This window comes from Pseudoliparis swirei, chromosome 16 (assembly GCF_029220125.1).
Source record: "Pseudoliparis swirei isolate HS2019 ecotype Mariana Trench chromosome 16, NWPU_hadal_v1, whole genome shotgun sequence".
Classification (NCBI taxonomy): Eukaryota; Metazoa; Chordata; class Actinopteri; order Perciformes; family Liparidae; genus Pseudoliparis; species Pseudoliparis swirei.
The window spans coordinates 13,671,324-13,959,681 of NC_079403.1; the positions used below are offsets into that span (position 1 = coordinate 13,671,324).

A 288,358-nucleotide genomic window follows, 5' to 3' on the forward strand; every position below is an offset into this window, starting at 1 on the left:
GCGTTTGTGTGTGTATTAATTAGTCCAGAACAGGACACAGTGTGTATATATCTGCAATGAGTTGTTTTATTGTGTGTAATTATTGGTCTTTTATGTTCCTTCTAACTGCTGTTAGTATGTGCACTTCTGTGTGTGTTTCCCAATATTAGGAGTGTGATTGAGGAGAAGGGTACCTGGGGTGTGTCGCACACACGCGTGCCCACTGAGTCCCGTCCCGGTCATGTTGCTCTTATCGCTGGCTTCTATGAGGATGTTAGTGCTATTGCTAAAGGTAGGTGTGTATGTTGATACAGAAAAGGCTGCGTGAAAGAATAAATACTTGGAGCTTTTGACACTCGTATACCTGTAGAAGTGTCTGTATGGGTGACTACTACTGTTGTGTCGGTTTGTGACGGCAAGGTCATTGAACTGTGTGTGTGTGTGTGTGTGTGTGTGTGTTTTGTGTGTTTGTGTCTTTAGGATGGAAGGAGAATCCTGTAGAGTTTGACTCTGTGTTTAATGAGACCCGTAACACCTGGTGCTGGGGCAGCCCTGATATTCTGCCAATGTTTGCTAAAGGTAAACACACATGCACACAATAAGGACCACCAACCGAACTGTGATAAAAGCAAAAGGTCACGGATTTAGACCGTATTCATAATCTGAAATTTAAATTTAGCAACTCATCTTTTTTATTTCTCATCATTACTGCTTACATGTTTTGAATAAGTTTTCAATAATTTTTAATGAAGCTAATTTTGTGCTGTGGTTTTTCCAGGTGCCAGTGGAGACCATGTGTATGCTCACACATACCCAGCAGAGGAGGAGGACTTTGCCTCCACAGATGCCTCCAGGCTGGACACCTGGGTGTTCACGCAAGTCAAAGTATGGTCGTGGAATTACTAACTGTAATGATGCATGTGTGATAAATCTGTTGATAATTACGACTAAATAGGTAACTAGGTTTTTAGATCATTTGCTTCTGTAAAACAATTTTTTTCAGTTGTATATTCATGGTCACTTAACACAGCAAAGTGCTTATGTTATTGGTGGACACAAAATGCATTTTCATGTTGCAAAATGCGATGCTGCGTTGGGTCATGACAATTGATTGTAGCAAGGCTGCAATACACTTTATTGGAAAAAAGTGTTTGTGAGGATTACACATTGTCATCTTGAATAAATCTATCTATGTTTATTTTTCATTTTTCTTTCTGTTCTAGTCATTCTTTCAGTCAGCAAAGTCTAACTCCAGCCTGATGGCCAATCTGCTCGAGGATGAGAACGTCTTCTTCTTGCATCTGCTGGGCATCGACACAAACGGACACGCACACCGACCAATGTCACAGTAAGAGACACGATTATACGATTTATTGTTGTTTTGATTTCACTCTGCATGACATGAAAATGAAAGAACAAAGTAGCATTCATTTAAGATGTGGTATCTTTATCTTTTATTTGTCTTTTGTCTAGGGAGTACCTCGAGAATATTGGCCTCGTAGACACGGGTGTAGCTGAACTGGTGTCTATGGTTGAAGACTTCTTCGGTCATGATGGAAGAACGGCGTATGTGTTCACCTCTGATCATGGAATGACAAACTGGGGTAAGACTCTTGTTTATGTGTGTGTGTGCCTTTTTACTGTGTACAATGAAAAATAATCAGGTCTCTGAGATCATCTGTCGATGTGTGTGCATGTGTCTCTAGGTTCACACGGTGCAGGTCATCCTTCTGAGACACTCACCCCTTTAGTGGCGTGGGGAGCCGGAGTTAACTACGCCCACAAAGTCACCGAAGCCCAACCATACGAGGATGGCTTCCTACAAGGTGCAAAACTCATGTGATACAGATTTTGTAACTTACATTCAGGAACCGGGTTCTCCTAAACCCACTAAATACAATTCTGATTATTTTCAGGCAGGGTGGTATTTTGTATTTTCTTGCAATAACAAAACAACAATGTTGTTAAGTGTCTACAATATATGTTTTATTTATATTGTTGACCTGGTTTTGATGCCTACTGTTTTTCTCAGATTGGAAACTGGAGCATCTTCGTAGAGTTGACGTCAATCAGGTTCAACCCATGGACCCTTTCTGATAAGATGCATCAAATGTCATATAAAATGTCTTGTATATTAAGAGGTAATACAAAACACACAACAGGTTGTGAATTATATATCTATTTTTGTGTTGTTTTCTGCAGGCAGACATCGCTCCCCTCATGGCTTCTCTCATTGGTGTCCCGTTTCCTGTTAATTCAGTTGTAAGTCAGGAGATAACCTAAGTACAAGGGAAATTGTTTTGTGATTGTTATCATAGAAAGTTGTATGTAAGTTCTCACAGAATCATTAAAGTTGTCGTACATTGATTTTGAAAGTACACTCCAGTACTTGTGCTAGTCAGTGATGTAACTGAAATAAAGTCTCCACACATCTTCACCTTAATTTTTTTACATGTGTTTGTGTCTCTTCAGGGTGTGTTACCTCTTCTCTACCTTAACAACAGTGACCACTTCAAGGCGGAAAGCATCTACACTAATGCTATTCAAGTACTAGAGCAGTACAAGGTATGAAAGCATCCAGCTCTTCTATTACTGACGCATGGAACATTAGTATGTTACAGAGGGCAAGAAAACATGTGAAAGAAAAACTGTTGAACTTAAATCGCTATGCAAATAACAATAAATCTTATTAATATTATCAGTTAGATGAGTACTACTATATTGTTATACTAGATATTACTATTTAGTATTATATATTTGATTTTTTTTTTGTAGATAAAAATGACCCAGAAAAAGGAGACAACTTTGTCTTTTCTCTTCACCCCATATCAGTAAGTACAATTCGTGAGTTAATGACGTGTAATCGCTACGAATTTGTGAATTAATAACATTACTTCTTTCCTTCAAAGTGTATTAAGCATTTTTGTTTCAGCGTTTTTAAAATGAATGTCATGTAACAGTGTGAAAGGTTTGGCAATATTTCCACTTGCTCTTTATTGCTTTGTCTCACTGTTGTCTAGACTTCTCACTGACTCGAAACAATCCGAATTCATCCGCAAGGCTAGAATCCTGATGCAGCTGGAGAAGTATGACGATGCTGTGAGTATTTGGAAAGTACAGTATGCAGCTTGTAGGTAATGTAACAGTTGCACAAGTGCATCAAAGTGAACTACTTTAATACATGTAGCTGGTGGTGTAACACAGTGTTCAGGTGAACAACATTTAGCACTTATAGTGCTTTCAAGGACTATATAGTGACCACTGTTGTTGCATAATACTCAGCTGCTGATGTAGTAGAAAGTGTGGTAAATGCTGTCTACAACAACTAATCTATTGCGATTTTGGTCATCTAGAGTTTATTTTTTATTACTTTACACACCTTGCTGATGTATCTTCTTCAGGGTATGTGTGATTAAGTTCTCCCGTTTATTTCTCATCTGTCTCCTGTCAGATTTCGCTGTGCCGGTCTCTGATAGCTCACGCTCTGGAGGGCCTCCTCTACTACCACACTTATGATAGGTTCTTCCTGGGTTGCAGTGTTGTGCTGGGATTTGTAGGCTGGACCTCATATGTAGTCCTAGTCATACTGAAGACTCATGCCAACCTCAACAGACGCCCCGGTCTCCTCAAACAGGTCAGAGCATATGCTACAATCCCTCTCTCTTTGCCTCTGAAGATTCCTTTCACCACGACAAGTTTTTTAAACGTAAATGTCTCGTGAAATGACATTCCTGGTGTTGCTCCTTTGGATGTGTGCAGAATCCCAGCCATGCCTTGGTGAGGCTGTGTGTGTGTGTGACGGTGGTGATCACTGGGTTCCTGCTTATCCAAAGGAGCCCCGTTACCTACTACGTTTACTGCCTGCTGCCGGTCCCTTTATGGTACTCTGTCCTTAAAGAGTGAGTAACGTACACATTCGAGAAAATGTATAATAGAAAAAACACATCTGCACAAGTACATTAAAATCTAATAATAAAAATGTGTAAAGTCCATGCATGCTGTTCTCTGAGAGTGGTGAAGCATGCTCCACCACACTTAGACACTGGATGTCAGCAAATCACAAATCATAAGACGCATCAATGGAGATCTCAGCAATCCACAAATATAGCAGCTTTTCATTGAATGTAATTTACCTCTCTCACACACACACACACACACACACACACGGTGCATGTCTGGCACAGCTTCAGTGAGATGTTAATTTGATCCATTGAAGTGGTGTTGTATCCATTCATGGTTCTCTTCTGTATATGGATGAAAGGATTGTCCGTGCAGTTTTCTTTCTTCTCTCCCTTTTACCACAGAAAAAATAATCTGAATACTGATCCATTTTAGGTCCGGAACTCTGACAGATTTAATTCGTTCGGCCCCCTCTCTGCCGCTGTGGAAATGTTTTGGCTATTTTGTGCTGGTGTCGTTTGGGATCGAGCTGCTGGTAGGAACCGTTGATGTAATTGAGTGTACAGTCAGTCCTAATTCTGCTACAGCACTCTGCTGCTGGGTTATTAATAAGCCTCGAGTTGACCACCACATACAAGTCTTACAACAAATTGTTCACAATCCGTTGGGCTCATTGTGCGCAGTAGAAGTTTCTCTGTAACGGGGACACACAGTTTAACTTTTCTGCCCCCAGGTGGTGAGTTTCTTCCATCGCGCCATGCTCACTGTGGGCCTGGTGGTCCTCTCCGTCTGGCCCTTCCTGTGGGGACTTTTTGACAAGGCCAAGGTAACTATGTTCTAGATCTCGGGGTACGTGAAGACACTCCAGGGGGTACGTGAGCTTTTTGACAAATGTATGTCAAATAAGTATCCATTAAAAAATCCTCCTTCTATGCAATGACTGTGATCAAAACAAAGCAAAGAAACAGACTGTGCCTGGAGAAGAGTTTGATCACAGCAGTCGCCTCTCTGCCACCAAATCTGACAAAGATCCTCAGTGAGGCACAAGTTCATCAAGGGTACATCACTGAAAGAAGTTTGAGAACCACTGTTCTAGATCCCCACTCCAGCAGTCACAATACTAAACACATACAAAAAGCATTTGACTAATTTCACACCTGAACAGGTATAGAAAAGGATGTGTTCTGTTTAGTTCAGCTTCTTAGAAATGGAGCGTGAACCCAGTAGCAACATTTCCTGCTTCCAGAATAATTGATTTTATTCCCTACCAAATGGATAAATAACTGTTTTATCAAGACATCTAACGTGTATTTTGCACTTATTTATCATCAGTTTACTGCCAGATAATTATAGTAGATAGTTTAATAATGTATGAGCTCACATGCAGTTTCTAACTATATGACCTATTTGTTTCTCTTCCTGTGTAGTCCCGTTCGTTGAGCTGGTGTCTGGGCTGTCTGTGTTTGGCTGCTTTCCCCTTGATGCCGGTTGTGGGCAGAGAGCCTAATATACATCTGGTGTGAGTGCTTCCTCTATTTGCTAACATTTATCAGAAAGTTTACCAGAATGCTGCTCCATGGAAGAAAAAAAGAAGAAAAAAGTTTGATCTTCATACTTAATCCTCAACATCATCACATAGGGGTGACATTTGTTTGATAGAAATCATATCATGATGTGAAATTTAGTTGGAATCAATATTACAATATTGATCAATATACTTGTTTCAAAATGTGGAAGCTAACAATTTTCATCCAGAGCCATAGAACTACTAGACGTACAACTACTTTCACAAGCTTATTAGGCCTATCCATAAAAGACTAACTGAATATGATATTGAACATGGAGGAATCAGATACTCGCAATCAAATTGACTGCTAAATAACAGCGGCATCTTTATTCGCCATCGTTAAAATTAGGTTATGTCTCTGGAACGTGTCTAATAACTTCATATATTATCTTTGTTTGCTCAGTACCTGTGCAGGTCTACTCACTCTCTTCACTTCTGCCTGTTACCTCTGGTCATCAAGACGGAGGACAACACTGCACCTGAGTGACAGACAACAGTTTTTCACCCAGGTAGCTTTAATACATATCATGCTGTGTGTGTGTTTGTGTCATTGCATTTTCAAAAAAATTAACTATTATGTGTCAATCTGTACTACCCAGATGCTCCTTGTGGCAGTGTGTGCATACGTTCCATCCCTCACACACTCCAGCCTGCAGCAGAAACAGGGCCTGCCACTTTTTAATCAAATCATCAGCTGGACCACATTAGGTAGGTTGGTGTGAGTGAGCAGGCACACCATAGAATGTCATGGTGAGATTAAACTCCTGTTTGGTTTGTATTTATTTTACATTTTGAAAGTGTGATTCGATCCAAATCAAACTGTTTTAGTCCAGACTAGATCTAGGTTCAATTTGAACGCGCCCCCCAACGTTGTATCTCGTCCCCTCTCCCCATTAATAAACCAATAAAGAGAAAAGAACAAAAGATAATCTTGAAAACACAAAAAAGTGCCCTGCAGTATTACATGCCCCTCAAGCTGTAGGACTCAGCACATCTCCTGTCTCTTGTCTTTTCCTCAGCATCTTCTATGCTGGTTCCATTGTTGAGCTCGACGCGTCTCTTCCACCGACTCCTCAGCATATTCCTCTCTCTCACGGCCACATACCTACTGCTCAGCACCGGGTAAGACGAGCAACTCCACACACACTCCCTGCAGCTGCACTAACACGTCAAATCACGGCACTTGGAGAGTTTCATACTCGCAGCAAAGTTACAATATTAGACAATTTCTAACATGTGCTTTCTCCCTCCCAGGTCAGAGGCATTGTTCCCTCCTGTGTTATCTTGGTTGATGTTTGTGTGGATCAACATTGAACAGGAAGCTATGCTTGCTCAGGGTGTCTCTAGCAGACAAGAGGTAAAACCACGACGCGTATGCTCCGATACTAATGTTGAAGTGCAGCATCACATGTTATCGGCTGTATACAACACAGACAACCACATGTTCTGTTGGCATGTACTTTAATAGTCTGTTTGATCTCGTATAGACATATGTTCACCTATATTTTATTCAAATATACATTCTGGAGCTTCTACTTGTCTGATCTGAAGGATTCTGGAAACATTGTTCACTCACTTTATTGGCATTTTCTTAATCAAAGGAACAAGGACATCCCTACTCATGATAACATTGTGTAATCTGTGAAGTAAGCCGGCAAAAATCTATACAATGTACATATGGTCTCAGTACTGACTGACGTTATATGTTTGTGTGTGCCTATGAATGTGTGTGACTGGTTGTATGCACATGTGTGTGGGCATGGTTTTGTGTGTGTATTGTCTTTCAGCTCGCCACAATTGATTTCTCCGCAAACATCGACATCACCAAGATCCGACAACTGAAGTTGGATGACATCAGGAGATCCTATTTTTTTGTATCCGTATTGCAACAGTGACTTTTAAACTCAAGCGCTTTAAAAAAATTTAAAAAATCCAATTTGATAAACATTTTAAAAAGTTAAGATTGAATTGTTTGATGTGTGAAGTGCGCAATCTTTCCTTGACTATACATTTTCTTCAGGTATTTTTTATAATAACAGCTTTCTTCGGCACAGGAAACATAGCTTCCATCAACAGGTACGTACGTTATTTTATTCATGTGTCATTTGTGTATGGTAAATAACAGGAAGTTGTGTTGGGGGGGGGAGGTGTATGTAGGGTTCATGGTACTTGTGAGGATATTTTTAGGTATAAGCAATGCATTATTTGAATACAGGAAGGAAGGAAATGTGTGATTATGTGTTAAAAAACAGACTCATACTTTCTGTACGTTGTGTGCGTTGTTCAGACAACAGACAACTCGTGTGTCGTGCATGCTTGTGTACTTCATGTGATATTTCCTACATAGTCATTCTGTACCTTAAATACATTTCTTGAGCTGTATTCCCAAAACAATTTTGTACGCTGTAAACTGAGTTTTTTTATTTTTAATCTGCACTCACTTCCTCCGATTCTTTCTCCTTTTCTTTCTAGTTTTGACCCAGCGTCTGTTTATTGTTTCCTCACCGTCTTCAACCCCTTCATCATGGGAGGGCTGATGATGTGGAAGGTAACATAGAAATTGGTTTCTTTGATATTATAACCACATCAGTCACAATATATTATGACTGATCGACTATGATGAATATGATGATTATGATTATATATATATCTATATATCTATAGATATATATCTATATCTATATAGATATATATATATATATATATATATATATATATATATATATATATATATATATATATATATCTATATAGATATGTCTGGGAAATATGAAATATGCTTAAGTATGTTTCAACCTCAATTCTAAATATTCTCTTTGTTCTAGGTTATCATTCCATTCATCATAGTAATGTGCACATTTGAGACCATCCAAGTTGCAACACAGCTCTCATCGAGAAGGTAACTTGTCACCGATAATCAACTCATCTGCTGTCGGATCAGTTCAGTCACAAACCTTTGTCATTGATCTGATCTGCTCGGGGGGGATGGGGGAGGGGGCTGACATACAGGACATGCAGGACACCCAGTACACAGAAGCCACGTCGGCTCTTGGTTCCAAATACCATTGCCTCTCAAACACTTGCCAACAGAAAGAAGCATTTCCTCTTCCTCTATACTGTTTTCTGAGAGCTGAAACCATGAGTCACCTCAAATAACTAAATGTGTGTGTTGGTTTTTTCTGTAGCTTGAGGTGTGTGTGTGTGTGTGTGTGTGTTTTAGAGTGAGTGTAAGGAGGATGGCAATCCACTGCCTGTGCTATCTGTGAAGTATGTTTTTAGGATGAAAGTTCTTGCCCATAATGCTTCCCTCTGTTCTGCCTCCTATTCTACCTTTCCAGTTTGTTCCTCATTGTCCTGGTCATCTCCGACTTGATGGCTCTGGTAAGGTGTGAGAAAGGTGCAAGTTGAATGTTGGGTGAAAGATGCACTGGGAGGTTCTTTCTCCTGTAATGTACAGTACACACGTCTCTAACTCCCTCGCCCTCTCCTCAGCACTTTTTCTTCCTAGTGCAGGACTACGGCAGCTGGTTGGATATTGGAACAAGGTAGGTTAACTTGGAAATACACGGTTCTAGGTCTTAATCAATTACTTATAAATAATGTGACTCATGTGCACACACTGTCACTATCATCTCTTTTATGCCATCTGTGATGCATACAGTTGCCCGTGAACACATTCAAGTTATTTCTCTGTCTCTTTCAGCATTAGTCATTATGTGATCGTGATGTCGATGACCATCTTCCTGATGTTGCTCAGTGTGGTCACACACATTCTCACCTCACAAAGACTCTATCTGTGGAGGCCCAAGATGCACTTCCCCTAAATATACGTGTTTGTGTTTGTGTGTGCATGCACACATTCTAGTTAAACCAAATATGCACTACATTTGATATTTTTATTTATATAGATATTTTTGTATGTAGCGTTTGCCTATTAAGCCAGAGTTTGTTTGTATAAAATAGGATATTTGTTTAGCACACTATATAGTATATAAGTAGTGTGCAAAAGTCTCACGCCACTTGATTAAATAGTTTTTGAGTTGCGGAAACCCCCTCTATTATACTCCTACCAGTAAAGATGCTTTAAAACATCCTCTCTCACCTGTGATAACTCTGTGACATAGATAATTACTTCAAGTTTACATTATTAGAGGAAATACTGAGTTCTTCTTTTCAACCATTGTTGTCTTCCTTGTATTAATATAAAACAAACACTTGAGGTCTGAGACTTTTGCACACGACTGTTTGCACTGACACTCATTCCCTGTTCCAATATCATTGTTTTTACATTAATGATTGATGAAATGACTAAGGCCACTTGAATATGTAACTCTGCATCATACCTTTGCCAAGGGTGCTGATTTATGACCCACTAAAGAAATGTAACTTGATAACTCTATTAACAGTATTTCCAGTGAAGCTGCTTAGAATATATCCTTCTTGAGAAGGAATAGGGAGTGATTTTAATTTATTGTGACTACTGTATTTTTGTACCAGTCAAACTGATGAGGTGGAATGGAAACTGGAATTTTTATAAAGTGACCTGTGTGTTATATTTACTGAAACCATTAACAGGACTACACTTGGTGTCAGTATAGTGTATGTGCTCTTTATTTGTACATCAGCGAACAGCGCAGCTCTAGGCTGGGCTTAGAAACTCAAGGTGGGAACATGGAAAGTAAAACTGTCTTGTAAGGTTCTTAAACCACTGCAGACCAGTTGCACTCTGATAGCCCCAGTAGAGCTTGAGAAGCCAGTAGCCAGCAATAGGATTGTGGTTGCATTTGAAAACTTGTAAATGTCTGTATTGTAAATAATAACATTGGGATGTGGTGCAAAATGTAGTGTGTTTTTAATAAAAAGAAAACCAAAAAAACAACATTGTTTTTTTTAAATTGGGAGGAGACCCAGGACACGCTGGAGGGATTACATCTCCCAGCTGGCCTGGGAACGCCTCGGGATCCCCCAGAATGAGCTTGAAAATGTTGCGGGCGAGAGGGAAGTCTGGGAAAACCTGCTGGATCTGCTGCCCCCGCGACCCGACCCCGGAATAAGCGGATGAGAATGGATGGAAATACACCCATAAGACAATACTGAGGACAGACAATATAACACTAGCTGCATGTACTGACTAAACTGACCTGCATTCACAAACTATTACTATTGCACCTTGCTTTGCGGTCCGAGTAATTACAAGGGCTCTTCCTCTACTTTTCTCTGTTGGGAAATGCAGTTAGTGTGTTCTGAATATGGTTATAAATAATCGGTCCATAAATACCATCTTCATTGCGGACTCAAATGCCTGCAAATGCATCCTTTCAATTAAGCACTAGCTAGAGTTTCAGTAAATGCTTCTTAACTAAGTGTTTGCTGAGAGACGTTGGAATAGGAAACACATGCGCTAACATCTGTCAACATCACAGCTAGCATTACCACACCTCTCACTCTTTTTAATTGCCCAATACTGGTAATGCAATCATGTAAGTGTGGTAAGTAAGATTTGATTGGCATCTGAGTTTTTCAACTTAATATACCATGACTTTTAATTACTTTTTCCAAAATACTATTATTTTTTTTACATACAATTACTTTCAAAAACATTTGTCTAATTTTTTTTGCTTTTAAGAATTATTTCCATACATTATTCGTCAAACTTTGCTCTGACATTTTAAAAAACTTGTTTCAACATACTATATAGGCCTACAATGATTTTTTTTCGAAATACAATAGGCTACCCTGAATGAACATAGTATACAATTACTTGATTTTTTAGACTGATTGATTTTTAACATACTATGCTTTTACTTTTTTTATCAGGTTCATCATGACACACATTACAAAAAATAAATAAGGTGAAGCAGATTTTTTAAAAGTGGTATTTTCCGCCATCCGCCACGGAATAATTAACCACTTTTTCTCCGTTCTACTTCTTGTGGAAATGCCACACACGTCGTAACGTCTAGCGCCCTGATGTGTGGGTTCATAACATCACCCGGAGGCGCACACAGCTCCGTGAATGCCACTCCGACGACGTGAATGACTTCCGCATCCAGCGCCAGAGCACTGGTCTCAAGCTTACTTGAGGATCCGGGAGAGTCCTGGAAAATGTGGTAACCAGGATGTGAACCCTAGATACTCGTAGGAATACGACTGGTGGGGGATTTGTGAATCGCACAGAAGGGGTGGGGGGAGGGAGGAGGGGGCATATATATATATATATATATATATATATATATATATATATATATATATATATATTTATAAAGACGGCATTGAAGGCCTTGGTAGAAAATGCATGGCCCGCCACTGCATCCTCACAAATTCTCATCCCCATAAATCGATGGTACACCTAAACGTACGTTGAATATAATGTGTATTGTATTGCAAATAAGTTCAAAGCTGAACTACTGATTTGGATTTAATAACAAAATGCAGAAGAAGCGTTGTGTGTGAACAGTGCATCTACATCTGTAAAATCCATGTTTCTTTGCTTTTCTGTCAGACAGACTGCAGACATTATAGAACATTTAAACATTTGTCTATAAGTCACAGGCAGATTTTCTTTATTATGCTGTTTAGTACTCTAGTATTATCTTTGCATAGGTACACGCAATCATGCACCAAATGACCCCTTCCCTTTCCACCTGCAATGGACAGTTCTATGAGCCATTCACTGTGTGTACAGTTATTCATCACACTGGTTTGGATTTAAGTGAATATTGCAGACACAAAATAGCAGATGGAGAAAGAGAGGTGACCAGAAGGAGGAAGCAGCCAGCTCTTTGGTTGTGTGTGCAATCACCTCCTGTTTCTGACAACACACACACACACACACACACACACACACACACACACACACACACACACACACACACACACACACACACACACACACACACACATTATGCAACACTGGTGGTCACACAAACAAAGTCAGTTTTCAGACCTGAACTTCCACATAAGCTCACACACACACACACACACACACACACACACAACACACACACATACACACACACACACACACACACACACATTATGCAACACTGGTGGTCACACAAACAAAGTCAGTTTTCAGACCTGAACTTCCACATAAGCTCACACACACACACACACACGCATATCCGTGCATGCATTCAAGCAGAAACAAAGACACACACAAACACAGAGGTACTTTCTCAGACTTCAAGCTATTCCCATCCTCGCCCACACTTTGTGAACATATAACACATCCTTTTATGCCTTGTTTTCACAAGTAAGAGCACTCGGCAGGCAGTTTGTCTTGGATCCAGAAGGTAGGTAAATCCGGCTTTGTTTACTGTATTTTTCATGCATGATGCAATAATATTATGTTGGTAATGATTAGCCTAACTCAAAACAATATCTTTGTTTTTGAACCTCATGATGTTTAAATCCTAATCATAAGTTTTGTTTGCTTTTAGTCCTGTTTCATGTTAAACTGATATGTTGTTACTACTTATATGAAGGAACAAAATAATAATATTGTTTATGTCTTGTTCTGGATGTTTAAATACATGCAAAAGTATTTGGAAAGCATTATATTACAAACTAAGTATAATATAATCTGCTGTGTCTGAGAGTCATAAATAAGCCAATTTTTACTGAAATGTCTTTTCTCTTTTTCTGTCTTTTATTTATTTATGTTACAGTCAATTTTACTGATACAGTTTAATATCACAAAATAATATTTAAATACGATACCTTCTATCTACGGAACCTCAATTTAGAAAAAACTCCCCCAAAAAAACTTTAACAGTGAAAAAACCATTTCCTAATATATTCCTCCTCTATACGGCCGCGTTCTCTTCTTCCATATCTTTTTCTACTTCAGATGGCTTCCATGGCGACCCAAAGCCCACTATCCACCGCCGTGAGCATGGTGACGACCACAAGCTCTTTACTCACAACCTCAAAGATGCCGGATGGTGATAAACAACCTGATGAGTACCACACAGTCCTCCTGGTCATTTACTCCGTGGTTCTGCTCATCGGGACCATCAGCGTTAGCTTGATGATGCACATCATGAAGTTCAGCACGACATCCATCACCTCCATTGCTGTACTCAACCTCATCTTCACCCACTTCATCTTCCTTCTCACTGTGCCCTTCAGGATTTACTACTACGCCACTAATCACTGGAGCCTGGGCCACGGGTGGTGCAAAGTGGTCAGCTGCATGATTCACATCCACATGTACATGTCTTTCATCTTCTATGTGATCATCCTCATCACACGCCTGATGACATTCTACCACAAAGCTGAGCAGGTGGCCTCCTTCCAGAGGATTCATGCACTGGTTGCCAGTGCCGTGGTGTGGATGGCGGTGCTTGTCGTGGTCCCTTGCATCATCTACTTTTCCTACGGAATAAACACAGAAGATCCGAGCCCGGGCAACAGTACCACACCTGCGACACACTGCTTCAAGTTTGGAGACAACATAGCGTCTGCTGCCAAGGTGCTGAACTACATCATAAGCACAGTCATCATAGTGGTGGCCACAGTGCTGACAGCCCTCCAAGCCAATGCTCTACTGGTTTTATACAGGAAGCATCGCCAGGGATGCACCTCTCAGCAGGAATTTGGGGCTCAGTTAAAGAGTCTGTGCTTTGCTCTCATTATGGTTGTCTGCTTTATTCCCTATCACATGTTCCGGCTGAATTACTTGGAACAACTCCATCTGCAGAGTGTCAATGAGGTCTTTCTGAGTCTGACCACGTTTAACTGTTTGGACATGCTCACCTTCTTGGGGCGGAGAACCTGCTACATGTGCTTACCGGGAAAAGGTATTTGACAACCGTTGGTTGGATGTGTGTTTGGGGGCCATGATGATTTAACTGTTTTATTTCCTAACTTCTTTTTACTTTACTGTCATTTATTGCCACATAAATTATTATTTTTACTGTATTGCTTCTGTGCATCTCAATAAAAGCACACTGTACCACTTATTCAAAAGAAAAAGCCATCATTAAACAGATACACTGGTATTAAGTACAAATAAAACTGGTGAAACATGTACACAAATAGCAGTTATACATGGCCACTCACTAGCTGTTCATCATCACTTATTTAGTTTTGATAATCTTCAAAACCAGACAAACTAGCTCGCTCCCCTCTAACCTGTCGGATGTGCCATGCTTTGCTTTTTTGTCCTATATGACTAGTGTGTCAACAGCAGCTTTTTGTTATGTGACTTATTAAAATGTGTTATTCATTATTTGCAATTATTTGATAGTTGAAAGTGCAATGAGAGAAACACAACGTACCTACCATGTTGCTTTTGACTCAAAATGAATGATCTCTTGCCCTCTTCTGGTCATTTTATATACTACAAAGGCTTCAAGCTTGAAACTTGTCTTGCTAGATTATAACAATGGTCTTTAAATTCCCTCGTTTATTTATCCAAATTGTGTCTTCATGTGAAAGGCATGTGAGTAGAATAGAAAAATAAATATATTACGCCTTATTTGCTGACACTTAACGCCTGTGTACATAGCTGGAGGGAAATAAATATAATTGTTACTTTTTTTCCATTATTGTGTAAAACATTACCTCAAACCTCTTGGATCTCTTACCTTCCGCCCTCGGAGGTGGTGTTAGAGGCCCTAGCTGACATGCACACAAACACACACCCCTGGTGATCCTTTCCTTTTGGTTTTTATGGCTTCGGGTTACTGTTTAACATCCCCACCCTACTTTGAGTTTGTTTAGTAAATCGATCTAATGACAGGGCTATGGTGGCGCCATCCAATGTGTCGCTCCATGAATTATAAGCCGCTCAGCTCTACAAACCTTCCTTTTTAATGTTGTCAAACAGCTTTACCATTTTCCTATTCTCAGTGTCACTTAGATTAATGTCACACTGAAAGGGCTGCGCACTTCCAGAGTCCAACAGTACAGCCGGATAAATGCACATCCCAGGCAGACACAGAAAGACAGGTAAGTCAAAGTCCTCCTGTTGAGTGAACTGTCATTTAAAAGCAAAATATCCATGTCGGCAGTGGTATGGTATGAGGTAGGCTGTTTCTTTTGTAGAGGAAGTGAAGCTTACATTTAGCAGTTTCTCAAGGAAGTTTAGTAACATGTTCTGATAAATCACGTGGTTTTTACTTTAATGGTATTGTTTCTACCCCCCATTCACACACACACACACACACACACACACACACACACACACACACACTTCAATTGCTTTGTTGTGCACTGTAACAAAAGCTGGCATACTTTTGAATTGCAGTAAATATACAGTTTGAAGTTGTTCAAGTCTGCTGAATTTCCTCATATTTATTGAGAGTAGAGTTCTCGCCTCTCTGTCCGCGGACGGCATTTTGTGTCAAAGCAGATAAGACAGACTCACTCTGTCACGCATGCTTTGCTGTAAAGATCATGTGATAACGCATTTCACCTGTACAAGGACGGTCGGTACCTGTAACAAGGGCAGTGTTACAGAGCAAAAGGTTGCTACTGTAAGCAAGATGGTCAACAGCCACGTTGGTCTCTCTTGTGATGCACTACCAATATGATACTTCCACACTTTCTACAAAGAAATAACTTGGTGTCTCGTAAAATAAAACACACATATTTCAAAAATATTTTTGAAAGATTTATTTCTGTGATCCTTAGTTATTGGAAATTGAAATCCAATTGGCATCTAGTTATTTGACAAAAGCATCAGCCAAAGCCTTGGATATGCACAGGTTGGGTACCATGGAAGTAATATTATAATGTAATATCAGGAATCCTACCTTTGTGATGGTTGCAATCTTGACTTTCTTTTGTGACTATGTCATAGAGTTGTGGATTGATTTTCGAGGCTGTAGTTGTATTTATCTGTCTTAAATAGGGCATCTGATTTCATTCAGCCTCTGTCTACTGTCCACAGGCTAAAGACACATGTGCTTTACTTCAGCTTTATAAATTGTTTGTCACAAACTAAATCCACTTTTGATGGTGAATGTTATTGACTAAACTAGCATTGAGACTTGTCACTAAGTGGTGATATTAGTGGGAACACCAAAACTTCAGGGTTTCAGGCATCATAGGAAATATGTGAGGACATCTTGCACGTAACGAAAAGTGTTGACTGATTCTTTAATTCACATGTTTCTATCTATTTGCACAAATCCAGTAATGATACTGGATTTGTGAAAATAAATAGTAGTGGTTTAATTAAGAACTGAACAACATGACAACAAATTAAAAGCAGATTATGTTTACTTTGTCAAACTAAAAGATGATCCTTTATCAGAGTTTTAAGAGTGAACAATATTCTTCTGTATGGTATTTTTTACTATTGCCCAGGTATCAGGAAGTAGTAGTTTACTCGTCAGTTGGGTGGCGAATCATCACCTGCGACTATTAAAACCTCTAATCTAAATAGAAATGACAGTATTATGGCCAGTTCACACAGAGATAGCTTCTTAGCACTTGGTTTTATGGCTTCAAAGAGCTTTCGGTTGCTAGGCGGATGTAATGTTTCTCAGGCATCTTGCTTGGTTTTCAGTTGAAGGCGGCATAACAGTTTTTATGATTTCAAGTAGTTATGAATGCGCGATATGTTTTTACCTGTATTCATATACAACATTTCCCAATCAGTAAGCTAGAGATCCTACCTGTGGGTTGTTGAATCTACTGGAATGCATATATGCACCAAAGCTGGAACAGTTTTCAGTATATTAGTGTGTTGAGCAAAGTTAACATTCCAAGTAACAGGAGCTGTATTAAACAGCTGACCAGCTATACTAATGAGATAATGTTTTGTAATGTAGAGAAATCAAGAAGATAGTTTGATTTGTCAAGAAGGCATTCATTATTACAAGATTAAAGAATAAAGTCTTCTCTCCTAACAAAACTAATGAGTCAGCTGGTTAACATGTAATCTCTCTCTCTCTCTTCCTTAATTCTTACAATGAGTATTAACTAATTAACTAAGATGTCTGTTATTAACCTGTGTCCAGAAACTGATTGCTTTTTCTGATATACTGAGCCTTTGGTGACACTATATAACCACCATGCTTGTTCATATACTGGATGTGCTTTGCTGACTTTGCCTCTCATTACTTATGTAGGGCATCAAATCTCCCATAATACTGCCTCTTATCATTTACAGCTCTTTCTAACACAATGTCACAAACAGATTACCTTTAGGCCACACAATACAATTTAGTGCAATAAAACTCCCAATGTAAAATGGGTGGGTTGAGCCATTTGATCTGGTTTATGGTAGTAAATTACAATGTTTTTACAGGCAGCATTCCTGACTGAAAGAGGAGGCAGCTAACTGACAATTGTTTTACTTGTATTGGTAATGTCCACTTCATATGTCCTCTCTTCAACATGCAGTTCTCGGTAAACGTGATCTGTTTGTACAATAACAGAGCAAAATGAAGTGTGAGAACTATACAGTTGTGTAAACATTACATACAGCTTTTCAGGGAGTATTCAACGTTTTTACACAGCAGATTGGCTCATACTTCCTATAGAAAAAGACCCAAAACACTATGAGTGTATCACCTAGTCTGAAAATCCTCCTTCAGCACAACTGTTGATATTTACTGATATGAAGTCATAAATAACAAAAGTTTGGTCAGTGAAGTTAATGTCATTCGAGATAAAAGGTAATATTATCTTTAAATGTTACAGGACCAGTACATTTACAATAACTTAGCATCAAGTTTTATAAACTTAATGAACGGATGTAAAAAATAAAATAAAAAGAAGAGATAGGAGCAGGGGCGTCTCTAGGATTTTGATACATCTGGGGCTTAGCCAGTGCAGCTGCTCGCCATGTTGGTGCCCTAAGCATAACTCCTTCATGATGCGCCCCTGAGATAGGAAAGTGACCCACGGCGAGCGTTGTCGACGTGCGCCTGCTGCCAGCCTGACTCCACTGTTTTGGGTGAATGACGTCACGTGCCACCTGGAGGTGTTAACCACTTGTGTGCCAAATCTTTTTTTAATTTTATTTTTTTAAATTAACATTCGGGGCTAATTAAAAAACATCCGGGGCTTTAGGTGACTTTCTTTTTTGTTGTTGTCACCACACCACATCCACGTTGTTTGAAGCCTCAAAGCTTTTAGAACCACAACTACAGTCATTTTATTGTTCTGACCACAAATCTAAATAATGAAAATAAACAGTTTAAGAACAAAAGGTCCTCCGCTCTAACTCAGCCCTATAATGATAGTAATAACAAATATACATTGTCATTATATATAATATGGTTAAAGTCATTCATTAACCAACTTCCTTTTTTTTTGCTTGAACAGTCCTCATGGACTTTTCCCTGAATCTGTTCTGTCTCTAACTGTTTGTCACGATACTCATATTATAACTTCTATACATATTACATACCTGCCATAAATATCATGATACCCGATACCAGAATTCAATACAATACCATAAAAACAATATGGTACCATAAATACGAGACTGGTATATTTATCTATAATAGTAATAAATAAAACATCTGTATGGTTCACTTTTTACCAACTTTTTCCAACACTTAACAAATGACAGTAATATTAGTATTAATACAGCCAGATATGAATGCAACTACATGGTCTCTGACCAGATGATACACAGTTCATCAGGATGAGCAGCTGTAGAGTTACAGAACTTTACAGACTGAAACATTTCACTTCTGGCATCTTTTTATTTTTTAAGCCGAAGTCGGTCTCTAAAGCTGCGCCACTTCTCTCGCTGTGAGCGCTGCGCAGCGCAGTGTGCGCAGACAGCTCGACACGGAGCAGTGCGTGCGCTCTGATCGCTCTCTTAATGAAGTATCGATACTAAAAATATGCTAAATCACATCGTGTTTAACGTACGGGTACTTTGTTAGCATCGCTACACCGTGCAGCGTGACAGCAGCAGATGTAGCGGGCTAACATTCAAGCTAACCTGAACCCCCAAACGATGTCGACATCTGAACGCTTATTGGCCGAGACTCGACACGTCCCATCAAAGATGTTTTATTGCGAAGAGCACCACTTCACACTTTTCTCCGCGTCTCACTGTAATCTCAACGGCAGCGGGCCAGGTGACCACCCCCCCCCCCCCAAAAAAACTCTTCGGATCTCCACGATTCACGTGGATGACCTATTTTGAGTTCAAAACGGTGAATTTCACCGAAAGGTGACAAGTTTGCAGGTATGTAGGAGTGTGTTGGTTGAAGAGTTAATGGAAGTTATCAGCATTTTCCACTTCACTTTGTGTCTTTATAGATTATATCTGCCGAGGTGGTGGTGCTATTACTCCACTATTGATTAGATTAGAATGTCAGGGAAGGACACACACACACAGACACAGCCACACACGCACATTCATAAATATATGTGACTGCAAAGAAAAATCCCACCGTCTTGCATTGCAAATACACACACACAGAAGTTTACCAACATGCACATGAAGTGCAAGCTGTCCTCTAAAACCAGGTGAAATCTTTCTCACGGTGAATAAATATAAGAGGCAGAGGGGGAGAAGGAAAGTATCACCTTCACCTCTATCTGTCCATCCCTGTGATAAATGTGAGAGAGAAGGACAGATAAGTAATGTGCAATAAGGTGAGAAGTCTTCGGCCACAGCTCCTCCCCTCTCCTTGTACCTGCCCCAATCAGATGAGATTATAGATCTTTTATGCCAGGGATCTCCACTGTCATGAATGTAAGAATACGATGAAGCAGAGAACAGCTGAGAGAGAAAAGGAGAAATAGAAAGTCGAGAGTGAACTGAGAAGAGGAGAGAAATAAAGAGAGGAAGAAGAAGTGTGAGGAAGACCAAGTTGAAACCGGAATGAAGTATCCTTCTGCTCCTCAGAGTAAATCTCTGTTAGATATGGAAGTAGCAAACTATTGTGAAGGCCTGGATCCCTCATACAGCACACTGGGCTTTGAGAATGCAGAGGTGCTCTGTGGAGGAGGAGGTAAGTGCGTGTAGCTACCCACACATGCACATACAAACACGAGACATCTGATTTCTAGCTCGCATGTTGAGTTGGACATGCTCCTTACAGTATGACGATGTACAGATAGCACACTTTATGCACTTTCTTTTTTACAAGCTCTGACATGTGATTACATAGAGCAGCTTGGTCACACATTTTACACAATTAAGTTGGAGCTTGCACAATGTCTTATTACGGACAGAGAAATGAGAGAAGCCTTGTGTATCTGATCAATCTGTAGCCTTGTTTTTGGGTCATCTCTCTCAGAACTGGGTGAAGAGGTAGACTAGAACTACTGTGTTAGTTTGTTAGTTGATAACGTAAATGATGAAGTGAAGTGGGACCAGCAGAAGGCAAATGTGTTGCTATTTACATAAAAAGAAGGGCTTTGACATCAAATAAATGAAGCGATGGGGAAGTCATGACATTTTAATGTTGGCTAATAGTGCATCTATCCAGCTTGTCTGCTAACACTGATTGTATGAAATCAATTCCTCTCGCATGTTGCTCACAAATGGGTGTGTCAGTGGAAATCTGTGGCAGTGAAGGACAGGACAGGGCTCGGTACGGGTTGTGAGATTAGGAAATCAGAGTGGTAAAACGAGCGTTTTGGCAGGAATTCTAGCGTGTCATAAAGATGTTTCATCGAAGAGCAAGCACACATCTCAGTGATGTCATCTCAGTGCGTGAACAGAGAAGAGAGTAAGTCGAACATTGACTAATCTCGCCTTGGCACTGCCTGCTGTAGGACCGAGAGAGAAGTGTGTGTGGAGATGAGAACGTGTGTGTGTTGATGCATATCCAGTTTTTACCGTCACATGCTATGATCGTGTTGTCCTCCGTGCGGTATTCTTTCACTGAACGATAAATATGCAGGCAATGATGATGATTATGGTTTTCATAATGATGACGATGCTGCTGCTGCTGCTGCTAATAATAATAATAACTGCCATGATGATTATGACAATGCTCACAGTAATGAGAAGGTGACAGTACAAATAAAGACGTTGACAGTAATGTGAGGCCTGGCAATTGAACAGCCATTTATTCTCTTTCCTGATTTATGTTTAGTTTGATGTACGAATCAAACGCCAAACAAATATCCATGCAGTTATAGGAACCCCGAATAACCTCGGAAGCTACACTATGGAAACGACACTGAATACATTTACCAGAGGAGTAAAGTGCTTTCAATTTTACACATGATCACTTTGATTGGCTGAAATAGTGCAGAGGATGCTATGTGGTCCCATTATTAGACCATACAGAACTACACTCTTCCTGGATGTGCACTGAAATACTTTGATTACGTTCGTAAGTTGACTTGTATCTATGCCAATGTGTGTAATGTACAGGTGTACGAGCCTGTGTCTGTGTATTTACTTGTGTGCTGTTTCTTTGTGCGTTTCAGACAGCATGCCAATAGAACCGGGCCTGTCAGTCAGTCCAGACGGGGTCAGCAGTAACTGTGCCATCTGTGGAGACAAAGCCACAGGAAAACACTATGGAGCCTCCAGCTGTGACGGCTGCAAAGGATTCTTCAGACGCTCCATACGCAAGAGCCACGTGTACACCTGCAGGTACAGAGAGCAAAAACGTTGTGAGCCAAAACACAGCGCACTTAAAATCATGCCACAGTTACACACATGTTACATCATTTGAAAATATAACACTATGAGCATTCAAAAGTGCACACATAAACATGATAGTGTACATGGGTACCTGTATGATCAAGTGCAGATCTTTAAAATGACTTTTAAACCATTGATAACTTACTTTTCAACCTGCCATGTGTGTCAATGGGACATGTCATGACATGTCCCATTGACTTGCGGTAAACTTTGTCATGTCTTGCTCCGTAAAGCTGCTCACATCATGTCTGCTCGTTGTATGCAGGTTCAGCAGACAATGCATTGTGGATAAAGACAAAAGAAACCAATGTCGTTTCTGCAGACTGAACAAATGCTTCAGGGCTGGCATGAAGAAAGAAGGTAGGGAAACCTGCCTCTCTGGACAAGAGAGAAAGTAGACTCCAAACTTTGAACAGAATACAAAGTCTGAATTAAACCTTGTTAGTTTGTTGGTTTTCATTGTGTATTGTCTGCGGTATAAGAATGTATTTTAGATGTGGTTTATTTTCCTTTATTTTAGTTTCATTATTTCTTGTCGTCCTGTTTTCCATGAAGACAAAGTATAGACTCCTATAAACTAGTGGCACTAAAGGAGAGGCTGTCTTCATCTCAGAGCTGCTTCAAGATGGTGGAAATGGGTTCAGCCATAAAATAAGTGATTACTTAGTGTGTGTCTGTGTGTGTGTATTTATGAGGGGTATAACCTTGGCAAGGAGTTATATGACACCTAATCATGTGTTTTTCAAACATGTTGTTCTGGATTGCAACTGGTTAACGTTTGACTCCTATGGCTATGGCCAACCTGTGGGACTATTTTAAATAGGCTACTAACTTAGCCCATAGGGGCTGTTGTCAACTCTTAAACTAAGAAATAGCAAAATCTTACCAACACTAAACTAAGATAGAGGCATATTCCAGTTTGAAAGTCATTCGTTTAAAAAAATAGGAATAGGAAAAATAGAAACGTACAGGTGCTGTTCCTTTTTTTCTCTCTTTCTGTTTCACGCACACATTAACTTTAGCTGCCTGCTACATTTTAGCTGTCCAGAACGAGCGGGATCGGATCAGCTCCAGAAGAAGTATCCCTGACACCCAAGACATGCCACCCATTACTATTTTGGCCCAAGCTGAATCACTCTCCCAACAGGTGATCATTTATTTTTATAATCTTTTTATCAAGGCAGCACATCACGTGCATGATAAAATGATGTGCACGTGGAAATCAAGAGATTGTGACTCAGGAAGCCATTGTTTTCCGTCTACGTCTAGATCACTGCTCCGCTTGGGATAACAGACATATCAGAGCAGAAGTCAGCCACTGTCGGAGATGCATGTGATTCTATGAGACAACAGTTATTGGTGTTGGTGGAGTGGGCCAAGTACATTCCTGCATTTGGAGAACTGCCACTGGATGATCAGGTAACAGGGCAAAGATGGATCATTACATTATTACATTACCTGTCATTTAGCTGACGCTTTTATCCAAAGGGACTTACCATCAGTGCATTCAACCATGAGTACAAACTCAGAACAACTCAGAACAACAAGAATCAAGAAAGTAACATCAACTTTTATTATGCTATTGCTCACAGGAATAAGTCAAGCTTGTTTTAATCCCATGCCCAAAGTTTAAACCGAGACCTCTGAGACTTCAGTACTTTAGTTCAACATTCGTCTTTTCATGTTGGTCATGTTTAGCTTGTTTGCGTGTGCTTACTGCTAGGACTCATGGCTTATTCTGTCCGAGCACTTTCAGTTGGGATGAAAGAAAGGTTATCTTTCATAAACCGAATGCACTTTTCCCTAAAATAACATTAAAAGCAAAAATAATTAATTAGAGTGTTCTAGAACTGTCTAATTCACATACTGCAGAAAAAGAACATTCCTTCTGGGATGTATTTGAGGGCAAAAGGGGAGGCATTATTACATTGTTTTTGTTCTTTATTTAACTGTGTATGTGTGTGGGTTTTTTTCAAGGTGAGTTTGCTCAGGGCTCATGCAGGTGAGCACCTTTTGCTTGGTGTCGCCAAAAGGTCAATGCCATTCAAGGACTTCCTGCTTCTAGGTATGGACACACCAGAAGAATGGCATCTTATGTACAAGTGGTACATTCAGGTGGCAGAGCAATGTGGAGACGAATAAAATGGGATAAACATTTTACAATAACGGTTACAAACATGTGAGTAGTTACTAAGGAACAAGCAAGAAATGAATAAGGAACGACATGCTGAGGAATGCACTCTGAGGAGGACTATATGAATATGTATAGTAGATCATGATGAACAGACACTATTTGAGTCATAACGGTAAGACAATCATGAAGTAATGAGGGACTACTGAGCAACTACTTGGTATAATGTACCACTTTACTTGAGGGAGACACAAAAAGGGTAAGTCATGAGTAATTCATCATTAATGAGATGTTGTTTGTGTTGCTCAGTGGCTCAATGGAACAACTCATAAAGAAATATTATTGAACTAATCAAACTAATGATTCATTAATTAAGTATTTCCCAGTCAGGTTTCAAAGCTATTATTAACTAATATCAGATAACGAAAATCAGAGTTATTAAGAAACGATATCTTAACAGTTTATTGCTTATCAGGTCGTTCTTCACTCTTGTCTCTGTATCCACAAACATGTTTGTGTCCTGTATTGTAAAGTGTCACAGATCAAATGTTGTGTTTGCTGGGAATGATTAACTAAAGGTTTCTATTTCTTTCTGACTTCAAAAGTGTATTTGTAAACGGCATTACTCATTAGCTAGACGTGTTCCAACATCATACTGTAGGCAGGTCAAGCACTCGGACACACACATTGTGCATTGCTGTGTCTTCGGACCCTTGACTGAAACCCTTAAATCGGCTCAACGCAAGTCAGATTCAACGGTTATTTTTCTCGCACAGCTAAACGTATTGACTTCCTCCTCCCACACAGGCACACATCAGCACTGTCCCCCATACACGACCACATAGCTCAACACGGGCACTAACCTGTGCTCACTGTGTCTTCAGGCAACGGCTGCGTGATCCACAGGAACAGTCCCGAGCAAGAGATGTACAAGGTAGCCAACCGAGTGCTGGACGAGCTGGTCCAGCCCTTCCAGGATATTCAAATAGACAACAACGAGTATGCAGCGCTCAAGGCGATTGTTTTCTTTGACCCGGGTAATTAAAAAAAGAAACAATGAGTACTTTAAGCCATCAGACAATATGTGAGGTACATTAATAATATATGGTCCCTTGGGATGACTGGTTTCTCTGTTTTCCCATCTCACCCTTGCTTCTCAGTTCAGGAACAGCCTATATGTGTAAAGTAAATGTTTGTATGTTTGTTACAGGAAGGGAACATTGAATACTGTTTTAATTTATGGAAACTATGTGGGCAAGATTTCAGATTGATCATTATTTAAACGAAACATATTTTTGAAGATTAATTTTAAAATTGTTGTTTCAAAGTAGGAAACACATCCATATAACAAGAAACAAATAAAGCATGAAAGACAGAAAATCAAGGAACAAGAAATTAAAAGTAGAAGATGTAAAATAGCGAAGATATTTCAACGATAGATTGTTCAATACCCATTGCCATTTTTTACCTGTCCCTCTTTTCCCAACCAATCTCTTCCATCTGGTTACATTTCCCCTTAAAGTTATATCCCAATCCCTCCATCTCTTTTTTCTAACTCCCCTTGGCATAGTGTGACCACAATCCATGCCCCCGCCTGGTGTCAGCCGTCTCCCTTTATCTCCCCTTCACCAAATCCCCTCGTTTTACAATTAATCCCCAGTTTGGCCAGAATCATTCCATCAATTCCACTCATATCCTCAATCCTCAATTTCATTCCTGATCTTTATGTTTTTTTCCCTTTACCCTTCTGCCCCCTCTCCCCCTTCGCTTTGCTTCTCAATCTGCAGATGCAAAGTCTTTGCGGGACCCATCAAAGATTAAAGCCATTCGTCTGCAGGTTGGTCAAGCATCTGACTCGTGTAGTTTATTGTAGAGTTTATTATTTATCATGGTGGATTATACTTGTAATTATACAGAATTACATATTGATTATACATTTGTACACATTCTTAAATAATATATCCATTAACCTACAAGGAGAAGGGCAGGTTTCTCACGCTGATGGAGACTCGGCTTTGTGTGTGTGCAGGTCCAGATGAGCCTGGAAGACTACATTAATGACCGTCAGTATGACTCCAGGGGTCGTTTTGGAGAGCTGTTACTCCTGCTGCCCACCCTGCAGAGCATCACCTGGCAGATGATCGAACAGCTTCAGTTCATTAAGCTCTGTGGTCTGGCCAAGATAGACAACCTGCTGCATGAGATGCTGCTGGGAGGTGAGACTGGGCCCATGGCTGCACTTGTAAACCTTCAGAGATAAACAGAGGGTGACCTTCCCTTCAGCAAGACCACCAAATGTTTGAGTGGAGCTATTCCGCATGTGTAGAACTGGACAAACATGAAGCAATGTGAAAAACAAAAATATACAAACTCTGCAAAGTTTCCCCGGTTACATACAATGAGAAAAAAGTAAGAGTTTGTATACTTGCTACATGAGCTGCCTCTAGGTGTCATCTTTAAACACACCGTCTTTGTGAATGGAAGTCTGTAGTTAAAGTAGAATGCATCAAACATATTCAAAACAGGGCCACGACAGACGACTCAAGCACAAGAGGAGGCGTGGAATAAAGTACTAAGTCATCTCCAAAAATTTATTTTTCTCCATACATGCTAAAAACAACTCCAGAATATGACAACCTGACTTAGAAGACAAAGACAGAGCTGCGTGATTTATTTTTATTTTTCAGCATCCAGTCGGAATGTGGAACTTAAATAACAAATAAAAAACTCTGCTCTTAAAATATTGTTGAGATAATGTTATATTTAGTACTGTGAATGTGAAATGGATCAAACTAGAAAATAAATAAACTTTGTAAAACACTAGGAAAGAACTCAACTCACTCGTTCAAAAGCTCCAAAACAGAGATTTATTCTAGCACCTAAACTATATTCTTCTTTTGGACTTATGGGGGTTTATATGCCACCATGTGCAAGAAGAACTCTGTGTTTTGGAACATTTCATGAAGTGTGTCAGCCCTTAAATGTCACCTGATTTAAAAAACATATTTCTAGATGAGATGCAACACATCATATCAACGATATAACAGCAACTTGGTTACAACTCTAGCACTGTCTGTTGAAGTTGATGATTGATTATTGATTATTGTGTTGTGTCTTCAGGCCTTACATCAGAGCCCACACATCTGCACCACCCAGCACACACCCAGCTGGCCCAGGACCCTTTAACTGGACACACACTGGTCATCAGCACCATGCCTGTCGCTCACACTACACCGATAGGTAAGCGGCAGATACTCGACAACCCAGAGAAATGCAACAGTCACACACACTGCATTCATCCAGACAAGTGACTTCTGACACACACACACACACACAAACACACACACACACACACACACACACACACACACACACACACACACACAGGAAATATCCAAGCGACATTGATGTATATTCATCTCTTCACATGAAATGATACAAAAGTGATTGCCAGATGTGTTTCCCTTAACTTAGTTATAACGAATAAATAGGAACCACAAATGTGAAGAAATTCCATAAAAATGGAACAATAATTGATGAGTCTTGGCCCTATTGTGTGATTTCCTTTAAAACATATACATTTGGCAATATTACACCACCTAATGGCCACGCAGGATTGATGGTATCTGTCTCTGTAAAGTAGCAGCTGCAGATGTAACGTTTCCCAAATGGTGAATACATTTCACAGACTTCCACAACATCGCTTCTAGTCACACAAAAGCATTTACATTTGCAAAAATAAACAAAGTCTCTCTGTCCCTGCCTCTCTCTCTCTCTCTCTCTGCAGTCTCTCCAGACACTCCCATCCCATCACCCCCTCAGGGTCCTGCCCCAGAGAAGTACAAACACTTTCCCCATCCTCTTTGTCCTCCAGCGAGCCCCTCGCCTTCCACACAGACAGATCTCTGACTTCTCCCTGCACTCTGTCAAAGAAGCGGACATGAGCACAGTTCCCCCGTCCCCGATCCATCATCCCAGTCATAAGATTATGAAAGCAATCCCAGCTCAGGGTCTATGGTTAGACTTCACCCTGCTCCGCGTGACTCCTGGTGGTGTTGCAACAAAAAACGAGAGATAATTAAAGCTGTTGTGTGCAGCACTTTCAAACTTCAACTTGTAACTTTCAAAGTCAGTGAACTAATGACACACGACGTGCATGTTTGGGGTCACCTAAAACCAATGTACTGTTATTCAATGCAGTATCTAGATTTTACTACATCTTCATGTCCGTGAGACACATGCTCATAGAAATGATGGCAGTGCACATGGTAAACTAGATATCACTCCGTTTAAAAGTGTATGCCATCTCCTCAGTGCTTGAAGTGTAGTTTTTATTGACAAATGTCTTGCTCTATTGCACATAGAAGTGCAGAAAATGCCCTCTGTCCTTATGCTTCTTTACTGTGATAATCCTGATAATGTGTAAATGTATGACATACTATCTAATCATAAATGGCAAAGGCAACAGAAATGCAAAACAAATCATGGCTTATCGTCAACAAATTTGAGCGGGCCCTCAAATAGAAATTGAATGCTGTTTTATGCATTATGCATCAGTGAGACCTATTACATCTGTAAACTGGTCTTGGATCAGTTATTGTGTACTAAAGGATTTATGATTGTAGGATGTAGATGTTCTACCTAAAAAAACACTGTGGGATAAACAGAGGAAGAAACTATTTCAACAGTTTGTGGGAAAAAGTAAAATAAATATATTTTGAATATACATGTCCTTATGAAACATAATATAATGGGGTACTATAGTTTGTGGTCAAGATTTACATGGCAATAATAACAATAACATGTGTACAGAGACCTCATGTTAAATAAAACAAATATTGTGGATAAATGTTAGTACTTTAACAACTTACTGTGTATAGCCAAATGGATAAGAAATATTCGGATCATCAAAGTGTCTTTTTATATTACATTTTTGAAATCAGCTGTGTATTTTTACTTTTTTAATTCATTCATTATATTGATTAAAATGCAATTTTGCAATAATTCATTTCAAATAAACGGATTGAACGTGTTTTTTTAGAAAAGCATAACATACATAAGTGAGAGACTAATTAAAGTCATGATATTACACGACACGTTAACACCCTCTTGTGGTCAAGAGAGGAAATGTAACAGGGTATACCATTTTATGTTTAGTTTTGAGTTTTGATAAAGGAAAAAGATGTGAGATGAAAACTGTGTGTAATTCTACAGCCACAGCAACACATTTCAATGGAAATTGAAATTTCAAGTTTGATCCTGAAAGGAAAATAATAGAAATAAATTGACACGGGTGTATTTCAATATGGTTTCTCCAGAAGCAAGAATACTGAGCGTGGTTGTTCATTACCTTCAACATGGAAGTCATCATGCTCCCCCACAGTTCCATTGGTTAGGGGTATACAGTGTGTATCCAAAGCTTTATTGGCCAGCTGTTGAGACCGCACTGCGGGATGATGCTGCTCATCTAAAATCTAACTAGTTTCCCCCACCGTGCATCTGAGAAAACACACTTTGAGACAAACCCTAAAGCCAAACTAGATTGTAAAGGGACAATATAAGCTTAAACTGAGCCGGGGCCAACTGTACTTTTAAAACTGTTATTTTGTTTACGCCCGTCCACACACAATCATTTTCTTGGGTTTTGTGTTGTGTATGTGTGAGCGTTTATGTGCACTGGATGAGACCAGGGGATAAGGCTGAGAGCTCTTATTCCCTGTATATTGTTGTGTGACTCAGAGAGAATACTCAGGTTATTTATGGTGGAGGAGATGATGCCGTCTAGAATCAACATGACCAAATCCTCTTATCAACTTCATAATGGACAAGCTACCTGGCTCAGGTCAAAACAACACCACCCACAATGGCAGGATGTGTGCATGCATATATACTGTATGTGTGTATGCTCCTACCTGCAATTTATTTATAATCTGTGCGGGTGAATGTGTGTACACTGTATGTGTGTTTTCAGAAGTGTGTGCATCTGTGTGTACCCAGGTAGCTTTAATCAAAGGGCTGTCGTGAGGAAATGTGGGGGCCCGGTCTCTTTCTTTTTCCTCAGATAAAACTGTGTGTTAGCATGCCAGTCACATATCTCATCTGAGACACACTGCTCTCCTCCCCACACCTCGCCGCTGTCCACACTGACAGCAGGCTATTACACACCAGTCTGACGCTCGCTCCACCTGAGGAGGGCAGCGAGAGGGAGAAATTGAGGGGCAAAAGATGGACAGAAAAATTTCATATTTATTTTATTACATAGTTGCATCTAAGTTTGACTTGGTAATCAAGTCGATGCATTTCAAAAGGCTCCTAGGCTACGGGGTGATTGTGTTTATTGTTTACTTTCCTCACACATTTGTATAGAATTTCTTTTTTATTGCAAAAAACAAATAAATAAAACAAAAATAATCAGAGCATTAATTTGAAGACACTTCTCAACAATAATTTATTCTCTTTTTTACGAAATGAAAATACATTGATCATGAATTGTATTACCGGTTGCTGGTGGTAAACTATGTATATATATACAGGACTGTCTCAGAAAATTAGAATATTGTGATAAAGTTCTTTATTTTCTGTAATGCAATTAAAAAATTATTAAATATTAAAAGAATAAAAGGCTTGCAATATTTCAGTTGATTTGTAATGAATCCAGAATGCATGACATTTTTGTTTTTTTAATTGCATTACAGAAAATAAAGAACTTTATCACAATATTCTAATTTTCTGAGACAGTCCTGTATATATATATATATATATATATATATATATATATATATTACATTGACCATCATAGAGAGTTTTAAAAAATGGACCTGTTTTGAACAAAGCTATTTCCTCTTCTCTGGTCATCAAACCATCAAATAAATGATCCATCCATCCATCACTCCATCGCTCCATCGCTCCATCACTCTATCACTCCATCCATGTGTTTGTCTCAACACTAGATGGCAGTACAAGTCTGTAGTTTCACAATAGACACTTTGCCCTTTAATGGCTGTTCTCAATGTACTTTACCCTTCCTCTGTCATACTGTCAAAATGATAACAAATGTAACAAATATATGTAATCAAAAACATATTTGATCATATGTTAATGCCATAAGCTTTACATTGTAACAATATAATGTAGTTTCATAGTTACATAAATATATAAATATATTAAATATGTAATATTAACTTTTCTTAAAGATGAATTAATGAGTGTGTTTCAGCAATTTGTAATTTAGTTTTACATTGATCTTTGCAAACTGTTTCAATAGATTTGTGTCTCCGAAATAGGCATAACAGATTGCAAAGTCACACACGTATACTCAAGTCTACACCATGCAGGGGAATACTGGAAAGTCTGAAATGAATGGCATGTGTCAGCGATCCCAGATTAGAGCCGGAGATTGCAGGCTATCATTCCTCACCAGTGCATTTACCCATAATTCCCCTCTGTCTTGAACATATCCGATGATTCCTCCTTTAGGAGACAAGGTGAGGCTGAATCTCTGCCTCCAACTCTGAAATGAATTTAAGACTTTTCCTGAGTGATTGTGTGTGTCTCTATCCTGCAACTCTGTGTGTGTGTGTGTGTGTGTGTGTGCATGTGCATCTGTGTGCATGTGTGTGTGTTGCATGCTAGGTTTCTGTTTATACCACAGCATGGGTGAAGGGAAGGAAAATACAGTGACAGCTTCATTTCTTAAGATGAGTTTACATAAATGAGGGATTAAAGCGAGCAAGAGGGTTAAGGCTCACCTCGGCCTTCAACAGCTCTCCTCCTTAAAATGATTCTCCTCCTCTCTGTTTGACCCTCTCTGTCGCACCCCTTAGTGTGTAACCATCTTTGTCTCAATCTTTTATCCTCTTTATTGTTACATTCCATGTTTAGGTCATCTGTTTTGTCGTTTTGCCTGTAGAGACCATACACACACAGATACAATGATAAAGAAACGTATATTTGTGTACTGTTGACTACACACAGTGATTTACACAATTGCAGAGGGCTGGAGTGTGTGCTACATCATGATGATGGGAACCAGGTTATGGCAATGAAACTAGGGGTTAGGACCAGGCAAGGGTGTGTGTGTGTGTGTGTGTGTGTGTGTTTGGGGTACATTCGGGAAATAAAGAGGGGTGGATCACTGATGGCCTCTGAGATGCAGACTTGTTAGAATAAAGGAATATAAAAAAGACAGCAGAGGAGATGACAGGCTGGATGATAAGATGAGTAGTGCCGTAATGAAAATGGTCCTGTGTACCCCAAGATTACATTGGGAATGAGATTGGAGAGAGAGAGAGAGGGAAGGGGGAGAAAGAGAGTGGCTGAAGGGACCGTACGGTTGAGGGGCGAAGGGGTATAAGCAGGGAGTATGAGAGGGAGTGAAAGAATAGAGAACGATGATGAACCATGGAGAGAGTCAGCTGGAACATACATGGTACTGGTGTGAAAGGGAAAAAAATGGAGGAGACGAAGGGAAGAAGGGAAGAGGTATTACAACTCTGGACGAAGCAGCCCCATTCTGAATGATAAGTGTCTTACGCGTTGCGGGTTATGGGAAGTTCACACAAACAAATGACTCCTATTTGCCAGAGGCGAGGGACACAATTGAGAAAGAAGGGGCCAGAGAGTAAAGAAGGATAGAGGGAAGAAGGAGAGCGAGAGGGGACTAAATACTAGAGCCATGAGTTCAGATGACTCCATCTGCATTGAGGAAATGCTTACCTTTTTACCCCCTCTGATGATTTCACAGGTTTGCAGCATAAACAAAATCACCTTCAATCCAAAGGATATTAGGAACCCCGTTGTGATGCGTAGTAAAAGTCTTTGCTTGGTTCCTTAAATTATAGGGCGCCTATGGACCTTGGTCAATAACCCTAAATGTATTGCAAATCGTAGCGTGTAGGTGGGCTATGTTTTGCACCATGGTGATATGAAAGAGTAATGCGGGTGCATGAATGCTGCCCTTATTTAAACACTAAGCAACATGGAATCAAAGCTGAGTGGATTCCTTTCTTTGAAAATGACTTCACTTGTTTTTAACCACATGAAGGCCAAATAATCTGCAGATTGCCCTTCTTCCCAACAAGCAGCTTTTCTGGTTCAAGGTGTGTTTTTCAGTTAAATTAGATATGTTTGGTTCAAATGACAATTCTTTCTACTCAAAAGGACAACCTCCATAAGAGCATGTTGCAGACCCAATAGCTTCAGTCTGACAGGATTGTGTAAGTGTGCTAGCACTGGGACACCGTACTATGTGGTGCTTTGAGATGGATGCTAATGACAATGCTAACATGTTGCTGTTTTGCAGGTATTCGTTTATTGAACTAAAATTATTATTTTAGTGTGTTAGCATGTTAGTGTCTTAGCACGATAACATTTAATAATGTGCAATGAACACAAAGTACAGCTCAAACTGATGCTGGTGTCAGAAGGGCTTGTCTGAGTATTTCAAAAGCAACTGATCTAGTGGGATTTCACACACAACCATCTCTAAGGTTTACAGAGAATGGTCCAAAAAAGAGAAAATATCCAGTGAGCGGCAGTTGTGTGGACACAAATGCCTTGTTGATGTCAGAGATCAGGAGAGAATGGTCAGTGTGGTTTGAGGTGATAGAAAGGCAACAGTAACTCAAATAACTTGTTACAAACCAAAGTATGCAGAATACCATCTCTGAAAGCACAACGCGTGGAACCTTGAAGCAGACGGACTCCAGCAGCAGCAGACCACGACGGGTGCCACTCCTGTCAGCTAAGAACAGAAAACTGAGGCTACAATTTGCACAGGCTCACCACAATTGGGCAATAGAAGATTGGAACGACGTTGCCTGGTCTGATGAATCTCGATTTAAGCTGCGTCATTCAGATGCTAGGGTCAGAATTTGGCGTAAACAACATGAAAGTATGGATCCATCCGGCTTTGTATCAACTGTTCCGGCTGCCGGTGGTGTAATGGTGTCGGGGATATTTTCTTGCTGCACTTTGGGCCCCTTGGTACCAATTGAGCATGGTTTAAACGCCACGGCCGACCTGAGTATCGTTGCTGACCATGTCCATCCCTTTATGACCCCAGTGTACCCATCTGCTGATGGCTACTTCCAGCAGGATAATGTCACAAGGCTCAGATCATCTCAAAATGGTTTTTTTGAACATGACAAGGAGTTCACTGTACTCCAATGGCCTTCACAGTCGCCAGATCTCAATGCAATAGAGCACCTTTGGCATGGGGTGGAACAGGAGATTTGTGTCATGTCAATATGGACCAAAAAGGAATGTTTCCAACACTTTGTTGAATCCATGCTATGAAGAATTAAGGCTGTTCTGAAGCCAAAAGGGAGTCCAACCCAGGACTAGCAAGCTGTACCTAACAAAGTGTGTATATATGCATCCAAATATAAATTAAGGGATCACCAATACAAGTCATCCTGTGGGGAACATGAACGTCTCTACCAAATAGCGTAAGTTCAGTCAGGAAGATTATGCTTTTGCTTGTTGGCCTGTAGTTTATTTCTCATAAATCACCCATTCACTCCTCACACCTGCTCACTGCTCCCCTCTGTCAATCATGATATCAGCGGTTCTGATCAGCTGGTCTCTTCTATCCAATAGCACAGCATCACAATTTCGTCTTTAGCCTATCATCCGGCTGTTGTGTATTTGAAATATAATTGTCTCTCTACCTTCAGTATGTTAAGGCTGCTGTTGCGTGCCCCTCCACCTCCCCATCTCCATTCAATTTTCTGTTCATAATTTGGTGCCAATTGGTGTTATTGGTTTTTGGAGAACATCAACCTCAAGTTGGCATTTGGGGACAAGTTAACTATTTGCCAAAGTCAGTGGGATTCATTTTCTGCGAAACGCGAATAGCCGTACAAAATCAAAGTAGCAACCCAACCAAACAACCACCATTGCTATCAGTACAGCCATGCATGGGAAACAAATGTGGTCTATGCGGGAAACAAAACCACCCTACCTTGCAATGGGCCATTAGCAAAGAGTTGGTAATGCATCTAGTATTCCTGCAGATAGAAAAAGGAAATTATATATTATAAATCATGCTGGATAGCTGTGTAATATACTTTATCTAAAACATCATCTTCAAATCTTAGGTGTTTGTTTTCACTCCCTGAGAAGCAAGGATGGATGACTTTTGACCATTTCCATGTTAGCAATCAGAGAGCAATCCATCACAGAAGAGGCAGAGATGGCAATTTCCCCAGTGGCAGTCACATCAATAGTCCATGATATAATAATGCAGTCACAGGAGATGTTGTTTCTTGACTAATTGGTGACCCTCATTTTTTGTCAACTGGAAAAACTTCCTTGATCTTTCCATTTCAACTCTCCCTCAACCCAACTTTCAAGCCGGATGGAAGAAGTTGAAGAACATTGTCTGGGCGTTTCTTAATTTGAGGTAATTTTTTTCCTACACAACATAATTGCAAAATAATGTATAGAATATATGAATATATAAAAATGCGCCGGCTAAACTTTTTGCTTCAACGGAGGTCAATATTAGCATGCTATAGTGGAGGTCAACATTAGCATGCTATTGTGACTTTGTGATAGGAATCAGGGCATTGCTGAGTTAATTAATTTTAATCCTGAAAAAGAAGGAGAAAAAAATCTAAATACACCTGATCAGATCAGTGGAATAAGACAATAGAGACTTTTATCTGCAGTTCACAAGACTGTTGGTTCTCTTTTTTGGATTATTATATTATATATGACCAGAAACAAACCAAGTGAAAATAATTGTCCTTTCATACAATGGAAAGGCCTTTCATTTAAAAAACAGCTCCGGGTAAAATTATTTTACCCCGAATTTAGAAATGAGCTCACTTTAAAAAGGTACAAAGGAATTCACTGTTAGCGTGGGATTAATTTTATATTACTATTTACGTCAGTTAATTATGATCTCTATAGATGTGTGTGCTACACGCAGAAACACACTACCGTCGCGATGTAGAGGGAGACAGTGGTGGTAAAAAGTGTGAATTTTACACACATGACTTCCCGCCCTAATCAAGGGCTTTCTCAACTCCTATCTGAAAGACACACATGACTGACTCCTTCAGCGGGATGCCTACGCACCGTGGATGTGTGTGATGAGACAGTGAGTGTATGTGTGTATGCGTGCCTGCAGAAGCTCACCAACCTAGCAGTGGAGTGGTAAAGGATATTAGGCCGCAATTGCGAAAAGATTGCAAAATGTGACATCCTTAATAGAGAAAGATTACTGTGTGCAACATCACTTTGATTTGAGCTGCATACATTTCCCTCACACAGACAGGCCTCTGTCTGGACAGCTCTGCACTCTGAGCTTTAGCCTTTGAATTTGTGTGTGCAAATGCAAATGTGTGTCAACATGTATGCATATGTATTTGAAAGCAAGAGAGTGAGACACCAAATGTCCTGTTCAATTATATTTTCTGACGAATTGCATTTCTTATACCTGTCATTTGTTTCTTTTTCGAGAATTTACTCACATTTACTTCTTCTCCATTGGTTAGAAAAACCAATTTGAAACTGTCCGTAAATCCACAAAATGTGAAAAATATTTTTACGCTTTTACGTGTGTGTCGATCAAACAGAATGGTTACTTAATAAAGTTAAACGGTGAGAGCTAGACGCTGTTTTCACCACAGTTCAGAAATAACTGTCAACCAGGCTTTATTGCATGAATTAACACTTAAGTAGCTGTTTTGACAAGAAAAAAGGACTTTACCCTTTCTGCTGCTGTTTAAGGGAAAGTGTAGTTGTCAATATTTGGACAGAAAATAACAACTTCTGATCATCCTAAAGGTGCTAAATTTGATTTCAAGAGCATCGATATCACATAAATCTCAGATTTGCTTTGTCAAGATAAAGTGGAGTAATGGCTCACCGTCTGTAGTGTGATTAAAGATTCTGCCTGGGTGCCTTTTAGTGCATGTTACCGCATGTGAACTTGGCCCACTGGCTCTCTCACGGCCGTTGCGCAGCGATGGTTTCATCCGGCGTACAGCAGATAATGCCAGCCTGAACGACTGCATTGCCACGGAAGCGAAGCCCCCACCCTCCAGTTCCCCTCAACACTGTTAGCACAGTTAGCAATGTTAGCTGCGAGCCGCCAGGCACAGACGTCGCCATGTTGAGAGCGACATTGAGGAAATAGAAATACTCTCAATCTTGTATTTAGCAACTTAAAATATTTACTTCATGGTCGATTCAATTTTTTTTAACATCAAATTAGACTGTAATGGAATTATATGCGTATGAGGCAAAACTTATAGTACAGTTGTAAAATGCCCAATAGTTTTTGAATTCCTTTGATGCCTAAAAATAAAAACACTGATCCCAATCTTGTGTGGAACACAATGCACAATTTGTCAGTTGCCAACCCTTAAGGTGAAATCATTTTGGTTAATTAGAAAACACTTCCTGGAAGGTTTACCTCTCACTTCCACCTCATTGAAATAACAATCTCCGTCACAACAGCCTTCAATGCAGCTAGTGTCAAGTACATTATCAAATCTGGAATTGTGCCAGGGGAGGAGATGTCAAAATAATAGTCTCCCGCCTCAGGTCAAAATATTCTCAAATCCCTGCGGTGGACTATTATTATCAATCAGAAATAAAGTTTGTTAGTGCAGAGCCTCGGATGTGAGCAGGACAAAAGCACCAGGGAGGTCCTTTATTTAGCTAATTCTTCTCTATTTGAGATGTACATATTTCTACAGCGCTTTGATAAGGCCTTGGGGACATGCATATTTTAATTAGACCTGAACAGCCTGGTTGAGCAGTTCATAGAAAACTTTGAAATTTTTTGCTGAAAGCCTTTCTCCTTTTGTAACAGGCAATGTGTAATTAGCGACATATGCACATTTGCATATATGCACACTGTGACATGTTGCATCTTATTTGAATAAGTAGACATGTCTCAATGTGATATCCCTGAAGTGAATACATGAATATGAGCTGCTAATTATACCAATCTTGCAAATGATCTATTTAAATATTAATATATTTCACTTTGCATTGTTTGCTGGGAGCTTTTTTAGTCAGTGAGCTGCTGTGCGTGGTTGTTTGTGTCAGTTCCACCTCGGCTGCGGTGGGTATTGCCCTCTGTGCGTAAAGAGTGTGTCTGCATATTGTTTCATGTGTGCAGGCATGTAGGCTAGTGTTTGGATGGTGTACATGGTCTCCAGTGGAGAAAGACAATGTGTGGTTCTCATTGTTACACAAATAATAAAAGCAAATCAGTGAGGCCACTGAGTAAGACAAGCAATGGAAGAGGAACATATTTTTTGTGATTTAGGCTCACCCACCCGGATAACAAGTTACCATGTTTTCTAGTGGAAACTGGATTATTGTTGCATTTGTGTTCTGGTTCTCCCAATCTATTTTCATTATGTTACAATCCTTTCATTCCACTATAGCAAAACAAATAATATACATTAAACATCCCTCTTGAACATGATAACATGCTTAGAGATGCTCTTCATAGACTGCTATTCAGAAATGTTGATAAGGACTATCCAGTTGGTTTAGTTAAAAATACTGTAAAATGCGGCAAAGGCCTAGTTGTATGTTTCATGAAAACAATGTAAAACAGATAAAACGCCTGTTTGAAATAAAATCCTTTCTCATCATAAGAGAAATACACTTTTCTCAGTCTGCTGTTCTATTTCGATTGATGCAATGTTTCCCAACAAAACTCTAAGTATTTCTGAAGAGGAAAGGGAGTCGAGTTGAACTTCTATTTACACTTACTGTCACCACTTGCAAGACCAGATGGGAGTGCAGGTTTACCACGAAGAAAACAGCTCAGCCTCACTGCAATGAAATATCTAATATTTAAAGCCAACTCAACAGTATTCACACTGGCCAGGTCTACTAACTCCATCTCCTCTGAAGATCCTTGAAATAGCTAATTGACTAGTCACTAGTGTCTGTAATTCCCGCAGTATATTCATTTGAAAATAAAAGCGATCAATGCATATTGTGTAGAACATAAGTAATGATTCAAATATACTTTTTTATAGTATCATACAGAGCGCAACTATAAAGCATTTACAGTATGTTAAGAAACTGTTCAATCACACTCAACCTCATTGCGAACAATTTTATTATACCATACGCTAGAGTTTATTTCTTGCAGTTCCCTCATATTATTTCCCATGTTTTATGTCTTTTGGGTCAAGCCAGCTGCAAAGCAAGAATTTATGGTTAAATCAAATTTTCTTTTTATTCAGAAGTTGAGGGCTGAGGTTTCTTCTTTCCCACAGACTGGCAATGTAATTGTACTCATCTTTTGATTCTCTACACTGATGTTTGCTGCTAAGTGTGCTGGACAATGAAAAGCCTCTGGACAAAGCGAGGCTCGGCTGATGAACGCTCCTCAGCCTTAATTGCATGCTAGTTTTGATGTAAGGCAATCATGAGGTCATCTGTTTGAAGTGGATCGGTTTGTTTGATCCGGCTTTGTGTGAGTGCCTGCACGTGGGTGTTTGAATGTCTTATCATCATCTACCTGGTGCAATTAAGTCAGGCATAAGAAACCAGAGGAAGGAAAATGTGTTTTTGTGTGTGCATGTGTAAGTATATATACATGTGTACAACTACAAACACACATAGGAAAGGTTTAATAGAGGTATCTGTATAAACCTGCAACAATCAATCAATCAGCAGCGTAAACTACAGGACACTAGTGGCTTCAAACTCATTAAAATGAGCGTGGCATAACAGAGAAACATACCCTTCGCAAATTAAGTTGTGTGTCCTAATTGTTTTGCGTGTATGTGGGCCTTTTCGACAACTTCAGAAGGCATTTGTTGTCGCTTGATGTATGCTTGCTGCGCCTCAGGCAATGTTTTTTATGACCATTATTATTCAAATGAGCTAGAAATGTGTTTTGAAAGTCCTAAATCATTGAGCATGAATGGCTACCCTTGGCGTTTATAAATGACTTTCCACACAAACAAACCTCCGTCTGCACGTCTTACTCCACTGAGCTCATTTGGGTATTTGAGTTTTCTGTCAACAGAATTTGTGTCAGTCGTCCATTGGCACGACAAGTTGCATGAGAAAGTTTGACAAGATTTCTCACGACTGTTTTTGACTTTTTGAGGGATAAATAATGTAAATGGCCGATGGTCGAGGATTAGTCGGTGAACAACTAAATAGGTCCTATATTATACGGACTGATGAATTTGAGTCAGATAGTAAAACTGACCCTGGTGTGCTACTGCAAGGGCTGCAAATAACAGTTGCTTTCATGATCAGTTATTCCCTTGATTAATCAGTCAACGGCTTGGTCTATAAGATAAGCTGTACAAAAATGTCCTTCATAGAATGTCTAAGCCCGAGGTTACAAATTCAAATGGCAAATTTAGTTCAAGTCCCAAACCCAAATACGTTGTAACTATCCTAGAAGACTGAAACATTTGCAAATATTCACATTTGAGAAGCTGCAACCAGTAAATTGTATTAATTTTTCCTTAATGAATGACTTGTTTCCAATTAATTTGCTTTACTATCAGTTAATTGACTAATCGCTTTTGCTGTAGTTACAATGAGTTAATCCTAGTTCTGTAAAAAGTGAATCAAATCACTGTATGTAATAATATGTATGTTTCAACTTTTTTCACAATACATCAGTTTGAGGATTACATCTCTTGTAAATAGTTTTCTCATCTATTGTCCATATGTCTATTGTTGTCTCTATAGTAAAACAATATATATATTGAGAACAACTACAAATGGTACTACTTCAGTTATATTTGACATTAAACAGACCAAAGCAACTTTTCTAAGACGATAACCCGCCTCCACCAAAGTGGCTATAACAGAACTAGCTTCTATCTCTGTCGATAAGATTTGGCTTGTAGATATTTTTATATCAGCGTAACTGAATCAGTATAAAACATTTTACTTTTTCAAAGACAGAAGCTACACACAAATGCATGTGTACAAGCTCACAATCCATGTCTCAGCTTGTGTCCAGACAGACACACACACACACACACACACACACACACACACACACACACACACACACACACACACACACACACACACACACACACACACACACACACACACACACACACACACACACACACACAGACCCCATCTTGATTAGGTTTTCATAAAGTCTGGGACTATGCTGAGTCTGTAATTGACTGACAGCAGAAGCCTCCATGTCCTATGGCTATGTTAAACGAACAATTTACATCTTCATTTCAAATTCTACATGGATAAAAAGCTATTAATTACATTAGTCTGCGAAGAGTCATTCCAGCTGTGTAAAATATGTGTGTGTATCTCTGTCCGTGTGTGTGTCTCCCATCCTTACACTTTTGCTCATTTGTATATTAAGTCTTGCGGCCAATGAGTTCATGAGTGTGGAGATTACTTTTAGTCACGTGTATTGCTTTGCATTGCACAAACTCCTGTGAGCATTTTTATGGAGAGGAGAGCATTTATTAAATATATTGACTTCATTAGGTTGAGGTTGGCAAAAGATAGATAGATAGATAAAACTACCATTACCAAAATTGTGTGAGTGTTGGTGTGGGTGGGTGAGGGGGGGACGATCAAGCTTCCTGTCAGCTTCAAAGAGCGCTTTAAGAGGCTGTGGAAGTGGCTCTCTGAACAACAGCGAGAATAGAAGTATCTCAGCCATCATATCCGAGCCATCTGGGTGATGGGGGAACAACACGGACCCCTGTGTTTGCTTTGGAGATAGAACGATCAAAGAACAACACTAACCATATAATGACGGGACAGATGGACCTTCTATGAAGTGGAGAGAGTGAGAGAGACGTGGAGACAAAATCAAACTGCAAATGCAACAATCTTTTTTAGAAGAAAAGAGAGAGAGAGACAGAGAGAGAGAGAGAGAGAGAGAGAGAGAGGTGTGCAGGGGGGATATGATCTGGTGAAAAAGTGTGAGCCATCTCGTCGCATGCAGACTGCCTGCGCTGAATGAGAAAGCTAAAAGGTAATTTCACGGATAAAGAGGAGGCCTAATGCATAGAGGTAATGTAGCAGGGGATGGAACAAAGGCAAACTTTCATCTCTTTAAGCTTGGATGGAGAGAGAGTGAGAGAAATCGAGAGAGAAAGCTTTGATGCTTTGAAAATGATAATAACAATCTCGAAGTCAGCCTCACAAGAGAATGTGCCCCCTCCCCCCTCACAGTGCCCCAGACCCTCCTCTTCTGCCCCCTACCACTTAATACAACTGCACAATGACTGTCTAGGACAAGGTGGTCTGTGGGTGTGTGTTAAGAGAGTGGGGGGCAAATTATGACACTTTGGGCCCCCAAAATTACGCATGGAACAAACACAAAGATGATGAGAATAGAGTCAGGATATCCAAGATTATATGACTTTTGTGGACACACTAAGGTATGAATTCATGCATTGTTAAGATGATATTTCACATTGGTAGTATAGAGTGCTTTTTTCTCCTTCCTGCTGTCTGCTCCATATTAAAATGAACAACGAACACTGTTTTATGACAAAGAATTCTTTTCAGCTCTGTTGTCTTGACAGAAAAAGCTCATTTGGCATTTAGAGCTTCCTTAAGTAAAAATTCTAATTCAAAATGTTATAGGGGCATGAAAAGCAAAGCTATTTCTGAAGTGGGATTGACTATTGTCTTTCAAGTCAAAGAAACAGCAGGTATGATGGTGCTTAGACATTTGAAATGGCATTTTCAAGTGCATAGAATTTTACCTTGGGTTAATTAAATAAAACCATGCCTGCTTAAAATAACACTGCCAATCATACAGATGAATGTGTGTTTTTGAAGAATAATTCATAATGATAAAAACCAGGAGGTTAGTGAAGGGTGAATACAAGAATAGCCAATCTATATATTTATTTTCGCAAACTACAATATCCAGTTGATACAGCTGTCCCTGACTGACGAAACATTTATTTTTGCAAACCAATAACGACTTAAAAATCCAACTTTAGATTCTGCGAAAGAGTGTTGAAGCAGTTCAAAAGGAGGCTTTCTCTCCAGAGAAGAATCTCCCTGTCATTATGGTCCAAATTTCCCAATTATGCAGCGAGGTGGAGATCATTTTGATTGCCATTTATTGTCTTTAAATTGAACAGATTATGCATTTAACTGCGTCAAACCATCCTGAGTGCTTTAGATCTCAAGGGTGGGGGGGGGGTTCCGACTATGTCCAGACACCTTGCGTGTTTGTCCGTCAAGGTGATCCCCTCCCCCACTTTACTTTCATGGAAAACACAATTTAATGGTCAATTCATTTCAGTACAGCTGTATCACACATCTCTAGAATGTGGATCTTAGATGGGTTTAACTCACTACGTATAAAATATGAATATGTTTTCGTAAATAAGTCGATAATGTATTGCTTGAACTTAAAATGAGGATCTGAGATACCGGTGCTATTGCATTTATTCCTTGATCATACTAAAATTGTCCATATTCGCTCTGCTTTGTCCCTTGGTGTGGCCTCCTCCATTTGATGGAGAGAATTTGAGCTCTGATCACAGATTGAATTCCAGCATGAAATGTCCTTGTGTCTTACCTCATTGGTTATTCTGTCCTGGTTAGCGCCAATTGCACACAGAGAAAAGACCTTTTTTATCCTTACTCCCTCATTTCGTTTTTTTCTCTCTCCTGACCTCTCAGAGTATCACCAGAACTCAAAATTGCATTGAATATATAAATGCTAATGCTAATAACTGCTAGCAGGAGCAGATAATGTCCTTGACTGGTACAAGAAAAGATCCTTTTCTCTTACATGACTCACTGCCTCTGAATAACATTAGAAGAGTTCACATCCCAAGCTCTTATTTCTCTTCTATTCTTTCTCAGTCTCTTTTCTTTTTTTCTTAATTTACTTGACTCCCCCCCTCAACTCTCGCCTTCTTGTCGCGGAAAAAAAGAATCCAGCTGAAGTGTAAAATATTAATTCATTTATCTGGGCGATAAGATCTTGCTGCCTCGCTCGAAATTCCAATGACATCCATTTGCCATTAAGTCAACGCAACACACAAGCAATGAGGCCTCTGGAGCTTGTCTGTCTTTACACCCCAGCCCCCCCTTCATATCGTGGCTCCGTTTTTATGCCCCTGGAAGCTTTTCATGGTAGGAATTAAACTATAATACTTGTTTCAGTGGCATGCATGTTAATGGCTGCAGCAAAGCTGTCATTTCGGAGACATGAGGAAACAGCTGTAGCGAACAAAATGGCCTCTCGTGGAAACACCGTGGATTACTTTGGGACTTTTTATTGTCTCTCTAAAGATGAAGATCATCCTGATACCAAATCCCTGCAGTTCTGGAATGAATGTTCTACTTGTTATTGTGCATTCTGATTGGTCTATGTTTAAGAGTGTCCAGTGGGGTCCAAAAATCCTCCTAGCCCTTCCCAGTAGGGCTTGTCAGTAACAATAGAGGAATTAAAGGACCTTGCACTGGCAAAGAGCCCCATGACATGAATACAAAGCCACATATTCGATTGTTTCATATAGGAACTTGGTTCTCTTTGAAGATGGATGTGAAGAGAGCTGCGCGGCAGAATTTGCCCTTGCTTCAGTTTCTTAAAAATGAATTATTTCTCGTCTGGCAGGCAGCTCTCAGGAGGTGAGAGTCTGCTTCTTAACATGAGCAGGTATCAGTCTTAAAACCGCTCAAAGTAATTGTAGCTTTGAAGTCACACACATCACAGATGGCACAGTCAATATTGCAACAACTTGTCTGGGTGCTTTCCTCCCAACTCTGCTGTACTTGGCTCCTTTCCTTTTGACAGAAAAATACATTATTTGTCACAAACTTTGTATTAAAAGAGGCCAACCATCAATCAGTCCTGCAATCACTCATGCAATCACATTAAGCATTCTTCTCTGCCTTGTTTGCATCATTTGGTAGAAGAATGTGGAGACCCCAAGTGATATGTACTTCAGAGCTAAATCTAGTTCTGCATATTCTTTTGACAGCATACTTCTCAAATCATGTCCGCAATATTCAGCAGGAGCAATAGTCGCTGATAACTGCCACATATGATTCAAACAAAGCAACTTTTCAAGGCTATATTTCAACTACTTTACTAAGGCTATCATTTAGGTTTATTTGGGAACAAAAGGAGTTGGAATAGTTGAGGATCCATCACTAAGCAGGAGGGGTAACATTGCAGCTCAAAGGTTTTACTTGAAATACTAATAAATCATACATGCATTGATTTCTAGACATTACTATAATTGGGCTATTAAACTAAGACCACTGTTGGAAGGAATTACAAAAAAAATTGGTTTTTCGTCCGAATCTGTGTGAACTAGTTTGTAGAAAATGAACTGGAAGCATCCTCCTAACATGATCAATGCTGGTACTGTTCATGTTTGTTTGCAGAAATAAAACAAAACAGACACAAAGCAATGCTAGGATAAGGGCTTTGTTGAATTAGTTCATTGTTACAGGAAGCATATGTTTATGGAAAACATGGCCTTTACCACATGCGGCCAGCATTTCACTTACAACCACAACGGTTGTAAAATACTGCAAAGAAAGCCTGATAAGCACCAAACAATAAAACAGCCACAGGAAGCCGAAAACACTTAATCACAAGTAACCACAAAATACTGCAAATGAGCACAAATTAGCTCAACAACAACAACAACAACAAGGTTTTAAGGGGAGCAGTACCTGGCATCAATCCATCTGTGGCAATGTGATGAGAAGATGAAAGAGATGAATCATGAAGACACAGGAGTTCTTGGGTCTCCACAGGTACAATGCTGTAAATCATTACCACCCTTCAGAGTCCCTGCTTGAAGAGGTATTGTTTTGAAATCCCTGCGCTGCTATCTGATCTTCTCAAAGACACAATTTATAAGCAGCGCATGTGAGACAGAGAGAGAGAGAGAGAGACAGTTATTGTAAGGGAGGTATTGCCGGCACAGAGAGAGAACTGAGGAGAAAGAAAAGGCCAACAACACAAACAGGGAAAGAACATTGAGACAGAGAAGCAGACATCGCAGGAAGACACGGAGCAAAGTCTTGGGGCCAAGCTTGAGAGGTTGTACACATTTCCTGCCTTGATTAATAAAGTCACGCTGAGGCTGAGGCTCAGGTCAGCTCTCTGCTCATCTAGCGGCACTCCAGTCTCACACACTCACATCACATTCACAAACCTTCAGCGGTCCAGTGTTGACTTACATGGCCTCACCCCTTTTAATTGTCCTTGAGCAGAAGGCGTGCCAAAGATTTAATCGCTTAAAAATACATCAGTAGTATCGTTATATGTCTGCGATCATTTATGTGTGTGCATACAGTGTGTGTACTCACACATTTCATACATTGGAATGACGGATTTCTTTGTAAGTCTGCAGTTGGAAATGGGAGTGCATGAGTGTGTGTCTGCAAGGCGGGCTGTCCAACCGATGATAACACAATAATGAGGTCATATCAGTAATCATCTCTCAGGCTGGAACAGGGTGTTGATCGAAATTGTATTAGGCCATCCAAGATTAAGCATATTTACTCAAATACATACTCAGGTACTTTCAGCCTAACCCTTCATAATGGGTCCATTCCACTGCATAATGGGGCTCCTGTTACAAACTGCATTTAAAAGAATCAAATAAAAAATGTAATTTTGATCAAAAAGTAAGAAACACTCACCAAAATGCATCATTAGGGCAGCCCTTGCCCACAGTTTAAGACATTAAGGGCATTTAGCTGTAAGGAGTGGTGAGCATAATGGGCTGGGTGTGGGTTCATCGGGTTGTCTGCTAACATTTTTATTGCCTTTTTGCTCCATACTTTACCCATTAAACAGTTGGAAATGTACAAAAATTGTGTGCCAATTTGTCAGTTATTTGCCCGCTAAATGTCGAAGCACTTTGCTGTCATTTGGAGTGATCAATGCTTAATGAATTAGTCTGTTTTTCACCTCCGTTAAAGGCAGACGTGCTTAGCACCTTCCCAATCCCTCTGAGACCCTCTCTGATGGAAGCCTTCCACCCCTAATTTATGAAAAGTGAGGAGCTAAGCAGTTCATGCGTCTAGAAGTGCTAGCTTTTTGGTAAATTGCTTTTTGTGAATTCACTTGAGTCCAAAACGGAACTCAACCTCAACTTTCATTAAACGGAATATGAAAGAATGTCTTGAGAAGTGGTGGAAATAAAGGGGAAATAGAGACAGAGAGACCAGAAGATAAATGGCAAGAGCTCAAAGCAATGTTTACATGATGGGAATGAGCGTCCTAATGCAGTGATGATTGCAGAGTGTTTCCAGAGATTCCATTTAGCCTATTGAATTAGCCATCGCTGGAGTCAGCGCATTGGCCCAGACGCTCCAGAAACAGACACCCAGGCATCACAATCCAATTAAGTACATTTGTTAAATAATGTAATGATTGCCTCAGCATACTTTTCAGTTTGACTCCATTCATTTTGACCCATAAAAATGCCATTGTTTTCTAAACTTTGGGAAAGGTTATGCAGATTGATATAATTAATTGTCTGGCAGGCAAAGAATGTCATTAGAACACTTAGATGGCCATGATATATCCCCAGTCTGTTTGCGGCTTGGCATTTTAATTTGTAACTTGACATGATAATGTGGCCAGTCCCCAGCTCACAGACACAAATATTACTCACATTGATTAAAAGGGACCATTCCTCCTTCCCTCGCAATAGCTGGACTGCAAAATCCATGCAATGTTAACTTTATCTGGTTAACATTTAGCTTGACATGACTTGTATTGCTTCTAACTTTGTGTTGAACGTGATATGAATTTGTAATATGCAGATTTTGTAGTCATGGTGTAGCCATGTGCAAAAGGACATTACGATTATGATAAAATTAGCTGTGTTCTCAAATACTTACAACTACGTGTGAACAACAATGTGTCAATACCTCATTCGCATTACATATTATAGGATGTGGCCTAAAATAATGTAACCATAAATATGCAATACGGTAAAAAAAAAAAACATTAGGTGTAAATAGTAAAATAACAGTTTATTGCCATTTACACAATAGATTCAGAGGATTGTTATTCTGTGCTTGTTTTAGTTTAAACAAATCATATAATGCAAATGTTTGCTGGGGAACACTGTTTTGCATGGGGTAACAGTCACTGTGAATTATATTACTGTAGAAATTTAACCTGAAGAAGTCATAATATCAGCCTCAGGGAGACAAACAGTACATCTGTGGATAGACTGAGACTGCAAACATCTCTTCAGAGGTCACCGACTTGGTTTGGGACTGAATTAGACACGGATGGAGAACTCTTCTGCATTATGAGTTGGGGGGAAAGACTATGTTTCCATGGTAACATATTCCAGGGTGTGAGAGGATTGGATCATTAAATCTGACTGGAGATTTCAAGGTCAAAGGTCAGAGGTGCTACGCTCCGACGGGAGCAGCTTGTGAATCTATCATTACACTACGCTCATAGACATACAGCACATAATCCTTGTGTGGTGTAATCCTTGTGTGGTGGAGTATATATAATAATTAAAGAAAATATTGACATCACTATTTATATATACAAAATAATTCAATACAATATATTTATATATATTATATATATATATAACAATTAAAGAAAAGATACACATCACCATGTATATATACAATTAAATAATATACATTATATTATTTATATATATACATATATATATATAGATATAGATATATATATAAAAATTAAAGAAAAGATTGACATCAGCACGTTTTATTTTACTTTATTTTTTCACTTTAGTGAGAGTGGTCAAATTCTTTTCCCCCTTTAACGTCACAGCTCACCCGTCTGACTATTCTCCAGGAGCCATTTTGTGTTTCTCCAACAAACTGTGTGTTTAAATCCAATAATAGATGGAAATAACCCAACCATTCATTTGACAACATAGCGCAAGTGTGCGGTTTATATTAATGAGCACTGTAAAATAACTTAATTCGTCATGTGCAACATCGCAACATTTCCTTCGATAATCCAAGGGAGATTCCTAAATGTATTGTTGTTTTGTGGCGTGAATTTGCATCGCCGCAACTCAAAGATGTTTCTTTTCCTTACTTGGTGAAAGCACACAAAAACGTACCTGACAGAAGTCAACATTTACAAATTGCATTCACCTTTTTAAAGCAGTGGACCAGAAGGAATAGGGCATCAGCAAAGCCCAGAATGAGAACACAAGCAGACATGCTTGGTGCTTAACAACAATGAACACCTTCATCGAAGCTCTATCTTTTCCCTCCCAAGTGTCACCGCTGCCTAGCTCCTGTGACACTTTTTTTATTCTTCTTCTTCTTTTTTCAATATTGTCTTTGAAACTGCTAACGCACAATGATCAAAATGCTTGGAGACAAATGGAGAGCCTCTGGTTTGGAGTTTTGATTTGTGAGACTGGAAGGTGGTACAAAAAAGAACAAATGATGACAGTTTCTACTTGTAGTGCTCCATATCATTATCAACCCTTATCAACTTTATTTTCAAAGCAGCCAAGATGTGTTACACGTCCCCACTTTGTACTGGGAATCTTACATCAAAAGGAAAAGTGAGCTTGTGTCTTGTAATATGATGTGTGCATGAAGACAGTTCAAATTAGGACCTCAGCATCACTAATAAACAGAGTTTACAAAATATTAGGAATGGCATTTTAATAACGAGTTCCATTGGTTTTTTCACAATCCATCTGTCAATTTGCAAATCCTTTTTTAACCCGTGTCTTGCTCATAACCTGAATCGCTCACCCTCAAGAGAGACACATTTAAAAAAGGGGAAATCAATAAAAGATCGAAGCTTTCATGTGGATCATCCCTTAATCATCCCGTCTTGAAAACACATATTCCCAATATCTTGCACACTTTGTTTGGACTAAATTTGGGCAACGCACAGCAAAAAGGATGTTGGAAAGACTGTTTTAGAATATGACTATTAATGACACAAAAATCATTACAACTAATACATTATTGAATATGCTCAGGCCTAGATATACTGTATGTGATATCCCCGTATCATAAACAACTATGTTTTAGCTACTTCTGGATTATTTCTGATCTCTGCACAAAAAGATATTGCACAAAAAAAACAATGTTATTTGGAGGTGCAAAACAGGATTTCAAGTGATGATGGAGCCCAGAAGTATTCTATTTCTACTGGTAAAGCCAGATCAGTTCACAGTAAATCTTCCTGTCTTTTAAGTGGAATTTGTTGATTTTGTATTGCTCTTAAAAGACTAGACAGCGTCTTTGCTTCTCACACAGTGATGATGTCTTTTTTTTTAGTTCCACTAGGGGTTCACATGGTTTTTGAATAATGACGAAATATACTCTTTGATGGCTGAAGATGTTTGACAATACAGTTTGCACATATTTCTTTTTGCAAGAGATTTTTCCTAAACTTACACCTAAACTGAATTATTCTTCACTGTATCCTAATCTTGTATTGTGCAGCAAACTTCCTATTCTGTCCCCTCTTCCCGTTCAATATGTCCTCATCTCATCCTCATCATTAAGGGCCTCATTCACAGTTCTTTGCTCTTCTATTGTGGCGCTATCACATAGCGACATGTGTGAAAGAAACATATACGGTGTGCCTAAGCTTTGAGAACTGATCAATGTTGTAACCAGTCATGCTGTGGTTGTTTGTTGCCATAACTATCAGGTGCAATATGTTAGTGTTAATGTTGGGTTCCCATGGGAGGAAAAGTGAGATATGACATTGTGTCTCTAGCAGGATGTGAAAACAGGATTTTGGTCACAATATTTAGCTCGGAATTTTCATTTCCTGTACTTATTAGATTAGATAATGTTCAGTAATTAATGACATGCCGTAACTAACAATTCATTTAATTTGAATGAAAATCAGGGACACTGGCCATACAAAATAAATATATTCTGTATATATTTTTTGTCTGCGTTTTTGTGAAAATAATTTTCCATATCTTTAGGTACTATATTTGACAGAAATGTCTTGCTTTGGTACGCTTCTGCTGGTTGTGGATGACAGGATACAGATGCAAGGTAGCTCATGTCTACATTTTAGTGATGAACTTCCATTCAAACATATATATTTAAAACATTTTATTTTGCAGGGGTTGTTGCCAGACATTTGATATCAAACTTAACACCAAGTTGAGGAGCTGAGGCCTAACTCAACTTGTACAAATGAAATGCAAATATGTTCACTGCATAAGATTCCTGAACATTAAGATGTATGTTAATGTAACTGTGATGTTAAGGGCTGCAGTATAAATAAATATAAAAATATAAAAATATAAAAAGAATGAAAGAAAGTGAATCGCAAAGATGAGATTTGATTGTATTTGTTTTTACCCTTTTCTGTTTAAAAAAAAGGTTATTTGTGTTTTTATGTGTGAAACAGTTATGCTGCCATCTTGGCCATGCCTCCCATGGAAGGCATTCTGTCCCTCTCGTAGCAGGGCGGTCTACAAGTCTCAGAGTGCCTACATTTTGATTCATACTAATGCAAATACAGCAAGCTGTTGATCACCTTTGCTTCATATGAGAAATCGCTCTCAAGCAGAAGTAGATTGAGCAAAGAGTAATTCCCGCACTCTGTTCCTTACATTTCTGGTGGCAGCTGCATATGAAGGCTGTGCACAGACAGGGGTGGAGAATGAATGAACCCCCATCACAGCCGAGGGTGACTGGATAACAAGTGAGAGGGAGAGGTGGAGAAAATAACCTCAATTTACACTCATTTCCACTTTTCTTTGGCAAATGTTGCAACATATTGTGTTTTGCTGCGGCAAAGCCTGCTATCTGCCTGGCATGTGTGTGTCTGTGTGTGTGCGTGTGTGTGTTTGTGCGTGGCACGTGTGGACAATAGGCAGACTCTCCTTGTCGTCCTAACTCCCCGTGGTGAGGCTGAATAACACACCTCATCCTGGGCTTCTTTTCTCTCGCTCACTCATTTTCACACTCCCCTTTTCTCCACTTCCAAAAGGCTGAGACAAAAGCCGGCCTGTGTCATTGCCATCATGTTTGTGTGATTGCACGTGTATGTAGAGGTCCTGTCTTGCTCCTTCAGGAAATGGTGCATCAATGGGCATTATGTAAATGTTTGAATAGCTGCCACCCAGGGTCTGCCCATATAACTGGGAACATTATATTCTGAGCTACAGCATACAATGTTATTGTTAGATGTTTAAACAAATGTCCCCTCTTCTTCTCTTGCTCTATAGCCAACATATATGATGACACTGTTCTTGGGTTTTAGTGACACTTAATGAGTATGCCATGTCAAGAAATTCTACATTTTTTGTAGTTAAAGATTAACTTATTTTTTAACAGCAAAAAATAAAGTTTGGTGTTATTCAAAATTCAGTTTTCAATTCAATTCAGTTTATTTTGTATAGCCCATTCTCACAAATTACAAATTTGCCTCAGAGGGCTTTACAATCTGGAGCCTACACATAGACATCCCTGTCCCAGAACCTCACATCGGATCAGGAAAAACTCCCAAAAAAGGGTAAAAAAGGGAAGAAACCTTCAGGAGTGCAACAGAGGAGGATCCCTCTCCAAGATGGACAGGTGTAATAGATGTCATGTGTACAGAAGGACACATTAGAGTTAAAACATATTCAATAAATATGACAGAGTGTATGAATAGTTGGTAGTAGGCATGGACCACGATCCAGACCTCCATGATCCATCAGGCAGATGGAGGTAGAGAGGAGGAGTGGGCAGAGCATCAACAGGGCCATGGCATAGTTGGTAGTAGGCATACTCCACGATCCAGACCTCCGTGATCCATCAGGCAGATGGAGGCAGAGAAAATCCCTCTGTCAATCCAGCGAGCTTCTGAAAAGCTCACATACAACATGTTCTTTTGTCTATTTTTTGTCCTAATTGTCTCTCTCGTCTGCCAGTAAAGTATAATGATGATGGTCCATGTTTGAGTCTGAACCAGCCAACACTGCCCTGGTCACACAAGCCACTGCTGTGAGGGCAAGTAAACTGGTAAAAAATTTAATTTTATATCTACTTTGAATGTATTTTTACAAATAGGTTTTTTCCTATCCTTTACGGGTACTTCAACGAGGACACCAGGGATCAGAGACAACTCATTACTGTCTGTCTTTCTATCAGCTCACTTCATATATCTGATCTCTATATGCATTGAATGTGATTACTTGCCGATAAATGGGAAATCATGGACGTTTTGATCTAAATTTGCCTCTGCATACTACTATTAATCCTTCACTTCCACACAACCCACCAATCTTGATGCCTGTCTCCCAGTGCCATTTTATGTCTGATTCAATTTTTCCCAGGACTCGGTGATGAACTACAATATTAAACCAGGTAGAATGCTCATTTTCTACTCATCAACAGGCTCAGCGTGTGAGTGTGAGTTTCCTGTGGAGTCGTAGAGGGAAACGGATCACTGAGCCTCCCTAAGGTCCTGCAGAGTGATTAGGCTTTAGATAGGAGATCATCAATTCATACTGGGATCCATACCCACAGTAATGACGGGGGAGTGTGTGTGTGTGTGTATGTACAGTACATGTGTGTGGGTGGAGCGCGTGGGCGATAGTCAATTAAAATGTGAGGCAGGCTAAAGAGAGTGCTGACCTTTCAAGCAGTTTTAGACACCCTGGCCGTGAAAGGGTTATAAGGGAGTCTAAATGGAAGCAGTCACAAACAAATAAACACACATTAAGAATGCAGATGTTCCATCCACGGCTTGCCCTATGGATTGAAATTAATTAAACCTCTAGCTGATTGGAAGGTCCTCTTGGCTGTTTACCTGCAGAGAGCTGAAACAACATTTCTAATGGCCTGAGGAAGAGGGGGAAGACAGTGCAGCCACACACAAACACACACACACACACACACACAAACACACACACACACACACACACACCACATAACTGAGCAGTTAAAGGCCTTCCTCCTTACCAGATATTGTGGATCTTGCTAATCCTACCCTTTGCTCATGCTGTGTAAGTTGTTGGTGGAAAAAGCCTGAGGTGTATTTGTGTGTGTATACATGCACACTTTGATGTGAGAGCCAGTTGTTCATTACATGTGCAACTGTAATGAACAACTATTATCCATCACAATAATAATAATAATAAAGTATTTAATGATGTTTACAAAGGATATATTTTCAGATATGAGATATGATAAAAGTGGGCCATGGCATCAACCATGATGAGTGGGATGTTAAATTGTATCACACATAAGCCAAAGAATGTAGCTTAAAGGTAAGCTATTACTGAGTTAATAGACCGTGAGTAAAGAAGATTTTGTTAATTGCTGTTTTCAAGGTCAGAACAAATTGTCGAGCTCAACAAGCTAATATGTTATAATATTTACAATAAAGTCAAAGCAGCAAATGTCATGATACGCTATACTCTAATCCAGATCTTTATCTCAAGGCCAAACCTAAAAATGTGTGACTTTGTGCAGCATGTGATATGCTCAAGTCCTAAATGAACAGAAAGAAGTTTATCAAAGAAGACAAACAGATCAGTGGATTCACCAAACACATATTGCAACATAAAAAAACAACTAAATGTAATGAACTTTATTGAATTACTGCTGAAACCATTTTGTCATAACCAATGTATTTGTAAATGTATCTATCAAGCTAAATGCACTTCATTTGCTGTTTCCAGTGGCGCACATGTGAAAACTTCTCACATTTCTTTTCTGATGTCATTGTCAATTAATATTTATTTTTGTTTCGTCCTTAAAGCAACATCTAGTGCTGTGAGAACTTGTGATTGCCATTTTTTCATTATTTTCTGATAAGTTATAGATTAAATTATTTGTCCATTCATTAGAAAAGCAATCACTAGATTTAATAGAATAATTACGGCCTTACATTTAACATTCTGAATTATCATTTAACAGTTGAAGAGGTTGGGATTTTCTAATTACCAGCACGAGCTGCATTGCTCTCACATGTGAGGATTCTGCTATGATGGCGATGCCGCGTCAGCTCTCCTGATCTCAGGCATCACACCGACGCTAAAGTCCAACAGCGGCCATCTTAAGTGTGCCAACGAGTCATGACCGTTCAAGAAAGTTGATTTGAAAGCACTCTCGAGTTGGGCCAAGGAGCATTACATTGGGCATAGACAAAGATAGAAAAAAGCCCAAAGTAGAGACAGGGGACAGAGATAAAGGGAAGAATAGCAGCTGAGAGTGAAGGTTGGACGTCCTGTATGGGAGACAATCAGTGCGCAGGTTGGCTGTCCTTTACGCCTCTCAGGTCTCATAATAACACAGCTAAACGTTTATATTAACACAGCATATCAGCCTTGCCATCAGAGCAGTCAATGATAGAGGGGAGAAAAAGCACACATAATTATTACCAGGCCTCGAAATGAACTGTCGTTAGTTTCATACACATACTGAGGAGGGAGGGATGGGAAACGTGAGCGGAAGAGAGAGAGAAGCCAAATCTAATTTACCCCTTCAAATCACATTCATAGGCTGGGACTGTCAGGTATCTCCTGAGAGTAAAAGATGACAGAGAGAAAGAGTGAGGCAGAGAGAGAGAGACTTAGGATGCTGAAAAGGTCAAGGGACCTCAGCTTAGAGGAGATAGCAAAATATTATGTTAAAATGGACTCCATTTTACATACAGAGCTAATCAGCGTGGCCCAGAATTAAAGGGGCAGATAATTAAATCTAGAGTAAGAGGTTATCCTGGCCGCCTATTGTCTTGGCAGAAAAGAAAAAGGCCGCAAGGACAGGGAAAGGGAGACGAGTCCCTCAGCCTGTGTTGAACATGAAGTGATAAGGGACGAGCCCGGACATGGAGGGAAGCGACAGAAGTGACAAAGGAAGAGCGGATTCAAAGTGCAAAAGTATGTCGGATGGGGAAGACACACACAAAGGCCAATCATAAAGAAAAGATTTTTTTTGACACCTTATTCTCATCTGCTCTCTCATTTCCATCAGTGGTAAAAGAAACATATGGTGTGGCGATGTGTTGAAGGATGAACTGAACCATCAATGCATCCAGAGGTGCGATAATGGTGTTTGATAAGTGCACTTGATATATATCCTGTCAGCAGCACTGGGAACTATAGGGTAAAGGTGATGGACCTGGGGGTTATCTGTCTTAACAGATAATCTAAGTCACTGAATCATATTGAGTCTTTTAAATCTAATTTTCTCTTACAAAAAGTGAAAATAGATGACAGAGGGATGAGATCATTTGATTTGTCTGCGATCCAGTTTCACTTGATTACTTCTCTTGTTTCAGGATTGTGTTTCTTGTTTTACTTAAATCATGAACATTGTTCTTAGGACTGGGCACCACATTGGGTTCTGAAAACCCTGTATCCTAAAAAATGATGTTTATGTACACACACATTGCAAATACATTTCAAAATATTTGAATTTTTAAAGCGTACTGCATAATCACATATGAAAATATTTCTCTGAATGAATCAACAAAACATTCATTGGTGACATCTTTTCCCCCTTAAATTACCACTCAAGTAAAGCATGATCAACCTTTGAGGGGTTGTGCCTGGCCATCCGAAAGCACTCGGTTCAGGTTTGGGAAAGCTCATGGTTTTGTTTAAGAGCTGACTCAAACCTAAAGAATTACTTTTTAAATATGTCGTAAAAATCACAATCTTTCCCGAACCATAACCAAGGGTTTCAGCGGGCTAACCTCCACGGTGTTTTGTGGGATGCAAGCTGCTGTCTCTCACATAAAAAATCAGGTGCTTTGTTCACCAAACCAAACTTATGTATGAAATATGTGCAGTATAAAAATGTCACACTTCCTGGATTAGAAGAAAAATGCTGCCAGCGATCGTCATCCAGCAACTGAATTTCCTTTAAAACGTACCTGGCAGAGAAAATAGGCAAGATATTAAATGTATTTTGTAGACACGGTTGAAGAGGGAATGCATGATACAGTGGCATCATGTGACATATGGTGGGGTCATCCGGGCTTTGCAATGCCTTCTGAAAAGAACGGCTCACATTCACAAAATCCCAACAATCCTAACAGCCGCACAATTAAAAAAAAGCTCTATGATCTATATTATACCTTATGCAATCCAACATAGGCCGTATAAAAAAAAACTGTAAACATAAAATGCTTCTTTTTCCCCACAGTGTTTTCCTTGCAGTGGCAAACTGTTCTGCAGCTGAAGGCTCAGTCCCTTTTTATTTCTGCGCCTCAAGAAGTTAAAGTGAGTCGCTCTCTTCCATTTCCATCTTTCCACGCTCATGTTTAAACCATAAGGGAGACATTCTCATTACGTTTGACTTTCTCACCTGCCACCGCAGGTAATATGACATGCAAACAGACCACACGCGCTCACGCACACACACACACACACACTCATACAATCAAACATACACTAGTACATGCATGATGAATTGTCCGGCACGGCATTACATAATATTACCCACACAGACATAAAACTACGCCAACCAAGTGTGTAATTATTTTAATGTGCCACAGCACCTACATGTGCATGCACAATATCTATATATATGTGCACACACATACAAAAACACACACATGCTCCTACACACCCAGTTTAGGTAGAGTATGCCCTGTTTACATGGACTAATGTCTGTTAGCAGGTACTTACTTTGAAGTATCATCCCACCATGCCTGTAGAGCAAGCCCAGATTATGTTGAGGCTGTCACTAAAGGGTATAAACATAGGCCTCCACACAGTCACTCATGCACAGTCAAAATCACACACACACACAAACACACACCCAGAGCTTACATTGTATCTGTCTCTCTAAGCAGTCTAAACACATCGTCTAGCCGGCCTCAGAAGGTGTGCGCCACTGTTCTGATTTACATACATGAAGTGCAGCAAATGCAGCCTGATGTTTTCACCTTTGCAAAAAAGATTACACCAGCTGGTGCTTTGCAACATGAAACGTTCTCGCTAAATATGTAATTTTCACCCCCTATTGTTGGGCGCTGGGACCAAGCAAACAACAAAAGATGGGATGTGACAGGAAATATAAGGTGGAGGGGGAAAGAAATAAAAGGCTGAGAGGAGAGAAGGAAAGGAGGGATGAAAGAAGGAAGATCCATGTCTTTGATACTCCAGAAACAGAATCTCAACAGGAGGGAAAACATAGTTGGTAAAATACGATTATGCAAAGCTGACCTGAGGAAGATGAGGAAAAACAAATACGATGGCTTCCAAGTTTCATGTGAAGCCCCCTATTATCTTTTCCTTCTCTGTTTCCTATATTCAAACTTCAACATTTAATACTTTTACACTGTTAATCAATTGACCTCCATTGTGGGCTAATCCTGAACTGTGCCTAATTCATTGAGCTGAAAGTGTCATTCGATTTAGCTCTGTTCACTATCTTTTCAATGACACTTACCCAAATGGGACTAATATGGCCTCAATAGATTCACTTAATTTCCATCTGCTCAATTTGGCAGAGGATAAGTATTAATAAGGGGCAAAATATACTTGACTTCAACCTTGTTTCTCTTGTCTTTGAAACTGTCAGCTGGAGATTTGTGTCATAAAAATGCACATTACAGCACTTTGCAGCAGAGACGTTTTTATTTTATTTAAATTCGATGAGGAGGTATTAAAATGTAAGCATCCTCGAATGTATGAAAAGTGAAGTCCAGCACTCCAAAGTACTTCAAACAAGAGAAAATATATATATTTAAAATATTGATTCCCTTTGCACAGGTCTGGTGTGTTAGTGTCTTTATGAATTTCATCTAACGTATTTCATGGAAGCAGTGTTTTGCTGGTTGAAACTGACCCTCGTTCAATGGTAATGCAATCATCCCGGTTTTACTACATTTCTGTCTCTTCCTGCTGAAGGACCCGAGCATCCAGCTCAGACAGGATCGCATGCATGAAAGAATACTTAGAGACACGCATACACCAGCACACAGACACACATGCGCTCATACACTGCAGTAAAGCCTCCCTTTGTCTCACGATCACTCCTTCCTTTCCTGGACTTTCTTATTGAAACATGTTACTTATCCTGTCAAATCCCTGCTCCAGAGGGAGGGGAGGTGTTTGTGAAGGAGAGATAGAAAGAGGAAACTAATAAGAAGAAAGAGGGGTAGCGGTATGGGAAAGAGAAACAGAAGAAAAGGGAGTGAGGCGATAAAGAGGGAAACATGCAGGCACAGGAGGGAAACAGCAAAAAAAAAAAAAGGGGACAGAGACGGCAGTGAGATAAAGAAGAAGAAAGAGTGATAAGCAGTCATGCAGCTGATATTGCGGTGTCATTAACATCCGTGCCAGAAGAACCCACCTCTAAGCGTCCTGAGACGTCATCTCATTCTCAGGTCACTCTGGAATCAAATGCACAGACCACACACTCGCACCATTGTGACGGACAAAACACGACGCCTTCAATTGCTCTCATCCTTTCTGGAAATGGCATTAATCAACATAATTCAATCTGCATCGCTGCCAACGAGGCCGACGGAGCAGCATGTTGCTTGCTGATACGAACATTTGTGCTTTTGGAATTATCACGCTATCATTAGTGTGTTATTAGGATGGCATGTTAGCAGTGTAAACTATTTAATATAGTGTTGTTTGTCAGGGAAATAACTTCTATTGCATATCTCCTCATCTCAACAAGGCACAGGAGGTTCATATTCAGAAATATTTACTCGGAAATATCACTTTGGCAATAACAAAGTTCTGGCCCAAATTAACTCCAGCTATGTAATTGTAAGTTTTTTTGTTGTTGTTACTGAGAAGCGTTTTTTGTACAATTATTCCCATTTCCACTGTCAGAAATATAAGCTATTGGAATGGGCAGACTACGTGATGGTTATCAGAGCTCAGAAATGCATTAAAAAATAACTACACTGTGGCTGTCAAAGACAATTGCGTTCACACACACGCACACATGAGCGAGCATTTAAGTACACATACACACAGATGCAAAACGCGCTCAGCCAAACGTGTGCACACATTTAAGTGCACACACACGTGGATTGAAGGTGTTCCCACAGATAGGGGAGTCGATGTTCCTAATCCGAAGCAGACCCCATCTGTCTCCCATTATAAAGACTCTGCCTTAGCCCCAAGAATGTCTACATTTCATAAATATTATCTGTGCTGGCAAAGCCGGCCGGACAAAAGCCAGAGCGCAGAGCATTTCTCAGAGCTGCATCAGAGGATAATTAGCAATCATAACATCATCCCGACATGCCATACTGCCTTATTTTCTTGAAGCCACTTAATTGCCTTGAGGTACAAAAAGAAGAAAAAGAAATACAAGCTTCCTTACCCTAGAAAACATAATTAGATAGAAGCAATAACAGCTTGAAAGTGGGTCAAGTAATCCTCAATAAACAAAAAAAGTTTAATGCAGTTACTGCACTGGACATGAGGGCAAGTTCTTGTCCTCTGGTTGAAATCCCTGTTGTTGCACACACAACAGCAAAAGCCCCCCAGGGAAATAAGGTCTTGGGTCAAATATGTTCCACTGTATATAAATGTTGACCTTAAAAAACGGAGACAATACAAGGAAACAAATGAACTGTTGACGGTTAGATTTTTTTCTTCATATAGCTTGAAACATTCCATAATACCTGCAGGAGAGAGGAAACAGCAATGAGATACAGTATATTGTGGGGAGCAGCCCAAAAAAAGAAGATGTAAGCTCATTACTGTGACAAGTTTAAAAACCAGAGAGTGAGAAAGAAGAAAAGTAAAAGTTAAGCACTTTCTGAGACTTCGGCTTCTATCTTTCTTGAAGAGTTTACCCCCTCCCTGCCATCATCACCACCACCACCACTACCACCTGCACACCCTCGCCCCCTCCCCCCTCCACCTCCTCTCTCTCTCACTCATTCTCTTGCTTCACTCTCTTTGAGTTAAGGAGGGTAAGGTAATTGTAATGAAATGACCCCGTGAGGCATGATGGCAGCCCTCGCCTGATAAGTTATTCCTGACTGGCTTTTAAGCTGCTGTCAAGCAATTTCCCTTGAAACCTTGCTTTGTTTTTTAGGGTGTGTGTGTGTGTAGTTGTGGTGCTGGTTGGTGTTGGTGGTGTGTGTGTCGTGGTGGTGGTGGTGAGTGTGTGGGGGGGTGGGGTTGCTTTGACAACCCTGCTTCTCTCCCATGAGGGGTACAGATGACAACCTCAAGGTATAGGTATGTGCGATATGTGTGTGTGTGCGTGCACAAGCGTGGGTGTGTGTCTATGTGTGAATGCAGCGGGAGACATCTCATAGATGACAATCCCGCTAATTGAAATGACAGATTATTCTAATGTGCAGAAAGTCATTAAAAACCCAGTCGTCATTTTCTTCTTGCTTCTTTCCCTGTTTCCCCTCGCTGAGAATATTTCTGCCTCCCAGTCTGAGCTGGAGAATCTGCATTTGAAGGAGATGTTAGCTTTCCTTCCTTCAAGCTCATGATTATTATTATCAGGATCACCTGCCTAACATCCGGTAGATACTTTTCTAACTTTCGCTCAAAAGAAAACGACTGCTAAGTAACAAAGTTTGCAGGGTTTGACAGCAGATGTTAGCTTTAAATGTGTAGCTAGCCAGTGTCTCTACTTGAATGGTTCATCTATAATATTAGCTATAATATGTACAACAGGATTATTTCAGTTTACCAGTGGCTCTAAAAGCTACGACACATACCCAGCACTACCTGTGTAGTGATAACACGTCATTTTGATCAGTTGTCTATGTGAAAGCATCTAAACAAGACAGTCAACCTAAAAGAAGCCGTACACCACGACCAGTCCGAGCCTGTCGAAAGTTAGGGTCAAGTGTCAAATGACAACATTTTGTTCCTCAGCCCTACAGTACTAGAAATGTCCATATCCGTAGCAGCTGAGAAGACACACACACACACAATACAGATCTGAAAATTTGAAATGGACCAATAAAATCCCCAAAGCATGCCAGAGGAAATCATGCAATGCATGGCTTAATCCTAACCCACAATAGTCTGTCTTGGTTAGCGTTGATAAAGTTTGCCCAGACGCTCTGCAGGGGACCTTCTGTTCATTTCTGAGTCAAAGGCTTGTCAGTACATTGCGGTCTGACACAGTGGGCACGGCTTGAAGATTATGAACACGAGGCAGACAGGCACAGTACATGTCTGTGTATCCAAATGCTTCCTCTTTCCTGTCTGAGTCACAAATACCCAACTATGTTTTCAATTTCCAATTCTCGCCCTCTTTTTCTCTTTTTTCTTTTCCACTCAAGCAGGCAGACTACATTGATATGGCGTCATGATATCCTAAAACATTCCGCTGGCTGATATGGAATTTCTCCCAGACTGCTCTGGAACAGATCCAGTCAGCTAAAACACCAACCGGGGACACATTTTTCCATTTCTCTCCTCCGTCTCCTCTCCTCCTCTCCACCTACTCCTCTTCCATTGACATTCAGCGGAGGTAAATATTTAACAGCATGCTATTGAGTGCCGTGTGCAGTGTGGCGCAGGCCGGGCTGCGGTAGAGATATGTATATAGACAAGACTGTTTTATTAAGAGTCGCTGCAGACATATTAAGGTAAAGTATGCCTGACACCTAGGGAGGAAATTGCCAGTATATGACACTATTCCTCAATACTGTGGCAGCTCGCCTCACTGCAATTTTGCACGAGGCGAGTGACAGAGAATGACATGCAGAGAGGGAGGGAGAGGGACCTAGAGAGAGATGAAATAGTGAGAACGTGTGCAGGGTGGTTCGAGACGAAGAGGTGTGTCTCAAAGTGTGTGCATTGATGTCTCTGTGTAACGTATGTGGCATGGTGGGGTGACATGCAGAGTTTGTAATTGCCTTACCCCATGTGAAGGATTGGCCTAGAGATAGGGCTGTGTACCTGGCCTGCTATGTCTGCTGTGTGCGAGTGTGATGGAGGGAGAGGGACTGCACTGAATGATTATGTTGGAGGTTGATGTGTGTAAGTCGTGGGCAAACATCCATAGGAAGAAAGACACACAGACTAGTGCAGAATAATGTCCACGCATGAATAGGCAACAATCTTCAGTTGATAACATTGATGACTCAGTCCTTTTCTTGTCAACACACCTAAACTCATGGTGGTAGCCAGATTTGTGGAAATACTGTGACTGTGAGTACTGTATCCTAACACAATTCTGCCCACATCAGAGCCTCTCATTTAAAACTTCACATTTAATGCTCTAATTATATTTCCATTTACTGCAAAGAATAGGTGTTTCAGTTTGGCGGAGTGGCTCTGCTGATGGGATGCCAGAGCGAGCTTGACACACACTGTCCCTGAGCTCACAGACCCCCCTGGCAGAGCCTGAGATACACAACTACGTCAACACGCATTAAAGAAACACAGAGTTCACGTGAAACTATTAGCTGAGGAGGCTGGGGTGGTTTTCTGAGAGATGGCAGCAGTGTACTGTAGCAGCAAGGATACCGACCTCAGCCGAGTTGAACACAGGCTGAATGAGTGCCAAATGTTATATGGACCACCTATTGTGAGAGATAGGTCGTGGAGAAACAGTGTATGGAACATGACTGTACAATGACTTTTGTGCCTGCCTGAACTACCACAAGGCTTCATTGCAGTCTAAATATTGTCTCCAAGCCTCCGCTACGCTGACAGGCACGCACTTGTGATCAGACATTCTATTTATTTAGATACAATTTAATACATTAATTTGAACAAAATCTGCCCTAAAACATTGAATGTAAAACTCCTCTTTATGTCATTAACCCCAAAACATTTTTAGAAACATTGTTGATCACATGATCATAGTGGTCTCAATGGTCTAAAGCTCAACTATCCTTTAAATAACTTTTAATAACCTTTTACACCTGTGAGACTCAGAGGTCATCTTGCCTCACTCCCTCACACACACACACACACACACACACAAAACAGTGTTTTCAGTTTGATGGGAATGCTGATTGTCATTCCAAACCTTTGAGCAGATTTCAACACATCATAAGCATGTCCTAGTAATTGCCACGAAAATGTTCAATGCCAGTATAAACGTGTGACTCGCTGATGAATAATTCTGTCGTTGAGCATTTTTCAAAGAATATAATTTTTTTTCATTTTGGCCTGTGACACAAACACAGACTTTATTCAAAATCTAAACTTGAGCATGAACACAGGGATACACACAGACACACACAGACAGACACACACACACACAAACACACACAGTGTGTACTCATACACACAAACCCTCCTAGAAGACTAGAAAAGGCCAGTTTCAGCATACAGAAACAATAATGCAGTTATCAGTTTGACACATAGAGGGCACTGTTGCCTACAGTCTCAGCCACATTGACACTGCGCCGCCTGTGCTGTCTGATGGCCTGTCCTTCCCCTTGAAAAGAGACCAATTCACATAATTACATTCTAATTAAAAAGAACAACCTAATTAACTTAGGGAATGTATTCCATAATTCGGTAATATTAACATGATCATCCTTGTGCTTGTAAATGATTGGCGATAAAAGCAACAGCAGAAATTAATGCCACTTACTAATTAAAATGGGGAGATACACACTGGCTTATGAAAATGGGGGAATTGGGAGAGACTTTATAGTTTTAAGTAGTTTTATTATTACCGTGTCAAATATGAACTTGAGACATCATATTTTCTTTGAAGACTCAACGCTGTGATTGGGATGAGCGCAGCATCACACGGCATGCTTTGCTCCCTGCCAACTCCCCAAAGAGAGAGATACTCAAGTGCTGCACTATATCTTAAACATGCAGAACAAGAGCCTCGCTGAAAGTGATACACCAGATCAAATTGCTGTCATAAATTCTTCATAATTCAATAAAAACACAGCACAGACTTTGTGTAACTAATACATTTCCACTGTCTTCTTTTAGTATTCCGAGACACGCCGTTGTGCGGCGGAATGGCAGCACTTGACTGCTCCTGACTTGTGATTCGGAAATTGAACCAAAGGACAAAGAGGTGAAGCGACGATGAGGTGTAAAGACACAGGGAGAGAATGAAAGTCCCGAATAGTAACGCACTTCTGTGGCTCATCATCGCCACCTATTCCCGCTCGGCAATATATCTGTCAAAGCTCTCATCACCATCCCAAGGTAGAGTCTTCCCCTGATAATGACCCATTTAAAGTAAATAGCTCTGATCATCAGCATCATATCCATTATCATAGATATATAGCCACGCATGTGACTACTGAGGTGTCCCCAGCATACTGAATGTTTGTAATATATTTATATGTGTGTGTGTGTGTGTGTGTGTGTGTGTGCAGGTGGGTGGGGGAGAGTGTGTGGACCCCTAAAGATCCATTTTGGCAGCATTTAGTAGCATAAAGCTAAAGCCTCTGACTTGAACTGAAGTCTCCTGAGAAAATAATTTGAGCTGCTATTCAGATATATATTTCTATTATTATGAAACAAGTGTGATGCATCAGTCCTAAATGATTGATTAAAGGACATAGATATGAAAATTTAAATTACCTTGAGGTTCATTGCCAAAAGATCTTGCAAGAGGTGATTGATTGTGTCATAAAATTATAAGAGCACTACACATGAATAATTGCATATTAAACAATACTTAATTGATTCTCACAGCAAAAGAATAACACAGACATATTCTCGATCTTTCTGTGAAGTTCATGTTTAAGTTTAAGGGGTTAAAATATCATGCAGCAGCAAATACATCCACATAATTCCTGAATGTTTTTGCATTGCTGTACGTTTTAATGATTTTGCTGCCTTCTTAAACCACACAACTCATATAAAACTTTTGGATTGCTGAAGTTCGAATGTATATGTGCTAGTTTTATAAGTAAGTAGTATAATCAGAAAAGGCTGAGTCTGCTTTTATATCTCTATATATTGTGAATATCAGTCTACACTTACCAGATTTAAGTAATACAATTACACATATGTCCATGTGTACATATAAATTAATGCACGCGTTATGCATTAGCATAATTTCATGCATATTGCATGCCAAAGTAGTGCATCTTTTAGTGCTGGTCACATTCAATTCAGGGACAGCATAAAATAGAGCATTTGTTTTGATAAATTATTCTGTTGCAACACCACCAGAGAGCTGTTTCAAATGTGTATTAGCCAAACGTAATGTCCAGGAATTAGCTGGAACGTGATGTGTGGAATGTGTACGTCTCTGTCCTTCATTAGAAATGTAATAAATTATGCCAATACATCATTTCAATGATTACTATTTAATAAAGCAGCATAATTAAAACCCAAGCTTTAAAGATGTGTTCTGTATTCACACATAGAACGATGTACATTCACGGACCGCTCACACGGAGAGGCGGTGTGTGGCACCGCCCGAGGCTCTCTGTCTGCCGTAGTGACTCTCGGTGCCCTCCTGCTTCCGTCAGACCGACACTCACTTCCAGCTTGTTTTAACGACCGAGAGTTCGAGAGCAAGAATAAATGCCCTCTTGTCCACAGCCAGAAAAGTTACAGAAAAAAAACCGCCGCATAGAAGCCACATGATAACAGCGGCTTTAATTTTAGTTACTGTACGTGAAATTGCAAGTACTGCACAAAGAGCTTCGTGCGGTTGGAAAGTTTTCTCTTTCTCACACAAACACACGACTCACACACACACACACAGACTGTACGGCAGTGAATACATATGTAAAACACACACCAACATGAACGTTACCCTTTCTTCTCAGATGCAAGTCCCATGTAGCTTTTTTTTAATTAAAGAACAACCGTATCAGACTATAACTTCCCATTGCCGTGCATATTCTTTTCATTATGCTTGTTCCTTTAAACATTCAGAGTGGCCAGTCTTTCTTAGGTTTGGATAATGAAGATTTACTGTATATTCTGCAGATCGGGACCCACTTTCCTTCAAAACAGCCAATATACACTCGTTTGAACTCATTCTGTGTCAGGGGTACACTCAGAAAATGAATGGAATAAAAACATACATATGTCCTTATAAAGGTGAATGAATATAAATACAAACAGTGGGACATCGGCTTAATGTCATGTATACAGCAAATGTGGCTCAGGTAGTTTATCTGGCCCGCGCTGGAGGGGAGGTAGTTAGGGCCTGGTGCTCTACCAAGCCAAACTCCCGAAGCATGCAGAGGGCTAATGCTGTGCCTCTGATGTGTGGCACACACAAAAAAAAAAAACAGGACCGCTTGCAGGGTCCACTAAAACTCCATCACTCACTCACACCCCGGCAGAGACGGGAGATGAAGCGAGAGCGAGGCACACTCAGGGAAAGAGAGGTATAGGCGAAGAGAGAGAGAGAGAGAGAGAGAGAGCGAGAGAGAGAGAAAGAGGAAGGAAGTGGTGGAGGAGGGGTTACAGTCAGTGTTACAACGGCATGATTGAGGAAAGGCTGCATATGGAGAGGAAAAAGAAGAAGAAGTGGAAAGCAAGGCGGAAAAATAGAGTAACTGCATAGTCAAGGTGTCTTAATGCATATTCCATTCATCTTCTCGCCTCCAGAACTTCTCATTCGTCAGTGGCGTGTGGAAATCAGATAGCCTGTATCAGATAGAAACCAGTGTGAGATTCTGGAGTAGATCAAAGGTGTGGCTGCGGCTTAGATGAGTCTACCTGCCATCCCGACACAGTTCATCTGTCTTAAATGGCTGCTCATTTCTCTTGTCAGATAGTGGGCGAGGCTAAATATAGCTGTGATTAAGATGTCTGGAGCAACTCTTAGTCTTTAGTCAACAGAAGACTTCCAAGGCCCCTGCAGACATTGTACCACTGCCTATTATGGGTATTTGTTTAAAATTAGTGGTTGTTTTAGGGCTCTACACTCTTAAAAGAGTGCATGTTTCTAACACAGTGACATTGTTGTGGTTAACAACTACATTATTTGGCACACATCCACTTAGTTGATCTCATGAAATACTGGCAGGCTGAGCTACCCATGGTGATTTCACTGTTTGCTTTCTCATAAAAATGAAGCCAAGAAAATTCAAACTTTGTGCTGCTAAGCAACTCAAGACATATTTTTATGATTATGGTGTGCTTGCAATTGCAGAAAACAAAAGTAATGAATGATCCTGACGTAATGTTGATGGTGACTGCAAACTCCAAATACAGTTTCATGTAAAAAAAAAAAATTCACATTGGAAGCAAGGTGTTTGTTTTAATGGATCATAATAATTAATCTCTTCGGTTTTAACAGAGTGCGAGTGTAGACAAACCAAAACCAGCTGACATACTTTGATTGAGCAGCATCCAAAAGAATGCCCTTTTTTATATCGGCCTCTGACAGTAAGTGGCCTTCTGGATTAGTGGGCATCAAAACAAGCATCTGAGGCAACCCTCGCCTTTTTCCCTGTTCGGTATCAGTTTGTGAAGCCCACAAAGTGTTCTTGCAATCTCTGAGGCCCCTTCACCAGTTTAATAGGGCACAAATAGGACTCACACATACACACTACAGGCATGGAGTCTCTTGCTATTGCTGCATGATGTCACTGGCAAACACTCAATGTGGGGAACACACGGCCAAACAGCGAAACAATTTGTTTAATCATAAAGTGCATTTACATAAGGCAACGGCTGCATAAATGAATGCATAATTGAACAGGTTAATGCATAATGTAGTGCTCCCCCGGGACAATAAATAAAGTGCCTTTTGAAAACGTGTGAGACAGAAAAAGATAGAGAGCGAGCGAGAGAGAGACAACACGACCCGCCAAGCGTCAGACAAAACATGAAACACGCTCAACGAGACAATGCCAAGGCCACCGAGGTAGAGAGAGGAAGAGAGAGAGAGAAAGAAAGGAATATGGCAGGAAATAAATAAATAAAAAGGTGAAGTCTTGCTAAGAGGATTTCAGGACATGCTTCGTTTCTTTCCATAATCTGTCTATTAGCACCAAAGTATTTCTAGCTCTCATAGCCGTGGCAGGGACACTATTAGTGACAAGCTCACACACCAATACAACTTAATGCTGCCTCCTGGGAGTTCATATGCCCCTCTGTTCGTCCTCTTTCCCCTCTTGTTTCCCATTTCTCTCTCTCCTCGGCTACCGCTACTTATAACCATTCCCCCACTTTTACAGTGTCTCTTCCGTCTCTTTTCTTCCATCTTATTTTTGCACCAACACTTTTATTCTCTAAGCCCAACGCGATTTACTTTGTTGAGACACAGTTGGCTTGTCAAGCGAGCCCAGCTATTGGTAATGTACAATTCATAATCAAGAAGCAAGTGGCCATCAAGTGATCAACACACACAAATGGTGTTAGGTCTGCTGTCATTTCAGGCACGGCACTAATTTGGTTTAAATCCTATTTATCAGATCGATCTCAAATCACGGAGTTGTTCTGTGCTTGGACAATTTTATTTACCTTATACATGCTTCCTTTGGGCAATATTAGAAACACTCCAAACTTTCATTGTTATGCAGATGACACTCAACTATATTTAAAACCAGAGGAGAGCAACCAACTCAAAATTCAAGCATGTCTTAAAGACATAAAACATGGATGACCTGCAACTTCTTGATGTTAAACTCAGGTAATTTTAATCCTGAGCACCTCAGAGATCAATTATCTGGTGATGTGGATCATTGCCCTGGCATCCAACACCACTGTAAAGAATCATCTTTGATCGGGACTTGTCTTCTTTCATCGTAATATTTCAAAAATCAAAAAGATGCAGATTACTGCAACTCCTTATTAGCAGGCTGCTCTAATAAATCTCTCAGTTGATCCAGAATGCTGCAGCTCGTGCTCACTAAAACTAAGAAAAGAGATCACATCACTCCTGCAAATCAAGAATCACAACCTACAAAGCCTTGATTGGTGATGCTCCATCATATCTTAAGGGACTACTTGTAGTTCCTAGAGTCTTAAAAAGTAGAAGCCAGAGCCTTTAGTTATCAAGCTCCTTTATGGAACCAGCTTCCAATTTCAGTCCGGGAGGCAGACACAGTCACCTCGTTTAAGAGTAGACTTAAGACCTTTCTTTGACAGAGCTTATAGTTAGGGCTGAATCAGTGATATTTTAGGATGCACTGAGTACCTATCTCCTTTTTCTCCTTAAGGATGAATTTTCATCTCAATCACTCTGCTTTCTCCGGAAGTCCTTTGACTTTCGTCTCATGGGGTCATCGGACATCTGCCTGATGGACTGTCCTGTTGAGACTCCGCCCACTCCTCCTCCCTACCGCCATCTGCCTGATGGAGCGTGGAGGTCTGTATTTTAACTCTAAATCTGTCATCTATTGCATCTGTCCATCCTAGGAGAGGATCCTCCTCTGTTCTCCTCCAGGTTTCTTTTTTTTCTCCCTGAAGGGTTATTTGGGAGTTTTCCTGGTCCGATGTGAGGATGTCTATGTGTACAGATTGTAAAGCACTCCGAGACAAATTTGTAATTTGTGAAATTGGGCTATACAAATAAACTGAATTGAATTGAATTGAATATCGCATTGCAGTATCTCTCTGGGTGAGGAAGAAATATTGAAAAAAACATGTCAGGATTTGTAAATGAAAATCAAAGAGTCTGTGAAGGCCAGAAGGTAAATGTAGCGGTTTGTTCTGCCTACTCTAACTTTCTGATGGCTTTGATCAGTTAAAAAGGTAAAGTATGCATAGATTGCCTTTTCAGTAAAACTGGGAATGAGTCAGTTGTGTATTCCTCTGCTTAATAAAATCTTATGTTTAACTACTGCAGTGCTGAACTTCAGACACAGATGCAACCAATCACTTGCTCACAGTGCTGTTGTTTGGGAATTTTTGGGGAAAATCTCGCAGCAGCAGCAACAAGGCATAAACCAGTAATACAGGTACCCACCCGCAGTAAACGCTGATACTGAAAATAACCCCACGTGGAAAACTTTAAACGATATAGTAGTGCGTTGCTGAGAATGGATCAGTTTTGTTCTTTGTTAAAAAAAAAGAAAAGAATAACTGACATTTGATGTTACATTTAGGTTGGCCTGTTTAATGTTTTTGAAAATCCCGAAGTTTGAAGCAAGGCTTCAACTTCTAAAAGATTAAATAACTGTCTTTCTCTTACAAATTTAAAGTAGAATAAAACATACCATATCTTAAAGTGTCACACTTTTCCTGGTGTACTTGGTCTGGTATGGCACGTAGCTCATGTTACATAACTTTAGACAGATTTGTCTGTGTGTGACATTGCAGTTTGCTGACTTAATGACTTGTTTGTACTCTTGCCACTGTAACACAATATTTTAACGTTGGGTACCATCATCCCATGATTGTCATGTGTGGCCATAGTGGCTATAATACAGCAACAGCTACAGAGTTTAACTTTAATGCTTTACATCAAAGCTAAAGTAGCAAGAATCCCCAGACTGAGGAAGAAAGTAAAGTAGTTTTTGCTCGCCATTTAATACGTCATGATAATATGATGCCTACAGTTCTGTCCAACTATAAGGACCAATATTGAGTTATACCACACCTACAGTGTACATTATTATGCACCTGCAAGCGTGTTCCAGGGCCAATGGGAAAGCATTTGTAAATATGTGCATTTAAAGGAAGATAGATTGTTGATCACAAAAGATTTCCCGACCATAAAAAACCCCTCTGTAAATGATGTGTCACTTGAAGATTGAAAAAAAAAAGGGCTTAAAATAAATCACAGTCCGTCTCCCTCTGCACAGAACCCACGTCTACGTCCTTTAAAACCCTAATACATTCAACAACGGGAAAAAACACAAAACAAAGCAGCTGTATTTATTAAAGCTGCTGTTATGTGCATTTCACAATTTACTCAGATACCTGTCAATGTCGGTTTCTGTCGCGGTGGTCCACGCCGCGCGTGTGTACGTGTGTGTGGTGTGTGCGCGTGTGTACGTGTGTGTGTACGCGGCTGTCAGGTGAGATTGCAGTGTGATGTGTCACACCTGATTACGGATACACGTTCCCTTCTTTCTCCCCCTGTGCGCTGCAAATAAATGTAATGCAGGCGCTTGTGTGAGCGCCTGACAGGCAGACATCAGCGGAAGGTTTTGGCGGTTGATGACAGCGCCGCGACCTCTGATGACGCCCTCCATTTTGTCACTGCCGTCTCGCGCAGATTACCCCCAGCGCCATCTTCTTACTCTGTATGCTAATGAAACAGAGAGAGGGAGTAATGAGAAAAGATTGATGGGATTTTTTTTAAAAAGAAGAGAAAAAAAGAAGAAGAGTAAGAGAGAAAAGAGAAACAGGAAAGGCACAGAAAGAATATGTGTGAAAAAGAGCGACATGAAACAACCCATTTGAATGTGTTTGACAGAGCGAAATAAGAGAAAGAGAACAAAAACACAAATGTGTGTGAACATAGGCAGTGTGAGAGAGGTGAAAAACGAATAGAGTAGGTAGAACGTGGAAGAGAAAGGGGGAGACTAATGAAGGTCATCAGCAGCCATCATGGGGCTCCCTTGGATAGAAATTTAGGGAGAGAGGTATAGACGAGGCTCCGGCGAGTATGATGAATATGATTATAGGTGTGTAAGTGTGTGTGACAGTAATGAATTCAGGGTGTGGAAAAGGAAAGGGATATAGGTCTTTGAGAGTGTTGAATTTCAAACAGGGACACCGACCCGTCGCCACTGCCACTGATCGCTCTGTGTGTGTGTGTGTGTGTGTGTGTTTTGCTTGTGTCCACACATAAGTATGTGTTTGTGTGTGTGTGCGGCGTGCATGGCTTTGTGCCGAGGTAGCAAGTGAGAGATGCAGTTCGGCCCGCTGTAATTTATGTGAAAACTAACAGAGCTGTCCCGAGATGTCATTAGCTAAAAGGCAAATTTCATTATTTCGCTAATATGCAGCAAGATGACTCTTTTTGATGTCTCCCTCCCCTCCTCTTCCTCCTCCCCGCTTCCTCCCTTTTCCACCGTAACCCCGCCTCCCACCTCCTTTTTGTCTATTTACCTCGCCTTCCCCTCTCCTCGTCCTCCTCCGTACCCCGATTCAGAGGATCTCCTTATTCAGAGCAGCTTTCCCTTTCAAGGTTGAGGGAAATGGCCATGCGTCTGTGTGTGTGTGTGTGTGTGTGGGGGGGGGACAGTGAGAGTGATTTTTATTCGAGGTCCCACTGAATGAGGCGATGGTGACTCACCTTCAGCCCACTGCGCACACACACACACACACACACACACTCACACAGCACTCCTTCCCCGCCTTTGATGTGTGTTTGAGTCGATGGCTAATCAGGTAGCATCAGGCCTAGTCCTCATTTCTCCTTCACACCGGCCCCATTAGGGAGCAGGCTTTCTGGAGCAGACCGATAAGGACAATATGCTCTTCTTTGCCTCTCTCTCTTCCATATATACGTTAAATCTCCAGCTACTCTCTCATTCTACTCTTTCCCCATCTTTCCCCTGGCTAAATCTCCAGTGTCTCCCTCATTCCACAATCTCTTATTCTCCCCTTCACATGCTTCTCTCACCTTTCACTTCCCTCCCCACCTTTCCCTAAACGTCCCATTACTCTCTTCCTCCTCTTTTCCCATCTAAACCTCTCTACTCTCTAAATCACACACAGCACGTCCTACCCTTCATTCCTTTGTTGGCCTCCCTCTGAATCCATCTCTCACTCTGCCCCCCCCCACCCCGTTCATTCCCAAACTTACTCCCTAAACCCCCAGTCAAGTTCTTTCAGCCTCTTACCCCATGCATCCCTCTTTCACAACTTCCTTTCCTCTTTCTCTATAGTGCTCAACTCTTTTCCTCTCCTAGAAATTGTCTAGTAATCTCTTTTTCCCTCTAGGTTTTCTGCCATTTCCTTTTTTCTTTACTCCTTGAGGGAACACTTCCACCTTTTGTTGAAAAATTGGACTGATGGCCAGTTTACCGATTAAGAGATGGGACAAGACACACCCATCTGTCATATGTCGCCTGTTTGCTTCCATACTCCATACATCTTTAAGATACATACTATTTATGATGGAAGGTATTTTTACCCTGAGTAAGACCACTGACATTTACGATAAAAATGTGCTTGTGGTGTACAATCCGTCAATAGAAATGCTATATTCATAATTTATTTTCAAAATTGTCCATTTCTGAGCTATATGTATGGTTTTAAGAGCCAGTTCTTCAGGCAATAAGAATGAATAGAGAGCTAAGAAAAAATTTATTTCCACTCTCAGAGCACAAGATTCATATTATTAAAGAATGTTTTGGCAATTTTTATTTTCAAGGCAAAGATTTGCTGCTGTTTTTATTTACCAATCTGCACTTACACTATTGTCAATAAGCAGCATAAATCAAAGTTGAACATGACATCTAGAAAAGCCGACTCTGGTCGTTGGAGCCTTGTCTGTATAAGATATTATCGCTTTTACAAGCATTTTATGTGTTTATTATTCAAATTGCTCCCTATTTACTGTAGACTTGGGCTGCTGGTTCTCCATTAAGATACTGTTATGCGGCTCACTAAAACAAATGTAAAAGGGACACTTGAATGTGTCTAATTCCTTGAGCTTTTACTGATATTTGGAGTGTTTATGTATGAGTTTGTCCCAGTACTTTGAAATCAATTTGTAAAAAAATTTGCTCTGTAAACAATCTTGACAGCAATAAACCCTTCTCTTTTTATCCTGCCAATTAAGAAGACATATCCCATCATTTTGTCAGCTAAACAGCCAGACAACCCAACGCAGAAGCACTGTGTTCTCGCTTTGCAGCCAATCAGAGCTGTACTTTGACTCCAGTACGCCCTGCACCGACATCTCATTATATGCACAACAGAAAACTCGACGTTTACTCTCACAACTGACTAAAACCTTCTGCAAATGAGCTGCACATTTATCAATGACCCAACGTACAGTATATATTCACTCTCATTGTATTTTTCTAGAAACTCTCATTTGTTTGAGGGAATATACATAAGGATGATTTTGGAAAGGAAGGGTTGTATTCCAAAAATAGCCACACATGCTGCAAATTAACGCATGATACAACAATGCAAACTGTGGTTGTTTCATTGTTATTGATCTGGATACTTGTTTTATTTTTACTCTGCCTACTGAATCTTTTGTTGGAGCTTAGGACATACTAACTTTTTGTAACTTTATAATGGATGTTTATTATGCACATAACTGTAATCATGACTTTGAAGCAGTAACATTTGAAGCTGCTGGAAAGGAAAAGCAATACCTGAATGAATGACCCATTACAAAAAGTTTCAGTCCATAGAGAGCAGGGCAAAAAAAGGATTTCCTATCCTCAGTGAAAATATTTAGAAAACGTTGAAATCAATCACAGGAATAATACTGTAGTCGTTGTAGGTTGGAGAAGCTATATAAATATCGTTACAGATGAAAAATGGCATTTGGCTCTGATTCTTTCGTGAATATGTAACAAAATGAAAAACCAAATGTAGATGATGGTGTGATAGGTGTGTGAGTGTGGCTTGGTTGGTGGCGGAGAAGTGATTGTGTCTGCCAGGACATTTTGTCAGCGTGAAAATAAATCCCTGCCAACAGCCTAAATGCACCTGCTCTAACAGAATGTCAGCACTCGCTACGGTGTAACTGTATATTCATAGAACAAAGACATCGCACATAACAAAAACCCACCTTTTAAAAGTGAATCATTGCGTTCTTCTTCTATCCTTTTGTTTTGAGTGACCTAACTTTAAGAGGAGACATGTTGTCTGCACTCTCTACGGGCCTTGTCCCGGTTACACTCGGTGTTGGACATATAGTTTGTCACGATATGACAATTAATATACAAACAGTATATTTATATACAATATTTACCAAGTTCATAAAGTGAAATTATTAGTCGTAAGGTCTCTTATTGGCTAGAATTATTCTCAGTAGCACATTAACTAATGTGTTTTATGTTTCCATTCACAATCCAACAGACGCGTATGGCCTCGTTAACACATGACGGCAGAACAAATGCTTATAACTTATTACAACAATGCCTAAATGGTACTGGGACCTACATGGTGATCCCTGCCAACGCAGTGTTTAGCTGTTTAGACATCAGATTAAGAATGAAATGTCTAATTTTAATAATTTTATTGAGTATTATAGACAATAGTGAGCCTCTACGTTCTATTGTCACCCATCTGGTACTCCGAGTTGGTTCCAACAAACACAAAAAATCATTTGCAGGCAAATTTCGTTCCAGAGCTGCTTATGACACGGCCGATGAACATACACCTTGTGTGTGATGATTAGCACGGGCAACACAGAGACCTACAGGGAAGTCCAAACTAGAGCTAATAACAAACGCACGCACACACAGACGCACACACCCCCATCATAGGAACCCCAATCATTTGTATCTTGAAATAGGCATCACATAATGCCTTGTAAACACTGTAATGAGTGCCGTGGTGATCAGCAGCTACTCTGTCTCTCATGGTTGAGGGCCCACTCTGTTCAACAACAGCCTGACGCTAATTTGGGATGAAAAGTAAAATACTGACTCGCAATATTTTGCTGGTTTACCATAGATTTCCAAGAGACCACACATACAGCAGTGAAGTACCACCCACTCTCATTTGATGAAATTAGGTTAGGAAGGAGCCTGTTCTGTGCTTTCCGCCTTTGTGGGAGAAGAGCTCATGGTGTGGAAATTAAGAGCCTGTATGTGATTGTGTGCGCAAACGTGCGCATTTGTGTTTGTGTGAGCGAGAGGCTGACTAATCCCTCCACAGAGCTGAAACGAGTTAAAAACACATCAAAGGGAAGCTTAACCTCTGTGAAACCTCACCGGGTTTTCAAGAACAACAAATGATCATTCTCCTCATTGTTTCCAGGGGGACTCTTTTCACCGCCGCGCGGCTGACTTTTCCCTCAGTCCTGGGAGTTTTCAAAAAGCCTGTGGTTTCATTTTTAATGACTGTGCCGTTTGCGTAAGTGTGTGTGTGTGTGTGTGTTTGCAAAAGAATACAGATGCGTGCGGATGTGTGAGTGGGTGCACGCATGTGTGTTTGCACATAAAAGAGGGATATTTTTGAGTGTGACATGGCAAATGAGAAAAACCAAGCTAACAAGGACATGCAGTTCTATTCGCAATCATTAAAATGTACGACATCCTGACCGGCTACGTATATGCAGAATCAATGAAGGATACCAAAAAAGAAGGGAAGACAGGTGTGCGGGGGGGGGGGGGGGGACAGCACGAGAGAATGGCAAGATGAGGAAGCCAATTGTGGTCTGAGACTTGCTTTCCCTAGAATTCTCATTACCGCAGTATAATGGTGCTCCTTCTGTTTGAGTTCAAATATTTGCATTGCTCCGTCTCCTCGACGATGCTCGTGTGAGTGTGGAATAGTGCTCTTGTTCAACCACTCTCAACATGTAAAGAGAGCCAAGAGTCACCTGTCGATGCTTATGGAAAGTCAGCAGGTCAATATGGTGCGGGTGCTTCGTCGTCCCTGCTTCAGAGACCACACTGAAGATTAAGTACTGAATTGTTTTGATGGTGACCAATGCTTCGACATCACGTGTAACTACGTAAAAACGCCTAATGTCAACACGTAGCAATGCTGCCCTGTTAATATATGTATCCAAAATAAATGTTGAAGTAAATACGGTGAGAAATGTATGACCTCTCACCAATGTAACAAATGTATCTGTTTTTATTTCCCCCCGTCTTTACAACACGGGGGGGGGGGGGAGGGGGGAGTTTTTTAAAGTATAAAACAAAACATAAAGCAAACATTGACTGTAATACACATCTAATATACAAAATGACACACAGGCACACATTCGTCCACTGGAACTTGCGGGGACAGAAGCACGCAGACACATAATGTAAGCGCGCACAATCAGAAGCACGGTGGCAGTAGATGCGTGACACGTAATCAAGGACGGTGTAACGGCCATCCACGTCAACATCTGAGGGATGCCTGTGGATGCTGATGGAGCGCCGGCCCTCATTTATCCAAAGCACGACTCTTCGCTGGTGTGAGACGCATTCGTCAGCAACTGTGCAGTTAGTCACCTGTTCCGTTTAGTTCATTTAATTATTTAAGTTGAATTAAAGTGATTATAGTTCATCAGAGCTGTCAGATGCTTCGAATAGTGCAACACATTTATATATATATATATATATATATATTAGGGCTGTCAATCGATTAAAAAAAATTAACTAATTAATCGCACATTTTGAAATTCATGAATCGCGTAATGAACGAGTAATCACTTCAGACAGCGTGTATTTTAGACACTTGTTGAATTGTATTCTTTTTTAAAGACAAAACTTCACACAGAGCTGTGTTTTCAAAGAGGCTCCTACCTATAAAGTGCCAGCTCCGCGTCACCGACACGTCGCCCTGTTTCTCTGTGAATATCGAGGAGCAGACGGGAGGAAGGAGGCGGACTGCTGCGGCTTGACACTCAGAGGAGTGCAAAAACTTCAACGCACACCGGAAGTAAACAAAGTTGCGTTAATTGCGTTAAAATATTTTAGTGCGTTAATCGCGGCCAAATTAATCGCAAAGATTAACGCGTTAACGCTGACAGCCCTAATATATATATATATATATATTAGTGCTCAATGCTCCGGTTTTGCTACAAAAACAAGATCATTGCTTGGCTAAATAATTGCTAATGTTATAAAAGCTGCCGCTATTCAGAGCGTTGCAGCGTTTTGAATAAATCTATTCCTGGCACAGCAGTAGAGATATCTTTTGATGATTTGAGGGAATTCCGTGGTTCGCTGGTTCAGGAGTCCGCCTCAGGCAAAAAGCACCCTGGGAGTTGACTTTGACCAGCAGGACATTAACCTCATCCTGACTACACTCCCTGGTGAGGAGGTGGAGTTCAAAAGGTCATCAAAGGTCAAAGTCTTCAGGGGGCTTCATTTGTTCAGATCCCTGCTTGTCCTCCCAGACCAAGCATTTTCCAGTGAGGCATTGGGTTTAAACCAGAACACCTCGGACTCACCTGGTCTCTCTAGCCCAGCACCGCTCAGCTTGGTTTGGGTTAGAATCAGATCAGTGTCCCCAGTCGCTTGGTCCAGGCTCAGGGGATGAGGGAGGCGGGCAGATGAGAACAAGGAGGTGGAGAGAGGAGATGGGCGGGCACTGGGGGAGAAGGGGAGGTGGACGATGGAGCTCTGCTGGAAGGTGGGAGGAGGAGGGAGCAGTCGCTCCACTTGTCTACGCATGGACCTCTCCTCCTCCAGCTGCCCACGCAACCGCTTATTCTCTCCGCTGAGAGCGTTTAACTGGAAAGAGACGGAAAGAGACATTAAGAGAGACACATATGCACGCCGAAGAGACAAAGGGAATAACAACGGTGTCCTTCATGTGTGAGGGACATTTTCTGGTAAAGTCCAAAGAAAGTTTGGACATCACACTTGTTTAGTTAAATCAACCAAATTATAAAACTTAATTTGAAGTTACCAATAAATATCAAACATCAAAAGTCAACAGCTCTCAAGTTGATGAAGTAGCTGACATCCCATTATGTCCTTAATTCATCTTTCACAGTTACTTTCATGCCTGTTGGAACAGAAATGCAAGTGGAAAATTGCGAGGGGGGTTTTCAGGAGAGCATTGACTTCACAGTTTGAAATGGTTGCAAGTCGGAGTCATGCGACGGTGTAAATTTCTACATGAAAACAACCAATTTGAGCGATCATTAGAGGTCGATTTGACACAAAATCATCCATGACACAAAACAAATCGCACATCGTCAGAACATGATTGGGCTCCCTGAAACACAATTACAGACTAGCTAAATTGAGGGTGTTTTATTTTTTGACAGGGACATTTGGTTAAAGGCAGGGAGGAGTGTGAGTTAAAAAGTGTCTTTAAATGCCAAAAAAGAAGAAAAAAAAGAAGAGGTTTACATTTGTTGTACAGCATGGTAATTATATGCAAACCGTGCCAGTCTAAAAATGGTAATAGGGCAGATAAAGAGAGAGAGAAAAATGATTTAGCTATGAGGATGAGTACAATAATACAATAACAGATGGAGAGACAGATAGACACAATGGGGAAGGACAGTTGCACTTATCCACATCTGTTTTTTTAGTGTGTGTTTGTGTCTGTGTGAATTCTGCGGTTCAAGAATGATGTCACATGGACATGTCTGGCCATGTTTGCGTGTGCGCATGATTGTGTGTGCAGTGTGCACATGTGTATGTGAGTGAAGGGGGAGAGGGAAACACAAATGGAGATGAGATCGACACATTTCCGGATGGTTCTGCCAACGTTACACTTCCAGACGTTGTGCACACACAGACACACAGAAACACAAACACACTCTCAATAAATCTGAGCAAATGTATTATATCTTGTGTCAAAAAAAAAATAGGACAGTCTTAGGCTTAACCCTCGAAGAGCCAGTGGCATGTTGATCCTGACACTTAAAAATGAGTTCCTATCTTCAACAGGCAAACATCCTACAATGTGCTCATCTTATGTTCTGCCAAAAGCAATAGAATTTCTAGATGAAAAACACTGAGGTTGACATTTACAATTAACCGTTTTTTCAAGGGGACCTGTTTAATTTTCCTCTTCCTTGGTTGCTCTGGATTCCTAATTGCAAAGGAGGGGGATGAAATTAAAAATCACAGCTTGTCTCCTCAAACTTCACTTCTTGCGCTGAACTGGTGGCCATATGTTTGGATGAAAAGGATGTGTGTTAGTGTGGGGGGGGGGGGGGGGAGAAAGAAAGAAAGACAGAGATAGAAAGACACAGGGTGGGGGAGGGGGGGGGGGATATTGCTGATTTGCTGGTGCATGAGTGTGTTTGCACTTTTTCATATATAAAGCTGGGTTTCCATTTTGACTATTGTAATACAAATTCTGAAAACGACTGAGCTAGAAAAGATGAATAGAGACAGCAAACTTTGAGGACATTTCTTCGTGGCAAAAAGGTTTTAATTTTTTGGGGGGCTCCGTTGGCAAGAGGAGGAGCAAGAATGGAACAAAAAAAGTTTTGGAAATTCGTATATACTGTGGAGTAGCTATGAGTCCATCACTGTCTGTAGTGGAAGGTCTCCTGGAATATAATGCATCTCTTTTTCATCTCTGCATAAAAGCGTGGAACACCCCAGACATTAGCTGACACTCAAGCACAATACAATACCAGCTCGCTTGAAGCTAATCAGACCTTGGAAGAATCTCACTCCTTCCCTCTGATGTTCATCTTCACCCCAGTTGATGGAAAATCACTTAACTCAAATCTAATTTTGTGTGACATTTCAAAAGTTTGCGTGAAATTCGCTTGACAGTTGGATGTAAATGGCGCGCGCGTTGTATAGCCGGTGTTAATATGCGCCTGTGGGATAGGGAGGAAGCAACGGCACTAACCCAGTTTGTGGCGATGAGTAAATGAGACGAATCCAAAGAGGAGGCAGACCTGATTTATAACCGAGCGTCTTTCACACAGACGTACAAAGACATCCCATTCAGCTTCTTTACTGATATCAGTATCTGTGTGCAAGTGTGAACGTGGGGTTTGTCCAGTGGACAGTGAAGGGAATAGCCTTGTGTAAATAAACTGCCTGTCCTTTTCCGACTGTGCTCGTGCGTTTGTGTGTGCGCAGGGTGTCCATGTTGGATCGATGTGTGTAATGATTCACACTAGAGATTAAGAGGCGCTATTACACACCTGACCTGTTAAACAACACCTCTCTCTTCCTGTCTGTCGGCCTCTTCCTCCGCTCCACCTCTCCTTGCCGTATACATGCAGCCAATTCCACTTGCTTTTCATTGAGAAAAACTAAACCAAAAAGCACCACGTTAAAACGTCAACAAGTACCGGCTTTTGTCGTATCTCGTCAATCAGCGGGCCGTTCCTCAGACTAACAAAAGACGGGTGAGCCGTTCCCCAGGCCTTTGGAGTTTTGGAGAACTGATGGGGCTGAGGAGTACTTTTGATTTGTCTCTCCTTTGGTGATTTGTTGACTCGTCTGAAGTTCAACACAGTACAAAGAAATAATGTCAGCTTTTCCTCAGAATATTCCTCTGTGTTTTTCCCCCCACATTGTTTTATCACAGCGGGCCATTTCCCTATGCTGTCAGGGAGAGATCGGCGCGGCTGTATTGATATACATCCCTCTCTCAGTTTCATGAAAGGGAAATCATTTACCAGTTGAAGAAACGTCACTGCTTTTTCCCGATACGATTTGTCCCCCCCGCCCCATCCCCCCAGCCCCGCTGCAGACTTCTCACTTTTATCGTAGGAAGAGGAAATGGATGTCTGTGTGTGCCTGTGTGTAAGTGTGCGTGTGTGTTTGAAGTTGGACGTATGAAAGCTTCCTCTTCTGTGTGAGCGCAACAGCAGGTGGGCTTGTGTGTGGGTGTGTGTTTGTATCTGTCGGGTAAAAGGACTGTCAGGACCTGGTGTGTGTGTGTGTGTGTGTGTGTGTGTGTGTGTGTGTGCGTGCACTCTTACTTGTTGATTTAGCATTCTGATGGCCTCCAGATTGCTTCGAAGTCTAGTCTGCATGTCCTCGATTCTGCTGAGGTTCAGAGCCACACGACTCTGCTGTTCCATGCTGTAACACAAAACACAAGCGTATGCACACGCACAAACATAGAGGAGAAATTCACTTTGACATCTTTAAAATAAATCTTACTAGCTGTTTAAAAAAACAGAATAATAGCCTTTATTTTCCAGCTGTTACTTGGAACTGGCTTTTGTGTAGTTTGCAATAATAAAAAAACATTCTATATAGACCTCTACTGTCACGGTCAACTTTTTGTTCAATGAAATTCATTTGCAAGACAAAAAAACTGTTCCAATCATACCTCCTCAAAATCTGGGGCATGAAGAATTTGCCGTACATCATCATCTTCATTATAACTTATTACTCAACTCAAAAATGGTGTGAGCAAATGAGTTCCAGAAATCATTAAATTATATATGAAAGCGCTTATTAAAACTTAAAAAAATATACATAGGAAAACAAAATGAACGCAAACGCAGCCAGGGAACATTAAGAGTACAAGAAGCCATTTAAGATTTTTACTGTTTATTAAAAACGTTTTGGGAAATGACAAACAAATGTTGGGGTCTGCTATCTTCAGACCCAGGTCTGACTAAGGAATGTCTATTAAATTAACGACGGTGGATAATAGTGCTCTGCGCGGGCTGAAGATCTAGCTGCCCCCGCTTTACGCTCTTTCCTTCATGCCCCAGTAAACCTGTCCAGTTAGCATTCGGAAAAACCTTCTAAATACTTTATTGAAGACTTCTTAGCCCATTAAAGTGCCATTGTACCTCCTCAATGTTAATTTTCTTGTAAAAGAGCAAGCTGGGATTTTCTATCAGAGCAGCGGATGGAAAGACGGTCACGTTTTGCTTCAGTTGAGAAGACGGGCATGCTCAACCAAACGCTAATAAATGGCATTCTTGTTCCTGTGGACACACACACACGCACACACACACACACACACACAAACTTTTGGCCCTATTAGCGATAACAAAAACATTTAAGATCTATGGAGACACTTGAGGGAGATGCCAGTACGTGAACTGACAGGTTTGTCTAAAAAGTTCACGAGATTCATTTGTGGAAGAATTCAGATCCCTTGTTTTTGTAACCATCTAATGGTAAACCTCAACCAAGAGACAATAACACAAACAACAGTGATGGTAGCTGTTCTGCATTAACGCACTCTCCACTCTCTCAACGGGGATTTTCTCTTTTGGCTTTCTATGAAATATGATGCAAATAGCCATAAAACTGAATAAAACCATTTCAAACAAGAAAAGAAGAAACACAAAACCAGTTAGAGTGAAGTACTTAAGGAAGGGATGCTGATTTGTTGTTCTTTTCATCATTAATGTTTGACTAAAACACTGGGTTTTGGTCAAATATTTATGATAAAATAATTCTAATAATAATAATAATATTACATGTATTCATAATTCAAACACCAGTTGTCAGAACATAATCTGAATCACTGCCTATTAACCAACAAATGAATCAAGCTTGGACAATTTAAGCATTTCTTTTTTTTAAAGAAACCTCATTTCCTGAAAATGAAATTCATAAACTTAACATAATTGCAACTGACCCTTCCAAATCTTTTAATTTCACACCGTAATGACGACACAAAGAACATTAATAAGAAGAGATGCTGAAATTCCCTTTGATCTTTCCAAGCGGAGCTTCCAGTGCCACGGCGAAGGAGAAACAGGAGGTGTTCGAATCCACGGCGCAACTCCTCCACAGATGCCTCGCATGATTTAAATGCTTTTCCTCGATGGCAATGCGGTCTTTGGCAGATCATGAAACATCGCCGCCGCTGAGACAACTGTGTGAGATTTATGCACCCCGATGTGAGACGCCTGTGTAAACATGTGCTCCTGTGCTTACACGAAAACATGGATGTGTGTAATTCGCGGCCTAACCCCAATCACTGCGTGTATAATTACAGTCATTAGTGTCAAAGCCAAGCTGCCATGCTCTCTAAACCAGGCAATAAACTACATGGACCCTTCACTGCTCCGATCTTGCTCTCATCTTTCTTATTTACTGCTCTCATCTCAAATTTTATGCAAGACTTGGCTGTCTTCTCCCCCGGTCTTCTTATCTCCTCTGTCACTTTGGTTCCCTGTGTTTGTACAAATCCTCTGCTGTGATCACAGGGTGCTCTTAATTGGAAGCACATTGTTAATGGAGCGGCTGATGAAGCCTGATGCTTTATGAGCATCAGTCCCCCCCCCCCCCCACCTCCCCAGATGGGTTGTGTCAGACAGTCACAGCAAACAGCCTCCGACGCAGCTTCCACCACTTAGTGCATCTCAATGTGCCCTTGCCTTTCAATGTTTTCAGACATCATTTGAGGTGAAATGTGAAGGATTTTGATAACAGTTAATTTCATTGATTTGATACAGGAGTGCCATTTCTGTTGAGCAACACACAAAGATGTTTTTCAGATTTCACAGCAAAGCCACAGGGGTACTTTTCGTTCCAGCTCCGTGGTAGAACGGGAGCCATTTTGCATCGAGGCTAATGAGCATTGTTCTCGAGCTGAAAACTCTGGTGTCCCCTTCATATTCAGAACAACCAGCATCTCGAACCGGCCATCCAAATAAGACATTACACAATTGACAGATAATGAGGAGGTTTTGCGAAAACAAATCCTACAATACTGGTTTAGACTTAAGAGTTACATATTTATTTGAAAACAATCAATCAAAAACTCTGATTTTGATATATCTCTCCATAAAATACATCCTTGAATTTGGTATTTTACTCTTCACCTGGGCCTGACACTACTTTTCTTTTTAAATGTCTACCTTACCTCTCTCTGGGTTTTATTGGTACAAACTACAACCCATAATGTGGAGCCGTGACACTCCAGCTGCTTCGGAACAGAAGGCCATGCAATCATAATACATTTCTTTAATAAAGGAATATCTAATGACAAAGCCTCCACGCTGTGTTGATTGCTGCCAGTGATAGTGACAGTGGAGAGACACTGTAGATATCCCCTTTGCCACCAGTAATGAGGTTTATACCTTGAATGTATATGGCTTCCATGCAAATGTCATGACACATCTGTTGCCTCATAGATGTATGAGTTTCATACATATGGCATTTCGGTTAGATGTGTGTGTTTGGGGGAGGGGGGGCGCACAATAATGAAATGAAATACATTAGTCCTCATAATAAAGAAAAGGGGAGAGAGAATAAAAAGGGCGACTGTATAGGGAGACACTATGGAAGAGGCTTTCATTCACAGTTTTTATCTCATTCCATGTTATTATATTCGCTCAATCAAAACCCCTCTTATGCATACATCTATATGAGCTGCCTCTCTCGCTTTGTCCCCCTCTCTCGCTCATTCGCAATTATGAGGGGAAAGACAAAGAAAAGCGATTCATCTTTCTGTCGCGGCCCCTTAATGATATCATTAAAATGACTGACAGCTTTGAATAGCAATGGAAACCTACTCCAGTCAAAACAAATCTGATCCGTTTTGGAAACAGAGCCTGGTGGTTCATTAGGGGAGGGGTGCAACATGAGCTTGTGTATGTGTGTAAAACGGGGTGAGGTGGAGGAGGGGGGGTCGTTAATGAGGGAGACCTCAGGGGGTCACACTGGGAGTATGGGGAGTACTGCTGCAGGCAGGTGCCCCCCACAAACACCCTCTACCACACGCAAACACCCTCCTTCTCTCACGTCCATCCCACACCTAATCCCATCTGTGCCACGTTCCTTTTAATTGCCTTAATGAACATAACAAATGTATATCTCGTCTCCATTGATGAATGCTATTTGACAGCCATGGGGGTGGCAAGCAGGAGAGGATGGGCCCTTGATTGGAGTGTAATCATTGTTAAAGGCCCAGCATGAATAACGTATTCACATTGACGAAGAGACACACACACACACACACACACACACACGGTAACACAGGTGGCTAGGCCCACAGGGTGTTTCATTCACAACTTGGCACTCCTGCTGTTATTACCATCATCAGCTTTGTTCAGGCTAGATTGTGTGTGAAGGAGCGAAACACAGTGGGCAACACATTTGTTGGATGTGAATGCTAAACTCTGATCAGCTGGTGGATGCACTTAAATGTACACTTGTACACAGACACACACACACACACACACACACACACAGAGATGACTCACGTTCTCTCTTCTTGAGGGATCGCCAGGTCTCGGATCCAGGCCTGCAAACAATTATAAAACGATAAACAAACCTGTTTTCGATGGACTCCCTTAAGTCTCTTCCTACTTGTAGCTCATTGCTCTTCCACTTTGCACTTGTTCACCTTGAAGCGTTCCATGTCTCTCGACTTCTCATCCCCCACTTCTTTCAGTCTCTTTACCTCCGCCTTCAATGTGCCATTAGAGTCTTGAAGATGTCTGACGAAGCCAGAGACAGAGTGGAATGGAGAAACACACACAGAGAGAGACATACACCTATTATCATCAAGAGACTCTTGTTAACATGGGAGACACAATATTCCGCCACACAATGGCGATGGTGTCCGTGTTTTTTTAAAACTAGCAGTTCAGACATTATTACACACACACAAACAAACACAAAAAACAGACACACACACATACATCATGATCCATTATAATGAAGCGCTATATATATATTTCCGCAGCCTTTTATTACTTACCCTTGTGGCTATTTATTTCACCGATTCTCAGTATCCAGAACTATTAAAACAAGTTGTAATTCTGATGTTTATTTTAATACTATATTACAAATCAGAAGCAAAAAACTGTTTTATTTAACGAGACGAAATGTAGAAATGTCACGTTTTAATATGTTCAGGGAGTTGCTGTGTGTCTAAGTAAGACACATTCTATAACTGTGTGTTCCTGGTGTAAAAAAGACGGTAGAACAAAACACACACAGACACACGGACACACAAACACAATCTCAAGAACGCGAGGGGTGGAAAGCAGACACAGCCGGTTGTGGTGCTGCTGGGCGGGGCTGAGGGAGGCACCACAGGGGGCGGGATGTCAGGATCCAGCGAGACTACTTTGATCTCTGGAAAAAAGGAATATGTCCCGCCCATGCCTATGTGTGCATGTGTGTGTCTGTGTGTGCCTGTGTGTGCCTGTGTGTGCATGTGTGTGCCTGTGTGTGCCTGTGTGTGCCTGTGTTTGCCTGTGTGTGCATGTGTGTGCCTGTGTGTGCATGTGTGTGCCTGTGTGTGCCTGTGTGTGCATGTTTGTGCATGTGTGTGCCTGTGTGTGCCTGTGTGTGCATGTGTGTGAATGTTTGTGCATGTGTGTGCCTGTGTGTGCATGTTTGTGCATGTGTGTGCCTGTGTGTGCCTGTGTGTGCCTGTGTGTGAATGTTTGTGCATGTGTGTGCCTGTGTGTGAATGTGTGTGCATGTGTGTGCCTGTGTGTGCCCGTGTGTCTCTGTGTGTGCATGTGTGTGCCTGTGTGTGCCTGTGTGTGCATGTGTGTGCCTGTGTGTGCATGTGTGTGCATGTGTGTGCCTGTGTGTGCATGTGTGTGCCTGTGTGTGCCTGTGTGTGCATGTGTGTGCCTGTGTGTGCCTGTGTGTGCATGTGTGTGCATGTGTGTGCATGTGTGTGCCTGTGTGTGCCTGTGTGTGCATGTGTGTGCATGTGTGTGCCTGTGTATGCATGTTTGTGCCTGTGTGTGCCTGTGTGTGCATGTGTGTGCATGTGTGTGCCTGTGTGTGCCTGTGTGTGCATGTGTGTGCCTGTGTGTGCATGTGTGTGCATGTGTGTGCATGTGTGTGTGCATGTGTGTGTGCCTGTGTGTGCATGTGTGTGCATGTGTGTGCATGTGTGTGCTGATGACGCAGATACGCAGAATGACGATCAGGTGCGGGTATGTCAGAGGATCCACCTGAATCACTCCGACACACACACACACACACAAACACAGTCACTAAAGTCAGTAAAGTAGCGTACCAAACACACACTCACTCTTTCTCTCCAGTGACGATGAGCAGCAGCTTGTTCTGGGCCTTCATCTGGGCACCGAGGCTCTCGTTGGAAGCCCTGAGAGAAGAAGAAAGATGTTGACATGATGATGTTACCGAGTGGAAAACTAAACTATCTCCGGCTTTTTATAAGGACATAAACACCCACCAGTTAAACAGTTTACAGTCCACAAAGCCCATGAAAAAATACACTGTGCACACACACACACAATCAAAGAAAAAGCATACGCAGTACAGGGAAGTGAGTTTTTCAAATATAAATTAATTCAATTAGCCATAAAAAAACACATCACAGGGTCCTACTTTTGTTCAGTAATCCAACGGTTGACATTCGTCACGACCAACTGGCTCTCAAGGCGTAGGTTTGCCTTGTCAGACCGCGTCCCCGCCAGCTCCGACAGGAGGGTGTCCACCTACAATCACAGACATTACCTGTCATACAGCAATCTTTAATGCTGTAAATAGTTATTTTCCTCACTTTAAAAACCCACCATCTATTCTCTGACTGGATTCGTGATAAACATAAAATGGAACATTCATTTCAATGTGCTTTGATTAAATTAGATGTGTTTAGAGCTTCAAAGAATATTACTTTCTTTCATGGGAAATATTAACTTTTAACATTGCCTTTCCAGAAATGGGTCTCTCTCTCTCTCTCTCTTTCTCAATCTATCTCTTTCTCTCTCTCTCTCTCTCTACATGCCCACCAAAGGTGGGAAAAAAAGGAAGGTAAAAAAAGAGGGATAAGTGGGGCTCTAATAGATGGGACGCAATGACACAGTGAACATAAATGTTAGAAATAGAGCCTAATAGCAATGCAAGAAAACAAAAATAGGTAAATGGAGAATAATGGGAGATGAAAGAGATGGCATTTGCAGACACAGGTATAAATAACAGGGTTAGGTATTCAGCAGGTGCAAAGCAGGAAAGACGAGGATGAGGGAGAGCAGAAGCAGACTGAGGATGAGATTGGAAAGAAGAGACGGGTGAGGGGTGAAAACAGGGATGGGATGGCACTGGCCAAACTGCTGACTTTTTTATTCTGCTTATCAGTCAAGACCTTTCCAGGCCTAAACTCTTGGGACCCTGACACATTACCCTTATCGCCATGGAAACACCTTGATACGCCATACCATTTTACCACAAAGACTTGGACAAACATGGAAAAAATAAGTTTCCAATATGTGGGCCATAATTTAAGCATCCAAAAATGTCATATGATTAACCCAAAATGTCAAAACATCAACTGCTGTGTGAGGCGAATCATGTACTGTGTGCATGTGTGTGTGTGTGTGTGTGTATGCTGAACCCTATTTATATACCAAAATATGTTCCTGCTGATGTTTATCTTTAAAACCCTCACAGAGTTAAATGTGACTCAGACAGCTGATCCTACAGATGCTGAGCTGACTATGCAAAAAGAAAAGTAATCAAAGAAGTGATTATCACAAACATTTAACCTTCATTTCCTCCTTCAAGATGACAAATGAAGATGAATCGTCTCTCATGTTCACAAAGTCTGGTAACCCTGTCTCTGTTTGTTGATTGTTGGGATTGTGTCAATATGTCCTGGAAGTCAAACTCCTCCAGACCACATCCACAGCAGTGAAAACAACATGCGTATATGTACACCTGTATCTCAGAGAAGCTGGCCTGTCATGCACCACCTCAACCAGTCATACAGTTCAAAAGGTCACCCGTCATACTTAACCTAAAATGATCTGCAATACGAAACCAGCCTGTGCACAGCAGCGGGCTGAAATGAGGTATGTCTGAAAGAGGTGGCTTTCAGTAAAGTCGTCAGAAAGGTTTGCGTGTGTCTGTGAGACCTGCAACTGTGAAACCTCCCATATGCCAAATGAATGTGAGACAATGAAGGTGCAATTCAAGAAGAGAATGCTCCTTCAGCAACACCGATGAACGGGATGCTTCACAAGTGGCAGGAAGTTGTGAAGACGACATTGACATATAATCAATGATTCAAATTTAACAACATGATGAAAGATTAGACTTTTAATTTCAATCAGATTAAGGAAGAGCTGCACTTCTTGCAAACGAAGCAATAAAGAAAAACTGAGGTAACGATGAAATTACACCGAGCGAATCGTTCAATTTTGAAGAGTAAACTCGGTCAGGGCATCAATTGTAATTGCATTTATCAACAATGGAAACACATATTGGATACCATGTTTCAATCCGGTTTTGTGTCATGCACGGGCACATCTTCATGTGGAGGAAGTTCTGCTGTCGACGAAAACCACACACTAATACTCCAATAGTAATTATATACACTGCAATAAAAAAAACTATCATTCAAAAGCTCAAAACTCCCCCAAACTCACAATGCATCTGCACACACTTTCACGCACACTGGCGGGATCTGCGCTGTAATGACAGCAATTACCTGTGCTCCTACATTAACATCTCCCTCCTGACCATCCGACTGGCTCGGCTGGCGGAGGGATGTAAATCGCAGCACAAGTCTGATGTTGTGATTAGGACTAAATTACGCACCATCACTCTGTTTCCACCGGTGTCAAGGGAGGCAGTGGAAGGGTGTGTGAAAAAGAGGGGGAGAGTGTGACAGAGGGGGAGCAGGATGGACATTTAGAGAAAAAAGGCACAAAGGAGGTGCAATTGCAAGCAGGGGGAGGAGTAAAGTAGCATACCTGCTTAACATTTAGATTGGTTTTGTTGCGCAAATATTTTAGCAGATGATGGGGGCTAAAAGGGGCAACAAAATGCATTTGGGACACACTAACCAAGTCGGGCAATACCAATGGTCCTTTCAGGTCTATGCTAGAGAATATGAGTTCACTACTGCAGTGCTGGTGAAGGATCAGCTGCTGGAACAGTATTTGTCATTTTGATTTGTTTGGGGTTGTCCAGTCCACAGCCCACACGTTTCATTGACAATAGAAACAATATGGACTGAGTGCAATTTTTCCCTGAACTTATACATCTGAATTAACTTTTATGACAAACCTCAAAGTCTATCTGCAGAACCCCCTCCCAAAGAAATGAAAAATATTGTGGGGATTTAAGCTGTTAATGGATTTTCCATCTTTTCTATTCTACATGGAGCCGTGGAGGAGTATCACGTTGCACAGTTGCTGTCCAGGACAAAAGTGCCTTTTCACTAAAACATACCAAGCTGTCCAAGGTCGGGGGATAGCCATAACTCAAAGTTAACTTTAGGAAAGAAATCAGAAACAGACAGCCTGGTGGTTGCTATCAAACCGCCAGAGCCGAATATGAGCCATTACTCTGTTCCACTCAGCTCATCAGAGCACATCCTCTCATCAAATTAATGAACACATTTATTGTTAAACACGTTCATATAAAACATTCATTCATTCTGTCTAATTAAAAGACCCAACAGGCCTGACATCACTTAAATATGCATACTTATCACTCACAGGGTCTGAATTAAAGATCTACAGGCGTGTGTGTGTGTGTGTGTGTGCGCGCGTGTGCGAGTACACTGTATGTGTGCATGTGCGAGTACAGTGGCAGGAGAATGAGGTTCTCTAAGCAGGTCTTCTCACTCTCGGCTTAATGGTGATAATCATGGCGTGACCCAACATTAAGACCATGTGTGTGTATGTTTGTGCGTGTCCCACTCTCCCTAATGGTGACGATGATGACATGTTCTCCATTAGACATGTTCTCCATTAGACTAGCCAGTGGGCCACAGCAGAGCGAGTATATTAATGATGCTGATGATGGCTTCTTTAATTACCTATGTCTGCTGCTGCATGGCCTCACTCCTTTCCCCGTCCTTTTCATCGCTAACTCTCCTACGCATGCTGCTGGGTTATTTATGAATGGCTGCCATATTTGAAGTCCCCTTTCTTGTTTGTAACTACATTACCAGCTTGGGAGATGATTCCCACCCACCAGCTGGATGAAGTTACCACATCTATCCTGTGGTATTTTAAACTATAGTGGACACTCTGGCTCCGTTGGGGGGTGCAGACCGGAATGGGTCCATACATCTGGACAAAGTCTTCTTTACTTTCTTTACTACACACAGTTTCTGAATATAATCATAACAATCGCCAATTTCAGACAGCATTTCTCAAATGTGCAGCAGCACAAAAGAACAATTTTAGATTTTTATTGTTGCTGTATTGTTTAGTGATGAGCTGATGCAGCAAGAGTTTAGAAAAACACGACGAGCCGCGTTGTTATTTTTTCTGCACCTTAATAAAATGTTGGAAAATATAATAATGTAGAGGTGGGAGGCATTTATTTTTTTATTTTCCACTACATGATTGATTTGTAGGAAACAATTTCTGCAAACACACACAAAACGTGCCGAGGCCGATCTCATTTTAAAGGCCCTCAGTTCACTCTACAGAACAGTGAAGGAGGCCACAACTCAGCAATGCTGGTTATCAGTGAACATCAGAATATGTTCTCTTAGAGAACCACTTATATATGAGAAGTAGGATATATTTACGAAAACATTTTAATGTTAATAACCGTGCATATCTAAGTAGTCTTTAGTCCTTGGCTCAGACACTGATAATGACTATTGTAAGTCCTTCTTGGGGATATTACAAACCTCTTTTAGAATCTGAAAGAGGATCGCTGAAGAGTTAAACTTGCAGCTGAGGTGAGATGATAAAATGTTGACCTTGAGTAATAACAATAACAGCAATCTTACTTATTTATATGAATTAGACGTCATTATATGAGTGGCATGTGTATTTTGTTAAAAGACTAATCCAACAAGCTTCCTTTACCAAAGTCTCAAACACAGGTATACAAAACTCTGACTGACTGATAGAATTGAGAGAACAAAAGGTTTCAGCAATCCAAGATTTTCCTTCTATGAATGCATCTCTATAACAAAACTAAACATGACCTGAGAATGAGAGAAAATGATATATATCGCTGATAGAAGAGATGCTCGACAATAGTTTGTTTCTACACCAATATTGAACCAATTTTAATTTACTATCAGATCAACGATGTTCATAATCTGCTGTGCATTTAGAAATGTTTCTGGTGCAGCGGCACGTCCACCTGCTGAGCTCTATTGCATTTGAAACTATTGATTATGAACCAATTTGCCATCTCTTCCATGGATCTCACCACCCAGCATCTCTGTTCTTCATGCGCCTGCTCACCCAGAGATGTAGCAGTCAATGCGATAGATAGGACTGTGTCAAATGTCATTTTTGTAGGTTTTCAAATGAACCTTAAATGCCTGTCATCATAGTTTTGACATCATCAACCAATAACGTCAAAAAACAGAAATTGGGAATAGTATGGTTTTGTGTTTTGGATTGTAAGAGTGATGCTCGACAGCCCCGTTAATACAGGTCCGTGCCTCACTGTGGCAGGAAAGAGGTTTTAGTAGCAGAGAAAGTGTTTCTCTCTGAAAAGCTAAACGCCAACAAAAGGCATATGGATTGAAGCATAACATTAACTATGTAATCATAACATTAATCTTATTTCAATAAATGTTGACTTGGGGAGCACCGTATCGCTCGCTGTGTGGAAGAGTGATGGAAAGAGGGGAAGAGGAGGTGGACTATTGCACACAAAGTCTCTGTAATTTATTAATAATAATTTGAATGTCACCGTTATGAATGAAGCTTTTAACTATTGGATGCAGCACTAGTTTTGGATATGATGATATTGTGGTGCTAAGCACAGACATGTCGACCTTTAAAAAGGGAGCCATAGTTTGAATAGAGGATATATTGCTATTCAATTAACATTTGTAAAAGAAAATGCTCACACTTGTATGAATGTATTTACATTACTAACTGTATTGCCTGCAAAAAGCTTTTTTGAAAGGTGGACAACAGGCGCGGAGCCATGCTGTAGCCCCCTGGTGATGCTGAACACCCCATTGGATGAGATGAAAATTTAGAGAGAGAAAAAAAAACATTAAATATCTACGCACCTATCCCACATTTTTCTCTCTTCCCCTTCTTTTAATTTTAACTCATCATGCCATATATGACCCTCATGGACTTTAGCATACAGCGACTTTGAGGTGGAGAGAGAGAGTGTGACAGCGAAGAGAGACACGGAAAGTTACAGAGACAACAAGAACAATAGCAGCCGTGTCTGCTCGACTGTCCATCCCATCCCACAGATGAATTACACGACTGTAGCTTAATGAGCTGTGTTTGAGGGTGATGGGACACACGGACACGCATGCACACACACATTGAACAAATACGAAGGCCATTCCATGGTTAAACAGGGAGACGATTGGACCACTTCTCTTTATTCATCAACTAAACAAATGAGATTCATTTGTCTATCCTCATTTCTCCATCATCTAACCCGTGTGTCTGCGTTTGTGTGTGTGTGTGTTTGTGCAGAAACAGTGATCTAGTGTGGGTCATTTTAAGCTAATTAAGCCTGGCTTGGGGCTTCCATCAGGTATAATGAGTGAGATCAGTGACCAGACGAGAGCGTTCCAGAGACCAACTTTCTCGAGCATCAAGAAAATGAAAATATTGCACACTCATAATTGCAAAGTTCCCTTACACAGGCACATTTTAGAAACAATTGAGCCTGTGATTGACACCTGCAAGTGTGTCAAACATGATTAGATGCCGCAACGTTGGGAAGCTAAACCACCGTCTCGAAAATGGAGGAAAATGGATCAAATTATGTTTCACTTTGTCAACCTCCATGTGCAGAATAAAAAATATTGCTCGTGTATATAAGCAGCAACCAGGCTGATCCTTCTAATTACCCCACTGACTAGAAATTATTAAAGCTACTGTCTAATTGTATTTCTCATCAATAGTTTTACAAAATGTATGGGAAAGAAAACATGCTCAGAAACTTTTGCTATCTGAAAACTTCTCCGCAAATCCTCATTAAGCTGTTTGAAATCGAATACTCCATGCTAAGAGAAGTTGAGGCAAACACACTAATGACTGTGATTTCGTGTGTTGTGTGTGTGGGTGTGTACGTGTGTTTGTGAGTGTGTGAGGGAAAAAGAGTGGGGGCTGATTTGATCAGTCACAAATACACGCCTCATGTTTACCACAACTCGTATTTGAACTGGACTCATGCAGAGGGACAGGATCAAGTGAAGTCAGTGTGTATGTGTGTGTGTGTGTATGTGTGTGTGTGTGTGTGTGTGTGTGTACCCGTGCATGCTGAGCGACCAACATGCAAGCAAAACATGGACTGGCAGATAACATGCAAATCCCTTTCTTCATATCAGAAAAGAAACATTAAAACAACCTGGCAAACACAAACAAGACTTTGCATGTAACACACATACAACACACACACATATACACACTGTGCACACTGTGTACACATTGACACACACACACACACACACACACACAAAGAAAGACAGGCTATCTGAGGTTCAGCTACTGTGCACTGAGGCAATTTGTAATATAGATTTCCTCTATAGGCCACTGTAGTGTACCATTTACCATTTCAAACCCTTTGATTTTTTTTCACCAGCGGATAATTCATCTTCTGCTGGTCAATAACAGAGATTGAGACCTGATGAAGGAGTCATAGTCAGAAGGGCGGTCATCACACTGGTGTTTAAACAATGTTTGGAGTCAAATTCATTGAAAAGCACATCGTTTGTTGAAATGATGGAAGACAGTAAGAACGCAAAGAGGGAGTGCAGGAGGAAACACATATTCAAAGACATGCAGACACGTGTACACACACTCCCAAACAGCTACAGAATAAACTAATGAAGTACACACAGATCTCAGCCACGTGTCTCCATCTCCCCTCCCAAACATAGAATATTTGAAACACACTCAATTATCCCTCCCAGCTGCCTAACAGTTCAGATGGTTGTGGAGACATTTTATTTTTTAAACAGGTTATTTATTCATGTCGTATTGTGATGAATTTAAAGTCATTGAAATGAATCGGTAACGTAAAGAGGAGTGAGTCAACGGCAGTATAACAAAAGTTTTTGGAATCACCGCAACCAAAAAAGGTCCATGGCCACACAGTCATATATGAGGCTGATGGGTCCAGTAGTAAACAAGATTATATGCACAGACAGACAAAGACACACACACACACACACATGACCAAACAAACAAAGATCCCTCCAAGGCATAAGCCAAACTAAAGCTAGAGTGGAAGCCCGCAACTCCCTCAGCAGTCACACAGCTAACGCCGACGTAAAAGGATTTATAACAGTTGATAAATATATGAGGAACTCTTGGCGAGCTCTGGTTGGCTACTGACTGACCGATCGTCTGGCCTAAGTCAGGGTCTTACCGGCCCTGCCTGGGCAATCACTATTGTCAAACCCTGGTGCACTAATGTTACGAGAAAAAGACGAGCCATGCTATGTGGGCTGCATTATTCACAAGGACGGAGTGGAAGAAAGAGTGAGGTGAGGAAGAGCGAGAGAAAGGGAGAGAAACGGAGAGACGGGGAAAGGGTAAGAAAAGAGAGGGACAAAGAACAGGAGAATGCAGAGAGGAAAAGAAAGAAACAGAGGCAAAGGGAAAGAAGAAAAGGAGTAACTATTAGAACTAAATGCAAAATCAAGATCCAAGAGAGCGACTGTGCTCAGGAGTTTAGGACGGAATTCAAAGTTTGTCGAATCTAAATGAACATCAGTTCCCCGTCCTGGCTTTACCCTTAATTATCCATTCTGCCTTTGTACAGCGGCGGCTCAGCTCTGACAACTGCTCTCCCCTGAGACGCCCTCCCCCTTCGCTCCCAGCCAGAACATTAGGGAATATCAGGGAATATTACACCCAGGAATTAACGCTCCAAATCACCTTGCCAGGTTTAGGTCCCGCATACACCCCTCCTTCTCTTGGACAAGATAATCCGGGCTCTAGCACCGGATATATGCCACTAATCATCAAAAAGGTACCGGGGTGGTGGGGAGAGAGTAGAGGAGGGAATGAGAGGAGAGGAAGACCTTGGAGGGCATGGGAGGAGAAGAGAGAAGAGAAAACCTTCACATATGCATTTTAGTATACCTGTTTATTTAGTACAGTAGACACACCTTATAAAGAGGGTAGGGTCACCGACTAAAATCAATCCGCTCCTGGGCAGAAGGCTTATAATGATCACGTTTAAATGATATGAAATGGTATAATTGGTCCAGCTTTCTGTAAGTATCTTAGAATGGTTCAGATGACAAACACCTCGCCTGCGCTGTGTTTCAAGCCAATTCAAACAAACGCTCAGCATTATTGTCAGAAGCTGTGTCACTCGGGTCTGGTGTGCATGTATTCACCTGTTCCTGGGCTTCCTGTTTCTCTCTCTCTGCTCTGAGTTTGTGATCGACGGCCAGCTGAAGATTCCTCCTGAGCTCTGCCACTTCTGTGTGCAGCCTCACAGCCATTGACCTGCACGCACAGCACAACAATTAAATGGAGCAATATACTAGAATAAGGTCAATCTTTTTTTTTTAAACACTCACTATATATATTTTAGTTTAGTTTTTTTGATCATTTAAATATTTTCACTTCATTAATACTAATATAAGAAACCATCCGAAAGACAAATACATTGTAGGTATTTAATTCAAAATGAAGTTTATCCAAAATCAAGATATGTGGGTGTGTTTAAACAGGCCCAGTAAGTATGAGTATGCGTGCGTGTGTGTGCATGCGTGCATGCATGTGTGTGTGTGTGTAGGTGTGTGTGGCAGCCGAGCTAAGGGAATGTGAAGGGGATCAATATGAGGGGGTCTATTCCTGCCACGCAACTGTGCGTCTGTGTGTATGTGAGTCAGTTAGTGTCTGCAAGTGTGTGTGTACACGTGTGCGAGCAAGTTTGTGTGTGCCAGCTGCCCTGGCTACAGCCAGATCAATACGACAAATGATTACCATTTCCACAAACCTCCCTCCACAGCTTCGCTTCGGCCGCTCAGTGAGCCTCAACACCCACCCCCCCAACCTTCTTCACACACACAAAAACACACACACATACACGCGCACACACACACACACACACATTCACCAAAACAAACCAGCCCCACTCTTGACCTGAACCTCAAAAAGCAAATTAAAATGTATATAAAAAATATGTTGGCTTGGTTTTGGGACAGTGAACTAAAGTTCATATATTATAGATTTTACAGTAACAAAAATTTGTTTAATGACTATGCAGTGAAAGATCACAAAGTCAGCATTACACCATTAGTTGTTCACCGGTATTTGTGTTAAATTGACACATGTAAGAAATTCCCAATACATTATGTATCATTCAATATCTACCCCTCTCGCTCTATACATCATTTGTTAATTTTTTAATTAATGATTTAGGCAGTTGACTACCAAAAACCTTGACCTATCACAATTAGATTCTACTTTTTTTCAGGCTGCAACTATCAATTGTTTTTATTTTTAATGAATATGCTGATTTCTCTGTCAATAAATTAATCACTTCATAAAACAGTGAAAACTGCCCATTAGTTTCCCAGAAATTCAAATAGATTTTTCTAAATAACAGATTTTGTCCAACCCAGTCCAAAAGTATATATTTCTATTTAGTTTCTAGGGAAAACGTTCAGATTTTACTTTTAAAAAAGGACTTTTAAATAATTAATACAAATTATTGACAATGCATTTTTTTTTTAATCAATCAACTAATTGGCAAATCATTTCAGCTTCAACCTGAGATATTTTTTTAACATCTTTAATAGACAGAAAAGTTATGTATTCATCATGTAATGATTCAAGAAAGTCAATCAATAGCTGTTTTGAGGCTATACCCAGCAAAAGATTGGGGATTTTAATTAAAATATAAAAAAATCTATTTATATATATTTACATTCTCAAATGTATTCTCATAAATTATAGTGTCTCCAATATATAGAATAATTTACAACATGTTTCAGCACTGAGCTTAAAACTAATAGAGTAACTCAGCGGTCGTAAAAGCGAAGGCAGAACGGCCGAAACAAGAGAAAATGCCTGATAGATTGGCCCATGGAGAGAACACAGGATAGGATGAACAGAGTGGAAAAGAGAAAGGAAAGGAGGAGAGGAGGCATCCTGTGGAGAAAGGAGGGGATTTCCCACAGCACAGATGGAAGCCATTAGTATGGTGTTGTTGCTTAAAAACCTTTCATGTCTTTGCCGTTATTAGATAATTCTGGGTTAACAGTAAACAGCATGGTTCTGCAAATGGATATAATATGCAGACACAGCGATTGTTTTACCATTCACTACCTAAAATTGGTTTAAATGTAATAATTCATAATGTAACCTAAAAAGTCTCCATGCAGAGTTTTGAAATTGTCGGTTGAGGATGAAAATGTTCCATGGCTCAACTAACCATGAACTCCCAATAGGAGGCCGCTGCAGTTAGGTTGTGTCGAAGCCAAAGCCACAACCACAAATATGTGCGCACAAACAGGCGCACACAAACACACTCCACTGGGTGATACATGCTCGCTGATGTCATCACCGCAGCTCTGGTGAAACACAGGGGTCATCCGGGGGTCTCGCCTCTGAACTCTGAACTCCACGACCTAACAGCCGCTTACCCACCGTGTCCCATCAATACACGTTAAGAGTTTTGTTAGATTCACCCGGGAACAGGAGTTCATTTTCCGCTGGGATATCCAAATCTTCAGAAATAATAAAAAGTTAGGCATTTTGCTTTGAAGACTCTCTTAAACAATGCACGTATTTAGAGCTTAGGGCGGTTCTGTTCAACACATGTTCAGTTATACAGCCTACTGTACGCCGCATGCGAAAAAGCTAAATGTTTTTGATTACTGAGTTTACACAGGGGACCATGGGAAATAGGATAAGAGAGGAAGCTTCTTCCCCTCACTCCCTCTTTCCCGTTTTACCTTATTTTCTCCTCTGCTAGCTTTCCCTCATTCAGGCACCCCTCCATCCGCCTCGCCTCCTCTGCACGGGCTGCCAACTCCTCCACTGAGCAGGAGAGAGGGAGGAAAGACAGGGGCAGAAAAGTGTGAGGTGAAGAGCAACAGTTCACTTCAGCGGCTGTTGGTTAGGATTTATTAAAGAGTATTCAAATGGCCAGAGGAAAGAAAAATTATAGATTCTAATAGAGGTATTAAATTGTCGGATGTATTCATTTTGTCTTCTAATTCATTTGAAGAAAGACATACGGATCACAAGAACAAGTATTAATATACAGTACCTTTCATGCTGCAGCAGACCACGGTTTAAAGAATGATTGACACAACTCGAATGTACACAGGTGATTATTGAGCCTCGTCAAATTCAGCGTGAAAATATGAACTGCGAGCCGCCGTCAGAGCAAAACGAACTACGCCGCAGACGAAAGCGCTGAATGCCTTTAGGAGGCAGAGAAGCTAGAAGTGAAAGTATTGCACTGAGACGAGGCAGCAGCCCCTTTTGTTGAGACAAAAAGAAAAAGAGCGCTCCCTGACTCTGCCAGTAGATGGCACTCTTCACCTTGAGCAAGCCGCGAGAGCTCGCGCTCCTGACTGCATCCCTTCAATCATGTTCCCTTTTCCCCTCCGTCTACATGCAATAAAACCCCATTGTCCTACACTTAGTAGTTTAGCACATGGAGCGGTTCCTTGGTTAGCTTTGCTTATGCAGGCCCTTTTTAGTTTGAATTTTAAATTTAGGATTTGACCCCTCCTGCTTTTCTTTTGTTCTTTATACCATTTTGTGAGTCATTGTTTCTTCATAGCTCTTAAAGCCTTTTCACTACATTAAATATTATTTATATTGAATATAACATAAACTGTCAGCCATCGGTGGTCAAGGCTGGTGAATATTGAGGAGGTGTGTGCGCTGAATATGTAGAGGACGGACCTTGACTTTGTGGGCATGCAAGTGTATTTGTGTGTGAAATTTACAGAATGACGGACCTTGACTTTGTGGGACAGACTGAACCGGGAGAAGCTAAAAACTAATAGCAGAATTGAGGGGAAGGAGAAAAGAAAATCTACATTTAATAAAGCCATGATTCATTTATGATTTTGCAGCATCCAAACTATTTAAACTGAAGCCCTAGGAAAATTGAAGCGGCAACTGGAATTGCTAAATATTTAACGATGCAAAAACACTCTTATTTGTGTGCGCAGGCGTCTCTACCTTGGCTATTTCACTAACCCTCAAGGTGAAAGTTTGTTCTGAATCTCAATAATCAATAAAGCAGAGACATGAAAACTCAAGTGTGAGATCAAATTCACAATTAAAGCATTAGTTGTGATGTGACCTCTGTGACACCTCCCACCAGTGGAGGCCACAGAGAGAGCAATTAGCTGCATAGATTGCACACACACACACACACGCACACACACACACACACACACACACACACACACACACACACACACACACACACACACACACACACACACACACACAGAAAATCAAATGGAAGGAAAGACATCTTTCGATAAAAAAACAATTTAAAAAAACAAGAAAATACACACAAGTAGGAAGCAGCAAACATACAGCAGGAGTGTATATACGATGTGTGGTATATTTAGCTTAGTTTGATGACCAAATGCTGCAAAAATGTCCCACAATAAAAGAGGATCCGCAGAGGATTGTGGATTTCTCAGCAATCAATTATTCTTAATAGCTTAAAATAGATTCTGCATTTCCACTCCATGGCTCTACTTAACTCCCTCTTTTGGGGTTTTCCATGAGCAGAAGTCTTGGATAGTTTTCCCAAGTGAGCCGAGCTGATATTAGAACACTTACTGGTCTCTTGCCTCGAAACCCGCCATTTTTGAAAAGCCAAGCTTTTTAACAGCAATTAGAATTTTTACTCACTCTCCCCAGATTTTTTGTAAAATTTCCGCCCACAGAACTACGGCGTGCGCTATGCCATACAACATTTGACAAATTGCTGACCTCTGTCTGGTTGCCAACGGAAGGATTCGGCGGATGTTGTGTTGAAGACGATGTCAGGCGGTTTCACAGCGATCAGTTGAGAATCTGGCCGACACCGAGTGGGGACAATCGGCAGCGGAATACCAAATAGAGAGAAGGACCCGGCACCAAGAGTGAATGAAGTCGAGGCGAACCACGCAGTGGAAATGAGACAAAATACCGTGGGTCTTTTACTTTCTCGACCCTTTAACACAGGCTTCACAATTTAAGGTATGACATTAGTTCATAATCTAATCTCTCCTTCTCAATGCCTTCAAAAGGGCTTCGAAGCCCATCATACAGCATCAGTTTATAATCACAGATCTGCAGTCAGATTACCCCGCTCTCATAGCTAACCTTTAACATGAGAGGGACGAGAACCCGGCTAACCCAGAATCAGTGGTTGGAGCTGGGCTGGGCCCTGCCCGCCCCTCATAAAAGCTTCATAAGGCTTCATACGGGCTTCCTTTGGCTTTGTTGGGGGATTCGTAGCGGGCTAAGGTGCTCCCGAGAGACGTCCCAAAGCCTCCCTAGACTCACTCCCTCTCTTTCTGAAGTTTCATGGGCTTGCAACACTGCTTTTGTGTATAAGCCAAAAGGTGCAGGCGCACAGCCGCACACAGTCACGCACACAAATACACCACGAGAAGAAAAAAATACAAATAAATCATATGCACACAACAGTGAACACTAACAAAGACAAAGAGCAACACACACTCACGTCGAACCTGAAACTCACACACATTCACCCCAACACACTCCCCTCTTGCTCTCTCCTCCTCGCTTTATTTACAATCCTCTGGCAGCGGTACAAGGGCCCGGGGCTATAACACACGGCACCTAATGCTCAAACTGCCAGGTAATCTCATGTCTGACATCCCCCTTTGATAGAAACTGATCAATAGACTCTTGTAAAGGAGTCATTTTCTCTGATGTTTCTACCAACCACTTCTCTCTATATCGCTATCTCTCTCCCCTTCTCTCTCTCTCTTTCCCCACTTCTCTTTTATTAGCCATACATTTATAATTCATATTTCAGCGGGGCCAAGTTTGCTCTGAGACAAAAGGGGGGCTTATTTGTGTAATAAAGAACAATGGTGGTGAAATGATGGGGAGAAATGCCGGTGTTTGCTGCTGGTTCCGGTGAACAACAGTTTTGGGGATCGATAGAGTGTGAAATGGGATTATAGCTAGTAATAGAGGTGAATTGGAGGAGAGAGGCATGTGCACGTGTGCGTCCAGGGATCCAGATTGGATAGCAGCACACACACACACACACACAAATACACACACACACGCACACAATAATGATTTCATCATCTTTAGGCAGATGCACATCAGTAGCACAGAGGGGTGGTAATATCACATTTCTGTTTTTGTGGAAGTGTGGAAATATGGATATTGTGTTTTTGTTTATGCTGTTATTTCATTTGTGGTCACACAGCATCACATTTATTTCACATTACAGCCAACCTTACAACACATCTTATTTGCGATGGAAGCTGACTCCATCAGCCATACTTGAATATTTTAAAATATTCATCCTTGCTTGAGTTTCATAGGAAGGTCCTATAAACAAAATGTCCCAAACATTTAACCAACCATTTGGGTTATAAGTCGTACCGTTTTCTGTGAATCTGATTATTAACACAATCTTAGTAACACAGCTTTTCTATTTGTCTGAATACTTTATAAAAAAATCGAGCCACAAATTAGTTCAAATGAGCCACATATGGTGTAAATGCAACACATGTACGGTACACACACTCTCAGCTCGGTGGAGTTTAGTGTTGTGTGATTTACTCTCTGGACTGACTATTTAGTAAGAAACATAATATCTAGTAAAGTGGAAAAATGCATGCAGTCAGAGATTGACATTTAATTTGACACATACAGTTATGTGCTTGGTTTAAGGACTTTTTTCTTTCTGTTTTTAATCACCCTTTTCATTCCTGACTCTCTGGCCACAGTCTGATTGAATCCAGCTGCCTTCAGCTGCTTCATTCTCATCTATACGACACTTCTCTGGTTCCCAACTCATCCTCCGTTTCTTTTCGCCCCGTGGACATTCCCTCTAGCTGGCCACAGAGACCTTTTATTATAATATTCCATAAGCCTACTGCCTTTTCTTATTTTACATGATGCCTTTTTGTGTTTTTCTACACAGTCTAACAATCTGTATTCTAACCTGTTCTTTTTCAGTCTATTCTATCCTACACCTGATCTACTATTATCAATCTCCACTCAAGATGTAGTTTTATAAAACAAAAATAACCTCAATAAGGACTTCATGTTAATAAAAAAGACCTTTTGTCCACAACAGTAATTTCTCAAGCTGACTCCTCACCCTGTCTATTCAGGCTGCTGCTATATCCAGGTAAACAATGCCCCCTTTCTTATAATAATGCACCTTTATTATTCTTAAGTCATTACAATAGGCTCTACGTTGCTGGATTGTATTTGCCAAAGGTAAAAGGGGAATAATATGTGGTTTTGTGTGGAGCGTAGAGTTGAGGGAATGGGTTTTGATCACAGACAAAGGCCAAGCTACACAGCGTTGTCCTTCTGTCTCTATCTTGTTAATGAGCAGTGTTCACCGAGCAAGCCAGCCACTCTCTGCCACGGAGAAAGACCTCGGATTCATCTCTCTATGGACAATAGGTGAGTGTGTGTGTGTGTGTGTATTTGTACCTCGGAGAGCAAGTGTGTATGTTCTAATTAAAGCAGTTGGAGTTGGGAGAAATGGCTATGTGTGTGTGCGCGTGTATGTGTGTGTGTATGTGAGGTGTTTGCCTGGCGTGACCGTAGATGTGTACGTTAATTCTTAATGAGACATTTCTGTACCCAGTGAGACCCAGCCATCACCATTCCTCCACAAACACACTACGACAAAGGCCACCATCAGGCACGCACGCACACACATGCACACACACACACACACACACACACACAAACTAGATCATTACCATACCGCCAAAGCAGTGTGTCATTAAATCAAACCTCTAACTACAATGTGTGTCTGTGTGTCTGTGTGTGTGTGTGAGTGTGTGAGTGTGTATCTGAGTTAACACTGCGTGCAGACAGCTCCCAACCAAAATCACCACTTCGCTGTAACACTGCTGGCTAATTTGAGCTACCTGATTGAGCTAACAGGAGTGTGGCTGGTTCAAAACCAAAGGAGGGGAACACTGCACAACTTCTCCAGCGTCTCATCTGCTTCTGATGGGATACATCAACAAACAAGAAAAGCAGGGCACCCACACCACTTTCTCAACTTAGCAGGCCACTAAACACACCCACTAAATGCGGGTAAATATAAAAATATACGATTTGGTAAAAGACAGCACATGTATTCAATATATTTGATGGATAAAGGGACAGATGGATGGATGAAATGAGTTACTGATTGATTATTGACTGATTGCCACCTGTCACTTGCAGATTGCAGCGCCGCTCCTCCAGCTCTCGACTCAACTGCCTGGCACGACTGCTCAGACTCTGTTTCTCTCTGATGGCACTCCTCATTGTCTCCTCCCCCTTCAGTAACTCTTCCTGAAGTCTCTGGACCTCTGCTCTCTGTGCATCCACCTCGCAGCTCCGTCTCGCTGCCTCTCGTCTGGCCTCCTTCAGCTCCTCCTCTGCCTGTCTGAGAAGTGCCACATGTACCTGCAGCATAAGTAAGGGCCAAGAGTTAGAGTGGATAAGTGACGGCGTGGTGTTGTGGCCCCGGTCGCATCAAGCGTCTTGCGAGATTCTGCCGAGAATGCATTTCACACTTGCCATGAAAAGGAGCCTAAGATGTGTGTGAGTGACAACTTATTATTTGATTTGTATTCCCCTCTTACATTTGCTTTTATCCATGGGAAACCTTCACTGAAACATAGAAATAAACAAAAATACATGATTGCCTCTGTCGTACAGCTAGAGAAACAAAGGCGGTGGACATTTGGTCGCTAGCTTCCAACTTGAAAACCATGTCCGATCTGTTTGGCGTTGTCATAATGCAATTAGAAAGTCCTGCCCACTTTACATATACTCCACCTTTGTAGTGTATGTAAATATAACCTGTGTCCCACCCCGACACATTGTTTTACGAGAGGAGAACATGGTACAGTGTATGTGTGTGTGTTTGTGAAAATAAACGTGTCCATGCATATGACATTCTCGGTAAGCATGACAGGTCTATCACTTGTATGTGCCAGAGGACACACAAATTAATGTGTAAAATCAAATGCTCCCACTTGCACCTCGACTGCACACATACACATGAATGATGTTACTGTGACTGCCAGCAGTGTTGGCACTCTGCCAGGCCGCAGTCGCCACTTTGAGTAATTTTAATGTTTAGTGTCCCATTGAGCTCTTAATTGGAGTCAATTTCAACAGCCTTGGCACGTTCGGTGCTTTAATTAATGGCAAGGCAATTTGTTTCTGCCAGACAATCACGGGACAATCGCATGAGTGGTGGGGTGTGTGGTGCCCGTGGAGGTGGGCTGACTACTCCTCTTTGGGAACTTCAATTGAATCTCCAGCTGCTCCAGCATACGCAACATTTTGGACGGTATATGAGGCGACTGAATTCAAAAGTAAGGAGGGAAAAGGTCGAAAATAACCTGTCTATCTCTAAATTAGAGGACAGGTCCGCAGATATCCATCCCTTGAATACCTTTTGGGTGTCCGCCAGCTCATGCTTTAAGCGTGTGACTTCCTTTTTCAGATGTATCACTTCCTGTTCCAGCTGGCTGCGATTGCACATGTTTGCAACAAGACTTTGCTTCAGCTCTGCTTTTTGCTGGGCTCTACGGGGAGGAAAGCAAAGACTGACTGGCCCGTGTAAAGAATGCAAAGTACCAATCAACACAGAGAAAGTACACCAGATAACAAATAAGCATAATGATCAGGACATAATTTCACTAGGATATTGTGTTCATTAGTATGTGTAGATAGTATATATAGTTATATAGCTAGTGTTCCATTTGGCATGCAGGCTGTTAAGAGAATGAGAGAGGGGAGGGGGCGGAGGCAGATGGGAAGGGCACCAGAGGCGAGACAAGGACAGGAACCGGGATCAGCAGAGGAGAATGAGAATTTTATAGACTCAGTTATTACTGTCTCTCCAGCTCTGACTTCATCTGAAGAATAGCCTTTTCACACTCCGCGAGGCGCTCAACCTGCTCAGTGCAGCGCTGAAACACACACACATGCAGATACACGCACGCAAAAATGTGGGTGCTGGAATGTAGCAATGTAATGTAATTAATTTGTTGTCAATGTGAATCTTAAACAAACAAAGAAAAGTCAGAGTTATTTTTCAATATAGGAAGATGTTTAATGTAACTCTAAGTCCAGTATATCTTTTCATGGTTAAGTGCAGTGAAAATATGTCCATCTGTAATTTAACGTATACGCCAGAACACTGTATGACTTTACCTTCTGCAGCGGCTCTTTGTGTCCCAGCAGGCTGAGGTACTCCTCATCAGAGTGACAATGAGTCTGTTGGTATAGCTGGAGGTCACACTCCAACATCACTTTCTATAAGTAGAGAGGGCAGATGAGTTCGGTAAAGAGAAAGAAGAAAATGTGTTAATATTTCATACTCATTTATTTAAATGTTATTGTTTTTTGTTACTCTTTATTATTTTGTTCTTTTTAATTTGGATCCCCATTAGCTTTCACAAGGTGTCCGCTAGTCTTCAACGAAAAAATTACAATAAAAGAAATTCAAAAACAGTTTCAATAATACAAGAAAGGATAAAACAAGCCTGTTATATTAGGGAATGTTAGGGATCGTAAAATAAGGGGAAATGGCACTACATGTCAAACAATACACCACGATGTCTCACAATGGAAACAAACACGACACTGTAACAAACGAACAGCAACAAAAATAGCAATCATGATTGCAAAAATGATCCTTAGGATTCAAAAACAGCAAGAACGTGGGTGGTGTTAGTCACTGGAAACTAAACCACCAAAATGAAAACAATAACTGACTTTAAAAATAAGTAACAAACGGTTTAATTTGTAATTAATTGCATTTGAACAGATTATAAGCATTAGTTTACTAATACATGAGAATGACAGTGACAGTAATTAAAAACATCACTATGTCTTCCACTCATTTGTGAATTGTTTTGTTGTATCACAGAGTACAGAGACACAAAGCCTTGATGTTCCAAGCACAGCTAACAAAACCCTTGTAACATATTATAATATAACTAATGCAATGAGTACATACAGATCTTAGCAATGTTCTCTAAATTACAGAGGAATTTCTCTTTGGAAAAAAGACCTTGACGCTCATTGTGTTTTCTAAATCTAATGCTAAATGTATCACAAGCCTTAATCTTTGCCCTTTAACTACTGTCCTTTATATAGGCAAATTATGTTACTAATTCAAAAGTGGACATCTTTGTCGGAAAGGAGAGGAATCCCACGTCTTATAGTTTTCATCTTTACATTAGAGAAATATTATCCCTGTTCAGAATACCAATGGACCAGAATCGAGATAGCATTACGATACTATACAGGGTAAGAAATGTTGCTTTTTCCATTTGTGCTCAAGCGTGATTTTAAACTTGTATTTTTATAAATTTGAAGTTATTTCACTTATTTCTTTCAATTTAGTTTTTCTTGTAAACAGAGAATTAAGACATTAGTGATGTTAGGGTTAGCTGAGCCCAAGAGTTGCACGAGGTAGAGAATCAGCAGGATGTGCAGCTCCATAAGAACTCCTAACCTCTTGATAGGCGCCTCACAATCAAAGTCATTAGCCAGTGTAATAAAGGGCCTGAGATACAGCCATTCTTCAGCAGCCTAACTCTTTTATAACCAACAGATTAAAGTTGATTGGATTAAAATGACATTCTGCCCGTCTGACCTTGGCGGCAGCAGTTAAATTCATCCAAATTAAATTTCTCCGTAATAAAGATGATTCATTTGTTGCCTGACGTAGTAAATATAAAGCAGAAAGAAAAGAGAACAGATTAAGTGACCCGCTCCAGTGCACTCATGCACAAATGCGCACACACGCATCCTCTTGGGTGCAATGACACGTGCACACAAAGGCCCGTGCATGCCCTCACACAACATTGATGGAGCTGGCAAGCACCTGGGAGCTCATGCGAAAAGGACAAAATCAGTATGGATGTATGTCTATGTTGTTGTTGTTGTTGTGTCTACATGTGCATGCTGGTCCTGACCTGCTGTTTCATTGTGTCTGCCTGCTCCTGCAGGGATCCCACCAGGCCTTGAAGATGCTCTGCTTTCTGTTGACTCTCCCTCAGTAGATTCTGGTTGGCCTGGAGCTCATCCGTCAACTGGTCCAAAGCCTCCTGGGCGTTCTCCCATTGCCCAACCTTTCCCAGCCACCGCTGCTCCATCTCAGCGCGCTCTTCCTTCACCGAATGGAATGCCAATTGGGAATCTCGTAGCTGCCAATATATATATATTTTTTATTATGGCAATGGGTGCATTTCAAACTGCGTTTCAGTCAATGCATTGAAGACATCTTGTACAAACAATTGTAGCCTATTTAATTAGTTGGGAAAATCTCTTCACATGGTGCTAAAAAAGAAAAATGCAATAATGATAATATTCTGCTATGCTATACCTGTTGCTGTGAATACTGTAGTTCCTCTTCCAAAAGCTCCACTCGTCCTTGCACCCCATGCACCTTCTCTATGGCTGCTGCGTACTTTTGTCTAAAAATGGCTACTGTTTCTTTCTGCTCCTGGGCTTGTAAACCGGCATCTCTTATCACCTCCTTGGCTCCTTTCAGCTGCTGATGAAGAAGTTCCATCTCAACCCGCTGCTTCTTTAGCTTCCCTTCCAATGCCTCGCCCTGCGAGCAAACACAGTGAAGTTAAGCACGAATGATGAGAATAAACCGTGGCTCTTTATTTAAATGGACCAGCTCTAGTCTCAGGGTATGGTAGTGTGACCGAAAAACTTGTAAAAAATTACGGAGAGTAGCATGTTGAGTCCCCCAATGTGTTGCAAGTAACTGGTGAGAAAAGCAGCAGAAAGACTGAATGTATGTACAAATAAACAAAACTGAATAAATTTGGAGAAATGTTTAAACTGTAACAGCAACAACCATCACCATCATAATGCTAAAAAATCAAAGAGTGACACCGGTCGCCTCATCTAGAGTCAACGTGCCTGGAAAAGTGTTGTCAAACATGGTGCAATACGCTATTCTGTAACCGCACTCATAATGAAAGGGGAACCCAGGAAGTGAAACCGGGCTTAATCCCGGTGTTACCTAAGGAATCCTAGTGTAGCTCACCTTTCAAGGGGAGAGGTGGAGAAAGTTAAACCCGCTCTCACACTCATTTTGAGTTCATCCACGTTAATCCCGCTGTAATCTGGATCAGAACATGAGGGTTTACGACTAATGACAGCCAACTAGTTAGATTTCAGAGGTTCACCGCAGCTTGGTGTAACCAGGGATTAGCTCGGCCCATGTCGGACTAACACACGATGGAAGGCAGTGTGACTGGGTAAACAACTTGCTCATGTATAGGAAAGACACAAATCAGAGGAGAGAAGAGGATGGAGCGGCACCATCAACTTTTATTCTCGAGTTCAGAGTCAAAACTGAACAACCTGTGTAGGTGTATGTGCGTGTGTGTGTGGGGACTGTTAAAAACCATTGAATCTGCCCATGTGCACTCGATTTTGTTCAAGTGTGATGATGAATGTTTTACCCAAGGTTACACAAGATAACACTTTTAAAGTCGCACACACAAGGCAAAGTAAGGTGTCATGCGCCAACTTGACCGATTCCAGCTGAACGTTATGCGTTGCTTCATCTCTGCCTCAGTATTTCTCCTTTTAATGTATCCACTTCTGTCCAAACACAAATGTTAGATGGAGCATTTCATTCTGTCGCGGGATGAAAGGCCTTATAACGAGGCTTAATGGGAACGCCGTGGCTTTCTTGTGACCATAATCAGGAGCGTGTGCTTTGTGGAAACAAACAGCCCTGATTAAGTATGATAGGAAACACATCGCTTTGACCCCTCATTTGGCCTGGCATTTCAGTATTCATGGCTGTCACATGACTACCCAAGATGACCCTCGTATGAATGGAGCTTTCTTATTCTCCTCTACTTTTCATTCTGTATCTCTCGGCCCGTCCTTCCCTCTCTGTCAGTGCGTTTACATGCAATCGAATTATTGGCTTAGTCGGACTGAAATCGAATTATCCGTTTCATGTAAACACCTTAGTCGGACTATGTGCGGTCCGACTTCGGTCCGATTAACACCCCTGGATAGCTCGGTCCGATCCAGTTGATAATTCGACTCTCGCGGCATGTAACTCTGAATTCGATTCGGAACTGGACTTTGCGTCTTTGCGCATGCTCGAGATCCCGCCGCCCACCCTCCTCCCTCCCTCCCATGTCGTGACCCGGAAGTCGAAAGAGACGATAAATTGTTTCTGCCGGCCAGGTTGCAACAAATAACCAGTCCCGCTGCTAACCATGTTGGTGCCCTAAGCATAACTCCTCATGATGCCCCCCTGAGATCGGGTCTGTGTGCGCGGATGTGTCGGCGCGCATCACGGCAGAGCGATGCGACCCGAGAAGTGTTAACGGGGGGGGGGGGAGTTGCTGAGCGATTAAATATATCTCTTGTTCTGCCTGTTTTTCTGCCTAAAAGGCGCCTAATATTTCTAGACTGAAATAATATCGGCATTATAATTATTATAACTATGAGGATTTTATTAGTTGCCTATTTTGTGGTGCCCCCTCAGGACTTGGTGCCCTACGCGCAGCGCGTCGTGCGCGTTATGGGAGCGGCGCTGCAAACAACGCTATGGAGAACACAAGAGCCACCACACATTTCTGGACCGAAGAGCAGACAGAATTTATGCTTAATGTATTGAAGGAGTTGAACATACTAAAGTTCATGGTTCTTTCTCGAAATGTTGATGTTGTTGTTGGTGGTGGTGAAGAGGTCAAGCGGAAATGGCTGTATCACCACGAGTTGTAATGAAAACAGCGCCACCTATCGTATCGGATATGACATGCTTTCGGCCAATGATTCGAATTACTCACTGCCATGTATATTGGGATAACAGCTGATCCCCCAAAAGATAGCATAGTCCGACTAAAGCAAGATTCGAATTATACCATCATGTAACCGCACTGAGTGTTCGTGTTTGTGTCCAAGTGGATGTGAGAGGTTGACAAACAGCGGGGTCATCTTGTCTTGTTTGGTCATTCAGATGATGCAGATGGGGATGGAACGAAGTTGACTACAAAATAAAGCTTGACTGCTGTAAACGGGTCAGTTTATTGTTCTTGGCAGAAGACAGACTAGTTGATTGTCTACTGGGATTCAGATCTATGGACCCACAGAACCAAAAGGACATTCTCTTTTTTTCTTTTAATGTTGTTCACTGGATTAACGCAATAGATTGTTAGGCTGTAGGATCATGGCTCGAACTGATTGACAACTGAATACACAAAAGACTTGCCGTCTCAGCGGCCATGTGCTGCTGACTTAAACCGCCCTTGAGCTTCGTGACCTCCGACTCTCGATCCTTCAGCCTGCTCTGCATTTGGCTGAGCTCAGAGTTGTTCTGCTTCAATCGGCTGTGAAGCAGGACACTCCTCCGGCTCCAGCGTTCCGCATCAATCTGGTGAGCCTGTTTCACAGCTTCCAAGTCAGAGTTCAACTGATCTATAGCTCCTTCTAGAGGGGAGGTGGAGTTGAGCGAAGGTGAAGAGCGGAAGAGAGGATGCTTCCTTACCTGTTGCTGACCAGTACAGAGCTGGTCATGTAGCTGCTGCTGCTCTTTCTCTATAAGGCGCTCGATATCGCTGAGCTTTTCGCTGAGCTGACACGTCTCATCCTGGTGTCCTCGGACCTTGAGTTTCAAGTGTCTCACCTCGCCCTTCAGGGCTGCCACCTGAGTGGAAAAAAACAAATGAGAAAGAAAAAGAGAGGAAAAAGATGAAAATGGAATAACTTTATGTAGAGATACAAAGCACACACAGACAGAGAAAAAAGGCAGCGAGGGGGCGGCAGTAGCCTAAAAGTGAGGGAATCAGGCTTGAGTCAAAGAGTTTCCCAGTTTAGTCTCAGGACCAGTTGGGAAAATGTGGGCACGGCAGACATGAATGAGTAACGATTTCCCCTTTCCTTAGCTCCAACTTTCGAGGAGCCTTTGAGCAAAGTGCTGCACCTCCCACAGCTCTATTGCAGCTGCTCAGAAGCCAACCGAACAAAACTGTTGCTGGTTTGGGCATTTCCCTTGAGTAAATATGTGCAACTCTGTGGGTGTAAAACAGGTCATTGTTGGAGCACAATAAAAAACACAGGGGTGCTCACTCAACGTAGCCTCCGCATATAAGAAAAAAACAAAAAATTTTAATTTGAAAACTACCTGGAATTGAATAAAAAAGCCCTGAAACTGATTTAAAAACCCCAAAATGGAAACAAATCTGAAACTTATTTTCTCATGGAACCCAGTTGGAAAATGCAAAATAAGCAACATTAAAAGGGATAGGCATGTTCTCTTAGAAATAGTACTTCATGTAAAATATATACTATAATATTAAATGCAGTGGTAAAAGCCGTGATGAGTACATGCATAGAAACAAATGTCAGGAACAGCAGAAATCAACATACAGACACAAACAAGCCAGCACACCTGTTCCTGTTTCCTTTGATGCTTTTGTTTAGCCGTCTTCATTTCAGCTCTCAACTCCAGAATTAACTGGTCTCTGCTTCCAACCTGAACACACGGGGGGAGTACACTGAATAGTACATTTAAACAAGTTGTGGTACTTAAGCTCATCCTTTAGTGAAATATTTGGTTAACAGTATACAGGACTGTCTCAGAAAATTAGAATATTGTGATGAAGTTCTTTATTTTCTGTAATGCAATTAAAAAAACAAAAATGTCATGCATTCTGGATTCATTACAAATCAACTGAAATATTGCAAGCCTTTTATTCTGATTTATTGCTGATTATGGCTTACAGCTTAAGAAAACTCAAATATCCTATCTCTAAATATTAGAATATCATGAAAAAGTATACTAGTAGGGTATTAAACAAATCACTTGAATTGTCTAATTAACTCGAAACACCTGCAAGGGTTTCCTGAGCCTTGACAAACACTCAGCTGTTATAAATCTTTTTTTTTACTTGGTCTGAGGAAATATTAAAATTTTATGAGATAGGATTTTAGAGTTTTCTTAAGCTGTAAGCCATAATCAGCAATATTAAAAGAATAAAAGGCTTGCAATATTTCAGTTGATTTGTAATGAATCCAGAATGCATGACATTTTTGTTTTTTTAATTGCATTACAGAAAATAAAGAACTTTATCACAATATTCTAATTTTCTGAGACAGTCCTGTATATTGATACATAAATCTGACCTATGCATTAATTCAAGCACACGCATGCACGCACACACACACACACACGCACACACACACACACACACATACACACACACACACATACACACACACACAGAAACACAGAGACACAGAGAGAGAAGCACCTCCAGGTGCAAGGTGTGGACTTCCTCTTGGCTCAGGGCCATGTCAGCCTCCAGTCTCTCTTTGGTCTGGTTGACGTGGACAAACTCTCGGCTTCGGTCCTCCATCTTGGCTCTCAGCTCATCCCTCTCCTCGCTCACTTTCTCCAAAGCCTTCTCTCTTTGGAGCAACTGGGAAATATGCAATAAAACGTGACACTCGGTCAGTGCTAAGATCCCACAGTACTTCACAACACCCACATTAGGATAATGAAAACAAAATATTTAAATTAGCTTTAAATAAAAACCTTAAATTAAAAATTAATACAAAATTATTTTCGAGGGTCACAAAAAAAACCTCAACATCATCTAATGTGCATTCCACAAACACATAAAGTGAGTCTCCAATTTAATTCAGCGATCAAATAAAAAGTCCAGTAACTACATTTATTTGAGAGATGAATCAACAATCAAATGTTGTTTAACACAGTTAACATTCATACGAATCACAAGCATTAAAATGTCAATTTGGGGAAGAATGAAGCTGTTGTCTTTACCTCCTTCTGACATTCAGAGCGCTGCATCTTATTCTCCGTGAGCTCCTTCACCAGCGCGCACATCTTCATCTCCCTCTTCTGGATCTGGAAAACAAACACATTTAGATTGTTAAGACTGTTGGATAATGCTTCTTTTTTATTGCAAAAGACAATATGTTGATCATATTTCTTAAATTTCAGGAAGCAGCAGAATGTAGCTAGTCAAGGAATTTTTTTTCGATCAAATGTTTGTTTTCACATATTTATGTTTCAGGTAACGGTGGTGGAGAAACTGTTATTCATGCTTCTTTTGAGTGTACAGTATTTCTTTACTTTTACACTATTTTGCAAAGCAGATTTAATAGAGATTGTCTCCGGTTTCAATGTATATACAAAAAGAGTCCTTAAAGCCAAACTCAGTCAAATGCTCTCCCTTTCCCACCTCCTGTCCGTCCAGCATGATCCAGGGATTGTTATGACCAGAGTTGAGGGCTCGTTTGTAACTGTCCTCGGGGATTGATGGAGTTAACTTGGCTCTTTGACCTCTCACCTCTGGCTGTCAGCGGCCAGGCTCGCTAAACACACTAAACCTGAGCTACGGCAAGGGGAGGAAAAAACTGGAAAAAAACACTGTATACAGACTGCAATGCACATAGCATCTAAATCACACATGAGTGCTCATGTAAACACGCACAGACTCTTTCAAATAGGTCGTGCCCCGGACGGGAATAATGAATGTTGGGTTTTTGCATTCCATGGGCATTAGATAAAATAGAACTCACAAAGAAATGCAAAAAAAATTACCGGGGCATACATTTAATGTGACAAATATAAGTCATTCCACTTACTCATAGAAAACGCAACACTCACTTCCTGCCAATTTTAAAATCTCGGTTTAATTCATCTTCAAGTGTGTGTGTGTGTGTGTGTATCCCAAATGTGAGCATGTGATAGGCAAAATGGATGTTGATAAACACCGGAGGATGCCGTGTCAAAACAGACAACTTGTCAAAACGACAAGCTAACTAGGTCAATCACAAAGTTTAAGGAGAAACTTTGGCGTGGAGCTTTAGTTTATGCATATCTCAACGTGGATGTCTATTCGCGTGTGATAAGCCTCTGAACGAATCTGCAGGAGGGGACCTCCAATATCGAAGGTATTTTTAAATCAATGAGCTCTTAAGTGTATCTCAGTCTCAATGTGTTCACACATTCGCACGCACACAACACTCAGCGCAGACAGAATCCCTACTGACAGGCAATGACAAGATAAAGAGAGGGAAAAATATGGGGGGAGAGGATGACAGGAGGGGGAGAAATAATATTTGAACAGTTGGGGGTAGCGCGAGAGGGGACGGTGGGATGGGGAAGGGAGGGTGGGGGGGATGAAAGCGAGAAATGGCAAAGGCAAGAAAAGAAATGAGCAATAAGAGAGATCAAGAAAGAAAGCAGGGAGAGAGAAAAACCAGTACGCCATACTGATGGTTGTAGAGCATTGTGAGGACCAATGTTTGTCCACGTCTAACCTTGAAGGCTGGAACAACCTTCCACAACACGGCTTACCTTCCACTCTACTGCTCTTTTGTGTGTGTCCCATGTCCATGTCAAACAATATGCTATTTGAAATCTTGTATGTAATGCGCTCTATGGAAGGCCTAGGAGCGCATACTTTTCCCGGCAGTGACAACTTATCGTCTCTTTCGACTTCCGGGTCACGACATGGGAGGGAGGGAGGGAGGAGGGCGGCGGGATCTCAAGCATGCGCAAAGACGCAAAGTCCAGTTCCTAATCCAATTCACCGTTACATGCCGCGATAGTCGAATTATCAACCGGATCGGATCGAGTTATCCAGGGTTGTTAATCGGATCGTAGTCGGACCGCACATAGTCGAACAAAGGTGTTTACATGAAACGGATAATTCGATTTCAGTCCGACTAAGCCAGTTATTCGAATGCATGTAAACACGGTTACTGATCAACTCCGATTCAGAATCAAACAATGTAATAAACATGATTATGTCATAGAGACCCATCAGATACGACGGCCGTATAAAGAGCAACGTGTAAGATCTGTCACAAATTTTAAGCATTCAAAAGAATGAGCTCACATTATCAACAACATGTGATCATTGCGTCAAAGACGTTCATGTGTCGTGTTGCATAGTGATCGAAATGAGAGAGTGAGTCACTCCTGCGTCCAGTCTGCCCTCAGTAGAGTGCAGGGTCGATGTCGTGGCCCAGTGGCCCAGTCTGTCGTTCACTGACACCTCTACCCATCGGATCACATGGTATCTCCCCGCACCTGGACTTTCCTTCCTCCCTACATCCTGCAATCTCTCTCTCTTTTTCCACGCCGCTCACACTAAATCCACTCTTCCATCCGTCTCGCTCATTCCCTCGTTTTTCTCCCTCCTGTGTACATTTATGACCCGAACATTTCAAAGAACAGCCTCAAGAGAAGTGACTTGAGGTTCTGAAGAAGATGAAGCAGAGCGTCTCTGACAAAGCCCCTTGTCATGTTAATGGCTTCACTGCTTTCAAGTTCCTCAGTGGGGGAGTTTGGAACACTTTAACCACATGTTAAAACTAGAGCGGCATGTGGCCCTTTGCAAGGAGAGGATGTGTGAGCGATGGAGAGAACTACGAATACAGATGGAGAACAATAGAAAAGGGATACAGATACATAAAGCATAGAGGATTAAAAAGACATCGGGGAGGATTTTGTGCTTAAAATATTATTTGAATACAAATTTAAAAAATACACAAACATCTGCTTTTATTTTGTGAATTTTCCAAGTAATTATTGTTGTTTTCTCTACACACAAAAAAAAAAAAAGATCGAACTGGACATGTTTGCACTCCAGGACCCAAATACATTTCCCAATATACTGCCCAACTGTTTCAGGGAATTAGATTTTTATTAAATAAAGTGGATTAATTATTTTACAGAAGGCCAAAACTGCTTTCCTAATCTTTTGTGCAAAAAAGCCGAAGTAAAAGAGAGTAAAAGGAGAGTGAATCAGCAGAGCACATTACAGCTGAAGTAGCGTGTTGACAGTATTTGTTCAGCTGTGCTAATGTTAGGACATTTAGCTGTGCAGAGGAAAAGTTCTCTCAGTTTCACTCACAGTATATTCAAGTGGGAGCAAGCACCCTCACTCTCTTTTACACACACCTTCTGCTCCCACTGTCCATACAGTAATGGAATGAAGTGTGCATGAGTGAATGCAAAGATCTAAGTGTTTGTGTGTTCGAGTGTGTGTGTGTATGTGTCTGTGTGTGTGTGTGTTTGTGTGTGTGTGAGAGAGAGAGAGAGAGAAAAAGCTTGTAATAGATCAGAGAAGGAACCGTTTGGGTGCATAAAGCAGCACCAGATGTGGAGCAGAAACCAGATCCCTGGACAGAGTGTATTGGTCTATCCGTTGACTTAATCAAATCCAAACATGACAGACACAGCCTAACACACATATACACATGCAAACTGACTTAAAGTACACTGTGGCTAATTGAATGCACTCTTCTTCCACAACACAACACACATGAACAATAAAAGAATTGAACAATCTTGCATATGTGTTGCACTTGCCGGATGACAGCGGAATTAATGTTCACTCCAGGCGGATGAAGATCAAGAGGTCAAAATATGTTTTAAGAAAATATTAATTCAAATATCTGATCCTGAGCCCATTTGTTGTCATATAGCATGAGCTACAGAGCATGCAGTTTTTTATATGTGAATTCTATTCACTGGCAGACTGTTGTAATAATAGCCTCAGCCAACAAAATCCTAACCAACTTAAGCCTAAAGATACACTGAAGTGAGTCAGTGAAGCGGCTACCCAGTGACAAGGACTGATCCTTGTGCGTTGCTTCCCTTATTTTATGTTACTTTGTTTTACAAAGCCAAGTCCTTGATACTAATGGCTTAGTGAAAAGTATCTTTCCAACATGGTTAATGAATACAAACAACTGCGCTCTACAGTATATTATTTTGGTGTATCACAGAAAGGGCAAAGCAAAAGCTGTCTAACAAGCAATATAAAAAAACCTATTTTTTCTTAGTTTTAATGCAGTCCTTGCTCAAGAAAAAAATCCCATTTTAGCAGAACAATCCAAATTTATGTCAAGTCTGTCTTTGTCAAAAGTGTGTGTTTTTAATAAGGCTCTAAATATCAGAACATCCCATTACCCATTATCTAAAACCTTATTATCAGCACCATTGTAGAAATAGACAATGCCTGTCACAGTGAATATTACATATGAAAATGTAATATTTAAATGAATCCCTCACCTATACAACCCTTCTTATCAGCCCCATTGTGGGAAAAGACAATGCATTACATTAAAGTGAATATTATATTCCATCTCCACCCTGTAGAAATTGCGTATTTTCAATTTAACCATTTCTTCTTAACATTCTACGCTTTGTGTAAAAAATGTTTCCTGACCTTGTGAGGAATGGAACTCCCTGATAATGTACCGGTGTCAACAACGCATGGCCAACAACCGGGAAGTCAAATGCACTGGTCTCAGGTCAAGTGTCACAATAAGATGGACAAGCAAAGTTTTGCAAGAATGTTGAAAAGCAGGCGTTGAGGAGGGAACCAATTACCTTCTTTTCACTGGCGTGACGCACATGTATTAGCTGCTGCTGCAGATGCTCCATCTCTTTGTTGGCATGGCGCAACTGGTCTTGGATCTGCTGACTCTGCTGTCTTTCCGTGTCCAGTCTGGCTTTGGTCTGGTCCAGGGTTTTACTGATGTCACTCAACAGACACTCACTGGTGTGTAACTGGGGGGAGAGAGAGATGAAGAATAAGCCGAGTATGTCAGTCACAAGCAGGCGGGCTGCTGCCGTGAGAGCTGAGGAGGAGACGCACACAAGGAGAAGAACGGGAGAACCGTAACAACAAGACGCGAGCAGCAGGAGAAGGAGATGCAAGGATAATTTAGGGACGTTTGCGTCCACTCTGTCTCCATAGCAGTGAAAAGGAACAACATTGAGGCTTTGTGCCGAGTAGGGGAACCATCCAGTTACTGCTTTGCCTCAGGACCAATAAAGCTGCTTGACTACATGTCATAAAGTCGTAGCTGTGGACCAGTGGTTCTTCAACCCGACACAGACAAGGAGCGCTACTTTTTCCATACGCTCCGCATCAAGCAAGAGAAAGAATATGCTGGTACTAACATGGGTTCATACAACTGGTTGACAAATGGTCGTTGGTGTAACTGTAAGCTGTTCAAAATGTCTGACGTGTTACTCATAACACGAACACTGAGGCTGCAAAGGTGGAAAGAGTTGTGTTGTGTCCATTATCACAGAGCATCTTGCATCAATGTACTTCCTGTGAGCTCCTTTTAGTTGTGTCCATCAGCCTTTAAGTCAGTTGTGCACCGTGTAGCTCCTTGTATTGGACAATTAATTTGGACTCTGACATAAACAAACATTAGATCAGTAAAGGAAGTGGACAAACAGACTCAAAGCTTTGACCCAAAGTGTACAAAGTGAGCATGAGTACTGGAGACATGTGTACATTCAAACTGCTGCCACCTCCAGAAAACACCAATGATGTGTCACTAAGGTAAAAGGAGAAATGAAATTAGTGTTTGAAATGTAAAGGACATCAAGTCGTAATCTAAGAACGTCTTTCAAGTGTTCCCTAAGTCGAGTTACTAACATGCTTTCATGTTGAGTATACTTTATTTCGTGGGCTGCCGGGCAACAGCAGCACTAACACACGCGTTACAGAGGAATGACTTGGTTTGGTCAAGGACACAGTTAATGGGTTATCTTAAGCCTAAAACACATCACTGCCACACGCCACACTAATATACCTAGAGGGGCCAGAGGAGGAGGAGAGAGAGAAATATGAAGACAGAGAGAGGGACAGAATTATAAGAAAGAGGAAAAGGACAACGAGAGAAACCTAAAGGCCATTCCATTCATCATGCGTATGACTCTTTAATGTTCCCATACATTATTATTGGTTCTCATCGGGGCGAGGGCGCGACCGGACAAGGAAGAGGAGAGAGAGAAAGAAAGAAAGCAATCAAGAAAGAATCATCCTAAGAAAAAATAATGAACGGACAAAAGAAAGAAACGCAAATCAACATGCAACCCCTCCCCCACTCTTGCCCCGTCTCTTGGCTCAGGGATATTCACACAAACATGGTTCTTTATTGTACAACGAGCCAACCCTCTGCGGAGCTAAGATGGTGGCGATGAGTTATTAAATATGGAGAGAGGGCGAGAGAGGGAAGGCGGAGGAGGAGGGGAGGAAGGACGGATGATTAACTGTGAAGGAAGTAAAATATGAGAAGAATTCCCTGATGTACCTGACTGGATTTGATTTAGAGAAGGTTGCCCAATCCTGTTCCTTATTTAAGAGGAGCTTCCCTCCTGTGTTTCTGAGAAAGAGAGAGAGAGAGAGAGGGAGAGAGGTTGTGTGTGTGTGTGTGTGTGTGTTACCTACTTTGCTCTGCAGTGAAGCCCGACTTTCTTTGAGCTGTGCGTTGTCTTGGACCAGCTGTTGCTTGTGTCTCTCCTTCAGAGCCAAGGTTCCCTTCAGAGAGTCCTGTGTGGCTCGCAAAGCAACCACATCCTGGTCCAGGTGCCTCACATGCTCATCTCTCTCTTTCATCTAACACACACGCACACACACACACAAACACACGCACAGACAGACAGTCAGTGCTGTACGTATACACATGTACCACAACTACAGATGGTAGGTTGTACCTGGCTTGTAACAATGCAGACACCAACGATGCAAACAAAAGGACTTTACTTGGTTATACTTGGCGGCACTCTTTCACCTTAACACTAGTTTCAGAGTAAAAATGTTATAAATAGCCAGCTACATGTTATGTTCATGTCAAAGTTAATAGCTTCTATTATGCAAGATACATTATGTATTTAAGGCTGCAATGTGAACAAAATAATTTGCGCCGGTTATACCTCTGTGCTTTTTCACTGACCATCATGGCCACCCCCTACAAATCCCCTCACCTCTTTACTTCTAGTACGCACGAGTGTCAAACTGATGGAGTGAAAACTGAAACTGATGTGGAGTACAAAAAAAAAGTTGTACAAGTCTCTCTGATCACCCTGGGAAGTCTGTCGCACAACGTAGTTGGAAGAAGAACTGAAGATAATTCCATCGCATGCTACTATAAATGCCCCATTGGACTAGAGTTTGAGCTTCATTATTCTCAAACTCAACCACAAACATTAACATTTCAACTCATGAGCGACAGCATCACGAGAATAACACACAAACACGTCCTTTACAACTGTTGCTGTGCAATACTTTTCATGAGTTTTCATCAGTAAAAAGAGATGAAGGAAACAGCCAGTGGTTGAACTCCTCACCCCGTGCGTGGTTGTCCGTGTGTGGGCCTGTGGTTCAGAACCCCAAGTCAAAGCAAAGCCCCTATTCATTAGCACTGTGTTGAAAGAGCCCTGTGTTAGATTAGTAAGGAGGCTCCATGGACCGTCAACCCACATGCAAACATGTACACACATACACAATGTTGTCAGGGTCATTTGAGATTAGTGACGGCGCACAATAGAATCAAACACGCACACAGTGGGTCCTACTGTACGGTAAAGTTTCTTTCTTTATAGTTGAGAAACAAATCTGGCAAAAAGGCTTTCGTTTCTTGAGATAGCCCTTCCCAACAAAACTGTAGTTTAGAACCTGTGATCTCTCGTTGCCTCCTCTCACAGCAGACTGTGGTTCTGAACTTGGGTCTTGGCAGAGACACAACCCACGTCGGCCTCCTCTCCAGACTGTGCAGTATATCATCCGACCTATTGCAACGGAGAGCTAAAGTCTTTTATGACATTAACTCATCTACAGCATGGCTAATGGATGGTCAGAATTATAGGCAATGGGTAAGCCAGTATTGCGACACTGAATTATAATGACTCTGGATATTCCCTAGATTTTAGTGTGACCATTGGGAAATATATTAAGTTCCACAAAACTGAGACAATAAGATGTGAATTGCAGTGCCTAAGCCAACTCCAGCATTTTAAACAAGTGGGCAAAAGTTTATTCTCTTTCTTTTAACCCATCAAGAGGGATGCCAGATGAAAAATGACTGAAGCAAAACATTTTCTATGCATTTCAAACATTATCACCTATTAACCTGACTTTAAGCATTGATATCTTCTGAAATTCAGCTACTGTCACTGTCTTACATGCTGATATTTCATATATAATAGACATTACAGTAAATGCAAATATCATATTAAAATATTTCTGTAATTCTCGCCATCAATCCATATCGTTCAGTTTTTAACATAACTCGGGGGCGTTTATTTAAATAAAAAAGCTTACGTCTGTGTACTGCCAGTTCTGGGCTCAGTAAATACAAATACTCACAAAGCAGGGCAACTCTTGTATGACGAAATGATCAACCCTGGATGCACTCCGTACGGCTACATTACTATGAATATCTTCTCTCCATTCAATTTCTATATCATTTGGTCTGTAACATTGAACCTGAGAAGCTTATTTTTTAGTTTTGTAGCAATACACTGTGGCGCTGCTTTGCCTGCACAACTCTCTAGCCTTTTTATTTTTGTCGAGCAATTGTTTCTGTAAAGAATGAAAGGGAAACAGAATTGTGAACAGTATTTTGCTAAACTCCCCCATGTGGTTCAGGTCAGACAAGTCCACATTCACATAGGCCTACACATCAAAGTAAACCCCAACCAGGCAATTTCAACAATTATTATTATTATTTTTTAGAAAACACTCAAAGAATCACGTTTGTCTCTTCTTGAATGTATATGTTAAATTACACCGTTAGTAACTCCATCGCTCCAGTATATATCTTGGTTTTAACAGACCGTTCTCAACTTCCCAATGGTACCTCATGAGATAGGAGAGGAAAGTTAGGATCAAATGGCTGATGGAGCAGTGTGTGAATGATGTAACAGGTTCAGATAATAAAAGTCACATGAATCCTAAAGAAAAAGTAAGCAGTGCTGTTATATACTGGTATACAAATAGAGTACCATAGATGAATTCATATTACTTGTTGATCATCATTGATTCTAGTTTCTTATGAACTTAGTACTCAACTTAAACATTCATTTTGGATTTTCCACAATCTCATCCACTGTATGGTCACTGCTATTAATACATGAGGCAGCTTGTTAAATATCACAATGTCTGTCCAAATCCCTTTCGTAGCCCAAGGTCTTTACGCCGCTGACTTTCAGAACTCTGTAATATTGTTACATAATGAATACATTACGGTGACTTTTCTCATCTCCAAATCTGCCATCATAAGAGATGATTAAAAGTTCCCATGTGGTCTGTGTAAAGTCTTAATTCTCCAGTGGCGGAGTATAGGACCGTGGCTGGAAATCCGGAAGAAAGAATATCAGATTTGTGATTTTATTTCAAATTAGTGCTTAAGCCTTGGACTTTCATATTAGTAGTCCCTATTGAGAGAGAAGCCTCAGTCTGATCAAGTCTCATTACTTTAGCAATTAAGGTTTCACCCCTGGAGTCCTCCTTTCAGCTCCAGACCCCTTCCTCCTCCTCTCGTCTCCTTTCCTTTATTCTCTGCTCCAAGCCATCATATGTTTTTGCCACCAAGACGGAGCAGAGGAGAACGGGAGAACGGCTTGCGTAAATCCTTGATTGGCCAAAGTCTCTATCCTCCATCTAGGATTACGAAGAGAAATAGAACATTTGAGGACAAAGGAAGGAGGGGTGAGACGGGAAGAGACAGAAAGAAAAAGAGAGAGAGAGAGAGATGGAGTGCGAGAGGGAGCGATGTGAGTTGCAGAGTTATGGGCACAGAAGGGAGAGGGTGGCGAATATAATTGAATTAAAAAGATGGAGCGGGGCCATTTCTAAGCAGGTGGGAGTGTGGAGTGAGAAAGAGCAGGCGAGATATTAACTTCTAATAAAAGACAGATTAGAGAGTGGCTAGGAGGACTGCTCTGTCTTTACCTGTGGGAGTGACAGCCCCCACATAACCTTTCACTGCAATATGCACACCGATATTGGCCGCCATATTCTGAGCATACCACACATAGACGGACAAACACATATGCACAAGCATCCGTGTACGTACCGGAGTCTAAGAATCCCACATACACTATATATAGACATATATGTAAAAATATATGACAGGCACACACACACACACACACACACGTAGAGCAGTTTGACAGCAATTGCGTATCAGCTCTCATTCAATGATCCAACAAGCCGCAGCCATCAGATAATGAAGACGCAGCTCTTTAGGAAGCGGCTGCTATTCAGACAATTAATTAACTAATTGATCTAACGAGCTCGTTAAAGCCGTGCTTTTTTGGCAGTCGCTGTGAATATATTAACTCGACTAATTCAATTAAACAGGTGCAGATTTCACAGCTGCCTCTCTCGCGGGCGCACACACCAATCCTACAGGTGTTGTGTACACGCTCGCTCCATTTGACTCCGACATCTCTGTCAGCGAAATCTTGGCATTGGATCAAAGGCATAATGATATGCAGATCAAGTGGTGTGTACTTGTGTGTTTGCGTGTGTATTTCTGTCAGCGCTTGTAACTCAATGGGCCTGGTGTGCCTTTGTATCGAAAGTACAGCTCGATAAGCTCTCACAGCATTGGTAATTTGTATAATTGAAATATAACAAGAGGGGGCTTGAAACAGATTGAAGCACAGTGAATGCGGTTAAATTAGCTTACAGAATCCTCGAGGTCACCAATGAGGTTATCCAAAGCTTCACAATGCCACAGTTCTGAATTTGCTCCAATGCTTTTCAACATTATAGTCACGCGTGTACTCGTGTGTTTGACAAATTAATAGGCCGTCTACATTCACTGGGTTAGCAGTAGCAAAAAAGGTTTTGCCAGTCTAACACAGCCTGGAACACAGTCTGGGGCTCATATTCATTCGCTCACGGGCGTAAGCCGTCTACAAGCTGTGGTGGTCAAGGATTTATGGAATTATTCACATTAGAAGACAAAATCACAATAAAATTAACTACAAATATCCCACTCATTATTGACACACACACACACACAATACACACAACAGATATTGCCCATACACATATGTATGTATATCACACACTAATGGACACAAACAGAGTGGGACTTTTCATGCCACGGAGCTTTGTCTGAAAGTGTTGGACTCTTAAGTCTGATGTGTGATCTGTGTTTGTGTGTGTGTGTGTGCGTAAATGCATATGCATAGCCATTTGGTGGGTGTGGTTTGTTATGCCAGCGCTACAACAGGAGCTTGCTCATAGGCTGACTAAAGCGCTGAGGTCGGTGTTTAGCAAAACTCCCATGGAGATGATACCACTGATTAATTTCCCTTCGTCTTATTCTCCACACCCTCCCCATGCATAAAGGTCTGCCTTCTTTCCCTTCCCCCAGGCCCCTCAGCCACTGCTGAATATTAAATCACACCTTTTTTTAATTTGCAGATAACTACGGTTAATTTTTCTCCAAGTGTCATATCGCCATAACATGGTGTAGGAACCTATTAGGGATGGCTGATGTGAATAATGTTATCTTTTTTCCATTTACTGCATGGTGTGTCTTACTGTGTTCACTATGTATAGCGAAATCATTACCTGCACATGCGGCACAAATATTGAATAACACCATTGGTGGGTTGCAGTGAAATTTCCAATCTTTAGGAAGTTAGACATTGGATATATCGCTGTCTTAAAATAGCCAAGAAGCACCAAATGTCTCCGTTTCACCATAACACAAATATTGCCTGCAGTGTTTTGAGTAGTGTCGGTTTCTTGATAGTTAATAATAAAGTCTGTGTTTGAGTATGTTTGTGTGTACATGACACGTTGGCCAGGGAGAAGTAGAACAGAGGTGAATCCATGCTGCTGTGGTGTGTTTTAGAGTGATTTAGATTTTTTGGAGAACGAAAGAAAAAACTGAAACACACAGAAGAAATACACAAGTAACCCTGCAGTTTGTACTATATATATATATATATATACAGTATATATATATATATATATTATATACATGTATATTATATATGTATACATATATACATATATATATATAATATGTGCAAATACAGACTCAGCCATTATTGTGTGCACGCATGTGGACACAAGCAGATGCAGACAGACACACACCACGGATGACATCGTTCAATGTCTCAGCTGCAAATTAAATCTCATTCTCGGAAATATCTACCTCCCTACCCCCTCCGACTTATTCTGGGTCTTCACTAATTCACACCCTATTTTCCTTTACGAATCTGCACACCTGCCTTTACATCATTCTTATCCATGACACATGCTGACCAGAAACCATCACACACACACATACACACACACACCCAAGAGCACACACACACACACCACACAACCTGCGTATGCTCATTTGTGTTTTTGTCAAGTGTGATCAAATATTTATTCACCCCGATATTTGCACACAAGTTAACACTTTGCAATCACCAGGCCTTGTTCTTCATGCCGACAACAACTGCTGCTCCTCTGAGGCTCGAGCTTTTCTCCTGCATTGTTGTGCCTTCCCATCATCATATTACTCCACATCACCAGCGTGCATAGCCTGGAACCTCGCCCAGAAAATTGGGAAAGTGGGAAGTGATTTGGAAAAATGAGGGCAATAAAAAAAAACACAGGGATGAATGGAGAGATGTGATATAGGGTAATATGCTAACCCAATCATCAGGCCGCTGTTTGCCGAAAGCATAATCAACATATCGGCCTAATGTCATTACAGCTATATGAGGAATAATATTGCGTGAAATGATATTGCGTGGCGCGTGCATGCCTGCGTGGTGCACACGTGGACGAGCTCACATGTGCAGATGTATGTATCACCTACCACTTCCCTGGCTCACACACACACACACACAGACAACAGTATGCTAAATTATCCATGCATTCACACGCTGCAAAAATGCACGTGACTTATTCCGTTGTAAAGACTTTCGCTTTCCTTATTATGTCAAAGAAAGAAAAAAATTGATTGATATTGATTTAATAAAAAAAGTGGTATTATTTTACGCCATTGATAATGAAGATAAGATACGATTTTAAGAAGTCCATTGTATTATATTTTAAGGGTCATCAGTTAAAAATCCATCTTTACGCGTACGCACACACATTTGCATATTCACACACAGACTGCCCACTGGCTCTGACACAAGAGGATAATAGTTAGTGTGTGGCTTCCATATCCTGAATGCATGAGGCCGCTGATGGCCTCTATTGATGGACACTGGCGTGAAGCCATCACTCAAGTTATGGAGCTTTAATTGGAGACAGCATAAAACGATAAACCAAGAAACATGCATGGCTGAACAGCCCAATGTAAACCATTAATCATAGCGAAGGCAAAGACAAGTGGCCGCCACATACACACAAGCAGACATACTCACACGCGCTAAAGGGTGCACACAGCTGCAGAAGCAAAAACAAGCTGCCCTTGCACCACACACATTGCAAGTGTGTGCATATTTTCACGAACGCACACACCCACACACACACAGCGTGGCAGAGACAAGTGTCCCAGTCACATATTCTCATGATAGATGACCCATTTAACTTTGATTTCTGAAAGAAATGAGCTCACCAGCGATACAGGGTTATCACACACATACTTACTCATTCATAATACGCACAAATAGATACTATACACAGGCTGCATACTTTATATGAACTCACGGTGTACATTTAGGTTAAATGTAAATCACAGCTTGCATAATTTTGTGGACATGTATTCCTGCCCTCTCTCCCGTTGTCTCTCGCACGCACAGGCGCACACACACACACACGGCGCTTCCTTATTTGCATGAGAAGGGTTATAATATGGGGATGATTTGTGATGCAAGCAATCAGAAGTGAAGTAATTCATCAGTGGCGGTGTCTAACACACATCTCTAGTGGTCATAAATACAACTCGACACACGCACGCGTCCACCTGCTTGTAGAATCTGCACATTCCCACAGATGAGAGAATAAATCAGCTAAAAGTTGGCATGAAGGCAAGACTGTTAATAACACGAACCCCCACAAATGTGCTCTCACACACATCATCACACCCTCCACAAATACTTGGAATAAAATAATCTGACAGTCACAATATATGTGTAGGGCAGGTGTGTGGTCAGTGAGAGTTTGTTCTAAAAATGTCTGTTATGCATTCATGACGTGCCTTTTTCCCAGTACGTCTTATACACATTTCTATATTAATAAATCTGGCTCCTTTGTTACTTCACTTGTCCACTGTATATTATGAATCTTGACTTTCAAATATGGATTCAAACAGAACCATCTCATTGAGCACTAAAGCAGGGTTGGAAAGAATATGAAATAGGAGATTAAATGAAAGGCTTCCCATATGAGAACGATTAAGAGACCGCATTACCTGTACATTATGTCTGTGAAATCTGGAAGTAAAGAGCCAAAGTGTTCAATAAAAGCAGAGAAATACAGAACTAAGAATAGAGATCTGGGGCCGTTTCTCAACAACATTCTGAGGATACTCTCAGACAGCTCCTAACTTTGCCTTAAAATGTCTAGCGCGGGAGTCCCAGTTTAGGAGGGATTCAGAAGTAACTCTGGGCAACAAGGAAAGAAACATTTACCTGATGGAGGAGGTGTGGCTGTTGTGGCTGTTGCTGGGTATGACGCATTATTTTAAAGAGGTGTGATTTGTTGATCCCCAAAACAAAGAAATAAAATATATACTTTTAATGATATGAGTTATAAGAAGGACAGTTTAATCAATATAATGCTAGTAATAGACTGTAGTCTCTATTCAGGCATGGTGCAGTTATGAATATTTAATGTAATGATAGACTACTAAAATCATCCCTGCACAATTTAGTCTTTCGTGTTTCATCAACTCACCGTCATTCAGCATTTAGATAATAATTTTCCAACCACTTTGTCTTTCCACCATTGAAGAAATGCTTCAGAAACCTAGACCTCTTTAAACCCCTCATTCCTACTCCTCACATCGTTGCTTCACCTTGGTACCTCTCAAGTGCGACGATGCTTTGCGCTTAACCTTTATTGTTAGCAGGATATCGTCAGGGGGAATGTTTAGACAGCGTCACAATTATCTGAATTTTCTTAGAAATTGTCACAAGTAGCAAGTCTTTGTACCTTTTTATGAATATGGCTCTTGTGTATTGGCAATTGGAGGAGATAGAAATCTGCTTGTTTTAGAAGAGGAATTTCTTGGAAAGAGGAAATCACATGAAAAGAGAAGTGACTGTTGCTTTGACTGAAGTGAGAAGGTTGCTCGTCCAATGGGAAGCAAGGAGAAGAAAACTCAAGGTCTCAGTGTCAAGGGGTTAAACAACTCAGTGGGCTGACATGGAGCCAGAGCAAAATAAATTTAAATCACAAGCAATTATATGGTGGCCCTGAGAGTCAAAACATCTCAGAAAGCCCAACAACATTTTAGAAAGGAAACAAAACAGAATGACATAAAAAAATGTAAAAACACGACAACAAAACAGAAATCACAATAATATTAAAGGTAGAACTCAAACCAGAAAAGGTATGTATGTTTGACGATGATTCCTTGTCCCGGTTTGCCACAACAGGAGAAGTTCTTCCTCTTCTGGGTTGCCGGCAGACAGGATGCCTCGCAGCACATTGCTGCCTCTCAAAGGTCGGGATGATAAGATACAATAAAGGTGTCTTCATCCAGAGGGAAGTGTCTGTGGTTACAATACAAAGTGGGCAGAATGCAAAAACATAGAGTGCGAATATAAATGTTTGATATTGCAGTTCAGAGTGTACAACAGACACAAGTTGTTACTTTCGCAGTGTATTCACCATGTTGTGGTACACCAAGGTTTTGACACAAGTCCCTTACACAAGCAGATATTGCTCGATCGTGTAGCCTCTATTTATTTAAACTTCAGGTTTAAGGTGTCCAGAGGCCGGTGGCAGTGGAGAACTCATCAACACAGAGCAGCCCGGTGGGGGCCGACTGCTCTCCGGTCCAGCCCCCAGACATGCTGGAAGATGATGACCTCTCTGGTGCTGCCCCCGAATATACAAATAATGTTACCTCCCTATATGTTTTTTTTCAACAAACATTGTTGTCGTTGTCTACTTTAATTTGTTATAGACTCTGAACTCCAATACAATGTGTATTGTTGCACTCTTTGTATTTACAGTTTTCCCACTTTGTATTGTAACTGCTGCGCAGCAATTTTCCTTCTTTTACAAACTTTCATTGTATCGAATCATCCCAACCTGTAAGACAATCTGCTGGAGATTCTAAAGAAGCAGAAGTACATCTGCTAGTTGTAGACTGAAAGACAGTTCAGCCAATCATGGTCGGGGAATAATTGTCCAATACATACCTACCTTTTCCATTTTGAATCTCACTGTAATGTTGTTTTTTCTTCTGCTCTTGTGTTTTTTACGAAATGTTATTGTGTTTTCTAAAATGTTGTGTTTGATCCTCAGGGCCACCGTACATTTCTTCTCTATTCTGTCTTTATTCTTGCATTAGAATGATACAAACCTTCAAAATACACACACACATGTACAACACACACACACAAGTTCCAAACAGCGGTTGCCGTCCCTCAGCGCTCCTCTGTCCTCACATGCTTGGTTTCCCCATCTAATTGCTGCCATTCGTCAGTGTGTGTGTGTGTGTGTGTGGGCGCGCGCCCATGCGTGTGCGTGTGTAGGGGATACCAAGTGCTCCTGTACTTTGTGTTTTTGTGCTTCTTTAGTGATTCTGTCACTGTGCATTTATAAACAACTGTGCTAAAATGAGAGAAAGTAAAAGATAATCAGACAGTCAGGTAAGAATGGGAAGGAATACAGAAAGACAGAAGCACGCACCCACACACACACACACACACACACACACACACACACACAGCTGTCACAGTGCCATAGGGCATACTAAACCTGTCAGCATTTAAACCTGCTGGCTTGTGCTCTGGCTTGCCACGTAGAATTAGTCTCACATAATATACCAGCATTTTTGTCAAAAATAACAAACACCTACTTTAGACAAATACAATATTTTAAACACAATCATAATCTTTTCACAATAGAAATATGAGTATGTTGTTATCGTTATTCAGCAACTATTCCCGCAGTGTAGATTCTAGGAATGCAAGAGTATGCGCGGAGAAAATGTTAAATATCAAGCAAAGTAAGCGCCGTGCTTATCGTAGTGCTTGCCGAAAAAAGAAAAAAAATAGATGAAGACCATCCACATCCTTTACCATTGGCACAAAATCTTCCAAATAATTCTTCAGCATGAAGCAAATCATAACTCTAAGTGCATAAAACAAGTTAATTGCAACTTACCTTGACTTCTATACATCTCCTACTGACATGTAAACAAATGAGACTGATTGCACTCTTTTGGGCAATCAGAAAAGTATGACTGCTGATGAATAAACCTGTTTATGTTCTGTGTGTCCGGTGAATATATGTTTGAGTGTGTGTACGTAAATGTGTGCGTGCACGTGTGTGTGTGTGTGTGTGTGTGCGTATGTGTTATGACAGTATGTTTGTGTGTTTAATAAGAAGGTCTGCGTTATTACATTTTTTATTATTTCACGTGTGTGTATGTGTATGTGTGTGTGTGTGTGTGTGTTCAACATGATAATTTGTCAGTTTATGTTGTGAGGGGGCTAAACAGATAAGAAATCCACAGCTCAATCCTTCATCCTGCTCTGATTATAAATCAGCTGGAGCTCTCAGCAGCAATCAGCAAGAGCAATCTGCAGCCGGCACAGACACCTTATCAATCAGAGGGGACCATCACACTGTCACACTCACACACATAAACTAAAGAAATACACACTCCCCTATTCCGACAGTCCCACATGCACACAATCGTAGACACAAAGACAGGTATACCGCAATTGTAATTCTACATCCCCGCCCTGCAGCCTCTTACCGCCTTTTAAAACTTCCTTCTCTTTGCTCTTTTCTTTTTTTGTCTTGCGAGACGGGATCACAGAGTCGCAGCAAGAGTTTCATCCAGCTCGCTGCCTGGTGGCCACGGGACTGTGCCTGGCAAGACACATCACTCCTAATTACAGTCTAATATTAATAACAGAGAAAAATATTAATCTTGGAGGTAAACACTAAGCCGCTTAAAGGAAAATTGCAAATAAATCTGATTATCTTATAGGAATATCCTCCGAATGGGCCGAGGGGGTAATGAGAAACCTGGGCCCAACCCTTCTCCCTCTCTTCATCTCTTTCTCTCCCCCTCTGTCATTTCCCACTCCCCATTCTCCTGCAGGATTGAAAAAGGTGTGACTTTGTGTACGTGTCTGGTTGTGTGTTTGTGAGCACATCTGTGTATTTATAAAACTGCGGTGCGACGACCCCTCCCCCCCCTCCTTCCTCCACCCCACCCCCACCACCATCAAATCCCTCCTTCTCCCTGCTGCTGTATTCATTTTTCACCTCCAATTTTATTTTTTCATCAGTCGGGGGGGCGCCGCCGAGCAGATTCAATTAGGTTCTGTGATTGGGCCGCTGGCATTCAGCGGGGTCATGGAAAGGTTAAAGAATTCAGTGGCACAAACATGATTATGGCTCTGTAGCATTTGATCAAAAGTAAGGTTTGTCATGGCAAAGTGGAGCCCCTCAAATGGGACCACCGGTTTGGCCCGAGTGTGATGGGAGAGCTGGTCTACATGTTGGTTTGGTTGAATCTTCCATCGAATGGTAATTACGCACTGAACATGCTTGATGAATACAACAGGCTTGGAGATATGAAGGAGATATGCACACATGCATGAGTGTGCACAGGTGTGGCATGCTGCTCCACCGGAGAGCGAGGAAACACATAAATATATACTCACGGAAACATTCACCCTCTCTTGCTCATTCTCTCTCCCTCTTTCCCTATCTCTCTCTCTCTCTCTCTCTCACGCAAACACACACACTCAGAGAGTAGACGAGTAATAAAGCCCACCCTTGCAGTGAAATTAAAGCTAGTCAATGACACTGCGTGCTGAGTACACACTAAATCATTTTTATACCCAGATGAAACAGCCGACATAATACCAGCTCTGCACATGTATCCAATATCACCTGGAGACTATGAAAAAACAACAACAAAAACCCAAAACACTAATCAAATATAATATTGGATGTGTCAGATGCATGTCAGAACAAGAGATTGATACTAAATATAGGAAATATGGTACAATAACGGTGTGAGATCTTTTTATATTCAAAATGGCCACGCAGAGAGCACATTATGAGATATTGGATTGATAAACAGGCTGGGATACTGTTGTTGGGTTAGTATAATAGAACAATAATGTTGCTCCTGGGTTAGCAAAGATTGAATTATGATTTTAATGTGTTTTACAGACACAAGCCCTTCACTGAGAGGAAATTATGTCAATAAATAAGCAGCCTCACATTTTAAAACAAAGAATACAATAGTCAATGACATTTTTTTTCCAAATATAGAATGGTGTTTGGTAACTATCAAATATCCTCCACAGTCGGGCACACATACATGCACATCATCATGGCATATTATGAACTCGGAGATATAAGATCCTGTCTGACTTCTTTTTAAACAAAAGATTATGGCATATGGCTCTGCACTTGCTTTTTATAGGTTCAATCTAGGGTGGGTAATGTATATTAGAAACCTTTATTGTTTTTTGTTTTTTATTCGCTTTCCATCCCAACATAAATCAATAAAATAAATGCTATTAAAAAAGATGTTGTAAAGTCCTGGCTTACACAGGACTGTTGTGCTATTTTAATTAACAAAAGCCACGTTCATTTTTATGTTATGTTGTTTAGTGCTAATTCTAGGGAGTGGCTTTGGAGATAAGTCTGAAGGGTTTTTATCTAGCTTACACTTACCGGTGGTCCAACATTACCTAACCAAACTTTAATCTTTAAAAGGTAAATACTAAAAAGTTAATTGACCAACAATACAAAAGTTTTATACTACAGCCACTTGATATGTCACATCTTTGAAGGCCAATTTCTCAGAGCCACATCGCACCCAGACACAACGCACCCACATCCACGCGTATTTGCACACACGTCTTGCCACTCACACCTGAATTAGCCCAGGAGTAGATTCCTTGTGACAGTGCACGTCAATCATCTCATTTTGGGAGTGCCTGTCAATCATCTCTTTCACTCATCTCACCAGGAGCCACAGGGAGCTTTCCCATCTGCCACATCAGGTGTGGAACACCAGCCCGACACAACCAGTCAATAGAGCTGTTTTCGGCGCTCCGGTCACTTGCTGTGGCCTAATTGCCGGTGCAACACTCAAATATGTCCTACACTTCCCAATTCTTGTGAACCCCTACTCGCACTCAGCAATCCCCATTCCATACTCAAGATGGGTATTTACATGCCCCACACCGCGGAGAGCAAACAAGCTCATTTAAAAGTTCACATGCTAATGTGTGACATTTAATCCAAACTTTACACGGGGAAAAGGACACGCAACAATAGATTTTGATTCCTTTCTTGTCCGTGAATCTCATCATCTTTCGCCTTCCATATTTATGAGTTGAAAAGGCGGAACACCTTGGAGGGGAGTGAGGGGAAGGGACAGGGAGTTTACTATTTGGAAATTGGACTGGTTAGTAATATTTGCACTCCAGAGCCTTCTACTTTGTTGATATGCACGTATGACTCTTTTATGAAGCCACTAAAAAGTTGCCCACTTCAGATACAGTATATGTGCTATTTAATTACTATGATATTATCAATTTCTTATGAACTTTAAATGTCCGCAGACTTCTCATTTTCAGTTGCCGAGTGTCTCTTCCACCATCTGAAATGACAACTGTCTGCGATATCAGCTGTAGCTAATTAATCTAATTCCACGAGTTGGCCCAACCACAAAGTGAAACTCTGAGCAATTGTCTGGTAAATGTACTCTGAGAAGGGGGTGTCTGCACGCCCTGCCAAAGGAAATTCCCCAGAGATACACTCCTCTGTATCGTTTGGATATTTTAGACGAGTGGAAAGAACAGAAAGTGGAAAAAACAAAAATTCAGCCAAAGTGGTCTCTCCGGCTGAATTTTTGGTTTCACTGGCTGACGCTGACACAGACACACTGCATATTATATTCCCATGCAGATTTATGTTTAATCTAGATTTCCTTTGAAGGAGTTGAGTATCGCGTCTTATTATTTTTCTTTTCCATTCCTGGGTCACTGCAATGATCACTTACACTAGGTATTGCTGTTGTATATGTTTTATTTTGTATTTTATTTCCCTCTTGATGTGTTCTGAGCATAAAAGATCAAACCACACTGAGCCCCATGGAGATACTGGGCCTTATGAGGCAAGGTGTGAACTATTCATTGCATTTATAATTGTTTGTTGAATGGTGGAATCAAGCTAAAAGTGAGAAAACCACTGCTAAATGTATCCGAGGTAACTGACACACATTAATGCAGAGGATGTCTTTTTTTCTGGTGTTTTCATACCTCAGAGAGAAGCATCTCCTCCTTCTGGTGAGACTCTGACAGCTCCCTGTTCAGGAGCTCCATCTGCTTCCTGCTGACCGTCAACTACAGAGAGACAGAGAGGGTGTGACTGGAAATAGCACAGTAATAATGATGAGAATAACAATCTCCCTGATGCTGAATCTGATATGCTGTATGTTTCATATTATGGTTGTCACAGTTCAGACACCTGAGGTTAAAAAATAGACAATGTAGAACAAAGAAAAAGGAAGATAATGAAACAGGAAAGTTCAAATGAACAGAGAGAAATAAAGACACTGATGGACCTACATTTAGGACTTTTGTGAGTACCAAGGAAAAAAGGTTTGTCATGTACAAGAAGTCAGATTCTTTCTCTTTCTCTTTCTCTCTCTCTCTCTCTCCCTCCCTCTTTCACACACACGTACCCACACGGATCGACTAGGACAGGCCAGGGATGAGCACACCCCATCTGATCTGTGGCCCGTTCATTCATTAGACCTATGCTCTCCCCTATTGATTTCAGCTTAAATAATGAGAAAGCTTATCCAAAAATCTTTAGCATTTGGGCTCCAACTTAAGGGAATCGATGGGGCCATTTCCCATTTTGAACAGCAGATACGCAGGGGTTTTATGTACGGTGAACGGGACAAATCCAGATGCTGATAAATCAATAGGCCTTTTTGTCGATGGACAGGCATGCTTGCACACACACATACATGCATACATGGACACACATGGCTGATAAATGGTATTTTTGAGGCAATTAAAGTGAGCTGTAAATATATGAAGGCCAATCAATTGGCCAGTGAGGTCTATTATCAAGGCTTTAACACTGATTTAGAAGGGGCTTTAAGGAGCCAGCAGCTTTAAGTGTGCCACAGTCACTTATGTAAATCAGCAGCAGCTCGAGACCTGCACAGATCAGTGCTGCACTGTGCTAAGACGCTCACACAACAAGATAGTATACATGTCACTACTACAGCCTCAGAACTGCTGCCTACGGGGAAAGGTGTGTGAAATAAAAATGTGCTTCTCAGGGACTTTAAAAGCCCAGTTTGTTTTTTGACTTATATTACGTCTAAAAGGGGGGGGGGGACACCTTTAACAAATATCGGAGCAAAGCATTTAGAAATTATATTTTTGCTGCTTATCAAATGCTTTCAAGCGAACAATGCGGTCAAACATGGCGCCAATATCAACTCCCCGTTAGCCATAGGCATAGTTGAATAATTTTATCATTTATTCTCCTCCTATTTTATTCCTTTTTTCAAATTGCAATTTGCATCTATGTGGAATAATAAGAGGGGAGAGGAGGAGCTGCGTGGTGGACAATTCTATTTTAGGGGGGGGGGGGGGGGGTAGACAAGCTTGTTAGGAGGAAAACGAATACATCAGTGCTGTCCAGCCTCCAGCCTCCAGGCTCCCCCCCCCATCCCCCCCACTGCTTCCACTTTGCTAAAGGTGAGACGCGTGTGTTACCAAAGCCAACCTACAGACAACATTTCCCTGAGGTAATTGGTTCCGCATTAATATTCATTTGATTCCGTATTCAGCAGCTAGGACAAGCCTCTCTGCTTTGATGCTCTGTGCCTACGTCCCCTCGTCCACCACACAATGTTAACCCTGAAAATGGGAGTTCAGATAAACCGGCACACGTTAAGGCATCTTTTTGTCCAGCTATGTGAAATACTACAATGATATAAAGCTAAACTAAGACCCTCCTCCTTTTGTCTCTGGTTTCTCTCACTTTGACTTGAGCAACACACCCTGTCATTTCACACCACTGTTTCAGTCTGCGCGTGTGTTGCTGAGGAATGACATTTCAATTGTGCGTCCAATCAAATTGGCAGAAAGGCAGTAAGGAAGGTTGGGGTGTGTGTGTGTGTGTGTGCGGGGGGGGGGGGGGGGTTCTAAAGGGTTACCATGGTGAACCACTTCTGTCAGAACCACCAAGGTCACAACTGCTGACCTGCAGTGCTATGGGACTTCTGAATAGAAAACTAAAGGGGCATTTCTGTATCTGCTTCTTTGTTCCTATCTTTTATTCTGTCTTTCTGTCTTTCTTTCTTAACCCCCCTTGCTCTCCGCTCTCTTTTTCTCCTGTCTTTTCTCTCATCGTCTTTGTTTATTTCTCTCATTTTCTTTCTCTATATGTAATTCCACATGCTTTTTACACAGCCTTTCTCTTTCATATTTAAGACTGACTAATTGTGCCATTATGAGGCCTGTGGTGTTGATGAATACATTATGTCTGGCCTGTGCTGGCAGTGAGTCTGAACACGGCCTGTTTTGAGTCATTATAATTCCGTTTGCTAACACACAGCCATTGTGCTAGTCTGGGGTTAGGGGAGATGGTATGATAAAATATTGAGGGAGAGCGAGGCAGCTGCAGATGCTAGCTGTCATGTGTGAGCGAATGAATGTTATGACAAGCATGTTTAAACATTCATGCGGGGAGGAGAGTTTAGGAGGGCTTTTCATTAACACCAATATGTCTTCGTCTCCCTGGTGTAGACACTGCTGGTGTGTTAGCATGACAACAACAGGAGGAGAGGAATTAACATCTTGAGAGGAAACTGTCACAGACGCACACTGACAGAGAGTAGAAACAAGTGATCTTGTGCATGAGCACACACACAAGCGTACACATTTTTACATTGGCTGACTACTCAGACAGAGTATGCAGCACATCGAACATGAAAATGTACTGAGTGAAATTGACTCTCCCCTTTCAAACTCTCAGACAGCAAGACAACGTTCTCTTGTTTACGAGAACAACTCTCTGAAAGTGTAACGCCGTGTTCTAAGCCGATCAAATAGCTCACAGTAGAACTGAGCGATACATTAAAGTAGGAAGAAACAGGAGTGCAGTGGGTTCTTACATCAACCACAACAATGGCATAATAGAAATGATTTTTCAAAAGGAAGAATAAGGATGTGGGAGGTTTCAAGGCCAAACTTACATCACCATCACGCTGTTAGGCCGTGAGGAGATTTGACTTCTTGACAGTTTCTGGAGACTAAGACAAGCTATTTGTGGCATTTGTTGGGAGCAGAGCAATGGCCAACATGTTTGTATAACCATGATACGCATTAAAGAGATACTTTGAACATGTATAGGGATGAAATAACAGCACTATGCTAAATGGGTGACCACTGTACATGTAAGAAAATGTATATATATACATATTCTTTTTATCTCTTACCGAACTTCTTTTAAGATATCTGAAGGTTGTGATGAAAAGCATGTGACATGCATGTTACAGTGGAGCAGTAACAGAGCTCAACATCATTATGGAAGAGCTATACACATTTTAGCTCACTAAAACTCCATCAAATGGACTACAAAATCAATACCCATGCTGATGATCTCAATAAGTCAAATCAAAGCAAAAGAGGAAAGAGGAGCATGACGTATTCTCAAGATGAGTGCCTTTGACTTGCAAAATATGTTTGTATAAGATGAGCTTTAGATAATGTCATAAATGGCTTTAAATGCTGCAAGGTGCATTAACAATATGCACAGTCATCAGTTTTACCCACACCTTGACGCAAACATTTTTAAATTAATCTCGTTTTCACTGGTCAAGCAATTCCATTTTGATCTACAAATGTGATGTTTTATGCGTGTTTTGCGAGCCAGTGCACACTTGTGCAAAACTGATCTAATCAGTCTTAAATCCGTTAATAAGCCAAGGACACTGAGAAGATGAGTCAGCTAAAGTGAGCTTGAGCTAATATTAGCATCTCGCCCCCATTCAAGACCTATACTGCACATCCAGTGTTTGTTCTGCCCATTACAAAAGTGCAGGCTTTTGACGTTAAGCCCCGCAGTTTAGCTAACCACAGGGAATTCCATTAGCACATTAGCTAAGGTGCCATGACCTAATGCTAATGTTGGGTGCAGCCTTTAATACCGTATCAGTTTTTTGAAAACCCTGTAGCCACTTTTGAGACTGGCCCTTACACTGTTCTGAAAGACAAACCAAGTGTTATCAAAATATATATTTTTAAATAGATAGACTTATATAACATGCAATAATCTTGCCTGAGCTTTAACATGATGTCCAATCCTTCGGTGTTTGGATTAAAGCTCTTCGACCATCAGCCATACAGACCAACCCAGAGGTGCAGGTGGGTACTACTCCGTCTGAAACTAAAACTTCTCATGAACTCACTATGCAAAAAAATACATGCAGAAATGTTCCAAACACAGGTGCACAGGTGCATAACAGAGGCAAACAGATAAACCCGCATCCATAAAGACGCAATACATACAAGTGTGCACATTGGAATTTCAACTGACTATTAATTAAAAGCCAGAGCATGGAGTTGATTTGGCGTAGGCGGTTTGTGACACCACACATCTGGGAGACTTCCTGTAAGACATAAATCTGTTGTTCTCTCTCTCTCTCTCTCTTTCTACACAAAGACAGTCTTGTCTGGTGTCCCCTCCCTTCGCTCTCCTCACCCGTCATTTGAAGCACAAGATGTGGTCAGATTCAAAGAAACTCTTTATTCATTCCCTCAATCTTCTTCTTTCTGGTTTGCTCGAGCTTGTACTACTTTTCTCCCCCCTTTCCCTCTCGTCCCTCTCCAAATCTCTCCCTCTCCTCTCTAAACACTGTCTCTTTCACACGGCCAGGATAATGAGTGGCGAAGCTAAACGAGAGGAAATTCACTATTAGGATGGGAACGCTGACTGAAGGTTTTAAATAAACGGAGAGAACTTCAGGCCAAATTGTATTTCCAAGGACATACACTAATGGAACAGGCAGACATCCTCTGAACAAATACACACTCAGTTTAAACTACCATAATAGTTGTACAAATATACAATGTCCATGTGAATCTAGCTGAAACACTGACTGGCAGAAGGCAGACAGAATTACATATCAATGCATGTATCCACACATATACATGTAGAAAACCACAAACACTGTCTACATGAATTTAGTACCACTCATTTCCTTGGTGTGAAAATCCTATTACTGCACATTCAAAACAAGAACAATAAGGACATGAAAAAAACATAAACGCTTGTCTATGTCATTGAAACCTAATTAAGCAAATGTGTTTTCTGAAGTGTCTCTGATATCCTCTCAGGCAGAAAAATGCACACCCACGTATAAACACACAGAGGAGCCTCACTCTACGGGGTTAATTGGGTTATCGAGGCTGATTAGCATAACTAATAAGGATGCTTGTTAACGGATAAGAATTATTTATTCAATTAGCACTCTGAGTGAATGTATGATGCTGTGCATGTGTGTAGATCCCCCTTCATCACTGGCACCAGTTCAAATGAAAATGAAGCAGAGCTAAGTAGGCATGAAGTGAGACCTCTGGGTGGTGTGTATGCGTGTGTGTGTGTGTGTGTGTGTGTTCACTCCATTTGTCTATTCTACACACAGATGCTCACCATCAGTCATCACACCCTACCCGTTCGCCCCCTACCAACCCATGCACACACACACACACACACACACACCAAGCACGCCATGCTGTAGCTCTTAAATCCCTAATCATCATCATCATCATTAGTCTTCTGTTTAGCATAATTAGCATTGTTAACCAGATGAGCTGAGTCGAGTCAGGCTGTGCCAGTCACACAGCAAATGACATTATGTCACCCTCGTGGCACCTTTACATGCCGCTGAAGAGGCTACATTTCCCCATCAGGTGGGTTTGTGGCACATTGGTATGCTTTCGCTGATTGCTGATGGATGATGTAGCAGCTGATGTAGCAGCTGATGTTCACAGCGTGCTCTGATGCATTGTGTGCAAAAATGTCCAAAAGAGTAGATTTCATAATTTTTTTTGAGGGCACACAGCTTGTAAAGTGACACTGCTCTTGCAGTTATATCGGTTAACGGAACAATACTGAGCTCATTTCACCAATTTATTCATTCATGTTTGCAAATGCAGATGCTGCCTTTTGTTTGTGCTGCTTAACATGCGCTTCTAGTCGACAGTAAACACAAAAAAAGCAAATCAACAACACTCCCCTAGTCTTCAGCTCACATGTGAACATTCACAAACACACTCCAACACTCACAAATAACCAGAGAGGGAAAATGAGAGAGAAAGAGAGAGGGAGCGCTACATTTACTGAAATTAAACATGTTCTCATCAGCCTGAGGGTGCAGCAGGCCCCCTAATGTATTATTCATCCCCACTTCACAAAGGAACATTAATCAATTATGAAGATATGAGGATCTTAAAGTATAGAGGAGAGACGAAGAGAGGCCTGTTCGTATTAATATGCGGCCGCAATCGTGCGCCCCCACTCCCCACCCCCTTGCTCCTCAAATCAATATTTTGCAGATTAATTTGGAGCGGTTGTGGCGAGATGGCAGGATGGAAAGGAGGAGGGGATGTGGGGGTGGAGGAGAGGAGAGAATGTCTGAGGTCTGAATTAAGGTGAAGTGTTTTGTCGTCATTTTTTTTACAAGTCTGTGTAAGTGTGTGTACATGCATGTGTGTAAATATGCTGTCTTCTGTAGTGCTGTAAGTAAACACACTAGAACCGCTCAATTAAGAAAACTACATCATAAAAAACATGACTAAACATTGACACTATATTAGGGCCCGAAGGCAAAAAAAATAAAAATGGAAATATTCAAAGTTCCAAAAAGGAGAGATTATTTTAAACATAGATGGAAATACATTTTTAATTGAACCTGGTAATTTTTTATTTGTCAACGAAGGTGTGTAATTTTGTGATGAGTGCATGACAAGGAAAAAGCATAAACAAGGATTTAAATGAGGAAACAATGAAGAGAATCATTGTTCCTACTTGCAGCCACGTGGTTGGGTACAATAGATCTACTGAGTACGTTTGTAAACTCACCTCACAATTCAAAACAGTCCACTTTTTAGAGACTTGAGTATGGGCCTCTCTCTCGTCCTCAATCTCCCTCCTCCATTGTTCCTCCCTCTTCTTCTCCTCCTCCACTTTTATTACCCACTCCTCCTCTCTCTTTTGTTGCTCCTGCCTTCTCCTCTCCTCCTCTTTTTGATGCTCCTTTTCAGATTTCAGTCTCTGTTCGTCATCTCTTTGCCTCCATTCCTCCTCTTTTCTCCTCAGCGCCTGCTGGAGCTCGCTTGCTCTTACATTCAGCTTGGAGAACTAAAGTCAGACAGAATGAGAAGCAGAAATGTGCAGGCAGTCACACCTCTGCACTCTGTAAAGTGACCCAGTCGCTTCATCTCAAAACTAATCTGAAACACCAAGAGGGCTGTTACAAAGCCGCATCATGTAAGACATCTATGTGTTGTGTTTAGTTTGTTTACATATCAGCTATTTTTTGTCCATGAAAAATATCTGATCTACATTCCCTCAAGTACAATTTTGAGGCTCTTGTACTTTACTGGAGTATTTCCATGCTTAAAAACTTCTACTTCACTCAGAGTTCTTTTTCAGGTCAAGAGCTTACATGTAAATGTAAATATCATAACATATTTGCAGAACAAGTACATTTAGATAGCCAGCAGGGCACGCTCACATGCACTCACCCGCACGCTGCCGGCAGCTTGGACACACTCTGCTCAGGTAGACATTACTCCATGATATATTTACTTCTCAAATTGTTGCTTTCTGCTATTTTAAATACTGTGATTGTTGTAGAGAATCTATACATATGATTTTAAATGCAGTACATAAATACAACATTTGTAATATCTTCTTTTAATGCCGGTGTGTCAGTCTGTTCATTTGCGTGACAGTGTCAGAATACTCCTTCCACCATTGCATTGCCACTCACTCAGACTCTGCCAGTGCCCACCTGAGCGTGTGTGTCGGCCCCCTCTTGTTGCAGCAGCTCGATGTTGGCTCGCAGTTTGGTGATGCAGACGTCTTTCTCAGCAATCTCCTTCATGTTGTCTTTCTGGATCCGCTGAAGACATGAGAGCTCGCTCTGCAAGCGCACCAGCCTCTCACTACCTTCCAGCACCTGTGTGGCAGTCTGGGCCATGAAGGAGTTCACACGGTAAAGATACTTTGAAAGGAAGACATTTATCTTTCTGTGAGTTTTACGAATTATCTTTTGCGCTGCGCTTGTAGAAAAAACATCAGTATTTATATTTTTATATAAATTGTTAATATTTGAATTTAAAGAAGACCTTCTGTAATCATGGAATATTTTATAGAACACACATATCATGTATTAAAATGTATTTATTTAGTCCCTTTCAGGTAAATCAGCTGTTTGTGTTTTTCACTAGAATAGGGATGACACAAGATAAAGCATCGGAAAATGGTATGTGTAATGTGAAGGACACACTGCAACCATGTGAGGAGTTCAAATATCATAGAAATTTAAATTGAAAAAAGGAATTGCATGTATACATGCCTTGTTTCCATTGTTAAGGATATACAGTTTTTTTAATTGGGCTTCATAGGTTTCAGATTCAGTGAATGTATTCAATTATAGAGAAATTGGCTTTTTGCTTATAAACAAAGATGAAATTCTGTGGCAATCATCATCTATAAAAGCTGTGTGTATGTGAGTGCGTGCCAACAAATCTACCCGTGCATCTGCATTGCAGACGTACAAGTTAAACAGAAACACAAGCAGAATGAAAGGACATATCAACATTTGTTGAAAATACGATTACCAGAAGAAGCCCCAGTAACTGCATGTTTCTCTTCGGCTATGTAATCACACAAACCACTAATTAGCGGCAGTGCAAATTAATCAGTTAACTCACAAGCAGCATGAACAAACAGTAACAAGCCAACACACACATAAACAACCAACAAGCCCGAGTTTACCACAAGCATGAATGTCTGTGTGCATGTGTGTGTTTGTTTGTGTTTGTGTGTTTGTGTGTTGTGGTGTGTGGGTGTGTGTGTGTGTGTGTGCGCGTGCGTGCCTGCATTTCTGCAAGCCTGTGTGTATTTACGTACGTCTTAACCATAAGCCACAGAAGACAGTAAAACAGCAGTGGGTATAATTTAGTGACACCCTATAAGGAGGTGTGGGAAGGCCGTAAAAAATTCTCCCTTTTAATCCCGGTCGGCGACGCCATGTTTGTTACCCGGGGCTCTGAGATATGCCGGTAATTCATCACCCACGCCTCGGCTTCCTGTTAAACCTGGCTGCACATGGAGTGCTTCTAGCGCAGCTGCCAAGCCAATATCGTAAAAAAAAAAAAGACTTCTCCACCTCTCAGACAGGCCTCTAAACAATAACAAGCACAGAGCAGAAAAACTCACAGTCGTATCTTTCCAGTTTTTTTAATTGTGTCTGATAATCTTGTAATGGTGGTAAAGAGAAACAGAAACTGTCATGATTAGATTTTGTTTCTTAGTTTACGTATTTGAGGAACAACACCTTGAAATGAAGGGAAGTCTGTCCAAATATATAGAAGTGTATAAGTAATGTAAATGATATTTAAGAAACAGAGAAAAGACTTTCTATAAGCTAAATGTTTTGAACCAAGAGGCAGAAGGCTGGACAATGTCTTGATGACATTTGATTGGTGTGATCATGTTGTTTATCCTTTGTATAAACTCAAATCAGGACCAACTGGGTTACCTTTTCCTTGTGCTGGAAATGCTCTCTGAGATTCCTCTCCATATCAAAGATAACCACATCCTTGGTTTGCAACTGGATTTTCAGGTCTTCCAACTCCGATGTGGTCTGGACCAGGGAACCAATACTAAAGCAGAAAGACGGAGAGAAAAGGAGGAGGATGCACGGCGAAGAATTAGAGGAAACAACAAAATTAAAATTAAATCACCACTGCACAGGTCACAATACAATACATGTGGAAGATATATTCACTGGTACAGTTTTCAGTATATGCAATGGACACTGTGATAATAATGTGCTCAAAATTACAGTAAATTACAATAACATGAAAGATCTCAAAACAGCATATAGCGATGCATATTAAAGTATACCTTATTTGGATAGCTGTATCAAAAATGACACACCATGAGACACTAAACACTTAGTGAACCGTAATGGGTAATTATGATTTCAAAAAAAGAAATTAATGTAATGCTCTGTGACATACAATTATAATAAATAGATAATCAATCTGCTCTGTGAACAGCAACAAATCTAATTCAAAAGCAGCAAAGAGATGCTGAGCCTGGTGAAATTTGTGCTTGGTGACAGCAACTGGAGCTGATATGCGTCTGTGTGTGTGTGTGTGTGTGTGTGTATGTGTGTATGTGTGTTTCCCAGCGGTGGAAATATGTTAACTCTGCCCAGACACTTTCTGAGTCACCAGTGACAGCTGTCACACACCCGAGATGGAAGGAGGGGAAATAAAGAAACATATCACACAGTGCTGTGCGGTACTCTTCACAAACACGTGCACGTACAGGCACATACACACACACACACACACAATTTCATATTTACCAGCCTCATGAGGAGTTATTCTGATGAAACTTTGTGCAGATTAAAAATGGTAAACTCACATTTGATCAAGCGTGTCTACACACTCGCACCAAGCCGGGAAGGAAAGGCAAGATTTGACAAAAGTGACATGTGAGTGGATCGAGAGCGCTGAGAGTTAAATCTTTCACTTCAGGAAGAAAAAAACTTTTCAGTCAAATGGAGTAAACGCCACAGAGGAGAGTGAACAAACTGGCTTTAGATTATAGTCTCTTTCAGTATCTAGAAGAGAATGGGGAAGAGTGCATGCTGCTGTGCAATCAATTCACTTGATATTTGTATTCCACTCAAACTACACTGTTCCTTTGTTATGAATTATCACTTTGCTGAGCATTTCACTGAGGAATTTTTGTTCTTCTTTTTTTTTAAGAATGTACAAAAACTGTGTGTACTCCTTACCATGCACAGAAGCTTTCGAGGGTATATAAATGTGTAGACAAAGACAATATTTCCCTAAATACATGCACAAATATCAATCCTCAACTTTTAAAAAGGTTACAACTGTCTACAGTTGCATTATAACATGATTTATCTTATTATTGTAGGGCTTGTAAGATGGAGTGAAGAAGTGGGGTCTGTTTATTAGCATTTTTTAAACATATTTCCCTGCCAATTTGGTGGAAAAATACTTAATCATCCCAAATTCAGGAGATTCTTGAGAGACGAATGGTCTGAAATGGTTGAAAATCGAAAGAGGGTTTTAAATGAACAGTAACTGCAGCCAATTTCATCCCTATTTTCAGTTTAGTGGGTTTGGAGTGCTGCGTATTCAAGATTCAAGATTCAAGATTCAAGATGTTTTATTTGTCACATACACACACAGGGTGTGCAGTGAAATGAAAGTGGCAATGCTCAGCAGGAATGTGCAAGGGCAACAAGTACACACTATTTACAATAAAAAACAACACAATATTTACAGTAAGTGTGTGTGTGTGTGTGTGTGTGTGTGTGTGTGTGTGTGTGTGTGTGTGTGCCTAAGAGGGGCAGTTGTGTGGGTCTATGTGGGGGTCCTGGTGAGGTCGGAGTTCACAGTCCTGATGGCCTGAGGAAAGAAACTCCGTCTCAGTCTCTCTGTTCTTGCAGCGTGACTACGGAGGCGCCTGCCTGACCGCAGCAGCTGAAACAGTCTGTTGTTGGGGTGGTGAGGATCCTTCATGATCCTGCCGGCTCTGGTTCTGCACCTCCTGGTGTACAAGTCCTGCAGGGTGGGGAGTGTAGTTCCAATAGTGCGTTCAGCCGAACGCACTACTCTCTGCAGAGCCTTCCTGTCCTGAGCGGAGCAGTTGCCAAACCAGGCTGTGATGCTTCCTGTCAGGACGCTCTCTACAGCTCCAGAGTAGAAGGACTGAAGGATCCTCTGGGAAACTTTAAATTTCCTCAGCTGCCTGAGGTGGTAGAGGCGCTGCCTTGCCTTTCTCACCAGAGTGTCTGTGTTCGTTGACCATGTCAGATCCTCGGTGATGTGGACTCCCAGGTATTTATACCCGCTCACCCTCTCCACAGTAGTCCCGTTAATCCCCAGTGGTGAGTACGTCCTCTGTTGTTGTACCCTCCTAAAGTCCACAATCAGCTCCTTAGTTTTGGTGACATTCATGATGAGGCTGTTGTCCTGGCACCAGAGTGACAGATCAGCAACTTCCTCCAGGTAGGCCTTCTCGCCGTTGTCGGAGATCAGGCCCACCACCACTGTGTCATCCGCAAACTTGATGATGGTGTTGGAGCTGAACCTGGCCACACAGTCATGTGTGTACAGGGAGTACAGTAGGGGCTGAGGACGCAACCCTGGGGATCCTGTGTTCAGGGTGAGGGATTTGGAGGTGTGTCTGCCCACCCTGACCACCTGTGGCCTGGCGGTCAGGAAGTCCAGGATCCAAGCACACAGGGGTGTTCAGTCCCAGCTCAATCAGCTTGCCGGCCAGTCTGGAGGGACTATGGTGTTGAAAGCTGAACTATAATCAATGAACAGCAGTCTCACATAGCCCCCTCTGGCTGTCCAGATGAGAGAGTGTGGTGTGCAGTACCTGGGAGACAGCATCATCCGTGGATCTGTTTGGGCGATAAGCAAACTGCAGCGGGTCCATGGAGGAAGGGAGGAAGGCGCAGATGTAGTCCTTTATCAGCCTCTCAAAGCATTTCATGACCACCGAGGTGAGGGCCACGGTCGGTAGTCATTCATACATGCTGGAGAAGCATTCTTGGGCACAGGGACAATAGTGGATCTCTTGAAGCAGGCGGGACCACGGACTCAGCCAGGAGAGGTTGAATATTGTGGTGAACACTGGAGCTAGCTGGTTAGCACAGGTCTTCAGTACTCGCCCAGATATGCCATCTGGACCTGCAGCTTTCCTGGTGTTCACCCTCAACAGAGCCCTCCTCACACTGTGCTCGGTCACAGAGAGTGTGTGTTCATCCCCAGCGGTAGAACTCACCTCGGCTACGCTTAACGGTGTTGTTGTTAGCGGCGAGCTAGCGCTGTTGTTGCTAGCCTCAAACCGTGCATAAAATGAGTTCAGGTCGTCCGCTAGGGATGCGTCGGCACTCACCATTGCGCGGGTCTGCTCTGGTAGTCTCTGATAGTCCGTAGCCCCTGCCATAGGCGCCTGGTGTCGCGCTGCTCCATCTGTGATTCCACTCTGTCTCGGTACCTCCTCTTGGCTTCCTTCACCGCCTCCTCAGTCCATAGACCGCTGCCTTGTACTCGTCCATGTTGCCGGATACAAGACCGGACTTATTGGCAGCAGTACGGGCGCTCACAGCTTCACGGATGGATCTATCAACCCACGGCTTTTGGTTAGGAAAGACCCTAACTTTACCGTGGGGACGATGGTGTCCGCTAGCGTTGCTATGAGGCTCATTGCTACTTCCAAACTCGCTGACGCCACTGGAACTGGATTGGATCATGTCCCAGTCGACGACACGCAGAGCGCCCTGTAGCTCAGCCTCTGATTGGTCAGACCACCGCTTCGTTCCTCGTCACTACCGCTTCCTTGCGATCTTTTCCGGTACTCCGGAAGCAGAAAAATGGCGGCATGGTCTGATTTGCGAACGGAGGAGAGAGACAGCCTTGTAGCCTCTCTTGAATGGCGATAGCAGTGGTCCAACGTTCTTTCCTCTGGTAGCACACGTAATGTGCTGGTGTAAGTTCGGCATGACTTTTTTTAGGTTTGCCCTATTAAAGTCCCCAGCCACCACCACAGCCGCGTCGGGATACTTGTTCTGATGCCGACATAACACATCATGTAGGTCCGATAGTGCTACGTCGGTGTCCGCTTGTGGTGGAATGTAGACGGCTGTGGTGATGACCGAGCTGAACTCCCGGGAAGGTAGAATGGACGGCATGAGATCGCCAGATGTTCCAGGTTCGCGAGCAGGAACGAAAGAGTCTTAATGTTCTTGGGGTCGCACCACTTGTTGTTAGTCATGAAGCAAACCCTCCACCCTTAGATTTACCAGACTCTTCCGTTCTGTCTGCACGGAAAACAGAGAAGGACTCGGTTGGGCATATGACTCGATCCGCACCAGCGGGTCAGCCATGTTTCCGCCAGACAAAAGATGTTACAGTCCCTCATGTCCCGTTGGAATCTGATCCTTGCCCTAACATCATCCATCTTATTTTCCAGAGACTGGACGTTAGCAAGAAGGATGCTGGGCAGAGGTGGACGGTGGGCTTGAACTCTCAGTCTGTTCCGAATTCCGCTCCGTTTCCCTCGATGTTTTCGTCGTCCCCCCGTAGTAGCGGCTCCACTGTTGTTGTTGTGGTTCGCTCGTACAATCTCCGCCGGCCACGCTGGATCGATGGAAAAAGTGGACAAAAACCCTTGTTTTGCGCAAAAGTTTATGTCCAAAAGTATATGATTGTGTGCATGCAAACGTGTGCTACAGAAAACACTCGCGAGCTGAGATAAGGAGTATCATTTTGTCCCGGTTAAATGCAACGGACCAAGATAATATGTCGTCAATAGAGATTTAAAAAAGAGAGGAAAATAAGCATAGTTTGCATTACTTATTCGTACATCCGGTTTTTTTTCTTTTTCTGGACCATTAATGGATGAAACTGGATTTAAGTATGGACTGTGTGGTGTAGTTTTTAATTAAAACATGCAACACATTCTGACCGGCAACAAGTCAAAATGTAAATGTATTAATTCACTGCGCGTGCACGTGATGTGTGTATCTGCACGTCAGGTCATTATTAATTATGTAACAAATGAGGCTGTATGATTTACTATATTGTTATATACAATAAAGTAGTTGTGCTAAACAAATGACACAATGTCAAACCAACAGATGAACAGGGAATTCCTACTTAGAGCCCTAAGTGTTGTTATGATTACTGTGTGGACAAAGAGAGCAGGGCGAGTGAATGTGACAGTGTGTGTGTGTGTGTGTGTGTGTGCGCGTGTCACCGTGAGTGTGTGTGATATTAAAGCAGGCTCTCGATATCTCAAGCTGTCACTCAGGCCTATTAGGCAAGGCTAACAAAATTAGTCATGAATATGCAGTAATAACATGCAAATTGCCACTCCTTCCCCCTGCCCCGTATGTACGTTCGTGTGTGTACGTGTGTGTGTGTGTGTGTGTGTGTGTTTGTGTTGCCCTCAGGGCTGTAGACATTGGCTCCGTAAACCCAATTCTTTCTACATCATTACAGCAACAAGACATAATTCATGAGAATAATATAAACATGCATGTAGCCTGGCATACATGCATAAGCACACACACACACACACACGGATGCATGTACGTGCACACCCCCACATGGGACACAGGTACACTACTCTGCCCTCTTCGCATGCCAGCGCCAATACAGGACTGTCTCAGAAAATTAGAATATTGTGATAAAGTTCTTTATTTTCTGTAATGCAATTACAAAAACAAAAATGTCATGCATTCTGGATTCATTACAAATCAACTGAAATATTGCAAGCCTTTTATTCTTTTAATATTGCTGATTATGGCTTACAGCTTAAGAAAACTCTAAAATCCTATCTCATAAAATTTTAATATTTCCTCAGACCAAGTAAAAAAAAAGATTTATAACAGCTGAGTGTTTGTCAAGGCTCAGGAAACCCTTGCAGGTGTTTCGAGTTAATTAGACAATTCAAGTGATTTGTTTAATACCCTACTAGTATACTTTTTCATGATATTCTAATATTTAGAGATAGGATATTTGAGTTTTCTTAAGCTGTAAGCCATAATCAGCAATATTAAAAGAATAAAAGGCTTGCAATATTTCAGTTGATTTGTAATGAATCCAGAATGCATGACATTTTTGTTTTTTGAATTGCATTACAGAAAATAAAGAACTTCATCACAATATTCTAATTTTCTGAGACAGTCCTGTATACAGCAGCTTGTTCTGAACCACTTTTATGTTGACCAAAGTGTTTGAAGATTTCCAGTGCCATATTTAATGCTTTAGCACAAACACACACACACACACACACACAAACACACACACATTTGTGCACGTGCGTACACAAACATGCAGATCGTAAGTTGCTTCCGTGTCCCCAGGGTGATGTTTGACACAGCCTGGGTGCTGCCACAGCAATTAACCTCCCTGTTAATGAGAAGAGCTCTGTCAAGCAGCCAGATGGCACCGCCTGGCACGTTGCCATGCACACACACACACGCACACACACACGCACACACACAGCACATTCATAGATAATACACTCACACATAGACAAACACATACAGTCCGTGCACATGCACAAGCACACGCACCCAATCATGCCTCCCCTGCTGTACACCTAACTGTTGCTGGTTGTCAATGCCCCTCATCCCTCCCCCTTTATTTCTCTCCTATATTGTCTTCTATGGCCCTACCTACCCCCCACCCCCTCCTCCTCCCCTCCCTCCATCTCTGGCAGCTGCTTATCCATGCAGCACTGCAGATGTCACAATCCACCAGCTGGGAAAACAGCAGGGGAGAAGAGAGGAGAAGGTTTGAGAGGAGGAGTTTGTTACATCTTCAGATTTGACAGAGAAGCAACCAACTGGAAGAAGACTTATAGATTTATACATAACGGATTGATTGATTTAGGACTTTTCCATTTGTTTATAACAGCTTGTAGGAATGTTCGAAATGGCATCTAAAGTCAGTATTATTAGTATTATGAATTGAACATACAGTATAATTATATTTATGAGCGTGTGCAATAGGGTAGATGTGTGTACTGTACATGTCCTGCAGTGTGTGTGTGTGTGTGAGTGTGTGTGTGTGTGTGTGTGTGTGTGGTAATGACTGTGGCAATTGGCCTGGGCACCTCCCGCTATGTATGCCTGTCTGCATGTCCACACAGCAGCCCACCAGGCCTGCGTATTGATCAGTTAGCTTGGCCTAATAGGAGAAGAGGAGCCTGACCTGGGAAAGTCAATATGGAGAAAAAGAGACATATCCTCCTCACGTCCTGAGAGAGAAGTGGGAAAGAAAGTAAGAGAGAGAGATGCATTCGCTACTGTAATGGGAAGGAAGGAGTCGGGAGTCAGATAAACAGCTGGACAAAAGTAAATCAAGTCAAGCCATGAGGAAAATAATAATTTAACAACAATGAACCTCCAGTCTCCGAAGCCTAAATATCGTATCGCTTTTGTTAAAAAAGAAAAGTTTGGAGTTGAATCAGAACAGCTATGGTGAGGGATAGTGTCGGAGTGTGAAATAAGTTAAGTTCCTACCTTCCCAAATGAGAATCAGGATATTCTGTCAAAGCCTTATTTATTTATTTTCAACCTAACTAACTTTCAGCATTTGACTGCTCTTGGCAAAGGAAAACAGCACTGGAGTTAAACTCTAGAGTAAAAAACACTGCAGGAGATTATACAAAGGAAAAATAATTAAACAATTGGAGGGAGTTGGGAAATAAAAAAACTGACACCCACTCACACATCAATACATCGATAGATCAATGTGTGTGTGTGTGTGTGTGTGTGTGTGTGTGTGTGTGTGTGTGTGTGTGTGTGTGTGTGTGTTTGTGTGTCGCGCGCATGTGTGTTCAATACACCGTTTCGGTAGAAATATATAAATAAAGCTGTAGATAAACAAAAAAAAAGAGGAAATGAAAAAGTAGATAAAAGACTTAGGATTCACCATGTACACGCACACATTTACACACACACACACACACACACACACACAGACACACACACCTGGCTGAGTGATGCTACCCTGGAGGGTGGCTTCAATCTGATGTGTTTAATGTTGACGCTGGTGGCAAGAAACACACACACTCACCCACTCTTTCAACCTGCCTGTCATCTCATTTTAGGAGACCTGATTTACTCATTTCAATTTTTTCATTTTTTCATGGGATATTATTATTATATGTGCAGCCATTTATAACGCTCAAGGTGTGATGCAAATCCTTGTGTCTCCGACAGCGAGTTTGCTGGTTGAGGATCCATCACGCCCTTCAGTGCCTTTCGCAGGAAAGGCAAAGAAACCCCGTACAGCCACAAACTCAGCTGTGCCACATTGTGCCAGACCGCCTTTCCTGCTTTGCTTGGTGCTTTAATTGGCTGCACTGCAGGCTGTCAAACTATTGTCTGGCATATATGGATGTGTTCTTAGTTTTCATACGACAGCTTTTGAAAAAAACTGTATTGACCGCAATATTACTGTGTTTGTTTATTTCACATAATCACACTGAACATTACAACGTCGACTTCTGGGATCCATCATTTGGCAGAAATATAGTACTTATGCTCTCAATATATAAGACTAATGGAAAGCGTATGTGAGGAAGTAGTATTTAAGAGCAAATTTCAATTAAATGTAATGTTTCATTTGCAGGATGAACGTGTGTGCTCAATGTGATAGTGGGTAACTTAAGCTTCAGCAAGCAATGTGGATTATTGCAAGTCAAGTCATTCTTATATCGAACCTCTGCCCGGTCGGTTGAGTCCAGGTATCTTGCGAGCAATGGCAACATCTGGATGAGGTACATATGTATGAGCATGCAGATTAAGATTCAGAAAATGTTTCTTTCATTAGTTTTGTCAAAATGTGAGAAACTTAAAATAAGAATCTGCCTTTCCAGAAAGGTCTAAAGTAGGAACAGAACAAGTCTTTAGGGGCCTTGGAGCACTGCATGGTGGGAAATATCATATAGGAATTTGCATATTGCCATGGGGACAGTGGTGTTCCAGTGACTCCCTGAGGAGATATAACTCCCTACAGAGAGACAGAGCACCTGAGGCCAACTCTGTTACCTCTCTCTGCAGTAGAGGACCTGTGTGAGAGTGTGTGGTCGACTCGTGAAGTTGTTATGAAGAAGTTATTAGTCATTTGAGTCAAAAGTAAACTTTTCCTGAGGAAAAATAAAATCCTTGTTGATAAGGAGGGCTATGAGTAAATAATAATCGCTAAAAGAGAGCGTACAGCTCATCTGACTATATCTATCCATACCTGTGTGGGACGTGAGACGGAGGGCCAACAAGCTCGTCCAGCAACAAAGTCCTCAGATCAACCTCAGACACCTTGAACAGACATAAGATGGCATCGATATTTAGTCACATGTGGCAGCAATGCTTCTTCCTTTGCTACGGACATGAGGAGATTGTTCAATGTATATTAGTACGGAGAACATTATAACAAGCAGAACAATATGTTATACAATGATATAAAGGGGAACATACACTATAATTGCTGTGAAATAAGACTCAAAGTGTTCCATTTCCCCCTAATGCAATTGTTCAAACTATGTATCAATTAGACACTGCTCATGCTCAATAAAGGAGATACATTCTTTCACAAACTTCTTCAAGTGCTCTAAACTGTGATAAAGTTAAACTAATTGCTTGGAATTTAAATCTTGATGACCAGAAAAACATGGCAATCGTGTCTCGGGGAAAAATAACAAGAAAGTAGAAAATAACAGTATGCATGAACAACTGATGAAAGAAAGAAAGTCTCCAGTCTCTGCTTTGCTCATTTTCAAAACGGGGCCAACGGCATACAAATCATCAAAATCAAATCAAAAAGCTGACAAAATCAAATATAGAGGAAAGAATCGAAGATGAAATCTGAAATAGGATTACTCTAATGACTTAATAATTTGGCTGTCCTCTATGGGGATTTTAAAAAAAATACATTTGACGCAATAGAGGCACAGGATGTCACTTGATCTGAAAGAAGGACATTGAGATGAAGAGACAGCACAGTTTAGTTTACTTAGTTAAAGTGCACACGTGGACACAAACACACAGCAAACACACAGCACGGCTCCTTGGACTCAAACAACCCTGCCATTATCCTGTCCACCTGTATCTCTCCGTAATGATTCAAGATTCAAGATTCAAGATGTTTTATTTGTCACATACACACACAGGGTGTGCAGTGAAATGAAAGTGGCAATGCTCAGAAGGGGAATGCAGGGCAACAAGTACACACATTACAAACAAAAAAACAACAACAATACAGTGTGTGTGTGTGTGTGTGTGTGTGTGTGTGTGTGGTGTGTGTGTTGTGTGTGGGGTGGGTGGTGGTCCTGTGTCTTGAGGAGTTCACTTGATGATCCTGTGAGGTCTCTGTCCGCCTCAGCTTCTCTGTTCTGCAGCTGACTACGGAGAGACTGAGGAGGCTGCCAGCAGCTGAAAGCTGATGTTGTTGGATCCTGGATCTGTGAGATCTGTGAGGATCTGCTGCACTCCTGCCTGCCAAGTCCTACCTGTACAAGTCCTGCAGGGTGGGTGTAGTGCACCAACAGTGCACTGCCAGCAGAGCCTGTCCTGCTGAGCGAGCCTGGAACCAGGGCTGCAAACTCCTGGTTGTGACGGCCTGTCCTCCAGAGTCCAGGACGCCTCAGCGCTCCAGATCAAGGAGAAACCTCAGAAACTTTCACTTTGGAAAGGTCCCTCTGCTGCCTTGCCACCAGAGAGTCTGTGTTTGCTTGCCTTTCTCACCATGTGTTTGTGTGTGGACTCCAGGATGTGATATCCACGATCCCCCACAGTAGTCCCGTTATACCCCCCACCCTAGTAGTCCGTCCCGTTACGTTGTGGTGAGTCCTACGTCTTGGTCCTTAGTTTTGGTGACATTCATGAATCAGCTGTTGGTTTTGGGTGAGTGGAGTGACAGATCTGTGCACCAGGTGACAGATCGACAACTTCCTCCCAGAGGCCCACCAGGCCTTCGTCCGTCAATCAACTGATCACCACTGTTGAGGACTGGCCACACACATGTGTGTGTGTGTACAGGGAGCTGGGTAGGGGCTGCCAACCCTGGGGGATCAGTGTGGCTGGGGGAGGGGATTTGGAGTGGGGGCCACTGTGTTCAGGGTGAGATTTGGCCCAGCCGTTCACTCCTCCACCAAGCACACAGGGGTGTTCAGGAGCAGCTCAATCAGCTTGCAGACACCTGGAGGGTCAGCTGAACTGAGCTCCAGCTTCAATAGTCATGTCTCTCATAGCAGCTGAATAGCCATCAATGAACAGTGAGGTAGTGTGCAGTACCTGGGAGTATGTGGGAGACAGCATCATGTGTGGTGTGCAGTACTGGGCGGAGCATCTCAGGAGGGAGGGAGGAAGGGCGATATCGCTTCAGCAGCCTTTCATGAGGAAGGAGGAGACCGGCAGGTGAGTACGGTCAAGCCACATCATGAGCATCATTCGGACCACGAGGTGAGGGCAGGTTGGCACAAGCACAATAGTGAACGGAGAAGCATTCTTGGGCACAGGGACAATAGTTGGAGAGGTTGAAAGCAGTGGGGGACCGTGAGCAGTGGTTAGAGTGATATGAGCTCTGACCCAGAGAGCTAGGGTGTTCACCAGGTTTAGCACTCCTCAGCCACGCTCTCTCATGTCGACCTCTGTGCTCGTTCACTCTCACTGTGTGTCTCTCCCTCCTCACGCTTAACACAGAGTGTGTAGAATACGTAGCTTAGAACTCACCTCGCTAGCTTTGTTGTTGTTGAAGAAACATTGGGTTGTGGAGGACGAGTGAATAATATGGGTCAAAACTGTTGTTGTGGGGTCAATTAATACTGTATCTGTACAAAAGGAGAACATAGAGAAACATTTTTTGAAATGAATGGAGGATAAATGAGAGGTAAACAGTGACCTGGCTTTTTCATTACATCGAACTATTTAAAAGAGAGAAAAAAACAGACGGGGACAAAGGAGAAGCGCTATGGACAGGGAGTTGAAGAGGAAAAGTGAGATTCAAGTACCGGGAGTGATAACAAGTCAGCCTTATAGAAAGAGACAGAGAGGGGGGGGGGCTTGAGAGAAAGAGAGACAGAGCCGGCCGTGCCAGTGAAATATCGGCCACTCTATCGCTGTGGTGACAGGGGTCACTCTGGGAAAAGGAAATCAATGCTGACAGCAATGACTCACAGGTCAACACACAGCCCTGTGTTTGTGTGTGTGTGTGTCCGCTTTAAATATGAGCTTGTGCGTGTTTTACTTATGCATGTGCTAGTGTTAAGTATGGGTTTGTGTGCAACTGTGCGTTTCACGTGAATTACACACACAACAACACGCACAAGCATCCAAAAAGAGGAGCCGTTGCGGACGGAAAGATGAGATTGAATCCATTATGTTTGAAGTTAATATTTGATGCGTGATACAGCCGGACAGGCTACCTTTAAAACGAGGGAACTAGTTGTTTGTTTTCAGGACACCACTTAACAATACAGCAATCAACAAATGATGAACACAGATCGACTTGATCCTCAGCCTCAGTCTTGACTCTGTGCAATCTTTACTCATATGTCTTGTAAGTTTCTTTATTTGAACACCTTTTCAATCTAACAGTACACAAAAAGGTGTAGTATATCTTATCAATTCAAATAAACTGAGCTTGTGTCTCCCCCCGACCCACAAACACAAAGACAATCTGATAAACACACAAAAGACACACACGATTTTCTCCCCCACTCAAAAAACATCATATTGTAATGCAGCGGCAATGTGCCAGTGAGAAGACCTGGCACACATAGGGGTCAGCGGCTAATACAGGTAGACTGTGTGTGTGTGTGTGTGTGTGTCTGTGTGTGCATGCCTTATATACCCTTGGGTTAGCAGGAGTTACGACCTGCTTACATTATTAAGGTGAGTAGTAGGCTGTGTTGTGTATGCCTAAACAGCCAGTCCATTCATTACAGATGCAATCCCCTAAGTACATGAATAAGCACATGGACTCCCTTTCGCTGCCTCTCTGAACTGTAGAGGAGACAAAATATTGGTGTGATGCAGGGCGCTTTAGATAAATCAGAAACAGGAGCAAATTAATAATAAAGGAATAAAACAACATTAGCTGATTAAGTATGTATGGCAGAGTGGCGGCTGTAATTTACAGGCAGCTGGGGTTGAGTGTCCGGAATAAGGTCTCATTATGGATCACGTGTGTGTGTGTTTGTGTCGGTGTGTGTGTGTGCGCGTGCGTGCGTGTCCATCCTGTTGGTAATCTGTCACCAGTGGTCTCAGCTATGGCCTGCAATCTATGATAATGAGCCCAGCGAAGGTTATGACCACGGCACACTCAAGAGTCATTTGTCAGGAGGAGGGCTTACACGCAGCCAATCGGCTGTGAATGCAGGGTTTTTTTGTTTGGTCTTTAAATACAAATAAATAGTGGTGAGGAAATAAACTATTAAAGTAATGGTCAAAATCATCAGAGTGCATGAGTGTGGGAGTGAGAAAAAGAGAGCGCATTACATGGATGTTGCATCACATTTTCGTTACAATTACGTTTTCTCACTCCGTTTTTGAGACAAACAAACAACATGTTTCTTTCTATTTCTTATAGAAGGTGCTTTATCAATAACAAGCATGCACTAGGCCTTCCAAAATATGGAATCCTGTGCCTGTGGATCTGCTCATTGCTCGATGTAATTGTACGACCATCATATAATATTAAAAGAAATGGCTGCTGTACAAACAAATAAACAAACAAACAAAGCCAACTTATTGCAGTCAGTTTCAGAATCGCTTTACTTTTTTGACTGTTCCTCTCTTTCCTTTCCCCCTCGGTTTCCAGCCTCGTCACATTCTCTTGTCTCCTCCTGTCTCATCCACTTGCCCCTTACCCACGCCTCCTCTTCCCTGCTTATTTTATTTCTCCCCCTCTTGTCCACCTCACATTCATTTTTTCTTCTTTCTTTTCGATCTGAAAATAGCCGTCCATTTACGCAATCATTCCATTTTCCCGCTCCCCTCCTTTCCTTTTGTCTCGAGCTAGGTCAACTGAAAGCAACAGAGGAGCAAAAAATAAATGCAGCTACGTGTGTGCGTGAGTCACCAGATCACAACCGAGAGCGAGGAATGAAAAAATAAATAAGAAAATGCGACTCGTGGTGATGGTGACTGGGAAGGAGCACGCCAGCGTCTCGTTCTCGCATGTCAGGGGTTGCATGTTTATAGTGTGTACTAAAAATGTGGACTTTAATGTTGTCCAGAGTGAGCTTGATGCGAGTGTAACGTGATGCAACTATGATGATAAGCAAAATAACTCACATCTGCAGCCTCACATTCAGGGCTTATACTGAAAAGACACTGTATGGTATCAAAAGGCACCTATACATCAATATATTGTATATTATCTACACACGTTCATAACAATTTTCCTTTCGCATTCTAACCGTTTCTTCCGACATCTTTGGAAAATAATTGTCCGATCTGGGAGTCTGCAGAGCAACAGAGATGCAAGACTTGATTTTTATGGGATTCAAGTGGTCACAAAGTCCACCAAGTCATATATATATATATATATATATAACCTTTCCCAACTACATATACACATATGCAGGTTTTATTAAACACGAGAAAACCCACTCTAATAGGCGATAGACTCCAGTCCCATTGCCAGTCATGGATGTATACGTTGCTCATAGACGAGTAGGCCTTTGTTTCTTTTCTGGTGCGTCATGATCAACAAGATGAAGTTTATATTGCCTGTGTCTTAGATTGATGAGTCAGGTAAAATAACAGTGAGTCAATACATTCTGGTAGATATGAGGGGCTTATGAATACTGTTTCTTTTCAGATATAACTTTGTGAAATAAGGATGTATTTTGACTAAACCAGATTTGGTGATTGTTGAAACAGTAATAAAAACACATTTTGTTTCTGTTGAGTTTGAATAAGATGTGTTTTATTAACATTTAATTATTTTTTATTTTTGTAATTAATCGATTGATCTAATTTTTTTAATTGACAGCAAATTATAATTGTCTGCTTCACAGTGCTCAATATCCATATCAATATCTGATATTCACATGACATTATAAAACTGAGAAAAGCAGCAAAACCAAAAATTTTACATTTGCACTTGGAACTAGCACTTGTTTTGTATTATTTTATAGGCGAATAAATGATTACTGGGTGAATAACATTGTCAGATTTGTTTCCTGGTAATCAGTTAATCAATGAATTCATTAATGGTTTCATCACTATTTTTTGCCAAATTTCATTCACACCAAACACAATATGTGCTTTTCATTTTTGTGTCGTCCAACAATATAAGTTTTGTCCACAAAAAAATGTGTGTTGCTCAAAATCAAAGTGAAATAAAATAATTACCAGACAGGAGTCCCAGTCGTCCGGGTGTTTCAGATTGACTAGTTACAGTTCTGGCTGATATATTAACAAAAGGTTTACAAGGGCAGAGCACTACATGCAAGTTTGGCCTTATGGCTGACCTTACAATGCACTTAGTATCCTGTACAGGGAGTAATGCTGCAGCCACTCCTACAAGCCATTTATTCCAGCTAACGACCGTCAAGCACTCATAAATCAGCATTAGGAACCTCTTTCGCCCTCTCTCTCTCTCGTTTAGTTTCTCCTCTCTGTGGCTCCCTCCTTTTCTAGGATATTTCTCTCGTGCTTTCTTGTCCTCGCCCTTGTCCACTTATTTTTTACATTTGACCATCTTTAAATCTGCAACTCCTATCGTCCCACGTCTTCTTTGTCCGTGTGTTCGTACCACTCTGCCCTCATTTTGTTTTGCCGTGCACTCTTTTCAAATAACTGCAAACTCTTTTTTGTCCGTGTGTCTGTCTGTTCTTACCCCTGCATCCTCACGTTTTCCCACCCTTCCTGTTGTTTATGTATTACTCCCCTTCCCTCCTGACATCCATCCTCTCTCACCACCTCTTTCTGAAAATTCCTTTCCTTGCAGATAGAGACAGCATCCCTGAGCTGTCTAACCCGGTATTGGCACCTCTATTGATTTTAATTAAGCTAATTAGTTCATTATTTGAAGGATCAAGCGGGGGCATCCATTACTGCATGGAGAGAGACTGAGGGTTGGGTGGTGGTCGGGGGGGGGGGCGGTCTGGCAAGGGTGGGGGCAGAGAAGTTAATATGGTAATGAAGACGATCAATTATCACTCACAGCAAAGTCATTAACAACAGCATTAGCATAGTCAACCATCGGCACCCTCCTGACCTCCCCTGCTCTCCCTTCCTCATGCTGCCGCCAAGCAGCTGCTACACACGAATGTATGTGTGTGTGTGAGAGAGGAGGGGGGTGATGCAGGTCACACAGTTCACAGACTGTTTTCAATGCAGACCTGAATTGAGTTTACACCTTCTCTCATTGACTTGGGCAGAGCGCTCCCGACTCCGAAGGGTCAGCCAGGTTTAGAGCAACTCTTTCTTTGCATTACGCTCAAGGCATGAATAGTATACAGGCCCGCCAGCCTAACTCTGTTCTTAATCAGTTATGGATAATGCTATTCAGATCTTCCTGGAGAAGAAAAAAAGGCTATACATTTATTTGTTGTACTGCTGTGATATGGAAACAGATTAAATCGTAATGCATGTGCGACTGTAAACTATGAATTAAAGAAGTTGTGATCATTCTGAAAAGAGGGACGTTTCTGTAAATTCCAAAAAGGCAACGACATCGCTCACATTGCACTTCTTTAATGCTTTACTGGTTTCTTGAAAATGGGTCTTAAGAGTGCTGCTGTAGAGGGTTGCTCCACATGACAGGAAAAATTATGTTCTCATGAGCATTGGATTAAGTCATAAGACCAATTTTCCTGAGCATTTTAATAGCCCCTGTTCTGTGGTTCATGGGGACTGCCATAAAAAGTCACTTTGTAAATCACACCAAAAAAAATTGGAGACTCTCGTCACAGCTGGAGATTTTCCCGGTATTCAGTTAGAACATTAGTAGTCGTCACTTGTTATCACCCATTTGTTTCTTCTCAGATACAAATAAGACACAATGAATTAGGTCTTCCTGACCTTGTCTCTTATAAACAAGGAAAGTTAACACGATGGGGTTCTTTCATTTAAGCCCCAGCACAACAGAGCACCAGCCTCCCAAATGTGTTTACCAACATGTGGGTCTTTTGAATATGCTGGTATGGTAATGATTTGAGAATTGTGTGGGAGTGGTGAGATGACAGGATGAGTGGATCAAAGAGCGGGCCAGTGATCCTAAATGATCCCTCCTGATCTGTTCTGATCTACGCTGATCCCTCTGATCCCTTCACAGTCCCCCGTACTGACCTGTAGCCCAGAGGCTAAACTTTGTGAATTAAAAAATCTACTCAGCAAACAAACAACAAACACACACACACACACACACACATACACATACACACACACAAAAAGCTAATAGCCAATAGATATAGAAAAGAGTCTGACAAACAACTTCCGACCTATCAACCTTCTTACCATCTACACTACTGTGCTAAAATATGACGACATGAAACAACATATTAACTTAGAGCATGGTTATTTATGCATGTTTTCCTTATTGTGTCTTACAAGTGACCTTTCTAAGAGCACCATCTGGCTAACAAAAGTTGCTCTCGAAGTTGTTCTGTAGCTACCCTTGCACCTTTGACCTGCCTGGAATGAAGCAAGGGGAAAAAATATTTCTACCGAGATCAATAAAATTAAAATGTTATTGCATTACATGATTACTTATCCGTAAGCTGCCAAAAAAGACTGTCCAACGGGAGTATAGCCCAGATGATTGGGGGAAGTTTTCCAGAACCTTCTAAACCTCCACGCTCATAATAATTCTTTTTATTTCAACAGAAAGAAAGTTCAGCATTTTCCATATTCTTTTTTCTTCAAAGTTTGGAAAGCTACCCAATAGAAACCAATTATTCTCTGAGTGAAACAATGCTGTTTTAGAGTTCAGCTTGCACCGGGACAATACATCTACATCCTTATTCCACAGTAAACTGTGTAAATGAATACGACCTACTATACGGGATGAAATGAACCTCATTGTCATGACTTTGGTGGTATTTTCACAGAATCTCTCAAATAAGTTTGAACCAGGGAGGAGCACCAATTTGGTGGGGTTTATTAAGTCAGTAAAATAGAGTCTCATTGGTTATGTAAAAGTGGAGAAGCTGAATGCGTTTTAAAGTGATTCTCCAATGACTTCCATATTGATCTGAACTTATGCGTAGGGATGGTATTGCCCTGTAGCCACAGGTCAAAATAGACATTTAGCATTATTCACAAAGTACTGGTTAATTCAGGTTTATATTGTATACAGGCAACATGACGATGCTACATCCGTCTGCCAATGGATGACAAATAGACAACTGGCTAATTGCAGCAGTCGAGAAAAGAGAACACAAGCCTTGGATTTCATGATATTATGACCACAAAACAAACTCTGTTTAGTGTCCATTACAGTTCAACCCTATTGTGCATCAACAAGACCATACACTACGATTCAATCAGACGTTAGCCAAGCTCCTATTACAGAGCTCATTGCATCGTTTACATGGTGGAACGGTCCATAAGTAGCTCTAAATGCTCTTCATTTGATTGTATTTCACATTATGGACATCGGAGCAGAAACACACTGTTGTCCCCTGGCTATCCTAATAGACTGTTGAGTGAAACAGTCCATTTGTTTGTATTTGTTTCCCAATCTAGACCCTGAAAACATAAAAAGTAACATAAACAGCCAGTGAGAGCATCGTTGAAGACGGGTGAAATGGAGATTCACAAGCTCAGGAGATGGGTCGACAGTACAGCTGTGTTCCCGCACACGGTGTCTCATTGGCAGTCAAATGAAGCCGCTATTGTCACAAACAATTACACAATTACGCAACTAAATGAACTGAAGGACTTTTTGCAACTAAGAGAACTTCATTAAATCCCTTTTCCAGATGTATTCTTTACCTTTTCCTTTTGAAATGGATTTTTTTGTCCGCAAGAGCGCTAAAAAATGTGCCTACAATTCAATTACTGGTCACAACACATGTGAAAACTGAAAAATTTCTTGGCCATTCTCATCGTTCAGTACTTGACTATTGTTTTTAACAACAACAACAAATATATATGAAGGCATATGAAGGTACTTGATAAATTCATATGAAGGGAAACTGTGTAGATTATGTTAATTATTTGTGTTGTTGCTAAAGCAATGCCATGTAAGAGAACAATGTTTTAGGAATGGTGAAAGTTAAAAACGGAGCGCTTTAATAATTGCAACGCGTACTATTACAATGACCTTTGTGACCAGTGTCGAGAGCACACAAAGCCACATCCCTCTGACCTTCTCCTTAATGGCAGATAAGTACTTTGATGGATAAAAGGCCATAATTACTTTTCCGTGTGCAAAATCCACTCAGAAGAGCGAATATTGATGGAAGCCTGGCCATAACTGAAATGGAACAATACCACAAAGTCTCTACAGCAAGTGGTGATGTCTTTATAGACCTGCCTTACCGTGATGCAATCTTGGAAACAAAACTAAAAACTAGGTTATAACTTTCACTACTACAAACAGCTTTCCCTCTCCAGTTCACTACCAATGACTGTCTCCTCCAGAATGTTTCAAGCCACAGACAGAGGACGTTTCTCTGCTTGACTCCTGTCTCATTCTGAAGAAGTCGCCGCATCTTTAACACCAATTTCGGCAAATACCTTCTCCCAATAAAAACAGAAAACTGTTGCATGGCTCCATGCTTGTTCCAATTGCTTCTCCATATTGCATATGCGGCATCAGCATATTCTATGCTGATCCCGCTCTGTACAAACAATGAGGGTTTTTCATGTACTTAACTGTGAACCATATTCAATGTGATCCCCACCGATTACAATCTGTGAATTTGAAGGGGCCTTGGCCTTGAGAAGTGTACACAAAGAAAGAAACTCGGAGATAGCTACTGCAGAGTAGAAAAAACAGCCATGAGCTGTTATTGTTCCTTTTTGTTTTCTCCATGTTGTATACATTCTGCTGTGTTAATGCCTATTTGATGTTTTCATATATATGGGGTTTAAGAGTAGACATTTCATCCTATTGACATGTTTCTCTAACCATCATCCATGCATTATTCAAAATCGCTTATCATATTCAGTGTCACGGGGAGCAAAAGCTCTGAACAGGTCGACTCGCCAGACTATCGCAGGGCGATGCTTCTCCACAGAATACGATATGCTCCTGGTTAAACAGGAAGCTAATATGAAAGGAGGTCCAATTATTATGTTCTACCTGAACATGCTGAGCCAGATTTGTCTTTTACCTCATCTTCAAGCAAACAAAATTGGAGTCGTGGCAAACTTTAATTTGTTGCCATTGTGGGTATATTGTGCAACTTGTCTTTAAAATAATTGTACTGCTCTTTATGCATTGAAACTACGACTGTATTTCCAGAATATTTTTCTCCTGAATAGTATTATACATCAAGGAATTAAATACCATATAGAGGATTATACATTTGTTTCAAAACAATGATGGGTCAACTACTTCGTGAAGCCAAAATACAACAACAAAAATCATTAAAAACTTACGTTCAAAATCTGATCAGAGGTGCAGAGCTTTGTTCCCCAATTGGAACCTTTGCCGTCAGCTTCCTTCTGCAGTTCTTCAATAGTCTGAAGCAGCACCTGGTTCTGGTCTGCAAGGTCATTCACATAAGACCGCAGGAAATTCACTTTCTTCTGCAAGAATAACAAGGGGATCAAAGAGTAGTTAAGTTGCTTTGTTTTAACTAGCTGACAGTAAAACCAAGCAGTTTTCTACTATAATACAAATCGTTTCATTTTATTAAGCCAGTCAAATTATTAACAAGCTCTACGTCCAGCATTTAAACAAGATAGCGGTAAACAAATTAAATTAGTTTCCCCTTCAGCAATGTACATTGTCAAGTTAAAAATATTGTTTTCCCTTCAACATCCACTTGTGGTAACTGAATTGTGATATTTTAGTTCATGATTATGTCCAATGGCTAATCACGTGAAGCACTAAACCAATCCATCCAAACCAGTTTCCTACCTGCAACTACTTTCTACTTCCTGTTGGGGCCAAATGTGGCCAGTAAACATACATAGCTATGGCAAATTAGTTGCAATATGAAGACAGTTGCTAAGAGTTAGATAATATGTGCTTCTCTTAGGCTAAGAGACAAAGATAGTGAGTCATCTTCCCTGCTCTATGAATGTAATACACCCTCTTGGCAAATCTGTGTTTTTTAAATTGACAGATTACAGAAGTGAGATTCATCAAATGTCAAAGTGAAGTCAGCTCTCACTTTGACACAGAAAAATGAGAATATACGCCTCCAATGTTGGCCTCACGAGGGAAATATGAAAGCACACCAGACAAGCAGGATAACAAAATCTGAAAATGTGATGTTTTATTTAGCTCCATCAACTTCTAACCCGTGTGTCATTAAAATGGTCTCATTGAAATAAAGAATCAGATTAAACTGGGAGAAACAAGGGGTGGGGAATTAATAGTCACACAGGGCGGGCTTTAAATGATTTCACTTTGTGGCAAAAACACACATCTGACGACAACCGCCAGAAATGCTGGTATTAAAAGAGAGGCCACAGGCTCTGATTCTACCAGAGGTGCTACATGCCGTTTTAACATCTGGAGTAGGACCCACAAAACGGGAGCAGCAACACGTTGCCGACGAAGCAAGCTGTGTAAAATGTAAACGATATTGGAGCAGAGGATGCTCTTACATCAGATTTACAGCAGCTCTGTTGCCTTTTTGTAGAAAATATTCACCTGCTCTAGTTATATTTAGTTTATTAAGGGTTAGAGCAGTGGCTGCTTTGTGTCTTAAAGAAAGCACTTCTAAGATTACATTATATGCTTTAGAAAAGGTTACCGAAATATGCTCCACCAATGATATCACACATCAAATGTTCACACTCCTTCTGTACAGTCTTCTGGGTTATTTCACTGCTAATACGCTTGTTTCTTCAGGGGATTGTACAGGTAGCCGGACATCATGTACACATGAATGATAGTAGCTCAGATAAAAGGGAGTGCCACGGAATTTCAGAACTATTTTGCCTTAGAGGAGTGCCCGTACATCTGTGTTCATAAAGTGTCTGTCCCCTAAAGCCAAAAAGAGTCAACAAGCGGTTTATACCGTCCCCTGGTGCATAATACAACACTGATGTAGCTTCAGGTAGTGACTTTACAAAACTGTATAGATAGATGACAGTATATCAGATAACATTCAAGGGTTGATATTGTATTAAACTGAAAATACATCCATTATATCTATATATATGTATATATGTCTATGTCATTTTTGGTTTCCCGCCTTTCAGATGTGGAACCATCAGTGATTGTGATGGCCCCACCTGCTGCAACGCAGCTGACACACACACACACACATAAGTTGTGTTGAACAGTTCATTTTCTCATAGAGTTTATTGACCTTTTTACATAACTAATATATACTTAAGTAGAATTGCATTAAGTGAGGCTTTGTTTTGCTAAACTATGCATTTTGATGATAACTGCTTTGTTTGGTTTCATTTGATGTTTAGTTGGTTGTGTTTGTCTTTGTTTTACCCCTTGGTTTTAAAAATGGTTTTATGATGTTTGCCTTTGTCTTCAGTTTTTGGTAATTTGGGTTGTCTTTGTTAAGTCAGTTTGGCCTGTTCAGTTTTATTTAGTTTAAGCTAACTTAGCATAGACATGTTTTCAAGTTATGTCCAGCTGAGGCTCATCATGTCTGCAAGCTCGCTCCCAAAAAGCATAAGAAAAAAATCTATACTATATATTAATTCTATAATTGGGAGGTTGTTCAAACATGTTTGGAAACATCATAAACATACAATGGGTTCATGGACGAATGGACTGTGTGTTTTCAATGGACAAGCCTTATGATTAATTGTCCACATCAACCTTTAGGACTCGGGAGCTTCTGAGTTCTAAACACATAACCTTGTTAAGCAGGCCCGTGACTGGGGCCGGCTGACCGAAACTCATCTCTGAAACCTTGTTACACTTGCTTTGATACACAGCCCAGCTCACACAGGCTACATTCTGTAGCTAAATGATGTCACATAACAATCCTGATGATTAGAAACCTCTCTTTTTTAAATATGAGCGTGGATCTGTGTTCCTGATCCCTGCCGCTCAGATGGAAACATAATGCAATTTGCCACCTGTTACAAGTGCTGTGGCTTTATGAAAGCACCGCTGCGCTTCCTCCTGTCATTTGTCTGACAGGACAGAGGTCATCTTCTGATGCACCGGTCACGGTGGACAGGATGCTCTTTGATTTCTATTGGATGGATGACAACCTAATGACAATGGATGTTGGAAAAAGCTGCACTTCCTGTGGAGACTTTGAATCTGAAGGGGCTCCTCAATAATTCCTATTTTTTGTTAAGCATAATTAATGTTGTGGACTGAACCTATTATACAGGGTTTAGTACCCCGGATGGTTACCAAAGGAGGCTGCAAAGTACTGTGACAGTACCAGGCTGCAACACGACTATAACAGCACCGGTGGGGTTCGAACCCACACCCCAGTGACCGCTCGGTCACATTGCCGTAAAAACCCACGTGTGATGACACTTCTCAATGTACTCACCTGTAGCAGGTCCTCTCGTGTTCCGCCGGTGTCCAGCTTCAGAGTGGCTAACCTCTGCTCGTAAAGTCCTTTAAACTCGTGCACGAGCTGTTTAATGTTGTCCGTCTCCATCATGGTTGTGCAACTTGTTGCACGTGGCTTGAATAAAGTGCTTGCAATGTGTATGCGACAAAAACCGGCAGGCTTAGGAAAAGCCAACCAGCTAACCCTCAAAAGCCCGGCTCGTTCCTGTGGTTGAATCTGTGCAAAGACTTATAGTTTACGCTTTCAGCCAACTGCTGAGCAACCTGGAGGGGAACAAAAGACAATGCATGGCGTTTTGGGTGCATGTAAGACAGTATCTGTGTTACTTTACGTTAATTACCGTGGCTTCAACAACACATTGGTCGCTATGTGCCGTTTCTACAACGGAGGGACAGACCGACGCTTCACCCCCTGCACTTTGCCGCTGCGTTGGCGCTGAGTGATCTGATTGGCTCATTTTCACCATTGGGCTTCGTAGCTGCACACCATTGGTGAGTTTTCTAAAAGAGGCGGTGCGTAGCCCCACAACCCGGATATACGGGTTGTTGTGGTCTCATCGGGACGGACTGGCACCGAGCTCGCCTTTGCCTTGACAACAAATGGGTAATTAGAACATCGTTTTTTTCTTTTAGCGAAATTTCAAGATTGCATTATTTTCCTCCGTACCCTGTAGTCCCACGGAAAGCTTAAATGCGCCACGTCTGCTTCTTATAAGACTCGTGGAGTAATACCTTCCTTGTTGCTGTCTGCTGTCAGTGACGTCTGAAGCAATGTGTGTGTCTCTTCACCTGCATATTTGCATATCAAATCGATTGTTGATGTATGTAATGGCTGCAGTTCAAACGATCAACTATTATAAATTCGTATTCATCACGAGTCATGTTGACAGGTATATTTTCCATTTGCAACTTTGGAGGGTGTCAGTGTGTCTTCCTACAGGAGTATCTTACACTGCTCTCTGCACATAATTACATTATTTCACTAAATAATGAGTGGCAGGGATCAAAACCTTCCCCAAATCAAGGTAAAGTTGATCTTATTGATTTCCAAGAGACTAGCGTTACTCACTGCTCTTGCACACTCCGCCAAAACCTAATCCTTGCTTTGATCATCACATACTGCCTGGGCCTTGTTATCAAAATGGAGCAGATTTGAGCTTTGTGGTTCTGAAAGACTAATGGGCATGGGCTTAAAAAATTAAGAGACAATGTCATTATGAGGAGAATGTAGAGTGGCTGGTTGCATGGAAGTAGAGGAAAGGCATGTGCCTCTGGAGCTAAACACTTAGTGTAATGAGTGTGTTTTTAAGAGAGTTGCTGGAAGTAAATTGGGCTGTGATGTCACTCGGTCATAAAGAAGTGATAAAGCCTAGATGGGTTATCTGTGCACTAATTTGGATGTAATTCCACCCTCCTGAATTAGCTTAATAAGTTTAGTAATTTCAGAGATCAAAAGACGTCGTTATTGCACATTCATTGTTTATTTCTGACCAACATGCCAAAAGTGTTAACATTTTTACTTTGATTTCAATCATGTCAAGCTCCAATATGATCTAATATATCTGTCATCAGCATGTGTAGTCATTTTAGTGCTAGAATCCATACATACCAGCTATAGACTTGGAATTGGCAGACAGATGTGTGTTCCTGATGCAGCTGTTAACATCCAGTGTGCTTAAATAATTGCATTTAAGTCTCTACATCATGTTCAGTTGTCTCCAAGTATCACAGTATTTTTCATTATATTTGCAGTGCACTCACACTATTGCGTACATTTTGGCTGGGAAATCGAGGCATTCAACTTCTAAACTAACATGAACGTTGCCTATAGCATGTTGACCTGTCGTGATGGATACAGTTTGCAGAGGCAGCAATCCGATTCTCCAAATTTATTCACAGATAAAAAAGAGGGATACTAAAAGTAGGGTCTGTTGTAGCAAATTATTACGTCTCTCATCCTGCAGTGGCCTTCACATTCTCAAAGATTTACTGGAGACAAGAAGTCCACCTCCAGTTAGCATGTTCCACTCCCACACTCATTTGAAATTGTTACAGAGATTAATGTTCATGCATGAAGCAAAAGCTTAAGAAATATGCCGATCAAATATTCATCAGTATAACCCATTTGTATGAGGTGAGGCCCCAGTGCTCTCTCTGTGACTCCTAAGGAAGACACAACTTCAGATGTCATGTATTAGCGGTTCTGCTTTTTCTTCCACGCGCATTGTGCCTCTGCCCTTTTTAAATGTTTCATTACTTTTTAAGTTGTTTTTTTCCGCAAACCCCTGTACTTATTACTCTTACGTCCCAGCATACTCAACCTTCCTACCCATGAAATCAATTAATTCTCCTAAATAATTTACCTTCTGAGCAAACCAGATTAAACAGAGCACATCTTTCTTTTGTATGTCATATGTGCTTTTCTAACTGATGTGTAATTTTTTGTGTTCCGGCATTAACTTGGCCCTTACCCCGTGGCTCGGAGGAGTCTTGGGTGATTACAAAAAAGGGAGAGCCTTGATAACGCATTAGTGTGTGGCGTGCACACACACACACACACACACACACACACAGCCTGAAGACCCCTCTCTGCATTTGAACACATCCATTTTTCATGAAACAGACTCATAACAATTAGTCTGGTTACCGCCTGGGTAATCTTAGCGTCCCCGTAATGCCTGTGGTCTGCTGTATGACATCACTCTCTTAAAAGTTCTAAATCTGACATTCTCATCCGTTTTCACAGTGAGGACATTAGAAGGCCATGGCTAATAGGCCTGCACTCGTTCCTGGCGAAAGAAGGGCAATAAAGTGAGGGAGCGGGGAGGAGGGAGAGAGGAGTAAGAGAGGAGGGAGCGAGAGGAGAAAATAAAAAAACGAGACTGAAGTGCTCTGAGAAATAGGTTCTATTCACCAGAGCTTTTACACAAATTAATTTACATGAGCGAGACAAGAAAATGTGAAGTTGTTATCCCGTGTGCTTTGCCAATGCGTAAGCCTATTTCCTTCAACGAGCATCATCTGTTGCTCTCCGGAAGGTTTCTTCCATTTTTTCCCCGTGACAGGTTTTTTTCTATTTCTTGGGAGTTTTTCCTGATCCGATGTGAGGTCCTGGGAAAGGGATGTCGTATGTGTACAGATTGTAAAGCCCTTTGAGGCACATCTGTAATTTGTGATGTTGGGCTTTACAAAATAAACTGAATTGAATTGAATAGAAAGCCAAGTGAACGTTTATGCATTATTTCATCAAATATATATTACGCTAACAACCACAGCTAAGTGCATGGGAAGCTGAGCCCTGCACCACGCCAGGAGCTTAATCAGGACTCTTGGACACACAGTTTCCATATGGCGTGCAACGATAGCCTTGTAAGGAGCTTCAGAGCGCTTGTCTGCTGCGGGGGGGAAAAAACCTGCCATCCCCCCCTAGGAGATACTCCACCTTCCCAGCATCCCTCGGTCTTTAGTCCCCTTCCCTAAACACCCTCATCCGCTCCCTAGACACCAAAGCCAAGGTCAAGAAGAAAGTGCAGCCTATTCCCCTCTATAGGCTATTCCCTGGATGCTCCGCACCTCAGTGAGGCTGAGCCTCTTGTGCTTCGGGAATCTCCCCTCCTCCTTTTATTGTGACCGTCAGTCTCAAGGTCAGCTCCAAGGGAGAGGTGGGCGCTTATCTGTTTCTCCCCGCCCTCATTTTTTCCTCCTCAGCTTTCTTTGCCCCCAGTTTTTTTGTTCCCCTTCACAGCAGACGGTAGTTCAGAGCGCCTCGCGGAGGGTTTCTTGACGCGTGGTCTGACTCCTCTGTCTCTTTTTCTATCTGTATCTTCCTGTAGGGCGTCTGTCATTAACGCCCGTTGTCTATTTTCCCGGTGCAGCTACGAGGCTTCAGTCTGAGGCTCCGTACGCTTTTGTTGCCTCGTCTCTCCTTCCTCACTCTGGTCATGGCCCCTTTTGCCTTGAAGTGATGTTGCGATGTGTTCCCTGTTCGATTGGATATTGTTGTGGTGGTGGTGGTGTTGGTTGTTGTTGTTATTGTTATCTATAAGCTATGGCAGTCAGCCTTGAGTCAGTGCGCTATCGTTGTCACAACAAGATGCACAGGCTAAGGGACCAACGGGAGGAAAAACATCATCTGACCTGAATCAAAATACCTTTTAATATTTTCAAGATCTTTCTAAAGTATTTTACATGGCTTTGATAGAAAAGCAAGACCCCAGATTTTCTGTTGATTTTCAGTGAACTCTTCTTACCTGCCTTCTGACTGCCGGTTGTCAGCCGCCCGACAACCAGGAGAGGGCATTTTGTCTCCGGATCGGTTGGTTGGCTGACCCATGAGAGAATTATCAAGTCAATGGATCGCATCAGGTGTGTGTGTGGTTGTGTGAAATGGTCGGAGAAAGAGTCTGCCTTGCCTTCTTGTGTCTGAATACTTTTAGTGTGCGGATGGCTGTGTGGAGCGTGGCCTCGAGCACACACTCCACACCACTGCTCTGTAAACACTGACATTGACTGTGACTTTTGACTATTACATAAGGAACATGGATTTCCAGACGTCCATGGCAAGAGCCCTGTAAATTCAAATACTTAATTTTTATAGGCAGCCCTACATTGACTGAAGTGTCTGCTTGTTATATATTTGGCAAGTGCTGCAAGTCTGAAGGGAGGCTGTCAATAGCAATCCTAGCTATTGATATGGCAGTGGGCAGGAGATGTTACTTGGCCCCCGACTCTGGCATCCCTCTGATCCCTCTACATCATAATTACATTAATATTGACAGACCCTTGACAATAGTCACATTACTATTGATAGGTGGCTGTCAATACCGTGTTTCCCCAAATAAAACATATTCATTCATAACTTGTAAACTGCTCGATAAAAGGCTTTGAAAAGAATATTGGACCCGGCTGGGTTTGCTCTCCCGTGAGAGCTGCTGTGACGGGGAATTCCTGTGTGTGGGTGTCTGTGTGTGTCTGTGTGTGGGTGTGTGTGTATGTGGATTCATTTAGCTCTGTATGAGAACTCTGCATAGATCAAGGATACCATGACAAACCTACAAAGTCACACACGGGCACACACAGGCAGGCACGTGCACAGATAGAGCCCTAGTGGTGTGGTGCCAACCAGCCCTTTTTTGCCCTGAAAGACCCCTTTTTTGCTTTTGCTTTTTTTTTCATTCATCAATATTTAAGAATAAAAAATCACTTGTTATCAAGTCCCCCCAAATGTGTTTTAATATCGGCATTTATTTGAGTTCTTGTGAGAATTTCGCCGACATGCTCCCATGACGCTCGCGCCCCCCCCCCCCCCTGCCCCTCCTCCTCCCTCCTCCTCTCCCTCTCCTCAGTGCTGCTCGCGCCAACAACTGCACCTCCTCTCCTTCCTCTGACGCGCAGCACCAGACAAACAGGTCATGACGGTGTTTGTCCCCTGACGTTGTTTGTGATAAAAATCACACAACACATTAGCTGAAAACAAACATGACGTCAAGTACTGGTCCGACGTTTCTTAAACAAACAAAACTCACGAAATCCCGTGATTTCAAGTCTTGTCCAGCTGTTTACTGACGTTTTGTGTGTTTAGAGAAGAGAGAGAGAGGAGAGAAGAGAGAGAGAGAGGAGAGAGAGAGAGAGAAGAGAGAGAAGAGAGAGAGAGAGAGAGAGAGAGAGAGAGAGAAAGAGAGAGTTTGGAGTTTGTTTTATTCCAGGGGCTTTGGAGCTTTATTTGTTTTAGTTTGAGGAGGCTGTTAATGCTCATCATAATCATCAATATCGCCATTTTGAAAAAGAATAAAGAGGGCAATATCCATCAATGCGTGACCATCAGCGACCGGGCTGGCATGAGATAGACAATATCAGAACGCCTGTACTGTTGTTGCTATATAATATTCATCTTTATTCATAAAGAAAATGTAAGCTAGCGGTGATGCTGCCCAGAGAGAAAACGCAGGGAGGATGTATTGCATCAATGTAATGCTGCTTATGCTTCAACTCTTTCAGAATTTTTTTTTGGCATTGGGTGCCCTTTTTTTGGGTTTGAGCACCAGCCCCCCAAAATGTCTGTGCACGTGACTGCACACAGGGGCACATAATCTCCACATTTTCAAGGAAAAAACTTTCAGATTAAGCTAAACAAATGGTGGCTGTTTATTGGTTACCATACACAGTCTGACTACCTCTCTATATATTTTTTTTAAGCCAAACTCCACTTCCGTCACAGGCGAGTTTCTAGTCACTAAACATGGCAGCATTTCAAATGCAGCTCAATGAATTGGTCACACCTGCTTACTTCAGCGTGAATTCACTCTTTTTTTCATTCATTTGCTAATTCTAACTTTGTTGGACGGTGTATCCTGGCTCTATTGAAACATCATGAATACACATATGGTCCTGGGCACCACAATAAACTTGCGCATTGCCACCGCATATTTAAATGTTTTTGTTTTTTTACCTCCTCGAAAAACGTCTAAAGTGACCATCAGCTCTCTCTTTCTGTCAAAACTGCCATATTTACCCGGCTGAAATCTCTTTTAAAGCCTCGTGACAAATCCTGTTCAGCGAGACACAAAAGCCACTGTCAAAAAAGCCCTCTCGCTCTCTCTTTCTCTCTCGCTCTCTCTCTGGGTCTCTTGCTCTGTCTCTCCTTGCCTTTGTTAGTCCCCCACTTCTTAAGCGTTTTATATGAGGAAAGGCCAGATAAAACTGAGGGAACTGGGAGCAGTTTTGGAAACATATGCAGCGCAGAATAGCCCAGACTTCACAATGGCGGGATCCCATATGGAGTCGACTCTAGGGGGAGGAAAATTGTTCCACATTTGGCAGATGTTTACGGTGTACCAGAGACTGTGCCGTTAGCCTAATCCCTAGTGATGTGATTTGTACACACACCCCTATCTCCAGAGGGAGCCGGCACCAAGAGCCCCCGAGCTTTGCCTCCTGTGTGTCTGTGTGTGTCCACGTGTGTGTGTGTTGGATTGTGTGTGTCTATGCACTGGAGAGAGCAGTCTAAGACCCCCTGCTCCTCTGCATTGCGCAGCTCAAAGGTTGCATTAAGGATGGGTTTTACATGTGAAAAGTGATTTCCGCTCCCGTGTACAAAGAAAAAATAACCTTCCTAACAGGATGGGCCCTCACCTCCAGGGCCTCATTCCTCCCAGCAACCGAGCAACCTTTTAATAGTTGTGCCTTTTGCACGTATTTTGTTCATGTCCCTGACTTTAATAGTCACGTATGGAGTTGCCCAGAGGTTTATATGATATTTAATAATGTAAGATCACGAGACATTACCATTATTGTTATTACTCATACTTGATTAATGGCAGTTTTAGGAGAAATGTTTAGCTATTTTTGTAGTTTGGGCTGATATTGTGGATATTTTTCTTACTCCTGTGTCATTTGTTAATGAACAACCTTGTGACTACTTGCGTGGATGCCCTTGTTGGTGTGTACCCAGTATCGTGACATCTAAACAAAAATGAGAAGGCTTTCTTTTTGTATATTATGTATAGTGTGCAAAATTGAAGTCCAGTCATGAATTTCGCGAAAAAACCTGATTATCATATTTTACACTTGTTTTTCCAGCAGATTTGGAAAGCGAGGACGACCAAAAAGGTTCAGCTGGGAGTTCTGGTCCAGAGACCGATGCTGACCCGCAGACCCCAGTGCTGCGCATCAGCCAGCTGGATGCCCTCGAGCTTGACTCATCCCTGGAGCAGCTGGTATGGACCCAGTTCTCCCAGTGTTTCCACAACTGCCGCCCGGGCTTGCTCACCCCACTGGAGCCTGAACTGAGGGCTCTGCTCCATTTGCTTGTGTGGAGATTCACACTTTATTCTAGCAGCACCACCGTGGGCCAGTCCTTACTGAGTCTCCGCTACCACAACGTCCTGTCATCGTCTCCCCGTTACAGAGCTCTGTCTCGCAGGCAGAAGCTGGGTCTGGCCCTGCTCACTGCAGGTCCGCGCTGGCTCCAGGAGCGCTCCCACAGCCTGCTGCCGGGCCTGAGTTCAGGAGGGCCCGGGTCTGAAGGAGTCGGTGGTTTACTCCAACGGGGTCTCCGCAATTGCCTGACCTTATTCTCTAGTATCGCACAGCTCGCGAGTCTCATCAACTTCCTTGTGTTCCTGAGAAGAGGTCGCCATCCTGTGCTGACTGAAAGGGTTGTGGGAGCTCGGGCGGTTTTCAGCAAGCCCAATGTGGTCCGGGACGTAACCTACCAGTACATGAACCGCGAGCTGCTGTGGCACGGCTTCGCCGAGTTCCTCATCTTCCTGTTGCCACTGATCAATACAAGGAAATTGAAGGCAACCGTGTTGTCAATTATTTTGGGGGAAGATGGTGCCGACAGGGAGGGGGCAACGGAAGGGCCAGGCGCGGGGAAGGAGTGCGGACTGTGCGGCGATTGGCCCACCATGCCCCACACAGTGGGCTGCCAACACGTTTTCTGCTACTACTGCATCAAAAGCCAAAGCATTGCAGACGCTTGCCTCACCTGCCCCAAATGTGGTGCTGAGGCAGGCCAGCCGGAGCCGGTCAAGATGGGGGTGGAGATGATTGGCAGATGCTGATGATGATGTGAAGAGTTCATTTTTGTAATTTCAGGGTTTATTCAAATGTAAAATGGTGGTTGATATCTTTATAGCCGCACATACTGTATAGAATACACATATAAACAGACACATGACTGACCAGCTTTGTATTATTGTCCAAATGTATCTTTAAGGTTAAATAATTAAACTTTATGATGAAAAAGTATTTTGTGAAGACAGTAGTATATCGAAACAAATGGGCTTTAGTAATCAAAGGATTCACAAAGTCAAGTTTGAGTTTATGACTGGACTTCCTGAACATACACAGACCTGCTCTGTTTAATATATGTGTGCATATATTGACCATGCTCTGCCCCTTCCGTTTCTCTAACTGGACTTTGGACAGAATTATTTGTTTTTGGTGCACTGGACAGACTACAGAGAACCACACGGCATATATTTGATGAGTGAACGTGTTGATTTATGCTCCAAATTGGTTGCGTGTGTATCTGTGTGTGTGTTTGTTGAAATGGGAATATTTGTTCTGATGAAAAATGCAGAAAGTCAGCTGAATTAATAATGGGAGGAATGTCTGATGCCTCTCATCATGGCCACATTAGCATTTGTTGTGTATTTTGTGCCTAAATTGTATTTCAACATCATTAAAATTGATAGAGTGTTACCTCTTGGGTCTTTATTTAGTTAAGTGGAGAGAGAGAGAGATGAGGGAAAGTTATAACAATCAGCACACTTCTCTAGACAGGCCCGGTCGTTCAAACTCCCATTATCCGTTTTCACAGCACCCCAACATGCTCAAGATCAAGGGGGCAGCCGGGGGCTTGGATTGACTCACACACACATACACTTGACAGCCAGCCTCTCTTTTCCCTTGGCCTTTCTCTCTTTCGCTGCCTTTCCATCTCCCTCCCTCTGTAATCTCCAGGGCCCTCGCCCCTATAAGACTGTAGTAAACTGTACCAAAACCCTGGCAGTCGGCTTCTTCCTCGCAGGCGAATTACTCTCTAATCCCTGTAATGAGTCCAAAGATGCTTATTTATGCTGGAGTTAACCTCCACCAGTGAGCCCAGCCCCAGGCCAAACGCACCCCAGCTGAGTGAAGCCTTTCCTGGGCTGACAAGAGAAGAGTACGGTCGGGCGGGGGGCTACCTCCCACCTCCTCCTCCCTCCCCCTTCCTCCCCTCTCCCGCTCTGATCACTATAGGGCTTAATTGCTGATTGCCCAGACGATCAATCGGAACTGCAGGCGTGATCGAAAGCCTATTGCGGAGAGCTGGTCTCAGATCTACCGGCTCAGACGGACGTACACACACTTGCACTCAGATGAGGTTAATGTTTCTGTTGAGCGGAGAGGATAGCATGAAATATTTGTCCTCATGAGGTGCCTATGCATGCCCCGAAGAGTACTGGGTAGGTGAACTGACAGGATCTTCAATTATTTATGTTACTCACCATGTGATCTTTATTTCTCCCAAGAACTTCCGCAGGTTTTCAGAGCATTATGTGCTCGAGTGTATGTACTTGGTGGTGCAAAGTAAAGCTGAATGTAATGAAATGTATAGTTTAAAGCACATGGAAGTATTGAAATAGCCTCTCGATTGATTTTCTATTTAAAGTTCAGCATGAGGGGATTACAATCCTACATGATTGCGTTGACATTATGTACCGAACATAAAGGCTCATTATAAGGATACTCGGAGGTCCCCTCTTATCAAGGACATTCTGAATAATAAATTCTATAGCAACGCTTTTTGTGTGTAGAGCCTGAAGAGGGGAGACTGTTTGTCAATATCTCATGCAATAAAGTACAGTGAGTCCCAGAAGGCATGAATCACGGCGGCGTTGCAGATTAAGGATGCATATATGATCAACCGTAACGCCCCGGGGACATGTCATTGTCTTAACATTCAGGTGGGCTTGCAATCCAAACCTTTTTGTGGATATTACTCGACAAGTCCAACTGAAGTCCCCAATTCCCAGGGAAGAGAAAAGATAAAGAAGAAACGGTGCATTAAAGTCCATTAATTGAGTTAGGCCTATGGATTGATTTAGTTGGAAGTTGGAACAGTGCTCTGGAGTTAAGGAAGGTAGCTAGGGCTCCGTTAAGCCTATCTGTCTTTGGATCTTTTCTAATTCACAGGCTCCGTGTGGCGAAGAAAAAGAGAAAAGCGCCCAGATTCCCAGTGGCTATGCAAAGCAATCTGCCCATTCACACACAGCCATTTAGGGAGCAAATTGGCCCTGTGCCCCCTCTGACGAAGGTTTTAAGAGAAAGGGAATTAGGGCGTTGAATCCCTAACTAGATCTCCTTCTTTGATGAGCCTCTTTATCCGCCTGTCCCTCATCTCCATTTCTTTGATGTAAGGCGCTGATTTTCCTGATTAAATAGTTTTTTAAGTAAAAAGCTCTTCTCTTGGCTCTGTAATACCGGGTACTTTACTGTACCTATTGTAGGTTGGTTTGTGTGCATGCTTGCCGAACGGTCCATCTGTGGTATTCTTTAATTGGAACAGAGCCCTTGGGTTGCAGATAATAATACGGATAGTACAATAGCTTTGATTCGTACATGCATATTTTTCTCAGAGAAAGAATGTTATCATTTAAGCTTATGTCTGGCTTTTAGCTCTTCATTTGAAATGGCTAGAAGGATTTAGAAAGCCCTATGCATCACTAATGAAATTAAAGTAAAAACACCTGTGCTTTTTCACTTCAACAAAATTCCATCTCTGATCCTTCAGCTCATGGTGAAAGCTTTTACCTACTTTTCAACAGGTATGGGAATTATACCCCTCTTCTAGTGGGTAGATATTTGCAAATACTGACATCCTTTTCAAAGAGCAAATGACATCATTTCCATGCCAAAAAAAGGATAAAACAAAAAATGCACCATTTATTTGTTGAAACCTTAGAGGATTTTTGACACCTGTATATGCTTTTCTTGTGGCATGTCCAATATGTCAGAAGGCTTTACAAGTATCTCATGTATTTCATATATTCAATAAAAGACATGTCAAACATAAAACACCAAAATTCCTCCAAGGGAGTGACATCCTAGGTGTGCTCGAGTTCATGGCTGCAGCCGCTGCAGGTACCTGTGTTATGAGAGTTCTTTCAACACCTGCCAGGCTTTGGATACCACCGGGCCCAATTATCTTAGTCTGCCTCCTCCTCTTAACCACCTCTTCATTCTGACAGGTCAGGGGGACAATCAATCACTCCTAAAATAAGGAAGTAATTTCCTGAGCTTTTATCGTGGCGTTGAGGTTTTGTCTTGTTGCATTTCACACCTTGAGAAAAAATGGAGCGGCACCGGTTTGGGAAAATACAGAATTTGGCCTTTTCATCTTTGTTCTCGAGAGCCAGGATGATTTGGGATCTATATAGGATCTATATGTCCACCTCAATATGTGCAGTTTGGAAGAGCAAATACAAAGATCAAGAAAATACAGTTAAACAAAAATTCAATAAGGTTATGCTACTGTAACTTGAAAAAGCTTAAATGTAGGCTGTGTCCTCCTCCACATCAGAAACAAATATATCCCTGACAGCATACATGCAGACAGTGGGGAGACTCGTAAACTTGTGTTATACTGCATCTATCTATTTATCTATCCACCTTTATAACTATTTTTAAATCTGTTGCATGGTTATTTTCAACAGCTGTGTTCATACTGGAATAGTTTATATTAAAATAATATTGATCCCCTTTTTAAAATATACTGCAAACTGATATTTGTATTTCATACTGTCTGATCTCAACATTACATTCTATATTTTCCCTTTTTATATATTAGTTTCTATTCTCTGATTAAACATTAAACATTGTTGTAAAATTACTGGACAAGTGAGTCATTTAAGGCTGCATGTAATTTTTTTTAAATCGAAAAAAGGCACCAGCAGTGAATTTTATATTTCACATCCTCTGATACTAACACAGGGCTAAAGACATGGAATCAAACTTCACCTGACCTGTCTTCTGATTGGATGGGCCAGGACAGCAGTAGCGAGGGGATTGGACAAACGACTAAAGGGCATCAGGGGGGATTACACACAGGTGTGTTGTGGTGGGCCTGGGGTTAGATCTGCCAAAGCCAAGCCTGTGTGTGTGTGTGTGTGTGTGTGTGTGTGTGTGCATCCTCTCGTCTGTTTGTATGTTTAGCCATCTCAGTCCTCTTCCTACTGATGTCTAGAACAGACTAAATGAGCAATAATCTGCACACATCCCTCCAGATGTCCCAGTGAATTTCCTGTGGTTTAAGGCGCCAGCTGAGCTCTTTGGAAGTTTTGATAACTTCTGCAAATGTGATTGAACCTCTGCTTGTTCAGGAATGTAGTGCAGGACACAATGTGCTTATTCCAATTCTCCCTCAAAGAGATGAAAAAGGAGGCATGCGCTCGGCTCCGGTACGAGTGCACCTTTTAGTAAAATGTATATATATATGTTGTTTGGTGTCCAAGCTGAAAACTGAATGTTTAAAATCATCTTTCTTAAAAATGTTGAACTTGCTCTATTTTAAATGATGTTCACTGTAATAATTCATGGAATTTCAAATTATCATAGGATGAATGGCAGATTTGTTTATTCTCCATTTGTATGATGCACAGAATAGATGTGATAAATAAGTCATTCTATTTTTTCACCTATATGTTGGTGCATTGCTATATTTTAATTATAGATTAATTTACTAATTTCTATTCATATGTGTAAATTAAATTGCATTTGTTATTTTGTGAAGGGGGGAGGGGTCTATGATTATTGTGCAATCAACCAAAGTTGCCACAACGAAGGAGGACAGTGAAGTGAGACAAAGCTATATTCGCCGTCGCCTGTCAATCAATGCTACTCCAAGGCCATCAATCCTCACAAGCAACCAAATAACATGTAAAGTGACATGAATATTTGATAATGTCTTGCCATTTTATTGACAAAATCTAATATTCCAAATCCCATAACTAGATTGAGAACAAAAATATGAAAGAACGTAAAAGCGAAACACAATCATGGCCGTGGATGGAAATAATTGAAATAACAGCCTCCTGTTGGCACAAAGAGAAGCATCAACCCTGCATGTAAAGGTAATATTGAGTTTTAGAAACAGGAATTTCTAAATTACATGTGTAGGCAACACACTGAGCAATGAGAACAGCAGACAGAAAAAGCCTAACCCTGTTAACTATGAGGCTGCCGGGTAATGACAATGTATTTGTGCATTTCAGCATCTTGGAATCCACGGCTTGCCGGGGAAGGAAGAAATATAATTTTTGTGGTTGCCATGGATACCTGTGTGTGAAGGTTTTGCCGTGAGTCCCGACTCCTCCAGGAGATCAGTGAACCGCATGTGTCAACCAGCATTAACCTGCTCAGTCCAACAGATGCACACAGACACACGGGCACAAGAAAGAATAATAAACACACACAAACATGCACATTAACCTTCTCATCTCGACACAGACAACAGTACAAACTCGACTGCAGCCTCTAAGCACACAAACACACAGTTGTGAATACAGTTACGCACTGTCGGAGCCGATATACTCTCGAGTGCACACGGAGCTGTACCCTAAAGGAAAAACGTTGATTATGATGTTGTTCTGTTGTACGACATGAGGTGTAAACCTCCACTGTGGAGTTCCCAACAGGCAAAGTCCTTCCTGCTAAAGCCTCTGCTACCCACAATGCATGGCATCACAGATCAGTCAGCATGGCCATGACAAAAGAGGCCGACGCAACCAAGCCGCTGAGCAAATTATTTATCAACTTAAAGCACAACACATGAGAGAAACTTCTAAAAATTAATAGTGGCATGTGGAATCAATAAGTCCAACAATAATGGGAGGTGGAGGAGGGGAAACGTGGGTAAATGCAATGTTGGACGGTGCAGCAGAAGAAACAATTTCTTAAACTCAAAACAAAATGGGGGTCTCAGGGACGTTTTTAAAAGAGCCCCGGGACAATGGGCCCAGATGGCACCGGTGTTGCCGTTTCACTGCAGACGCTCTGCCACACAAAGTAGTAACAATACATCAACATACTGTAACTGACCCTGTCAGTATAGTGTGGCATCAAATGCAGCCGGTGTTTCACATTAGGCGTTTTTTTCTTCAGCTAAACCCTTGAAATAAAACCAATTTTTTAAATCATCAGTTCTTCGGGATTAAGGCTTTTGTGGTTTGGCGAAAGTGCAGTCCCTACTCTGAGAAAGAAATGCCAGGTTATTTAAGATGACAAATTTATGTAAAAAAAAACTTTTGCGATTTTCATCAAGAATCAGTTCTCAGGCATTTTCCTCGTCTCTGTTTTCATCCTCCTCACAAACATGCAATACTTTTCTCTCGGCGGGGCCCCTGACTGACACTCTGGGCTGCTTGTCAAGTATTATGTTCTCAAGTGTTTGTGCTTGTCTTGTGTGCCAAGCTGCTGGGGTCCTCTCAGCCCCCTCTCCACAAAGGCCTCCACCACAGTCAGCAGTCCTATCTCTGCTTGTCTATCTAGGAGCTCGGCGTGTTTCCCCTCAAAGTCAAATTAAAAAGGTATGCCAGAAAAGTGAGCGTATCTGCAATTCAGAACACATTTTTCTATCAGACAGGAGATATATTGCCGACTAAGTATTGTCAGATGTTGGCAAATTCCACATATTTTTCATATCCGGCCCCCTGAAACTCTGGGCCGCTTCAAGATTCAAGGCACATCATCGTCGAAGACTCTGACCTTAGGAGCACAGGCAGAAATGGACCAAATAACCATTCTGTTTTTTTACGAAAATATTTTCTCTGATATAAATGCAATATCACCAGCCATAAATCATTTAGGAATTCATTTGGAAATCATTTGAAAAACACATTTATTTGTGGGGTGTTCATCAATAAACGTGGCTCCTGTGGAACGTTTTATTTATATATTCATGCATTCAATAGATTCAGTTATTCATGTATTCACTCATTCACAAGGCCTAGTCAGTGGCTATGCGTCAGGCCCCTGCGTGTGCCCGTTCTGTGTGTGTGTGTGTGTGACCTGCGGTGTAGTCCTGCTATGCTGCGGGCTAGTGCTGTTCCCCAGGGGGCTCTCATCTTTTACTGAGCCCTGACAGAAGATGGAGGCTGGGAGAGGGGTCCGCTGCATTAAAAAGCCTTTACCTAGCTCTGATTTATCACCTCTGCCTCACACACACACACACACACAAAATCACACGCGCACACACACCCGCCTGCCAACCACACGCCATCTCACCGTTCTTCGCTGCAGCTCGACTCTACACTCTATCAAACACACAGACATATATATGCACACACACACACACACACCCACACACACACACAGACAGACAGACAGACTCAAAAGGACACACATTCACACACCATCAGACACATACTCGTTCCATCATAAGATAGCTGCCTCGGAGAAAGAGTGAGGACGCTAGGCACCGCACTGCACCGCAGTGGTGATTTTGCATTTTAATGGTACCCCTCCTCTCCTCCCTTCACCCCGGTGCCCCCTCAGTGGGTGATTCTGATGTGTCGCAGGCAGGCAGGCGTCAAGACACCGGCTACCTCGCCACAGGAAGACAGAGTGACACAATTACAGGACAGCATTTCCTGGGTACGTCACCTGAAAACGGCTGCATTTGAGTGTGACAGTCACTGAGGAGGGAAGAGAGGAGACCAGGGATAGATGTATGTGTGTGTGTGTGTGTGCGCGTGTGTGTGCGTGTGTGTACAATTTGGGAGGAAGTGGATTGTCATCACGCCACAACAAGCAGCGCACAGTCCTAAAGGACAGCTTCCGCACATATATAAACTATGTGAACCGTTAATTGCACGTGAAGACACAACCCACACACACACGGACACGGACACGGAAAGGAAAAACATACCCACATCAGCCGTAACTGAGACATGGACAAAGGTGATCATTGGTTTTAAAATGCATCAAGGCAAAAACAAAGATACACACACACATACACACAAACACACACACACACACATACACACACACATACACCCAAACGAGACCGTCAACAGCACGCACAGGAAGAACACAGCACTTTGTCCTTGAGAGGGTCCAAGACTTGGTAATCATATTCATTCATTCATTCATTCATATGGGTGGAATACATTTGCTCCATCTCCGCTCACAGTTATTACGCAAGTGCTGATAAAAACTGGGGGGTGGGGGGGGAAAGGGAATGAATTTAGTTTCCAACACACATTAATAAAAGTGGACTGCACGAGAAGTTATATGTTAAGCATTACTAATTGGAGGTATTGGAGTCTCTTATTCAGGCCTAATACATCAGGGGAAATCTTGACGTCTTTTGCTTGAGACGGGACGTATTTGATTGTCATGAACGGAACAGTGTTTTATTGGTCATCAATAAATACTAAATAAATAAATACAACTAGTTAACCTATTCATTAATTATTGAATGTGTGTTAGCTGTGGCCACAATATTTTATTTTAATGGAAACTAACGATAACATGTACCCAATAACAGTTTAGTCTGCCTTTAAGATTTGTTTTGTACTTACTTTCATGATGTATATCCCCTCTTTGTAGATCATTATTAAAGACATTCAGGTAACATTTATAACAAATCAATAGTTTGGTGCATTTGACGTGTGTCTCCTGTCTCTGTGGAACCGGAGCAGTATTTTAAATATTTGGGGTTCCGCAAAATCGTAACGAGGTCCGCTGACAGAGTTGGAACATAATACAAAAAGTGAGGCCTGTTTTATTTTCCAGCAAGTCTTGTCTTGTAAATGCTTGCAGATGAGTGTTACAGCGTATGCGAACGTATATGCGTGAGCCAAGTGAGCATCTGATGTGCCGCTGTGTGAAATGTAGAGCTTTTGCTTGCGTGTGTTAGCTACCTTCTCTGGAATAATAATGTAAGCAAGCTTCTCCTCCATCATTTAGGCTGGGTGTGTAGTACTACACAAGTGTGTATGTGGAAGAAGAGGAGGAGGAGGAGAGATTGCTGGTAATGGAACCATTGCTCACCTCTTCTAATAGAGGTTGCTAGTGTGAAAGAAAAAATGATACTAACACTGTGTAGGCTGAAAATGGGAATAATTCCTTTGTTTTAACTAGTTTACAGTTAGATGGGGCTGATTTGCCAGGCATATGAAGTAATTTGTTTTTTCAAAAGCAGCAACATTTTGCGACTAATCTGTGTATGTGTGTGTGTGTGTGTGTGTGTGTGTGTGTGTGTGTGCGAGCGCGCGGAGAAATGGAGGGTGAGAGGAAGGCCAATGCAGCTGTTGCCTCTAAAACCATAATTCATTGTTGGGAATGCTACAATCTAGATTACATCTCTTGCAGTTTAAAAGTGTATTTCCCCATAAACAGCAATCCACAGCTCATGAAAATTAATTCTGCTTCGGCATAAACAACACCCGTGTCTTCCCACCCCTGCATATGTGTGTATGTATGTCTGTAAACATGTATTGCTCCGTATGGTATAAACAATCCCCTACTCCTGTCAGGAACACAGAGTGATCCATCAGTTTCTACACAGAAAACCAATTTCACTGGAGATGTTCAGTTTTTTTCAGAGACATACACCACCTATCCTCGCAGAGAGCGAGAGAGAGAGAGGGAGAAACGGGGAAGCAAGAGAAAGACACATACACAGAATAGAGGAAGATAAAGACAGAGGCAAAAAATGGTGAGGAAATTGAACAGAGAAGAGAAGGAAACATGAGGCAAAATTGAAAAGTCAGGGTGGGGGAAGAAAAGAAAATAAGAAAGACCCACATTGCAGTGTTTGATAGGATACGCTGTTATTTGCTGTCTCATCAGTTCAATACGGTTCGTAAAAAAAATGTCTTCTATCGCCCCATACTCATATGCACTAAGAGTCGACAGAGCGCCTGACATGCATGTGATTGCTCCACAGCTTCAGTCTCTACACAGCGGTGCTTGTGATGGATAGAAATTAAATAGCATTTTCTTCCCGCTTTCGACCATTAAAGTGTGGAATTATGAGCGAGGAGCAGGGCGTGCTGTGGCGGCCCAGTTTTGGCATGTTGAAGCGGGCGGATGACAACATAATTACAGAGTCAGCTCATAACACGTGATTAAACAAACAATGCATGACGTTTCTAGCATCTTTTGTTTTCATGCATGTGTTCGCCGAGTAGCCCCGTTGCATGTGTTCGTGCTCATGGGCAGGAAAAATGAGGTGAATTCATGCGGACATATGTGGGCACGCACAGACATAGCCTGACAGAAATATTGTATGCAGACAAACAGGCAACGGACAATGCAGCAGGATAATGTATCTTTGTAATGGGCTTAAGTTAAAACAAGATGAGAAAGGCCTTCATTTTAGAGGAGCTGCATTGCTACTAATGACTAGAGGGGCCCCGACTGCCATCACAGCCTATTATAACTTAGAGAGGGCTCTTCTGTGTTTTTAAAGATGAATGCAAATGAAAAAGCATTAGGCTACATTCATTTGCGGTCTTTGGCATATCGGCCACTTTTGGTCCGAGGGCCACTTAAGGCTGCCTTATTTCTTCAAATGATCTTGAAATCAAAGAAAGAGCAAGTTTTAATGATTTAGAGGGCTCTTAAAGACTCGAAAGGAAAAGCAATACAGGGCCTCATTAAAATGTTCATTTAAACATTAAAAAAGCTTTTTGTTACAAATGTTCCTGCCAGGATGCTGAGTTGATACACAAAGAGTACCTTAAGAATGAACCAATTTGATGTCAATGCATCTCCTCATCCTTTCATCAGTGATTCTATAAATTACTAGGCATACTTATTTGGCTGCTTTTAACATTTTCTTTGTGAGCCTCGGTGCTTGTGTGTGTGATAAACGACGAGTTGTGGAGCAGTGTGATTTGGTGCAGGGCCTGTGAATGACCTGGGGAATGCGACATGTCACTTTATATTTAGCTTCTATTTTCTCACCGCCTGCTCTTCCGCTGCACATGGTATGATTTCAGTTTGAGAGTGTGTGTATACGTGAACAAAGAGTGAGACATATCCCATCACCCCCTAAAATTCCTTCATTCCCTCCTCCATTGCTCCCTTATTTCCCCAACGACGCCTTGTAAAAACCTCGGCCTGGCTGCTCAGCGCCCTTTAAAATGTAAAGCAATATTACGCAGCTTGACACTTTGATCTCTGTTACTATGGTATTGTTTCAGGGGTCCGGCAAATGTAAGTAAAACTGTATATCCAGAGCTAAACGTATGTGTGCCAGGATATTCACTTTATTTGCTGTGTTCAAACCGAAGGAAAACATGTAAGAAAGTGATGAGAGAACTGTAATATTGATTGTTTGAAGAGACATACCAAAAACAAGAGACACGGTATTTTTCTGTTTTTGGCAAGTGGATCTAGAACCTCTGTAACTTCCCCTCTCATTTGTTTCGTTATTTAAAGCCCTGACAACAAAAAGCCTTGAACTGTTCTGCAAACTACATAGCCCCCTTTGTGTCACAGGCAAAACAGGAAATCAGGCTTTTGTCCGCTCCAGATGGCATCAAAAAACACCTTGTTTCATCTGTCTTAAGCAATCCCATCTTGACGCCTTCACGCGTCCCCATGTGGGGCTGTGCTGCTCCTCAGAACAGATTGGGAAACAGCCCAAACGATCTGCCGGGGAAGTCTCAGCAGGCCGCCATAACATGCTCGTTTGCCGACGTACCTCTGTTGCACAGAGCCCATGTTTGATTTCTCTCAGGTCGCCCCTCCTTTTCTTTCTCTCCTGCTCTCACTCTCACTTCACTTGTACCACTTGCTCATTTTGCTCTCTATATCACCTGCTTTCTTTCTTTCTTTCCTTTTTTCTGTGTTTCTCTCTGTCCGTGAGACTCAGTCTCAGTCCGCCTGTTGGCCCGTATCTCTTTTTTCTTTTTCTCTTGGGCCTGCCTCTCTTTCTCCCTCACACCTCCTCCTCCTCCTCTTTCACTTTAAAATATGTGTTAGTTGGCTATGTGTCTTGTAGAAATACCAGCAGTGGCTGTGTCCTTCATCAACAGTGCAATGATAACGCAGGTATACTGCTGCCTTCATCCTTATGTACCTCAAAAGGGAGGTATTGCAGCAGCCAACACCAAAAGCAGGCCAAAAGAAAAATATAAAGAAAAAAGATTAGATTTTCTTTTTCACGAGTAACTTTGTGAGTGGCCGTTGATGACGTGTGGGTAAATCCACAGAAAACGCATTTAATGTTTACTTCCCATCTTAAAGGATGCATCCCTTCCAAGAGTTGTGCCTATTGCTGTGTCCTCTTCCCCCCTGATGCACTGCCACCAACTGTGCAACCATGTATCTCCTCATTTATTAAAAAGCACAGTGCATTACCTCCTGTAGGCAAAAAGGAGAAAAGTTTTGCATACTCAGTTTTTGGATGAGTCGAAAAGTTACATTACACCTGTTAGCGGAAAAACAACAGGTTCTGCTTAGGAGCATCCCCCCCAAAACAGCCAGCAATAAATAATACGATTTCATGTTGAGTATTTGTGCACAGGGGACAATGGTTTCCTGATTTCTCCGGTGCAATGCTTTGGTGGATGAATCGCAGGTGTAGGAGATATTGTGTGGCTGGATGGAACACAGGTGCCGGAGTTATTTCCGGTCTGTGCCGTTAATCACCAACCTGAAGCTGAAATATGGCTTGCATTTTAGTGGTTTTAAAATAGAGTTCCCTTGATGGCATATACTTAGGTTGAGAAGTAATAATAATAATAAGGGCAAGATAAAGTCAAGACTGTGAGCATGTTTCATGTGAATATGTGCTTCAAAATGTGCTCTGTTTTATCAGCGAATGTGAGCTCAAAGTCTGTAAGATAATAGAAACTAAAAAGGATCTGATTCTGCCCACCTGCTATTAATAGTTTGTCAGTTTCACGTTCCATATGCCAATCAGGGCTTTGTTGTAAGGAGCTGATTAATAACTAACTTCACCGATCCTTGTTAACTTTGTGGGTTGGTCTCAAAACACAACACAGTTGCTTTGAATATGTGTTCATTACTTTTGATAGGAATTCTATGAAGAAGTGATGACTGATGAATTAATACATTGTAAACACAAACAAAGTAAGACTAATGGTGTATTTGTCCTACAGCATACTGTCTAACTCTGTTCCTATGACACTATTTATGTTATGGCCCCGATGTAAAAATGTGTCAAAGGTTTATATCAGAAACAGACTAAATATCTGATTATAAGCTGTTTATCTTCGTTAAATGATGACAACATAGTAACGCCAATACACAAGTGGCCTCAGATGTGATGTTTGTCAATATCTATTGACAGACAAATCATTGTTGTTGTTCTTTGGTTTCGTCATTGTCCAGGCCCAATGCGTGAGGGGCTAAACTGGGAGTGAATGTGATTGGATTTTCAGTCTCCGTCATTAAATTCCCATGCGGGGAATACTAATTCCAGTATTTAGTGCGTGATGCTAGGGCTTGCTTTCATCTTAAACTGATTCCAGTCTAATTAGATTGGGCATGTGGGGGGTGGTGGATGTATCCGTCTGGACTAATCCCTGCCTCTCTGTCCCAAACATTGTATTATCCAGAGAAAATCCATTGGCTGCAGGCTATTCAAAGGCAGATCTGCCTGAACCGCAGCCTCTGTACTGTATCATCTGGAAAGCTGTGGCTAGAAGGGTGCACTGTGCAGTGAGGGTGGAACCCAATGGTCACAAGTGATGTATGGGTTGCAGAAAACGCCATTTAAAATGTACAGTAAACCTTTTATCGTGTATTCAGGGCAAGACTGCTCACTGTTGCGGCCTCTTTAGCAAAGCTGTGTCTGAACCACTATGAACTACTCTCTTTAGAGGGCTTTTCTATTCTAGGACAGTGCAGTGAGGTAGCAAGATTGGGTGCCCCCCAAAATACAGTCAAATCAAAATGTCTCTTTTTTAAGGTTTTGTATTTTGTTTGACCTATAAACATCAATTTCAGTAGATACGAGTAAGAACTAGCCAACAACACACTTGCGTATACCCTCGGGTGTACGCAAACACACAAGCGCACATTTACTGTGCATAGATCACCCTGTCATCCTGCTTGTGAATTACTGGCAGACCACGGTAAAAACACAGCGTAAAGAGGTCCTTCTTCTCGGAGCTGTGAAGGCCAGAAAAATGAAAGGCCTTCAGCCATTGTTCTCCACAAAGGTCAAACGCAATTCAATCCCATAATATGGCGGGGGAGCCCTACCTCGGCAACCGCCTTTGCTTAAAGGGTGGGCAACAGGAAAGGGCCATTCAGCAGAACAGTTGCACCCTGTGAGCCGAGTACATTCGTCAAGGGCGAAGGGTGAAGTCAGAAGGGGGGGGGGGGAGAGAAAAACAACAACTTTTTGAGGCTTATACATGTCGCGGCCATTTCACTGCACACTGAAGTGTGTTAAGCGAAACAATAAAGGCCACAACCGATTCTGCAAGAGTGAAAAGATCCTCATCTTCCCCTTCTTTTTTGCTGCCCTTGTGAAATTTCGTTTGGTGGATTTAACGACTTGTGAATGTCGGCTTTCTCCGTGACCATGACACTGGTGGCGGACACGTCTCGCTGGCAGCGTGTGATGTATTGTGTTGAGGTTTTCCTCAGGTGCAATTTTTAATGTGACAGCATCTGTTGACCTCAAAAGTAAAATGTCACCCTAATGTCTCATGCTGACGTGCATTTTGCTTCTTAATAGAATTTTAAAAGCAGTATATAGTCTGCAGCAAAAAACACAATTTATATACAGTATATCCATCCATCCATTTATATATAAACACATACAGGATCACCAATTTAAGATTAAAAAAACAGACGTTCTTTGCTCTATGTTATGGCTGCACATATGTTCATCCGTGGTCGTGATTTATTATTGTGGACATTTACCTTTTTATGCAAGTGTTCTAGAGTTGCACCTAATCAGATCCAGATTAGCAGACACTTCCAAACATAATCCTCTGCATCTGTTTATAGTCAGATTACCATAAATAGCATAATGATAGGAAATACCCATTATATGATAAATCATTTTAGTCTGTCAGTGACTGGAATGACAATTATTAGAGGGATTTTAATACAATACATATTTTATTAATAGTATGATATACTGAAAGTTTTGGGAAAGGATGTGCCTAAAATGTAAGTGTAATATGGAAACTACATTTAAAACATGTTTTGAATTGCACGAATAAAACATTGACATTGTATTCAATGACCATCAATTGCCAATGAATCAACATAATAAGAACATGAAGGGGTGAAAATGAAATAAAGAATATTTGATGAGACCAAACTGGTTTGCAGATACAGTTTTTAATGTATCACAACAATGAGCAACAAACATACTTGGTGAACTATTTCCAGAAGTTGTTCAAATACCATCTACAATAAACGTCATTTCAACTATGACAACAGGTCTGTGACAAAATAAAAAAAAAGGTTTCAAAACCATGTTATTACCGTGATACGGTACAGTTGAGACCTCAAACAGTACAGTAACAAAAACTAATGCGACTACTCTCTATATATAAAACATCAATAACATTTTTGGTTTAGTTTATTTAAAGTTTTAGCCATAGGGGCTTCTTCTTATTAAAACCTCAGGGTGCATTTCCTATGTAACCCAGATGTTGAAGAGTACATATTGTGTAGGATATGATTGCGCCATGAAAATCCCTTTGACATCCAGAAGAACAATTCCAATTTCAACCTTTTGAAGGTTGTCCCCATAAACATGACACAATCCATCCATTTTTTTTCCTTTTTTTTAAAAGTTCTTTTTTTTCTTTTTGGCTGCTGTGCAGTTGCAATATCTATGTACAGTTATATTGTTGGACCATCCTTTTTGTTGGTTTGTTAGCTTTTACCAGTCCTTGGTGTGGAAAGCGTCCTGTCAGATGCTAACATCTTAGCACACGATGCTAGCTGACAGTTCAGTCTTATAATGCTGAGCCACAGAGTGGGGAGAAGGCGAAAAGCCAGAGTTTTGAAAGCCTTTGGAATCAGGACAGTCGCTCATGTTTGTACAATGGCAGAATTGCACCTTGGGAGGCCAGGATGTCTCTTGTGAAACACAATCGAAAAGTGTCTTCAGGATTAAAGTAAATGTTAAAATACTAAAAATCCAAATAATGACAATTAAAAAGCTCACGCAGGAAATGAAAAACTGAGTTTGCTTTAAAACTTTGAAAAAAACACCTTTACAATAATAAACAGAAGAGGAAATGTTACTTGATTTCATTGTTTGAAACAATAACTAAGCATGATTTGATTTAACCTGTCAAACAGTTGCATTACATGCTACTTGCTCATCTCAGAATAGGAAATACCAAAAGCAATACATTTTTGCATTTCTTCATATTAATAAATTTGTACCATGCACAGCCAACTACGAATATGTACAACAGCTTAGCTTTCTTTGTTCACAAGCCTTTATCTTTCATACAAATAGCCTTCTGTTACTTTGGAATGAATCACATTGGTTTCAATAACCAACCTAGAAAGTGATTCGTAAAAAATTGAACACCCTTTGACAGCTTTCACATTCTTAGTTCCACAGCAAAATAAGAAAACAATATAAAATAAAAATAGCAAAGCAAAGCAATTAATGGACCAGTATTTTGTCTGGTAGAAAGTTGAGAGAATTGATGGCAAGCAAAATAACATTACACAGTAGCAGCAAAACTTTGTAAGGTAATACTTTGCAATGTTGATATCACTAAATGTGGAAAAATTAAAATGTTGACTTTAACTGTAGATCATCAGAAGTGCCCAGAGAATTGTTGGGAGGACGTCAACCTATGCACTAAATGGTTGCGTATAGGTGTAACACTGTTTTAAGTCCTACAAGTACATGAACATGTTTTTAATATACAACAAAAATGCTGTTGTCCCCCATTTAAAGCAGCATATTTGAAAACGTATAGCAAATGATCATACCTTTTTTTTTTTTTTTTTTTTTTTTTACATTGTGACCAACTTGTACCTTAACAGTTTCAAGTATACAGTACTGCTTTCATGAATGCACCAATTGTTAAATAGGTCTCTAGATTGTTAGGCATCAATCCTGTAACAAATATGGACCAATATGCTGCTGCAATAGACACAAATAATAATTAAAACACAAACATACATACAAACAGAAAAAAATCTATTAAATTAACAAATGGCCTACTCAAATAATAAAAAGACAAATAAAAACAAAATAAGTGCACTATAGTCCAGACACAAGCAAGTACCGTAACAGTACAGCAATTCACAAATGAAAAATGTTATATTCACATAATCCGAGAGTCTATCAAAACTAGAGTTATTACCTCTTCAGAAAAGGGTGTGAGCAGAGGTAAAAGTGAGAAGGTAAGAGTTGGCACAGATTAGTATATACTACAAGAAAAAAGGGGGTGGGAAATAGATACAGCTTGTTGTAATACAAACTGGCAAACACAGGGGCATCAGACACATTTACTTCACCATTCTAAATTCCCTCAGTGGCAAAACCATACTGTCTTTGAAGGGCAAAACTAAAAGGATATGCACATCGTCCACTGTAACAGTAATATTGTCTCTTGGTACTCTATACACATCCAGGAAATGCGTCCAATAAAGCTTGACATGTTTTGGTTATAAGCCAAGTGTACCCAGGCTTGTTGCTGCTTTAACAAATGAGAAATGTTATGTTCTGACCTGAGAATTTAAAGCTACTGAATTACACCTATCTAAACTAAGAGAGATTCTCTTTGAGGGTTCTGGATCGTCATCCCATACAGTACATGCTAGCATTTGGAAAACAATCCAGCTGAGGTGCAATTTGCTATCGTGAGAGTTTTTGGCTTGAAACAAGCCCCCCAAGGGAGCCTGTGGGATTTTTTTCCTACTCCATGTTTTTGTATACAATATAAGCTCAGTCAAGCATCTGCAACAGTTCTGTCCATAACAAAAATCAATCAATATCTTGCCAGCATATCAATATGGGAAAAACAATCCTGAGTCAATCATTTGGTACTGTAATTTTTTGGGTTAAGAGAAACTTTGGAACTGCAGTTTAAAAAGTCTTATTTTTTCTTTAAGCAAGGGATCCTTTTGTCACTCCTACACACTGAACATATCCATTCTGATACTACTGAAGCTCGCGTCTAGGCCAGAGGCCGACTTATCCTTGACTTCCAACGCGTTATCTAAGTCATCCAGCTTCTGGTTTAGCTCATTGTCAGACTCATCTGAACAACTCTCGGTGGGTAGTGAGGTTGGAACCCCTGAGGTGCTGCAGGAAGTTGAGGTAACCGTTGAAGGTGAGGAGAGGGGGGGAGGAGGAGAGGCAGACGGGGAGGAGGAAGCAGCTTTCCGGGCTGTGGTGGCCTGGAACAGGACATTTGGCCAGGACTTCATGGACAAGTGAGAGAGATGAGGAAAGGTGTTATTAGAAGAAGCTGCAGACTGTGAGGTAGATGTGGTGTTAGGATTAGGGGAGCAGACAGAGTGAGGTAATAATCTAGTATGCTCTTTGGCATTTCTCATTGCTTGTTTGATTGTTTTCTCTTTGTGCAAGCTCGACTGAAGGTGTTGGCCAAGTGCTTCATTCCCGTTAACAACCACATTGCAGGCAACACAAGTGTAGTTGCTCACTGCCTTTCGAAGCACTGTCTCTTGCGGGTCAGAAAAAGGATGTCCCAAGTAACAGAAGGACTTCTGATGACGCACCACAGAATTTTCGTCAGCAAAAATCATCTGGCACTTCCTGCATATAAACTCATGCTTGACGGACGGTACAATGAAAGCGTCTGGAAAATCCATGGTACTTTTGGTATCTGTTTTCGGTTCTTCTTTTGTGCTTTCTTTTGAAGAGCCTTTGTTGGTGTTATCCTTTGCGATTATAGCTTCTTTTGGTTTGGTGGTGCTCTGTATGCTCTGGGGTGTCTTCACATGGGTCGCTTTCTGTTGCTGCTTCTGTTGTTGTTTCTGCTGTTTCTCAAGTTGTTTCTGCTGTTGTTGTTGTTGCTTCTGCAGAGAATCCTGGAGGGACTGCTGGTACTGCTGGTACTGTTGCAGGAGGGCAGTCTGGGAGAGACCAGTGGCCATGGCAGCTTGTGGGACTGCTGCTGGGCCATATGGAAACAGGTTCTCCATTCCACACAGTGGTGGGTAGTAGCCCCCTGTTTGGACCCCTCTAGGAAGCTGGGGAGAGAAGCAGTTGGGAAATCCAGGGAGAAAGTAGGGCAAGAACTGCCCCCCGAAGAAAGAGCTGGGATCACTTGAAGCAAGAGCATTCTGAAGTGCCTGAAGCTGTGTGGCGTCTAGTTGAGCCTCACTTCCTGGTTTCACTGGAGCATGTTTCTCCCTTTTCTTGGCCATGCTGGGGGTCTCAGGTCGTGAGCCGCTCACGTTCTCTCTGTCCTTCACCTTCATCTGCGGTGGCTTGTCTCCTGGTTTCTTGCTGCTGTCTCTCTCTGAGTCGTTACCTTGCTGCTCTGTATGATTTACTGCTGCCAAAGGTGTGGAGGGAACAGGAGGAGGAAGAGGAGGTGGAGGAGGAGGAGGAGGAGGAGTCTGCAGAAGAGTCTTGGTTGGGGTAGTGCTGAGAGACATGGCAGGAGAGGGGGTGGCTGGTGTAGGGAACCCAAGCATGCCAGCACCGGGAGACGCTAAAGCTGAAATACAGTGGTATATAAATATGGAAATATTCAATATTCAAATATTCAAAACCAAATCACTATGGAAATTTGTTTGTAAGACAAGCTAAACTGGCTGAAATGTTATCGCTCGTTAAGATTTTGTTATGGATCAAAACTGTCACATGCGCTTTATGATCATTTAAATCTGCCAATATATATTATAATATAAATATACCAAACCGACAATAAGGGGGAAAACCAACAACACAAACAAAAGACATGATATATACATTTGTTGTAAAAATCTCTGAATTATCAATTAGCAGTTCAACTCTGATGATGACTTAATGCATGCTCTACCTCCCACCATTACATTTGAAAATAGTTTTTAAAAATAAGACTTTTTGACAAACACCACTATGATACAGAATAAACAGTAGATTTGTAGAATGACATAGTGCATGATAAAGCTCAGTTCATAAAGCTTCTAGTGTTTTTAACTTTAAAAAAGAATTTTGTCATCCTAACTCACCAGGTGTGTTGGGTGGGAAAACAGGAAGTGATGATGGCCCATTGACCCCAGGAAGTAACACTGGCGGAAGGCCAGACAACCCTGGATAGCCTGATGGTAGACTGAGGCCATGAAGTGCATTACTGTTGTCCACTGCAGTCTGTTGCTGCTGACCAGGCAGGCTGAGTTCCTCACCAACTTTCTTCATTCGGTCCAGCTCTTGCTGCGCCATCAGTTGACGGACAGTGGTTGGTGCTAGGTAGTCCTTTTCTCTATCTACCTGTTTTCCCAGGGTTTCTTGCACTTTGGCAATGTGCTGTTTGGAGAAGATGTGGTCTCGGACGGACATCCGGGCATTGTACTTTACACCACACAAAGTACACTGAGGCCTTGGCCCATCTGGTGAGCCGTGACTTGTCATGAATGGCCTTCCAATGGTAATCTTGAACTTCTTTTCTTTAGCACGGGCATTCTGGAACCACACCTGGACAACACGCTTGGGGAGTCCAATCTCATTGCCTAGCATCTCACACTCTTGCATTGTAGGAGTGCGGTAGTCACTAAAACAGGCTTTGAGAACTCTAAGTTGCAGGTTACTCATCTGGGTCCTGAATCGTTTGTGGCCTGGCCTATCCCCGGAATTGCTGTCTTTCCCGGACTTGTTGAAAGCCCCAAAGGGACTCGGGGAACTGGGATCAGCTAAGCTTGATGATTCACTCATGTCATAGAAGTCATCCATATCATCATCTCTAGAACTAAAGTAAGAGTCATAGTCCTTTCCAGAGAAGCTGAGGGCAGGGCTCACCATGCTGTATTGGAACCTGTCATTGCCACCATCAGAATTTGTTGCCAGGCCACTCTTGTCACTCAGCTTGTCCTCTCCATTGGCTGTGAGGCTCTCAACCTCATTGTTATTACCCTCATCTCCAGTTGTAGCATCGCTAATGGCTGTATTAATAGAAGATGTCTCATCAAAGTCCATCCTACTGTAATCATAAGATGAGACTTCGGCTGAATTAACATTGGGCCCTTCAGTTTCATCACAATTTTCAGCTTTTAAGGATGAAGGGCTTAAGAAGTTTTTTACTTGTACCTCAGATGGTTTGACTGGAGTTGAGGATGCAGTAGGCAGTTCATACTCATTTGGCTCAGTCTTGGTAGGCAGCTGTGGGTAGTCAAAGAAATTATACTTATTTGGGCTTTCACCTCTTTCATTGTCTTGATTCATCATTGGGCTTGGTGGCAAGCTAAAGCCTGCCTGCTTAGCATCATGCCAGTGTCTAGATCGTATGTGGCTATCTAGAGCAGATTTAGCCTTGAACAGTGCTCTGCAAAAGGGACATTTCTTGTGGGACTGGGAGGGCCCTAGAGCCCTAAACTGCCCCTTTCTCTCTCTTGCACGGGTGTTTTGGAACCAAACTTGCACAACTCTCTTCTTCAAGCCAACCTCTCGTGCAATGTGGTCCAACATCTTCCTTGTTGGGTTAGAGTCAAGTAGGTATTTGTCATAGAGATTCTCCAGTTGTTCTGGTGTGATGGTGGTTCTCAAACGTTTATCTCTGTGCTGCTCTTCACTACTGTTTCCGCCATCTTTATCATTAGCACTTTCATCCTTGTCATCCAGTTTTCTCTTCATTGCCCCAGAGCCTGCAGCAGAGGTCAAACCAGAGCTACCCTGAGAGGGGATTTGGGAGAGGCCTCCAGATAACAGCTGGCTAGCCATGAGAGGGTTATTTGGGTCAAATATCATATAGGGCATATCAATGGGTCTTTCGAGAAACTGAGAGTGGAGGAATTGGTTTTGGGCAGCCAAGAAATGCATGTGCTGATGCTCCTGCCATAGCTCGACAGAGGGGAATGCAATCTTACACTGGTCACACTGGTACTGAAGCATCTGGTGAGGGAGACTGTTTGTGAGTGAGGAAAGGGCCAGGGAGAGTGGACTTGAGGGCACTGCAGCAGCCTGTGGCTGGGAATGGGGTCTTGACATTTGTTGCTGAGGAGCTTTCTGAGGAGGTGGCTGAGGTGTGCTAGCCTTGGATGGTCTTGGTTCTGGTAGTGACTTTATCACAGGTGATGATGCAGCTTCAGTTGGTTTAGGTTCAGTTTCAGGAGAAACATCGGGTTTGGGGGAAGTTTTCCCCATGCTGGCACGAGGAGAGGCCATCACAGGGGAGCTTGAGCCAGAACTGGTGGCAGTTCTATGGGACTGTTTGGGTTGCTCAAAAGGTACTTGAGTAATCCTAACTGGACCTTGCTCACCACAATCTATGTATTCCTCATAGGTTTCCTCACTACATTCCTCATCTTCATCCTTATAACACAGTTTTTTCTGGTGAGTGATAAGGTCAAAAATTCGCGGGAACACAATGTTGCACTTTTTACACTGGTACTGCATGTTGCTTGTTCTGATGTAGCGTTCATTGGTCAGCTCTTTTTTCTCATTATCGTTAGAATCAGCCTGGTTTTCATAGGTCTTGCGAGCTTTCTGCCGAGAATTCTGGAACCACACCACAATGACCCGGGAAGGTAGATTGAGCACAGTGGAAAGTTGCTCAATCTCATCATCCTTTGGATAGGCATTAGTGTCGAAGAAATCTTGAAGTACTCTCAACTGATAATCAGTGAATCTGGTCCTGGAAGACCTCTTGTTGAAGGTGGAGTCAGTTCTGTAGTATTCAAGTGCATTGAGCTGGGGTTCAATTTGAATATCTTCCAATGTAGTAATTGGAGGAATACTAAAATTGTAGGGAGAGTCTTTACTCCGTTGTCTTTCTTTGAAGAGAGTGTTACGGAACCAGTGCTTTATTACTTTTTGGGGCAAGCAAGACTTCTCTGACATCTCCTGAATTTGCTCTTCATTCGGGGAATTATTGATATCAAAGTTGGCACGCAGGATCTTAAGCTGGTCATCTGTGATACGGGTGCGTGGTCGCTTGAACTGGGATTGACGGAGGAAGTTTGGATCAAGACACAATTGTTGCTGGCAGAGCTGTGTAAGGTCTGTGGAAAGAGAGTCCATACTAGGCATCTGGAGGGTAAGTTGATGGGGCAGGCCTGGGTGCTGAAGAGACTGCATCATTAGAGGTGGAAACATGGGCAAATCCAAGGGAATAGGGAGTTGCACTTGGGTAGGTGCAGCAGGGGCAGTAGGTGGTGTCTGGGGTGGTGGTGTCTGGGGTGGTGGTGTCTGGTGAGACGGTTGGTGCGGGGCCATATTGGAGACAGCAACTGGTGAGGGTACTGAAGTTTGGGGCTTGCTCATTGATGTAGAAGGAGGCTGAGTAGCTATCACTGGAGATGGAATAGGAGGTGGAGGAGGAGGTGGTGGTGGCGGTGGTGGTGGTGGTGGAGTCTCAGGTGAAGAAGGGTTCATTGGATAGAGTTTGTCATAGGCCTCTCTGTACTGTTGGGCAAACTTTTCCAGCTCCACATATGGAAAAAATTGACAATGCACATGTTCCTGGTGGCTTTTGAGAATAAGCATATTGGAGAAGAGTTTACCACACATCCCACACTCAAGCTTATCAGTGTTCATTTCCACTTGTACAACTCCGTCCTTGTTTTTCTTTTGGTTTTTTTGTCTGTTTTCGTTGTATTGAATGACAAGTTCAAATCCAAAGTTCTCGAGTAGTGCTTTGGCTGCATTGCCCCTTGCTCCTGACACAATACGTGGTGGAGGAATTAATGGCTCTGAGAACTTTGATTTTCTTGGGTCTTTGTTGTCTTTTCCTCCATCACTGAATGTCTCACCTGCATTTTCCATCTTTGCTCTGTTTTCTTGTCTTTCTAGTTGGTCCTCTGCCTCTCTTGTCATCTGAATTTCAGACACATTAATGGACTCCATTTTGGATTTATGGTTCTGCAATTGCTGGTGTTTCTGTTGCTGCATTTGAAACTGTGTCTGAGAGGCTTGCTGCTGCTGCTGTTGTTGCTGCTGAGCCTGTTGCTGGGCCTGAGCCTGCTGCAACTGGTGTTGCTGTTGCATCTGCTGCTTCAAGTCCTCGAGGAATGATCCAGTAAGACCGGGCATTCCAAAAGCTGCTGCTGAGTGCAGCGCAAGTTCTGGACTAAGATTGAATTCAGCTCCCGGTATGTAGAAGGGGAAAAGGAACTGTGGTTGTTGAAATTGCAGCAGTGCTTCTGGTGTCATTCCGAAATGGGGGAAGAAAGCTGGATTAAGAAACTGAGGCTGGAAGAAGGCAGCCTGTTGCTGAAGTTCATGTTGAAGCTGCAGTTGCAGTTGGGCTGAGGACTGCACTGACTGATGGCTGCTTGCTTGTGCTGAAGCCTGGTCAGTAGTTGTTGTTGGTTTTGTGTTGTTGCTGCTGTTAGCTTCTTTGGGTTCCACAATGTTTTCTTTGTTAGCAGAGGGTGTTCCACTTCTAGCAGTGTCTGAGTTGCTGCTGTTCCCTTGTGTGCTTGGGGCTGGGATTTTTGCAGGCACTGGACCACTGGTACTAGTGATACTGCTGCTGCTCATTTCAGTTTTGGCTGTTCTGGCTTTGGTCTGGTGTAGCACTGACCTCATATGAATTTCGAGTGTTGAGCTTTGGCTATAGGCAACATTGCAAGTGTTGCATTTGAATGGTTTGTTATCAATGCTGTTGCTTGTCTCTTGTGGAACTGGGCTTGATGCCTCTTGGAGAACCTTCTTCAACTTATGCAGGTGGGAGACTGAATTATAGTGGACTAGTAGGATATTCTTCTGAGTGAAGGACTCTTTACATACTGTGCACTTGTAAGGCCGAGAAGGATCCAAAAATTTCTCCATTGTAAAGTTGGGCCCTTTTCTGAATGGTAGGGTCCGCTTTGGTTCCGCTGCCATGTCATCTAGCAGAGAGTTACTGTCACTTCCGGTAGGACTGGGCTTCTCATCCTGGTCCATTTCCTCATCTTTGTCCAAGTCATGTTCAAATGCCTGAGCTTCCTCTAGGGCCCTGGCCTCACTCTCAGTGATATCTCCATTCAGTGGCAGATTTCCTATAAGTTGCTGCACCTCAGCTTCACTAAGTTCAGGGTGTCCATTTTCCAAATGCTTCCTGAGGGCCAGGAATGTCCTGAAGCTGCGCTGGCAAAGGCTGCACATAGTGGCTGCTCTGATGGCATGGTACTGGGAATGTATCTGAAGCTTCTGCATTGTCTTGAAGGCCAGGCTGCAATGGTTGCAACGATATTTGTAGACATGACGATCAGATACTGAGAGCTGTTGTTGTTGCTGCTGGAGCCTTTGGAGCTCACTGAGATGGTCCTGTAGGGTATCAGGAGACTTGCTATCATGTCCTAATCCACTGGCTCTCTTCCAGCCTGGGGCCTCTGCAGCCTCCTTTGGGGGCTTGTGCTCCTCCCCCTGCAGGTCAAATTCATTCTTGTCTTGACTGGTTAGCTCATCCTTTGAGATGTTTCCTAAAAATAAAAAAATACAGTTTGAAGTACAATACAATGCATCATCTAGTTATCATACTTTTTGGTGTGACAAACAACTATACATGATAATTATACATGATACATTTGTATATGTAAGTTACATTTTATTATCACTGAAACAAAATTAATTACAGAATATGTAAGAATCAAATTCTGCTCACCTTGAGATTTTCCTGACCTGTCAGTAGGAGTGATAGAGGAATCCATTAAAGATAGAACTTTGTCTTGTCCAGTTTGGGGATGTATTATATTGTTTGGTGTTGACGTGTCAGGTCCAACAACCTATCAAGACCAGAGAAATGGCTTCATTAAATATACATTTGGCAATCATGATATAGGATGGTTGATTATTCTCCACTATTTGCAAATAATGAGGATTTGACTTGAGAGAATACTATTTTTTTTTTTAAACATCATGCATAAACACATATTTGCTGACACACACACAGTCAAACACAGACAAAACTATTTGTTATCATTACTTATACATACAGTCATTATCAGCTTTTCCACGCAGTCAGGAGCCACACTGTGAAGGTGGGTGAGATGCAGCTGCAGGTGAATCTTGTTGCTCAGGACATCCTGGCACAGTGGGCAGCGAATCACTGGCTGCATGGAATGCTGGGACATCACATGGAGCTGCATACGGTTCGCATCTTTACTGCTGTAGTTGCAATATGGACACTGCTGAACCTAAAAAAACAAGATGGTATAATAACTAACTGATTGGGAGTGGAGAAAAAGAACACTCTGTACAATGTCAAATTAATCCGAATGCAGGATTTACTTTTTGCACAAGACGTACTCCTGATTGGATAAAATGTGTACACACTAGTCATTAGCATAGCTGGCTGTCCACTGTGTGCCTCACGAAATACACCAGACATAACTAAAAACAAACAAGGATCGAGACACACAGGAAGCACGTCTCCTGCACTGTTTCATTCTTACAAGGTTTTCCTGTTCTTCACTGCCCACTAACCTCATTCCAACACATTTAGCTCTTCCAACCAACCCTCATGCCCACCCTAACACATAAATTGTAGATAAACCATGTTTCATTTAATTCACTTAAGTCTCTCAAGTCATGCAATTTTATTGTCCCAAACCATGATTGGCCAGAATTTCTAATCAGTATTACAGATGACAAAGGTGTGTACTCTCCCAAGCTACGCCTTGCCCTCATTACAGGGAGTACTCTGAGCATAGCAGCCTCCCCACCACCTGTCTTAATATAATCCATTTCTGAAATGACTAAGTCCTCCCTTCTTGCAGGGCCCAGAACCAGACAAGCTAATACTTCATAATCTAATTTAAAAACACATATAATTTAAAGAGATGCAAAAAGGGTTGGGGGGAGGCGTAAGGCTAGTGCAGGTAGTCCACTTAAGAACACAAAGACTTGCCTACTGTGCTTGATGCTAAAAAGCTCTGTCAGGGAGGGAATGGTGGGCTGTGTTTAACCCTATGATAGAAAGCTGGCGCCAACATTGCTAAATGCTTAGCTTAGCATTTCTGCTTTTTCCAGTTCACGACTATCTTCCCATTAGCTCATCCCACAGTGACAGCAAAGGTTAGATTTCATTAGGGCTTGTGAAGGAGAACCAGCCTCATTAACTATCAGCTTTCTGTACCTCAAATGTAACAATTTAATTGGAGTATGAATTGTCAGATATCCAATCTAAATAGAGGCACACACCGCTCAATAACCTTCAGATGTATTTTCTTTGGAAAAGTGAAAACAGTTAAAGGTCCATTGTCGGCCCTCCTTAAAATGCTAGGAACTATAGCAGTAATATTTTGATGAAAGCTGATGGGGCAAGCCTGGGTGCTGTGGCTATCGTAGTACAACTGGCAGTTTCCTTTGTATATTCTACAAACCCTTACCTGCTCACTGGCAGAGGCCTTCCCCTCAGCAGACTTTGGCCTTTTGGGCGGACTTTCAATTTGTCGATCTGGCAAGAGGGAATGCTTAGCCATAGAATTCGGTCCGGTAACCTCTTTGGATGTGGAATGCAACCCTGGTGCAGGGAATAGAGAGAGAGAAATGGGAGACAGAATCAGAATCCAAAGTTCTAAAAATGACAATACCAATCAGAAAATACATCAAAGCTACACAATTACATAATGATTGTTGGCTAAACAGTAGATGTTTTTGCAAATGGAGCTTTTAAGAAGGAGTTCTGCAGGAGAATGACATTATTAACATTGAAAAAAAGAGTAACACCTATGTCTCATATTTGTAGAGTTTCCCATCAATCACAATATACTAAAATAATATAAAAACGACACAATTGATTGAATTAATTGAAATTACATTGTGTGGCTGGCTTAGATCGCAAAGTGATCAAATGACTATAAATAATCCATAATGGTGAATAAGATAAACACATCTAGCAAATTTATATTCATTTAGACATAGGTGATGATTCTAAAAAATATCTGACACAAAGACAACATAAGCATTGATACAATCATGGACTGTATTATTCACATCCATATACAGTTAAATGTTTCTGCCCTGAGGATACGTGAAATGGAGAGAACCCGGGCAGGCTCATTATCACAGCACGACATACATTAAATGTTATGGTAATATTATACACTTCATTAGTTCATATACATTTCCCCAGCTGCCTTCGACAACTTCTATGTCTGTACAAGATGCAACATTTTGGGGGTTTGGTCACGGCTGGTGGTACAGTAGCAGCGCGACTTGTGTGTGTCTATTTGTATATGTGCGTGTAAGCGTGTGTGACGTTAACAGCAGGGCTCAATGTGGAGAGATCAGCCTCTGGTTGTATTTAGTAAATGCTGCAGCCACTGATAAATCTTTCATTAGCCTCATCCTGAGATACAAGCCATGCAGGCCCTGCTCTACTCTGCCAGTGCAATTTACCCACTCGGCACAACACAAAGACACAGCAACAGCAAGCACCCCCCCTCTTCCTCCTCTCCCTCCCTCTCTAAGCCCCCCCCCCCCCCCCCTCGTCTGGTCACTCAAGGCAATATGTGAGCCTCACTCTTGCGAATCAACGCTTCACGCTAGATGCACAAATGGAAAAAAAGGGAAATCAAAGCACTGATACATGAAGAGGGGGTTGAAAAAGAAAAACATTTTGTATTTCATATTATTCTGTGGCTCGTGTTGGTATTGGGCGCATACCAATTCCTCCAGTCCGTTCATGCATTTTAATTCTGTTGCATTAAGTAGGCGTTCCACTTATTTTATTTGTAATCCCCTATATCTGAAGCCTGAAATATTGGCCTGTCAAGGAAAGTGACAAGAGAGGGAGGGAGCCAGAAAGGGTGAAAAAGAGAAAAAAAACACAAGGGCACAATGTGAATTTCCAAGAACATCCGAGAATTGCTCTGCAGCTCAGAATAGCGAGGTAATCTTGTCTTCCACTGCTTGTGATGGTCCCTGCAGGGCTTGTGTTCACATCTACGTGCATGTATGTGTGTGTATAATGTGTTTCCTGGCAGGCCTCTGAAACGCCAATGGTCAGATTGGTCCAACCCTGAAGGGCCCCTCATATCACCTGAACGCTCAAAAGCTTCCGCCCCACCGCTCATATTTATTATGAGCCTTTTTAAATTTCAACTTTCAATTTTGGCCTCCTTCTTCCAGTCAATTTGCAACTAAATTACATCTCTGCAAAAGGAGATGAGGCGATAGTCAGACAATGCGGTGGGGGAAAGAGCCCACAGATCACCATTGATTACTGTCATATTGAATGTAAATGTATGTTTGTGTCGAGAGAGAGAGAACGTGTTTGTGTGTGTGTCCTTTTACTTTAGATGTGTCTTCAACCTTGTGCTTTCATCAACACTTGTAACACATGGAGAAAAAAAACCTGGTTAACCTTGAATGTTATAAGAGAGCAGGTCTCTCAATGGCCACTTTAAATGAGCTTTAAATGGCAAGCTCTGCTAATGTGAATAATACCGTTTTTGCATTAAAATTGGTAAGTTATTGGTAAATTATCTGTGTTACAGGTGATTATATCCTTAGAGTGTCCTCCAAGGATATAATCACCTGTAACACAGATAATAAAATACCAAGTAACAGCTAGCACAATCCAGACACTATCTATAAATTGATAAGAAAATGAAAATATCCCTCTGCCTATAGTTTTTGCCGCTTCATATTCCTTCCCTCAGTAGTGCTAAAACATTTACAGAGTAATAATGGGAGAGAGCAAGACGGGAGAAGGAGACTGCTCTCCTTTTCCTTTGTCTCTGAGTCCGCACCCCACACTTAATGACTGTGTCCTTTTTCCTCCTCCCTGTTCTTTCCCCTCACTTCCCACATTTCCTCCATCCCTTCATCTTTAGGTGGGCTCCACCAGCTGCAGCCCAGTGAAGCGGAGGGGCAGAATAAGCCTGACATCCCCTCCACCTCCACCAATGACAAATGTCTACATGCAGCAGGACCTTGCTTGATTAGATAAATCAAAATGTGATTTATGACATTCAACCCCTTTTGCATTGCAGGGGGAGAGAGCAGCACACTCACCACCCATCTTTATTTGCAACTGTCAATGGTGTTTAGGGAGCTGCATATACACACACTTATAGACACGCAGGAGTGCGATGCAATGGAGAGAAGTACTGAGCAATGGAGGGAGAGCCAGATAGATGGAGAGAAACAGAGGAAAGAAAAGAAAAATGATAGCGAGGGACAGAGACGCCCATAGCTCTAAATTCCTCATGATATTTTTGTTCCAAATTGTTCCTCAAAAAGACGACCGGCAATACCATCGTCGCAAATGCTTTTTTTACCTGGATCTATTTTAGAATCTACCCCTTTGTGTCGGAAGGGGTGAGACATTTTGCGCAAAGTGAACCAATCAAATTCGATTTTCACACAAACAAGCATATCACTGATGCCTTATATCTCTCCAACTATGACTTTATATGAAATAAACTACATTTTCGGGCGGGCTTTCAAAACAATCAGACAATACCTATTGGAATTTTTTCTCTCTCTACTTTTCTTGTTCAATCCGCAAAACAATTAGATTCCACTCTTGACATTTTGTTTCTAGAAAATAAAAAAGGCCCACAAACAGCACAACGAGTGTGTGTGTGTGTGTATGTGGGGGTGGATGTGTGGGGGTGGGGGCTGTCAATTAAGAAGGAGCAGGCTGGGTGGCGGCAGCTTGAATTTAGTATTCAATTTAGCTGTCCTGAGCCCTGGCAGACTGGCTAAGGTTACGGAGTAGTAAATCTAGGAGGGAGAGTTGGCCAGAACAGGCCAGGGAGGGCCGGCCAGCATGATTTACTGGCCTACTGCTCTGAGGTTACGCATTAGGCTGACCCCCGGTCACCTGATAACATTACAGCAACACACTCTGAACCCCAGACTCCCACTGAAGCACTCAGCAGGCCCAGATCTAGCCGGAGGGAGGTAGAGAGAGAGAATGGGAAAGAGTGAGATGTAGAGAGGGAGAGACATCGTCAGATTGAGAGGGAGAGAGAGAGAGAGGGGAAGAGAAAGGCTGTTAAACAGCAGCTGTCTTGTAGTTTGTGATTTTTTCAATGACTAGTCCTCCTTTTCCATCTCCAGCTTGTGTTCTAATGACAGATAAATATGAGCATGGCCTCGTCACATTTGACAAATATTCTGAGACGTTCAACAAGCTGTCATTACACAGAAAACACACAAACCAAACATGCACAAAAGAATTGCTGCAGGCTCGTAATTAAAAATGCTAATATCTTTAATATATTTTAATCTCATTTTATAGGGACAGAAAACGAGCACAGCTGGGCAAATTTGCAAGATGCATGCAAATAAGAAAAAAAGAGTGAAAATATTCTGAATTTGAACAAGCTGATATAGAATATTATACATCTGATCTTGTTTGCATGTAATTTCATTTTATCCAAACCCCCCTTTATCGGCACAAGTGCAAATTGTACACGGAATTAATACATAATATTTGACTATAGAAACAATGAGTAATTTCTTTGCTAATTTGAGGCAGGTAGAGATCTGTAATTTCCTTAGGCTGCTTGACAGGCTCATTTCCATGCAGGGGCCTTTGTTTAGTTGGTTATTTATAAGAAGTGGGCCCCTGAGCCATGGTGGCGACATGCACAATCTACACGCACAGCACAAAGCTATCTGGAAGTAATCCACATCGGGGCATTTGCATGGAAAATGTAACATGGATTATAATTAATCTAAAATGACATGGGATTATTAAAAAAACAATGTAAATGAAGCAAGGGGGGGGGGGGAAAAGCACTTTCTGTCTTTCCTTGCCCCCCTCCCACCTCCCCCTCCTATATCGCTGTCTCCCTCTTCCCCTCTCTGTATCTGCCCCTCTTTGTTTAAAGGATCTCGGTCTCGGAGATGAAGTGCGCAAACACACTGCTCACTTGGTCACACTGTAATTCCTTCCCTGGAGATCTCCATATGAACACATACACACGTGCACAGATCTGAACATTTCAAGCTCGCCAGAGATTTGGGGCTGAGGATGGAGATGCTAAATCGTACTACTTTAATCTGGAAAAATAGAAAAACAAGGCTCCGTCTCTGGTGATAACCCTAGCATAACAACCCACTGACACACCAGGCTCCCTTTTGCATTTTCTGGCATTCTACTTTCTTAAACCTCCTTTAATCCAAATGCAAAATAAAACGCAGCAAACACACTAGCAATATAACATCTGGCTTCCGAGCAGCTGATCCCAAGGCAAATTATTCACACATTAAAAAAAAAGGGCATACAGTTCTGCTTTATTAAATAGATTCCTGACATCTGATAAACTACACTTGGGGACACACACATACGTAAGCACGGATTAAAGTAGGAGGGACCTGGGCACTTTTTTGCATGTGTGCGGTGGTGTTAAATGACGCTGCCGGTAATATGTGGCTGTAAATGCATGGATGGTGGTTCCCCGCCAGTCCGTCAGACAGGCCTGTCAGAGAGATAGAGCTGAAAGATAGATGACTAGCTAAACTAATAGGCCCCAGCCTCACTCAGCTCTCCTTCTGCCTCATTGAGCTTCACATTAAGGAGCTAGGTATGGCATGCTAGGAAGAGAAGGTGGGGAGTTTGAGATGGATAGGGTGGAAGTTGGAAGGTGTGTGTGAGCTGTGTGAGGGAGTGAGTGGGGTAAGAGGGAGAAAGAAGGAGAGAACCCCACACAATGACAGAAAAAAGGGAGAGTGAGACCGCATCTAATATTCATCCACAGCCATGGATTTCCATCTCATACATAAAAAGACCATATGAATTCTTATTTGGGTAAATCAAATCTAACAAAGCTGGGGCTATCCCGACCGCAGCCTCGCAGCGGAGGCATTATGTGCTCCCTACCGCGCCCAAAATAACAAGAACACCAAGCCGTCTTGTACAGATTGTTGCCCCTCCTTGCTTACAACGTTGCCATTCTTACAAACGGATGAACAGTTCCTTCTAGCTTGTGCGCTCTTTCTATCGTAAATTATGCCTGGTGATAGGCTCACAGATTGGACAACAATTAAGGGATGGATTGAGACAAGGAAAAATAGAAAAAAAGATAAATGATGAGAAGGTGCAGGAAAAAAAAACTAATTTGAGGGTTGCAAGGATGCGGTGCAATTTTAGAAAAACATATACACAGCCCCCCCCCCCGCATCTAATCCTGTGCTTATGAAAAATTAATATGTCATCTGAGAGGGCACAAGAACGAGAAAAGATTAATGCAAAGCGCTTATAAATTACAAGCACGCAAACTGATTTGATTAAAAAATAATCTGGGGCCTGGACATTGCCTGGTAATATCCCCAACACTCAATTTATCCCTCTCTCTTTCTCTCCGTTTTTTCTCTCTCCTTCTTTCCCACTCCCTCCCTCTCTGTCTCTCTTTCTCTTTTTCTCTCTCTGTCAGATGGAAACGATTAAAGCAGGTCACATGGAGGCTAGTCAGCAGCATTCACATGGTACACACACATGTTAGAACCTTATCTGAAGGCTGGAGAGAGATGAATGATAACTTAGAGAAGAAGGGAAGCTTACGGTTCATATGTGTTTTTATATACATGCGCACGCACGAGCGTGTTTGTGTGTGTGTGTGTCTGTGTGTGTGTGTACAGCATGGGTGTGGACTTACGGTCAGTTCTCCTGCTGTCAGTCAAGTCTCGGTCAGTGAGGTTGTGTCCAGGCCTAGAGGAAGAGCGAGGAGGTCTCTCACCGTCCTCAGCATTCTCTTCTGAAAATGCACAGAGAAAACAACTACGTTACCCATGATGCTCTCTAAACAAAGAATGTTTGCTCGCTAGAGCTCCAGCACTGAGATATCATATATCACCATATCATTTAAGAGTCATTTAAAAAAAAAAATTCCGGCTTGTACATGTTCAGTTAATCCCCACCCCCCCCTTTTTTTCCAAACAGAGGTCGGTGTTATATATCTCGCCAGCAAGTAATGCCTCTAGTGACTTGGACACATGTTCTGTTGAAAATAGCCCCATCATGCCACTTCTCGTGGGTGAAACATAATACATACGACCCTAAAGCAGGCATGTTGTGTGCCAACAAAATATGTCCAACAGTAAATTTGTTTTCCTATCAATGTATTGAAATGTACTTTAAGACTTTAACACATTATAATATTTACTTCTCCATATGATTGCTTTAATATAAATATTTTCTTTGTTTTTCCATTTATTTTATTATTATTGTAGGTTCGACACATTTCTTTGTGTGAAAGAGTTATCTTTTCTACTTACTTAAAAAACATTGCATAAGTAGAGACTAATATTACCCGTATCTTATCGCCCACACCCACTCCACTCCATGAAGTCCAAGTACAAATTTAAATAGCATGTGATTGGGTATATTTTGTATTTCTGTTACCACTGTAAAAAACTACGTGTGCATGCACACACAGGCACAGTCCCACAAATCAACTGACATACACACACACACACACACACACACACACACGTGCAGCTCTGTACTATTAGGAGATTAGCCTGCCCATCTCTGAGAGTTCAGCCCCTTGTTTGATAATTCTGTTTATCTGCAGTGTTCTTCCAGTGGATTAAAGTGTGTGTGTGTGTGTGTGTGTGTGTGTGTGGTGTGTGTGTGTGAATATGTGTGTATGTGTGTATATGTGTCGCCAGCGCAAGCTAACACTAATCCGCTCGATGGTGTTTTGAGCCCTCACCGCGCCTTCAGGCCCAGCTGGCCTGGAAAAAGCGTCCGGCCCCCCCCCCCTCCCGCAATCAATGCTACCGCCACCCCCCTTGGCGCGGAGCATTCAATCCAATTTTTTTGCGCGCGACAGTATGAGCGCATTGCATATTCAAACCAACAGCGCATGGAGGCGCATTTGGGCGCATTTAACCCTCGGTTAACAATTTTCAACAATTTCAAAGCTTTTGTAATGGTAATGTTGTTGGTAATGTTATTTCAACCTGCTAATAGAATGATAGATGATGCTATCTTAGCTGTGTAATGTCATTTTCTACCTAAATGCCTAAAAAAAATAGGTATTAAGTAAGATAAAATAACATTAATAAAAAAAATTGCAGATTAATCACTGTATTTGTTGATTAATAGTTATTAGTTATTTGCTTTGGAAATGATGACTGTGAGACTGGCTGACTTGAGACTGGTTGACTAAGGATACTTCAGATGGAGCCACCAGTTTTGAGATCACCTGAGGCATTTTGAGGGTTGACTGAGTTGACTGCCAGGCTGAGCTGCCTGTTCGTTGGTATACAGGTTAACTCACAGGCATCCGCAGGCGCAGGCATCTTAGCATTAAGAGATGAGCGTCCAGAGCTGGGCTGGCAACTGGTTAACTCTCAGGCAGCCAATTAGCTTTGGATAGCTTCCAGGCACTTTGAGGCACCTGGCGAGACTGACTGACTTGACACGATTAATCTGGTTGATCATCCTTAGTTAAATTGTCCTTCTGCCTCCTCATAAAATCATTGACATTATGGTCATATTTATTTATATGCTTACATTAACCTAACATTATGTGATAATACTAATCAATGCAAATACATCACACCCTCTTAAATGGCGCCCAGGAAGAAGAAGGTTCAACTAAAGGGTCTTTTTCACCTAAAAAAATTTTTACTTTCATGACAAAAAAACTACATTTCACAAAAACTTTAAATTAATTATACATCCTTATTAGCAGTAATTCAAGTAGGGTGTTAGGATATCTTTATTCGGAGCGGAAGTGGTAGATACCTATCTTGGTAGTAAGTTATTCTTTTTGCTGCCATCTGGACTTACTCATATCTGCCTTCTTCATCTCCTCATATAGCATTGGTTCCTATCTCTTGCTATAGCATCAGCCCCAATCTACTTGATTTGCACTCCATCCACCAACCCCATCTAATCCGCCCCCCCCCCATCCCCATCCCCCCCCCCACCCCGCCCCCCCCTGCCTCCATCCCCTGCTGCTGCATCATCCACCCTTCCTGCCCCATCCCTGCCTGCTGCTCCATCCACCCTTCCTGCCCCATCCATCCGGCATTCAGAATGTCAAAGGTTTTTTGAGGACAGCGGGGCATCATCTGAGCAAAAGGTGAAGTGCACAAGTAGGCATAGTTGGTTGTTAACAGTTTTTAATTTATAGTTTGTGTGGTTTAGTGACAGTGCTGACTTTTTTGTTTGTGGAAGTGTTCATTATTGTTGACTTCAAATGTGTTTCATGCCCAAAGAAGCTTTCATGGTTTGATTTTTTGGGTGGAATATGATTCTGCTTGTTCAAAATGTAAAGATCAAGTCAATAACATCAGTTAGATTTCATGGAATATAATTAAACTGGAACAACTTTAAGGGGGGAAAAGAATAATTAACCTGGTTGAATAAAAGTGAGATAAAGCAAGGAATTGAATAAGAAAATAATAAAAGATATGTTATCAATTTATAGAAAATTTATATGTTAATAAAAAAATCACCTTTTCACCCAAATTAATTTTTTCACTCTACCCATAAAGTTCTATTTGCTCATGTGACCTTTTCAAAATTCACCATGTGGGCCCTTTTACAGGAACAGTTATGTGGGGTGGCAGTCAGGGTACTGGATGTTAGTGTATGTGAAGATGTGTTACTCTGAATATTGTTATGTAAAAGAAATACTGTATGAATTGAAAATAAAATTATTTGAAACATTGAATATAACTTGAAGATGAACTCAAATTATTTTGACATGTGACTCGATTAACAGTTGACAAAGTGTTCAGACAGAAATTCCTGATAAACTGTCCATCATTAAACGGGCATTTAAGATTCGGCACCCAACAAACACCCCTTCCCACAGGCCATATATCGTCCGACCATCTCAACACTGTATTTCATACTTATAGTCATTTAAGCGATATACCCTACTGCCAACATAAAATATTCTGCTAAAGCTTTTTTGTGTGTTTAAATTTGTATTACTTGTTGCAATAATATATTGCTGTTATAGTAATAAATTTTCAATTTACTATTTTTTTATTGTTTTACTGTGTTGTGTCTGTTTTTTGTTTGAGATTTTTTTTTCAATAATCAATGTCTTCTGTATAATCATGTTGGCTCTACATTCTAAAACAAAAAATAATTAATGTAAATTTCCTGTTACAATAATTGTTACTACTGAAATAAACCTTAATTGTTATAATTACTAAAATTTGTTACCCACACCATGCCTACACACCTGCCTTAATCCAAATTACCACCATGATTATCAGAAATAGCCAAGTTTATTTACAGTTCAAATTCAATACACTTTGCGACATACAATGTGTGTGTCAACACACTTTAAAATATCCACCACACCACTACCATTCTGGCCCCAAGGTGAAGGTGAGGAGGAGGTCAATTTTTGATTGACCCTCACCTGTTGGCTGTGCTGCTGTTGTTGTCTGGAAAAAAAAAATAAACATAAATTCAGGATAAATAATGTCTATTAAACCTGTCAGAGAGATATATAGTGGAATAATTGGCATTACTTGAAACTCTGGGGTTCCCCCCTGTGGCCAGTGGGGGGTCTGATGCCAGCACTTCTTTAAAATTCGATGCTCCTGGCAGCCAGAGCACCGACGGAGGACGGAGGAGCCTTGGCCATGGCTTAAATGGGAAGAAAAAGACATATCATGACACAACACAGTATTAACAGTATTAATGATGCATTTGAATGTGATAACAATGAAACAACAAAACACTTATTGAGGTGTAGGTGTAATAGCTTGCTTTCTTTTTCTTTATTGATATAGTAGTTAAAGTCTAGTTAAAGTAGTTATATTGATTATTAGTAGTCAACACTACTATGATGCCCTCAGAGCCTCCAAAAACTGGTGGCTGCCTCAGAGGCCTTATTCCAAAGCAGCCTGGAGCAGCCCAGTCTCAAACAAGTCTCAGCACAGGCCCTCAATCATTGATAATTGAAGATAACACATTAACAATAATCAAAATACAAATCTTAAATAAGTAATAATTTATCTTACTTTTTACTAATGTTTTTACCAGATTTAAGCTGCTAGCAGTAGAAATGAATTTACTACAGCATCATTAGCATCATCTATCTCTGCTAGCTAAGGTTTGAAATAACATTACCACAACATTAGCCGCCCAAAATAGCGCTTTACCTTGAAATTGATGAACCATACAATGCGCCCAAATGCGCAAGTGGTCTGGGTTCCAATGGCGTTGAATATGCAATGCAAATGCCCAAAAGTGGATTGAATATGAGCTCGCTCGCGCTCCGTGGGGAGTGGATCATGGGCATTGATTTTGGGGGCGGGTTGAGGCCAGGCAGCCTTCCAGGACCCCCGCTGCGCTGGCGAGGCGGCGAGGCTCAAAACCACTAATCCTAGCCAAGCCCCAGCGCTCCCTTTCATCCAGCCATCATTTGTCTCCGGCTGGGCTGATGTCACTTTGTAATGAATTTTGAGCAGTCTGAGAGAGGCCAGATAACCAGGCACACACACACACACACACACACATACACACACACACACACACACACACACATAAAAACATACATATAGTACCCTGCTCCATCTCCAAATGCAAAATTAAACAGAAACACTTGCACACAGGCGTCAAATCATACACACACGGAATCATATTCACACACACACACACACACACACACACACACACACACACACACACACACACACACACACACACACACACACACACACACACACACACACACACCTGGTTAAAAATGTCATCTCTTCTAAGCTGGGGGAGGAGGAGAAGGGGGGGGGGTCTTTTTCACCACAAACCCCTCACTCTGCCAGAGAATGAAACTGGCGGATGTGTCTGTGAGAGTGTGTGTTTGTGTGAGAGCACGTAAAAGAGCTGCACTCATCAATCCTGAACTGCCTTAATAACCATATTTTACAACACACACACTTGCACAGAGTCATATTCATAGAAATCAGGCAACGGGTGCATCGAGGTCAGCCTGCATTTGCATACAATCACTTTGGCCATTGTATGACGAGCACAAGGGGTCTGCAAAACCCCCCACGGAAACATGATATGATTAACCCTTTCACATACAGCGGGGTGCACACACACACACACACACACACACAGGTACACAACGAAAATCACACGCACGGACAGACACATAGACTAAGTGCTGGCGCCGTTACTTTAAGCGCCAACACATTAAGTGGACATTATATACAGCATGAAATTTTTATGGCAGATGCTGGCATGTGATTGAAGAGGAGAACTGTGGTTGTGTGTGTGTGCGTGCGTGTGTGTGTGTGTTCCTATCCATGAACGCTGTTGTATTTTTGCATTTGCACATGCGCATTTTGCACGTGTATACACAGTGTATCTCACATCTCAAGGTGTATGTGTGTGCTTGTGTGTGAATGAGGGAGAGAGACTGGGACTGCACTCTGCTCCTGATGTTTTATTAATACGTTGGTGACAACGGGGATGAAATATCTCCTGCCAGCCAAGACAGCCCGGGCTGCAGAAATTGCAATTTTCACTGCTGGTGCTGCAGCGTCCATCTTTGTATTTTAATTCACTCCACCTTCGTAGAGGGAAAGAGGAATCATGAGTGTGAGTGTGTATGTGTGTTTTTGTGTTTAGATATTTCTGTGTCGTGGGTTTTGAAAGTCTTTCATCATTGGTTTGTCTTTTCTCTATACTTGACTTTTGTTCGATGCCAAAGAAAAAACAAATGGCACAAATCGAACAGCATGTTTCACAGAAGAGTGGGAAAAGAAGGGGAGGGAGAAGGGTCAAAACAGGAAGACAGAGAGAGAGAAATAAGCTCTCAAAGATCCCACATACTGCAAGGTCAGGACAATGTCTGAAAAGAGAGAAGAAAAAAATCTAAAAAAGAAAAAGAAAAAAACCAAACACCATTTCATCTCTTTTGTCATCGTCTGCTTTCAGTCCTTCGCTGCACCGAATGGATGTAAAAATATATATACTATTGCTTTGATCACAAACAACCGGCTTTTATATAACATGGTAATTGTACATTGGTATTATCATATAATATCATCACTGTGGAGCTTTAAATCAATTTATTTTCATCTTATCTTCTTGGACTAGAACAAGTTAGTGATCATTATCATGCACACACTCTCTGACACACTCAGAATAATCAGTGTGAGCTTATGTACTGAGGTTTAACCTACATTTGTTAAACTGTTTGATATCATGTTTTGAAGCTTTTATTGCATATTTCGTGGAAGCATTTTAAATCAAATGGAACAACAAAGAAAGTCGGCATAGATGAAGTCAGTGCTCCATCGTGACATTACTAAACCACCATCTGAACTAACCTCTAGGGGGCAGTCTACCTGTAGCTAGATAGGACACAAGAGAAAAGAGGGACAATGAACAGAGAAGGAAAGAGAGGGAGCAATGACGGTGAAGAGTGGGTGAATAAAGAGAAAAAGAAAGAGGAAAGGAGGGGTGATCATCTGGGCCTCATCAGTGTTTTTTTTCTTCTCACTCCTTTCCCCTTCTAGTCGGTTAGATCTGTGGTGAGTGAGTGTGTGAGTGCGTGCGTGCATACAGGGAATGTGTTTCCACACTGAGGACATTCCCAGACGAGCTCTCTCAATACATCAGCACAGCGTCTGCCCTCTGACTGACCCTGACAGTCACACACCACACCAATGTGTATGTGAGTGCGTGTGTAGCCGTGCGTGTGCGCGCACGCTTAAGTGTGTTAGTGTGGATGTGCCCCATTGATCAAGTGAGTGAGACAGTAACTGCATGTGTTTGCATGTGAGTTGTCATGTGCAAGTGTGTGTGTGTGTGTGTGTGTTAGTGCGTGTGTGTGTGTGTGTGCATGTGCGAAAGAGAGAGAGCATAGGAGAGCGACTGCGGCAGGGACTCTTAACCATCAACTTAATCGTTACCAGAGGACGCACAGAGCAAAACTTTTGCAGTCACCTTCCACTGCGCACACACACACGTGCACACACGCATGCACAGACACACGCACACACGCACAGGGAGTTGGTCAGGCTGTGGAGGGTGTGTGATTTTGGCAGCCTGGTGGGACTCTCTTTGATGTGGGTCGGTCTGAACATTAAAGCCGGCCGGTGAGCTCGAGCTAACCACAGACCCTGGGTCCGATTACCCTGCAACCAACACCAGCCTATATTTAACCGTTAGAAAGGACAAATAATTAAGTGAGTCTTGATCAAGGATACAGACAAATCAGTCTGGTTTTAGATTTAACTATTATCTGGAAGCCAGTGTAACCAATAAGGTCCTTGGATGAATAACTCACTTGTTTTCCCAATAAAGAAAGTCCTGAAGATCCCCAAACACAACATATTTGGTTAACATGATCTTCAAGAAAATTGGGTTCTCAATTATTTTGGTAACATTTTTGTTCAGAAATATCTCGCGGATGCAAAAAAAATATCACAGTGAAAAATTAAGAAAGATGTATCGAAAGAGATGTCTGGAGCGAAAGAATGGAAGAGTAGACATATGGGAGATGGAGGCAAAGGAGGATGTATTGAAAGTGTCAGTGTGTGTGCGTGTGTGTGCCCTCTAGCTGTATAATGACCTGCTTTGAGACCACTCGCTCCCTTTCCCGTCTCCCCCTAAGGGCCCATAACCGCCATGCCGGGTCATTATGTGCCCGGTGGAGGACTCAGTCGTACAGCACACGACCGTAGAGCAAAGCAACGCAGAGGAACTGGACACGGAGGCACCAAAATGGCTGAATTCATTAGCCGGGCCGAGCTGCCTCTAATTTGCTTCCTTAGGGCTTGGATAGTGCTCATTAAAGGGGGTGAAGGAGTAAAAAAAAAAACTATTTTCACATTATTGTTTATCCTAAATCATGGACACTACGAAAGCAGAGCATCAAGTGAAATGGTAATTGCTGCCAAAAAAAATATTATGAGAGATATATGAGAAATGCTTGAAACTACTAGACTGAGAATTTATGAGTGTATCACTGTTCGGACTCCATGTGCTACGATAGTATGTGTGCTGTTGTGTTATATGTCTAAAGATACTGATAAAGACTAGATATGGTGTGTGTCTGAAGTATCTGTGGTAGTAGTGCAGCCTTAATGTTTTGCGTAACACCCGTGACTGCCATGTCTCCCACACTTAGCCATGATGTTGATGCTGATTTCTTCTTACAACTCTGGTCATGTCCCCTGTGAGACCACGAGACCATGTGTGTGTGTGTGTGTGTGTGTGTGTGTGTGTGTGTGTGTGCGTGTGCGTGCATGGAATAGGGGCCCTATGATGTCACATTCCTGCGCCGCGCGTGGCTCTAGTTTGGCCTCTAGGTTTTAAACGGGAAAGCTTTGAAACATTACACCATCCCACACAGTCACAGCAATGTGCACACACACACACACACACATGCGCACACACACACACGCACACACACACACATACACAGTCAAGGGCCAGTGGTAATACTGCTAGGGTAATAACCTTACAGACTTACTGATCTCCCTCCCTCCCGTTCTCTCACCCGCAAATCTTTATTTACCCTGCTCTCCCTCTTTATCCCCTCGCTCTTTCCCCTCGTCTCCCCTGTACCTTTCCCCCACGAATTTCAGCGCGTTTAACAAGCATTTAGATCTTAACCAGATGTTGTTAATGTAGCATGTCTAAAATACTAAACATCAACCCAGCGCAGAGGGGCTACAGCTCCTGCACAGGGCCTGGGAATAACTGACACACACACACACACACGCACACACACTCGCTCACACACACATACACACACAAAGCTCTCTGCACATAACACACATTAACTCCCACACGGAGCTCAATGTATTTCATGCACAGAGGCCCACATGCTAACATGTAAACACACACACACCAGCACAAGCAAACACACGTGTTTCCATCCACACGCTTCAATCCACCCACACCCACCCACTTATTGCTTAAAACACATGAGAACTTATAACACCAGCAGAAAATATCTATTGTTTGAGTCGACTCTGAAAGCCAGACAATAGGATTGTCACATTTAATACCTTTCTGGTGTGAATGTCAATAAGTTGAGCTGACAGAATGAGCTGTAAAAAGGACTTGGGTGTAAAAAAAAAATGCTTGAATCAGCAGTTCCAAATTTGCTTTGTTGTTGTCAATTACGACTTCCTGAGACACTTCATTGTATTTTCTTTCGCTCAAATTGCTTCCTCCGCTGTCTTGCAGGCGACTAACAAAACACCTATATTACTCTTTTTGAGAAAAAAAGAAAAGAAAAAAGGAAAATCATATGATTAAACATAGCCAAGATTAAAGGCGTGCGGTGTCTTGCTTGCTGCGCAGACAACAACTGTTGTTTCGTTTTAAGAGAGGTTTCCACGGGACAAAAATATGGCTTCAAAAGGTTCAGTGGTGGAAAAGAAAATTGCTGTAACACCTGGCCTTATACAATAGGCCAGTACACCTACTGTACACCTCCACATGAGTGCACAAACACACACAGACACAAACACACACACACACACACACACACACACACATACTTGCATCTTACACAACAGCCATATTGTATTTCGGTTGTTTGAATCACCTTAGGCAGAGTAGGTGAATTGAAGAGGCGGCACGGCAAGCTTACTGAGGGATTTAGGAATAATTTGAAAGGAAGATTCCTCTCCTCTGTTTTATCCCCCACCCATCCCTTTCTCTATTTTCTGCTTTTCCTGGTCTTTTATGATTCCTTGGCCCAATATTTATCTAGCCTTGATTATAAAGATCTGGCCAATGGGGCAGACAGCACAGCGGCAGCAGCAAAACATACACACACACGCGCATGCACAAACACACACACACGCACACACTCTCTCAGAGAGTCACACACAGAGTGTAAATATCACACACGCTCACCAACGTGACCCTGCCAGGTCCAGACCGGAGGACGGAGCGAGACAGACAGAGACAGAGACCGAAAGAGAGAACTAGAAGCTGAGGGTTAATGGCCTTCCCATCCCTGTGATAAGAATTCATTCTGTTCTATTACCAGCACTTATCTACAGAAGCTCCCTCCCTCAAAACACACACACACACACACACACACACACACACACACAGCGAGGGTCCGAGATCGATCGATGAACCTAATGAAGAAAGCATCGGTTTCTCGGCATACCTGCTCAACTCTATCAGCCCAACTAGATCTCCCTGCCGTATTCCGCTGTCTCTCCATCCATCCATTTATCCATCCACCTATCTATCCATCTATCCTTCTGTCCATCTATTTTTATATGTTTTCAAACCGCTATCATCCATATAGCTATCCTATCGGTTCCACAGTACCTCCCTTTATCTGTCCATCCATCACTACACTTGTAAACAAAGATACCAGCAGGATAGATATAGTTTCCAATTGACTAGTCTGGTCATTGTCATGTATTCAAGGTTTATTTCTTTTCCGAGAACAAATACGAGTCACGGAATCGGGGAATCTAATAAAATGGCTGCCGTGGTTTCAGAGAATGGCCGTGTGTGTGTTTGTGTCTGCTTAAAATAGGTCTGTGACGGGCAGTGGCCAAATGGATAATGCTTAAACAGATCGTTATCCTATTGGGCTAGAGCCCCGTTTTTAGCTGCATAAAAAAACATCTGCTTTCAGAGCCACCAAAAGAGAGGCTGTAAGCCCGGATGGAAATCAAACAAAAGATTTAAGTAGATGGAAAGGACAGATATAAATACAGTTATAGGATCATGAAAAGATGTATTGTTAATGGCTGTGTAGCTTTTATCACTTCAAATCTTCAACAAGAACTACATATTTATAATATATTTTTTAAAAATTGTAGGCATGCTGCATTCAATAGATAATTATTAGCAATAATAACAGTCTTTGTCTGAATTACACCGAAAGAATTATGACAAGAAATTACTTCAGGTTTCCATTCATTCTATTCACTTTTCTATGACTACCTGCACTATTGATATGATATTTGGTTGAGACTGAGGCCCCATTAGCACATAACAATTTCATACACTGACAATAAGTCCATGCGACATGTCTTTTGCCAAAGAAGAGTGTGCAAAACAAAAATGTGTGTATCATCAGGTCCTTATTATGTGTTGAGGTTAAGGAGGATGGTAGGCCTCCTCAACATAAGAAGCAAGGAGTCACGGAAGAAAAATATCTTCAAGCCCAAATATTCATTAGGTTGCTTAGAATTATCCCTCAAAAGGACCACATTGAACCTGTAATACATATGCTCACATACAGCACACACACACACACACGCAGAAATACACAGACCCGCGGCAACTGCCCCGGAGATGGTATTCACAGACGGTTACAAATAAAGAGTGTTGGCTTTCCTCTGACTTTCTCAAAAACATGCAAAAAATGTCCATTTCATTACTGACTAAACAATGTCATATGGGCCCCCACTGGCCCCTAATAGAAGCAGACAAAGACAGAGCAGCACACATATGCTTCGAATAAATCAGATTACTGAGGGAGAGTGGGGGAGAGAAAGAGTGAGAGAAAGAGGGGAAGAAAGAGAGACACCGCCAGACACTTAGAGGATTGACAATATTCCCTTTTCTTGCTACCTCCACCCCTCCCTGTCTCCTTTCCTTCACTTTCTTAACTCCCCTAACCCCAGTGGGATCTGTTTTAGATTTGAGCCAGTGGTAGAGCCATATCTCTTCCTTATCTCCGCTAGCCGTCAGAAAACAGAAAGCTCCATGTTTCCATGCATTAGACTCCCGACCCCTGACACGCCACTTGAAAATCTCACAGCCCCTCAAAATGTTTGAGCAGGAAAATAAAAAGCAGAGATATCATTTAATCAAATGAAATGCATGTTACCGGGTTGCATGGAAATCATTTTTTGAAGTGCGCTCTGATACAGTGTCATATCAAAGTAAATGTCAGCCGAGAACAATTATGGAAATGCATTTTGGCATTGTGACAACAAATGTCACCCACTATCCCCCAAAATGAGATCACTCTATGACAACCACAAAGCCTTATTAACTGTATTTGAAAAGCCATCAGAATGTGAGGGTCTGTGACATATTCTACCCCCTGACCACCTCTGGGTATCAAACCCTTATGAAGAACTCCTGTTGTGTTCTTGGCTCCAATTATGTCAAAGCACTTCTCTGACAACTGTAAAGGGAAGTATTGATTCAAGTTGGAACCAAAAAATAAAAGCGTAGACAGGGTTGAGAATATGTTAACAATTTCAAGAAAAGGGAAAAATCAATATTCAAATGACTTCTTATATCGATTTACAATTAAGTCTTAATTGCGGCAAAGGCTCGGACTTTCAAAATGCCGCGTGACGTTAGCCGGGAAAGAAGTTAGGGGAACATTATTGATACACTTTAACATTGGTGGTCGCCCAGACATTGATTCAGTCGTTTTGCGTTGCCTTTGGCATGCTCTGAGGATCTAAATGCGTCTGCATTCGAGGAAGCACCTGTACACACACGGTACTGGGAAAAGACGCACATATTCCATCTGCAAACAAATGCACACACCAAGTGAAGTAACACAGCATAATTAACCTTCATTCGGGAAAAGTCAGCGCTGCCTTATCTGGAAACTTGAATGTGCATGTGTGTGTGTGTGTGTGTGTGTGTGTATGTACGTGTTTTAATTACTGCATTAGGTGGGGAACTGATTGACTTCGGTGGAAGTATTATTCAGGACAAAACAGTGAGTGAGAGGAATGTGTGTGAGTGGGAAATGTGTGCTTACTTGAGCTTACGTGCACATTTTATTTTATGTCCCACTGCATTTATGTGTGATCCCAGTGTGTGTGTGTGTGTGTGTGTCCCTTCATGTGCTTCAAGCAATGTGGCAATGTGTGAGTGTGTGTTCATGCTCAAATGTGTGTGTGTGTGTGTGTGTGTGTGTGTGTGTTTGTCCCGACGGGCCTAATCAGGTATCAGATACCTTTTGTTTTGGGAGCTCATTGATGGATGAAATCTTTATCTGTGCTATTGATCAGGAGGGCGCGGGTCCTAAACTGTCTGTCTAGCTGACTGCCTGCTCCAGCTCTAACAAGATTGTCAGGGCCGAGTATATCAGTTAACATTTAATCAATGGCAGCTTAAGACACTGGGGCTAAGGGAAAGAAGCCCACTGCTTCAGCCCCCTGCCCCAAACCATTACCCAGGATTGAATGGGAAATATATGTGTGTGTGTGTGTGTGTGTGTGGGGATGGGGGTTCCAGATGATTACAAGGGATTGGGTCTGGTTGATCACATGGCTTCAGGGGACAGAGGTGTGAGTGTGTGTGAGTTTGTGCGTAAGTGTTTACAGGCATGCGAGTGCTGGCTTATCGATACATGTTAATACGTCAAAAACGCCAGAGGGGGCGGTGTGTGCTACGCTGAACCAAATAGAAACACTGAATGAAGTGAAGTGAGAGAGGAAAATCGGCAGTCAAATCAAGTGAAGGCTGCGAATTGTACGTGCCTGTGCAGAAGTAGACCCACACTGCAGTGAAAAGATATGACATATCATATCAATGCGTGATTATATCTGGGTTTTCTGCCTCGCTTGCAAAAAAAACAAACACTGGTGGTGAAATGCAAAACAGGAGAGTCAGCAAAAAAGAAATATGATCAGTGAGACTTTTTTCTAGTTTTTGATTTTACGATCAGCTCATCTTACTGTAAATGAAACCCTATCAGATCGAAGCGGTAGATCTTTCGTAGCCCAACTCCAATCTATTCTTTTATTTTCATATTCATGCTATCCCTTCTTCTCATCATCATCAAATGTCATTTTGAGAGAACTAAATATGTATTTAAAGTATTTGCCTCTGCAATGTGTGTGTGTGTGTGTGTGTATGCGCGCGCGTGTGTGTGTGTGTGTTTGTCAGGGGGTTGCTCTAACAGGGGAAGCCCCTCTCATGTCCCTGCATTTCGACCAAAGCCTGGGAGATTCCCACCACCAAAAATCAATGTGTGTGAGAGCATATGTGCGACTGTGTGTGTGTGTGTGTGTGTGTCAAGGTTTTGTAAGACAAATCTCTCCAGCGTGCGCCGCTTTAGTGCTATTGAACCAGGCTTCGATCACTCGGCCACTGTGAATAATGCAAGGGAGGCTACTGCTCACTTACAGCACTGGATGCCTGCGCACAAGTGTGTCTCTCTGTGTGTGTGTGCGTGTGTATATGTGTGTGTTTGTGACAGCATGGTTCTTTTTCCTTCTTGCAAATGCAACAGGGCAGTTCTTCGACGTTCCTCCACTTGGCCCTCTTAATCTCATGTCAGATACAGGAACTCCCACATTGATACTGTCTATTTGAGTGTGTGTGTGTGTGTGTGTGTGTGTATGTGTGCGTGCGTGTGTGTGTGTTAGTGTGTACGCTGGAGGCTTCTACAGTAGACAAAAAGAGCTTAACTCAAGCAGACAGCTCAGGCCTGCACTTTGACACACCCTGACTCATTACATACAGCCGGCACACAGAGGAATATTGTCATTAAAAAAGACAATTAGATATGAAGTCAAGGGAGCATCACTTACACACACATGGACACACACGCCTGCAAACACACGGTGCAGGAAATATAGGTGAACTCGTCTTCATATCCCCAGGTATATGAAGCGGAGATATTAATAATCAGGATGTTACAGAGTAATTAAAATGATTCCAAATGATGAGTGTGTGTGTGTGTGTGCGCGCGCATGTTTCTGTTTCTGTTAATTAAGCTGAATGATTTGATATGACACACACCATAATGCTTTAATGGTGTTCTATACTCGATGTGGCTGGAGGGGACGCCAGCTGATGGGGCTATAGGGAGAGACAGGGCGACACACACTCACGCACAAAAACAGATACTGCTGCTCATCGGCCCTGCCTCAGAGAAGGATCTCTTTTTTCGACGTAATTATCTGTGTCATCACTTATGAGGCAATTAAACAAACATCAGTTCCTATTTCTTCTCCCTCCGTCCCTCTCCTTTTATTCTCCTTCCTTATCTCCTTCTCTCCTGCCATCTGTGCTCCCGTCACCTCTCCTCTACTCTTTTTTAATTTTTTTTATTAAATCTACTCCTCGCTCCTCTCCTCTCCCTCTGCTCCGCTTTCTCCCCTCCAGTGTGACTCCAGACAAGGTTTCAATTTCAGCATGCTGATTGTCTCATTGCCGACTCTATGCATGTCTAACACTTACTTGCACTCTGGGGACCGGCAATACACACCATAGAATGCCTATTACACTCCCACGCGTTTCTGGTGAGTGTGTGTTAGTGTTTGTGGTTGTGTATGTGTGTTTGTGTGCAAGAGGTGATGAGGGTGTAAAATGCCTATTACACTGAGAGTCTGGTCTCTCTTACATTGAAGAGAATTCTCTGGCGCCTAAAGAGCAGAAAATTGCAAGGCTCCTCTTCCTCACTCCCCATTAACCTTCTTTTGAAACAAAAGCCTGACCACGGTGTGTGTGTTTGTGTGTGTGTGTGTGTGTATACGTGTGTGTATATCCTTGCCCATTAGCCTTATGTGCCATCATGGGTAAAGCACCTTGCACCAAGCAAAGTGTCTTTTCTGCATAAAATACATTCTCTTTGTTTTCTATTGTATTCAACCGCCCTCTATACGCTACTTTTTTTTGCATTGTGCACTTTTACTATAGCAACAGCGTCTGTTCACCATGTTTTTTGTGTGTCTCTTCAGTCACCCAAATATACATTTCTGTGCTCCTAAATTAACTTGTCACTCATTTGTTCCTTCTTTTCCTGCATCCTCCATGAAAAATAGCAACGAGGGGGGAGATGGCATCATATGAAGGGCCCAGAGATGACTAAAGCAGCAGGCATATTTGTCTAATTCGCACAAAGACATCCACATCAAAGCCCAAATCAAGACCAAGGCTCATTCAATGGATTTTTATCAGTCTATCTTTTTCTTGTTCTTTTTCTCATCCTTTCCCCGTCTGTCACATTCCTCTTTCTCTCGTATTTCAAGAGTGTTATTAGGACATGATAAAAGCAAAAGAGATGTCATGACATGAGACCCCCTGTTAGCATTAGGAGGTTGGAGAGAAAATGAATGAGTGAACGGTGGTGGGAAAATGGAGAGAAAAAGATGAAAGAGATTTGTCTGGAAATTATTGCTCACAAGGCATTGATTCTCTGCTTTAATCTCACAGTGTGCTCAAATTAGGGAAATGAAGAAAAGGAAAGAGGAAGATGGTTATTTTGGGTGGGGAGGTGATACGTGGCAAGTCTCTCAGTGTTTCTTTGGGCAAACATAACAGACCATTTCTCTTATTCTCAAAAGAGAAGCCATGTCCATATGTGTTTGCATGTGCTGTTTTGCTTTAAGGCCATTAGTCTGCTGTAAGTCACCATTGAAGAAAAGCTCTTGGTTCTGAACAGCTGGAGGGTCATAGAGACACGCACACACACACACATACGACAAGCCACTGACAGCTGCTATAGCTGCAAAGCTTCCTCCGGTTAGCGACGATTAGCCTTTGCTATAGGTAATCAATAGCTGCTATCAATTCCATACCTCCCACTGATGGATGAGGGAAAAGAAAGAGAGAGGAGAGTGACGAAGAAGAGGGGAGAGTAGAAGGAAATAATGTGTTACTATTGCTGCTGCAAGGAATGACAGAAATTCTACCTGACAAAAGTTCCTAAAGTAAAGTTTCTGCTTTCTTCTTTGTGTGAGAGTGTGTGCATAAAGGCTGCCTTTAATGTCCATCTGTGAATTGTATCATTGCGGCTTGAGATTAGTGGCTGCTTGGACCCAGTGAGTGTATTGCCTAGTTACCGTGGCTCCGGCTCCACACAAGCCTCCTTCCATCAGCGGATTGTTTGTCTTAATGCTGTGTGACATGGCCCATTGTTTTGTCCATCTGTGGTTAAGAGTCAATGGACAGAGGGTGTATGAGGGGATCGGGGGAGAGAGAAGAATGGAGGTGAGGGAGAAGAAAATAGAGCAGGGGTGAAGAAAAAAAGGGGGGGTAAAGACAAGAGCTGAGAGGTGAACAAAAAATATTGAAAGAGTCTGAGAGTAAGCGAAAACATGCAATAACCCTGTGCTTTCAATATGGTCCTCGGACTTTACATTCACCACTTCCTTTTCGAGGACCTTCCAGAGGCCTTCGGTTCCATATGGAGTGGGGCCTTGAGCTCTTTGTGATATCACCGAGGGGAAAGACGCCCTGTGATGCCAGTCCCCCCTTCAAAGGGTTAAGTCATATTTAGTATGCGTCCTCATAGCCCCACGGCTTTGTATTGTAAATAAGACTAATGTGGCATTGGTCAGGTATGCTAATTCAGATAATCAGTGCAATTTCTGCAAATTATAACTGTCAGTGTGGTGGGCACAGAACCTTGGCGGAAAACATGAGGGAACAATTTAGCCCGGGTAATACCCCTCCACCAAAGAGCTGCTCAACTCAAAGAAAAACAATCGGCCTGAGCCCATACCGCCCCAACACACCATTTCAAAAATAGTTTATGGTGAACGAGGCTCCTTTTTTTTCTCAGGCACAAGTCAGGCTGCTGCCCTTTTTTCCCTGTGTGCACACACAAACCGCAAAGTAATTATAATTCACTTGGATGGAATTATTCAAAAAATGACCACATCTTTTACTCCCTGAGCCATAGAGAATATGGTTTTGGGAAAATTTGGGGTAAATTACTACTTGCCGAAAATATAATACTATACATATATGAATGTGTCTCATTTTGATTTGGCAAATGATTTAAAATGCAGCATATTGTCTCCAGATAAATGTACAGCAATAAAAAAATACACATTTCACATAAATCCTCCTGGCTAAAATCAGATTACTCTCATCATAATAGTTCCCCCCAGGAACTGTATTTTACTCATGTTGGGCACATACAATAACATTCCAATTTTTTTATTATTTGAGGAATGGATCCAACTTGACTGAAATCTGTGGACTATATCTTCCATGTAAGTAACTTCCTTTTTAACAGTAAATGAGAAAGAAAAGGCCACAAAGAATAATGTATTATTTGTAGGCAATCAGTAAGCAAATCAATATGCAATGTAATTGGCTGCTTTAACCTATTCAACTTCTAATCTAAACATAGATATCTTATGGATACGGGCATAAGAGGGGTGGCATACGCAGCACAGGCAGAAACCAGTTACTAAAAAAGAAAAACAATGGTCCTTTGATGAGCCAGTCAGCTGGTCTCACCTACTGCAGTCTGAATTGAAAAAATAAAATGGACACCACTGTGCTAACTCTAGAGGTTAGCTAGATCTATGTGTGTGTATGTCTTTATTGCATCCTTTCTCTCACTCCTCCGGCCATCCGTGAATGTTTATGTAATGGCCACAAATTACTGAGACAAACCCTGGAAATAGACTTCTGTCTGAGGAGAGACCTTCTTAAAAAAAGAAGAAGAAGACAACCGCTGGAATGGCGAAACCACCCCCATGACCCAAAGGGGGGAAAAGATGAAGAAGTGAACATAAGGGAGCAGGGAAAACCTAATACCTCAAAAGATTCCTCGGTGTCATCACATCAAAATGCTCTTTGGGAAACAGCAAAGCCCTTTCCCACATTTAAAATTGAATGATCACATACACACATACAGTTTGGGTTGGGTAAAATTGAAAACAAGCAATGTCGGCGCACTTGGAAACATGCAAGAAGCCACACTTGCTCTCATATTCCATCGCTTCTTGCTGGAAGCAAACACACATATAGGGACAATATGTGTCCATTAGGCTCTGTTTTTAGCCTACAGCTGCTATCTAAATGGTTAACACAGCTACACTAATTTCACTAGAACCCAAAATGACCCACAGCCTTATCACTCAGGGAAAACAAAAGGTTCTGGACGCACACACACACTCACATATACACACACGTACACTCACGATAAAAGTGTTGTCGGTCTCTCTAAGTCAGAAGAGGTCTTTTGTTTAAAAGAGGGACTCAGACAAAGAGGGTCCTCTCCCTCCCTCTTTAATGCATGTTGTGGGGTGGGGGGGGGAGTTGTGGGGGGGGGGGGAGGGGTGTGTGTGGAGGGAGTTGTGTGGGTGGTGGGTTGGTGGACGGATGGATGACAGGGCCGGGCTCTCAGAAATAATTACCTCCATAAGATCCCATCTCCCTTCCCTTTTTGTGAGGGACAGAAAGAGCGAAAGGGGAAACAAACGACAGAAAGTAAAGTATGCATAAAAGACCCTAGTGTTTCTGCTTGGTCTGGCTTGTGAGGAGCTTACACACGATGGAGCTCGGGGCGAGGACACGTGTAGAAAACACACTCGTGCACAGATACCCACGCCTCCTCCCAGTGTTATTTATGGCTGAACAAATGGTCAAATGGCGGCTACAGAGAAACAGTCTGGGTGAGGGAAATCCCTGTCAACTTAATTTCAGAAACTGTCTCCAAAAAAATGAATCCAGCTAAACAAATTGTTCAAATTATAAAATTGATGATAGAATACCCGTGACTCGCAATCCGTCATATTTATCTTTTCATGCTTGAATTTTACTAAACAGCTCTATTCAGGGTGTAACTTCATTACGGCACAAATCTAATTTCTCTAACAACTTTTGAACGGCTCTCAAAGCAAAATGGCCTCCAAGTCCTCCATGTTGAGTAGGCACTTTAGTTCTGATGCAAACTGGCATTTCTTTTATAAGTTCCATTTTCCTTATGAGGGACACAGCTGAAGATCATGGTAGAAAGTTCTTGCTGTTCAGTCAAAGTGCTCAGATACACGTGGACCCTTCACCTTCACTTCACAGTGGTGTTTACCTCGTGTAAAGGATGAGATTAGGGGAAATACAGACTCAAAGGGATGACAAAGAGTGTAAAGTTCACAAATAAACATGCGCTAGAAAAACACATGTATTGACATGCACACGTCGCAGTCCAGCAGAAGTGTTTTCTCATTCACTCCTGTCTTTGTTCAAAGCACCCATACCCTTGTGGTGCGTCTCTGCAGTACTGTATCCTTAATTAGACCATAAAATCAGCATCACAATTGTTTAATGAAAGCCATTCACATGTACATAAAGTCCAGAGCATTAGAACTCTTATTCCCAAATGGGCCTATAATTATCTGGCTCAGTGCCAGGTCCCAGGCTTTAAGAGAAAGATAACGGTCAGCACTTAAATTAATCTTTTTCATACCAGTCTCTAATGAACAGAAAGTGCTCGAGTCAGGAGTTGTAGCCCCAGAAAACTAACAGCACGCATACACATGCACGTACGCACAAACAGAGGGTCCTTAAACCCAACACCGGCTGGAAATGTTGCCTACTATTGAGCCTTTTCCATTGGTGAAAACACTCACATCATCTATCACTGTAGGAGCCCAAAGCAGCTATAACATACATTTATTTCCCCATATAACGTAACCTACTGTAGCATGTAATGTTTGTGAAAAGCACAACAGCTCAGCTTAAAAAAATAAAAAAATCTACATAAAAAAATGCTCTATCTGACAGAACTATAGAACAAGAATAAAACCCTGATTTATGACATTTCATATAAGTGTTTGACCTCTGGTTGAAAGAACCCCTACTGCAGACACATGCCAAATACGTATGGTCGACAAGGAAATGCCTTTGAAACATTCACCACGTCCCCTGTGAAAGAAAACTGTTCACTCAAAATTATATAGAGTGGGCAGAAAGAGGGCATCCAAAAAGTGGCTTAGCATTTTGGATGCTGCCTGCGTCCGCATAGGCTTTGCACTTGCTTCCTCATGGAAATTCACCATGTGGCATCAAAGCCGAAGTATAAAACGAGGGCCCGAGCAACAAATATGGTGTTTTAAGAGTGGAACATTTGAAGCGGGCAAATATTGTGTTTGACAGGTTTTAACCCTTGTGTTGCCTTAGGGTCATTTTGACCCGAATCAATATTACACCCTCCCCCCGCCTATGGGTCATTTTGACCCGATTCAATGTTTCACCCTCCTGTTACCTTTATATTTACTAACATATTTTACCCTTTGGGTTCAATTTGACGCCAGCAATTAAAACCTCCAGAAAATTATTAGAATTAATATTGTTTTCCAAGTTTAAGTGTGAGGCACTTTATGTTTGTTTGTTGACTACCGAAAGAACACCGACATTAAACATTGAATGGGGTCAAATTAATCCTAAGGCGGGGGGAGGGTGTAATATTGATTCGGGTCAAAATGACCCTAAGGCAACACAAGGGTTAAACCGAGTTGTGCTCATTGGGTTGAGATGTAAGAAGAAGGAGAAAAAGGTGCTTGAAGTCCGATTTTTGTTCTGGGTAAAAAAAGAGCAGGGGAGAATGGGAGATGGAATGAGCAGGACAAAAAAGGAGAGAGAGAAAGAGATACAAAAAGAGCAGCAGCAAGAGAGAGAGAGAGAGAGAGGGGGGGGGGCATGTTAAAATGTACGGTAATGATTTATCGAAGCATGCTTTTCTGCTGTACCCCAAATTTCACCGAAACTTTGATCCATGTGTAATTAAAACCAAACGTACGGCGGCTACAGTCTCCATTTCAGGATTGGGAGATCTTCTGTTTGTGTGTGTGTGTGTGTGTGTGTGTGTGTGTGTGTGTGTGTGTGTGTGTGTGTGTACGTTGGGATTCACATGTGTTTCTAAGTGCTGGGCCCCCATCTGTTTTGGGAGTACATGTACAGTATAAACAGGATACTTTGGGGAGCGCACACACACACACACACACACACACACACACACACACACAGAGAGATGGATGTATAGACTAATGCGATTCTGGAATGCTATTCAAAATGTGTTATCGGCCCACCAACCCATCCCACCCGCTCCTTCAGGTCAAGCAAAGCAAAAACAAGTTAAGCGCTCATTTTCTCCCGGCAGCATTAACATAGGGATGACTAAATAATGGACCCTGACTCTTGGTCTTCTGGTTTAAATTACAGCATAGCCCCCTCCCGTTACACCCTGAAACCCCTCACCAACCGTCCAACCTCCACTCAAAGAAAAACGATTAATCTTTTTTCTTTTTTCTTTTTCTTGTCTCTCTGAATGTTTTACAGTTCTGTTACACTTATTAGCTGCTGGCAGGACGGAGAGTCTTAAATGAAAGCCAAATTGCTTTGGTCATGAGAAAGGAAATGAAAGCTCACTCCAGGGAGAGACTGTGTAGCCGTAGCATGTGTGCGTGTGTGTATGCGTGTGTGTTTGAGTAATGTATGTGTGTGTGACTAACGTATGTGTGTACAGGCCGTTTCACTATAAGATACTCCCAAGGTGAAATTTCATAAGCTGACTGGTTGCCTGCCTGGGATGTCCCTGTGCACAGGACACTGTGTGTGTGTGTGTGTGTGTGTGTGTGTTGCGCATATAAGCGCGGCAGCCTAATAGGAACAGTATGCTCATTTTGGAGAGATTAGGAGGAATGGACGGGTCTGTATCGAGAGACGTGATCTGGATATGAAGGCCAAAGGGAGGAGGGAGGGAGGGAGGGAGGGTGAGAGGTTTGACAGAATAAAGAGGGAGGGGTGCAAGAAAAGAGAAAAAAGAGATGAGAGGACCTCAAACAAAGACAACTGAGCACCACAACTGGAATCAGCATTTAACTCAAAATCGGAAATTTTTCAAACACAAGCCGCTAGAAAAAAACCGACAAATAAAGTCAGGGCGTGTGTGTACTCAAGAAGAAAAAAGAAAAGTGATACAGATTAAAGGAAATGAGACATGACACCTGAAAACCACCACACAAATAGCCACAAAACAAAACTCAAGTCACAACAACTGAAGCAAACAGGCAAAGCGAGCTGAGGAGGCACAGACCTTGACCGGAGCGGCACTCCTTGACGTGGAACAGCTCGTTGAAGCTCAGTCCCTCCTCGTCCCCTCCCAGGCCTTGCTGGTGCAGCTGGAGTTTCCTCAGTCCTTCGTTCTGTTGGTGGCGAGCCGAGCGGCTGTGCTGCACCAGGTTGAGGCGGGCCTTGGTGGAGTAGTCGCACAGCGTGCAGTAGTAGACACACAACTCCAGGCTGTACGCACTGTCCTGCTTCTGCAAGTGCTGTGGGAACAGAAGGGAGGAGGGCGCAGATGTTAGATGGTGTTCCAGTTTTAAGCCGATCCTGTCGTCGAGTCACAGACAGCGCTTTCAATAATTGCGAGATTACATTTGGGTGAATTAAATGCAACAAATGACGTATGTCTGCAAAATCATGTTGAAGTCTTTCGTGCTTTACGGCCATAAAAATTCCAACGCCCAGAAATCCCACTTGGCTGGCTTCAAACAAGCAGAATGGCAATGGGCCGGGAAAGAGTCAGTAGCCTGGCTCATTATTCTCCAGAATATATGTTTTTCACTCTTGGCAGCATGTGATTTGAATCTCTGGTATTACATATTACGCATCAGTGTTAATCTTATTTAACATTTACGGTCTCACAGTAGTGCTAGCAGTGTAGTAGTGGGCAGTGCTAAACAATCCAGAGCAATGAACTTAGTTTAAGAAGTTAAAACAGACATTATTAACACCGTAACAGATAAGAGTAATTGTGTTCATATTCAGACACTACACATTCCAAGTGAACTGGATATGTTTTCGGTGACATAAAGATTAACAACACACAAAAAGTCAGATCAGGGGTTGAGTTCAGAACACAGTTTTTGTCTTTAACATGCACATTGTCCAGCTCTGCTCATTGTTGGCAGCTGCAGGGGTTCCTCATTCAACGTGTGCTGTCAGTTGCAAGCCCTTAATTTCCAGTTGCCTCTTTAATGGCATTGCAGCCTTGCAAAGCTACCCCCTACCTCGTTGTGTGCATGTGCAAACACACACACGCACACACACGCACACACACACACACACACAATACACACACACGGCCCCCATCCCACCTTTCCCTACTCCCATACACCCAGTCAAGCCAAGCATATCAAGTGTGCCTCTGTTGTTGCTGCCGGGCTAATGAACAATGCACAAAAACAAAAGACCAGGCCAAGCTTTTATTATCTGATCCTATGTGGAGGGAGGGCAAGGTGGGGTGAGAGAGAGAAAGACCCAGAGAGGAAAAGAGAGCAAGGCAAAGCGACAGAGACACAGAGGTGGCTCACGGAGGTTAGTTTATGCTTTTGTTTAAGATTTATTCATACAGCCATGTGAGAAACAGGTGCAGGGTTCTATGCGTTAATTAATAGACATAATGGCGCGTGTGTATGTGTGTAATAACCCTACTCTGCCTCTCATAGGAAGATGTTTCATTCTTGAAGCTCATGAAAGGTGAGCAAGGTAATATTTCCTCCAGAGCATTGTTGCATCGTGTTATATGGAGCATGAATAGAGAGATTGGAGGAAATATGTTATGTGTGGTGGGAGGGGGGGGGGCAGTTAGCTGCAGGTGTGTGAGTTCCAACCCCTCCTCTTCCCTCTTCCTCCTTTGACAAACAGGGATTAGCAACATAGCTACAGCCGCTAACACATCTTTTCTCTGTCTCTCCCTCTTTCTTTCTTTTGTAGAAAATCTTACGAGGTTTTTCTCACGAGACGGTGGGACGTCCCCTCGCAGTCAGAGGCCCTTTCAGAAGTCTTAAGTTTTAATTAAGTCGGAGTTGTCAGAAGAAAGCTCCCCTAGCCCAGAGCTCAGGGCCATTAATTACAGCTATCTTTGTTTCTCTGTGAAAAGAGGCCTCCCTTGCTCCTTCTCTCTCTCTCCTCTCTCACACCGCTTCTTTTCTTTCCTTCCCTCCCTCCCTCGCAGGAGAACTGGGCTGCTGAAACCACACACACACACACACACACACACACACACACACACATGTGCTCATGGAAGCAAACGCACACACAGCAAATCACAAACACGCAAATATGCATACCCAAGAAGATTTGAGTTCGTCTTTTCGTTGAAAATTAAAATGTTGAAATTGTATTTTCAAATTCTTTCCACCAATAACTTTATTGAAATGCTATCAACTCCATTCCAATATACTTTTATTCAATGACCACTCTGCTAGAAATGTGGGTATTTAAAATGAAATAAAAAACTAATAATCAAACATGCCCTTTACTTTCCTCCAATGACAACCGATTCTATTCACAACTGCGAAAGAAGAAAAGCTCATTGGAACGGTGCAGCGTTTTGTGAGTGTTTTTTATTTGCAGAGGAGACAGGCATGATAGTTGAGAGTCTTATCACGATGTAGAGGGTTTCCAGCATGGCAATTAAGGTAATTGCACTGGTTCCAAATAAAAAATGTCATATGAATCAGTGATGGCATAGGACGCTTCCCATCCAACCATGTCTAAACGTGTATTCTATTTGTTTTTAAGATCTGAAGCGTAGGCTGAGAGGAGCTGGATGATATACTTGGGGTTGAACCGGGCTGCCAGATAGGTTTAGGCCTAATATTAATTCTCCCCCCATCAGCACATTCCAGTGGGTTTGTTTAAGACCTAAACTAGAGGGCTGTCTGTCGCTCTCTGGCACTCGGCAGGCCTGAAATGCAGGCGGTCTGGTGATCACAGGCCAGAACATCCATGATTTATGAACTTTTAAAGGAGCACTTTGACTCCTGCCAGGCGTGGGCTGTGTAATGCATATTCAAACACACAAACACACTGTTCCTGCTCCTGGGTTTGCGCCTGTGCGTGTCTGCTTGAAATGTGCATGTAATTTATGCCGCAGCTGATTTGTGTGTGTGTTTATGTGCTGTACACATTTGTGTCATATGCCTGTGTGTATGTGTGTGCGCAGGATGGTAAAAAGGCCCATCCCTGTCAATATGGCACCTCTCCAGAGTGCCTGGTGGTTAATTGTTGGAGATTAGTGCTTGGCAAACAACCAAATAAGCTAACGCTCCCTGTGGGCCAATCAAAACCAGCTAAACAGCACTCCCTGGGTGGACCTAAACATGGCACATACGTCTCTGAATGGTGGAGGAGGTGTGCACACACACATCCATACGCACAATGCAAATTATGACACTCGGGACTTCCTGTTTACCTGTCAAAAACACAACATTGTCAACCCTGTCGATGACACACAAACACACACACACACACACACACACACTGGGACTTGGATGAGGAAAGGGGAAGTGAGTCAATTTGACAGGTAAGGAAAGCTTCCTTGTGTAGTGGTTTTCTCCTGTTGTGTGTGTGTTTGTGTGTGTGCGTATGTGTGTGTGTGTGTGTGTGTGAGGATGACAGAGGACTGCATTCATTATGCAGAATGAGATGTTTACAAAACACCTTTCTCACACACACATAAACACAAGCGCACACACCTCCCCTCCACTCGCTCCCTGGGTTTGGGGGAAGGAAAGAAGCGCTGCTGTCCCATATTCACTTGTTATATCTGTAGTGACAAAGCTGTCTCATTAACTGAATTCTTAATAAGCCAAGGCAAAAGACATCTTCTCACAACTTCTTTTATCTCTCTGTGCGTGCACATGTAAGGGTGCCTGTGTGTGTGTGTGTGTGTGTGTGTGTGTGTGTGTGTGTGTGTGTGCAAGCGGTTGGGTGAGGGTATAATTTCATGCTTCTTTTCTTCTACTGCATCTGTAGGCGTATGTGTGTGTTGGGGGATTTTTATGCATCAATAATTTGAACTCTACATTTTTTCATTATACCTCACAAGTGTGATTTTGTGTCTCTTTTGTCTTCGCCTGTGATTGTGCGTGTGCACTGGTGCGAGGACAAGGATGTTTGGAAAGCAGTGCAAAGTACTGCGGCTGTGTTTTTCTCCATAAACCAAATGACAAATTAGGGTTTTCAGTACCAACATGACTCTTTCCTGTCATTAAGTGTAGAACCAGTCAGCTAATGAACACATACGGAAAATCAGAACCCTCCACTACCGCAGCTATGTCTTAATAACCAGTGTGTGTGTGTGTGTGTGTGTTTGTCAAAGCATGTGCTTATGCGTTATATATATATAAAGAATCAGCACATACACCCTTCTTTTCTATTTGTGTCCGCTGAGAGTATGTGCATGCATAAAAACGTTGTTATCTCCTTTCATCTGTGTTTTTCTTTTCTTTTCTTTTCGGGGAAGCAGGGAGCTTGTTGTTGGGTATACCTTCTTTCTGGAACGTCACCAGCTTCCGGTGCTATCTCCTGGGCCCCCGGGGGGCCATCGGAGACAAAAACAACCCCACTTGGCCCGGCAAACAACAAAAGCGTGTTTTGTTCCTTGAAAGTATTTTAAACACATACCAGCGCTGCCTGGAAGGCTGCCAAGTGTAGAATTCCATCGGTGCTACCGCCTCTCTAACACATGTTACTGGTAACCGCCGCTCAGCCCCCCAAGACATAGATGTAACGCAAGATCACTGCCAATGGATTTGCTGGCAGAATGCACTGCTGAAAAGAGATGCTGAGGGCCCAGGTATGTGCCACCTCACTTCCACAGATAAAGAGAGCAGCGAATATAGTGTAGAGACAGATTCCGTGCTGCACACGCACAAAAACAAATATGCAAATGTAAGCCACATACTAAAAGTGCTGAGTGCACATTGCATACGCAGTTATATACAGACGCATCTCCTGCTTTTCTCTCTCTCCCTCACTCGCTCGTTGTGTGATCTGAGGATCCTGGAGAAGCAAAACAATCCCACTGACCCATCTGACCTTCTTTTCTTTCCTGGTGGCCATCTTCACTTTCTTTACTGCCAGGGTTCTCACTTTCATAAATGCAAATACAAATATATTCAAATATAAAAATCTTTCCGGGAGCTAAATTGCCTCTCCTGTTTCTCTCGGCTGTGCCTGCTGGCGGTCACATGTGATCGGAGCTCTGGGACTTGTCCATGAGGTCCAGGGCCTGTGTGCGAGTTTAGCTTAGGTCACCCAACAATAATAAGCATCCAACGCATAATGGCAAGCCAAATAAATTAATTATCACAATGAGGCTTTCGCTCAAGCTTCCTGCCGCTCTTCCCCGCTTCTGTGCTGTCACCTTGTTCTTTCCCTCTTTTTCACTCCACGTCTTCTGCCTACTTTCATCTTTGCGATTTATCGCCAGAGCATATGAGGATGCGATAGCGATACAGCTTCGCACAGAGCGTGGAGAATAACGCAAAAGTCTAGTTCACAGTCTTGCTCTCTATTTTTTGACACTCACTCTCACACGCATGCACATGTAGCAGTGACGTAAGTGTGTCTGACATATGGGGCAAAGGTCAATCTGAAGTTCACAGCTTCCTGACCTCTGGCCCCTTGCTTGGAAAAAACCCTCCTGATTCTCTATCTTTGCCCGAGCACTCAAGAATAACACAGTTTAGTTCATTTACAACATGATCCACTTCTTTCGCTCTTAGTCAATGAATGTATCAGGTATACCTTTCTTTTGCGTCTCTAGCACAGTCCCCACACGTTTTATAATGTACTGACCACATGTTTTATAATGCACTGACCACGTGTTTTATAATGTACTGACCCAGCAGTTGGGAGTAACAGATTGTAGGGCACAGAGACACCGGGACAAATCCTACTTACTCTCCGGTGCATGTATGCGTGTTAGGTATCTTGAAAGCTAGCTCACTCCCCCCCCATGAAAATGGATCAGTATTTACATTAGCATTAGATTTAGACAGCATGGCTCAGCCACTTACTCTCTATTAGACATCATGACCTTAGCCCATTAGGGTCTAAAAGCCCCTGCTTGTCTCCATCACAGCCAGGTGAGACTGACCAGACTTCCCCATTTCACTAAACCATATTGCAGCTGAGATTATCTTTTCCATCGACTCACAATGGAACAGAGATCATAAAATGCTGAGATCAAGATCTTTGAAATGCTAACATTTTTGTGGGATTATTTTTTTCCAGTAGTGTGCAAGGGGAGGAGTATTGCTGAAATACTGACATGCTTTCGTGCTGAAATACTGACATGCTTTCGGGTAGAATTCATAATTTTCCATTTTCCCCGACATACAAAAATGCTTTTGGGATATCAAGGCAAGGCCTAATTGACAGGATCTATGAAAGACGAGGAGAAAAGCAAAAATAAAGAGGGCTTCATCTTACTGGCTGAAACCACCAAAGAGGTTTGTACTGCACTAACGTTGTTATATTTAACTAACACTGAAAAGGAAGAGACGGGCAAATTATTTTGGTGCCGAGAAGAACAGCACTTTTTTGCCAAGTTTGTTTTTCCTTCACTCTGTATGTAATAGAGACTTGCTGAAAAATGTCTATGGGAGAAAGTTAGACAAAATGAATGACAGAAACATACAGTGAGAGAAACTAACCGATAGATTGAGAGGTAAAGAGACTGAGAATCTATAACTGGGAGAACAAAAGAAAAAGAGATGGCGAGGGAGAGAGAATGATAGGGAAGAATCTAGACGAGTGTAGTTGGGTTCAAATCACTAATTACACATTCCTGAGCCTGTGAAGGGGAGTATTGTTTTCCAGTTAGCCCCTACCCTGTCGCATGGTTTCACTTAGCACAAAACAAAAGGTACAGGGAACAAAACACAAGCCTAATACCAGGTCCTGCTAATGATAGAGAAATGGGAGAAATTATCCCTGGGGTGGATCCTCGTGAGAAAATGGCTAGTGATTACTGGACAAAGGGAACTCATTTTGAAACTGTCACAAAATGGCAGACTGCCTGATTCTTTCTTTCTTGAGCTGTATTTATCAAACCAGAGCGAATGGTACTTTTCTGGACAGCTACATCACGACACGCATGCGCTGCTTAATTTACCACAAGATTAAATACAACATAATGCTATCTATATTGTAACATCATCTTTAACTTTCTGAAAGTGAATGTAATATTTAGGCCTTATTCTTGAGAAACAATGGGACTTGTTGTATATGAAAGCTGTGCACAAGTGTGTGTGCAGTGGAGTGGTACCTCTGCCAGGCAGAGCACAATGAAAGCGCCTCTTCAGTAGCACCGTTTTGCATTTTGCCACAGGAAATTAAATGCCGTGCAGTTGACCTACAAGATGGCACACTTGATCCCTCCCTGCTACACAAGGCGGAGGAGCGTCTTTCTCTTTCTGTCTGTTTCATCCCCCTTCATCAAAACTCAAGACATTTAAATATTAACTGTCTCACACAGAGATAAACATTTTCTGCAACAGTTTTCGACACGCCATATAAGCTCAGCCAGCCAAACATTAGACAACCTGTGATGTTCTGTCTACCCCCGTAAACCCATAATGATGATCTATGTGCTGTTCCGGCAACATCGAGGACCCTACCATTTCCTGCGTGAGCCCGGTAGGGGGGGGGGGGGGGGGGGGGGTTAAACTGATAGCGGTGGTGGCACTGGGCAGTCGCCTGGCTGGTAGTGTTTGCCCAGGCCGTCTAAAGGAAGGATATTGTTTTCCCTTGAAAAAGTCTCAGCCGCAGCCGCATACCAGCGTCCACTCAACATACCAATGGGCTCTTTGAAGATTACTCAAATGTTTGCCTTTGTTCCCCCCCCGTCCCCCCCCGCCCCTAATCCTAGTCCTAACCTACACTCCTGCTCGAGTGAGGAAAAAGAGGAGAAAGAACAGAGTAAAACAAAGTCAGACTTATATCTGAAGAAGCAATACCACCATCAGCAGCACTTCAAAATGGCCTCTGTCAGGTATGGGTCACTACTGAAAGAAATAATGGCCAAAGTAGTAAATCTAAACATAAACGATAGAGAAGGGGGCGACGTATTAATGCATGAGGCCAATAATATACAAAGAAGTCAGTCTCCCATCTGTCTGCCGCTAAAGTGCACCATGCTAGAAACGACAGTCCACTCCTGTTCCCTGAGCAAATAAGTTCACAATTAGAGTTGAATATGGTAATTCCAAAGGTTTAATTGAACTAAATGTGCCGAAAAACTCAGGACCCCTCACCCCCAACCCAACCCAACCCAACCCACATTAATCCCGAACAAGTAAGTGGGCTTTCTATCAGGTCTATTTCAAAGCATTAAGGATTACTCGCAGAAACTAAGCTGCTTGAACTCACAGGAGGTCAGCGGTATTGTGCTGCTGCAAGGATGCAAGACTAGTGGTAGAGGCGGATAGACAGCAGGACAGGTCAGTTCCTCTTTCTCCAGCTGTCCGACAACGTCCCTCAATCCTTCTCCCTGCCTCGTTCGCCTTCTCTTTTCATCCGTGTCTCTCTTTTTCACCGTATTAATCGAATATCTCCCACTACTTATCTATTCACTGAGCACCTAATGGTTAAAATCAATTACAGCTGGAATGCTGAAAGGCCGAATACTGGGCCACATGCTGATAATAACAGAGAGTGTGAGAAGGAGAGCGAAAGCGACAGAGAGAGAGGGAGACTTGGGACCATTCCAAGGGAGGCACAATTACCTCCAATCGATTGATTATTGATTTCGAAAGGCGTTGAGGAGTATTTCAGTCCAACTTGGTCCATATCAATATCCTGATAGCTTCATGAGGGGAAATTAGTTATTGTTCTATCTAAATACATACATTCTTAAGCTGAAGACTATTTCAAGAATAGAGCACCTAATTGACACGTAAAACCTTACGAGTCTTAGATTTCTAAGTCAAATTAGGCACGCATTTTAATGTCAGGTGAAATCAGAAGTAACGCTGATGAACTCACAAAAAATATTTATCTGATCCCTCTCCCATGTCAGCTCTGATCAAATCAAGGTCTCAAAAGTGTAGGCAACGTGCCCCAAGAGATCATATTTGAGATCATGCGCCCGCTTTGATGATTCCATTTCTTTCCTTTTTTTCTTCTTCAAAAACACTCTTGTTATCTTTGTCCCAACAGGATGATCAAGACCGCAGAGAAAAGAAGTAATAGGGAGGAGTTGAGGATGGAGACAAGTGTGTGAGTAGGGGGTGGAGGGATGGAAGGAGGTGGAGGTGGAGGAGGAGGAGGAGGAGGAGGAGGGAAGTGTGTATGTGGGTGGGTGTTGGAGATATAGCGAGGGTGGGAGGGTTCAAATGAGCCGAGGGGAGAAAAAAAAGACAAAAAAAGACAAACTCCTGCTAGCTTCTTTTGTTCCTGCATCCCTGCAATGTTCCCTTCCTTCTGGTGGTCTGGAATACCCTGAGCCCCCCATCTCTCTCAGCTATCGTTCCCATACCTGTCAGCCTCAATCTGCTTCACAGTCCCCTACACATGGACAAATGGCTTGGCCCCGGCCCGGCCCGACCTGGCCCAAATGACCCACAGCTTAGAGAGGAGTGGGGATGATTCTGAAGAGGATCACATCTGGCTATTAATATGAGAAAAGCCGACCTGTCTGCTTCCTTTGTCTTATACTTACAGAGAAAGACACCTTGCAAACGGCAGAAAAGAAGCTTTCGACCAGCGCGGTCTGCAGGCCTTAACTAATTCACCGCCGGGTCGAGAAGTAGAAAGGAGAGGAGGGGGAAGCTGGCTAGGGTAATTAAGCATTACGAATGAGTGTCAATCAGGAGCTGGACCAAAGCTGGACATTGCGCACACAGACACACACACACATGCACGCACGCACACACACACACACACAAACACACACACTCACACTGAGACTAATGCTTTGCCGGCCATCTGTTTAAGGCGTTTGAGAGAGAATGGGCGAAACTCTTATTAATATCTATGAGGATTATTGGGAAGAAGGGGGAAGGGTGGGGTAGTCCATCCATTCAAACCTCTCAGTCAAACACACAAAGCAACAGCATATACACACATAAACACACCTGCTTTTATGCTTTAATTAGCCACCACTCTCCATCCCCCACTTCACCCCTCGGACCTCTGAGAGATTTCCATTGTAATCTCCACGCAGGTGAAAGAGGAGACAATTTGAAAAAATCTACTAACTGGCATCCCTTTGCCTTGCAGAGAAAGAGAGAGAGAGAGAAAAAGAGAAAAAGAAAAAGAAAGAGGGAGAAAGAACAACTTGCAGAAATATAAATTAAAGAGAGACACAGAGAGACAACCTCTCTGGCAAAAATCAGTCATCTGGTCAGATTCACAGTGCAGAACTCTCGGCGGCTGGCTGCATCATCAGTCTCAGTGACAGGACATGAAAATCAAGGTCTTGCAGTCAAGTAGCATCTAGTGTGAAGTGTCTGCAAATATTCCTTTTTGAAGAGAAACTCTTTAGGTCTGTCTGCGAGACAAGGACGTAGTGATCGAGAGCCAGTTCCTGGAACAAGCTCACATCGCCCAAGTGGACAATGCTAACTTGATAACCAAGACTACACTTGTATTTAAGTGCAGTTACTCTATGTGTGAGTGTGTCTTTATGAATTGATGTAATACCATATCTCTGTATGCACATATGCATGTATGTGTGTGTGTGTGTGTGTGTGTGTCATAAATGATGCCATGCATTTGAAATAGATCCAGTCTCTTTTTCTATTCCGGGGACAGGCACAATGGCTTTTTATGCAAATCTATGAGAGTCAATCTCTTGTCCATTTCCACATCACACAAGTCCAAATGACAGTCCAATAATTTGGGCTGCATATATATAGGGCCATTTGATTTTCAAATGAGAGTGGGCAGGGTTGACCCTTGCTAATAGCCAAGGCACAGCGGTAGACTTAATATCACAGATGCATAAACACAGCCATCTCCATCTGAGGGAGACGGAGGAGAATAAAATGTCAGGGGGGAGGGTGTGTGTGTGTGTGTGGGGGGGGGGTGCTTGGGGCATAGTTGGGAGATTGAAAGAAAAAAAGATGGTTGATGAAAAAAAGTGAAAATAAATAGGAAAAGGAGACGATAATGAAAATGAGAAAAGGACACTCTTTATGATGCATCTCTAAATCCAGCCCACTTTCCTCCTATTTTTCTTCTTTTCCCTCCATCCCTCCTTCATTCTATCATCCCCCCTCATTTAATTCTCCCTACCCCTCGTTCCCCGGCCATGGTGTTGCCAAGAGGATCATGGGTAATGAGATGGCCTATCTGTGGCTCCCCAAGGGAGAGATAGAAAAAGAGAGAGACAATCAGAGACAAAACAAAGAGAGCCGGTAAGACGGAGGTAGTGAAAGAGTGGGAGACAGCGTCAGAAAGAGACACCTTCTATCTCTGTTCTCATTCTCTGTTTGTCCCAAAAAGAAACCACCATATTTAAATGTCACTCCTCTCTCTCTCCCCCAATCCCTATATCACAAGAAGGTAAGCATCTTATAAGCCAAAGAGTTCAAATGGATAAAAGAATGAAAAGAAAAACAGAGATATGGAAATGTGCAGTGGACACCGGACGTCCATTTCCGCTTCAATTATGACGGAAAGCTGGACGGGCAGACCGGGATGGGGTGGTGGTGGCTGAGGACATTCGGACAGCCATCTGAGGAACAGGTGCTGTGGCCTATGAGACACACAGTGTGTGTGTGTACATGTGTGTGTGGTCCTTGACCATGCCACATTGACCATGAACATTCTCTAATTCTAATGACCCAGGGGCAAGAACAGCCCAGTTCTCAACCTCAAAGCGCTGTGGGGACACACACACACACACACACACACACACACATAAACACACATGCTCACTCCAAACTAAACCCCCTACTTAGCCCTGCAGCACATGTGAATGGCAATGACAGATTTACTCCTGTCTCCATGTGTATTAAGGCCAGTGTTTGTTATTAAAAATCATAACGAAGCCATACATCATCATACTCAATGCTAAGGCAAACATGAGCCAGGCCAGCTACGGACACGCTATGCTACTGAAACATTAAATGCAGAGCTTACCTCACAGGCTGCTAACATACAAACGCTGCATTAAAACATCTTCCATTTTGTAATTTAAAGTGTTTCCAGGGGATACATATTTGCACTTGACAGCTGGGATAATACTAAAGTACGGTTCTAGACACAAACTACATTTTGTATCACAAGAGATAATGTGAAAATATCACCCTGGGCGGTAGACTCTTATTAAAAATAAACCAATCGGATTTCCTTTGCTTCTTCTCCAATAAGCAGCCAGGCGTGGACCTCTGCTTTTTCCATATAAGGCGTATGACTTCCCGGGCCACCTGCTGTGCCCTGGACACCAGATGAGTTGATGTCCATGTGCTGTTAATGTCATTTGCCTCTTGCAATTTCAAAGTCTGGAAAAGAACACTTTCAAACTCTCAATTCCCCTCAGAAGTACTCCGTTGCTGCTACAAAGCAACCATAAAAACTCATGAATATGCTTTTTGTTTGTATCTTCAAATGGTTTCCCATGCCATAAAGATATTCTGTGTTTCCAAAAAAACAGATGGTAAAGTCGTCAACACTCGGATCTTTTATGTGCCCGGCCAAGCTACCTCCATCCCCATGTGCTTTTCACCTCTGCCATTACATAAAAGGAGAGGTGTTTTTCTGGTCAAATAAAGAAATGGTTTTTTTTCCCTCTGCCTCTGCTCTGCTGCTCTATGCTTTCTTTCGGCCTCTCTCCGCTTTAATACCACATGTCCAAGGGTAAAATTGAGGGATTTCTGCCAGAGGCATTAAAAGCGTCATCTGTGGAACAGATTTGTTGAGGCCTGTGAGGTGGGTGGGTGGATGAGGTATGGGGGGGTCTGTGTTTGGGTGCATGGAGGGGGCATTCAGATGACTCTCACTTGCCTGTACACACTGTTGTTTGTCTGTGCCGAAAACTTTACTCCTCTGCTTTACTTATTACATTTCTTGGAAAGCAAAATAAGATCTAAATGAGGAAAGCCTCTTAGTTTTATTCCTGAACTGTTTACTGTATTCTTGGGTTTGTACATTTAATCACAACAGTTAGAAATAGATTTTTTTTTTTAACACAGCTAGATAACTGCCTATTTAGTTATTGTGTAATTTTAAATCAACAGCTGGTAAGAGCGGCTCAACCTTCTAAAATGTAGGCACACAGGCACACAAATACACACACACACTGATGCTGAAGTCTGGGCTAATCAAGCTGGTCCTATAGGTTAGTGATATCTTGGCCAATGTGCAAGCAGTACTTTTATAAAATAATTCATACACTGTAATTAGTTTCATGCAATTAGTGAACAATCCCTGAGGACAGACATCTCCAACTGATCTCATGCCAAGTTCAGCCTCTCCAAACTACCAATCCTGTGTCAATACGTACATCCTGTTTAGGTCAACTACGACTGTTTTAAATAACCTTAACAATGCCAGTGCGCTTAATCCACTCGAGGCTGGAAATTGTATGTAATAATGAGACACAGATTAATGAATCAATGCAATTCCTTCAAGATCACTGTGTAATGCAGGACCATCTTTCACCCAAAAAATATTGAATTTGTTTTCCTTAAGTCTGGTGGGTTTATGGAGTAAGACTCCTTTTATAAATGTAATATTGCAGATTATTATCTGAAGCTTATCTTAGTTTCTTGCATAGGTGTGGACTCGAGTCACATGACTCGCGTGCAAGTCAGTCTCAAGTCACAAATGTATTGACTCTAGACTGTGACAAAATCCGCTAAGACTTGCAACTCAACCTGGACTTTAGCCGTTTGGACTTAAAAATACTTGATAACTTCCCCTAAACCAAGAGAAGTAGTTGACTTGACTCAGGACTTGACTCAGGACTTGACTCTCTTGACTTGGGACTTGGTTGCCAAATATTGGTTGTGTTGGAATTTCTTTGCAGGAACTGTTTATTGCTCAGAGAGTGAAGTGTTTAATTACTTAAGTCACGACTAAATATTCCCAAGCAAAAAAAGGTTCCCCTGTTGTGTTTGTCTGCAGAAGAACTGCGTGAATGTGCTGTGCTTCTGGAAATATTAATTATGAAATCTATTAAATCAAAATAAACTTCCATATATGTATACTTTCAATACGAAATGTGAGGTCATTGTTTGACATTAATTTTAAATACAAATATTATATATAATATATATATACAGGACTGTCTCAGAAAATTAGAATATTGTGATAAAGTTCTTTATTTTCTGTAATGCAATTAAAAAAACAAAAATGTCATGCATTCTGGATTCATTACAAATCAACTGAAATATTGCAAGCCTTTTATTCTTTTAATATTGCTGATTATGGCTTACAGCTTAAGAAAACTCAAATATCCTATCTCTAAATATTAGAATATCATGAAAAAGTATACTAGTAGGGTATTAAACAAATCACTTGAATCGTCTAATTAACTCGAAACACCTGGAAACACATTTTCAAATGTTTGATTTTGTTTTGCTGTTATAAATCTTTTTTTTTACTTGGTCTGAGGAAATATTCAAATTTTATGAGATAGGATTTTAGAGTTTTCTTAAGCTGTAAGCCATAATCAGCAATATTAAAAGAATAAAAGGCTTGCAATATTTCAGTTGATTTGTAATGAATCCAGAATGCATGACATTTTTGTTTTTTTAATTGCATTACAGAAAATAAAGAACTTTATCACAATATTCTAATTTTCTGAGACAGTCCTGTATATATTATATATATTATTTTATATTTGTTTCTTTAAGTTATCAAAAGAATATGGTCTACTTTAAATACTCAAGCTCGATAAAGTGGTTATAAATGCTCTTAGACCTGTATTCTTAAAGCTGAAAGGACAGCTGAAGATATTAAAAACGTTCAAACACTTTAAACTTGCTGATAGCACGTGACTTGTGTATAATTAACGTAAGTAGGACATATACCCATATCTGATGGAAATCATCCTGGGTGCTCTACCAGTGACCTTTTCCATCTCGGCCATTCCCTTCTCATGGGAAACTTATATCCATGTGACAGTGCAGTCAAGAGGATGGGGCAAATTCTTTGTAAACTAAAAAGTGTGTGCTTTTTCCCCCATCTGAACTTTCAATTAATGGTGTTCCCCTGAGACGCATACCAGTAAGAATGCTATTATAGCTTCATGTTATATAATATAATATCAGTGTCTGGCAAACATAATGTGTTTTTACCTTATAGAGGCGGATGGCAGCCTCATGCCTCTGGTTGGTGGCATGTAGTCTCAGTTTATCCACGCTGTTGCTGTAGTAGTCACAGGCATTGCACTTGAGGTGCACAGGGTTGCCAATGGCCACACACTTTAATCTCCACTGGTTGGCTTTGCCTCCCTCCTTGATGTGAGCAACCAGCTGGTGCTTCTGCATGTGCTTGTCGGTCTTGCAGTGCAGCTGAAAGTTGGCCTTAAGCTGGGTGTTGTAGCTGCAGAGCTTGCACTGGTAGACGTCGCCAACCACGCAGCGCCACTCCTCTTCGGGCAGAGAACGCTCGGCATTGACGTGGGCGTTGAGAACCTCCAGGCTGTCCGTGGAGTAGCAGTTGCACACGGCACACTGGTAGAGGCGCAGTGAGGGGTCGTTGATAGGTGGAGACAAGGAGGAGAGGGAGGGGTCGGATGAGGACATACCGCCCATTCCACCAGTGGACACCAGGGATAGGTCGTCTGCCATCAGTTGACCACTGCCAAGACGCAACTCCGCTGAGAGGTCACTACTCACTGTGGAGAACATTTGTGAAAAAATAAAGTTAGACCGCAAAGAGGAATATCAAAAAGTTGTTTAAAACCTAGGGCTCTCATACGGATTACATACATGGAAGCATAGAAGGATAAAATGTCAGATAGAAAGCAGACAGTACGCACAGAAAGATACATTAAAACAAAGAGGTATGACAGAAAGACAAAGCTCGGATGAAAATGAAAGGCTGGCATGCATAGGGAGCGATAAAGGAGAGAGAGAAATAGGAAAAAAGCTCTTTTAATGAAATTAAGTGTGGAGAGAAAAGTGAGTCCTCCATGCAGGCCTCTCTCACACAGAAGGATTTGATAAAATAAAGCCTCGCAGAGGGCTAGGGCTCCTTACAAAGTCTTGTCTATAAAAAAACCCTAATAGGATTGAATCAGGATCAATTACAATCATCCTTTTCAACTTGCTAACTCGCTCATCAGGTAGCTTTAATTACTGCTCCCAGCAATGGTGGGACAACAGTTTGAGGGCTCCAGGCTTTCCTCACATCCACGCAGAGATTTGAAAAGCTGATCAATGCATTGTACAAGTTGTCTCTTTCTTCTGCCCACCCTGGGGAAAAAAAGATCCGCCATTCATAGAAATGTAATTAACTCTTTGGTTTGATCCCTTCATTGTCTTTCCATGCATGTTACCAAAGCTAATCATGTCATTTTTAAGATAATATATCAGCACTGTGTTTGGGAGCACAGAGGATCTAACAATTACAAATATTTGAATCTTTTTTACAGTTCAAGTTTAATCCCCCAATTAGTAAATGGCTAGATGAGTGTTTGTGTGGCGCTGTGTGCTGGTTTAATTCAAAACATGGCAGACTTTTTCTTGAATGAGATGCTAAATCTGATATTTAGAATGTGTATATCTAAATAGTGTCTATGCATTTCACCATGTATATGTGTTAGGGTGCATGTTTGTATGAGGTGAATTTATAAATATCCTGCTCACACCACCGAAACCTATGTACAGCTGTGCTCACTATGGGGAGCTATGTGTTATCAGTGTAATTCACTGAGAGTACATCTGCTGGCTGGGCTGTGACCTCCACACTAGAAGAGGGAGTGGGTGTGTAACACTACAGGGTCATTGTTAAATCTCTCTCACTCCTACGGGAATCCGCTTCCTGCTGTGTGAGAGTGTGTGTATGTGTGTGCATGTGAGTGTGAGTCATCTCCAGGGTAAGCAAAGGTGGGGTGGGGTGTGTATGGGTAGGGATTAAGCTGATTTAAGAAAATTACAAATGAAAGATTAAGAATAATTCTCATGTGGCGTCTCATAATCATTTTTTAATCAGTGAGAGGGGTCAAAGAAAGGAGACAATGACAGAGGGACAATATGAGAGCAAAGATATGAGGAAGAGAAAAAGAGAAGAGGGTGTGAAGAGGGGTGGCAAGGTAAAAAGGATGGGAGCAGCAAAAGAAAAGGTTAGAGGGAATGAAGAAAAATGAATAACAACAAAGGAAATGCACGGAGATAAAAATAAATAAAAAACAATACCCAGATGGCATCAAATATATGAGACAAAACACATATAAATGAAAGTAAAAGATGAGCAGAAGAAATAAAAAAAGAACCTTGAGGGCAAATAAATCAAAAAGCTAAATGCTTTGTCACACCTTCTGCAGAAATGCCTTGTTTGCGTTTTAATTGCCGATTATTTAATTTTAATTATAGTATTACTCACCTAGACCAGATCCAAGAGCCGCTGCGGTTGCAGGATCTAGCTGGTACGGGTTAATCATCATCTGAGCATCTGGGCCACTGCTGCCTGCTGGGTTTTCCAGCTTTACACCTGCCAGGCCCATGTTTTGAGCCAGGTAGTACTGGTAGAGCTCTGCTTCAGCCGGGGCCAGGCCCATATGGAGGCTGTGTTGGATCTGCTTCATGTTCTGCTGCAGCAGCATCATGTTGTGCATGTGCTTCTCGCTAGTCATATGGATTCGCAAGTTACGTGCAACATTGGTCTCATAGTCACACACCTGTTGGAAGAAAGGTGGGATACATTTGACTTTTAAGGGTGTCTGACTATGCTAGTTTCATTATCATAATCAAGGCATTGTTTTACACTTATATAAAAATATAATAATAATTCATTTTATAATGAATTGTCCTAAATTTCTTTTAGTTCTACAATATTTGGACATGATGCTAGAATGTATGAACAACTCTGTTATATAATGACCAGAGGTCAGATGATGTGGCCAAGAAGACTAATAGACATGGTGACGCTCAGGGGAATAATAACAATAGTCTTATTACTACCACCGCGGTCCAATGACACTGTTGTTTCATTACCTCACAACGCCAAGTGGGCTTCTGTTTGGGCTTCGATGGCGAGGGTGCACCGCAGCCTCCACCAAGGCTGGCACTGGGCACAGGATTGGCATGGTTATGGTTGTGGTTGTATTGTACCTCAGTGCCACCGTTCTGGAGCGTTTGTACATTGTTCAAATGCTTGTCCGACTGCATGTGGATGCTTAGGTTGCCTTTGGTGGTGGTTGAGTAGTTGCATACCTAAAAGGTAAGAATTAATACAGGGTATGATATGCATGGTATTCATCATCTATATTGCGAAAATATAGTATAGGGTATGTTTCTATCAGCATATGTCCACCAAATCAAGTGATTAGTTTTTTGTTAAATCAAAGATCGAAGTTGGCTTATAAAACCTACACCAATACAATCAAAATTATCATAATTTGGACATTTCTGAAAGATAAAAAAGACAGATATAAACAGAAGTCCATAGAGATGGAAAATGAGATAGACAGACCTCACAGCGGAAAGGCTTGTATCCACAGGTATAGCTTTCGCCTCTGGCTAAACGAGGGTGAGGCTGTCCAGTGTGGCAGTATGCACATGATCCGCCAGACTCTGGATGTTTCTCCTTCATGTGGGCGTCCAGCGTCTGCTGATACTTGTAGTGCCAGTTACACTTGGGACACTTCAGCGTCTTGCAGGAGTTACGTGAATGCATCATCGTCATATGCCCTCCTAGAGACCGTGAAGATCCCAAGACTGTGTCACACTTGGGGCACTCCACCCCACTACCTGGGGACCCTTCCCCTGCACCAGGGGTACCAGGTGTCCCTGGAGTTCCAGGCGTACTGGGATTTCCTGTGTGTTGATACAGAGGTCCAGGACTCTCATCATCTCTGCGCAACATCATCATGTCAAGGGGGTGAGAGGATGGCGACGACCCATCCTGTCCTGCTAGAGCTTCACTGGTTGAGTCGTTGCTGCTTTCCCGCTCTCTGGTTGCTGCTAGGGCAGTGGACAGGCAGCTCTTCTCCATCTCCAGCTTCTCATATGCAGGCAGGGAGGAAAAGGAGGTGGATGCAGGGCCTTTGCTGTCACTGTTTAACTTTAGCACATTGTTGGAAAGGGGGGAAATACTTTGGTTTAAGATAGGGAATTCTTTGCTACTAGTGCTGTCGGTCCGCTGGCCTGTCATCGCCATGGTCTGCTCCTCCTCCTCATCTGCCTCCATTTCTACTCCACCACCATTGAAGTAAGCATCATCGTCCTGCTCTGGACTGTCTCCTCTAACTGCACTGGGCTCCCGCTTGACATGCGGGTACTGGCTCAGGTCCGGCCCATTGGGTTGCAAAGTGCATGTGTCCCTAACGTGGCCCTTGCAGTCACTATCAGAGTTCTGACATACCAGGTTACCAACAGTGGCAGCAGCAGAACTCCCACTGGGGGTTCTGTGAGCACCAGCCCCTCTCCCGAGGTTTGGGTTGGTCTCAGCCTTTGGCATGGTTTGGGTTCTAGGGATTTGGTCATTGGAGGAGCTGCTGGCACTGCCCTTCAGGAAGGCAAAACCTGCCTGAAGAGAATCGGTACTCTCCCCACTACTGTGGAAAGCATTCCACAAACCGCGGAGCCCCGTGTCTGGCCCTAGGAAGTTGGCAGGTGTGGGAAATTGGGGTAGCACAGAGTTGGGGGGGTTTTTTGGTTCCAGAAAGCTTATAAGAGGTTCTTTGTCCTTGCCGATGCCCTGGATGATGGCAGATACATGCTTGTTGCTGAGCAGCTTCTGCTCCTGATCATTCAGGGTCATACGGTGGTCATGGACAGCATGTGTCACAAAGGAACGGCTGTAGCCAAAAGACAGCTTGCACAGAAAACACATCAGCACAGGCTTCCGCCGCCCATCGGCCACACAGCCCTCAAACTTGGACAAGTCCACATTGTTAGGGACATCTTTGGACACACAGGAGTTTTTGGCTGCACCATCCGCCTTCAAATAGTCTTTGTCGTTCTTGTGGCGGAGGTCATAGACACGAAAACTGTGCAACACGGGACCAGTGCCCGCCAGCCCTCCAGCTGAGGTATTTGGGAAGGAGGGGTGGTCGGCCACTAGGGGGTTGTTTCCCAGGGATGAAGCGATGTGGAAGGTGTTGATGATCTGGGGGTAGAAGGACATGGGTGCAGCGGGCAACTCCAAACGCTCTCCCCTTGGGCTCAGGCCACTCTGGCCACTGCTGACCTGGGCATTGGGGAAGGTCTGGGGGCACAGCAGGCCCCTGAATTGGAGAGGCCCAGAGATTCCCCCCTGGTTACCACACTGCTCTTTGGCGTCCTCCATGATGAAGGCAGAGCCATCGGGCTGGTAGATGATCTCGCCGCTCAGGTTCTCCACATCACTATCCTCTTCCATCTCCATCTCACTGTACATTTCTCCCACTTCGGCAGAACCCACCTCACGTTCTCCTTCATCTTCACTCTCCTCCCCTAACATCCCTTCTACCTCCTCACCCTCCTCATGACCTCCAGTGGTAGGCAGGCGGGCGTTGGGGCAGTGGTGCTCCATGTATTTTTGTAAACTGGAAAAGGAAAGAGAACATTCGTTGCAGGGGATCTCCTTTGCCGGTGCCACAGGAGATGTGGCAGGGGCAGAACAGTCCGAACCCAAAGCTGCTCCTCCTCCTCCTGGTAAAGTCCCGGTAACACTCCCTGTGTTACCAGTAGTAAAGCTTTCTCCCCGACTCTGTTCAGGTACAGGGCCGGTGGTTGCACTGACATTGGTGGGGGTAGAGGTGGACCTCAGCGGGCTCACAGCAGGCTCTCCAAGGCCATGCTCTGGCTCTCCAATGGCAGCAGGCGACAATTGGTTGTTGTTGTTGTTGGCGGCGTTGTTGCTGTTGGCGACACTGATCTCCATGGCAATGACGGAGTTGTCCTCAGCAGCAGCGTCCAGCCTCTGGCCACCATGTTCCTGCTGCCGTGATGACACCATAGGGGGAGAGTCACAAGTTGCCATGACGACCACTACATAGGGATCTCATCTCATCCAACCTAACAGGGACCTGAGTTGGGAAAGACAGAAATGAAAAAGGACAATAATTAGTAAATTGTGCTGTTCAACTACCATAGTGTCCAACAGCAGATAATCTTGACTAATAATTCTAAACCACTGTTAACTTTGTTTCAATTAACTCCAACGTACTCTCACCCCACATTCAACCTCGTACTAACGCTATTGCCAACCTCATTAGGATCAGACTCATTTTTCAAGCACAGGTTAGTGATTTCAATATCGCATATGCAACAACTCTACAACATCTCTATATAGCCTCCCATCTTCCAGAACAAAAATCCAAGTGTTATACAGCTAGCACCATGAAAACCTTTGAAAAGTGGAGAAAGGTTTTATCTCTTATTGGCCCCAGGAACTAGTGCTTGGAAACAGGGTTAATAAATGAATGATGCAGCTTCCATGACAGCTAGCAGTAGGAAAGTTTATAGGAATAACTCAATTATCTAGTAAATATACTCTTTGATCGACATACCACTGTGCAACACTGTAAGCCTCTGTTTTGTCCTGTTTGTTGAACTATTATGATATCAGGCTGGAACAAGCTAGCTTTGCATATGCTTATATTATGTACAAATCAACTAACAAACAGAGGTTAGATTATAATTCCTTAAATCTATAGAATAAGGTATATGTAGAACAGTTTTTAGCATATTCCTCTAAGAGGAAGGGTGAATAAGAATTAGAAGAGCCTTTAATTGTTGGCCAATTCAGCCTGGGCATGTTCTTACAACTCAGGAGTGGCTAATTAGGGAACAAGTTATTAATGCCCTGAAGGTATGACTTTGTGTGGACCAGGCAAGTATGAAACTATATATTGTCATGCAGGTCAGGAAAGGTAGAATTAAGAAATAACTACAGTATTTACACTCATAACATGTGTATATTTTCATATAGTAGCCATAAATGAAAGAGAGAGAGAGAGAGAAATAGAGAGAGAAAGGGAGCGAGAGAAGGAGAAAGAGAATGAGCTACCATGAAGAATGGTGTTTGGCATACCAGTGAGATGTTATCAATCCTGGGTGGCTGCCCATCTCTCAACTGCTCACTACTTCAATCTCTTGGCTTTCCACAACAAGCCACAAATACGAACGCAAAGAAACACACAAATGGTTACACCAAAAAAGCCTCCTAAACCCACAAACTCACAGTAATATAATTTTGTTTTGAATTAATTTCTCATCACCTACTCTATGCTTGAGAACTGAAGCGTCATTCCTTGGAAGAAACTGCTTTCTTGCTTAACTAAATGCAACAAATGAGCTAGTTGTGCAAGCCAGTTTTTTCACTTGATACAGTACCAGCAACTTTGAGATGCTTACGTGTAAATGAGCTGGCATTAAAAGAAAGCTTTAAAGAGCCATGTTAACCTTTAACCCAATCCACCTGCTGCTTAATTCTCCCTCGCTTTTCCTACAACTCCCTCCCCCTCACAACAAAGCTACAAAGCAATTAGAGGATTAATCTGCAACAATCCAGGGCCAAACAAAGCCTGTGGGAGGGACAGTAAACGTGTGATGAATGAAATCAAACATGTGTGTGAGTATGTTTGTGGGTGCATGCATGTGTGTGTGTGTGCTTGCATTTGTGTGTGTGTGTGTGTGTGTGTGCACGCGCTATAATCAGGTCTAATCTGACATATCCCAGAGATGATTCCATGGGGACTAGTGATAGATTAAAAGGGCTGAATGATGTTTTCTCTCTCTGTTTTACTCCGTCTATCTATTCGTGAGATTAAAGAAACATTCCTAAGGAGCAGAAAATGAGTGCCAGTGCTTCTCTGCTCAGCATGGTTTGTGGCACAAGGCCGGAGGTAGACCTGTGAGGTCATGTTAGGGTAAAGAGTAGTTCTAGAGCAAACATTGTTATTTTTTTCACATCTTTACAAGAATCTTAATAGAGTGAATATTTATGTGCCAAAAATGTTCAACTTGAAAAATGTGTTTAGTAAACATTGTACATTTCTGTGGCCTATACCTAGCTTCACTATCCTGATGCAGTACAATCCAACCAACTGTTTGATCAAGAAAATTCTAAACAAATAGAACACTTTATCTGATTTAATTTCTAACAAAAGAAATTGTTTGCCAAAGGCACAGATCCTAAAGATAGCAACTCTGGTTTTTGACACACCTATACATAAACACATATGTCTCCAGGTTTACTCACAAGAATGGTATTAACACACACACACATTCTGAGCCTGTTTCACCACAAATGTCTTAATTGTAGGTAGATCTGTGATGCCTGTTTGACAGAGGAAGAACATAAAATGACTTTGGCTGTAGGAAAAAACGAAGAAGATAAAGGATCTGCTACATCCACTTAAACGACAGTTTAGTCATTGTATTACCATAAATCCTCCATTACGCTCACCGTAGTGCCAAAACAACACAGTGGACTTCTTCCTGCAGTCAAACATACATACTTCAGTTTTACAACAGTGTGCCTCTTACCAAGGTGTGTCTTGAATGTGATTGAGGTTAAAGCTGTTCAGAAGCAGTGGGTTTGAGAGCTAATGTGACGCATAAGACAGGATTTACTATTTGTCACTGGTGTCATTTCACTGCTTATATCATTGGGGAGCAACCCCTTTGAATTGTCGCTCGGACATAAAACACTGAGGTTTATGAATCATGCATCTCCGAACACTTTAAGTATGGAATTATGTCTTGTGGATAAGCCAATGTGTTAAAGCACTTGGCACTGAGATATGACCATTAAAACTAGCAGGTTAGCAGCTGTTTACAAATGTGCTGCCTGCCAACAATAACATAAGTCTTTTTTCAAATTGTATTAGTGATTATAATTGAAGCCCCAATAAAATCTTGTACGGATCAGTTTGATAACTTGTAATCAGCTGATTACCTGACCTCAAAAACAAAAAAAAGAAGAAATACCTCCCATGCTTCATTTTGCCCTATTCCCCAGGCTCTGCACCTTTCAGCACAGTGGTGCCCACTTCTGTTTCTTTTAAGACAGATCATGTTACTGCTAGGTAGGAAATCTCCCCCCCACTCCCCCCACCCCCCACCCCCCACTGGCTTCCTTCGCTCTGCTAACCAACCACACTACTTTCATTTGAAAAAGAGCGATAGGTTTTTCCACACCGCAGAAACAGTTCCCTTCTTTTAACAGAAGAACAAAAGATATGGCCTGAGCCACTCCTACCTCTGTTTTTTAATTAAGCATGTCCCCTTGCTTTCACACACATGCACACGGACGCAGGCTCATAGAAAACACACACATACACAAACAAACACATACACTGAGGTAATTAAAGTGGCAGATCAGATCCAGTGAAAGGCAAATAATAGCCCAGGAATGCCTGGTTTGGACACTGCTAGTTCTGATGGGAGAAAGGGTCTCAGAGACTCTTTTGCCCATTGTTTTTCTCCCCCCTCCCCTCTTCTCTCCTCCATCTGCTTTTCAGTAGCTCCCTGAGAGACAGAGGCAGTCTAAAGCAGGGGATTTCTCCACTTTTTTTCAAACTTTTCTCCTCTCTCTTACTCGGTTAAAAGCACTTCCGGTTTTGATGGGAGTTGGATCCTGTATCTACCATTAAGGCCACAACTGCCTTTGTGAGGCCCATGTCAAGTAGTTATAAATGTTCTGATAATACACAAAGTGTTACAGCAATATGTCCACAGTGCAGACCTGAGTTACTGAGCTTCTGGTGATGTCAGGGTCTCCTCCTGCTTCTGTCCTCCGGTCTGACTATCATGCATTAGCCACAGATGCAGCCTGTTAAATGCCAAACCTGTAATTACAGCGTCGCCACACCGCCGTCTTTGTTTACACAGGGATCTTTTAGGTTAAAATTCTTCATCACGAGCTGTCCGATATCCTAATGCAAGGGCAGACAGCGCTGTTAATACTGCCGCGCATATTTACAAGATCTGTAAACACTGGTATTAGGCAGATCTGTGCTTTGGGATGTGTTCTAAAATGTTTCTTTCCTCTCTACTCGTCAAAATGTTTGGATACATATGTAAGCACAGCCAATAACTAATGAAATTAAATCCAGACTGAAGCTTTAAGATGACCCATGAAAGCTTGTAAAGTCAAACAACAAAGTCAGAAGACAGCGTGAGACTATGGCTCTGTGTCCATTCCTTGAGGTCTCCTAGAAGGTCATCTCTGTCTCGGCATGTGGCCCCTCAGTCTAACACCAAATCTTCTATCAAAATGTCACCAAGCGTTAGCCAAAGACAAAGGCGAAGGGCACTGTGAAAGCCTGTGCATCCATCTCCCACTGTCAGTGCCATGAATAGGCCTACTCTGGTCTAATTAGACCTGTTTATTTGTTGCCATGCAGAAATGGAGGGATGAAAAACGAAATGGATAAAGGAGGAGGGGAGTTATCTCTTTCCGCACAATGCAAGAGGAGCTTCGGCTGCCATCAAAGAGTACTGATGCATCCGTGCAAAAACACATATAAACACATGCAGACAATCACAGAGGAGGGCCTAATACTCTCTGTTTAAAGTCTTAAAAGGGAGGACAGAGGGAGAAAATTGCAAAAGGATGAGAGGGGGAGGGCTTTTGCGTGACCAAGTGGTTTTTTTCTTCTTTACTTCTTAATCTCACAGAGGGTTTTCATGCAGCCCTTGTTTGTTGCCTGGAGGTGTAATATTAGACCCTCGATGCACTAGATCTCCCTGATACCCCCCACACCCTTTTCTGTGTGCCTGTCCTCTTCCCTGTGTCTCCCTTGTAAGCAAAGGCCTTCATTACCCAAAGACACCTTATCATTATAGCAAGGCACGGCCCATACACCTAAAGCAAGCTCAACTCCATTTAGCACAGGAATATTGTTCAACAAATTACCTACTCTGCTAAAAAAATGCCTTTTAGCAAATCAAAATCAGAATTACGCCGACATCAGCAATGATCTCGGATTGTAGAAGGAGGCCAAGAATGGGGAGAAAATGTCGTGGAGGAGCGGGAACCAAGTTAATAGAGAAATGTAGAGAACAGAAGTGGCCTTTTTCTTTTCTTTTTCCAGAGTAGGTATGCAGGTTCTATCCCTCAGGTTGATGACAAGTAAATTGGCCCTTATTGGTTGCTCAGGTAACATACACCCAACTGCCCTCAGGTGCTTACCTGATATTTCTTTGTTAAGAGAAAAATATATATCTGGGTGACCTTGGAAATAATCAGCAAAATATGAGACGAGAGTGTCAGGATACAAAAATAGTCAAGTATGCAAAAACAAAGTTGTTGACCAAGTAAGAACAAATAGTGAACCCAGGGGCCATGTTTGTCTTTTCCTCTCTCTCAGAGTAACACGAGAATCATATCACTCAAGCCACAGATGGGTCCCAAAATCTGATTTAGGATCAGATTACACCAGCCCCCATCCCAAACTTAAAGCAGGAGGTGAACACACACTATCATGTCCTCCAGTCACTGCTTAGAGACAACAATCTCCAAGACTTGAGGACATCCTATTGAGTTTAGAGCCCAGTTAAATGTATTTCTGTTAAACAGTTTTTTTCATGTGTATCCCAGGTCAATGTCAGTGTGTATATTCTGCTCGTCCAGTTTCATAGGGTCACAGTTTAATGGATTAAAGACAACTTTGACTAGCTTTAACATTTTTACAAATGGACTTTGGGCTTACACAGTCCAATCTAAATATATGCACAAGTCTCATGCCTTTGAAGAGGCGATATTTCAAACTAAACTCAAACTGAAACATGAAAATAAACAGTCAGACACTGCTGGGTCGCAGTCACCAATTGCTGCCCTTGCTAAAGATTTTTTTCCAGCATCAAAGGCAAAGCCAATCTACATGGCTAATGCTTCCAATTCTTTACTCCCCTTCCTCAAACTCAAAACAGAAAAGACCAAGGGGAGTGAAACAAATGGGGATTTTTCTTTTGCCGGCAATCTGGAAACACTCTCTAGTTAATTAGGGTTGATTGGAAATGAACCGCACAAACAAAGGGCAGCCTATGCACTGACTATTATGGCCGTGCACGCGTGCACAGGGGGGGTACTACAAGCACCTTAGAAGTGCACGCTGGTAGAAGCTCCACTTTCTCGTCTCTTCCCCTCGCTCTCTTTACCCCCACCACCTCCACCCTCGAGATTAAGGGAAAGCACCAGCAAAGAATGTGTGACGACCTCCACTGCCACAGAGCAAAACTTTCAGCCCCTGACGCCACAAAAGGCAAGAAGGTAATTAAGTTTGAAAGAATAGAAGCACTGCCACAAACAAAGCACCAGTGTCCATGGGGAGGGGTGGGGTGGAGGGGGGGTATATGTGTGTGCGTACAGGGGGGTGAGGCAGAAAAGCCATTAACATTCAATGGCCGGGTAAGAGAGAGGAAGGAGGGCAAAGGGGAACTGAGGATGCCATTCTCTCTCTCTGTGCTTCTCCCTGTCTTTCTCTATCTCAGCACGACTTGTCTGTCCGTTCTTTTTATTTATCTCTCTTCTTTTTATTTTCTCTCAATCGCCCTCACATCTGGGTTGGACCCCCCGTGCCCTCCCCAAATCACCCTTCACTACACCGCACCAGATCGTCAATGCTCTTTTTGGCCCCTTCGCTGTTCCTTGTTGTTGCTCCCCATGTGAGGGGTTGCCCCCTACAGACATACGCACACACAACTTTTTTATTGTAATTCTAGCTCTTGATTGTCTGTTTTTCAAGGCAACTTTGACACTTTGCATATGCTGAAGCTTGAGGACAGAGCTATCAAACTGTGATGCACACACAGCATCCCTGTTGGTAACCACCTGAGAGTGCTAAGAGATAATTAGGTTACCATCGCACACATTCAAATTCAGACACACGGACACATGGACCTCGCGACGTACAAACAAAAAACATACACAGGGAGCTTTCATCTTTTTCCCTCTTTTTTTGCCACATCTCCAGCAAAGCAGTTTAACTCAATTAGTAAAGAATGTCATTTTATTTACAGACTCCCAAGTAACTCCAAACACACACTCGCACACCCAGAGACTCACACAGTGTAAGCAAACTATCCTTCTCCCACGTGGTTGGAGCTAAGAAAGAAGTATTCATTGCTCTTGCATGTGTGTCGGCCTGTGTCTGTGACTGTGTCTGTGACTGTGTGTGTGTGTGTGTGTGTGTGTGTGCATGTGTGTTCTGACAGTGGAAAGATCATGAGACACATTTACGTCAGATGAGTGAATAAGACAAACCACTGGTAATTTCAATGATTCTTTTGAATAGAGAAGATGGTGTTCAAAGTCAGGGAGAAAAATGAAAGGTAAGTAAGCAAGAACTAATTAGCGCAAATTTAGTTTGTGCACGTGTTGCACATCTACCGTCCATCTCTATTTCTACACAGATGAGGAGAGCAAGTCACCAACTAATTGTGGTTTTGTTGCATTGTGCGTCTACTAATCTGCCTCTCTTTGTCTCTGCATCTCACCAGAGACATGGATTAGTGCTAAAATGATGACTGCTTAATCCTTGATTTGTCTGTGCTAAATAAATATTAATCTGGCCTGCTCATCGTGCTGGTGAGGTACAACATATACAATATGAAAGGGCTTAGCTGTTACATAAATCACAGCCTTATCCTTTGGATGAGGCAAAAGCATGAGACCATGCACACAGAGACACACTCCCCTTTGCAATAACATAGCAAGTCCAAGGGGGTGGCAGGGTGGGATTATTTGCCAAGAGAAATTAATAATCCCATTAAATATAAAACCTAAAAAAAAAATTCTGGTCTCTAAAAAAGTGTTTTTTTTATCAGGGTGTGTAGATGCACATAATTCTATATCACCCCAGGAAAGGGAAAAAACAAATATCACTCATTTGTGTTGATTCAGACCCCTCTCTTTTTCTCAGTCCGACTCTCAGCAGGTTTGTTTAGAAAAAAATACTGCTGAGAACATGACAAATGAAAGCTACCATTGCTGGACTCTCTCTCTCTCTCTCCCCCCCCCCCCCTCACACACACACACACATAAATTGACATGGCCGTGGTGGTGCAGCGCAGAAGAGGTTAGGCAAACATTGTCCACGTCAGTCAAGGATAGCACACACTCACAGACACAGAGAGCAGTCTCTGACGCAGGCATTTCACATCAACCTGGCAAAATATAAGCGTCTGGTTATACTGAATCAACGACCGTGAGCCTCCGATTCTCTGCTTTTTGTAAACTGTGATATCTGCAACTTTTGTTAAACAACTTGTACGTGTATACTCTTGATATACTCTTAAAATACTTGCCTCGTCACAGACGCAGCGGTCGGAAATTAAGAGCATGTAGTACTTTTCCAGCACTGAAATCAGTTTTGCAAGAGCACTACGTCCTGCAGATATTTTGGAACCTATTATTAAGCATCGCAAACTAATGTAGCAACTCCGTTTACTTGTTGCCTCACATTCATTCCTTTTTAGGAAAGGAAAAGAAATGTCACAAATGTTACCCTATTTGGTGAAAGATGGCTATCTATATCAAGTGACCGAGAAACAGGCCAGAAGTACAGCTAGTGATAGGATAGCACATATAAGTCAACGCATTGCACCACAGCAGTGAGGTTGCTGGCTTTCTGAAATGCTAGTCATTACTCTATTATGGTCTGAACAGGCAGGGACATCTTGTCTCTCTATTGTGTTAAAGTCAGCTGATTTATGTTTGCCTAACCTGTGCTTATCTGTGCAATTACACTGTAAAGTACAAGAGGGGAGGACATAAGAGAAGAGAACATCTGCTTTTACATCTCACAGAGACACCTTTCTTACTGTGCAGACACTTCTCCGGCATGGCAACCGAACCATCCACTTCTTCTCCAGGGGTAACAATAAAGTTTAAAGTTCAAACCCCCATTGATTTCTGAAGATGATACTCGGCGGGACACAAGCCCTGTTATTATTTTCATAAACATAATCATAGGGCAGGTATCCTGACTGACGCCACAAGCTATGTGCCCCTCACATAAACATCTCCGAAGCACTTCTTTGACACGCCACAAAAAGACCATTAAGGTCTTGAGAATTTCAACAGGAAAATTGTGTGCCTTGCATAACGAAAAGCGTGCATAACAGATGAACACAAAATTAGGCACACTTGTGTTCCGAGATGAGAGCAGGCAGAAGGGATTTGTGGAAAAACACGCAAAACACAAACGCACACATACCTTTCGGCTTTCCAAGAGCTAGAATACTCGTGACAGGTCTAATTTCTGGACCCCGGGAATTACTAATTAACTTAAGCTTTAGGCTCTCTATTTAATTAGAGAGGTCTCCAAATGAACTTTAGACCAAAGCCATTTGCTTTTTAAACAAACCCCCTTTTTCTGACAGCTGTTGCGAGTTTGCCCTCTTCTCACAAAAACCACTAGGAAAGCACAGTTGTTTTTGATGTCATCGTAGGCGCTTTTACTAGTTACCATGGGAGGGAAGAAAGAGAATGAGGGGGATGAGCAATTGAGTTGAAAAGTGTACATGTTAATTGGATTTCACTACAAACAAACAACAGTCAGATGTAATTAGCATGGTTTTAGATTAGCACCATAACATTCTTTTATCAAATAAACATTGTGTCACGCAAATCCACCGACGGCCCACTGAGAGGGAACCAAGATGAAATTGGCCCATTACCTTGCCATTCGCTGCGGGAAATAACCACAATTTGATGTAAGAGACAAAACAACGTATTAAGATCTTTCTTGTCAAAAAAAAAAAAATCCCCCACTGTGTACTTCCTGTTAAATTATCAATGTGTCTATCTTTGTTTTCTCTTTTTTTTTTGCTGCATATATGTGTTGCATTGCCCATATTGTGACAACCAGGGCACTGTGGAGGTCGACGACAAGGCAGCAGAGGACAGTATCTCTCTTTTTCTATTTTTTTCTTCCTTTGCCCTCTCTATAACACACACACATAGACACAAAGATTATACTTGCGGTAATGCAAAGGCATATTCAAAGCTGTGTATATATTTTTGTATTACACATATAACCAGAAGGGGAAAGCAATCACAGTCTAGTCTTTTCATAAAATCTGCCACATTACAAATAGGTATAAGGATGAGTGTCTCCGACAAGCCAAAAGGAACACGAGACCATCCATCACCACATCTTGACACTTGTTTAGGGTATTGTGTGAAAGAAGAGGTCCATTCTTCAGCCATACTTTGCTTTTTTAACAATTCCTCCAAAGTCGTCTTATATCTTCTCATCTAAACTGGGATTAAACACTGCAAAACTCCCTTCTTTATTTAGTCTAGGGGTAGAGAGCTGATACATCAGTGAAACCGCTGACAAAACTGGCCCTGTTAATACCTACAATTTCATATACAAGAACATTCCTGCAACCGCTCTGCTCTTCTTCTTTACTGTCACAGAAAATAGGGAGTCTTCTTCTTTTTTTTTTTTAAAGCAAATAATTAAAGATTATTCCACGACTGGTGCCAGACCAGTAAAGAGAAAGGCAAAGCATGGGACTAATAGTGTTGACTGGAGCCTGTTTGGGGGAGTTGTGAAGACACATGCTTGCTTGCCTGTGTTAGATCAGACTGAAACTACATTGGAAAAGTTAAGATTGTATTTTTTAAATTCGGTATCTCTGTAGTTCCAAAAAGGTCCTGAGCAGTCATAATTGGTGTGGCCGTATGAGTGGTAATTTAATAATTGCCATCCTGCTAATGAAGTCACAGTAGATTATTATTATTATTATTATTATTATTATTATTATTATGGTCATTATTGTCATTATTATAATAACTGAGAAGGTCTTCTGGCAACTAAATTATTTGGTAAATTCTTCTCATGTCTCATTACACTGTTTGTTTAAACCCAGTCATGCATAATTAATCAGCCACTTATTCCCTGACAAGCCCTGCCAATGGCCTTGATATCCACATGTTATTACCTTCAGGAATACTACATGCCAATCATGTCGCGTAGAAGAAATACATGCATGCATGGGGAAGAGCACATGCTAACACACATACAAATAATATACCTGAACCGAAGAGAAAGTAAGGGTGATTTGATACACGTATTTTATTATTGTTATTTCATCTTCCCGAAGATTTTTTTTCTCTTTAATAATCAATGGTATTACAGCATCACTCTCTCCTCGTTGCTAAATGTTTTCCTTACGGTCTATTAATGCGACTTTGTCCTGTGACTGGGCTCTCTGCCTCTTCAATCCCCGCCTTTGTCTTTGGCCAACGAGGAGGGAGAATGTATCATTTGTCATGAGACCTCTTGTGCTTTTGTGGTGTATCTTTTCTAAAACCTGGAGGAACTTAGTCATTCATCAACTTTTCCCCTCTTCTTAACTCAGAGCTTGTCTTCTTAAGTTCTCTGTGGGTGAGGTAGCTGTGCATATATGTTTCTGGTTTTGTTATTACTTTGCCATCTTTTAAACCAATGAAATTACTTCTGAGAGCAAGTGATATAATGTGGCATATAACCTGTTGTACTGTGCCTTATTGTGTTGGTAGGTACAAGAGGGACAGCTCTTTCTAAAACAAAAGCTTGCTGAATGCTTTGTTGAATTTGTAAGATGAGGACGTTGAGGCCCTGACACGGACCTGAGGGCTGAGCAAGTGTCCTTCACAGTGACTGCATCAACAAGTATAGAGGACATAATGTCACAGGCTGAAAAGGTAGCTGCAGCTTCAATACGACAAAATCAGTGGAGTTACATATTACACGGATAATTAAGTAAAATATATATCAGTGAGGATAGCCCGGCCACTGTTTGCGATTAACTCTCATCTGTACTTGACTGCCATGCCACAGAAAGAAAAGAACATCCAGAGATGCAAATGAAAGACAAGACTGAAAGCAACCGAGAACATGAGACGGAGACACCAACAGTCATCCACAGAGAAAGCAAATCACGGAGTCAATACGCGAGACAGAGAGAAGCCTCATTTTGTCAGCAGCCTATTTATTTCGACCTAAACCTGAGTCTTAGCCAACCCCAGGGCCCACAGGACCTCAGATCAAACAGAAAGAGTATTCGAACACACGGCCCCAATTGTTCTTCCCCAGCACGCCCTTTCCACTTTGAAATGAAAAGAATAAACATATTATTCTAAATGAAACACCCAGACCCATGTTTTTCCATGGCTAATATCCTGTATGAGATGGCCAATGCAAAATAGGCAGTGGAGCCTGAGAACGGGACGGAGCACAGTGGGAAGAGAAAAATTCCCCTCTTTCTATTTTTCCCTTAAGAGACTGACGAAGGCCTTGTGAGAAGAGAGAGAGACATACATAGAGACATGACAGCGAGAGAGAAAAGGAGAGAGAGAGAGCGAGAGAGAGGGTAACGCAATCCTGACTGGCGCAGGACCAACAGCAACAAAAACATTTAGATAACGGCCCTCAATAATGAACCATTTCAATGAGGACAAAAATTACATTTCCTACAGATAACATGCCCCCTTCCCATAACAACGTAACCCACGTCACGCTCAACCGTGGTGCACTGGAGTATTATGTTAGGGGAGGGTTGTAGTAACTATAGTAGTATCCTTTTACCCCGCCAGAGACAGTTTACTGGTTGTAGGAACGTAGAGTTGGAGGAACTGGGAGAGACTGGGAGAAATATAGACCCTGTATGACAACTCGAATAGATTCCCTCGAAAAGCAACAAATCACTCCTCAACGAACTGAGCTATAACACCACTGGTGGCATGGCTCAAACGATTACCGATCTGCAATACACACTACAAGGGGCACTCAAAATAACACTCCACGTACACATAACCAAGGATCGCTGCGGCGCACTTGATCCTCACAGGTGGTGCAGGTCACAGCGAGAACACCATCCCCACCATCCCCATCCGCTAAGCACTCACTTCCTTTCATGTCAAAGTCTGTCAAGTTGTTGAGAGGGGAAGAGGCAAGAAAAGAGGAGATATAGCGTGGAAAGGAGGCAGAGAAAGAGAGAGGGAGTCTTTGTCCTCCTCCACTCAGCTCCAGCACGTTTCCTCCTCGGGTCTGGCCAGCATTAACATATGAAAGGCGAGGGAAGGCGTGCAAAAGGTCAAAGAAAGAGGATCCTGTCCAATGAGAGACAACAAAAACAGGCCACACCGGCTTTTGTGGCGTTCATGTTCTCCACTACCCAACCCCGCGGCCCTCCCTCGACCCGGGATCATTTCCATACGCCAGATGCAATAGCAATGATGACGGTTGATCATAAATTACTCACAAAGTCGAGTCGGGTCATATGGAAGTCACGGTGGCGATTTTAAGCTGCGTCACCACCCTTATGCCCCCACCTACCACGACCAGCAGAGCTCACACACACACACAAGCATTCACATAAAACATACCTGCCTTGCAACTCCACAGCTCCCTCTACCCAGACGATATCCGACCAAATCCTCAGTAAACATCTCAATAAAGGAAAATGTAAGAACGGTGTAGTTTGATTTGATCCATGAAAGCCGCTCCCTTCCTTCCATGTAAATGCTACCTGAGCCACATCCATCCACTACATAATTGCACGCTCCAGAGCTGTAGGGATGCAGTTTAGTGTGTACATGGAGGCTTAGGAAGCCAGAAGTGTACCACAGTTACTCTATTATCATACACATTGCCTCACATGACAGCTTCCATCAGCTGGCATCCAAACAAACAGCCCAAAACACCAGGCTGGTGTTTCCGGGGTCCTCTCCAGCAAACAGTGCTCTACCGGCAACAGCGGCCAGAGAGAGAGGGACTGGAGGGGAGAGAGGGAGGGAGAAAGAGAAGAGGGGTAGAGCATTTCATCTCTCTTTCATCTCTGTCACCCAGTCAAGCGTTCAATGCCCCATTCAGCGCCTGCCCAGCATTATGCAAAATAATGCTAATCCCTTTTCCCGTGCTTTCACACTTGTATAAACCGCCGTTCCTGCCTCTGAAAAGCAATTATATCAGTTTACATTCCTGTCAAAAAACAGGATTAGCTTGCGAGTACTAGTAGCACCAACTAGGCCCAATCTCTATCCACCTTTGGCAAGCGGGAAGCACAGAAAATTAAATGTTTGTCCACTCTCCTCCTTTAAAAAGAAAGTCCTGCTGCTTGGTTGGGGGCAGCTCTAAAGATGTGTTGTAATTAGATATTTGGATGGAGTGAAAAGCGGGGCTGAAAGTTTCAAAGGCAGAACTCCATGTCCCTGCTATTTTGGCCCAAGCTGTTATTTGCCAGAATATCAATGTCTTGTACAATAATCCAAAACAAATTCCGCGATGTCGCTACACAGGGCCATACCAGCCTCACAGACGGCAGTGTGCTGCACATGTGACACACACGACACACAGCTGAACTGTTGTCGGCCCGCCCGCCACATTGCCGCCACATGCGCAGAACCTTGCCAGTGCACGAGTGCACATGCAAACACACACACTGGACCGACAAGGAGATGGCAGAGCATTTTTTTAATATGCAAATGCTCGTACAAGCGGAACGTGTGTAAATAGGAGTCATTGTGTGCCGGACTAATCTGGACAGTCAGGCCTCTCTCTCTCTCTCTCCACTCTCATGTTTTTTTTTTAGGGGGGGGGGGGGAGTGAAGGATGCACCCCCATCCTAACTGACGACAGATCAGGGGACATTAGTCAGCACAATTAGCCAGGTCGTCATGGCGACTAATGAAATTTGGCAAAGCGGCCAGCCAGAGATTTAAATGAGCTATATAGCTGGTTATGTGCTAGCACGGGGGGCTGGCTGCTGGCTGGTTGCCTTACACACACCCATTATTCTTTTTTCTGCCGTGGTGGTACAATAGAGTCACTTGTATCTCAGCCGATACCCACCGGCGGTACAAGCTCGCCGCCTGACAATTTGCATATGTTAATATAATTAAGTGCTAATTACACTAAAAGTCGAATATTCACAAGTACCCTCCCTGGGAGCTACGATGGGGCTTGATCTCGTTCCAAGTCTTTAACCCTCCTCCTCCTCTCGCTCAGTGTGTGTGATAGAGAGAAAGTGTGTGTTTGTGGTGGTGCCCCAGGGCTGACAAAGGAAGCCCCCCCTCTCTGAGACATAATGCTGAGCTGTTGCGGACTTCTTAGCTTCTCCCCCTACAGGCCTCGCTGAGCCAGGAGACCTTGACATTACTCCTGCAGACCGTCACCTCTCACGAAACACACACACACACACACACACACACACACACACACACACACACACACACACACACACACACACACTACCTAACCATAAAGAGAATATCACACCTTGATCCATCAAAAATATTCAGCTGTTAGATAGCTCTTTGCATCAAAAACGACATGCTTTGAACAGTTGCATAATACATGTTGCATAAAACACTATCCATTAGAAACACAAAGAAGAAGTGTGAGAGAGACAACTCGGCCCCTCAGACTCAAATAATGATGATACAGCTCGGATGCATTCAAATTAAGAATGTATTTTTTACTTTTTAAATTCAACCACTCAACGTCTGTGTGAGGAGACTGCTGGATACGTTCAATATTGACTCTCCTCAAAGCTGGTGACCAGAACGATAGCAGTTATTTGAGCCATAGATAAGAGACAAAAATGATGGATGTGAGAGTGTGTGCAGGCCTGCCGTTTTGATAATGGAGGACAGGCGGTTGTGCTTTTCACATCGTAATGGCCGTGAATCAGGGAGGAAGCCAAGCGGTCGTGCTACAATTAGAGCTCTTTTGTGCCTCTTCCTCTGTCTCTTTCTCCCTCTCTTTCCGTGTTTTTACTCGCTGACACTCTCCCTATCGAGGGTATGTTAAAACAGTCTACTCTGCTGCAAAAGCTGAATGTGTGTGTACGGGGGTGGGTGGGGGGGTTGTGGGCTGAGTGGGGGAAAATTCACACTGTGCTGCTGCTGCTGGACACACACGTATACATGCATACACACACGCACCAGATGGTACAGGAAGGAGGATTAAATAAACACACATGCAGACACACACCTATTGGCAGACAGACACCGCTGTGTGCACTGTCCCTTAATGAAGGTCTATGGGGAGTCAAAGGGTCCAAGCTCATTTAGTTGACTATCAATGAGATGCAGTATTATGACTATGGTAATATGCTCCTCCCTTCCCCAATAATCATACACAGGTCATTGTGTCAGAGTGATTCATTTCTATCGCACACATACGCCAGATGTTATTACGCAGGAGAGTAAATCTCTGTCAATGGGCTTCTATGCACAAAAAAAGAGACAAAAAGTGGAGGAGAAAGAGAAAGAGAAAAAATATATTGTTATAGCAGTCCAGCTTGTGGTAAGCTATACTGTTCGCTGAAGCGTGACGGCTGGTAATACAGGTTTGGATGTAACTCTGTGTGTGTGTGTGTGTGTGTGTGTGTTTGAGGGGGAGAGCTCCCCTTCACTAATACCTGCTACTCGGATTACCATAGCGTCTTAAGTATTCAACCGGACTCATATTTTCCCTTTCTGCCCTTTGAGTCAAATTGGCTGTCTTTCCAGTGTAAAGCAGCGATACAGTCCTCTTTACTGAGGGCCTATGGAGGATCCACGAAGATGAACATTAAAATGCAGCGATAGCCTTGTTGCAAAGCTCCTCTCTATTTCTTTCTCTCTCCCTCTCCCTTTCCTGCAGCAAAGGCTTCTAAATCATCCAGCCTCCTCTATTAGACGGGAGACTTATTGAGGTAGAAACCATAAAAAATGAAGAAGGGAAATTTAATCCCTGAAATATTGATTTGCACATTAATATCAGATAGGCAGAGGGCAATCTAGCCGGGTGGAAATGACACATTGTCGACCCCTAGGAGAGGCCCGAGCCAATCTTCTTGCTGCATGTGTCTTGGGCCCAGGAGTTATAGGACAGACTCAGCCCCTGTCTCCCTCACTCTCCCCCTCTCCCATCTTCTCCTCCTCCGTACCCTCTCATCCCTCTCCCCCTCCACACTACCCCCCTCTATCTGCACCCTTAATGAAGGCTGCAATGCTGAAAATGCATTAGCTTTTAATAATCAAGGAGCATTTTCAAGCCAACAGCTATTGTCCTCCCAGGGCTGTCAGCCCATCTTTCACACTATATGTTTTTGTATCCATACCCTCGAATGCTACGGGTAAAATGAATGTTACAAGCTGCTTAACTAACATGCAGAGATATACACACCCAGCCTTTGATAGCACTGAGACACCACACACAGAAAAACAAAAACAAGAGGCCTGGGCTTATGCAAACAAAAAGCTCAGAAATTCTCTTATTTGCAAGACAATAAAGATAACATATAAATTGTGTTATTATAGAGTGAGACAATACCGCCGTTAACTGATGAAATGCACTGCAATTAGACAGGATTCACTTTTTATATATATTTTTAATCATAAGGCCTCGGCTGCATTTTTTAAAGTAAATCTGGGATTTTATGCAGATGCAATTAAATCATATGATTAAAAAGAAGATCCGGCCAATCCCCTACAAAAAAACGTCATTGTTCATATTTTAGGAATCTGTCAAATTGATCAGATTTTAATCACAATTAATTGATGGAAATCAAAAATGTTTTAATCAAATTGTCTAAGTAAATTTAAATATCAGCTAAGGTCTCTACATACAGTAATAATAATTAGAAAATAATAATAATATCAATAATAATAGAATTTCTGAATTCCCATTATTAAAACATGATAACGGTACGTATTTACGGTTAGAGATTCGACAGAAAACCCCGTATTTTGATTAAAAATGTAGGCTTACAGTCTGTCAATAGAAACCTGGACGCATTCAATAATCCAAAGCAATAAAAAAGAATAACACATTATTTTCGGGGATAAATACGCTCTGACATCCATATGTAAAAAGGCAGAAAAGCCGTGTATAAATACAGCGTTCTGTAAAAAGGTCGTCGACCCAGTGCACCGTTCATTTGTCTCTCCACGCGCACACACTCACTACACCGTTACATACCCGGGTTGGAGACTGACTGGCCCCCTTTGGCCCTGATGTTTTGTTTTTTCCTCCTGTGCGATCGATGTCCCCCCCTGTCACTGTCGCGTCCCAATCTAAGCCAAGTCTACCTACCAAAAAAAAAAAAAAAAAAAAACTGCCATCAGGGCACAAACATACCTGACAACTCCTACCTCTGCCATCTGGTTCCACTAAATTGATACAAACAACACCACTCGACAACTTAAAGAAGATGTTGCAAACCAGCGTCTATGGAAATTAAGAAAGAGAGAGAGAGAGAGATAGAGAGAATGTATTGAAGGGAATATTATAAACCCACCGACGCGAATGGGGACCGAGGGAAATGCAACGTATAGCCCACGGATGGAAGGTGGAAATAAACAAATGTGTCCCTCTGAAAAAACCACAACAGCGTATATGAGTTGTGATGTGTCACATGCCGGTGCGAAAGACACAACCAGGAGGTGGCTGGCTCCAAAGGGATTCGCCGTGCTCTCAGCAGCCCGACGATCGGGCTCCCTCCCTGGCGCCGCAGCCACCCACGCCTCGGTAAAGTGAGACTTCTTTCCGAGCGCTGCAGGTAGAGAGGACCGGCACACGTCCACTTCTCTCGGAACGATCGTGGAACAGAATGTATTACTTCGACCCGTGAACTAGATGCACATATGCACACGAAAGGAGGGGTCGGGGGGGATCGTGTCGGGAGACCGGTCGCCACTTCGGCCGTGAATGCCTGGAAGGTGCATGGAACCCGATGTGCTCAAAACTGGCGCTGAGCGCAGCGGTGCATCCGCATTATCTCTTCAACATCTGAGGGCTGGGGACCGAACAACATGAGTCGCCAGTGTGTGTGTGTGTGTGTGTGTGTGTGGGGGGGGGGGGGGGGGGTGGAGGGGTGTGTGTGTATGTGTGGGGGGGACATCAAGCCGGAGTCCTCGGCTGGAAACCAGCTCAAAGAGGACATGTCCGAGGGATCGCACTCCTGGAAAAAGGCAACACCACATCCGCACTGCAAAGCCACAAACCGGAGGGAAAAGGCTCGTCTCGTTACGGCTAACGTGGAGTGCTCAATGCATCTGTTCCGCCACGCAATCTCCGGAACAATAGTATAAACTTTGCAAAAGACCGGAATGGACGTGATGTGCCACAGCAGTAGCGCGGACACATGCGTGAGAACGCCTCCGACCCTGTCAGCCGCTCGGTTTAGAGTCAAAACTCCGGAGTGGCACTAACATCTCGATATCCGCCTTTATTCTGGACTAAAAACACACAACACCTGTTATCCGAACAGCCCCGATGTCAAAGATCCACCAACGAGATAGATAATCGATAACCGACCCCTACATTTAACACACACCCGAAACTACTCAATAAAAGTTAAAGGGAGAGGTGGAAAGGAAGAACAAAAAAACTTACTTTCTTCCCCCTCCAAAGCCGTCACCTCCGCTTCTCTCTTTGCTCTCGGGTTTTTAAAACAGTCACATCCAGCGGCTTGCGTAATTGGACAATCAAAACGTGGAAAAACAAGGAAAATTACAATAATCCTCCAACTTTATATTGGGAAAAGGGGGTAAAACCACAAATGTCAGGCGTTTGGAGAGCTATCCCTTATTTTGGTTCCGGTGGTGGTGAAACGACGTGTCGACGGGCTGCCTCGCAGCTTCTCTTGTGGACGGGGGTCGGGAAACGGAGGAAAGGAAATGAAAATCCGATATGTCTTTATTCTGCTAATTATTATCGTTTTAGCCCTGTTTAAAAAAATGGCTGATTAAGTTGAGTGCGCATGTCTTTGTGTGTCTATTTCCCGATATGCACTCTGGGAATGGGTAGAGAGACAGAGAGAGAGAGAGAGCGAATGAGAGAGAGAGAGAGAGGGAGGGAGCAAAAGAGAGACGGAGAGGGAGGGAGAGAGGAGAGAGGAGAGAAGTGTAATTAGTGAGTTGATCAACAGTCTCCACATTGCAAATGACGCGCACACGGAGCCCTGGCGGCCGCAGAGGTCTATGCGCGCAGAACAAAAAAAACCTTTTGTATGGTTTCTCTCCAAATCTCATGTAGAACAATGGACAACCGCTTCCTGCACACCAAACAGGCTGCACTCAGAGTTACTTACAAGTACTTAAGTAATCTTTTTCTGCAAAGGCAAGTTTTGCAGAGATGGATATTTCCGTGTCGAAACGCAACCCAGTTTCCCTTTATTCCCGATTTATAAAATACTCGATTAGTATCTTGTTCTGCCCGTGATGCTCATTTGTGTATTACATTGATTGTATTGATTATGGCACCACAGCTGGTTTACTTTTTCAAAGTTGCGCAGAAGGAAGTCTTGTTGTTCCATCAATATTAAAAAGTGACTTTCCATGAGACTTGGAACAATTTATTAAAATTATTGAACGAATTAGACTTTGTGGAATAACTCTTTTTTTTATCAGTAACGTGGCTGAAAAAGGGAACAAAAATCACCTTCGGGAGGGAATCAAAATCACACAAAAGTATTGTCGCGCATTAACACGGGCCTGCACACATACTATAACGTATTTATAGGTAACTGCATGCACGAAACGCGAAGTTTGGTCTACATATTGTATTCTCTATAATAATATGGTCGTGTTGTTCTTCTTGGATTGAGGATGATGTATTCGATCTATTGCATATATGCTACATATTAACGTCCGAGGTTAAAAAAACCAAAGCCACAAAGCATCACAGTAATCCACCACGAATTGTACAGTCATCACTGCCCTTTCGGGACCGCTGAGGCCCCGTGTGGGTTCAATAGAGCCACACTGCAAAATCCAATACAGGGTCACACCAAAATCCCCCTCTCTATTCAAAGCTCCATTCACTGGCGTTTACATTTAGTGTCGTTACAAAGTGCATCGCTCTGTTGGCCCTACATCATTTCAGTGCAACCCGTTTACTGTGTGTTTCCCCCCTGGTTTCTTCATAGTGGCTTTTGGGCAAGAAGAAGACTTTACAGTCTCAATCGGGGAGAAAATCAAGAGATCTTGGTCGCCTTCATGGGAGAAAAAAAATCGAAGCTGGGGGTGAATTGAACTGCATGAGCCGGGGCTTGGGATGTGATGATAAGGCTGCTGCTGGCAAGTGAACTACTAGGTCTACTTTACAGCCACATTGACTGGACTGCACCCACACCAACTGGATCCTTAAGAAGCCAACCGATCCGAGTCCGACCCGACCCGCGGCTGTTTATTCTGAGTTTACAGAGGTTACTGACAAAGGGGGTGGGTGGGTCGAGGTGAGGAACAGAGGCGTCACTTTTCACCCGGATCCAAGGCTCCTGCTGCTGCCGCTACTGCTGCAGCTACATCGCTGTCCTCCAGGGGGGTTTTCTAGCCCCTCAGCCTTGGGAGGCGTCGCTCACAGACGGCTTGGAGAGTCGAATCAACCCGCTGCTGCAGCGGACGCGCAAAAAGGTCCACCGGGGCCGCGCGTCGAGCTTCTCAAAGCTGTATGGAGTGGACCTATTTCTCCTTCGCGACATTATACAGCTAAACGGAGCACTTTAGCAGCCATAAACCGACGTGATTTGTCTGGTTGTATACGAGTATATCTCTATTTCTCCGAAAGGATACTCATTACTCTTTTTCTTTGCTTAAATGTGTGCTCGCTGCTGACATTTTCAGCGGAGTTGCGTTTGCTATTTTATTGGTTTTCAATGACAAAAAGAGAAAGTACAAAGCGGATTTAGAGAACTGTTATAGGCTACCGCTTATCTTAACCTCCTGCGTGCTGTAAATCCCCCCGGTCTGCACCCTCCCTCTCTCCCTGCAGACGATGTTCTTTCTCCGGGGGACCGCTTGACAATAGACTGCGTTAACTAATATTTCACCCCATTTCCATATCAGCAGCATCCTCAGTTAATTATAGATTTGTATCTGTAAACTCCGGTCTGGTGTCGCTGTGTGACTGCTTGTATATGCGCGCGTATTTGTATTGTGTAAAGCTAATTAAATGTCGAAGTGGCATCAGTAGAAACATTACAATATTTTCATTATTGTGTAATTAAAGGCATTTGGTTTTATTTTATAATGCATCTACTGTCATATGAAAGGTAGCGTCGAACTATAGTGATCTGATGCCACTTGAGTGGATCAATAACTTTGAATCGTTCCGATCTATTGGCACAGCGAGAGATGCCCTGGGATGGAAGCATTGTTGGTCCATCGATATATTTTCAGAAGTCAAACTGAAAACCTCAATTAATGTGACGTTAGATTCTGTCATAATTTCAAAATAATAATAATAATAAAAAGTATTCCGTCCTGGTGTTTACAGCAAACGGTCACCTGGTCAGTGTTTCCAGCTATCCTCGTTTGTCCTATGCGTCGGCGCCCTCGTGGGGCTGTGAGGATGACCCCTCCGCCTCCTCGGGACACACACCAAAACAAGCAAAAGCCCACAGCTCTGACCCGCAGGCTGCCACAATGACCCACTGGCCAACTCTGGTCCAGCAAACACATGCACAAACAAGCTACACAAAGGCCCATCAAACAGACAATAAGAAGTTCAGTGTAACTCTTTCAACGCATGACCAACATGAGACGCTGTCACTCACTTCAGAATAATTAAAACCATGAAAAAAATGGACTTCAAAATATTTATTTAAAAAAGATAATAATAACATGTAAATCCTCGAAATGTAAAGTCACTTGCAAGTTGTCATCTGTGTTGAAATAAGGCGCAGGCTCGCAAAATCAAGTAATTGCAAATAAACCAACAACAATAATTATTTCTGTGATTTCAACGAAATGGATGCGTAATAAAAAAACGTTCCACCTACTTTGTTTGCTGACAAACACTTCACAGAGAATGTTCAAAAACAATTGTCTTTTTAGCAATAAAAGAGGAAAACGTTGTAAAAACAGTAAAACTAAATTAAGTTTTTCCACACATATGCTCAACATAAACTCTCTCGACGTTTTCACACTAAGTCCTAAAAGCCATCCGACAGCGAACCATAAATATGCAATCGTTATCAAATGTTCCTCCTCTTACCTCTTTTAAATTCCACAAAAAGCATAAAGTATAATAAGCCATTGAAAGAGATGATAAATAAAAATGTAGACTCTCGGTACCTTTGGTATAAAACATTCCGTTTTTCTTCTTTTCTGTCTTTCTCTTGCTCAGTAGCGATCCGATAATAGCATATGGAAAGTGTTTTCAAAATGCCCAGATTTGGCACATTGTCATTGAAAATAGAGGAGCGCAGTGATGCGGTGCTACAACAGGGGAAATGAGTTGCGGATTGGACGCAGCCCGCCTCGGTGCGGACTTATCCCACTTTAATTTAATATTCCGCAATCACACACACTAGTGATGGCATATAATTCAAGGAGAAATTCAGAGGGAAGGAAATGCTTTTGTGTGTGTGTGTGTGTTTTTTTTTTACCCCACTTTATTTGATTAAGGAGAGAGACAGCACAATATTGTGTCTTTTTCACCGTTTCCCTTCTTTGTGTTACCCCATCCTGAGCCAATTTATGTATACATATATATATATATAATTTTATTATTTTAAATACATGAAACAATAGATATGTATTTGTATGGATAATTTATTTAAAAATCAACAACTCTGGCTTCTTGGCGCATCAGTGTCACACTGGAATCATCCCTAACATAAAATCGAGACCCATAAACGCTTGTTTGTAAAACACTGAACCCGAAATCAATGTATTGGGACATTTCAATCGATTATATAAACGAAAATCCATACGCAACATGAGACCGGTATCAGCCCACTCTTCCGCTCCCTTTTTTAAAGTGAGAGAGAGAGAGAGAGAGAGAGAGAGAGAGAGAGAGAGAGAGAGAGAGAGAGATATGGGGGGGGGGGGGGGACACACGAGGAGAGACAGAGAGAGAGAGAAAGAGAGAGGGGAAAAGCAGAGAAGAGAAAAAAGAAACAAAGACTGTCAATGCAGCCCTTTGCTCAGTCACTTAGATCAGGGCTTCTCCAACATTTCCATGTCAAGGACCCCCAAATGGACACACCTTGAGCGAAGGGTCCCCATTTAATTAGATTCTGTCCCCGGGACTCCCAATATATATTTTTTCTCACGTTGTTATTGATTTAGAATTGAATTGTAAACCTGCTGGATGTGTGGCGTTCACGCTGATACAAGTGACACCTGTGTTGAGACACATGTTCTCTAATTGGAATAATTTCAGATTAATGAAATCACAGTGAAATTAATCAGTTCTTAAATTTGCCGGGAGTGGGGCGGGGGCAGACTTGCGGACCTTTGAGGATTCTCGAGCCCCACCTTTAAGAACCACCGACTTCGATATGAAAGTGTTTCCAGATGCACAGTGATAGTGCAAGTCCTGATGACACAATTAGACAGGAAAATGCCCTAATCAAACAGGGCCACACGGGATTACGTTGCATTTCAAGGGTCAAGGGAAAGCGTCTCAGCACCCCCCGCCCGCCCCCATCTCCACACCAAATATCACATTTCAGCATCACATCACAACAATCAAGCTCTTCAGGCACTATAATCAAATATGCAAATTCCCCAAAAGGGATGGACATGATAGCCGGTGCACCGTGTCAGATGAGATATTGCATAAACTCTACTTTAATATGCAACATGAGATGAAGAGGGGAAAGGCGCGGGGGGAAGGGGACAGGCGGAGGGATAGGGGTAAAATAAGGAGGTGCCAATCATGTAAAATTTACATGGGACCACAGCTGCCAGGGCTCTCCAGCAGGGAAGAGGTGGGGTGCGGGGGGGGGGGGGGATTAGGGAGTCAGGGGGGATTTGAGATTAGGAGACAGGAGAAGGAGGATGGGGTGGAGGTACAGGTTGGTGGGTCCGTGCAGCCGCTGGTGCCACTCTGTTTATTTTATAAGAGCAATCGATGGCCCCTGACTGTAAAGTCTTTACCCGGATGCAGGCGGGGCAGGTGCGGCCGTGACAGAGAAGAACAACTGTTGTGGCAAGAGACGGGAGCGGAGCTGGGTGACCGGGCAGACGTCGTCACCCGCATTTCGGCCGCTCGCATGAGGACGTCAATACGCACGCACGCACACACGCACGCACGCACGCACACACACACAAACACATCCACGTACATATACACACGCATGCACACGTATACGCACGCGCGCACCACTGCTGTTTCCATTCAGTCTCACCTCGCCCTGCTGCCCTCCTCCCACTTGGCCCTTTGGTCCTCCGATCTTTTTCATTGTTGATTCCTCTTTAATAGACACGCGTCAAGTGAGTGTCCTCCATATATGGACAGAGGAATAAAAAAGCCCCCCAAACGGCCTCCTTCTGTAGGCCCCGACACACAACACACATCCACCCACCTCCAGCCCCGTTCAACGCCAAATTCTATTGATTATCACTCAGATCCACATCCTCTCATAGACCTGTAAGCCGCGCGGGTGGGGACAATAGCACCTGTGTGCTGCGTATCAAAGGAAACTACTTTATTTGACGGAAACAAAAAATGCTGATCGAAATCACTCAAGTGACTCTCAATTTAAAATGTAACGACAATTTGCATGAAACAATATTGAGAAATACTGCATCAGTAAGGGAATTTTTTTGTTGTTGCTATGCAGCTTTGATTAAATCTTCCCTTAGCCTACTGTTAATATACATGAAACATGCTACATTTCGGGGAATAAATAATATAACAATAACAACAATAATAAAGTAAAAATTTGAATATGATTGTACACATAAACCAGAACAATAACACGTCAGTTAAAATACATGCTATAAGAATATAATTTTGAATCTCAGAAGGCCCGCTGTTTAATGGCCTCATGAAAGTAAGACTGCTCAGTGTGTTGTCACACGGCTTATTAGTGCTTCCTTCATGACAACCTAGGAGCTTGAACATGTCAATTTAGTGGTCCGGGAGGTTCTTTGCAGGAGCCCCTATACTCTCCCTCTCTCCTGGGGACTGTCACCTCTCCACCTTCCCTCCCCATCATCCATCCATGCCGCCTAGACCCCACAGACCCCCTCTCCTCTCCTCTGACACTCAGTGGGCCATCCCAACACGGCAAATAACCCGGGAAGTATACCGAGAAGAGAGTTCTATGGCAACAGATTGACATCTCGATATCAATATCAGAAGCGTCCAGTGCTCAGAAGCTATACCGTGACTTAAAAGCAATATACTGTAGTCTACATTTCCTTTGCAGCAGGCCTGTATACGACACTGCTGCTGCAAAAATTATTTTCTGTAAATAAGCAACAAAGAAAACCCTTTTATATATTCTCATATCTTCAATTTATTTTGATCCCATTTCAAACAAATGCTGGACTTATAATGATGCAGTGCTATCAATTTGACTATTTTAATAATACTAGAAAACAATAAAATGCATTTAATATGAACAGAGCAAGGAGTTACCACCCAGCACAAGCTGTGAGCTTGTACAGTCAGTCCTGCCTGGACGCCATCATCCATCAAGCCAGCCAAGTCAACCGGAGGCGCAATGACCAATGCGTAAATGCGCACGGATTAGCGGATGCGGCTCAGACAAATTGGCAACACTTGGAGCGAAAGAGAGAAAGAAAGAGAGATAGAGAGGCGTCATCTTTGAGTTGTGCAGTGACCCCGAAATTTGCTTGTTGGCTTCATCACTGCGCTGGAAGAGTCCTTGTGAGGGCTCTTCAAGCTCCGTTCCTAGTGGCCGTCATTAAACCGGATGACCTGAGTTCAAGCAGCCATCTCTGTTTTGCAGACGTGTCATTGAGCAAACGACTTGAGTCAGTTCGAGCTCCAGACGCTTGTTCTGTGGATGAGTTTGACCTCTGACCTTACTGTGTTCGGGGGGGAAATACCCACTATTTCCCCCTATGGACATTTAACAATACAATTATTGCTAACAGAAACATATACAAAAAACAGCATAGGCCAATAAAGATTCCAAATTATTGTGGAACTGCAGCAAATGAGGACAATTAAATAATATTTTCTGTTCCTTGATATTGAAAAGGTAATAATCAATATAATTACAACATATTAACTGCTCATTTATTTTGTAATTTATTTTTTTAATTGAACAGTTAAGTGATTATGTGGCAATGTAAGCGCTTTGCCTTAAATAATTCTACATGTACATTTCAAGCCTGCAAAAGTAGTAGGACAACCAAGACAAATAAATGGACTTTATAGAGCAAGAGAGAGGGAGTACTGATAATGGAACATCAATAATGTTTTGTTTTAATAGAATGAAGCCCATAACTTGAACTAATTCACAATCAAAGAAGCAAACAGTGAATAGTGCAAGCAACACACACACACACACACACACACACATGCACACACACTCTGTTATGTTTTCAATTTGGGTTGAAATGTAGACATTTTCCCTTGGTTGCATAACTACCATCCGTATCGCCCCTCCCTTCAATTAAATGCTATTTTCCCCAAACAAAATGTCAGAATCATTCCACACAGGGTAGTTCAACAGTGATTTGTTCTGAAAGCTATGTGTCCTTCTCTGAGATGGTGTGTACATTTGTGCGTGTGCTTGCATGTACAGGACTGTCTCAGAAAATTAGAATATTGTGATAAAGTTCTTTATTTTCTGTAATGCAATTAAAAAAACAAAAATGTCATGCATTCTGGATTCATTACAAATCAACTGAAATATTGCAAGCCTTTTATTCTTTTAATATTGCTGATTATGGCTTACAGCTTAAGAAAACTCTAAAATCCTATCTCATAAAATTTTAATATTTCCTCAGACCAAGTAAAAAAAAGATTTATAACAGCTGAGTGTTTGTCAAGGCTCAGGAAACCCTTGCAGGTGTTTCGAGTTAATTAGACAATTCAAGTGATTTGTTTAATACCCTACTAGTATACTTTTTCATGATATTCTAATATTTAGAGATAGGATATTTGAGTTTTCTTAAACTGTAAGCCATAATCAGCAATAAATCAGAATAAAAGGCTTGCAATATTTCAGTTGATTTGTAATGAATCCAGAATGCATGACATTTTTGTTTTTTGAATTGCATTACAGAAAATAAAGAACTTCATCACAATATTCTAATTTTCTGAGACAGTCCTGTATGTCTGTTTGTGTGTCCTGACCTCAATTCTAACTGGGTTCACAAAAGGATGAAAAAAAGGTGCCTAAAAATAAATTTAATTCACAATCAGCCCAACTGAGCTGAGAATGACAAATCCTTTTAGAACGCCCCACAGTGAGATGTGAGATTAGGAAACATAAACACACACACATGCACGCACGCGCGTACTCACGCAAACACACACACACACACACACACACACAGGGAGTTGTGCAAACCGCACATGCTTGGACACAAAAAAATAAGGTAAAACACAATCAGCTGTGAAAATTCGACATTAATTCTATCAAAAAATGATGTGCTTTGTAAAAAAATAGCAGAAACATGTTTACTTAATAAAAAAATAATTGAATAGAAAATCAAATATTCTGCAAGTTTGTTTTGATGAATACGCTTTTTTTTCTTTTTTACCACTGGTTATAATACATCCTTAACTAGTTAGTTAGTTTAGTTAAATGAATAATACAGGTGCATATTTAAACATGTTAATTTATCTTTGTATGTGTGTCTTGAAGCATGCAATGAGAAATATCTAATTAAATCAAATTACCAGACAAAATATGTAGTGAAAAGGTAGTGTAGTGAAATTTATTTAACCAGTTGCCAATTTATTTATAGCAATAAAACGGCAGCGCTGCAGCCGTTCATCTCTTCCATGAGCACGGACACTCTGCTCAAGTCCCCTCGCTCAGAGAGATTCCAAGATGGCCGCGCACCTGTCATGGAGGTGGATTGTCCTGATTATGTATGGAGATCACCTCAAGGCCTCTGTAAGCTACGTAGAGCAAGCACACCTTGAGTTGCTGGTGCAATACCGTTCAAAAGACCGTCGTTTTAAAACCTCTGACTGCCCCGTAGAAAGAAAAGATAAACCCTGGCAGTGTCTCCCCCGCCCCCCCTCTCTCTCTCACTTCCTTTCACATTCTCTCCATTGCACTTTCTCTCACTCTGTTTCTCCTTCTGTCTCTCTCTCTCTCTCTCTTGCCCCCTCTCTCACATCAGAAGCGCTGAAATGCACCCCAGGGCCAAATCGCACAGAACAACCCCTCTGAGCCAGAGAAAAAAAGCTGGAATCCGTTTGCCCTGATATTTCACCAGCACCAGCCAGGAGCGAGGGAGAGAGAGAGGGAGAGAGGGTAAAGAGACTGGGGCAGAGAAAAAGGGATACATGGGAAAATAGCAGACCAGGGCTGTATTTATTGGGGGTGTGAGTGTCGCGCTGTAGGCTGTGGGATGGTAGGGAGAGTGCAAGGTGTTGCTGTTAGGTGTGGTTGTGTTTACAGAAATGGAAGAGTATGCATAGACAGAATGGTGGAGGAAAAAAAAGAGGGAGAGATGGAAGGATTGGTCATGCGCAAGGTAAGAGAGAGGCTTTGTTTGATTGTATGTGGGAGGTGGGGGTGAGGGGATAGGAGGGAGGGGGCTGAAGCTGTCGTCTGTGGGGTTATTATTATTGCAGGCAATCTTTGTGTGCGTGTGTTTGTGTGTGTTTGTGTGTATGTCTAAGAGAGAGAAGGCGAGATGAGGAGATATGAGATTCAGCTGCAGGGTCATTATAATATATATATATATTTTTGACGCATGTCATGAGGCTAAAAGAAGGCTGGAAGTCAGTCATTATGAAGGCTCATTTGCATACCTAACAAGAATGTCCAGGTACCAGCTGAAGTATTGACTTTGTGCTTTTTGGACACCTATTGATCTATTGATTTTGACGTGTGAGGACTGTACTCAAGTTCAATATGTGACATCCTGTGCACACATGAACAAGTATACACACGCAAACACAAGCGGGCCTCGCTGATTAACATCTCTCTCCCTATCTCAATACAACATGTAAGAAGAACAGACTACCCTAACAGTGGAGAGAGAACTGAAAAGGAGAACAAAAAGGGCAGAATACATAAAAGGATGTAGGTTTTAAATGAAAGATAGATTGGAGGAGCAGAGTGGGAGAGAGGAGCATTTTTTTTGCCATTTCACCCACTTTAATAGGAGGACAGTTAATGGGCCTTTTTTATTGGGCACAGGCATCAATCAAGAGGTGTCAGGCGGCCGCTGAATCTGGGCTGTGGTCCTCTTCACAGATGACTGATTAGCAAGCCAAAATCACCAGATCCATCTTCCGACGGTCACTTTTATTACAGTCATTTTTAAAGTGACAGCAACCTGCCTTGTCTCACAACACTGGCCACCGCATATATATTCTCATTTTCTCTCCCCCTCTCTCTTTCCCTCTCTGCATCTGTCTTCCTCTCCCGTTCTGTCGCTGGGTATTTGGTCAGTCACTCTTCTGTTATTTCTTCCCCCCACTTCCCCTTTTCTACCTCTTTTAACTACTTTTATCTGACTTTCTTTCTGCCTCTCTCCACTCCCCTCACCCCCTGTAGATGCTACACTTATTCGCTCACTCTGCTGGGCAGGTGGAGGGGAAGCAGGGTCAGGGAGGTGTGGAGAGAGAGACAGGAGGGGGAGAAAAGAGAAAATAAGACCCCCTCCTCTTCCATTGTCTGAAGGGTGTGTTCTGAATCCATCTATCGTTCGCTCTCCGGAGATGGCGAGAAATTCGTTTTGCACAGTTCCCCCGCCGCCTTACATTGGAGGAGGAATTCTCCATTCCCCAGCACAAGATGTAAATGAAACAGTTTCGGCACCGGAGTGAGTTGGTCACAGCTGCATTTACATGGCGGCACTCTGCAGACGGCATTTTAAGAAACACACAGGGTGACATTCAAGTTGGAGCCCAGGGAGTGTTAAAACATTTTTTTTGTGTCCAGGATGTAATAATATGTTGCTGAGGAAGGTGTGTCGAGAGACTGTCTTGGGGTAGAATTTTGTTTTGGAGCTTGTCAGTCAGATTCTCATCCTTTCCTGCCTCAGTTTACTTACAGACTGCGTTCAAAATAAATCACTGCATCAAATAATCATCGTGCAATCATTCAAAATGGCAGCTGAGCTATGTTTACCCAACGGTTTGCATACGTGTGTGTGTTTGTGTGTGTGTGTGTGTATGTGTGTGTTTGTGTTTGTGTGAGAGTGAGTGTGTATGAGGCCAGGCTCTAAAGAGCACTCCTGTGTCTTGGCAGGAGATATGCTAATCGCAACTGACATCAATCTGAAAAACATCAGCCGAAGTAACATGTGTCTCAGATTACATTTACAACCTTCTGAGCAAAGAGGGACAGCACGCACACACAAACACACAAACACACACACACAGCAAAGGAAAAGTGGGTCAGGTAAAACAAGCAAACGTATTTCAGAGACAGCCTGCCATTTGCGATGTCCTCAAAAAACAACTGATTGAATAGCTTGTCGAAACATTAAGACTCAAATGTGAAAGCTTTGAAGTCATCTTAAACACAGGAAGGATTATTCTATTAAACAAATGTGTCCTTTGTTTTTTCACTGCCCGCTTAAATACTAAGAGCTTTTAATATAGAGGCACAAAAAAAAGCTATTACTCCCTCCTTTGTTCAGCCGCTTAAAGTTAAGGTTATGAGTTCCTTCCTTTGTTTTTTAGGAGGGGTGGAGGGAATACGTCATTTTTTTTAGCCTGCGATATGCATTAGGAGACAACCTGGGTCACATTTTACAGTGAAGCACCTGAACATCACAGCGACTCAGGCGGGTGTAAAATATGTGTCCTGCTAAAACCCATTTGGATCGGGCCCTTAGATGTGTGTGTTGAGGGAGCAGATAGACAGAGAGACACACACACACACACACACACACACACAGGAAACCATAGTAATGGCACTAGCAGCTGTGGCTTGCTAAGTGAACACATACGACTGTAGCTAGACTGGATCTGTCCTCCCCTAAGCTTGGGACCAGATCCCTGTGTGTGTGTGTGTGTACGCAGAAAAAGAAAATTCATGTCTCAATATCTCTGCGGTACAAAGTTTTAATTTGCCCTTAAAACTCTCACATAACATTAATTTGTGTCAACTGAAAAGCATCAAATTAAAAGCAACACACTTTGTCTGTGATTGGTCTTTTTCTCTGTCTTTCTTCCCCTGTCTCTCACACACACTTGTGCACACACAGTCAGTCTATCTGGAGGGCAGCGGGGCACTCGGGGGTCTGACAGTGAATTTGTCGCGAACATCCGGCAATAAAAGATCGCTGCAATATTTTACACTAGAAACGTTTGATGACAAGCAGTAACTAGCGTGAAATTCACCCGAGATTAAATGTCCGAGAAGTTGTA

At 42.0% G+C, this 288,358-nt stretch overlaps 6 protein-coding genes across 13 annotated transcripts in view; 4 read left to right on the top strand and 2 right to left on the bottom strand.

Moving 5' to 3' along the window:
• The window catches only part of pign (phosphatidylinositol glycan anchor biosynthesis, class N), an 11,232-nt gene extending 907 nt beyond the window's left edge, over positions 1-10,325 (top strand). For both annotated transcript variants that reach the window (XM_056434509.1, XM_056434510.1), the window contains exons 3-29: positions 150-271; positions 460-558; positions 758-864; positions 1,203-1,327; positions 1,453-1,583; positions 1,686-1,805; positions 2,012-2,052; positions 2,182-2,241; positions 2,452-2,544; positions 2,755-2,810; positions 3,000-3,078; positions 3,431-3,613; positions 3,739-3,878; positions 4,315-4,414; positions 4,613-4,705; positions 5,307-5,398; positions 5,850-5,955; positions 6,046-6,154; positions 6,466-6,568; positions 6,701-6,803; positions 7,234-7,320; positions 7,467-7,522; positions 7,919-7,994; positions 8,272-8,345; positions 8,785-8,827; positions 8,939-8,991; positions 9,150-10,325. In XM_056434509.1, the coding sequence (XP_056290484.1) occupies positions 150-271; positions 460-558; positions 758-864; positions 1,203-1,327; positions 1,453-1,583; positions 1,686-1,805; positions 2,012-2,052; positions 2,182-2,241; positions 2,452-2,544; positions 2,755-2,810; positions 3,000-3,078; positions 3,431-3,613; positions 3,739-3,878; positions 4,315-4,414; positions 4,613-4,705; positions 5,307-5,398; positions 5,850-5,955; positions 6,046-6,154; positions 6,466-6,568; positions 6,701-6,803; positions 7,234-7,320; positions 7,467-7,522; positions 7,919-7,994; positions 8,272-8,345; positions 8,785-8,827; positions 8,939-8,991; positions 9,150-9,270 (2,572 nt within the window). In that variant the 3' untranslated portion in view covers positions 9,271-10,325. The remainder of the gene's footprint in view (positions 1-149; positions 272-459; positions 559-757; positions 865-1,202; positions 1,328-1,452; positions 1,584-1,685; positions 1,806-2,011; positions 2,053-2,181; positions 2,242-2,451; positions 2,545-2,754; positions 2,811-2,999; positions 3,079-3,430; positions 3,614-3,738; positions 3,879-4,314; positions 4,415-4,612; positions 4,706-5,306; positions 5,399-5,849; positions 5,956-6,045; positions 6,155-6,465; positions 6,569-6,700; positions 6,804-7,233; positions 7,321-7,466; positions 7,523-7,918; positions 7,995-8,271; positions 8,346-8,784; positions 8,828-8,938; positions 8,992-9,149) is intronic.
• A 2,210-nt stretch (positions 10,326-12,535) lies between these two features.
• On the top strand, positions 12,536-14,986 carry LOC130206359 (probable G-protein coupled receptor 141). The gene is made up of 2 exons (XM_056434287.1): positions 12,536-12,741; positions 13,299-14,986. The coding sequence occupies exon 2, from the start codon at positions 13,299-13,301 to the stop codon at positions 14,256-14,258; it is 960 nt and encodes a 319-aa protein (XP_056290262.1). The 5' UTR covers positions 12,536-12,741; the 3' UTR covers positions 14,259-14,986.
• A 200-nt stretch (positions 14,987-15,186) lies between these two features.
• On the top strand, positions 15,187-29,466 carry hnf4g (hepatocyte nuclear factor 4, gamma). Of its 3 annotated transcripts, none has more exons than XM_056434285.1 (11): positions 15,187-15,403; positions 21,818-21,986; positions 22,303-22,397; positions 23,078-23,184; positions 23,307-23,456; positions 24,015-24,102; positions 25,053-25,205; positions 25,956-26,005; positions 26,198-26,384; positions 27,289-27,408; positions 27,956-29,466. In XM_056434285.1, the coding sequence occupies exons 1-11, from the start codon at positions 15,373-15,375 to the stop codon at positions 28,075-28,077; spliced, it is 1,272 nt and encodes a 423-aa protein (XP_056290260.1). In that variant the 5' UTR covers positions 15,187-15,372; the 3' UTR covers positions 28,078-29,466. The 3 variants fall into 3 exon arrangements, with proteins under 3 accessions (XP_056290260.1, XP_056290261.1, XP_056290258.1); XM_056434286.1 differs by lacking the exon at positions 15,187-15,403 and adding an exon at positions 20,256-20,385; XM_056434283.1 differs by lacking the exon at positions 15,187-15,403 and having other exon boundaries at positions 21,073-21,986.
• Positions 29,467-72,129: 42,663 nt separating this feature from the next.
• LOC130206361 (myosin-9-like) lies at positions 72,130-170,417 on the bottom strand. 4 transcript variants are annotated; one of them, XM_056434291.1, is made up of 27 exons: positions 169,992-170,340; positions 166,936-167,085; positions 155,621-155,691; positions 146,338-146,461; positions 144,583-144,762; positions 136,796-136,879; positions 121,791-121,958; positions 119,930-120,109; positions 115,340-115,423; positions 114,807-114,974; positions 113,945-114,028; positions 113,042-113,200; positions 109,892-110,122; positions 109,482-109,712; positions 107,710-107,811; positions 107,389-107,465; positions 106,946-107,078; positions 105,708-105,945; positions 100,245-100,329; positions 97,674-97,785; positions 88,745-88,854; positions 88,425-88,499; positions 86,769-86,862; positions 86,626-86,666; positions 82,423-82,525; positions 78,958-79,240; positions 72,130-72,171 (listed from the first exon to the last, which is right to left on the bottom strand). In XM_056434291.1, the coding sequence occupies exons 1-27, from the start codon at positions 170,103-170,105 to the stop codon at positions 72,140-72,142; spliced, it is 3,513 nt and encodes a 1,170-aa protein (XP_056290266.1). In that variant the 5' UTR covers positions 170,106-170,340; the 3' UTR covers positions 72,130-72,139. The 4 variants fall into 4 exon arrangements, with proteins under 4 accessions (XP_056290266.1, XP_056290265.1, XP_056290264.1 ...); XM_056434290.1 differs by lacking the exon at positions 72,130-72,171 and adding an exon at positions 170,356-170,417 and having other exon boundaries at positions 77,633-79,240; positions 169,992-170,278; XM_056434289.1 differs by lacking the exon at positions 72,130-72,171 and having other exon boundaries at positions 77,633-79,240.
• Positions 170,418-170,545: 128 nt separating this feature from the next.
• On the top strand, positions 170,546-179,221 carry pex2 (peroxisomal biogenesis factor 2). 2 transcript variants are annotated; one of them, XM_056433931.1, is made up of 2 exons: positions 170,546-170,618; positions 177,593-179,221. In XM_056433931.1, the coding sequence occupies exons 1-2, from the start codon at positions 170,615-170,617 to the stop codon at positions 178,576-178,578; spliced, it is 990 nt and encodes a 329-aa protein (XP_056289906.1). In that variant the 5' UTR covers positions 170,546-170,614; the 3' UTR covers positions 178,579-179,221. The 2 variants fall into 2 exon arrangements, with proteins under 2 accessions (XP_056289906.1, XP_056289907.1); XM_056433932.1 differs by having other exon boundaries at positions 170,582-170,618; positions 177,596-179,221.
• Positions 179,222-193,824: 14,603 nt separating this feature from the next.
• On the bottom strand, positions 193,825-275,724 carry zfhx4 (zinc finger homeobox 4). The gene is made up of 12 exons (XM_056433829.1): positions 275,471-275,724; positions 253,630-256,168; positions 253,152-253,370; positions 252,541-252,835; positions 250,290-250,831; positions 235,280-235,514; positions 212,192-212,290; positions 205,964-206,097; positions 204,569-204,769; positions 204,238-204,358; positions 198,671-204,055; positions 193,825-198,174 (listed from the first exon to the last, which is right to left on the bottom strand). The coding sequence occupies exons 2-12, from the start codon at positions 256,120-256,122 to the stop codon at positions 196,619-196,621; spliced, it is 11,280 nt and encodes a 3,759-aa protein (XP_056289804.1). The 5' UTR covers positions 256,123-256,168; positions 275,471-275,724; the 3' UTR covers positions 193,825-196,618.
• Positions 275,725-288,358: the final 12,634 nt, after the last annotated feature.

Bases quoted from the DNA above. Each gene is read 5' to 3' on its own strand.
- LOC130206361 (XM_056434290.1), bottom strand. From the start codon at position 170,105: ATGATGGAGACGGACAACATTAAACAGCTCGTGCACGAGTTTAAAGGA. The intron at 120,110-121,790 runs GTAGGTAACACA...CTCTCCCCCCAG, and splicing joins GGGCTTCACTGCAGAGCAAA to TTACACACCAGTGAGTGTCT. The intron at 114,975-115,339 runs GTAAAGACAACA...CATATTTCCCAG, and splicing joins GCTCTGAATGTCAGAAGGAG to TTGCTCCAAAGAGAGAAGGC.
- LOC130206359 (XM_056434287.1), top strand. From the start codon at position 13,299: ATGGCTTCCATGGCGACCCAAAGCCCACTATCCACCGCCGTGAGCATG.
- hnf4g (XM_056434286.1), top strand. From the start codon at position 20,256: ATGAAGTATCCTTCTGCTCCTCAGAGTAAATCTCTGTTAGATATGGAA. The intron at 22,398-23,077 runs GTAGGGAAACCT...GCTACATTTTAG, and splicing joins GGCTGGCATGAAGAAAGAAG to CTGTCCAGAACGAGCGGGAT. The intron at 24,103-25,052 runs GTATGGACACAC...CTGTGTCTTCAG, and splicing joins CAAGGACTTCCTGCTTCTAG to GCAACGGCTGCGTGATCCAC.
- zfhx4 (XM_056433829.1), bottom strand. From the start codon at position 256,122: ATGGCAACTTGTGACTCTCCCCCTATGGTGTCATCACGGCAGCAGGAA. The intron at 253,371-253,629 runs GTCTGTCTATCT...CTTACCTTTTAG, and splicing joins ACAAGCCTTTCCGCTGTGAG to GTATGCAACTACTCAACCAC. The intron at 198,175-198,670 runs GTGAGTTAGGAT...ACTGTATTTCAG, and splicing joins TTTCCCACCCAACACACCTG to CTTTAGCGTCTCCCGGTGCT.